The sequence below is a fragment of the Saccopteryx bilineata genome, chromosome 12, assembly GCF_036850765.1.
Source record: "Saccopteryx bilineata isolate mSacBil1 chromosome 12, mSacBil1_pri_phased_curated, whole genome shotgun sequence".
In the NCBI taxonomy this organism is placed as follows: Eukaryota; Metazoa; Chordata; class Mammalia; order Chiroptera; family Emballonuridae; genus Saccopteryx; species Saccopteryx bilineata.
The window spans coordinates 47,765,643-48,006,411 of NC_089501.1; the positions used below are offsets into that span (position 1 = coordinate 47,765,643).

The 240,769-nt window shown below is 46.6% G+C and overlaps 3 protein-coding genes across 8 annotated transcripts; 2 read left to right on the forward strand and 1 right to left on the reverse strand.

Annotated features, from left to right (window-relative positions):
• Window positions 1–42,007: 42,007 nt before the first annotated feature.
• Window positions 42,008–148,449, forward strand: TIAM2 (TIAM Rac1 associated GEF 2). 4 transcript variants are annotated; one of them, XM_066247828.1, is made up of 25 exons: window positions 42,008–42,125; window positions 43,219–44,370; window positions 50,231–50,666; window positions 55,824–55,996; window positions 58,685–58,909; window positions 70,950–71,135; window positions 71,752–71,898; window positions 82,423–82,584; window positions 84,532–84,636; window positions 84,819–84,897; window positions 88,020–88,112; window positions 88,889–89,152; window positions 103,856–103,959; window positions 129,204–129,383; window positions 133,416–133,484; window positions 134,058–134,183; window positions 135,434–135,542; window positions 138,439–138,618; window positions 140,514–140,632; window positions 141,962–142,070; window positions 142,651–142,709; window positions 143,752–143,857; window positions 145,031–145,118; window positions 145,717–145,871; window positions 147,495–148,449. In XM_066247828.1, the coding sequence occupies exons 2-25, from the start codon at window positions 43,225–43,227 to the stop codon at window positions 148,088–148,090; spliced, it is 5,016 nt and encodes a 1,671-aa protein (XP_066103925.1). In that variant the 5' UTR covers window positions 42,008–42,125; window positions 43,219–43,224; the 3' UTR covers window positions 148,091–148,449. The 4 variants fall into 4 exon arrangements, with proteins under 4 accessions (XP_066103925.1, XP_066103927.1, XP_066103928.1 ...); XM_066247830.1 differs by lacking the exons at window positions 42,008–42,125; window positions 43,219–44,370; window positions 50,231–50,666; ... (8 more) ...; window positions 88,889–89,152; window positions 103,856–103,959 and adding an exon at window positions 107,495–107,867; XM_066247831.1 differs by lacking the exons at window positions 42,008–42,125; window positions 43,219–44,370; window positions 50,231–50,666; ... (8 more) ...; window positions 88,889–89,152; window positions 103,856–103,959 and adding an exon at window positions 111,458–111,476.
• Window positions 148,450–148,589: 140 nt separating this feature from the next.
• On the reverse strand, window positions 148,590–197,881 carry TFB1M (transcription factor B1, mitochondrial). 3 transcript variants are annotated; one of them, XM_066247840.1, is made up of 7 exons: window positions 197,700–197,881; window positions 194,690–194,841; window positions 184,137–184,245; window positions 182,418–182,569; window positions 174,399–174,518; window positions 152,793–152,920; window positions 148,590–149,003 (listed from the first exon to the last, which is right to left on the reverse strand). In XM_066247840.1, the coding sequence occupies exons 1-7, from the start codon at window positions 197,830–197,832 to the stop codon at window positions 148,760–148,762; spliced, it is 1,038 nt and encodes a 345-aa protein (XP_066103937.1). In that variant the 5' UTR covers window positions 197,833–197,881; the 3' UTR covers window positions 148,590–148,759. The 3 variants fall into 3 exon arrangements, with proteins under 3 accessions (XP_066103937.1, XP_066103936.1, XP_066103938.1); XM_066247839.1 differs by having other exon boundaries at window positions 174,399–174,587; XM_066247841.1 differs by lacking the exon at window positions 174,399–174,518.
• On the forward strand, window positions 165,549–167,951 carry CLDN20 (claudin 20). Its single transcript, XM_066248178.1, has 2 exons — window positions 165,549–165,836; window positions 166,436–167,951. Exon 2 carries the CDS (start codon window positions 166,542–166,544, stop codon window positions 167,199–167,201), a length of 660 nt encoding a protein of 219 aa, XP_066104275.1. The 5' UTR covers window positions 165,549–165,836; window positions 166,436–166,541; the 3' UTR covers window positions 167,202–167,951.
• Window positions 197,882–240,769: the final 42,888 nt, after the last annotated feature.

A 240,769-nucleotide genomic window follows, 5' to 3' on the forward strand; every position in this document is an offset into this window, starting at 1 on the left:
AATCAAACCTGTGATGTCCATACGCTGGGCTGACACTCTACCACTGGGCTAACAGGCCAGGGCCCTGTTTGCTTATTAAGTCATTCACTCACCAAACATTCATTGCTCAGGTGGTCTTGACCATGCCGCATATTAGGAGTGCTAAAGACAGACTCAGAGAACAGAGTCTGCGCGCTAGTAAAGCAGGTGGGCATATAAGCAAAGAATCTCTTTACGTGTGGTAAGTGCCCTGACAGATTTGTACTAGGTGCAGTTATTTATCTGGACGTAAATATTTATTAGCCCTCTTTAATTTGACATTAGGGAAGACAGCAGACCCACATAAGTTGGTTTTGAGAGTGAAGAGACAGTTGCTAAACTGTTAAAGCTGAGAGGAGCGTTTTAACCAGGACAGAGACATGGATGTATCAGAGTAAACATACGGTGTGAGCGGCAAAGAATTTGTGTTAGTGGCTAGAGGGCCAGGGACTGGAAGGGTCAGTGGAGTTTTGTATGCCATGAAAAGAAGTTTGGGACTTTTAATTCAAAGGGGTGGGTAGTATGGAAAAGTTTCACACCAGAGCCTAACAGGATCTGATCGGTGTTCTGACTGACTGTTTTGTGCAGGGGAGATTTGTGCACAGAGAAGGACTGGCAGTATTCCAGTAGGAGATGAGAGAGGCAGAGGTCGGGTCAGTCCTTGGAGTCGGAATGACAGTGCAGGGAAGGAGCGGGAGGCCCATGGGAAGGAGGAGCTAAAGAAGTAGGTGCTGGAGGGTCTCCTGAAACCTGTACCTCAAGATGAGGAGAAGGAGAGGCAAGCACAGGGTAATTGATGGGTGTCTAGGTCATTTGGGGACTGGGTGGGGTTGGCAATCGCTTTAGTTTGGGCCGTCTTGATTTAGATGGCATATTTGGTAAGTCGATAAGTGGGTCCAGAGCTGACGATCCACAGAAGCTGGAGATGGAGACTGAGTTGTCATCAGTGGCCAGGACAGTCATGAAGTCACCCAGAAAGAGAATGTCAAAGGTGAGGCGGTGAGGACCGAGCCTGGAGCTGAGGACCGTTCAAAGAAGTAGTGGGGAGGGAAGGACTCCAACTGAGAGCAGCGGGCCAAGTATAGGGAGTATTTCTTATTACAGATTTTATGGTAAAAAAAAAATGCTACCGGAGAAACAATAGTCTATAGTTAGCATGATTAAAATTCATATTTCCTGTGAGGAACTAAATCTGTTTCATTTTAGGTGCCACTGATAAGTTGCTATTTCTCATTCCTAAATTCTGCTGTTAAAGTTAGAAATCCAGGGGCTACAAAGACCCTGTATTACAGCTGTTCTCAACCTGTGGGTCGCGACCCCGGCGGGGGTCGAACGACCAAAACACAGGGGTCGCCTAAAGCCATCGGAAAATACATATTTATTATACAATACATTTTTAAATAAAATATGGCTTTAGGCGACCCCTGTGTTTTGGTCGTTCGACCCCCGCCGGGTCGCGACCCACAGGTTGAGAACCGCTGCTGTATTAGATTGCGTTATTATCCATTTCTAGATGTCCCTGGTCCTTTTCCTGCTTCAGGCTGACCGAGTACTGTACTGTTATGGAAGGGGCCGAGACTAGAGCCCAGTCCTGCTTTATGTAACTGCGATGTTATACCAACGCTTCCACTTCAGTTTGACTTCCTCTGCTTATGAGCCCTGCTTCTCACGGGGGCTCTGAGCCAGGAGGTGAGGTCACGCCCACCCGTAGCAGTTGAGGAGAAATTAGAATTGAAAGGCCTTTGGTTTCTGCTTAGCAGCGAGCTGCCTGAGCTTCCCGTAATTAAAAGTCTATCATAACTCCCACTTCAAACGTAACACTTTCGTGCCCGCAGTAGACAGCCTTAGAAGAAGGATGCTGAACTTTCCCATGGGGCAGAGTGGGAGGCCTTCCCGGCAAATACTCATTAGCAGCTTTCATCCCCAAAGATGAAAGGCCTTTCAGACATCAGTGAGCCCCACAAAGTCCCTTTGAGGCCGGTAGGTGGAAAACGCACGGTGAGTCTGGACGGACAGAGAGGCTGCAGGCGCGTTTCCCGAAGCAGCATGTTCGTAGAGCCAAACGAGAACCAAGACACTGCTGGGATGAGCTGAGGAAAGACTCGCCACCGGTACAGCCGGTGTTGATGAGCCATCATGTGACCAGGGCCTAGGGGAGTCACGTGAGCTCCTGCCAGACCAGTAGCTGATGTCAGTATTGATTTGCTGATGTGGATACCAAGGTTCTAACTGGTAGACAAACTGAATCATGGGCTCTTCTCCACATCAGTTCATTCTAAACTTAGTCCTTTGCCAAATAGCATACTGTGACTTAAAAATACCTGTAGGAGGTTTAAGCATATTAATCTTACCTGATAAATTGAATGGAAAGGATAAGCTTATTTAACATATTTTTCAAATTACTATCAATAAGCCTTTTTGTTGTGTGTTTAAGTTTCTCTTAAAGGGACCAAGACTGCTAGTTTCTCAACTGTGATTGACATCCTTTCTGTCTTTAGGGCTGATCCCAGTGCCATCTAAAATACAGTGTGGGGCAAACGCAGGTGGACAACTGTGCTCAGGTGAAGCAGAGTCTCTCTTCTTGTATTATTTATTATTATTTTCCATATGAACAACAGTAAACTTACTTTGCCACCTTGTCACATTGGCACCTCAGAGGGTTGTCAGGAGAGGTGGAGATGGGCACTGGTGTTTCTGTCGTGACCAGGGCGTTGGGAAGTTAGAGTGGGGAGGGGCAGATCGTGGGATGGTTACAGATGAACTGGGTATCCAAGCAGCTCTGGACGGGGACAGGGATGCAGGGTGCAGCTCCAGATGTGGAGGGTGGCGTGGCAGGATGAGGCACCGGAAGGCATCAGGTTGGGAGTGTGACTCCGGCTGATCCAGATTGTTCTCTGCGCTTATTGGAGACAGAGAGTAATTGTTAGGTACTAGGTGGAGACTGGGTTGGATTCAATATTCAAGTTGATAATGTTTTTAAAAAATCCTCTGGCTAAGTAGTACAAAACAATGATGAAAAACGTGTTTTACCCTGACCGATAGCTCTGCTGGTTAGGGCATCGTCTTGACACACTGAATTCAGTCCCCAGTCAGGGCACAGACAAGAATCAACCAGTGACTGTGTAAATAAGTGGGACAGCGAATGGATGTTGCTCTCTCTAAAATCAATAAAAAAATTTTAAATGTGCTTAATGTCATGGGAATATTTTTGAAGAAGTCAAGTTCTGTTATAGCAAAAGATTAAAAATAAGTTAAATAGAATATAACCCTTTTTGTGTCACTACTTTGGAACTAAAAAAAAACAACAACAAAAAGCCCAGCAACCAGCAGGTGCAGAAATCCTTCCCGCTTGCCTCTTTGTTGTAGTTTCCTTGGGGCTGAGAACACGACTCTACCTTTTTTTCCCTGGCTGGTTGCTGCCTGAGAGTCCCTAGGGTTTTGCTTGGAGTGAGAACAAGATTTGATGAAGGAATTACCGTATTTCCCGATGTTTAAGATGCATCTTAATTTTGGGGCCTGAATTTTGGGGAAAAAAATGTATTACATAAATTTATTGAACTCAAGTTTTATTCATCACAAAATTCATACAACTCCTCATCACTGTTAAAACTCCCATCCATGAGCTTGTCCTCATCTGTGTCTGTGACGAATCACTGTCTTCAACAATGAGCACAGAAACAAGCGCGAAAATGCGGGAAATGCGACTAAAAAAATCTACAGCCCCTGTGTAAGACGCACCCAGTTTTTAGACCCCAACATTTTTGAAAAAGGATGCGTCTTATACATGGGGAACTACAGTAGTCTAAAATAATGGTGAAGGCAAGGCTATGTATAATAGTTAGTGGGGACAGGCATGTGACCACACCGCAGGTGGCAGTGTCATGGTGGGCAAGGCTTGGAACCAGCCAGCAATGCAGGTCAGAGCCGGGGAAGTTGTTGATAATAGTTGGGTTGGGGTATGAGGCTTGGGGGTGGTTTAACAGGTGAAGGGGGCTGGCACATTCATCCTGGGCCCTGAAGTTTTGGTTCAAATTACATTCCTAGACTGCACCCTGAGAACACATTTCATGTGCTAAAAATCGATAAAAAAAGAAAGTGTGTCATCGCCCATCGCCCACCCCATCTCCATTTACAGCCATTTCCTAATTGACGTTTCAGTTTTCATCCTTGTGAAATAATAGGTAATAAAATGCCCGTGGGAAATATGCTGCTCATTCCATGCTGAAGTAATTAAAATGAGAGGGCTGCGGTGCTTTCAATCTAAGGAAATTCTGCCGATTAGAGTTGTTTAGGGACGCACAGATCATTTAGAGACAGTGGCTGTACTTTGGTGCTGATTGGTGCGGACTCTCTGAGAAGGTGGGGATGGGCTGGTGACTGACAGCCGCAGGACGAGCCGGAGCCTGGAAACATAGGGACGCCCCCAGTCACACGCAGACTTCTCAGTAGTACTAGAAATTCATATACTTTCCTCAGATTTCTTCATATTTTGCATATATGGAATTCACATTTAATAGATTTACCATAATTTGTCAACAATTCCCATAGTTCTCTATACATTGAGCCCAAAGAATAGGAAGTTGTTTATTCTACATACTCCTAAAACAGGCTGAGTACCTTTCCTAGTGATGGGTAATTTTTCTTAAAAAAAGACAGCAAGCCTATTGGCTTAGCTTATGCTAAACTCAGAAGAAGACCTACCATAACGTGTCCATTGAGAAGGTGCTCTTGCTTGTCTGGGGTTGGAGGAGGTCTCAAGGCCCTAATTAATGTAATCACTATTGATTTTGGAATATAATTGCTGGTTGGCTCAGTGGATAGAGTGTTCGCCCGGTGTATGGATGTCCCAGGTTTGATTCTTCATCAGGGCACACAGGAGAAGTGCCCATCTGCTTCTCTCCCCGTCCCTCTCTCTCTCTTCTCTCCTTGTCCCTCTCTCTTCTCTCCCCATTCCTCTCTCCCTTCTCTCCCCACTCCTCTTTCCCTTGTCTCCCTTGTCTCCCTCTTCTCTCTCTTCCCTTCCCTCAGCCAGTGGCTCAATTGGTTTGAGTGTTGTCCCCAGGTGCTGAGGATAGTTTGGTTGGTCTGAGCATCAGTCCTGGATGCTGAGGATAACTTGGTTGGTCAGAGCATCAGCTTCAAGCTCTAAAATAGCTCCACTGATTTGAGCATCAGCTGGAGACAGGGGTTTTCAGGTGGATCCCAGTCAGGGTGCATGCAGGAGTCTGCCTCACTGTCTCCTCTCTTCTCACTTAAAAAAAAAAAGAGAATAAAAAAAGAATATTGTAAAAATAGTTTAAAAATATTGCTGTAAATATTAAAAGCAATCTTCGAGTGCCCTGCTGCTATTGGGATTTACATGTTACCAGATATGAAATGACTTAACACCGGCTGCAGTCAGTGCAGCTGGAGATTCCGACAGTCGTTGTAGGCAACGAGAGGCTGCGTGCTTACGGATCCGAGGATTTGCTTCACTCAGAAAGTTCCTAATGTTGGCTTGCTTTTTGGGTCATTTTGATCTTGCCCATCATAAAGAATGAATCAGCAACAGCTGTTTGACCCCTGGGAACTCTCAGATGTGCTTCTGTCTGTGAAGTTAATTGTTGAACCGAACACCAAAAAGCAGCCTTTTGTCAAGTGTTTTTCTCAGCTTCCAGAACGGCATCATTATCCACGCAGCGGCTTTGGCTTTTGTGTGTGCTGCGTTGTTCAAAACCGTATCTCTGATTTGCATACCACTGACACAAGCACCACCAGGGCCTTCTCTGTGAGCTGAGACCTCTCTATCGCACTTATACTCTGTCAGTGGGAGGACATCAAAACATTTATGTCTCCTTTAAAACATGTTTAAAGGAGAATTTACTATAAGACCTATAAAGTAATTATCTTCGGAAGTAAAATCACCATATTTTGTGGGCAACGGGTATAACAACAGGTTGTCTTTTTCCTAAATATTTGACTTCGAGCCGAAGTTTAGGTGAAAACAACACGGCATCCTCAAGGGTTGAGTATGGCATCTCTTAAGTCATAGTGACATTAAGGTGCTGTGTATGTTGCTATAAAAATAGCATCTGAAGTAATGTTTCATAGCCTGACCATCACCCCGGTCTAGGGATCATTGGTTACACCGTCTTTATAAATGAATCCTCTGGAAAAACCCCACAACTATCTTTTCTATAACATGCCACTTTTCAGCAGTTATGACCAGCCTTGAGGAGAGGTAAAGTGATCCTTTGCAAAATGCATCTGGCTCAGTCAACTGAGCTCTGAGATAAGGCCAGAGCCTCCTTGATTGATAACTTCCTGGGAACCACTCACATAGCTTGAGCAGGAAGTAAGAAAGTCACCTCCTGTCCACCCTCATTCAGTGAGTCCTGTCAGTCAACTGGATGAGGGTCATCCCTAAATCTGGAAGCCTCAGTGCAATGGTGGCCTTGAGACACCGATGCTGGATCAATTTCTTTTGCCTCGACAGGGAATGGAATAGGATTGTTAATAGCGTTTCCTCATGTACTGGAAAATATGGCGACAGGTGTCAGGTAGATAGAGGGACCAAGGAAACTAATGTGATGCCTCCTATGTGCCACCCCAGGGCTTCAGGTGCTGGTATACACCAATACACCAATACCCAGTGTGAATTCATGGTCTTTTCTGACCTGCTGTGGAAATCCTATAGTGTCACACTGGCTGTGCCCTTACAGATTGAAGCAAGTTCAAGGTGGGAGGGAGCATAGACTATCCCTCCCTCCTCCACAGGAGGTATGGTTTTTAAAAAAATATTTTATTTATTGATTTTTAGTGAGAGAGGAGAGAGAGAGAGAAGGGTGAGGAGTAGGAAGCATCAACTCCCATATGTGCCTTGACCAGGCAAGCCCAAGGTTTCTTTTTTTTTTTTTTTTTTTTTTTTTTTGTATTTTTCTGAAGCTGGAAACGGGGAGAGACAGTCAGACAGACTCCCGCATGCGCCCGACCGGGATCCACCCAGCTCGCCCACCAGGGGCGACGCTCTGCCCACCAGGGGGCGATGCTCTGCCCCTCCGGGGCATCGCTCTGTCGCGACCAGAGCCACTCTAGCGCCTGGGGCAGAGGCCAAGGAGCCCGGGCCATCTTTGCTCCAATGGAGCCTCGGCTGCGGGAGGGGAAGAGAGAGACAGAGAGGAAGGAGAAGGAGAGGGGTGGAGAAGCAGATGGGCGCTTCTCCTGTGTGCCCTGGCCGGGAATCAAACCCGGGACTTCTGCACACCAGGCCAACGCTCTACCACTGAGCCAACCGGCCAGGGCGCAAGCCCAAGGTTTCGAACCGGCAACCTCAGTGTTCCAGGTCGACACTTTATCCACTGCACCACCACCAGTAAGGCCACAGGAGGTATGTTAAAGAAGGCGTGGACATGCTTTACAACGTTCATAGGATGCTAGTGGCAGAAGATCCATTCTGCTCCACCGGGATCACTGGGTAGAAGGGGTTTTTGTGGTGCACGTATTACTCTTATTAGTATTTGGGTCTTCCCTGAAGACTGGGTTCCTGGCCACTCCTGTGAGCATCCACAGTCTCTTCCCACTCTGGACCACGTGGTCTCCACTCGGCCTTGTGACCGATGGCTTGATAGCCGGTATGAGACTGCAAGCAGGCTATTCCCAACACTTAGCATATTGCCTTGAACACAACAGCTGTTCCGTAGCTACTTCTTGACTTGAATTCACTTAACTTAGGGAATGCCCTGCACCCCGGCCATACTGTACCCACTTTTGCATCTTGAGTTTTGTTCCTGGACACATGACCTTTGTGGGAATCCTGGGGAGACTTATTCCCGACAGAAGTAGCCTAGGGAATACAGCGGCCCAGGTGGACACGCCCAGCCCTGTGGCAGCTGTGCATGGCTTGTTTGTGTTCACATGTCTCACAGGAGCTGTTTTAGAAACAACAAGGGCCGGGCTGGGCCCTGGTTCACAGTGAGCAGTCAGGACTGTGCTCCGTGTGTATAGAGGCCGTCATTTGGGGGAGGACAGACTGAAACTTCCTATTTTCATTATAATTAGTCTTTCTTTTAGCACGATTGTCTGACACTCTATCGTCCACTGGCGTCGGGGCAGTCTCTCCTTTTGTTAGGGGCCGCATCTGATTCCATTAGTTCTTTGTGCGGGGACAGGGTGTGGGTGTCGGGGGGGTAGGGTGGAGAGAGGCTACCGAGAGCTGTTCCGTAAGGAAGGCGTCCAGCACGTGGTGCAACAGTCTTACCTAACGCCTGGCAGGGGAAGTCACAGGGCCGCTTGGTCACTATGTCTCTGGAGTCTCCTCGGGCCTGGGAGGCTGAGACAGTAAGAACTCCACCTGTGACCCAAGGCTCCAGAGGGGCTCAGTCTGATGGCGATGGCGCAGACCTGGGTCACAGGAGGGGTTAAAGGAGGCAGCCTGGAGTCACGTTTCAGCTCCCAGTCCCTTCCTGGCTCCTGGGAAACTTCCCACTCACTGTATTGTTTTGCTGCAAACACTGAATTGAGTTTCTGATTGATAAGCTGTCTAGTTGATAGCAAGGGCACAGCAAACCCAGGAACCTTAAAACATGGTTTCACTCAGAGCGATGGGGGTGACAAAGGGGATTTAAGTGGAACAATGCAGGAGTGTTAAAAATTTCTCAGTGAGGAATGCGTTCTTTTTACCTCGTTGGAATAAGGGGAGCATATTATAAGGGCATGGGTTCAGTTAACTTTATCTTTCTCCTCCCCAGCAGTGTCTCCTTGACTTTGTAGGCTGTCACCCAGCAGTTGACGTGTCATAAACACCGAGCACCAGGCACCTGGTCCAGGGCGTGGCAGTCCGCTTCCAGAGTGATTGCTGGAGGGTTCTTAGGTGTGGCCTTCCTCTTTAGAACTATGATGTAGCTGGAGATCTGATTACTTTCAGCTTTTAGGGGAGGCATGGGGGCAGAATCTTCAGCATGGTCAAATTGAGCAGGTTTTCATCCCAAAACTCAAGGGAAAAAATGTAGGATAAATTCATTCTAAATTAAAGTGAATGATAGCAGACAAGCTCAAAGGCGTCAGGACTGGCTGGTTTTCAGGCTGAAGAGAGCAGGAGTGTGGGAAACTGTTGATTGATGACTGTCCACACTTGGTACCTATGTGCTGTTCGAGGTACCAGCACCCTCTGTGTAACTACAAGCATAAGAGTTGTTAGAGCTTTATTATAGATGCAGTTTACCTGACATTGCCTTGAGTTTCATAGACTTAAATATGCAACAGGCCCTTCAGCAAAATATGACAATTCTTGGCTTTAAAAAATGGTTAGGCCCTGGATGGTTGGCTCAGTGGTACAGTGTCAGCCCAGTGTGTGGATGTCCCAGGTTTGATACCCAGTCAAGGCACACAGGAGAAGCGATCATCTGCTTCTCTATTCCTCTTCTTCTCTCTCTCTCTCTCTCTTTCTCTTTCTCTCTCTCTCTCTCTCTCTCTCTCTCTCTCTCTCTCTCTCCCCCTCTCCCCCAGCCATGGCTCAATTGATTCAAGCAACTTGGCCCTGGTGCTGAGGATGGCTTCTTGGCCTCCACCTCAGGTGCTAAAAAGAGCTTGGTTGCTGAGCAATAGAACAGTGACCCAGGTGGGCAGAGCATGGCCTCACAGGGTACTTGCCAGGTAGATCCCGGTTGGGGTGAATGCGGGAGTCTATCTCTCTGCCTCCCCTGCTTTCACTTAATTAAAAAAGAAGTGGTCAATATAAAGTATTGATAGAGTCCACTGAAGCTTGTTCAATTTAAAATTTTTACCATTTAAATTTATTTTCTTGTCCATGTTGAGTTAATTGCAAAGTGAATTAAAAATTTATGCCTATATAGGATTTACTGTAAGGCAGGCATTTTTGACCAAATATATTTCTAAACATGTTCTCAGAACCAATTATATTACCTTGGGCAAATCAGTCTACTTCTCTGCACTTTAAATTCTCACCTATGGGGACAGGGAGTTGGGCTGGTTTTTAAGTGTTGGTCTCTGATCCTTTATGATGAAAATGATCTCTACTGTGCCTAGTTATATAGGTGTATTTCTAGACCATAAATCATTGTATCAATCAAACATTTCCCAATAACGGCTATTTACAATGGAAGTAATATATTGCTACTTAGAGCGTTTCATGAACACTATTATTTTATGTGCATTATATAATAAATACTTAGAATAACCCTGAAAAATAGCTAATATCACTTCCACTTTGTAGTTGAGGAAGCCAGAGGCTCAGACCATGTAAATCGCCAGGCTGGGCTCACTCAGGGGGTAAATGAGGAAACTGGGCCTTGATCCTTGATCTTTTAGTTCTAAAGTCTGCATTCTTTATCAGGGACTGTGTATACAATTATTGCCCTAATGTAGTATCTTCTGTACGTAGCACAGGTGAAATAACGTCTTATAAAAAGATAAGTCTCTGAAAGCAAGCTTACACTTTAAACACTCTGGTATGTAGGCTAATGGGACCATGAACGCTGATATGTCACTTGGACATCCTATCAGAGTTAGGAGGAGGGTATTTTCTCCACAGTAAGAGAGGACCCCGAAACCTCCTGCTTAGTGAGTAACAAAACTGACCCTTGACCTAACCTGCTTGCATTTTTTTTTAATTTTATTTTATTTATTCATTTTTAGAGAGGAGACAGAGAGGGAGAGAGAGAGAAGGGGGAGGAGCAGGAAGCATCAACTCCTATATGTGCCTTGACCAGGCAAGCCCAGGGTTTCGAACCTGTGACCTCAGCATTTCTAGGTCGACGCTTTATCCACTGCGCCACCACAGGTCAGGCACCTGCTTGCATTTGGATTCTCCCTACAGTCCATGATAACCATCCTGGAACACTGGTTCTTTTTTTTTTGTATTTTTCTGAGGTTGGAAACAGGGAGGCAGTCAGACAGACTCCCGCATGCGCCTGACTGGGATCCACCCGGCACGCCCACCAGGGGGCGATGCTCTGCCCATCTGGGGCGTTGCTCTGTTGCAACCAGAGCCATTCTAGTGCCTGAGGCAGAGGCTGTGGAGCCATCCTCAGCGGGAGGGGAAGAGACAGAGAGAAAGGAGAGGGGGAGGGGTGGAGAAGCAGATGGGCGCTTCTCCTGTGTGCCCTGGCCGGGAATTGAACCCGCGACTCCTGCACGCCAGGCCGACGACACTCTACCACTGAGCCAACCGGCCAGGGCCTGGAACACTGGTTCTTATTAGGATCCTGCTTGGTCCCTTCGCCAAGGGATCAGTGGTCCCTGTGTTAGGGTTCATTTCCCCAACTTCAAAGGAGCATTCAGTGTGCAGCCTGGTCGCCCTCTCAGCCATTTTCTGAGCTTCCAACTTAAATCGGCCACTTGTCACTATGTCATCGTCCTGACTCTGTACGGCAAGTGTCACTGTAGGATATTTTTCTTACTTGTTTTGACTGCTTCCTCCTGTTTGAATGAAGCTTATGAGGGCAGAGATTTTCTTGTTGGCTGCTCTGCCCTCACCTCTGGACTAGTGGTCTGATCAGAGTAGGCTCCATCCGTCTGTCCCTCCCTCCCTTTGCTGTCTCTCCCGCCATCCATCCATCCATCCATCCATCCATCCATCCATCCATCCATCCATGTATCTGTAAAATGCCTTGGCCATATGTAGTTTTAGGGTGAAGCAGCAAATCCACTTCTCTGGTTAGGAAGCGGGAAGACCCTCCTGTTCAGCCAGAGTTGATGAATGAAGCCTTGATTTTTTCTTTCCACTGCTCCCTTGTATCAAACACAAGATGTGGCAGAATGCTGAGAAATGGAACTTGAATTACAGAATTCTGATTCTGTGGAACTGTTTCTCACCCCCTCTGTTTTTATTCCCTCTTGCCAGGCCTTTGTGCTGGAAGGACAGAGACACCTCTTCACCAGCTCATTTTGGATGAATGAACGGGTACACCAGGCATCGTTCCCTCTCCTGCTAGGGGTAAGTTCCAGGTACTTGGGCATCTCAAAGCGGTTAATATATCTCAGTCTGCACTTGATCTTAGCCAAAAGGCCAAGAAGCGATATATAGTATATGTCAGTCTGTGTTTCTTGTGTCTGTTCCCATGTAGCTCTGTTAACTGCTCTTTGTGTGCAGACCTGAGGGGGAAAGCCACAGTGTGTCCCTCAGGTGCTGGTAACAGGTCCTTGCAGGGAATGGGCTGCCACAGTCGAGTGTAGGACAGATATACTTCAGTCTGATAATGCTGGGTGATCCCCGCTGGGCGGACAGCGGCACGCCCATCCTCTCAGGGAGCGAGGTGAGAAGTTGCCACCTGAGAAGTGTGTGCTTCCTTCTCCCTACCTGTCATATACCAACAGCGTCCACACTTGAGCTCCAACCGGCCAGCACCTCCTGCTACAGAACAGATCTAGAATATGGAATTTCTAGTTGGACTTGTGAGATCAAGTAAGCTCAGGAGACTGGGACACTAACAAATCACTGAGTTCCTGGTCGGGTAGCTCAGTGGATAGAGCGTCATTCTGGCATACCAAGGTCACAGGTTTGACCCCTGATCAGGGCACATGTAAGAAGCAACCAATGAGTGCACAACTAAGTGGAACTAAATGGAATAACCAAGTGGAACAATGAGTTGGTGTTTCTCTCTTTCTTTCTCCCCCCTTTTCTCTTTTTCACTCTCTCCCCCTTTCTCTCTGTCTCTCCCCCTTTCTCACTGTCTCTCCCCCTCTTTCCCTCCCTTTCCCACCCTCCCTCCCTCTCCCTCGTTCCCTTTCCCTCTCCCTCCCTCCCTTTTCCTCTCCCTCCCTCCCTTTTCCTCTTCATCCTTCCCTCCCTCCTTTCCCCCTTCCTCCCTCTCTCCCTCTTTCTTCCCCGTTCTCTCTCTTTCTTTCCCTTTCTCTCTCTCTCCCTCCCTTTCTCTCCCTCCCTCCTTCACTCCCTTCCTCTCTCTTGCCTCCTTTCTCTCTGTCTCTCTGTCTCTCTCTCTCTCTCAAGTCAATGGAAAAGTGAAAACATGGAGGAAAGGTAACATTCTACCTGTGAAGTTAGGGCCGTTTCATTCTGACTGGGCCGTTTTGCTAGCAGACGTGCTGGCATTGCAGGTTAAGGAGCAAAGCAGGAAAGCTGCCCGGTTTCCAAAGTGGCGTTTGGGATGGTTGCGTGTGCTTCCCTGGGAACGTCCACAGGGCCTGCGGTTCTCGCTGGCTCTGCGGAGACGCGGAGCACACGCTTTCCAGGCAGCGCCTCAGCCCGTCGCTCCCGGGCTGCTTCGTGGGCTCTGGTTGTCAACACGAGGGGCTGCCTTCAGGAGACCAGCTCGACCACACCGTCCACAGTGGCTGCCCAGCCCTCTGCTCCCGCATCGCTGTAGTTTAGTTCTTTGCAGGTGCTCGTCCCTACCTGATAGTTCCTCTCTTGCCTGTTTGTCTGCATGGTGGCTTCACCAGCGCGGATGCTCCCCAGCTCAGGACACGTGTCTGCCTCGGTTCTCACGCGGTGCCACAGCCTGGACCTGTGTCTGGTCACAGCAGGCATTTTCTGAATAACTGGACCATGAGTTTAACAGTTAAATGATGCTCACTGTGTAAGATGCTCAGTGTCACATGGTGAGAAGTTTGTTCACACTGGAGGAGATACAGAAGATTTGTTTATTGCTTTTAAAATACTCATCAGGGTTTAAAATTCTCTTATTTGTATTTCATCTGTTTACTAAGTTTTAAAAAAATGTGAATTGTTCCTTCATAGAATTGTGAAGTTTAACATTGTATTCCACATAAAAAAAGGAAGTTTTCCAACATTTCTGGACTTATCTGCAAATACAGTCCACCTTAAAGTTAGAAGTTTTACTGATAATGGTAACCTTTGTGTTGACCAGCCTTTATATCGTGGACATTAGAATATTCAAAAGGAATATCCAGTTAGCCTTGGAGGGCTGTTCCGTCTGTGCTTTAATGAAGTTCAGAAACTCTGACCGAACTACACCGATTGGAAAAGCCTAAAGTCGAGATGTTTTTGGTGTCAGACTGCCCAAGTTCTTTGATTCCTGTCTCTGACGTGTCCAGTCCCAGTGACCTCGGGCAGGCTATTTAACCATTGGTGCCTCTGTCTCTTCTTCTGTAGAACAGGGTAATATAAGCATTTCCCCTGCACCATGGTTGTGGTTCATATGTCTATCAATGTCTGTTATTTATTATCTACTTGGATGTTTATACATTAAATGCATCCACTAGGTTTATAGTGGACACTGTTGGTAAGTGGGGGACACAGCTGTGAGGGTCTGTTTCTGCCTCCTGTGGAAGAGAAGAGCAGTCCATCCTGAGACCACCCGAAAGAACAGGCTGGCCTGTAATTGTTTAATCACTTTAAGAAGCTATAACAGTGATAAAACGCTGTAAATATGCCACTTGCCGTATGGATAGCAGCACTGCCGTCTCTCTGCTTGCAGACAGACCTGGTGTGAGTTTCTCGGTCACACTGACTGTGGCCTTCAGCAGACCTTGACGTTGCTCAGCATCCCTCTCTTCATCACAAAGTAGTGATGTCGGTGCCCGGGCGTCACTGAGGACCACTGTGGATAGTAAATAGGAGAACATATGGAACACTCCGGGCGCAGGGCTTCCTAATCCCGTTTCCCTCTCCTGACAGCCTGAGGAATGTGCTCGCAGTTAGGAGGGTTTGGAAGTAGTGTCGTCTTGACAATGATGAAGGGAATAGCATATTTAGCATAGAAGGTAGTAAGCGTAGTGCAGGGCCTGATACCCGTCCTGAAATATGTGGGAGAAGCCACAGGTAAGGGGAATAGGGACGGTGAGGCGTGCTTGGTCAGCTTCTAAGGGAAGCACTAGGACGAACGAGGAGCAATAGAAGGAAGCCACTTTTCAGGTCAGGAAGGATATCGTCATCGTAGGTGCTGTGGGGAAGTGGGTTGAGTGACTCTGTGTGGTAGTGAGCCTTCCGGGGGGATGTGGTGTCTGGAGGCTGATGGCTGCAGATCAGGAGTTCTGCGAGAAGGACCCCCCACGCAGTGGGGAGGTGGGCCCCATGGCCTCTTCTGTAGCTACGGCCCGCTCTCCAGTCATGCCTGCATATCTGGTGGTCTTGGCCAAGATGGTTGAGTAGAGGCATTTAGCTTTCAGAAGTCAGGGACCTGGGACTACTGATTTAAAAAAAAAAAATCTATTTTAGGACTTAAAATGTTTGTGTGTTTTATCATTGGCATCAGAAGTTCCCAGCTGGTGGGCTCCTGGCTGGTTCCGGGCTGCGGATCAGCTTGGTTAGGCCCGCAAAAATGTGTCCCTGACACGTGGTTAAGGGGTTAAGGATATTCAAGTCAGTTGTCCGCCTTTAATAATGGAAAATTTTATATAAAAGTGGTCGTTTCAATGTCTCTTAAAAATGTGGTTTATTTGGCAGCGTAGGGTTCTTCCTTCCAGGCAGAGCAGGGAAGCTGCTGGTCCTGCTGGTCACGCGTGGTCCAGTTGCCATAGTGCCCACCGCGGTGTGCAGCGTCCTCAACACTGAGTTTTTTCATTTACTTACTTCGTTATTCTCACAGTAGAATTAGGAGGAAACTGAAAAAGTGGTATCTACTGATGTATCAGTAGTGGAAAAAACTAAAGATATTTCTGTGGCATTTCCTATTTCAAGAAAAACAGAGCAGGGAATGTTTTGTGTGCCCAAGAACACTTGCACAAATTTAATTTGCAAACAAATGATTTCTGTTTCTTAAGGATACAGCGCTCAGGCCTGCTTCCTGCAGACATTTCAACAGCCCGGAAGGGGTGTGTGTGACCCCGACTCTGGACAGGAAAGTCTCCCATGTTCAGACACAATTTTTCTGCTGTTCTTCTAGGCCATTTTCTCTTTCAGCTGTAAAACCCTTCTCCTTCCTGAAAATCGGTTGCCGGGTCTCCTGGCTCAGTGAAATGGAAGCAGTGTGCAGTTTGCACACACATGTGCACTCCTGAACTAGGCTCCGTTCTGCCTTCTCCAGGGGTCCCCCAACGCCCCCTAGACTGTCCGGCACCAGACAGATGGGGGTCTGTCAGCTCGTTTACTCTGAGTGGGATTACCAAGAACTGTGCTCTTAGCTGCCTAAGGCACCAGCTGAAGTCTTAGGATTCTCTCTCTCTTGGAGTGCATTTGACTTTTAGTGAAAAATATCTGGTCAGGTTTGTTCTGTTCTATGGGGGCGGTGCTGCCTTCAGTGTGAAGATAACTGAACGGGAAGGACAGAGCAGGGCAGTACCAGGAAAATTGGCTGCTGCTGTTTGTAGGGTGGTTGGCTGGGGGAGTGGAGTGGGGTGCGTGCTGATAAGATGGAAAGACGGGACTTAATTAGCAGAAAGACTCCAGGATGACTGATTGGAAGTCCCTGATTTACAGGAGTTCCCATCTATCAATCGGATAACCGCGGAATGTGCTCCCTCATGGAGCTGTGAGCGCCCCATCCCTCAGTGTGTTTAGGGGGACACGTGTGGCCCATCAGTCAGGCTGCTGGCGGGGCTTCTCAAATTAGAAGCCAGATTGCGCTAGATAGATTACCTCCACTGTCTCTTAGGAAACGCAGATTTAATTATTCTGTGAATTAAACTGATTAGGGACCTTTCAGCTTAAACAGTTTCACTTCAGTCCATAAAAAGAAAAAATGCGAGTGGAGTGAGAGGCTGACGATGACCCTTTCTAACTACATTTACTTCTGGGCAGGTGCCTTGTGCTTTCTTAAATGTTAACCCTGTGCTTTCTTAAATATAACCCTTCAAAAACGTTGTGGACAGATGTGTCTAGTGGCTAGTGTGTATACATATAGCCAGGATTTTACAAGCGTGTTTCTTAAACAATTTCTTTCCGTTGAAAATTTTCATTTTACCTTAGCTGAAACTCATCTTATAGTTTTATTTTTGGTAGCATGATTTTTAACACAGATTTTTATCATTTGTATAACTTACTGTAAATGACTATTTAATATCAACATTTAGGATTTTATACATTGTTAGTAACTGTCAGTTGTCAAAATGAATTTAACTTGGATGTAATGACCTGCAGAAAAAAAGGCCTTTTGAAGGAAAACTTTCATTAAGAATTTGTTTTAGCCTGACCCATGATGGCGCAGTGGGTAGAGCGTCAGCCAGGGATGCTGAGGTCCCAGGTTCGAGACCCTGACATCGCCTGCTTGAGCGTGGGTCACTGACTTGAGCATGGGATCATCGTCATGACCCCATGGTCTCTGGCTTGAGTCTAAACGTCGCTGACTTGAAGCCCAAAGTCACTGGCTTGAGCAAGAAGGGTTCACTGGCTCAGCTTGGCTTAAGCCACCAGGTCAAGGCACATATGAGAAGCAATCAGTGAACAACTAAGGTGCCACAACTAGGAGTTGATGCTTCTCATCTCTGTCTCTCCATCTTTTCTCTCTCTCCCTGTCTGTCTCTCTTCCTCTCTCTCTCTCAAAAAAATCTTAATTTTTTTTTTTTTTGTATTTTTCTGAAGCTGAGAGACAGTCAGACAGACTCCCGCATGCGCCCGACCGGGATCCACCCGGCACGCCCACCAGGGGGCGACGCTCTGCCCACCAGGGGGTGATGCTCTGCCCCTCTGGGGCGTTGCTCTGTTGCGACCAGAGCCACTCTAGCGCCTGGGGCAGAGGCCAAGGAGCCATCCCCAGTGCCCGGACCATCTTTGCTCCAATGGAACCTTGGCTGCGGGAGGGGAAGAGAGAGACAGAGAGGAAGGAGGGGGGGGGGTGGAGAAGCAAATGGGCGCTTCTCCTATGTGCCCTGGCCGGGAATCGAACCCGGGTCCCCCGCACGCCAGGCCAATGCTCTACCACTGAGCCAACTGGCCAGGGCCAAAAAATCTTAATTTATATGTCACTTAATATTTGCTCATTCTCACAAAAGTAATTAGCTGGTAATTTGGTTAAATTATTGGGGCTTGCTTGTTATGTAATGTAAGGTACCACTTGGACTTTATATAAACGTTTATGCCATAAAACCTCTCATTTTCATTAAATTTTGTTTTTACTCATTTGAAGCCTTTGAGACACATAGGAAAACCTTTATGCAAGTATTGTAAGGTACAGCTTTGCGGTTGCTTTGAAGCAGTACACAATGCTAGCATTGCCCTTTGAATTGCATTGAAATTGCTGTGGGTTCTAAAGCGGCATGGCTGTGGGCTGTCCTGGTCGAGTCCTTGTCCTGAGGCCGAAAGAGCCCGGAATGTAAAAACAGTCCAGGGGAACAGCTGGGGATTTCAAGCGGAAACTGTGGAAGTTGTGCTCCGTGGGCACTGATAACATGCAGGTGGCTTATTTCAAATAAAGAGGTTTGCGAGGCTTCGATACTGGGATAGAGACTGCAGCAGACACTGTTCTTCCTCTTGAGGTCACCACCACGACCAATGTCCCTGTCCTCCTCACTCACCCACTCACTGGCTATTATTGGGGATTCCCCAGGCCCAGGCGCTTATTGAAGTAGCAGGCTTAACAGTAGACACTTGAAATAGATCCCTTGCTTCATGGAATTTGCATCCTCAGGCCTTGTGTTAAAACAATCTTGCAACAACCCTGAGAGGCAGGTATATGATCCCCATTTTACAGATTAAGAAACTGAGAAATCAGCCTGACCTGTGGTGGCGCAGTGGATAAAGCGTCGACCTGGAATGCTGAGGTCGCCGGTTCAAAACCCTGGGCTTGCCTGGTCAAGGCACATATGGGAGTTGATGCTTCCTGCTCCTCCCCCTGTTCTCTCTCTCTCTCTCTCTCTCTTTCTCCCCTCTCTCTTAATAAAAATGAATAAATAAAAATCTAAAAAAGTAAATAAGTAAAAAAAATTAAAAAAAAAAAAAAAAAGAAACTGAGAAATCAGGTGACTCGTCCAGTGTTATGTAGCGGTATCTGAGGTCAGGGCAGAGGGACTCGAATGGCTAGTTTGCTGCCCCCGCCCCCAAACAGTGACTGGGGGACAAATGAACTGCACGTGTTTGTTGCACATTTATGTCCATTTTAGCGTTGCACGTGGGAGGTAAAACCGTCCAACCACTGGCGGTTTTAGATACGCTCGCTCTCACTGTGTTTTCTGGGGCTGGCTGGGGAGCCTTTGGTTTCAGAAACAGACGTCCTAGATGTGTGCCTTTTGATGAAACGGGGAGAAAAGTTAGCTCCGCATCTCATATCTCTGTGAATTTTAGGAATTTCACACGACTGTTTCTCATGCTTCATTTCCTTCTAGTATTGCCTTCATCTGGAACATTTTTCAACGGTGTTGCTCTCAAGCTGCGTGTGTCTTGAGCTACGTTATTTGAAGTATTGCTTTTCCATCAGACACAGACTGAAGCTCTTTTCAGCACAGATGTGTATTCCAGAGCCTGGCTCGTTTGTGTAATCTCATCAAAGGTGGATGTTGATATTTGTGAAAAGTTATTTAAGCTTTCGCAGTCTTTTTTTTGGATAAAGGTTATTTATATTTTTAACCTTTATTTGTTATTACTCTTTTATATTTACTTTTTTTATTTTTTATGAGATGAAGCCCTTAGAATTGACTTTCAGTAATTATGTCTGGTGGGACAGTTCTTTCTGTAACTTTGCGTGTTTGACCTAAAAAATGAAGAATATGAGGAAAAGTTGAGTTTCTTGAATATTAAGCACAGCGATTATTTCTGACAGCTCCTATTACTTCGACAGTTATATTTTTGATGTCAGTTTTTCTTATAACTTAGTACACCTTATGGATTAGTACATCTTTATATTTTTGTTTGAGATAGACGTTGTGATTATCAACCCCGTTTTACGTCGAAGGGAATGGGATTCAGAAAGCTTCCAAGTTATGAGGAGATGAATTGCTAACCCCACTGGACCAGTTTTGAAGGCTGAGATACTTCCACTACGCCCTGTGGTCTATTTTTTAAAAACTCTGATTTGTGCTGGCAGACTAAGGTATTCATGTCCTTGATTCCAATCCAGGTTAGCAGCAATTTTTGCTTAGTCTTGACTAGGCACGTAGTAAACCATGGTGTTGAAAACTTTTTTTTTTTAGCTTTATTGAGGTATAACTGACATATAAAATTGTGAGACATTTAAAGTGTATCCCATGGAGATTTTATGAGTGGTGTATGCATGACCGTTTAAGTTCTCTCTTAGCCAATTTCAATTACGTAATACAGTTTGTCAACTGTAGTCACCACGTTTAACATGAGATCCTCAGAATGTATTCATCTCATAGCTGAAGATTTATACCCTTCACCAACCGGTCCCTATATTGTCCCGCTCCTCCGCCCCCCAGCCCCACCCCTGACAACGACTTTTCTGCTCTGTGTCTATGAATTTGACTTTGTGTGTATGTGTTTGTGTTACATATGTCATTCCCCTCAAAACTTTTACTAAGAAAATTTGCAAAAATACAGAGAAGTTGAAAGACTTGTGCAGTGAACAATAAACTCAGCGCTTGAATGCTGTTGTTAACCTTTTGCTCTATTTGCTTTTTTATACATGTATCATTTTTGCATTGCATGTTTTGAGGACAGGATACTTCTTAAGTAGTAATTTACATAATTCTTGGAGCTCTTTGCCAAGGAGTTTAATTTTAGATGTTAACACATATGTCCTGTATTATTATCTCTGGATGAAGCATTAAAGTCTAGTTTTATGATTTGGAAATATGCTGGCTTTGGTAATTTTAGGCTGGAGTACTAAATTGAGAGTATTTCACTGTAGTTGGGCAAAGTTGAAAGAACTAAGAAAATTCTTACATCATTTGAAACCCCAAGAGACATTATAGATTCCTAGGACTAACTATTTGGGTGACCTCAGTGATAGAAAATGGAACCAGACAATGCAAACCCACTGGCAGTGTCCAAGGAATGTTGGAGACAACTCAAATTTCAGGCAGTTCCGGCGTACAGAGATCTGCACGTAAAATGTGTCAAAAGGTCAGAAGTGTCTTAAAATCTAGAAGCAGGAGTAGAACAGGGGCATGCAAATATGTCTATGCAGTTCATTGTTCTTCTGATACTTTAAAAAATAATTTTATCCCTTGATTTTAGAGGGGGGGGGAGAGTGAGAAACACTAACCCCCTGTTCTGCTTATTTGTGCTTTCATTGGTTGAGCCCTGTGTATGCCCTGACTGGGATGAACCACAGCCTTGTGTTGGGATGACGCTCTGACAAACTGAGCTACCAGGCTAGGGAATGGTGATCCTTTTTATTTGTTTATTTTTAATTTAGGATCATATCTTTCAATTTCCTTCTTCCTTCTGACATAAATCCTCCTTTCATATCAAGTTCTTGTCTCAAGGTTATGTGGAAGAAAGATGCTTTTTTTATGCTAGCTGATATTTTATTTTACTTTTTTGTTAGTAACAAAAGTGATGTTTCTGGATCTAGTGGAATAGAAGCTCAAATGACTCATGAGGATTCTTCCTTCTTCTGTATTTAACCACAGTATTTTTTTAAATACACACACACACACACACACATGTCAAATTAACATTTTGGGAATTCCCGTGTTTTCTGTTATGTGACTTGGCTTCCGTGGCAACCTCTGACTTCAGTCCTGGGGCTGTGGTTCCTCGGGTGGTATGTCCTGGCTCTGCCGCCTGCTGTTGGCCATCTGTGTGACCTTGAGCAAGTCGCCTGAGGTCTCTGGTTACTTATCCATAAGGTAAGGGGCCCGGTCTGATCTGTCAGGACTAAAAATTCCTTGGTTCTGTGTTCACACTAAAATTTTTGTGGAGATCAGAATTAGTTTTTATAACTGGTACACCAGTGATCTTATGGAATGTTTCTTATTATTTGCCAATTAATGTTAGAAAGTATAGCTTTAAGCATATATTAACTACATAGAAACCATATGGAAAAAGTTCAGTTTGTGTATGTATGTGTACACACATATGTGTAGATGTATATATGTGTGTGTAATAACTCATTTTCATCAAGTAAGGAATTAAGAACTTACATGCCGAAAGTAAAATGGGGTTACTAATATTAAATAGAACCCTTGTCTCTTGCATATACAGATCCATTCACATTTTTTAAGTAATGAAAATATTACCTTAAAAGTTTGTTGTTGAAGGAGACTTGATTTGGGGCGGTGAACACGCAATACAATATATGGATAATGTATTATAGAATTGTTCATCAGAAGCCTATATAACTTTATTAATCAACGTTACCCCAGTACATTCAATAACATTTTTTTAAAAAGTTGCTGTCTCATGTTTCTCTAGGACAACTCGGCAGCTTCTGCTTAAACTGTTTTCTTCTTTAAATTTCAAAGATTTAAATGTTCTGGAGATAAAATACTTTTTTTCCATTCAGTACCCTCTCCCCAATTACAATATAAAATCAACTGAAAAATGTTGCTTTATCTTTTAGGTATACTTTAAATTGAAGGCCTTTCATCAAAAGATACAGCAAAATTTAAGAACCCTTGACCCTCTGGTCTATCACTTTGTAAAAGGCAACGTAATGCATGTTTTTGATAAGCTAGTGATCTGCTTGGGTAACAAGGACTTCCAAAGTAGGGCACTGTCGCTCTGCTAACTTAAATACGAAATAACTCTGGCCAGGGGTATAGAGGAAGTGTACACTCGATATTTTGCAAATCACAAAATTACTTTGCAGGACTGCTCTGGAGGCAGGGTTTTATGACCGTAACATTCCAGCTGTGGGTTTGGAGACAGAATGTTTACTACTGCTTTCAGCACAAGGGCAGTAGGTGTGTATTCTTCCTGCTAAAAGGCTTTAAAAAAACAAGCAGCCGAGGCTCCCTTCAAGTGAGTAAACCCTTATTCAGCGAGCCGGGGAGCCGCGTTCCTATGGCACTCGAGCGGTGATGCTGGAATGTGGCTCCAACAGCAGCCCAGTCATGGGTGAGCCCAGCAGCCCCGGGACCCGATGGCAGGCTGTCCTGGCCACGCACTCCCGGCAGCCCATGGAAAACCACTTTCTGGTTAGGTCTGCATCATGCTCTTCCACCAATGGAAAAAATTGAACATGATGAGGGTGTGTAGCTAGCAGACGAAAATACATCCAGCATTGCACAGGATCCCTTTTTAGCTCTTAACGGCTGAGCACTGGACGCGTTGGACGCTGTTTCCTGCCTGGCCGGGGGCAGACAGGAGGAGAGAGCCCATGGATGTGTGCAGAGAACCTTGACTTAGACTTTTCCTCCTGATTCAGAGGGTCGGGGAGAAACCGGCTCCATCCAAGGGCTTGGCAAAGGTAAGGTTGTAAATGTTTTCTCTCCCCCTTTCTGGAGCTGGGATTGAATTTTGTGTGTGGGATATAAATGTTTCTTGACATGCTGCTCTGTCGGAATGTCATTGTGCGCCGACTTTTCTTTGTTTTACGTTACTTTTGTACGTAGGCTGCACACGTCGGGTGCGTAAGGGAATGTTACCCTGACCTTGGAGTGTCTCTATGATTTTAACCCCCTACTGGTTATTTATTGTCATTTCCCACTCCAGAAGCTGATGGTGTGCATCTGTGGGTTCATTTTTCCCGATAGCTCACGCAAGTACCACCCGCTGTCAGTCTGCCCATGTAAAGGCATTAATGACTGTGACCGTCTCTTGACTGGGCACAATCGGAAGTTTAAATGTGACAGATTTGTATTTTGTACTTTCCTGGTTGTTACAGAGCCTGGTCAGGCCTTAGATTTGAGCTGAGTGAGGAGGCTGCTTGGTTGAAGGGTTTCTTTTCAGACTTGTAATTAGAGGTTCACTGTGTGTTAATTTTTGTCCGTAACTTTTGCCTGGAACTTTCTGGAAAAGAAATGGAATCCCTTGCAACGCATGTATCTGTGTGTGTGTGTGGGGGGCACCTCGTTTGAGTAGAATGACTCGTGGCCCAGTGCCTCCCCGGCTGCTCATTCATTAGGCATCTGTCTCAGCACGGGGCTCCTCGGCCGGGCTTGGGGAAGCCTGCGCCGGCATAGCGTTGCCTTTGCTTTATGTTAATTTGGCCAAGCATGTAATTCTCAGAAAATTGGTAGGTGGAGAGACGGAAATAGGAAGCTTTATTGAAGTTGTTGTACTTGGAAGATTATTTATAGAATTTCTGGAAAGTAAGGGTCTAGCTGAACAGCTGCGAGAGTTTTTCCTAGCACGTTGGAGCATTTCTCTGTGGCCCTGAAGTTTTCAGCTCGCTTGCACTCTGAGGAGGGTAGGGGTTCTTTGGTGGGGGGCGGGGGGACGACCATACTCCCCTTTCCAGTGTCTTCTGTTCCTTCATTGCCTTTGCAGAAGTGTCGTGGAGGGGTGGAGGGGTGGAGAGTGCTGACCAGGAAGGGTAGAATGAACAGGTACGTTGGAAGCATTTTATTTATTACTCTAACTTTGGGTCTAGAATGTGCCGCCGGGATGGAGCCGGCAGCCCCCCTGGGCAGGGTCCGAGCAAGCCTTGCCTTCCTTCCCTAGTCAGATCAACACTTGTCAGCGACTTTGATTTTTACCAGCGTCGCTCACAGACAGACGATGGAGTCTGTTGCAGATCCTCCTGACTCCAGTCCATACTGACCAGACTGGGAAGAGCGTTGTGAATGCAAACAGATACCACCTTCCTGCCCGGGCCTGAGCGCGAAGGGAGGGACTTGCAAAGCGCCCTCCGTCCACCAGACCCGCTGGAGGACGCCTGGACGTGCCAGATAAGGCCTGGCCCCCTGCCAAGAGATTGTGCTTCCAACGCCGTCCCCCACTTGACCACCAAGTGAAACAGATGACTTATCTTGGTGGTCCAAGATTATGTTTGAGAAGAGCCACGCTCCTCCTTTCAGAGATTGAGGGCTAGTGTGGGGGTCTCCACAACCCCTTTCTACCATGGATACCGAGCGGATGCAGAAGGACACGGGAGCCGGCAAGGGGGCCGGCGGGGGGGGGGGGGGGAGGGACGGGGGGGGGAGGGGCGGCAGGGAGGCCCGCGCTCCTTAAATGTCTGATGGGACACGTTGTGGTGTCTGCGTGTGCCTCCAGGCCTGGCTCACCTTGTGAGATTCATTTATGTGGAGATAATAAACCACATTAGTGAGGTCACTTTAGCTCAACTGTTAGATTTCCAAAAAGAAATTATGTCCTTTTAATGGAACATTTAGAACAAGTCTTTTGGACATTTAAAATAATTTTAAGTGATAATTTGTATTAGTCACTTGAAATTAAAGGTACATTACATAAGAGCCAAGATAAAAATGGCCTTACTGCTAGAACAGAAAAGAAGAAGAAAGATTAGGGTATGGAATAGAAAAGAAATATCAATATTAGAAACAGAAAAAATATATAATATAATAATAGTAGTGGATGAGCCTGAATTTCTGACTCTCGACAGACAGAGGTACTAAACATTTGTGTTTATAATAGTTGGAGTTCTAATAACTGTGGGCTGAGGGTCGTTCGATTGCTCAGTCCTATTGAAAGTGAGCTTACAGAGTTCGGAATCTTCCCCTCAGCGTCCCCGGGGACATTCTGCACTCGGTTTCCAGCTGTGTCTCGGCCTCAGTGCTGTGGGGCTGGAAAGGGAGACCGAGAAATGACAGAACGGAAGTGGCTTGTCCGAAGTCACTGAGCTGGTCCGCTGTCAGTCTGGGACAAGATACAGGTATCCTGGTAAGTCCTTTCCTGATGCTACCTTGTTCCTTACGTTGCAAACACCATGGCACATCCTGATGTATCTTTGTAAATTGATAGAGATGTGTATGTGTGTACACATGTGTGTACCTATGTATGTGTGTACATATGTGTGTACATATGTACCTGTATATACACGTGTCTATCCATTTTGTTCCTTCCCTGTGCTTCCTCCCTTCTTTCTCTCCTCTGCTTACGTACCTATTTGCCAAACTGGACAGATTTAACCTCTAATCAGAGACAACACAAAGGCTTCTTTTTTCCTTGGATCCTAATGAAGTTCAGAGCTTGCACTCAGTTGGTGGCCATCGCTCCCACTGACTGTTGCCAGAGCGAGTCCTAGGTGTCTGCGAGTTACTCTAATCTATGGCGAGGGGGCAGCTTTGATTAGACTTCATCTGCCAGTCTGTTCTTGTTTCAGCCTTGATTAGGAGTTTGTCTTCCCCCCGTGGTCCCATCCCAGTAGAAGACTGTTTAGTTTTGGGAGCTCCCAGCCTCCTGATAAGAGATAGTCTATGGAAGAGAACAGAAAAACAGCGGCTGGGCTGTAGCTGTCGGGGCCAAGGTGATGTAAAGCACTTCTGGAAAAATAAACTGTACATATTAAGTGATAGGCAGAGTGATCATCTGATTCTGGGGAAGGGGTGCGGTGGGTGCCACAGACAGTGTCAGGAAGAAGCTGATCTGGGGCGTTCCTAGGACTGAAATAAAGGTTTCGGAAGCCTGGGTCTCTTTAGGACAACACTGGAAAGCGAAAATGATCCTTGTCCTATTTTGGTACTTGACCATGACACATCCCCAGAGCTGTAGACTCATCAGAGCAGGGCTTCTAAAACAGATGTGATGAATGGCTAAAGAGGTACGGAGTTCACAGGCTGCGAAAGCTAAAAGTCCATGTGACTAAAGCCAAGGAAAAGAAACTTTGAATGGAGAGAATGAAAACAGATTTGTTTCAAGCCAGCTGTAGCCACTCCTGGAAAGTGGAAAAAGTAATCTTAAAGACAAATGAAAGGAAGCCTTATAGAGACAGCCATGACGCAGGAAGATCTTGATATTAAGAGCTCATTGAGCCTGACCAGGTGGTGGCGCAGTGGATAGAGCGTCGGACTGGGATGCAGAGGGCCCAGGTTCAAGACCCCAAGGTTGCCAGCTTGAGCGCGGGCTCATCTGGTTTTAGCAAAAGCTCACCAGCTTGGACCCAAGGTCGCTAGCTCGAGCAAGGGGTTACTCAGTCTGCTGTAGCCCCACAGTCAAGGCACATATGAGAAAGCAATCAATGAACAACTAAGGTGTCGCAACGAAAAACTAATGATTGATGCTTCTCATCTCTCTCCGTTCCTGTCTGTCCCTGTCCATCCCTCTCTCTATGTCTCTGTAAAAAAGAAGAAGAAGAAGAAAAAAGGAGGTCATAGAGAGGAAAGAACTTCATGACATGTGTCCGTAAATTCATGGAACACACACACGTACTCTCTCACACACTCACCGATGTCTATTCACATACTTTATTGACAGTTGATAGGCTGAGCACCAAATCAAAACCAACCGCTCAATTAAATAAAAAACAAGAACAGAACCCCAGAACCAACTGGAACCTGGCAGAAACCTCCACTTGACCTTTATTTTCACATGTGACTTACAGGGGAACAAATGGAGGACAGGTCAAGGATCGTGACACCGTTCTCAGTCTGAGCCGCTGTCACTGGCGGTGATACTCCAGTGCCCTAGCATATAGCTATAGTGTTAGCTATTCTCAAATGTTTCTCAAGTTTCTTAACAATAGAGGGTGGTTACTCTCGGGACAGTTCATCTTTGTATGCGGGAGGGCCTTCCCCTTCGGCTACTCCAGGACAACACCAGCAGTATCTCCTCTCTCTGCTGTCACATCAGATTTTCTCTCCAAGCATGCCCATTCTTATGGCTGGGATTTCAACTAAAGGTTCACAACCAACGTTGAAAATAATTCCTGTACCCTTCTAGCTATCATCTGACTGCATTGTTCCCTTCTCCTTCCTGGAGACACTCCTGGAACAAATTGTCCCTGTTCACCATCTTCGATGTCGTTGAACTCATCCTGAGACTTACTGCAATCCAGTTCTCCACGCCCACTGTGCTCTGGTCAAGTTCACCAACCCCTCCAGGGCTCTGTCCTCAGGCCCAGTGCTCTGAACTATCAGAAGCATTTGACTCTTGCCAACAGTTTCTTCCCCGAAATACTTTTTAAAAAAAATTGGCTTTAAAGGCAACATGTTCTCTTGGTTTCCTTTCTTTCTTTTTTTTTTTTTAAGACTTTATTCAATTTTCAGAGAGAGAGAGAGAGAAGGAGGAGCAGGAAGCATCAACTCCCATATGTGCCTTGACCAGGCAAGCCCAGGGTTTTGAACCGGTGACCTCAGTGTTCCAGGTCGATGCTTTATCCACTGCACCACCACAGGTCAGCCTCTTTTTTTTTTTTGACAGAGATAGAGATCACAGAGAAAGATAAATAGGGACAGACAGGAAGGGAGAGAGAGATGAGATGCATCAATTAATTTGTTGCAGCATCTTAGTTCATTGATTGCTTTCTCATATGTTCCTTGATGGGGGGGGGGCTACAACAGAGCAAATGATCCCTTGCTCAAGCCAGCGACCTTGGGCTCAAGCTGGTGAGCCTTGCTCAAAACAGATGAGCCTGCGCTCAACCTGGTGACCTTAGGGTTTCGAACCTGGGTCCTCCGCGTCCCAGTCCTATGCTCAATCCACTGCACCAACACCTGGTCAGGCTCTTGGTTTCCTTTTGATTCACTGACTGCTCTTTCTGTTTCCTTGGTCTTTTCCTATTGGGGTGCTGCAGGGCCTCTTTGTACCTCTCTCTCTCCCGTGTGTACTTATTCCCTTGGGCTTATCTCATGGATGTTTTAATGGCATCTTCATATGAAGATAGCAGGCTGGTACCCAAGGCCCAGCTCTTCTGCGAACCCAAGGCTCCTGTGTCCGACTGTCTATTCAGTGTTGCCCCTTTAACGTCCACCGGACAGCTCAGACCTGGCGTATGCAGAAACCAACTCCTTGTCCTCCTCGCAAGCCTACTCTGCTTTGCCTTCCCCACTCTTACAGTGGCTCAGACTGAAACCTGTGTCCTGATCCTTGGCCGGTCACCACTCCCTCTCCTCTCCCTGGGGATCCGGGTGGCTCTCCCTTCCTCTCCCCGGACTCAGACCCTCTCCTACCCCCCCGCCCGACTTCTGCCCACATCAGCCCTCACCTGAATTAGCCCAGCAGCCCCACGGCTTGGCCGCCCAGCCAGATCCACAGGGAAGCCACAGGGATCCTTCTTGAATACTCCCGCCCCGTGATGAGCCTGCTGTAGTCCCAACCCTCTAATCAGGACTGTCCATCTCAATGTGGAAGCCAGAGTCCTTACAACGCCCCTTCGGGCTGCCTTCTCTGGCTCCCTGGCCCCTCTCTGACCCCTGTCACTCCAACCACACTGGCCTCCTGCCTGTTCCACCTCTCTGGGCATTTTTACTGTCTGTCCTCTGTTCCCAATGCTCTTTCCCCAGAATCCACATGGTCTCCTGTCCTGCAAGTTCTTGCTTCAATGTCGCCGTTCAGTGAGGCCTTCCTGTTTCCTTTCTGAATTGATAGCGCCCTCCCCTCGCTTTATCTGTGCCCCCCTTCCCTTTATTTTGTTGCTAAAACACTTGTTGCTTTCTAATATATAATACACTTATTTTCTGTTCATCTCTCCCACCATCCCAGAAGCCCCTTGAGATCAGGGATTGGGGGGGGGGGTAGGGGCTATTTATTGCAGTATCCCCAGGGCCTGGACTAGTGTGTAGCACAGAGTAGTTGCTCACTAAGCATTGATTGCATTAATTAGTGGTAGTGTGCCCAACCTAGGACAGCTGCTGACGTGGCCAGAGCAAGCTCACGTAAATGCTAAATATCACTGAACTCCTACGTTTTATCCTAAAATGGTAAAGAATATATTTTACGATGTATATTTCTTTATTAGGGAAGCCGTTTTTAAAATTACCTAGCGCTAAATGACACTGGAGCGTCAGGAAGATGGCCCATGGTGATTCTGTGGCCCGAGCAACCCGTCCACTTGATCCTGGCCACCGTGACCCACCCCAGCGCCTCTGGGCGGTCTATTCTAAGTTGTAGTTGGTTCTGGGCGGTCTATTCTAAGTTGTAGTTGGTCTCCAGAGTAATGGCACGAAGCTGCAACTCTCAAGGAAACAAAATTCTCATTTGTGCAATGTTCTTTGTGAAGCAGTAGGAAAAAAGAAAAAAGAAATCCATTTTCATTCTGAAGCTCCTTAGTTAAAATTTCCGTTCTCACCTCTCCCTTCTCCGCTGTGCCCAGTGTTTGCTCCCTGTGGAGAAGACTTGGTCAATCTTTATGAAAAAGGCGTGGACCACAACTAAAAGGGGTTCCCGACAGGTGTGATATATATTTTTAAAAATAGCCACAGTAATTTCAGATTTAGAAGTACAGAAACATTTAACAATCATTTTGACGTAATAAATGTGGAAAAAAAAACCCCAACTAAAAATCTCCAGGTTTGAATCTTACCTCTGCCCTTGGGGATCGTGGTTAGAGTTCCCTTTCCCATAAAACTGGGGTGATTACGGAAGCCCGTGGGGTACATGTGGCCTGGGAACTTGGCACACAGCAGCTCAGGATTCTTACCCTTATTAAATAAACCTTTCCATATCTCTCTCTGCATCTCCACTTATAGTAGGTATCAGAAAGAATTTTAATTCCTGTAAAATTACAAAATTTAAACTATTACCTACTAATACTTTTTATTTTTTCCTGAAAGTTTCTGTCAAGTTGCTAGCTAAAATCTTATCAGGTTTGTTGTGCATAATCATACGATTCATGAAAAACAATTCAGCGGTGATTGGCTTACTTTTCAACGCAGGCCTAAGAACAACTTATATTGTAGCCTTAAGACACAGACGTTTAGAAATGAACTCTCAAATCGGGCTACCAGCCAAACTGAAGCAGAAAACGTACACATTTTACAGGGGTGAGAAAAGCATCTATTTAAAATGCGGGGGGAAATGTGTGGTTTAAGCCTGTTCAGTTTGTAACTTATATGGAACAGTGTATAATGAAGAAACAGCTCGCCAATAAAAACTTGGTACAATTACCGTGGTACATTCTGGTCACAGGATGTGATTGAGGTTTCAGAGCACGGTGCCTGCTTCTGGTGTTCTGAAGCACGTGCCTTGTGTGCCGGTCTCCGAGTCGGCAAGGAGCCTGTGGTCACAGGCCTGCGACCCCAATGCATGGCCTTCTGTGTTCGTTTTGGTGTGACGCTTGGGAGTTGCCAGCCCATGCCTTGACTCGCTTTTTGTGGAATGGCTCAAGTTCATAAAAGTTAAAAAAGAGAGAGAGAGAAAGAGGTTATTTAAAAGTCATGCTAACCATTTTGAATCTCACGTTCATAAGAGCTACACAAGAAGCTTCTTTAAAAATCATTCTGATCATTTTGAATCTTGCAAATCTTTGGTTCCGGCAGTCAAAGCAGTCCAAGGTCTGAAGAGACCAGGGCATTGGCCAAATTGTGGATGAGACTTGACGTGGACTTGGGGAAGAAGGCAGAGTGCACTGAACATTTAATATATTTTTAAAGAAAGACTAGAAAGCAGATATAAAAATGTGTGAAATGAATGCACTTTAATCATTCATAAAAGAACAATAACAGAAGCATTTTATTTTTACCCGGGTTTTAAAAAATCAGACTATAATTAACTCTGTGATTCTGATTGAAACTGTATTTAACAAAATCCCTGAAGCTTTTCCAGTTTCTGCGATAGCTCAGAGGTAGCTGGGTCTCTCCACGCACGGACATTCCAAAAACATACCAGCAATATTTGTGGGATTGTTGGGCTCACCGCTCTCTCGTAAACTCAGTCCTGTTCAAGTTGTCATAAACGGGCTTACTGATTCTACAAATGTTTTGTGTTCATAGTCGCTCCGCCGCCGGCACAAACCGATATGCCCTTTGGGGAAGGGATCAGCTCAAACTACCTTTTTGTTTTCTCATAGTGCCCAGCACACAGGTAGATCTTAGAGGAGGGTTTCCAGAAATTCTTGTTGAGTTGGTGAGTGGAACTCTTATTTCACTTCAGTTTCCCAAGTTTCTGCCAACACTAAGAACGTGTTTCTTCTTTGCCAACGTCGCCTCCCACGCCGATCTTCGAGCCGTTGACTACTGTGGATTCCTTCCCTGCTGGTATCCCCAAGTGTCCCCAGGAGATGGTTCACACTGTGGTGCTTCTGAGGACAGTGGGGTGGGAAGGGGGGAGGGGCCATGGGCAAATGACTGTCTAGGTCTCCCCAGGCTTCCCTTCCTCACACCCCCTCCTCTTACCATCCCCTCATCTCTCTAAACTTTGTCCTTGACCCCTGAGCTCAAACCTGCTGTCCTTTCACATTCCTGAATGGTGGTGGTAGGGGGCTCTCTGTTTAGTTTACTTGTTGATTCGGTCAATTATGTATTCAGCCAATGCTCGTGGACACCATGTCTTCGGACACGCTGTTCCTTGCTCCTTGGAATGTTTCTTCTCTTCCTTCCTTCCTTCTCTCCTTCTCTCCTCCCTCCCTCCCTCCTTTCTTTTCTCTTTCTTTCTTTCTTTCTTTCTTTCTTTCTTTCTTTCTTTCTTTCTTTCGACGGAGAGAGAGAGGGATAGGGACAGACAGATAGGAAGGGAGAGAGATGAGAAACATCAGTTCTTTGTTGCAGTGCCTTAGTTGTTCATTGATTGATTTCTCATATGTGCCTTGACCGGGGGGCTACAGCAGAGTAAGTGACCCCTTGCTCAAGCCAGCGACCTTGGGCTCAAGCCAGTGACCTTTGGGCTCAAGCTAGCAACCATGGGGTCATGTCTGTGATCCCGCGCTCAAGCCGGTGACCTTGGGGTTTTGAACCTGGGTCTTCCGTTTCCCAATCTGACACTCTATCCACTGCTCCACTGCCTGGTTGGGCCTCCTTTATTTTCTTCATCCAGCAGAATCCCATGCATCCTTCAAGACTCAGTTCTTCGGTTAACTTCTTCTTTTGGAGGTCATTTAAATTTCATAGGAAGAATGTGACCCCAGTGACAGTTTCTTGTAAACTGTAGAATGCAGAAGGGTAAGGACCTCGGACCTAACTTGTGCCCAGAACTAACCGTCCTGATGGATAGTCTGTCTTCGTCATTCTTCCTGTCTCTAGCTGAACTGTTTGCCTTGGGCAATGATTTTCCAAATGATTTGAGATTCTCTAGACTTTGGTTGTCCTTGCATCTTATTAGAAGGGACATGCCATTCTGGGGAAACTGCCATATGTGATTTTATGTCATTGTTTTTCAAACTGTTTTTGACCATTGTTCAAGAAACATGCTTTTACTTCACAAACCAATATACAGGCAAATGTATAAACACACATAAGAATTTAGTGTCATAAACAATTTGTTCCCTTACTGGGATGTACTCTTTTATTTTGTTTCATTTTATTATATTCTCTGCTCTTTGATTTCTGCTCTGTTCTGTTCATTTAAAAATACTGGTGTTGCCTGGCCTGTGGTGGTGCAGTGGATAGAGTGCCGACCTGGAGTGCTGAGGTCGCCCGTTCGAAACCATGGGCTTGCCTGGTCAAGGCCCACACAACAAGCAACCAGTGAACAGCTAGAGTGAAGCAGCTACTTCTCGTTCTGTACTCCCCTCCTCTCTCTGGAAAATCAATACATACAATCTTTTTAAAAAAATACTGTTACCAACTCATTAACTGAATTTCACGACCCCCAAAATGGGCCGTGACCCATAGTCGGCAAACACTTCTATAAGCAATGCTGTAGATGTCAGGATTCTTTATAAAAGAGCTGTGAGTGTGGAGGCCTTGCTCGGGACACATTGGCTTCCTAAGGTGGTGAATGGTGCAGAAAGCTGGGCTGTTGTCTCTGTGGAATTTCTCACTTTCCCCCTTTGAATACCAGCCAGGCCTGCCGCCTGAGCTCCCGTCCCTGGGCATGCCTTGTGCTCGTTGTTTTATCCATTCATCCGTTCATAAGCAGTTGGAAGGGGTCCTGCCCAACCGAATTAGAGCCAGCGGGCTCCCCAATGGATGCCTCGCTTTTCAGGCCCTGGGCGGCAGCCTGCTGTCTGTCCCGTTGTTTAGAAGGATGACCCTGCCTGAGCACCATTCCCCTGGAGAACAGATGTTCCTGTCGCCTGCCCCTTTATACAGAGGAGGTTCGCATCTTGGGGTTGGAAATGAGCGCCTTCAAGTCTCGGTATTCGGTTCGTCCAGTGAAAAGCAGAGGAGGAAGGTGGGTGTGGTAGTGTTTACAGAGTTGTGAGTTGGATCCCTGACTTTGAATGCTTCAGTTTTCGAGTCTTCGGCGTATTTGTTCTGTCCTTGAGTGTTTTTAATGAGACAGGCAGTAAAATGGTAAGGCAGGGTCTCTCAGCTTTAATACTATTGACATATGGGGCCAGGTATTTGTTGTGGGGGTTCACCCTGTGGGTTCTAGGATTTGGAGCAGCATCCATGAATACTACTCATGAGATACCAGGGGAGTGACCCCAGTTGTGACAACTGAAAATGTCTACAGGTAATGCCAGATGTCCCCTGGGAGCCAAACTTTCCATGATGGAGAATGATTGTGTTACGGTCATGCCAGTTGTTCAATGAGTACTTTTTTTGGGGGGTGGGGGGGTTTAGTGTCACATAATTTTCACAGTTGATTCTTAATCTATAAGTTGGTAGGGCAGATATTTTTATCCTCAAGTTGCAAATGAGGAAAAATGAGATTCAGAAAGTGTAAGTAATTTGCACAAAGACTCACATGCCATTTCAGACATGGAAGCAGGTCTTAAACCCAAGTTCTCTGACATAAACCAGACGAAGATTCTGAGACTTGTCTCTTTAATGATTAAACTCCACTCTGCCCGCCCGCCTCAACCTCCCACCCCAAAATAAAGAGAACCTGGTAGATATTGGTATAGCTAATGATGGTTTGTCCTGTTCTTATCTTCTCCTTAGCTCTAATCACGCTCTGAACAGTTTACGTGGGAGGATGATAAGGCCCCTACTTCTGTATAAAACCCTCCCTGGAATTATGTCAGAAGCCTCGGTGGTATCTCAGGCTGTAGAAGTGGAGCTTCCCTAACTGCCTTGCGGGGCCATGAGTCTGTTTCTGTGCAGTGTCTGCCCTCCCCCACCCGACTCTGTCCTGCCCCCCACGGCCCTGCCCCGCCCTGGTGAGCCCCCCCACAAAGCTCCGTCTGGCCCACCCGGGGTGGCCTCTTGTCCCTGTAGTTCCTGCATCTGGGCAGCTGGCCCAGAGCCCAAGATAAAGCAGAGTGAGGGGATTTTAGTTTCCTTTGCTATGAGCTCTGTGCTCCCCGGAAGTGGAGACTTTGGGAAGCTGACCTGGCAGCCCAAGGCAGGCTGGAGGCACGTGAATCAAAGGTGCATCTTGAATTTTCTTCCTGAAGGATGTTTTGCTCACTCTGGGATTCAGGAGGGGACAGTGGCTTTGGATTGCGATGGCGTATTTGCAGAATTCCTCCACATCGCTGCATGTTTCCAGGGTGGGTAATTGACCACAATTTAAAGAAAAAGAAAGAAAAAAAACTTCCATTCTCTTTTTTATTATTTTAGTTTAAAAAGCTACATACCACACATTCATATGAATAAGGATTGGAAGGGAATTCAGAAAAGGAAAGAATGAGATTGTGGTCAATTTTTAAATATTCTATAATTAGTCAATAATTTAAAATAATTATTAAAAAAGTGTGTACACAGCATATAATTTTTGCCAAGTATGCCCAGTCTTAGCACCATATAGTTATTTATTCGAGAGTAACTTCATTTAAATGATCTCGTGGTCAGCTGCAGGCCTCATGGCACCTGACATGTACTATTATTGCAGTTCGGTACACCTAATGTGCATATTTTTTTTCTATTTAAAGACACAGGGCTTTTAACTGTTTCTTTAAAAAAAGTAAAGAAGCTTACAGAAAACCTGTTTTGATTTTTTCAGCCCCCTATCAACAAAAAAGTTTTAACTAGAATACCATCAAATTCCCTCAGTAAAGGAATTTGGGGGTCAGGGGTGCTAAAATTTGGACCTCTTCATCATCTTGCTTCCAGACACAAGTCACAGCTGAAGCATGACAGATAAGTATCAGTTTAATTTGCCAGACTCCTTGGGGATGACAGTTCCAGCAGTTCCCCTCTGAGATGACTCTTCCTTTCAATACATTCCTCATAAATATTGTATACATTCTTCCTGCCACAGCTCAAGGAGTTTTTCTTCTGTAGGGTTGACTGGAGATGTTGAACAGCTGGTCAGCATTACCCGTATGTAACACGGACGTTGTTAGGGTCTTCGGTCACCCCCTTTTCCTTTTCTCTAGGCAACACTATGCTAGTTACCAGGACATTTCCTGGTGGGTTTGGACGTGGATCTTTACGGCAGACCCAGTAGGGAGTGAGTTCTGCTTGGTCTGTGCCCAGATCAACCTTCTGACACGTGGAATTGCTTTCATCCCATTCGCCAGGTGTTTATTAAATGCTTGCGTGGGCCCCGAAGTTGCTGGCCTTGAGTGGACAGTGTCCTGCAGAGGACAGGGTCCAGGACTATATTTTTTGAAGTAGAACATGAAATAAAAAAAATTAAACTATTAGTTTCAAAAGTAAAAAATTGGTTTTGGTTAAACTCTGCTGCTGGGCGTGAGCTTCCAACCGAGAGCCATTCTGTGGCTTGGAATCAAGCCTTTGTGTGTCTTGAGCACCTGCACAGTGGACTGCCCAGGACAGCTCGGTGGCACTGGTCGGAGAGCTTGACGCCCATGCCCGGGCATGTGACCCTCAGCTCGGAAGGGCTGGCCAGAGGGGCGGCTGCTGAGTGAGCCACCGGGAGCCTTTCCCCTGCAGTGACACTCCTGGACCTTGGTCTCGATGAGGTAGCTGACACAAAAACCCACTCTGATCAGCTCAGGGGCAGCAGCCAGCAGCTTCTGCCCACTTCTGTGTAGTTCCCCAAGTTAAAAAGTATAGCTGGGGGTCTTGGGTCCTGCTCAGGGTCAGAGATGTCATGGGGCCACCATTAGAGACAGCTCGGCCAGCAGCTGTCTGGTCGTTTAGATGTTTGTGGGAGCGGCCCGCTGCGAGGTAGGCGGCCCCATAGCGGGTACCACTGCAGGCCCGTTAGATGGACGTGGGCCTCGGGCGTAATGACTTAGATGAACTCTCAGATCTCCTGCTGAATCCTAAGTGGGAATGTTGTTGACATCTTTTTTTTCCTTTTTCCTTAAATTGAAGATGTATGTGTGTGGATAGTCTCAGGCAGACCTGGGTCTTGTGCCTGTGTTTCATTAACTTTCAAAATCACTTTTGACCTTTCCAAAAAAAGCTATACAGCTGGCTGATAGGCCATGAAAAGATGTTCCATATCTTGAATCATTGGGGAGATGAAAATCAAAACTGCAATGAGGTATCATCTCATGCTTGTTGGATGGCCACGATAAAAATAAAACAAAAAACCAGCAACGGAATAAGGATCGGTGAGGATGCAAAAAATTGGACCCCTGTGCACTGCAGGTGGGAATGTAAAATGGTGCGGCTGCTCTGGAAGGCCGTGTGGTCGTTCCTCCAAATGGGAAAACTGGAGGCCCCATGTGATCCAGCAATCCCACCTCTGGGGATATGCTTAGAAGAGCTGAGAGCAGGGTCTCCCTGAGGTACTGGTATGCCCCGGTATAGAGCAGCAGTATTCACAATAGCCGACGGCAGAAAGCCATCTAAGTGTCCACTGACAGAGGAATGGAGAAGCGGCGTGTGGTATATGTACAGACAATGCAATACAATGGCATATCACGCAGCCTTCAAAAGCCAGGAAATGCTGACTCGCGCTACAACGCAGATGAACCTGGAAGACATGATGCTGAGGGAGACAAGCGGGTCACAGAAGGACAAGTGATGTGTGCTTCTACTTAACGTGAGGCACCCAGACTAGTCAGATTCGTAGAGACAGGAAACAGAATGGCGGTTACTGGGCTGGGGAGATGGGAAACAGAGCAGTGGAGAGTTATTATTTAATGGAGACAGAGCTTTTGTTTTTGTGTTGCAGGATCGAAAGAGTTTTCGGACTGATTGCATAACGATGTGAATGTACTTAATGATATTAACTGTACATTTTAAAACAGTTAAGATGATAAATTTTATGTGTATTTTACCACAATTACAAAAACTTGTTTTCAGATTAGTGTGAAATAATTGACATACATCACTGTATAAATTTAATGCATACAGCATGATGGTTTGATTACATATATTTTGAAATAACATCAATAGGTTCAGCTAACATGTATCTTCTCAGATTGATACAATAAAAAGAAAAAGGAAAAAAGAACCCTGGCCAGATAGCTTGGTCGGTTAGCACATCATCATGAAGTGCAGAGGTTACAGGTTCAATCCCGTCAGGGCACATACAGGAGCAAATTAATGTTTCTCTCCCCATTCCTCTCTCTCTAAAATCAATAAATTAAAATTAAAAAAAGAAAAAAGAAAACATTTCTCCTTGTGATGTGAACTCACAGGACTTACTCTTATTAGCTGCATATCTATCACACAGCAATGTTAGTTCAGGTCATCATGTTGTACAATACACCCCTAGCATTTATTTATCTTATAAATGGAAGTTTGTACCTTTTGACCATCTCTCTCCAATTTCCCCTGTCCCCATCCTCTGCCTCTGGTAATAAGTCTGGCCTCCTTTTCTGTGAGTTTGTTTTTTCCGATTCCACATACAAGTGAGAGCACATTGTATTTCTTTTTCTCTGTCTGACTTATTTCACTTAGGGTAATGCCTTCAAGGTCCATCCATTTTTTTATGGCTGAGTAATGTTTCTGTGTGTGTGTGTGTGTGTTGGTTGTTTCCATGTCTTGTCTATTGTAAATAATTCTGCTATGAACATAGTGGGGCAGATATATATCTCTTGCAAGTGCCATTCCCTTTACTTTAACTGTGTTATATTATTTTTTAATGAATTTTATTGGTGCGACACTGGTTACCATAATTACACAGGTTTCAGGTGCCCAAGGGGCAGTTAGTGTCTTCATTTCCTTTGGATCTATGCCCAGCCTTGGAGTTGCTGAATCACATGGTGACTCTCCTGTTAACTTTTTGAGGATCCTTCCTACTGTTTTCCAGAGCGGTTGCACAAATGTGCAATCCTGCTAACAGAGGCAAGGGTTTCCTTTTCTCCACATCCATGCCAGCACAGGCGTGGGATGGTATCTCATTGTAGTTTTAATTTGCATTTTCCTAATGGCTAATGATGTTAAACATCTTTAGTGCATCTGTTGGCCTTTTATGTGTCTTTTTGTTGAAGTAGCTCTCCAGATCTTTTTTTTTTAATTTTTTTTTTATTTTTTTATTGACTGTATGAGTTCTTTATATCTTTTGGATATTAACCCCCTTATCAAGAATACATTTTGCAGAAATTGTCCCCATTCTGTAGGTTGCCTTTTTACTTTGTTGGTGGTTTTCTTTTGCTGTGTAGAAGCTTTTCAGTTTGATGTAGTCGTACTGATTTATTCTTGATTTTGTTGCTTGAGCTTCAGGTGTCCTATCTGAAAAACCAACACCAGATTCCATGTAAAGAGCTGTATTCCCATTTTCTTCTAGGACTTTCATGGCTTCATACCTTACATTTAAGTCTTTAATTTTGAGTTAGTTTTTGTGACTGCTATAAGATATGAGTCTGGTTTTGTTCTTTTTTTTTTTTTTTTTTGTATTTTTCCAAAGCTGGAAACAGGGAGGCAGACAGACTCACGCATGCGCCCAACCGGAATCCACCCGGCATGCCCACCAGGGGGCGATGCTCTGCCCATCTAGAATGCAATCAGAGCCACTCTAGCGCCTGAGGCAGAGGCCATGGAGCCATCCTCAGCGCTCTCGGGCAAACTTTGCTCCAATGGAGCCTTGGCTGCGGGAGGGGAAGAAAAGACAGAGAGGAAGGAGAGGAGGAGGGGTGGAGAAGCAGATGGGCGCTTCTCCTGTGTGCCCTGGCCGGGAATCAAACCTGGGACTCCTGCACGCCAGGCCGATGCTCTACTACTGAGCCAACCGGCCAGGGCCTGGTTTTGTTCTTTTACATGTGAACATTAATTATTCCAGTACCATTTATTTAAAAGAGTGTCTTTTCTCCATTGAATATTCTTGGCTCCCTTGTCAAATATTAGTTGACCTTACATAGTTGGATTTATTTCTGGACTCTTGATCCTGTTCCATTGATCTTTTTGTCTGTTTTTATGCCAGTATTGTACTGTTTTGATGACTATAGCTTTATACTATAGCTTGAAATCAGGAAGTGTGATGCCTCCTGCTCTGTTCTTTATCAGGATTTCTTTGACTATTTGGGATCTATGTGGTTTCATGTACATTTCAGGAGTATTTTTTCTACTTTGGTAAAATAATAAAAAGCCATTGGAATCTTGATAAAGATTACATTGAATCTATACATACCATTGTTAATCTAAAAATTAACAATGTTAATTTTTCCAATCCTTGAACACAGGATACCTTTCCACTTATTTGTGTCTTCCATCTATTTCTTTCATCAATGTCTTGTAATTTTTAAGAGTAGAGATCTTTCACCTTGGTGAAATTTATTTGTAAGTATTTTATTGTTTTTGATGCTATTATAAATGGAATTGATTTCATTTCTTCTTTAGAAAATCTATTAGAAACAATACTGATTTTTATGTTAATTTTATATACTGCAATTTTAATTCATTGATGAAATCTAATACTTATTTAGTTGAGTCCTTAAGATTCTCTCTATATAAAATCATGCCATCTGCATATGGAGACAATTTTACTTCTTCCTTTCCAATTCTGATACCTTCTTTTTTTTTTGCCTGATTGTTTAGCTAGAACTTCTAGTACTATTCTGAATAGTAGTGGTAAGAGAAGCACCCTCTTCATATTCTTAGTCTTAGAGGAAAAGCTTTCCGTCATTCACCATTGAGTATGATGTTAGCTGTGGGCTTGTTGTATATGGCCTTTTTCATGTTGAGATATATTTCTTCTCTACCTAATTTGTTAAGGGTTTTATCATGAATGGATGTTGACTTTTATCAAATTATTTTTCTGTGTCTATTGATATGATCATATAATTCTTTCATTCTTTTAATGTGATTATCACATTGATTGATTTGTGTATATTGAACCATCCTTGCATCCCAGGGGTAAATTCTACCTGGCTATGGTATATGATCCTTTTAATGTGCTGCTGAGTTTGTTTTGCTAGTATTTTATTGACAATTTTTGCATCTATATTCATCAGAGATACTGGCCTGTAGTTTTCTTTTCTAGTAGTGTAATGTTCTAGTTTTGGTATCAGGATAATGTTGGCCTCAGAAAATAAATTTGGGAATATTCCATTTTCTTTGATTTTTTTCTTTTTGGAAGAGTTTGTAAAGGATTAGTATTCATTTTCTTTAAATGTTTGGTAAAATTCACTAGTGAAGCCATCTGGTCCTGGGCTTTTATTTGTTGAAAGACTTTTTGTTACAGATTCAATCTCCTTACTAGCAATTGGTCTATTCAGATTTTCTGTTTCTTCCAGGCTCAGTCTTGGTAAGTGGTATGTTTCTAAGAATTTTTCCATTTCTTCCAGGTTGTCCAATTTGCTGGTGTAGAGTTGTTCACACATATATATTTTACTTTAAAGCAAAAAAAAAAAAAAGAAAATCTCTATCAAACTCTCCCAGCTCTGCTTTCTATGTCTGCAGAGAAAATACAGGCTTTGTGTCCCAGCAGTGATCACTGCCAGAGGGCAGCACCCCCGACCTGTCCACTTCCCCTCAGTGGTGGGCCTGCTGCCTCGACTCCCCGGGCAGTGAGGCCCGAGCATGTGCTTGAGGAAAACTGGTCATCTTATCTATGGGTCAGCTTCTATAACATCAGTGATTCTGGCCAAGGACTGTTTCGCTGTGCTTCAGCATTTTGGGTGTTGTTTTTACTGCTTAGTCAAATAGAGAACAATGAACTTTCTTGTCATGTCAGGATGATGCTCCTGCAATGTTGTCAGTGTGGTGAGTCTGAGAGTTGTTTTCCTCGTCGTGGTGACAGATGAGCCATGACTCACTCCAGCGCGCTCACCTGCTCACCCCTGGAACAAAGGCGTGCATTTGGCTACAGACGGTGTGTTGAGTTAACGGCCTTTGCAAGATTGGATGGACAGTTCTGGCTTTCTTTATATCTTCCAAACAAGCCGATGACTCAGGCCGTTCACAGACCTTTCATTTCTTACTTTTGACAGTGATTCTGGACACAGCAGTCGTTTCTTCAGATAAATGACTTGAACCCTTTGTTTTTATTTTTTGGGGAAACTTGATGTAAAATGCCTGACAGAGCTGCTCATATTTCTTCTTTCAGGGTCATTTCATGGACTCCTGTCGTGCACTCATTGACCATGCTGCTGCCTTACGCCCAGGACCACGGAAATCTGGGTGACCGTTAAAACTCCCTCCAAGCACAAGCTAGGCTGCAGGTAAATCCAGCTCTCATGACATGTGCTTCCCTGTCCAGTTGCATGACTGTGCTGAAGGGAATAAGTCAAGGTTTCATTATTGGGCCGAGTTATTTTTGTTTTAAAATGTGTTTGATAACCACCACCAAAGAAAAGTCGATCCATTTGACTTTGGTTTTGTGGCTGTACATGTTAGATTTAAGATAAGTAAAACCCTACTAAGTATGTTTGGAAACAGAACCGGAAGACTCCTCTCCAGCATTACTAAAACTGAGTGTGGGGAGGTTTGGATCAGATTTCCCTTTGCATTTGGCTACACTGAGAGACTTGTTGGGCAAATTGGAGGTTTCAAGGGAATTAAAAGGATCAAACAATTTTTTGAGAGACCCCAAGTCACATGCAAACTTTTTTCTCTCATCATCATCCAAAGTGAAGACTCTTAACGTCTTTATAAAAGCTCCAGAGGTTTTTTAATTAAAATGTTTTTTCCTGCCCCAAATGAAAACTTTTATTTCTGTTCCCACCTTCCTTTCATCTCCGCTTAGTTTTTGAGGCGTTTGACTCCTTTTCTTCTGTGATATTGCAACTGTGTGACATTTGAAACCCGGAGTTATGTTATAGATGTAGTTTTTTGAATAGTAATCTCTTAGATTGGTATGCAGTATTATGTATAATGAAACTGTGTCTCTCTGGTTATTGAAAAATCACTGCATTTCAACGGACAGACTAAAGATGCTTTCACTTTTTTTCTTCAAAAATCACTGAATCAACCCCTCCCTACCCTCCAACCCCAAGCCTGAAGGAGGAGGTCTCTGCCTTAAGCTGATTTTTATGCCAGTTCTGATTTTAGATTAACCTCACACAACAAATTAATGTGTTTAAAGCAACTAGCACCTGAGCCTGCAATATTGTGTTCCTGGCTAATGACTTGCTTGCCTGCCATGGGGGGACCAGTTCAGTGAGTCTTGTCCCTACTTCTCCGAGTTGTGTCAGGCACAGAAAGAAGTCGCTTGGTTTCTTCGTCACGTGAAGATCATTCTTGTTTTAGAAAGTTCTGTCCTAGGGAATGTCATTTAGGTCATGGCTCTTAGTGATGCTCCTGTTCTTAATTTAGGTTAAAATGGGGAACTCCGAGAGTCAGTACACATTTCAAGGATCTAAAGGTCACAGCAATGCTGCTCCTGGTGCTAAGCAAAAGCCTTGCTCCCTGAAAATCCGCAGCATTCACGCCAAGGACGACAAGTCGCTGCACGGATGGGGTCACGGAGGCAGTGGAGGGGCAGGCTACAAGTCCAGGTCCTTGGCCCGGAGTTGCCTTTCTCACTTTAAGAGTAATCAGCCTTATGCCTCGAGACTCGGTGGACCCACCTGCAAAGTGGCCAAAGGCAACGCCTACTCAAAGCACAGGGCAAATGGCTCGGGAAGTGAGTTCCTGGGCAACCACGCCGCGTTCTCGCCGGAGGAGAACGGGTTCCCCTATGTGGGGCGCGAACCCGCAGAAAACCACGTGGCCTCCAAGGACTGCAACGGGCACCTCCTCAACTGCTACGGGGGCAACGAGAGCGTGGCGTCCACCCCGCCGGGCGAGGACCGCAAGAGCCCCAGGGTGCTCATCAAGACGCTGGGGAAGCTGGACGGCTGTCTCCGCGTGGAGTTCCACAGCGGCGGCGGCCCCGGCCCCGCGCCCGCGGCGGCGGCGGGCGGCCCGGTGCGGCTGCTGCGGTACTCGCCCACCCCGGGCGCCCGGGCCCGCGCGCCGCCCAGCCCGCGCCCGTCCCCGGCCGGCTCGCGCCCGCGCTCCAGCAAGGGCAGCTCCCTGAGCTCCGAGTCGTCCTGGTACGACTCCCCCTGGGGCCACGCGGCCGAGGGCAGCGAGGCCGAGGGCCCCTTCGCGGCGCCCGGCTCCCCGGACCCCAGCCTGCACGCCGCCTTCCTGCCCAGGGACGCCCCGAAGCCCTTCAGCCAGAGCGCGTCCCTGTCCTCGCTCCGCGAGCCCTACCCCGACGCCGCGCTGGGCAGCCGGCTCTCCGACGAGTTCCTCGGCGGCCCCGCCATCCTGGGCCACCGCGTGTCCTTCGCCTCCGACATGGACGTGACGTCCAGGGCGGGGCACAGGGAGCCCGGCCAGTACGCGTCCTTCACGCTCCCCTGCAGGAAGTCCAAGGCCTTGACCGAGGACCCCGCCAAGAAGGACACCCTGAAAGCGCGGATGCGCCGCATCAGCGACTGGACGGGCAGCCTCTCGAGGAAGAAGCGGAAACTCCAGGTGAGTGCGCCTCGGAGCTCAGGAAGGGGGCCGTGTTTTCTCTCCGGAGACGGAAATGTTAGCGCGCAGTGGGGTCCCGAGGCTTCAGTGAGCCCCAAGAGCTGGCTGGCAGTCTTGTTTGCAAGTGTAGTGTTCTGGAGTTTTTTGTTTTTGTTTTTGGCTTCAGATGTGCATTTTCACTCCTAACCCCCATCTCAGTCCCTGATTCTGCACATCTCACAGCCTCGCCCCAGGACATGGCCACAGTGTTCTTAGAAAGCACAGCATTGGAGAGAACTCCACAAGGAGTTCATTGGTTATCTGAGAGTTTTGCTAGGGCTCATTCTTTAAGCCCACGCATACACAAAGGGGAGATGGATTGTTGTTATTTTGGGAGAAATAGTAGCCTTCCTAACCTGGATATTACTTTGAGAAAATTTAAATTTTTATATTTAAGTTGGTACATCAAAAAAAAAAAAAGTTGATTGTCCTCATGGGGGTAGCTAACAGTTTTGAAAACACCTTGTACCTGAGAAGATGTAATAGTGAAAATGTGACAGTGCTGGTAAGAATAAGAATCCTGATGATAAGAGCAATACGTTGAAGGGTGTGTAAAGTTTGAGTGGGGAACCCTGGGTGGCTCCCCCCCCCCCCAGGAGAGAAAGCAACAATTTTCCTTCTGTAGGTAACTGGTGACAATTGGTAAGTTTTCGCTTTGTGGCTATTGTTTGTTTTGTGTCGACTTTTAATTATTTAGAGGAGGGAGAAATAGCACATTTACAAGAGTTATTTCCTTCTTATATATAAAGTGCACCCCAGCGCCCCCCCAGTTGTCCTTGGTTGCCGTCTCTCCTCCTCTACACGGAATAAGAACAGAGGCTCTCCATCCTGTTGCTGACTCCTCATGTCCCTGAACCGAGCGATTTGCTTACTCCTTTCCCATCGCTTCTTCAGGCTACGACGCTAAATAGTGGAGATTTCTTTGACCTTTTTCTCTCAGCTTCCATTTTCCAAACAACGGACAGCAGTTGAGTATGAAGGGAGAAATAGCGCCCGCTCTCCAGGGCTGCAGAGTATGAAGGGAGAAAGAAATAGCGCCCTCTCTCCAGGGCTGCAGTCCCACGCAGCCTGCGTGCCTTTCCTAGTCAAGTTTATTGTACCGACTTAGGCTCCGCTGCCAGCCTTAGGACTCCTGATTGATACCGGATCGGGCCAGTGCTCCCACGCCTCTTGTTTGCATCCAGTGTGTCTCGCCTCTCGTCCACACTGTGGTCTGGCTTGCACACGGCTCTGGTGAGCCTCGTTTCGTGTCAGTTTCAGCTCGGTTCAAAAGCAGACTGGTCGCCCGTGTGTTGCTGACCCCACTTGGTCCGTGCAGGCTCTTGGCACCCGGCCCATGTGTGAGGAGTAAAGCTCCGTTGATTCTGTGCACCTCTAAGTCTTAGCTCCGAATGACTTGTAAGCCTGTGTTGTTGAACACGGACTGGTCAAAATCAAAGAATCTGAATTTGGAAGCTAGAAAGGACTTCCCCTCATTTTACAAATGAAAGCATTAAGGTTCAAGGAGCTTGACAGTCCTTCCCGAAGACATGTGACTAGTGAGTGAGGAAACTGGGGCCAGTGCCATTTCTTCTCAGCCTCAGACACATGTTTTTCCCATGTAGATGCACGACCAAGGTGTTGTTGGTGGCCACTTGTAGTCACGTTGGGGATATTGAATACTAAGATGATAAACTATTTTGGATTTTTAAAAAATTTTATTTAGTGAGAGGAGGGGAGGCAGAGACAGATTCCTGCATGTGCCCTGACTGGGATCCACCCAGCAAGCCCACTAGGGGGCGAAGCTCTGCCCATCTGGGGCCACTGTTCTGTTGCTCAGCAACTGAGTTCTTCTTAGCACCTGAAGCAGAGGCCATGGTGCCATCTTTAGCACCTGGGGCCAACTTGCTCCAATTGAGCCCTGGATGCAGGAGGGGAGGAGAAGAGAGAGAGAGAGAAGTGAAAGAGGAAGGGTGGAGAAGCAGATGGTCACTTCTGTGTGCCCTGGCCGGGAACTGAACCTGGGACTTCCACACGCCAGGCTGGCGCTCTATCACTGAGCCAACCGGCCAGGGCCTATTTTGGATTTTTTCAAAAAGTGGCCTATGAGGGTAGCCTTTTAGTTTTGCTTGTGTTCCCACAATTGATAACTTATAAGGTGAACAAGATGAACTTTTTGGGGCAAGTATACTACTTCTGTTGGCCCTTCCTTTGTTTTTCTTTTCCAATTTAAGGTGAGGATCAGGTTTAGATCCTTAAAAAGGCAGCCAGAGCATTGGAGCGCAGTTTGTGACAATCCGCTATAACAAGGCACTAACAGTTGCGTGTTCTCCTCCCCCCAGACTCCTCCGTGTGCCGGCAGGGCTCGGGTTCAGGAAGTCTCACTGTGATGCATTGACATGTTTTAATTTTTAAAAAATGATGGAAACAGAGCAATCCTTTCTTGATAGTACTTTCTATCACTCTGCGGAATGAAAACAGATTAATCAGTGTACACAACTGGAAAAGAAAATCATGGGGGGGGGGTGAGGAGTGTGTGCTTAAGGCCCATCAACCTTTTGTCTTCATGTAGCCGAATGAGACCTGTGCCCCCTTGCCCCCCCGTTCTGTGGACACTGGCACGTGTGTCCACGGGGCAGGCGTGGCTATGCTAAGGAAACAGAAGCCCTCAAACCTCTGAGGTTTAGCACAAACCAATGCTATTTCTCACTCCTGTTGTGACCTTTGTCTACACTGTCCCCCTCTGGGACCCCAGGAGCAGTTACCATCTGGAACACGGCCAGTCACCGTGGCCAACTGAGAAAGAAACTCATGTGTTAGCTCTTAAAGTTTTGCTCTGAAGTGACATGAATCACTTCTGTTCACATTTATTGGCTAAATAAAGCAAGTACATGGCCTTGCCTGGCTTCCAGGGAGGGAAGAAGGGAGGGAGTAGGAAATGATGGTGCCATGTGCCCGAGGGGAGGACCAGAAATATGTGGTGGGCGCATGACTGCAGCGTTGACTGCAGAGCAGATGTGGGGCACAGACCCTGACTTCTGGCCCTCAGAGGAGGCTCGCGGTTCCTGAGGGCTGCAGAGCCACCGGGAAAGTCTACGGAGGACTGCTGGTCCTTACCCTGTAATGAAGGAGAATGGCATGTGGGCAGTGACAAGGTGAAATTGTTAGTCTTTCCTAGAAAGTGAGGGGTGGTAATCAGTTTTCCTTTCGCTCCTAAGGAGTTGGGTGACATCGTAAGTCCCTCTCTACTCTTTACTTGTAGTGCTCTGGTCATCAGGTTACATTATCCATCCTTTATGATGATCTGAATGGGGGAAAATGGAAATCTTTCTGCTTACTGGACATATGTTCCACAGCACGTTAGTTTCTCACCAAAAACACAATGACCAGGGAATCCAGCTGAGGGCCTATTCAGGGACACTCGTTCATTCATTCCTGTAACCAGTCACTGGCTATTAGGATTCTAGATGGAGAGATTTAGAAATCTGTTAGAGACTGGGAAAGTTCATGTCTGTGTATAAGAATCAGTTATAAATGCTAAAATGTAACTTCCCCCCATTTTTCACCTTGAAAATTTTATCTTTGCTACTGTTAAACATTTAAAAGTTAGCACTGCAGCTTGACTGACTCTCTTATTAGAAACAATGTCAAGAGTGTTAATAGATCATGTTTGAGTTTGGCACATCAGTGCCTTTCTGACAGAGTCCAGCTTGTTTTGAAACATCCCATTATAGTTCTTGCTGAGTATGACAGGCAGCCCCTGTGTTTTGGGGCTCTGAGTCAGGGAGTCATATTCATTGCTGAAATCATGTTCACACTAGCTAAATGCGAGGTATTGCTTCACTTCCTAAGAGTTTTTGAAGAATAACAAAGTGACAATTAAAAAAAATATCTTAAACTATTTTGAAAGTTTCTTAAATGACTCACCACAGCTGGCTGCTTTGCTCTGTTCTTGCGTAAGCATCAGTGTCTAAATAAACACGACTGTGGGACACCATGTAAACACAAGCAGAAAATAATGTTTTCGTTAGTAATAGCTATGTTTGGGGCTCAGCTGTTTATTGCCCCTGGGTCTTTGGAAGCACTCTTGAGTTGATGATTTTCCTACAGAAGATAGCAAGTAATTGCTACTTTGCTACTTGCTTTCTGAGTGGAATTTTGGAAACTAGAACCTCTCTACACATTGCAGTATTCAAAATAATGCCATTAGTTTATAGTCCTTGACTCAGTTTTATTTTATTTTTATCTTAATGAATAAGGAACTATAATTGAAAGCCTGGCAGCTCAGTAGGTGAGTGTACACAGCATCCTGCGGAAGGGTTACCTTAAGCTAAGTTCTAAGTTTGGAATGTCAGCATCTTTTAAGTTATAAATTAAGCTCACTATCTGCTGAAATATTTAGTTACTGCTGTTTAGTAACAAATGGTCTGTATGGAAGGTATTTTTCTTGAATGACTGGACTTCTAACCCAGACATAAGAAGAAACCTTCGTGTTTTCAGCTCTGTGCTTGGCCAGTTCAGTGTTCAACGCATTTTGTCCTAGGAGGGGGCAGCAGTCATTATAGCACTATTCATTTTATTTAGAGTTGCCTGTCTCTGATTTTGTGTAGAAATAAGTATAAAAGCTAAGAAGCATGTCTTTAGTATCCCAAGTGCCTAGACTAAAATAGATGTTCAAATAAAGGATGAGAATGAATGAGTAGTATATTCTTTTCATAAAAGGAATTGTAAAATTAAGGGAAAAAAATTAATTATGAAATAAAGTGACAGTTACCCACCATGACCCTCAGTGGATGAGAAATTTCAGGTGCATGGTTTTCACTATCTGAAGTGAGAAAATAAGAGGCTAGCCATCTCACCTCTAGATCCAGGCAGGAGGGAGAAGCCATGTGTTTACCATGGGGACAGAAGTCCAGGTATCACAACACTGATCCATGTGTCCCTGTCCCCTTAACCCTGGAACTGTGATTTCCTATTTAACTTTAAAAGAATCCAGGAAAAATGAACAGCTGGCAAGGACATGATTATTTTCCCTTAAGACTCCGATTTACAGTTAGCAAAGAAATGTCAGTCAAGAAATCTTCACTGATGTGTTTTAAGTACAATAGTTAATTTCTTTTTTTTTTTTTGCATTTTCTTTTGCATTTTTCTGAAGCTGGAAACAGGGAGAGATAGTCAGACAGACTCCCGCATGCGCCCGACCGGGATCCACCTGGCACGCCCACCATGGGGCGACGCTCTGCCCACCAGGGGGCGATGCTCTGCCCATCCTGGGCGTCGCCATGTTGCGACCAGAGCCACTCTAGCGCCTGAGGCAGAGGCCACAGAGCCATCCCCAGCGCCCGGGCCATTCTCGCTCCAATGGAGCCTCGGCTGCGGGAGGGGAAGAGAGAGACAGAGAGGAAGGTGCGGCGGAGGGGTGGAGAAGCAAATGGGCGCTTCTCCTGTGTGCCCTGGCCAGGAATCGAACCCGGGTCCTCCGCACGCTAGGCCGACGCTCTACCGCTGAGCCAACCGACCAGGGCCAATAGTTAATTTCTTGATGCCAAGTGTATGTTAGATTGAGGAGATGCAGTGGTATTACTGCTTCCTTCCTGAAGCATTGATTCCTGAAGCTCCCACTGTAGCTATTAAGACTGGCTGTAAATTGGGTTGGGCAACACTATTTCTGCAGTTCTTTCCGGTTTGGAGACTTGATGATTAAAGATGCACTTTGGTTAAAAGAGTCTTGCTTTATGGCAACAGTACTAGCAATGAACAATATCCCACACCTGCCATGTTGGGGGAGGGGTGCTTTGGCCATATGTAACCTCTGATGCGTGGTCATCTGCCTTGTTCCCAGGAGCCGAGGTCCAAGGAAGGCAGCGACTACTTCGACAGCCGCTCAGATGGACTGAATGCAGACATCCAGGGTCCCTTCCCGGCATCTGCCTCACTGTGGTCGGGGGGCTCAGCTCAGCTCCTGTCCCAGAGAAGCGAGTCCGCTCACGCGATCGGCAGCGACCCTCTCCGACAGAACATTTATGAGAATTTCATGCGAGAGCTGGAAATAAGCAGGACGCACACGGAGAACATAGACACGTCGACGGAAACCGCCGAGTCCAGCAGCGAGTCCCTCAGCTCTTTGGAGCAACTGGACCTGCTCTTTGAGAAGGAGCAAGGGGTGGTGCGGAAAGCCGGCTGGCTCTTCTTCAAGCCCCTGGTCACTCTGCAGAAGGAGAAGAAGCTGGAGCTGGTGGCGCGGAGGAAGTGGAAACAGTACTGGGTGACACTGAAAGGTGAGTGCGTTGCTGGCCCTGAGGGCTGCTGGGGTCCTTCCTCCACTCTGCCCTTTGCCGGGACGCCAGGGGCTCCCGCAGGAACGGGGAGTCAGTGTGAAGGCAGCTGGCAGAGGCTCTTCCGGCACGCTCGACTACAAACCCTTTCTCAGACTTGTGTGATACAGCTTACTTAGTATTCACATTTATACTTCAATCTGATAAACAATTAGATGGAATAATTATTGCTTATTCTCCTTTGTAGGTATTTCTGTACCATTCTTTAATACTTTCCCTGAATCTGGAGAAAAGGGAAAAACCCCAAACAAGTAAACAATTGTAGTGTTTAGTTATCTGCAGTATTCGGCCCATGTTCTGAACGCCAAAGAGGTGTGGCTGCTCGTAGAACTAAAGATTCTGTCTGGGTTATTTGATTTGTGTTATCCCACCTTCGTAACCTGAGAGTCTAATTCTCATCATCCCAAACAAATGCTTTGTTTTCTATGCGAGGGCACTAGGAGTCAGAGTTTGTTAAGGTGATAAAAGTTCCCCACAAGAATTGCTGTTCAGAACTGAGAGTCGCTTTGCTCCACGCTGTGCAGAGGCTGGAAGCGGTCTAAACGCCCCGAGGAGGAGCGAGGCTGTCAGGCAGCACCGTGTGGATTTATACAGATGGAAACAGGAAGGGCAGCCACAGCCCCTGGCGTTTCTGCACAACTGTCCTGTGACTTTTCCCGGGGAACTGAGTGTCGAGTTCAGAGTTCAGAGTTCAGCCTCAGTATCCGGGTGACACCCTTCCTTATCCTGGGAGGAGACAGAAAGGGGATCACATCAGCAACCAGAGTGCCTGGGGCTCTCCACAGGGATCCTTTCTTGCTGGGGGTTTGTTTGTTTGTTTGCCCCTATTTAGAAATTTTGAGCCCTCTGCTCCAGCTTTACGGTGCTGCTAAATGTCATTTCGTAATGACCATAAGCCTCTCTGGGAAAGGTACACCCTGCGAGGCATTTCCTTTTTAAGTGACGCCTTCCCCTAGCAGCCTGGAGAGTTTATAACCTAAGACCCAGCCTCCCACTAATTGCTGTCCCCTGCTCTGACCCGGGCTCTGGCTCCTGTGACCGTGGTGTCTGAGGAAGGCCTCGTGGGCAGGCAGGCACTCACACTGCACGGCGGAAGGGTTTGGAAGGTTGGAATAATGGGTTGAATCTAGCAAGATAAAATGTTGAAGGGATAAGTAATACTTCAAGGTCTAATAATCGAGGAACTGCCCAAGTCCATGGTAGGAAGACATGGCTGCCAAGTATGACAAGTGTGAGGCGATCTGGGGGTTTGATTCACGGGCTGTTCGTAGAATGAGTCTCCAATGGGATGGGACACAGTAAAAATAAAACGTGATGGAAAAGAGCGAATGTGACGTTGGGCTCCATCGACAGCGAGGTCACATGGTTGGCAGCTCTCTCAGTCTCTGCTCTGCTCAGAGGTGGCCGGTGTTCTCTTTGGGGAGGAGACTTGTTAATAAACATGATGATTTTCTCCTGGAAGAATTCCACCTGAAGTGTAACCAGAGAGGAGAGTGAAGATGTCCCCTCAGGGGAGTGCACGTCTGGAATTGCCTGTGAATCACAGTCTGAAGTTGCCTCTTGTTTGCATGATATTTAGAACAGATACACTCTGTTCCCTGATTTGTTATATCTATCTATCTATCTATAATGACAAATCTATATATATAGATATATATAGATATATAGATATAGATATATATAGATAGATATATATAACAAATCTATATATATAGATAGATATATAGATATATATAGATATATAGATATATAGATAGATATATAGATATAGATATACATAACAAATCTATCTATCTATATATATATAAAATGTAATTTGTTTGTTAAAACTGATGCTTTGGGAAGTTGTTCCTTGTGTGTCTTATGTCTCTGAAACCCCCAGTGTATGTCCCAGGGTGCTGGCGGCAGTGGCCTGTGACGGGTGTGTGTGTTTCCCTATTGTGAGAAGCAGGGCCATAGGTGACACCAATAGGGTCCAGAGCTGTGCCATATGGAGGATGACAGAGGATGTAGAGATATTTAGCCTGGAGGAAACTGGGGTGAGAGTAAGCAACAGTCTTTAGGAGAGACGCTGAATTCCATCTGCTTCACCAGAGGTCAGGATGGGACTAACAAAGACAAGCTGATCCTGAATTTAATGTAAACACACACACAATAACAACAACAACAACAACAACAGCGACTAGAGCACTGGGCAGGTGGAAAGGGGACTACCTTCCCAAGCTCCCTCCTATTGCAGGTACTGGCAAAGAGCTGGATTGTTGGAGGCTTCCTGGGGGACCCCAGGCAGGTGTCACTCAAGGTTGGAAGAGCACACCTCAGGGTTCTTGTTTTCTATTCTGTCCTGGAAACTGCAGCACTGGGAACTTCTGGCTGCTGACTTCTGGGGCAGGGGCGGTCCTGGCTTGGCCTGGATGATGCCGAGGTCTGCAGTCCGGCCTGGACCCTGCTGTTTCAGTGCTTGCTTGTCAAACACTTCAAGCCCGGTGGATGAAGGCTGCTTTGTAAGTGTAGATGTTGTCAGGCACTCCCGCCTGCGTTTCCTCTGCAGCCAAGGGAAGGCGTGCGATAAAGACACACTTTTCCCAGCACAACCTTTTCCGTGTGGGTTTCTGCAGCTCTTTCCTCTGGGAATTCGAGATGTTGAGTTCAGGTTTCTTGGCTTAGAGTCTTAAATTGTAATGTATGGACTTAACTATTTGGTTTCATCTTACTTAACGACATGTATACGCATCTATAGGCACACGTGTCCATTGAAGCAGAATTCTAAAGTTATCCTCGAAGTATCTGTGTAAATAAATTGGAAACAGTGTTCTGGAGAGAGACGCTATTAGCAGACCATCTGGTTACCTGCCTCTGTTTATGTGCACGTGGGCTAAGGGCACAACTGCTTTTTAGAGCTTGCAGGGAGTAATACATTTTTAACAAGGATAATTCTGCTTTCCATCTGTCTTTTCCAGTGGGTGGATTTTCATGCAGTTTACAGGGGACTTCTGGGCAGAATGGTGGCAAGTGGCATTAAAGACCTCCCTCAGAATGCACAGTGGAGGACTGGCGTGAGCAGAGGGGTTCATACAGTAATTTTTGGATGCCGATGACTCTGCCCCTGGATAGGTCTGAGACAAGGAGTGGGGGGATGAGTGTGGATTGAGGGAATGTCAGTAAGAAGGGGGATTTGGGAGAGAACTGAGGCCAATGCTCTCTTTCCGCTGGTGATATTTCTATGAATGGTACATCTTCTGTTCTTGTATGGCCGCTGCTGTACCAATCTGTTTTCTCTTTCTGCTGCCGTGTCTAGAACTTCTGCTGTCGGTTCTCCAGGTCTCCGCCAATTACTGGCAGATACTGGGTGGAGGCGCTGACCTCCACAACCCTGGGCAGTGCCGGGGACTTCACTGTGGCCCCTTTCCGGCAGCCTTTGCGCCCAGCACTGGAGACCCAGGTCGAGTTAACCTTGGTGCAATAGATTTACCATGGACTTCCTGTTCTTCAGACTTGATGGCCACAGCACACTGCACATTGTTTTGCATCCCGGCCTGGCTCTGAACGGATCGTCCTGTTTTGGTTTCCCACTGCCGCGTGAGAGCGGCATGCTGTGGAGGACGGGGTGTGAATCTGGCAACGCGTTGGCACCTGCCCAAGGACGTGTTTATATCCTCTGGACGCAATGATTCAAACCGTGGCTTCCGGGAGCACAGTGTCAGGGAAGCTGGGAAGTCGGCGTTGAGCCGCTGGAAAGAATGTAGACATGGGGACAGCTGGGGCTGCTCTGTCACCTTTGCCCTGGCTCCTGGGTCCTAAGGTCATGGCGCGGTGTACACAGCAGTAGTAGCAGACCCCGATGGAAAGGCTGGGCGTTGTTTCTGTGATTCGGTGGCTCAGCCCTGCTGAGGCAGCTCAGGCCATAAACCTCGTGAGGCTCTCCCAGCCTTAGCGTGGGTGAGTTCGGTTTTCAGGAGGAGAGGTTGCTCTGCGCCTGCTGGCATTGCAGAGGAGCGTGGAGGGAGAGCGACATCACCACCGAGGGCAGAGCGAGGGCGGCCACCTTTGTCCCCTGCCTTCTGTGCTGCGCTGGATAAACACGTGAAGATCTGTTTTTGAAGAGAGTAATGAAACTGGCAGGGGTGAACTTGTTTTTCAGTTATGATACCGATAAGGCATTTTTTATCTGATGATCAAAGCAGACCCTTGATACCTTCTACTGATAGCACTTCATTAGCTTTTTAGGGAAAAGCTATCGGCTTGGCAGACACAGGTGGCAGTGTGTTTGGAGCAATATTCTAAGATTCAGGGATAGTTTTATTTTTCTGTCTACATTAGAAAGATGGTAGTATTATTTCCTATTGCTGTGAGAGAAAAAGAATCGACTAAAATTAACTTATTTTACATGGCTTTTGGGTACATTCTCAAAAATGGTCGAGGTCCCCGAATGTGCTTGGTTGCACGTGACCACCCCCTTTACGCGTGGAAGCTCCCGCAGTGAAGGCGTGTGGGGTCCCCTCTGCCTCCTGCACTTCGCTCTCTCTAGTGCGGTGTTGTGGGTAAGAACGAGGCCTTGGGGCCGCAGGGTCTGGGTCCAGCTGTGGGACTTGCTCAAGCCGTGTAGTCTCAGGCTTCACATCTGCAAAATGGGCTAATAAGCACGCCTGCCTGCGGGGCTGCCGTGGGGACCCAGTGAGCCAGCCAGTGCTCGGGGGCTTCGGAGAGGTGCTCCTGGCAGGGAGTGAGCAGCGGGAGGTACCGCTGTGGACACGGTGTTGCTCTTACCGGTCCTGCATGCACAAAAACATCTCATTCTCACCCAAGTCAATGCTAATACACCGCGGTACGCTTTGGAGACCAGAATTTTCTTTTGTATGATGTAGTTATTGCATTCAATTTTAAAAAAGTTGTTCATTTATTGGTTTAAGAAAGGGAAGGAGAGAGAGGAGAGAGACAGAAACATCAGTCTGTTTTCCCTATGTGCCCTGACCAGGGATCAAACTGGCAACCTTTGCATATGGGGACAGTGTTCTGACCACTGAGCCACCCGGCCACTTCCCACGTCTCTCCTCGGTCAGGACGTGTGACAGGCCCGTGGTTCTTCTTCTGTCTCCACAGGATGCACCTTGCTGTTCTACGAGACCTACGGGAAGAATTCGCTGGACCAGAGCGGCGCGCCTCGCTGCGCCCTGTTCGCGGAAGACAGCATCGTGCAGTCCGTCCCGGAGCACCCCAAGAAGGAGCACGTGTTCTGCCTCAGCAACTCCTTTGGAGATGTCTACCTTTTCCAGGTACCACTGAGCTTCCTCCGTAAGGGCTTGTGATGACAGCTCAGACACTGAGAATTTGAGGGACACCACTCAGCAGTGAATTCCAGTGCAAGCTTAGTTCGGCTTTGGGTTGGGGCTTAGCCAAGAGCATGGGCCTCGGTGCAGAGCAGTCGTTCTACAGTGAGCGTTCCCCGGGTGCCCACAAAGTGCCAGGCTGCGGCCCATGGGTGCTCTTTACACAAAGCAAAGTCATGGTCTAGCGAGTGCAAGGTCCGAAATTCCCAGGGTGAAGTCTTTTTAAACACGGTTCTAGAGAGTATGGACAGGAGAGGTTTAGGTTCTTGCTAAAACCCTGAGTCCAAGTGCAAGAAGGAGCTTCTTGGGAGACCCTCCGAGCCAGGGGCTGGGACGCCTCGTCTCCCAGTGCAAGTGTCTTAGGGCGCTACGGTTCAGGTCATCTGTTGCGGGGACTTTTAGCAACTTTCTAGCAAATGAGAAGTCACAGAGCGTGGTGGGCACCAAGTCACCGGTATTGGGGGTGGGCTAGGGTGGGAATCCTGGTGTGGTTGTTGAGTACCTTGGTCATTTGGAGCAGTTACTGACCTTCTCTGGGTTTTGAACCCTTCAACCAGTAGTGTAATAGCTTCTAGGATTGCTTTAAGGGTACATCGTATAAAATGTGCTTAAGTGCTAAAGACTATTATTACTATCTAACTATATACTAGTAATTTAAAAAAATTTTTTTTATTTTTAATTTTTTTTACAGAGACAGAGAGAGAGTCAGAGAGGGATAGACAGACAGACAGGAACGAAGAGAGATGAGAAGCATCAATCATTAGTTTTTTATTTATTTATTTATTTATTTATTTGCATTTTTCCGAAGCTGGAAATGGGGAGGCAGTCAGACAGACTCCCACATGCGCCCGACCGGGATCCACCCAGCATGCCCACCAGGGGGGCGATGCTCTGCCCCTCTGGGGCATCGCTCTGTTGCATCCAGAGCCATTCTAGTGCCTGAGGCAGAGGCCACAGAGCCATCCTCAGCGCCCGGCCATCTTTGCTCCAATGGAGCCTTGGCTGCGGGAGGGGAAGAGAGAGACAGAGAGGAAGGAGGGGGAGGGGATGGAGAAGCAGATGGGCGCTTCTCCTGGCCAAGAATCGAACCCGGGACTCCTGCACACCAGGCCGACATTCTACCACTGAGCCAACCAGCCAGGGCCAATCATTAGTTTTTTGTTGCGACACCTTAGTTGTTCATTGATTGCTTTCTCATATGTGCCTTGACTGTGGAGCTACAGCAGATTGAGTAACCCCTCGCTTGAGCCAGCGACCTTGGGTCCAAGTTGGTGAGCTTTTGCTCAAACCAGATGAGCCCGTGCTCAAGCTGGCAACCTCGGGGTTTCGTACCTGTGTCCTCCACATCCCAGTCTGATGCTCTATCCACTGCGCCACCGCCTGGTCAGGCTATATACCAGTATTGGTATTAATAAATTCAAAAAAGGTGGGGTGAGAGCCAGGAAGTGAAGTGTGCTTCTCAGATGACTCTCATCCCACACCCGGTGACGCGTGTAGACAGCGCGGGCTGTCGGTTATATCTGGCTGAAGGATCGTGGGACACCTCACAGGTCCTGGGTTCCTGTTTCTGATGACTCTGGTTCTCGATGCCCCCAAGAGGCCTGCAGAACAGGCCGACTTCAGTCGAGAATTCTCTGAAGTGTTCCCTGGAACAGACTTTCCCAGCACCTGTCCCAGGTGCATGCATTGGTCCCCAGACTGACTGACAAGAGTCGGGGGCCTGTGTTGTGATTTCCTTTCCCTTCACAGAACAGTTGCTTAAACTTTCTAGGATCTTTAAAGCAAAGTAGTGAATTGATGTTAATCTGAATTGCAGGGGAGGTAAAGATATCAGATTAAGTCTGCATGTTCTTCGTAGGAGCAAATGTGAAATGAATAGTTTATTTTGTTATTCAGGCATAGTAAGAAATTAAATTGTCTTAATAGATTGGAGTGTATGTTCCTAGAGATCACTAGAGATCGATCGACCCAGTAGCTTGAGTGTGTGGTTATTTTTGGACATCAAGGAACTGAAAGAGCTTTCAGCCTGCTCGGCTCCATACTTCTTTGCTCGTTCTGCTTTATTCAGGCTGTCTTTATTGTTTTTAAAATGAAATCTTTTCCTTACGTGCCAGTACTGTGGTCTTTGTGTCGGAAGGCCCTGAAGAGTAGAGAAGGAAAAATGCTCTTTCATTGACATTTTTCATAATGGGGCCTGTATTGTAAATTTCGTATCCAGCTCTCAAAACCGAACATTTTACTCCTACTGTGTTCTCATGCTATGACGGTGACGGACACAGGCCACCTTCAGGGAGCGGCGTGTAATGCAACACTGAGTGGCTGTGCCTCGCTTTCCTCTCACTCCCCTGTGGGTGGCTTGCGGCGGGATTCTGCTCGGCCTTCCTGCCCCCACTGGGGCTCCGGGGTTAGTTCCGCTCGCCTGTCCGCGACCTCGCACGTCAATCTGGGGTCAAGGAAGCGTGTGAACCTGAGTTGAGCGTCGTGTGTGTTTCTGAAATGAAACAGTTTCGTGAAGCAAAGGCACCCCATAGATTTCACCCATCAAAGCCCAGCCTCACACTATGGAGAGCGCTTTGTGGTAAAACAATTCCAAATAGTTTCTTTTTCTTTTTTTTTTTCCTCTCCTGTGTTTAGGCCACTAGCCAGACCGATCTGGAAAATTGGGTCACCGCCATCCACTCGGCCTGTGCATCCCTTTTTGCAAAGAAGCGTGGCAAAGAGGACACAGTCCGGCTACTGAAGAACCAGACCAAAAACCTCGTTCAGAAGATAGACATGGACAGCAAGATGAAGAAGATGGCCGAGTTGCAGCTGTCCGTGGTCAGCGACCCAAAGAACAGGAAAGCCATAGAAAACCAGGTACCGCTCTTTACACGAGTCTTGTCTTGGTGGCGATGTCACCTCCGTCTCTGGGGGGAATAGTCTGGCTTGTCATCTCAAGCCCTCACTGGCGGAGCTTTTACAGTGTGGGTGATGTGATGAGCTCGGCAGCCTCTGGTTGCTGTGCAGGGCGCGTAGAACGTTTCGTGCCAAAATCCTTTTCTCCCTAATATCGAGTAGCTCCTTCTCGCCCAGATGAGTCTCTTGTGTATTGTCTCTTTGAGAACAAAATCTGTATCATAAAACCAGTAGTAGATTAGACAGGTAAAATTCTAATACAGGGATGGCTTTGGAAACAGCTGTTTGTTATGACGGTATTTCTGTGTTTATTTTAGATTCCAAAAAAAAACAAACAAAAATCAACTGCATTTTCCCCTATTTATTACAGATAAAGTGCTAAAACATGCTTTCTCGGGTCTAATTTCGCATTTATATAGTAATGGGAAGGCTAGTTTCTGTGCTGTTTGCCTTTGAGCGGAGGAGAAGCAGCTTTTTGACAGTTTCTTTGCTCAGATGACCTACACACTCAGGTGAGTGGGACAGCTGCAGCATCCCTGTCGTCATAGATACACAGTGAAAGCAGGGTCTCTGGGAGGTGAATCAGGCGGCAGCTCCGTGAGCAGACTAAAGTGAGGACAGTGACTGGCAGTGGCTGGTCCTGGCCTGGGTGCGCAGTTACGAAGACCAGCTCCAGAGCAACATGACCGAAGCTAAACAGTTTATATGGAAAATGTATTTCAGGGTATATCCTTTCTTTTTCTTTTATTTTCTTCTTCTTCTTCTTTTTTTTTTTTTTTTACTTTGAAATCTTTTTATCTGACTCAAAAGCCTGTTTTCCAATCATCTTATCAGCAGTGCAAACTGTCTTTACACTCTCCTGGATTTTCATGTGTCATGAAGCCTCAATTACCTTTTAGCATCTGAGACAACTTAGCCATATCCTGTCCCCCTGAAGGTCAGATGCTTGAAAGAGCTATGAATCTAATGTTTACTGATGGACTAATATATAAAACGCACTTTATCATAAGATAATCTGATTCTATAGGTTAGTGTAATAACAGTAATTATAATGACAGTGATACTTTCCTGAGTTGGCATTCTCAAATATGCAAAATACAAACACTCCTTTTTCCGTGATTCTGGATTTAAACGAGATCCACTTTCCAATACTTGTGTGATTTTCCCAAGTTACTTGAAGTCAGAGGATGTCATTTCTATAATTCTATAGAATTTTTTTAGATCTTCTGTAGAATACTTGAAGTCCTACATTCCTGAACTGAACTGTTCCTCAAAGATAGAATCTCTTGTTTGCTTAGAGTACCTGTTAACAAACTACAAAATAGTTATAACAAGGAGCCGAACAGGAAGTTGGAACTGCCAAGGAGCGTGGGGGCGGTGGAAGGGCGTCCTGATTGGACGAGAACACTGTTGCTGGCAGAGCTGCCGCCAGGCGCCCGGCGGTGCGGTCTTCTCCGCCTGTCTGCGGACTGGACGCCTCGTCCTGCTCCGACCTGGGAGCGCGCGGGTCCTCACCTCCTAGCACTCTGTGTGATGGGGAGGGGGGAGGGGCTAGGTCAAGGGTGCCTACCCGGCAGTGAGAAAGCCCGAGGAGGAGGAGAAATGGTTATCGCAGTGATTTCTCGGTGCCGCCCCTCACCGGGGTCCTGGATTCCCAGGGTCCTCACTCTGTGTGTCGTCAGAGCTGTATCTCGTGATTCAAGCGTCTCAGACTGTTCAGGGCGCCCCAGTCAAGAGTCTGCTAGTGACTGTGATGAGGGAAAAGTGTGGTTTAACTTTTACTGGCTCCCTAAAATTTAATCTTGAAGCCCCACGTTTGTTCTCTGGAAGGGATACCTACCCTGGAGTTTTCAGGTCCTGATGTTTAGGTCCAGGGAGACAAGGGAAATATGAAATTTGGTGATATTGACTGGTTCCTGGCTCATTTATTTATTTTTTCCTGCCTTTTTCTTCCTTTCTAACTAAGGCCAGGAGAAATCCAAGCTAACCTTTTTAAGAAATGTAGTATTTTAACTAAATGTAACTTTATTCCCTTGCCGTTAGTTGATGAATACTTACTTGATGAAGTCACAGTTGGTGTGATTCTCTAAGTGGGTGGTGGGCATTACTTTCACCCAGACCCCACACAAGTCCAGAGGTCTGGATGGTTGGGTGGCCTGAAGAGAAACTCTATTAGAGGATTAGGGTGATTGTTGCTTGTGGCCCATTATATATTCTTTGACAGACTCATCGCTTCAATATTTTAAGCACGCCATCCAAATACTTCTCATGTTTCATTTCGATTCTCCCCTGCCCCACCCCACTGTCCTCACCTCTTCCACACACACACCCACCATCTCATGGGACGCCTGTGAGTTTTTGGCAAGAAATACTTTGGATTGACCTTCGGAAATTCCACCTGAAAATATTCTCTTAACCATATTCACAATTTTTTTTAAGCAAGAAAGAGAGACAGACAGATAGGGAGAGAGATGAGAAGCATCCACTCAGAGTTGCGTCATTTTAGTTGATCATTGATTTCTTCCTATATGTGCCTTGACCGGGGGCTCCAGCCAAGCCAATGACCCCTTGCTCAAGCCAGCGACCTTGGGCTTCAAGTCACTGACCTTGGGCTTCGAGCCAGAGACTTTTGGGCTCAAGCCAGTGACCATGGGGTCATGTCAATAATCCCACGCTCAAGCCGGATAATCCTGCGCTCAAGCTGGCGATCTCGGGGTTTCGAGCCTGGACCTCAGCATCCCAGGTAGATATTTTGTGCCACCACCCGTCAGGATGTATTGACAATTTTTAAGTTGTAATTTAGTCCTTCTCCCAGAGGGCTTTTCAGCGGGTAAGATGAACTACATTCTCTCTGCCCACTGTCCTCAGGTCGTTTGCCAGGTGGTTGTAAAGAAGCTGTTTGCTCTTGACTCGCAGACACAAAGTGGACGAAACGCCAACACGTGCGTGCTCAGAATTACTTTTATGAGACGGTCTTTAGAGAATGTTCCGTGACGCTACAGAGGCGAAGGTGTTTACACATCAGGACCAATAGGAACACAAGCTCTCAAATACCCCCCGAGTTATCATTTTCTCTAAACTACCTTTTGAAAACTTTAAAAGAGTAGTGCTTTATCCACTTACTATGAAAAAACCTCAACCTCACTGTATTATATGTTACATGAAGGAAAATATTATTTTATGTACATAGCGTTTTCCGCCAGAGCCCCGAGGGCCTCAGACAAAGCCATTCCTAGCCTCTGAATAGCTGAACGTGGCGGGCACGCTGCATCGTCAAGGCAAAGTCTCTGCGACAGCTTTTCTTTGAAGTGCTGGGTTGGAAAAGAGCATTGTCCATGGCTTTTCCAAATAAAAAGTATGACAACAGTAATGGGTGAACTTCATCCCCCTGTGTGGTGGCATGCTTTGCTTTAGAAAGACCCGTCCCATGGTCTTGTCCTCGGGCCTCCGGGCTCTCGGTGGGGCAGGATGACTCACCTTTCATGTCCGCGTATCCGGTTTGGAGCCGATCATGCTGCCAGCACACATGTCGGCTTCCTTTTGAAGTTCTTAGGGAGGAAGAACAGTAAATTAGGTCCAGTTAGGACGCAATCAAGTAAACAGGGACAACATGTCACCACCCTTTCGCGGTCATGGCCTGCTGCCAGATGGCTTCCCCTGTCCTCCCCCCCACCCCGAGTCGGGCTGTGCTTTTCCCGCAAAGGAGAGGCATTAGACCCAGGTGACGCCGGGGAGCACACACTCGCAGCTGGTGGGCTCGGGGCTGCTCCGGGTTTGTGGGACGTGGGCTTCATCGTAAATATTTACTTCAGGTTTTATAATCACGAGGATGGATTGAATTTAGACAATTGGAAACTGGTGAAGGAAACAAAGGGAACAGAGCCTTGAGGGAAATCCGATATGGTGTTGGGGTGGGGGAAGCAACTTGGGGAGTAAGCGTTGGAGAGCTGGAAGGGTTTTGGGGGAGACAAGGCCAGATTGTGGAGGGAGGTGCTGGGCCGAAACAGCGGCTTTGTTCAGGAGGCACCGTGGACGTGGTGGAAGGATCGGGGCAGGAAAGTAACATTCAGGTTAGTTCAGAGAGTGCTTATTAAGTGCGAACTCTGGGCTTGGCCAGTGTGTACAGACCGGAAGTTCAAAGAAGACGCTATTTTTGTCCTCAGGGTGCTCACAGACTAGCAGGGTGACAGACAATTGGGCATGTAATTTCAACACCATATAACAATTGAGAGCAGCACACGACAATCCAGACTGTTTAGAAGACAAATGGGAAGTTTAGCCTCCTGTGTGGTCATGGAAGACTTCCTGGAGGAGGGATGCCTGAATTGCTTCTTAAAGAATGAGACGGTTGGCCTGGTTGGTTGGCTCAGTGGTAGAGCGTCGGCCTGGTGTGCAGGAGTCCCAGGTTCGATCCCAGCCAGGGCACACAGGAGTGCCTATCTGCTTCTCCACCCCTCCCCCTCTCCTTCCTCTCTGTCTCTTCCCCTCCCGCTGAGGATGACTCCATAGCCTCTGCCTCAGGCGCTAGAATGGCTCTGGCCACAACAGAGCGAGGCCCCAGATGGGCAGAGCATCACCCCCTGGTGGGCATGCCGGGTGGATCCCGGTCGGGCGCATGCGGGAGTCTGTCTGACTGTCTCCCCGTTTCCAACTTCAGAAAAATACAAAAAAAAAAAAAAAAAGAATGAGACGGAATTAATCAGAAGAGGAATGGATATAGGCGGTCCAGGCCAGTCGATGAGGAAAGGCCGCGTGCTCTGAAACCAGTGTTCCCCTGGCAGTGTTCAGGCCCACGGCGTGCCGGTGGCGAGAGGTGGAGGGATCAGCAGGGCCGCTGCTGAGGCTGCCAGGTTTGCCCTTCCTCAGATGCATCTTCCAGACCAGGCCAGAGTGCTTTCTGCATCTAAAAGCACATCTGATCGTGTGATTATGATCAGGTTGAACCCTCTCTCAGGGGCTCTCCATTGCTTACCAGATCAAGTCCCGACGACCTCTCCCCCTCGACCTTCATCTTGCAGCAGCAGCCTCTGCCGGTTCCACTTCTGTCTGGGGTGTTTCCGGAGGCAGAGAGACCCACGTAAGCCACGTGCCCACGGGCAGACTGCCCGCACCTCCTCCCCGCGGCTGGCAGGCTCCCCCTCCTCCTCTGTGATGAAGGTTTAGAGGTTGCTTCCATCCAAGGAGCTGTTCTTGACCCACCCACCCACTCTATTAGGGACCCCTTCTATTCCTCTGTAAGTCCTGGGGTGTCTATCACTGCTCTCACCACATTGTTCTAATAATTACCTCCTATGTATAAAGTCGCTGCTGGTATGACGTATGATCCCCTAACAGATCTGTAACTTTCCAAGTCAGTCCCTGGTACTGGGTCTGGTTTGTTAGCGAACGCACTGGCATCTTTCCTCTTGACTGCGCACATTGAGTTGTTCTCTGCCGCTGTCCCTGCCCCACTCCTTGCCAGCTCTTGACCTCTTTCCCTCAAGCCTTCCCTTCTTCATTCTCTAGCTAACATAGCTGCAGGGCACGATCACGCGTGACTTCACAGTAACTCCGATGAGGTAAAACCGCGGGTAGCGCCCATTTGATGGATGACTGAATTCACCCCAGAGAGATTAAGTGTGTTCTCTAATGTCACACAGCTGCTAAGTGGCAGAACTAGGATTCAAACTCAAGTCTATGCTTCTAACCAAAGGGTTCTACTGCCTCTCAGTAAGACTTCTGTGAATGGGATTGTGTTTCACTTGCTAATTAACCAGGTGATGGCTGGTTTTATATAAACTGGAAATTGATCATTAATTTACTTCTTTTTCTCTTATTTTTTTTCTTCTTTTCTACCTGAGAAGAGGAGAGATAGACACACTCTCTCATGCACCTTGACTGAGATCCAGCCAGCAACCCCATCTGGGGCTATGCTCAAAACCAAGCTATTTTTAGTGCCTGAGGTGGAGGTTCCACAGAACCATTCTCAGTGCCCAGGGCCAATGCGCTCCAACCAATTGAGTCATGACTGCAGGAGGGGAAGAGAGAGAGAGGGGGGGGGAGGGAGAGAGAGAGAGAAGGGGAAGAGAAGCAGATAGTCGCTTCTCTCGTATGCCCTGACTGGGAATCGATCCCAGGACATCCACATGCTGGGCTGGTGCTCTACCACTGAGGCAACTGGCCAGGGCCTACTTATTTTCATAAGTCGGAATTTTCAGCTCAGTTTGGTAGGAAGTATATTTATTATAAAACTGAATTTTATGGCATGTGAATTATATCTCAGAGGAAAACAAAATAAAACACGGATCCTTTAACCCAGAGGTCCCCAGACTTTTTACACAGGGGGCCAGTTCACTGTCCCTCAGACCGTTGGAGGGCTGGATTATAAAAAAAACTATGAACAAATCCCTATGCACACTGCACATCTCTTATTTTAAAGTAAAAAAACAAAACGGGAACAAATACAATATTTAAAATAAAGAACAAGGAAATTTAAATCAACAAACTGACCAGTATTTCAATGGGAACTATGCTCCTCTCACTGACCACCAATGAAAGAGGTGCCCCTTCCAGAAGTACGGCAGGGGCTGGATAAATGGCCTCAGGGGGCCGTCGTTTGGGGACCCCTGCTCTAACGCTTAGCTGGTTGTTCTAACTATGTGCTAATTACCTTCAGTGTGATCTGTGTTACTATATGGGTTCTTCGGTGAGGGTAGGTTTTAGTGCTTGGAAAATATTGCATGGCAGCTTTAAGCTTATTCTGTCAACAAGGAAAAAACTACTCATCTTTTAGGACAAACCTAGTGGTGGACAAATGACCAAGTACTGTGATCAAATGACTAAATGGTAGAAAATACTGTTCTAGGGACGCTGGGTGTGGCATGAATGTACTTGTCACCTTTCTTCTTATGTGTTATTCATCTGCTATGGTTAGCATTAGACTTCATCCCCCCCCCCCCATTCTCTGGACCAGACCATGACCTTTCTGAGCTCATTAGGGGCATGTAGCTATGTTAACCATAAAGAGGAAACTTTTACATGGTATTTGTGTCAGTGCTTAAAAATGGGAGTTTTCCTCCTTGATTTTTGTTAATTTTTCCATTTACAATGAAATATACCAGAAACCTCCTTAGAGTGAGTTTTCTTCATCCTTGTAAATTTTTTTATTGATTAATTTTAGAGAGACAGAGGAAGGGGGAGAGAGAAAGAGAGAGAAAAGCACTCATTTGTTGTTTCACTTAGTTGTGCGTTCACTGGTCGCCTCCCATGTGCCCTAAGGATCGAACCTGCAGCTTGGGTGTTTCGGGATGATGCTCTAACCCACCGAGCTAACCAGGCAGGGTCTCTCCTTGTCATTTTGATGTTCTGTGCATGGATGTTAAAAGAAAGAAAAGCTTACTTAACATAGAAGTTAAGTTTTTATTCTCATGTCCTGAGATTTATCTTAAAAAATGAAGCAGTGTCTAGGGATAATTATCAGTTTTTCAAGAATTTTGAAAAAAAGGAAAAAAAAAAGACCCATCTTGATTTAAAAATAATAATAATGATTTGGGGCATTTTACTTTTTGATAATGTTAGAAAAAAAAAATCTCCAGAAACTCCCTGATAAATGTGATGTCAGATAACATGACTACTGTCACAACGATGATTAAAATTTCCTTAGGTGGGGTATATAAATAGCTACAAAGACTGTCTTCTATTTCTCCATTTACTTTAAAAAAAAAAGATCTTTACCTCCTCTTTTGAGGGATAATTATAAAATATTGTAACATTACTTTAAATTTGGACTGAACTTGCACATGGTTTGCAGGGAATTGAAATGCAGGATGTCCGATGTGGATAGGGCGCCCAGGTGAGAGCAGAGATAGTCGGACGTCCTCTGGGTCGCACCCTTGGGGGTTTGTGGGGCGGGGGGTCGACAGCTGGATGGAAGTGTCAGTGGAAGTGGCTGAAGCGGTAGTCCTTGGCGGGGGCACCGACGCCTGCCTTGCGGGTAAGAAGACTTGGGACTCGGCTTGTGTGAGGTCCATGGTGGAGTCTTGTCTCCACCTGTCGTTCACATCGGGGTCAGCGTTGGGCCTTTGCTAATCTGGAGCAGCCAGTATATCATGTGACCCTGGCCAAGTCACTTCCCTTCCGGTCCCCAGTCTCCTCTGCTGAGAAGAAGGGTGTGGTAATCCTAAGTCCCCAGTAAGTCCTTTGCCTCTGTTGCTGGACTTTCTCAATATTACAAGGTCTGTTTCGAGCGGGTGGGTCCAGCCTTTCTGCTGTCCTCTTCCCTCCGTGTAACCCAAGCCTCTGACTCCGTGTCCTCACCGAACCCTCACGGGCCTGTTCTCCCAGGTCCTCTGACTCCGTGTCCTCCCTGAACCTTCACGGGCCTGTTCTCCCAGGTCCTCTGACTCCGTGTCTTCCCCGAACCTTCACGGGCCTGTTCTCCCAGGTCCTCTGACTCCGTGTCCTCCCCGAACCCTCACGGGCCTGTTCCCCCAGGTCCTTCTCTACAACCTCGCTGAGTCTGTGGAAGGAAAAATAAAATATTTCATTGTTTCTTAGCCAACTACAAATCTTGACTTAACCTCCACGACCAATTCTTTCTATAAAAATCCATGGCCTTAACAGCAAGATAATACTGTCTTTACATAGGGCCCAGATGTGTTACTAATGACAGCTTACTCTGCCACAGACATTTATGGGGATGCAGGATGTGTTTGTCAGGGTTCTTCAGAGGAATGGAACCAATAAGATATATGAAAAATATATATAAAGAAATTTATTATAAGGAATTGGCTCGTGTGGTTATGGAGGTGGACAAGTCCCAAGATCCGCAGAGTGAGTCACCAACCCGGAGACCAGGAGAGCTGGTGCCCATGCGGAGACTGGCAGGCTCAAGATGCAGCAAGAGCCAGTGTTTCTGCTAACACCCCAAGCCAGGAAAAAACCAACACCTCAGTTTGAAGGTCATTAAGCAGGAGGAATTTTTCCTTACTTCGGGGCAGGGGGAAGGTCAGCCTTTTTGTTCTATTCAGGCTTTCAACTGATTCGACAAGGCCCACCCACAGACTAGGGAGGGCAATCTGCTTTACTCAGTCTACCCATATAAGTGTTGATCTCATCCAAAAACACCCTCCAAGAAGTGCTCAGAGTAATGTTTGACCACATAGCTGGATACCCCATAGCCCAGTCAAATTGACATAGGATTAACCATCACAAAGGCTCAGTCAGGATAAGGATAAAAAGCATTGTTGAAATAGAGAAGTCATAAAGTCCCATCTCATTTATACTTGCTATTAAATTCAATTTAAAAATTACCTCTGTAATTTTTCAATATACAATATTGAATCAATATACAATATACAATATTGATTGAAATACTAGTTTCTTGAAATGTCATCACATATATTGGAAAACTTCTTGACCTTGGTAAAGTGTGCTTTAAGTTATTGGGGTCTCCCAGCCCTGTCTTCCCTCCAGGAAACCTAAGCACATGAATCCATGTTCTTCCCATGAACTCACCTGCATTTTGTCCCAAGTTTTGGGTGGAGAAGTCTGGGCATGCTGAAGATTATCCTAGTGTTTCTGACAAAATTTTTATGATTCACTGTTTAGAATGGAATGTCTCTACCTTCCAGTGGTGCTTTGATGTGTAGTCACATAAATACAGTAAATGATGCCTTTAAAAGCTCTTGGTAAACTGTAGAATTCAGTGAAAATATAAGACAATGTCATCTTCCATGATCTATAGTGATTGGCATAGACCTGGAATTTATTTTGTATATTTGGGTCTTTTAAAATCCACTGTGGATGATACGATCTTCTTTATCTCCTGGTATCCAATGACTCATTGGTTTTCATTCTCTCCTACCTCTATTCCCAACAGAACCCCTAGAAAGTATCTCAGAAACTATTTCCCATGGAGCAATGAATAAGCAAGAAGCATTGATACATTGCCCAATCTAGACATAGACACATATTGTTAGAAGACAAAAGACTGTGTCTGTAAGTGTGGATTTTTAGCAATCAGATGGAGAAGATATTTATGGAACAGAATGGGAATATAGTTTTCTCTGTGCCTCATAGCTACTGGTTGGTGTCTGTGATTACATGATACCCGCCCATTCTTTTTAGAATCTAGAGTTCTCCAGTAGGGCCAGACCTCGCAGAGATTTGCAGATTTGGTTGGAAGTGTCTTGCTAGTTTAGAACAGTGCTCCTCATGAAGGCTGCACACCAGAATGCTCGAGGTACTTTTGAAATGTAAACTTTCCTACACCTCACACCTAATGGGGATGATCTTCAGATATAGGACCTGAGCATCTTCCAAAAAACCCAACAAGTCATTCTGATATTCATTCAAGGCTGATAACAGTGGGCAGATAACATCACTAATAAGGGGGTTACAGATCCTTAAACAAGATTAAAATCACTATGGGGATAGAGATTTTTCAGTGCATTCTGAGAGTTTTGTTGTTTTGCTGACAAAAAAAAAAAAAGATGAATCAACAAATTACTTGTTTAGATCTTGTAGCCATTGTAGTTCTTTCATGGAGAAAATTTCTATAGCGACCTTCCTACAAAGTAGAGACAGAGCAGTCGGAGGGAGTCTGGGGAAGTTCCCGAGTTGGTAGTGCTTTCTCTGGGGAGAGACCGAAGGGAGCACGGTGTTCAATGTTGGAGGTTCTCCAAAGCACCATGTTTATCCAGGATTGAGGACTGACCTGGAAAGTTTACCATGAAAGCTGAGGATCTGGCTGGGGACTAGACCTGGCAGAGAGGCAATGTTGCAAATGAGGCAGTGTTGTAAATGAGGTCATATGACTCTTGTTGCCTTTTTTTTTTTTTTTGTATTTTTCTGAAGTGAGAAGTGGGGAGGCAGAGAGACAGACTCCCACATGCGCCTGACCAGGATCCACCCGGCATGCCCACCAGGGGGCGATGCTCTGCCCATGTGGGGTGTTGCTCTGTTGTGGCTGGAGCCATTCTAGTGCGCCTGAGGCAGAGGCCATGGAGCCATCCTCAGTGCCCAAGGTCAACTTTGCTCCATTGGAGCCTTGGCTACGGGAGGGGAAGAGAGAGACAGAGAGGAAGGAGAGGGGGAGGGGTGGAGAAGCAGATGGGCGCTTCTCCTGTGTGCCCTGGCTGGGAATAGAACCCAGGACTTCCACACGCCGGACTGATGCTCTACCACTGAGCCAACCGGCCAGGGCTTCTTGTAGCCAACTTCTGATGAGCCTTCACTACAGACCTCCTCTTGAATTTTTAGCTTGCCCTCAATACCTCGTGGAGCCCAGCTTTCTATTCTGTTCTGAATCCCTGTGCTGGTGAGTCACTAGAACCTTCTTCACTTGTTAGTTTATCTTTAAGTGAAGGTAATGCTTACACATATTTTGACACCCTTGGGAGAAGGGACAGTGGCCGCCTGAGTTTGACTTTATCTTTACCAGCTCATAACCTTCGTTTTTGAAGAAGTCGATAGACATCTCTGTTGTGTAAAGAGCTCTGTGTGTTTTAATTCTATCTAGGTGTCTAGATGGCGTGATCCCTGAGGTCTACCTGCTTCTGACTGAGTTATGTGCTCAGAACGTCCACAAATGCAAAGCCGCTGCCTCCGTTTATACAGCGTCCTTGTGCAATTCAGTTACTCTGGTTTAAAATCAGAGGCGGCCAATGCGAGGGGAAACGACACAGAGTGTGATAACTGGCCTGCCATTGTGTGTCCTGCCTTACCTCAGCGGCGCGTAGCGCGCTGGCCTTCTCCAAAGATCGTGTCATTTTGGCAGGGACCGTATCGGGACCGCCGGCCCTGTTTTGCTTTGGGCCGTCCCGACGCAGTACTGTACCGTGGGACTCACTGTGTTCTGGCGAGAGGGCTTGATCTGGACTGGGCCAGGAAGGCCAATGTCCACAGGCCACACCAGTGGAAAAGGATTTTTCCCTTGAAGTTTGTGAAAGGGATCGTGCTTTCAGGTTGACCCACGAACACCTCTCATTTTTATTTAAATCTCCCGTCTTTGTTGAAACAGATTCAGCAGTGGGAACAGAACCTGGAGCGGTTTCACATGGACCTGTTCAGGCTGCGCTGCTATCTGGCCAGCCTGCAGGGCGGGGAGTTGCCCAACCCCAAGGGCCTCCTGGCGGCCGCCAGCCGCCCCTCGAAGCTGGCGCTGGGCAGGCTGGGCGTCTTGTCCGTCTCCTCTTTCCATGCGCTGGTGAGTTCCCCGGGGAGGACACTGGGTGCCCGCCTCTCTCTAGCTTTTAGCCCTCAGCTCTCCTGTGGCGTGACCCAGTGACTGACTGGGGCCCCCGCAGGCCGAGTGGGGGGCGGGTGGAGGGTTGGAGACGCCCTGCACGAAAAGCCCTGGCTTCCCTGCTGCTGCTCCTCGGAATCCAGCTGCTAGTAGGCTGGTTTTCACTGTTCGCATCTGCATCCGCCTTTCCACCTGTTCCTCCTCGTACAGCCGGGAAGGTGGACCCCCTGAGGTGTAGCCACATGGGGTGAAGAAGTAAGGGGCTGGTTGAAGGTGGTTTCCCTGGGCTTTCTGAAATCGCTGCTGTGTGGATGGTTTCTGTGGGTGGTACCAGCTCAGCCTTGGGAAGGAGGGGGGCGGATGGTCCCTGAATTGTTTGGCCAACCCTCTGCCCTCCGTGGACAATGCTGTGCAGCAGAGCCCATGTTATCCAGATGAGTGGCATCTCTACGGTGCATCCACGTCTGGGCAGAACGCATTCGGAGCAGGCGGGGCTGGCGTCCGTCGGGGCAATGGCCGATTCCTTCTGTCACTCAAATAATACGCTCTAAGACTTGATAACTGTGTTTTGAATCAGGTATGTTCTAGAGATGACTCTGCCTTCCGGAAGAGGACACTCTCACTGACCCAACGAGGCAGAAACAAGAAGAGCCTATTTTCTTCATTAAAAGGGCTGGACACACTGGCGAGAAAAGGGAAGGAGAAGAGACCGTCTATAACGCAGGTGAGTCCCTCACATGGGAGGGACCGCGGACCTGGCGGGAAATCCTTGCTTTTCCGTCCGTGGCAAATCATCAATGTTCATCGTCTGTTAAGAAGAAGCTACAGGTTGGTTCAAAGGAGTGCGGTCTTAGCCTGGACTATTTTTTTCAAATGAAACATACAAGTTGCCCCATCTCCTTTTGGCATCCCCAAAAAGGTAGAGACACCTCGCTCACTCTGGGGTGCTTAGGAATACAAAAATAAGAATGACCAGAAAAGAATCTTCTCTTTTCATTGCCTTTAGCACTAATATTTTTCCTATAGATTTCATATTAAAATTAATGTGTAAATTTAATAACCAAAGTAACAGGAACTTAATTCTATAGATAGTGCCAGCCACTCTGCTCACTTAATCTTTGTGACCGGAAGTAGGCACTGTGTCGTCACCGTGCACAGGTAGAAACCTGAGACCCGGAGAGGGTAGGGCCGTGTTCTGCAGCCCATGGATTGTAGACTCTGTAACCTTCTTGCAACGTCAGGGCGGCGAGCTTCCACAGACCGGCACGAAGTTGCTGTGGCATTGGCCGCTTCCACAGACCGGCACGAAGTTGCTGTGGCATTGGCCGCTTCCACAGACCGGCACGAAGTTGCTGTGGCATTGGCCGCTTCCACAGACCGGCACGAAGTTGCTGTGGCATTGGCCGCTTCCACAGACCGGCACGGAATTGCTGTGGACCGGCATTGGCCGCTCTGTGGACCAGTGGCTGGAAAACACCGGGTTAGGGCTCTTCCATAGCCTTGTTCACACAGCACCGGCTGGGCTGGGCTGGGCCGGGCAAGAACTTGATCATCCTGGATCCAAAGGCCCGAAACACTGGCCTGTGGCGGCCACTGAATTTCCTTGAGGAAGGGCAGCTGTTTTCACATTTTATCAAGTAAAAACAGCCTGAGTACCTTATTGTTGAAATGTGGCCCGTGTACAGTCTGTTGTTTTCAGAACATTTCGAGTACACTTATCTGAAGTAGTTCCTAGCACCGTGAATAGAGCGTATGGTACGAATCGCATGTTCCTGATCGGCATGCTTGAGGATGGTTATTTTTTTCAGAGACCGTCGAAAAGATGAGTTATCATATGAAGACGTGATCATGTAGGTAAATAGGGAAACTGTTTGCGACTCAGGCTGAAGAGGTTCTTGTTTTTATTTTTAACGGGTTATTCTTCTGAATATGCTTTGGGTATGATCTGGAAGGGGGGGGCCACATCTTATGGAACTTTATTTTCTAACTTTTAGATAGAGATTTATTTGATTATGTGTAACAGGTTTGTAAATTAGTGAATAACAGGGATCGTATCAACCTCTTTGACCTGGCTGTGACTTTGGAACAATGATGATGGAGGTAGGGGGGAGATGGTGTAGGTTGGTTGAAAGATGGCAGAAACGCACGAAAGCACGGTGATGTGGCCACTGCTTTCGTCTGTTCATATATAGTCAGAAAGAACACCACATTTTAAAATTGTGGTTCCACTTGGACTTTAACTGTAAAAAGTAATTATTTGTTGGTTTCAGATAGAAATGCATTTCTTCATTATAAACCGTGGTCAGTTAGACCGTTGGACTATTGGTATAGGGAGCTCATGCTGGCCTTCTACTTTTTAACTGAACTTCTGCGAAGTTTAACATCTCTGAGGCAAATTCTGATTTTAATCAAGGGAGTCAATTCTATGTAATTAAATGATCATGATAAATCACTTGATAACTTGCTTATTTTTCTTAGATGCTGACATTTAGCTAGTGAGATATGAGCCTAATATGGTCTTTTACCCCATCGTATGTGGGAAATATCCCCAACGTAAGATTTCTTGGTAAACAAAGTACTTGGTTGGACATTTTGTTTTTTAAAAGAAATGAAACTCATTATAGTGTTGGTACTTACGTGACAGAATGAAGTTGATGTGTAGTAGGTATCCATACATGTTTTAGTGGCCTATTCTCTAATGTTGATGATTATTCTGCTACAAAATCTAGAAGATAGACATTGGAAAAAGTAGAAGAAATTACTCCTAGTTCTTCCAAGCAAGCACAGTGAGGTGTTTTTGTTTTTTCTAGTTATCCTTGTTCTTCGATTTTCTCTATGTAGCTTGACTCTTTATGATTACTGAACTGAGGGCATATTGTATATTAGATAATTGTTGATCCTCTTTTCATGGCTTATGTGACAATGACTTTTAATAGTTAGCCATATTTCTTCCCAGTATTTATTTCATACAGCTTTAAAAAGTAGTAATAAGCTTGATTTTGGTGGCTCTGCCCAGTCAAATTTGAGCTCTGATCCGCATTGTTAGAAACGTGTACTTCTTGGTTAAAAGCAATGTCAAGAAGAGCCCAGATGACCTGAATAACGACATCAGAGAAACATAAAATATGTAACCCTAGGGAAGAAAACCAAGCCGCTTCTTCTCTATACAGTTAAAACTGTAAACGTGGTTGAGTAGAAAATAGTACAAATTGTGATATGAAAAATCTTATAAAATGTGTTAGAACTTAACTGGTGCCCTGCTGGACAGGGTAGCCACCACCCAGACACTGCAGACAGAGCCACTCTGTTAGTCTCCCACCCCCAGTCCCCGCCCCATCCACCAGACAGCTGGTTCCAACAGCGGCAGACGTGGGTTTCTGGAGCCCACACACCTCAAGACCCCAGCAGCGCCCAGCAGCGCCCGGGAGGCGGACGCTGCCAGGGGTGGAAGCCCCCCGGTTTTACGCGCTGGCACAGGGGCAGAGCTCAGCGGGCACAGCTGCTGGTTCAGAATCTTTATGTGCACCAGTTGAAAATAAATCTAGAATTAAAATGGTCCCGGTAGGTAAATAAGAGATATCCTCGGAAGGACAAGTCTTTTTGAAGGGATCGGCAGAACTCATGAGAGCTCCATCTAGACGCGTCGTGATGGAAGTCAGAATGGAAGCTTTCGTCTCTTCCACCCTGGTCCTCAGCAGTTCTTACCCTGTTGAGAGTTTGGTGACCTCAGAGGGGCGTTTTCCTCCTGGACTTGTCAGAATCGTCACTCAGATCCGTGCTGGGGATCAGCAGCCTCTGGGGGCGTTGCAGGTTCCCGCAGGGCTCGGACTGCAGGGTCCCCTCGGAGACGCCAGAGTTGGGTTTGACGGCAGCACATTCCTCAGAGCTGTTTCTGCTGGAGATCGGAGTGGGGGTGACTTTCGGGCTGAGCAAGGCCTCTTCTTTGTGTCCTTTTTGCAATGTCCCACAATGTTGTTCTTGTTACTGACCTGTTACCCTGTCTTCTCCGTCAAATCCTTTTATCTTGGGTTTTATGTCCACCCAACCTCGAAACTATTTGGCCATGTTTAATATAGGCTTGGATAAACTTAAGAGGCCTTTGCAGAAGAAGTAGCCGGTATTACTAGTGAATGAATTGGGGTCATTCAATGAATTGGGAATTGAGCTGGAAAAACCGAGGGATGACGGAGTGTGGGACACTATGACAGGTCCTGGGTCAGGCGTGCGGGCTGAGAGAGGGAGACTCTCTGGTATTCTTTAAACACACAACATGGACGGCCACCTGTTCTGCCTTCAGGCGAGGTTGGCCCGGCTCTGGGCCCCGAGCTGCTCAGCGCACCATGTGTATCGCTGAAGCCACCGCCAGGTGGTGGCACTGTCCGAGGTGTCCTGAAACTGAGGAGAAAACCTACACTCAAACCCTGACCTCTTCACCTCCCGCCCACAGAGGTCAGGGCAGACAGCGTGGGTTATGAGGTGGGTGGCTTGTGCCAGGAGGTTGTGTCCCATGCTGGTGCTGCTCCTGGCTGTCCTTGGTGCTCTCCTTTTGTTAAACTGGACCAACCTCGGGGTTGGCACGGGAGCCAGATCCAAACCTTCCTTTTTATAAGTTATGCTGTCAACATGGCAGACTTCTCGTGATAGATGACTCCAGTCCCTGTCCCTCTATTTCCATACACTTGCAGGGCCTACTTCGAAATCCCGACCCAATCACACCAGGGATTTGACTTGATTTTGTGAATGGCAGCAACAACAAGTTTCTTGGTTCTTACCCTGTATAATCTCTTAGTCTCGGTCGTCCGAGCAGGTCTGCGTGTCATGCATCCGCGGGCAAGCTTGTAATCAGGACTCGGGTTCAGTGTTGTTTATGTAGATCTTACGATTATGCATATAGTTTCAACATAGAGCACACTGCCAAGGATATATAGCCTTGCTTAATAAATTTGCTTATTAATTGTCTATATTATGTGTAGTCCTTCAATGGCTGAGAATTGTTTGATGTGCATAAAAACCCGTAACTTTAAGATTGTATCTCTTCCAGCATTAAGTAACTTAAAATTCTTACTTTGAACATTAAGAAATTGTATCATCAAAGCACTTTTTATTAACGGAACTTACGTTGGACTTTGAAAAATAAATTTTGCTAAAATCTCATTAATAATTAGAATTAATTACTTAAACTAGGCTCAAATTACCAAAAGATCTTCTTGTGATTTAGCCTACAAGTCCCATCAGAGCTCTCATGAGCAAGAGGAAAGTATTATTGCGTCTGTTTTTTAAAGCATGTGTATTTAGACAGCTATCCCTATGTAATTTAACTAAACATTGCTCCGGTGAATGCTGGAAGAAACTCCTTTGACTTATAGGGCTGTTTTAATGGTGTGTTTATATTTCTGCACTGCAGACTCAGATAACTAGGTTGAAATTACATTGCGGATCAAATTAAGGGCATTTGTTTTTATATATCGCTGGGACTTATAAATTCTGCCTGTAGCTGCTTGAATAATTAATATTACATTTCACTAGTTTTCCTCTGCTAATCATTCTTGGAGAACATTTCTAACTTGCACAAACCACCTATTTGTATACAATTGGTGTATTGTGTCCATTAGTGCAACACAGAAAGGCAGTCATTCCCGAGGGTCGGGATGGAGGGAGGGGGTCGCGGGCATTTTAAAAACTTCCACCCTAATCGGTGCATCAGGTAACAGTTCAACAGTGAGTCACCCTGCTTTGAAATCTGTTAAGGTTGGAATAAAGCCAGTCTTATATGGGCACTTTTTTTTAGAGGACAGTTTGGCTAGCCCCAAATGGAAGCTTTTTATAGATACTTCTTGATGAGTAAGAATGAGGCTCAGTCAGTGCTTGCCAGAGGGTGTTTGTTGTGGAGGTTGTGACAACAAGGGCCCCACGAGGCTCCGGACAGGCAGCGCCTACAGAAGCTTCATGCAGAAACAGTGGCGCCCCGGGCCTTGGCGCGCTTTCCTGGAAAACTGGCTTGGGTGTCCCAACGTTCTGTGGTACTGGGTGAATGAAGTATTGTCACATTAGTCATTCGCTCCCAACTGGAAAAAAAATGCTAATGTTGGTTTTTAAAATGGAAAATATGAATGAAACCATTTATTCTTGACTATAATGTAGTAGTTTATTCCCTATATACATATATACATATACAAATGGGAGGGAGGAAAGGAAGGAGGGAGGGAGGGAGGAAGGAAGGAAAAAGGAAGGGAGGAAGGAAGGCGGGGATGAAGGGAGATAGACAGACATTCGTCGTTTTCCTTTGATATTAACTGATGTTTGGCATCAGCCCAGGAAGGAAATAGACACTTTCTCCTTGGTGGCATTTCCCTGTTAGGAAACTCAGACTGTGAGTCCTTTTCTTTTCTCCTCCCCTCACTTGCTAATAGACTCCCCTTTTATCAGCAGCCCTGGTGGCGTGAGCCCACTGGTGACAGCCAGACTTTGCTCCTCAATCACTTCCCTTCAGTGATCCAAGTAGTAATTACGGGCCATTTGATCCAAGAGCATCTGCAATGAGAACACACGGAGTCTCCATTTCATTTCCTCTCCTCCAGGCACCCTGAGCAGAAGCAATTTGACATGTGCTTTCAGGACTGTGAATGTGGTAATAATAATAATAATAATGATAATAATAATCGTAAATTCTTCTGTGGAAGTTGCCCTACAAGGAGGGTTAAAGTGATTTGTCAACCTTAACTAATTACTCCGGAGAGGCCAGAGCTGCAGATTAGCAATGTCACTCCCCTTCCACAGATGGCCGGTCAGAGCTGGACCACACCATGACCTGCGCGTCACTGGTCACCACAGTTTCCCAAGGTGATTGTCATTCAGGTCCGTATAGTGGCCATCGCTGAACCAGAGTGGTTAAATCTATTACAGTCTAATGCCACCATCCAGGCTGAACTTCAGAAAAGTTCTCCCACGTAACTGTGGCCCTTCCCAATAAAAGGTAAAGCGTATGAACCTTCAAATGCCCGTGCTCACACCCAGTCCCGACCTGCCCAGGAGGCTACTTCATTTAGAAGAAAGCAAAGCCCAGACACGGTAGATGATCTGCCCTGACAAGACTGGGATTAGACCCAGACTGTCTACTATATTTTTACTGTCTCCGTCTGTCTGCTGCAGGAACTGGGATGGGCTAATTGGAAACTAATTTTAAGGGGACGAGAGACAGGGAGTAGCAGGCAGGTGAGGTTTGCGATGGTCTTGACAGCGGTAGCCAGCCAGCCAGCCAGCCAGCCGGGTGCTTGGGGGCGACTGGGTAGAGGTGAAACTGGGCGACGGTCCTCCAGATGGCTCCATTTGTTGTACTCGTTTTCAAGATCTTCGGCTCCTTTTATGAAAAGGAATGCAGGAGACCATTATATCCGACTTACTGAAAATCCAGCATGTGTGTTTTCAGCATGGATTGCATTGCCCCTTGAGGAAATCAATCTAGTTTTCTGTCCAAATGGGCAAAACTTACAACCTAGGAGAGCCCTAAGCACCAAATAGCCCATCGTTTTCTAGCTCAAATTAATCAATTCCACAGTCTTGACACTTCCTTTGAATAACCAGGTTTTGCCTCTGTAATTGGCCTGTACTTCTGGTGTGTGTATTACACACACACACACACACACACACACAAATTATCTGTAAATATTGAGGGATCTCTTGAGAGGATCTGAATGGCCCTCAGCCTTGGCTTCGATGGGCACGTCATCCTCTGTCATTCATTCACTCCACCGTAGGCAAAGGGCAGACTCAGGAATCGATTCCCGTTGTAGGCACAAAGCCCTGCTTAATTGAATGTAAGATGAGCAATTCTGTTGTTCTTTATTCTATCTCTGCATGTCCCTGTACACTATTCTCCTGTCCAGGGCCTCTTCCCTGACAGCAGTCTTCCGTTCATTTCTCTTCTTGTACTTTTAGGGAAGATTGATTTAACACTGTGTAAACAGATTTGAATAAAATATTAAAAATGGACAGCTTTTACTTTACAAGCCCATGTGTGACTGTAAATTTCTAGTTGTTTGCAATTCAACACCCACATGTTGGGTGCGTTCTGGGTGCACGATGCACTGTGTTTGGGGCTGAATGGAGACTGAGGGCCCTCCGCTGTTATGTCACTCATCTTAGCACCAGGGGGCGCCACAGCAGCCTGGAAATGACCGTCCCAGCAGCTGGGCTTAGCTAAGTGCTGTTGCAGGGACACAGGAGAGTAGAGCATCTCACTGTGGAATATGGGAGTGCAGGAAGCGAGCAGAAGAGACTTCAGGAGATGGGGGTAGCATCTGAAATTAGGTTGAGGATATAAATTGTTGCAGCTGAAGCTGTGCAGGAGGCAGAGCCGCACAGGAAATGGATGGGTACAGGAGTCCAGAGGCAGAGACGGCATTCTGTCCTTGTCGGGAGTCGCAGCGAGCCATTTTCTTCAACCAAGAACATGCTGTGTGTCCTATGTAACAGAAAGGAATTGGGAAAGTTAGGTTGCATCCGTGTGGGGGGGAGGTGACTGCCAGACCGATAAAGTGTCATGGTGGTGAACACTCCGTCAAGCCAGGTTTCTAGGGTTCAAATCCCCACCGTACCACAGTCACAGGCAAGGTTCTAGAATTTTCCGACCCTCTTTTTCCTCACCTGTTAAGTAGCACGGGTCACGATGGTGCCTACCTCCGAGGGCTGTGCATAGTGGGGGGCTGACGGCATGTCAAAGGCTGATCCCATCGTCCAGTGTGACGGCCTCGCTGATGGACAGTGAAGGGTGGGGCCAGCGGGCAGGGGGTCGTTGTGAATTCACGTGCTCATGTCCCTCCTCCGCCCGCCCATCCTCTGTCTCATTTCTCCTGTTCTGTTCTAAGAGTGTGGAAGGACACTGCTTTGCAGCAGGAATCGGGACTCGGAACTCCTCCTGGCCGGGCTCTTTGTGGGGTTTCTTACTCCACAGTGACCTCTGCTGGGGTTTCAGCTGGCTTCTCAGGAAGTGTGGTCGGTGAGGGGAGGTCTGTGTCTCTACGGCAGCACCTGCTTGTTGCTGCTTCCCCTAGTTGCCGTTGCTGCTCAGAGGACACGTAGGACCTGTGAGGTTTTCCCAGAGAAGAGCATGTGACCCTGGGGGACAAGGACCCTTGAGGACAGAGGGGTGTCCATGCTGGTTCCCAGTGTCTTTGGCTCCAGGCGTCTGCTCCTCTGTCTCTTTTCTTCTTTCATTTTGGCACATGTGGTTCACGTTCATCCTATACCATGGTCATCTGTCAGGAAAATGTACAGAAAGTGACAGATTCATGACAGGTCCAGAAATGCCACTCAAAGATGAATACCACACTTAAAAATGACAACACAGAAAGGTCTTTACTTGCTTTGCCTAAACCTGTTTTTTTTTTTTAATTTTCTTAATTATCTATTTTTGTTTTTATTTTTTTTAAATTTTTTATTTTTTTTCCATTTTTTTGAAGCTGGAAACAGGGAGAGACACAGACTCCCACATGCGCCCGACCGGGATCCACCCGGCACGCCCACCATGGGGCGACGCTCTGCCCACCAGGGGGCGATGCTCTGCCCATCCTGGGCGTCGCCATGTTGCGACCAGAGCCACTCTAGCGCCTGAGGCAGAGGCCACAGAGCCATCCCCAGCGCCCGGGCCATCTTTGCTCCAATGGAGCCTTGGCTGCGGGAGGGGAAGAGAGAGACAGAGAGGAAAGCGCAGCGGAGGGGTGGAGAAGCAAATGGGCGCTTCTCCTGTGTGCCCTAGCCGGGAATCGAACCCGGGTCCTCCGCACGCCAGGCCGACGCTCTACCGCTGAGCCAACCGGCCAGGGCGTATTTTTGTTTTTAAATCGCACATTGGAGGATATTTTCACTTTTTTTATTTTTAAGTGAGAAGAGGGGAGATAGACTCCCGTATGCACCCTGACCAGGATCTGGCAACCCCAGCTGGGGCTGATGCTCGAGTACCAAACTATTTTTAGTGCCTGAGGCTGGTGTGGTCAGACCAACTGACCTATCTTCAGTGCCCAGGGCCATGTTCAAACCAACTGAGTCACTGGCTGTGGGAGGGGAAGAGGGAGAAAAGGGGGAGATGGAGAGAAGCAGATGGTCGTTTCTCCTGTGTGCCCTGACTGAGAATTGAACCCGGGATGTCCATATGGGCTGATGCTCTATCCACTGAGCCACTGGCCAGGGCCAATTTTTTACTTTTTTTAATGCATGGAAGTCAAAATAAAATCATTCATCAATGATAACCTGAATGCATGATGAGTGGGGTGTACTACTGTCTGGCACTGAAAATCTGTGTCAAGTTTCTGCTGTGGAAGGTATTGTCATGTATATGATCTCTTGGCTCGCAAAAATTTCTGCTGTTAATTAATAAATTTAAGTAATTACATTAATGCTCACTTTCACAGAGTAGGGCACAAGACTCAGCAAGGTACACGTCCTGTCCTAGGTCACTCCTTCCTAGTTAAGTGGTCAAATTTGTGACTTGAGCGTTCAGTGTTTCAAATCCCGGAGTCTTGTCTTTACCACCGGACTCGTGTGAGAACCTAGCTGGAGAAACACACTTCTGAGTTGCTTCGTAAATGTTCACTATTTCTGTTTATAAAGCATAGAAGTACAGCTTAGCACGAGGTCACTGAATTACTGTGGTGGTGACCCATTCAGGAAACTTCAACTCTTTCGGAAAAGGCTTCAGTTTGGTGGATGATCTCTAAAAGAATCTCTAGATGGGAGAAAGCTGACAGATGGGAAAATAACTTCTGGAGGGTGAAGGGGTGATTCTGAGGAACAAGCAGAAACGAGTGAGAAGAAAAGTGCGCCCGGCTTAGGAGCCCTTTGGGGTTAGGATGCAGGCAGGCATCAGTGGCCACGGACGTGAGTGTGTCTAAAATTCACCAGGATCACGGGCAGAGCTCACAGCGGCTCTCCTCAGCCCTCACCTGCAGAGCAGGAGAGGGGATACGGAGCTGTCCTCACACGGGCTGAGAGGCAGATGTCACAGTGGCGAGAACACAGGACAAGGAGTCCACTGACTTGTAATCAGTCTCCCTGGGCCTCAGTTTCATGTGACTTAAGTGAAGGTGAACGCGGGGCAGGTCTGCCCCAGAGGGCCGAGAGAAGCCAGAGATGTGAGGAGTGTGGAAGGGTTTACTCTGAAATAGGCCGTAAACTCAGGGGCTATCTTTTCAGTAGTTTTCCTCCTTTTTAAAAATCAAATCTTGTCTGTGTTTTCTCCTGGAATCTGAAACAGGTCGATGAACTTGTGCACCCATGCAGCTCAGCAGGAGATGGCGCTCCCCGAGACAGCCCTCGGGAAATCCAGACTTACGTTCACTTTGAAGGTAATCAAGGAGTCACTCTCACGATCAAGCCAGAACACCGAGTAGAAGATATTCTGACATTGGCCTGCAAGGTAATGGATTCTGGCTGCGGAAATAGAATTCTGAAGAACAGGAATCATTAATATCATTAATGTTGTCTTCTTGTGACCTCTAAGTGTGTGTAGCGTGGAAGACCTCACTTTCTACCCCAGGGAACATATTAACTTACTAATTAACATTAATTTGCGTTCTCCTTCTCTGTCCTTTAGAAGTATGAATTGTTAAGAAACTGCCCCTTGCCTTTCTGAAGAGCCTGTGCTATTTTGCTGAGATGCTGTATATACTCTTCTATTCTGAATAAATATGAACGCTATTGTGATTTAAGTTGCTTAGAGATGAAGAAGGTGGCATCAACTTTGAAGTAGTTAGATTTAATAACCGTTTTACCAAGTTTCGCTTGATTTAAACAACTAACTCATTGATACCATTCACAGTGGTTTCATGGAGACCGTTACAAGATGTTTTTGTCATTACTCCAATTGGGTTTTGTTTCTGAAAAAGGTAGCTTATGATAGGTCTTAAAGAGAGCCCGCTGAGATAGTAGACAGCACCGCCAGCTAGTTGTTTATAGACCACCAGATGGCGCAGGTGAGCTCACTCATTTTTAACTTCAGAGAAAGTGCCACCAGGTATAGGAAATGGTAAAAAAGACACGTCGAGTTTGGTAACTCTTCCCCGTGTGCATATCATAGACGCAGACAACCCTTAATTTCCGTTGTCACTTTGGATTAAGCCTCAGTATCCTAGGCATCTATATATGCAGCTTATATTCTTATAAATTTAATTTTCTTTTACTCCATTATGTAAGGTTTTTTTCATTCAGACAGCCAACAATGTTGTTTTAAAGCAATGAGTATCAGTTATGAACTTGGTAAAGTTTCTAAGTGATAAGAGGATGTCAGAAGTAGTGGGCGCCCTGACCAGGCAGTGGTGCAGTGGATAGAGCATTGGACTGGGATGCGGAGGACCCAGGTTCGAGACCCCGAGGTCGCCGACTTGAGCGTGGACTCATCTGGTTTGAGCAAAGCTCACCAGCTTGGACCCAAGGTCGCTGGCTCAAGCAAGGGGTTGCTCGGTCTGCTGTAGCCCTATGGTCAAGGCACATATGAGAAAGCAATCAATGAACAACTAAGGTGTCACAATGAAGAACTAACGATTGATGCTTCTCATCTCTTCCGTTCCTGTCTGTCCCTCTCTATCCGTCTCTCTGACTCTCTCTCTCTGAAAAAAAAAAGGAGTGGGTGAACTAGACCCAGCTAGGACACAGACCTGAGAGTCTCTCCTAATGGGAAGTATGTGACACACACACACACACACACACACACACACACACAGCACAGGTGAGCACAAGTGGATGGTGTATACATCTCCCTTTTGAAAAAACACTTGGGTAGGAAATTTCTGATTCTGGAGTCTGTAGAATATGAGATTGTTCACATTTCACAAATTTCTCAGCTTTAGTATTGGGAAACAAAGTCAAGTCAGCAGATATGTAAAGAGATAGCATTTGCTGAGTTAGTATGATGCAAGGGTTTAGAGTTGTGATACAAATAAATAATTCAGTAATTAATAAGTATTAAAACAAGAATAAACACTGTTTCCCGTGCTTACAGCGATAAACCTACTTTTGCCCACGGCTGTATATTCTATTCTATTGTCAGATATATGCTAGCAAAACGTCTCAAAAATCTATCTCTTGCTTTTAGTGGTAAGCAGTGTTATTTAGAAAAAACCTTCTTGAAAATCATTATTTGTCTCGCCTTTTTTGCACATTTAAATTCCAGCTCTCGTATGGGTTTAAACTCAGCAAGTTCAGCAAGTTACATTTGGCTCATATATATATATATATATACACACACACACACACACATACACACAGACACATATACATATATATATATATTGGAAATTGCTACTTTGATTTTTAATGAATAAATGATGACTATTTAAAATCTGAATAATGGTCTTTCCCCCTCTAGATGAGGCAGATGGAACCCAGCCGCCATGGCCTACAGCTTCGAAAGTTAGTAGATGAGAACATTGAGTTCTGTATCCCGGCGCCGTACGAATACATGCAGGAGCAGGTGCGCACACCAGTCTGGCGGGGGTCTGGACCACAGTGGTGGCCTCTCAATTTTAAAAACAAGTAATTTGGGGAGGGGGTGAATTCTGTTTAAGTTTGGCATCTAGTTTGGAAACAACTGAACTAAATTTCCAAGACAGATTGGCATCCAACCCCCGATTTCGTTGTTTTTCCCTTCCGTAGGTGTATGACGAAATCGAAGTCTTCCCGCTGAGCGTTTATGACGTGCAGCTCACGAAGACGGGCAGCGTGTCTGACTTCGGTGAGCCCAGCACCACCCCGGTCTGTTCTTTCCTAGTGTGCCCCAGCGTCTTCGGACCTGATTTTTATTTTTTTCTTTCAATTGCCATTTTCAGGAATGATGACAGTGGTTTCTGAACTTTCTTTATAGTTCTTCATTTTTACTTATTTATGTTAGCAGGCTAAAAGGATCTGTATTAATAATAGTAGGGAAAGATGCCAAAGTAATGAAAAGGAGCAAATATCAAAGTTGATGAGAACTTTGAAAGGATGGTGAGAAAACTTACAATGGTGTTGTTGTGCGCCAGATGCTGTGCTAAGCCGGCTGACTCATGAGCCCTATGACAGCTCTTTTCATCTGGCGTCTGCTCTGGGCTGACTTGCACCCACCTGGAGTGCGGCCCTCACTGCTCCCCCACCCACTTCCATCACCGCCTCCCTGATTATGTAACTCAAACCTGTCTTTCAAGAACTAACCGAAGGTGGAACTTTCTTGAAGAAGCCCATCGAATTGATTGCTTGAGCCTCAGTTTACCAATTAAGGGTCATTATTACCCAAATCTCTTTGTAATGTCTAATTCTTGCATTTCTTTTTATCTGTATTTAAACTTGTCTCTGCGCTCTTTATATAAAGACTATATTCATGTCTTAAAGTTCATTTCTGTCTTTTACCAAATTCAATAATTAGATAATCTTTGATGAATATCTCCATAGAAAGACTATTTCTTACTTTATTAAATATATTATTAATACAATTATTGTTCTTAAAGTGACTCAAACTGATCAGATTCTACTCATTGTTTATTATATTAAAATAATTTTTTTTTTTTATGATTTGTTCTTGGTTTCTTAATTTTCATGATCTGGTTGACCCAAATGTTATGTTGGTTTTTCCTTGAAAGCCCACTTAAGGGACTGATGGGACTGGTTGAAGACAATTGCAGGGATACTTTCTGGCACCCATGTCTGCCAGGCTCTGCCTGAGGCACAGAGCAACGAAGGAAACATGCCATTCTTCCTGTTGTCAAAGAATTCCCAGTGTTACGGGACCAGGACATGGAGACAGGTTCTCCCAACTTGGGAGTCAGAGAGGAGGGCAGTCTCCGAGTCAGGAAGATGTGTTTTTCTTGTTTTATTTTGTTTGTATTTTTCTGAAGTTAGAAGCGGGAAAGCAGTCAGACTCTCGCATGTGCCCGACCAGGATCCACCCGGCATACCCACCAGGGGGCGATGCTCTGCCCATCTGGGGTGTTGCTCCATTGCAGGTGGAGCCATTCTAGCGCCTGAGGCAGAGGCCATGGAGCCATCCTCAGCGCCCCGGCCAACTTTGCTCCAATGGAGCCTTGGCTGTGGGAGGGGTGAGAGAGACAGAGAGGAAGGAGAGGGGGAGGGGTGGAGAAGCAGATGGGTGCCTCTCCTGTGTGCCCTGCCCGGGAATCAAACCCGATACTTCCACGCACCGGGCTGACACTTTACCACTGAGCCAACCAGCCAGGGCCAGGAAGACGTGTTTTTAGGAGGCTTTGCATGTGGACAGATTTAGGGCAAGCGCTGTAGCCATCCAAGTATTTTTCTACTTTTTAAAAATAACTAGCCCCATATATTTATTTCAATAAGAGTATTGGTTTTGGTCTTAACTTAAAAAAAATTTAAATTGTGGTAAAATGCACATAATGTTTAGCATCGTAACCATTTCTTAGAATGCTTAAAAATGGCAGTTCAGGAGCGTTAAGGACATTCACACTGTTGTGCAGCCATCCTCACCCTCCGTCTCCAGGACTGTTTTACCCTGCAGAACTGGAACCCTGTGCTTACTGAAGAGTAATGCCCATTCTTCCTGCCCCCCGCCCCGCCCATGGCTAGCCCGTTCTCCTCTCTGTCTCTGTGCCTATTCCCCCTGCCCCCCGCCCCGCCCATGGCCAGCTCATTCCCCTCTCTGTCTCTGTGCCCATTCTTCCTGCCTCCCGCCCCCCCATGGCCAGCCCGTTCTCCTCTCTGTCTCTGTGCCCATTCTCCCTGCCCCCGCCCCGCCCGTGGCCAGCTCATTCTCCTCTCTGTCTCTGTGCCCATTCCCCCTGCCCCCCGCCCCACCCATGGCCAGCTCATTCTCCTCTCTGTCTCTGTGCCCATTCTCCCTGCCCCCCACCCCGCCCATGGCCAGCCCATTCTCCTGTCTCTGTGCCCATTCTCCCTGCCCCCAGCCCCGCCCATGGCCAGCCCGTTCTCCTCTCTGTCTCTGTGCCCATTCTCCCTGCCCCCCGCCCCGCCCCGCCCATGGCTAGCCCGTTCTCCTCTCTGTCTCTGTGCCCATTCTCCCTGCCCCCTGCCCCCCCCATGGCCAGCCCATTCTCCTCTCTGTCTCTGTGCCCATTCCCCCTGCCCCCCGCCCCGCCCATGGCCAGCCCGTTCTCCTCTCTGTCTCTGTGCCCATTCTCCCTGCCCCCCGCCCCGCCCATGGCCAGCCCATTCTCCTCTCTGTCTCTGTGCCCATTCCCCCTGCCCCCCACCCCGCCCGTGGCCAGCTCATTCTCCTCTCTGTCTCTGTGCCCATTCTCCCTGCCCCCCGCCCCGCCCATGGCCAGCCCGTTCTCCTCTCTGTCTCTGTGCCTATTCTCCCTGCCCCCAGCCCCGCCCATGGCCAGCCCGTTCTCCTCTCTGTCTCTGTTAATTAGACTATTCTAGGGAACCTCGTACGGCATTTGCTCTTTTGTGCCTGGCTTATTTTCCCAGAGTGTAATGTCCTCAGATTTACCCATGTGACAGCACGTCTCAGAATGTCCTTCGTTCTTAAAGAATGAAGTGTATTTCATTGTTCAGATACACCCCAATCTGCCTATCCATTTATCTGTGGACAGATAGTTGGGGTGCTTGTGACTAATGCTGCTATTGAACATGGGTGTGTGGCCTCAACTTTTCAGTAAGGTTGGGTATTCTTGTTTCTTTTCTTAAACCTTTACGTCTGACATGTTCCTCTTTTTCTGACCATGCTAGGTACTTGTGCTTTCAAACTAGTTGGAGCTTCAACTTTCTCAACATACTGTACTTATAAGAAGAGACGGCTGAGAAAATACTGCTGTTGGAGTTGGGGACATTTATCAGTGTGCTGCGTTTAGACTTGTGTCTCCCTTTCACTTTCATTCCTAGGGTTTGCCGTGACAGCGCAGGTGGACGAGCACCAGCACCTCAGCCGGATATTTGTCAGTGACGTCCTCCCGGACGGCTTGGCCTACGGCGAAGGTCCGTGCGGCACAGAGCGTCTCTGCTCTCTTCATGCAAAGCTGTGGAATGCAGCCTGCCTCGTGAAATTTTCTTCTTACAGTTTTGTCAGAAAATGGTTTCTCCTAGGATTTTAAAGAGAGTAAACTTAATAGTTTAATTGAAAATACATATGGCCTTGGCTGAATAGCTCAGCTGGTTAGGGCGACATCCTGATATGCCAAGGTTGTGGGTTCTAGCTCTAGTCAGGGCTCATACAAAAATCAGACAAATAGTGCATAAATAAGTGGAACAACAAATCACTATTTCTCTTTCAAATCAATAAATCAAAGATAATTTAAAAATATATAGCCTACATAATATAAAGAGAAAGAGAGAGAGAGAGAGAGTGTGTGTGTGTGTGTGAATGTGTTTTGAAAGCGAGAAAGTGTATACATACAGAGAGAACGTAATTGCATATTATACAGACGGGTGGAGAAAAATGCGAGAGCCAGACACAGATAAAAGAAGTGTAATTTCCCAGGGCACTTGACATCAGATAAATAGAAGAAGAGTCCATTTGAATGGCTCTCAAAATGTTTCCCTTTCAAATTATTTCTTCTAACCCTAGCCTTGAGAGAGCAGAAATTTGTTTTGTTATCAGTGGCATTGGAATACCTTTGGGCACTTTCTCTGAAGATGCCAACTGACCAGCCCCTAAGAGTACACACTTTGTGTTTGCTGCTTTCTTTCGTCTTGACATTTTTCTCTCAGTAATCTCTCTTTTTTTCTTTCTCTGTTCCCCTTCCTTGTTCTAGGGCTGAGAAAGGGCAATGAGATCATGACCTTAAATGGGGAAGCTGTGTCTGATCTTGACCTTAAGCAGATGGAGGCCCTGTTTTCAGAGAAGAGTGTTGGGCTCACTCTGATTGCCCGGCCACCAGATACAAAGGGGACCCTGTGCACTTCCTGGTCAGATAGTGACCTGTTCTCAAGGGACCAGAAGGGGCTGCTGCCTCCTCCTAACCAGTCCCAACTTCTGGAGGAATTCCTGGATAACTTTAAAAAGAATACGATGAATGGTAAGCTTTGTTCTTCCTTCCTTCTTCTTCTTAAAATATAATTTACTGGAAACTGGTGCCATCAGTTTATTGGTTATTTTTTTAATATTTTATATTTTTAAAAATATTTTTAAAATATTTTTTTAAAAGAGAGAGAGAAAGAGGAGAGGGATGGGGAGGAGTGGAAAGCATCAACTCATAGTAGTTGATTCTCGTATGTGCCTTGACTATGCAAGTCCGGGTTTTGAACCGGCGACCTCAGCTTTCCAGGTTGGTGCCTTATCCACTGTGCCACCACAGGTCAGGCTCTGTCTTCCTCCTTAATGGCTGGTGTCTATAAGCTAAAGTTTTCAGGCTCGTTTGCTTACAAATTTAGATTACTTAAACTGTTCAAAAGACGTTTTCTTATTTATTAGGAGAGGAACACAAATGCCAACCAAGTCGATTTGGTCACAATTCCATGCATTTTAATTAATCATCACACTTTCATGAAAACGGGAAATACTTCTGCCCAAGGTAACATTCTTTCACATTGCAGAATCTTTTGCCATCACCCATGATATTGAGTATTGTAATCGCTTTGTGATTGAAGGTAGATGAAAGCCAAAATAAATGCTAAGGTTGATTTTCTATTCAGTTGACTCAAAAGGCGAAAACATTTTGTGGTCACCTGTTGGGTTCTCAGACTAGTTGGCGCAGTCCTGTTCTTTACTTCTTTTGTTACATACTCCTTTCCCAGTCAGTGGCAAACTTTCAATGGAGGTCATGAATTTTAAAATTTTGTGGAGGCCTAAAAACGAAATACCATTTCCCAGCTTATTTTTCTAAAGGTAAAATTTCCACAGGAGGCAAATCATTTGAAGGCTGGAATTTCTGAGCTTATCATCCATGCATATTTCATGCATGCACATTGCAGTTAAGTGAACTAGGGGCTCCAGCTCACCCGGAGTCCTGTGGTCTCCCTCTGAGCTCCTGCAGGAAGATGGTCAAGCCCACAGGAGACCGCGCAGAGGGTATTTATGCAGCAAGCACACCGTGTGGTTTTCATCCTAATTGCGACATTAGCAGATTTTCAATTGAAATCTCTGCGCGACCTCCAACAGTGAATGAAAAACACGAAACAGAAAAGTTGTTAGGATAGATTGAATTATAAAGCAAGTTTATTAGGTCATTTTTGGAGTTAACCCGATTGTAAGACTTGTGATTCTGTAAGGTGTATAGTGCTTCTTCCTCGTCTCATGAGGCCTCACTCCAATTTAAAATACCATTACCTCTGCTGTTGGCGTATAAAAGTGAGTGTCATAAAACAAAAGTGATGATGGAACTAATTAATGGCTTGGCTCTGTGAGGGCCATCATTCAGCTTCCCAGGGCTATGTTATAGGCCCGAGTGGACCCCAGAACACACATGCAAGTCCCCTCTCTGGTCTCCTTATTCTCGAGGGATATGTTCCCTGACTGTTACATTTCTATGAATCCTATCATCATAAGAAATCACAGCAGTCATAACACTTTGGGTACTTGCAGGAATGACTTTCTATAGAAAGCAGCAAAAGCAGTACAGTTATCCTATTTTTATTTTAAACAGTAAGGATCAAACAGGTCAGTTAAGCTTATTTACCTTTTTTTTTTTTTTTTTTTTTTCCAAGAAAGCAGAATAAAGCAGAGGTCCCGGATTTGTGAGCTAGGTAGGACATAACTCATCCTCGAGAGCCATACGATGTCCTCGACCTTTATGACTTACCTGAGCAGTGCCAGGTCTGCATGTGCAGACGGCTCAGCGGTCGGAGTGTGGCATTGCTTGTCCACAGGTCCCCGCGCAGCTGCCGTGCCCACATCGGCACGGCCTTCCCGGGGCGGCACTTCCCCACCGGCCGGCACAGAGCCACTGACCACGTGTGGGCCAGTCTGCACCCTCTGTGGGCATGAGTCATCCTGCCCGGGGAGCGGGCGGCCACCCTCCTGCCCGACATTGACTGTCCGGCCCCCTCTGCTGCTCCGTGGTGACGTGCCTGTGCCGGAAACCGAACAGCCACGGGAGGCTGCTTCCCCACACACTCGGCAGCATGTGGAATTTGTTTTCCATTTTGAAGTAGTTGCATAGCTCGGGAAGGAAGTAAAATGCCTGTGCTGTGAGCCAACATCGCAGAGGGAAGTCTGTCCACGTTTAAGGTTGGGGGAGAAGGAAATAAGGGGTGCTGGCTGGGTGGGCGAGAAAACGAAAGCTAAAGAGAAAACAGTTGCGCGTCTCCCGAGTGTGCATAATATCGCGATGACGGGGAAGCCTGCGTTTGTCAACACCGAGGGGGGCGGTGATGGGACAGCCAGCGTGCAGGCTTCCAGGCGGACCTGGGTTCGCGTCCCGCCTGCCTGTGAATGGTGCGCCAGTGTCCTAACCCTGCTGAGACAGGCCCTGGAATTGAGCCCCATTGGCACATGGCAACCCCGTTTTCATACCTTTTATGGGCTTCCTACCCTTCAGGTGTCACCTTCCCTACTCCCTCGCTGTGGTTTCCTGGGGTCACTTTCCAGATAAACTTCTCTACCCACACTCTGGGCTCAGACTCTGTTCCTCATCCAGACCACGGGGCTCCCACCCCGTTCCCCCAGCGCCCCGTGCCGCTGTGGGGCGGAAGGAGGCGGCGTGGGCAGGTGTCCGGCCAGCTCTTCCCGCCACAGGCAGTCTCCCAACCTGCCTCCCCACCTCCCAACACCCCTCTCCTCTGCAGCCCAATATTTTATGAAAAATGACTTTGATTTGCTTGGGCAATGAATCAGAAAACAGCAATCTCATTATTCTGCTAAAAAATAAAAATGACACAAGTAAAAAGAATTTAAATGACTTTTAAAAAATATTTTTTCATACGGCTTTGAGTCATGCTTAGGGGTGGTCATTTCTGAGTCTGCTTTCTCTAAATTTCAAGTTCCCTGGGCAGCCATTACCGGAAGGCAGCCTGGTACCGTCGTCCCTTCGTGTCGTGGGGAGTTGGATCTGGAACCGCCACGGTTACCACCATCGGCGGACGCTCAGGTCCGTTGCGCGAAGTGGTATAGTATTTGCGTATAACCCATATGCACCCTCCTGTATACTTTGAATCATCTCTGTATGGCTTATACCTAATACAGTATAAACACTAGGTAACTAATTGTTCCACTGTGTTGTTTAGGGAATAACAGGAAAAGGGGCCTGTGCACGTTCAGTACAGGCACAGCCAGGGGAGGCGAGGACTAACCACACAGGACAGGTCAGCAGTCACGTGACCCGTTTCCCCGGCGTTTCCAGCCCAGGGTTGGTGGAATCCTCAGACGTGGAACCCGCCGACACCGAGGGCCACGTGTACTTGAAACGAAGGAAGATTGTCCCACTGTGTGCCAGAGCAGCCAGTCCACTGCCTATTGCCGAAACCGAGCCACCGGCTCTCTGAAAGGAGGTCCTGGTTTTTCTGCAGGAACTGGGAGGACATCAGCAGAAGCCGCGGAAGCCCTCAGCCGTCGTGCCGAGGGCTTCTTGACTCTCCGAGCTGAATGCTGACTGAGTCCCGTCTGGGTGCTTAAAATGTGTGGGGCCCTGGGGACTAGGTACATGGAGTTCAAGGCTCTTGGTCTACTTTGGTTTTGGTCAGGTAGTCAGAATTTTGTATTTATTAGCTTTAGTCTCTTAAATCAGGTGTGACAAAACAACAACCCTTGTATGATTTATGTGTCTCACTGAAAGAAATCTTGGCCACAGTGGCAGGTTCTCAAGGGAACGAATGTGGGTTATATTCAGGTTCTGTGCTTTCTTCTAGCAAAGAGGTATCCTATTGGCACTAGAGACCCAGTGATCTGTGTAACGTGGAGGGCCGTGGTGCTCACACTGCACAGAGCATCCTTACCATGCACCCCATGAGCTTGTGAAGATGCAGATTCCTGGGTCGTGCTGTCAGAGCGCCTCCCTTCAGGGCATCTGGGGTAGTGCAAGCTCTGTGTCAACCTCAGCTCACTCACACCCTCCCGCGGCCCTTAGTGTCAACGGGGCGGGTCTGATTCTGAGCGTAGGACCTGCCATTCTCTGAACCTTTCTGTACCAGGGTTTTGAGGACTAAAGGCAATATGTGTCTAGTTCTCAGTATGTTGTAGCTGTTGTGCTTGTGGGTTGCTATTCTCTGAGTTAGGGGTTATATGCCCCACACTCCCACCCCTGTCCCCCTTAGTGTGCTCAGGACACAGCCATTTGACCTGTTAGCTTCTTTGTCCCTCACGAGTCACTGACCTATCAGCTCACTGAGTGCACAGAGGAACAAAGACCGTCCCGAGGTCACCGGCTTTGCTGTGATATTCTCACCATCCTCCATGAAGAGTGGAACACACAAGAAACACGGAGAATTGATGAGTGATCAATGTTAGGTTCCTGTCTCTTTAGAAATGAATGACTGTTTGATTCTTGTGTTTATGGGTTTGAATTTCTGTCTTCGTGATCCACTGTAGGAAGAGAGGGCATGTCCGTGGGCTGTGTTTGACTTGAGCGGAAATAGCATCTGTAAAGACTCTTTATGGAGAGAATTAATTTTACCACTGGAATTCCCCAAAGAGCCTGGTGTTATTTTTAAGCCAACAAGGCGACCATTGAAGGGATCGGACCCGCCAGCCCTGTTTATATGGGGTTCCTATTAATGCTGTTCCTGTGATTTTAAGTAAGAAAAGCCCTTTCCCTGGTGTATGCCATCTTTTGAAAAATTCCAACAGCTTTTAAGAGAGGTTCATTGGGCATGGAGTTCCTGAACAAAGTCTTTATGTAAGCCCTGAACTTGTTGTGGCATTAATGTATTTTCCATCTATAAACAGCTATTAATCCTGCATTGTTAAGAGTGGGGGTTTATTTAATGGGAGACAAAATAGAAAGGACCTCTGTGTTCCCTCTTTCCTGTAGACACGATCAACCTGGCAAATGCTTACCAGATGATGAAGGTAATTGCAGCCTGAGGTTCCTTTTTTAATCCGCTCACCCCGCTTTGAATCACTCCCTTTTAAAATTGATGTATGAGTGGAGCGGAGTCTCAAGCTACCAGAAGCCACTTCGATACAAATTTGCTCTTTGGAATGAATTACTCCCGGGAATGTATGTGTCCATTGTACACCTTTCCACCGGGGGACGAATCACCCAGCCAGCCCCGATGTGGCAAAGCCTCTTACTTCCTGTTTATGAGAGTGGAGGCCCGTCGCCTTCCTCAGCCAGGTTTGGGATGACTAACAACGTTTCGCTCAGAGAACGCCCGGTTTGTGTATGAAACTGCTCTCACCGAGTCTGTCTGGCTGACACCCCAGGTCCCCAGATGTAAAAACATATTAGAGTTTTTAAAGATGGTTGGTGTATTTTAAAAATATATATTTTTAAAAACTTTTATTTAGAAAATTAAATTTAATGGGGTAACATTGATCAATAAGAGTCCACAGGTTTCCAAAAAAATTTCTTTTTTTGAATCTGATTGGGACATGCTAGCTTTACCGGCACACCGAGAACTTTGGCCTCAGAATCCTGAGTTTCTTCTAATAGTTTGTCAGGTGGTTTTCAGTCTCACCTGTGGGGGTGAGCGTGTGGTCTTCCGCTGGCAGGGGGAGGGGGGGCACTATGGTTCTCCAGGCCTGGTTCCCTTACAGAACTTAGTGTCATTGGGGAATCTGGTTTCCTTTTTCTCATTTTCAGTCATTCATTTATTCATTTGTTTAACAAAACGAACAGTGGCATTTTTTAAAATATCGCAGGCACGTGACGATGAAGTAGACATTATTTTCTAGGCTATTGTGGAGGAGAACTCCGAAACGCTTGTAAATAACCTTTCGGGATTTACAAACGCAACTTTGCCGTGCGAGGAAGAAGAGGTCCAGTGTGGAGGCAGAACACCATTGAGTTTTCTGTTTATTTCGAGCAACAGGGCCCGAGGAGAGGCGTGCGAGTTAGAGCGAGGCTTCTGGGAGAGAAAGTCAGATCAGGGGCCTTTGATCTGAGCTGTAGGTGGACAGGGGACAGATGGGAAAGCCTGCGTAGTGGGGCCTCAACTTGGGACACTGGCTGACAGTGGAGGCCACTTGGCTTGTGAGTGAAGGTAAAGGGGGAATAAAAATTAGAAGGTCTGTTGGGGCTCCATCGTGGGAAACCCTGACTTCGAGAAACTTATAGCCTGTCAGGCAGGTACCTGAAAACACCTCGGAGCACTGGTGGTTTCCCCGCCTTGGAGAGAATACAGAGGGTGTGTCTGGTCATTTCATGGCCACATAAGTGTGGCTCGAGACGCTCCCAGGGAGGTCCTGTGCCCTGCATCTCAGCGCTGGCGTTCCACAGTGGCGTCATTCCTGTGGGACTCGCAGTAGTGTTCTTCTTCGTGGCCAGGAGTACCTTGTGAAATAAATCCTCAGCCCAATGTTTTCGGGGAAAGAAGGAACTACTGTAGGTGCCCGATAAAACTCAAGCGCTCCTCAACACCATGAAGCCGTGTCTGCTATGGTGTGGTCCCTACGAATCACCCATCGGTGCAGCAGGTCCTGCTGGCCTGTGGTAGGGACGGCTGGTGGCTGGACACCCTGTCGCAAAGAAGATGTGGCAGTGTGGAAGCTGAGGGACAGCTGAGAAAGTTTGCCGGCATTTTGAGTGAAAACTTAGTCCTATATAATCTCTCCTACCTTAAATGCAAAGAAACCGGAAGGCTGGGGTGGCCGTCAGCTGTGCTGGGCAGGCAGGCTGTGCGCGGCTCCGAGGGACGGAACTGGGAGCTCCTTCCCGAACACCCTGTGTGAAGCTGCCGTAGGTACGCATAGCGAGAATTCCGCTGCTTCCAGAATGCCTCTAAAATGGCTTATTCTGGAAGCCCACCCACAAAACCCCACAAGATCCATCGCAGTTAACACCATAAAGGGAAGGGGAGGAGATCTGAATGACAGATTGCCTACTTTAAAGACTTCCACCCAGAGTGTAAGGCAAAAGTGTGTTTGTTTAGAGGAGAAATCAGTGACATTTGAAATTCAAGTACAAGTGCATCAGTTGCTATTATTTCAAACCTTTCAGTTATGACTTGTTGCATCTTATAAATTTATTTCTGGTCCTACAGGGCTCAGCTCTGATTAGCCATTTATAAGTTGCCCATTCCTATATAAAGCCTTTTATCTTTTATTCCTTTTTTGGCCATTAAGGTCTTTAACATGTTATGGGAGATAATGACACAGTTCCAATTATCCAATTTTGTTACTTGTTGGTTGATAGCTCCTGGAAAACCTATTGGAAAAGAGACATGAAATTGTTAGCAAAATCATTTTGTGTCTTCTGCAAGGAGCCCAACAGCTGCCCCTGGAGGGTGGGGGGACTCTGGACCACGTGGAGCAGTTTATAGAATGACCTTCCTTCCAAAGTCTCCCAGCAGGCTCCCTGTGGAATCCGGAATTTCCCAGGGAAGCACTCAGCAGCTTCTAAACAGAAGGACACGCTCTTCTCAACTTGCCTACACTTACCTTTCTAACACTAGTTATTTATCCCTAAACTGCCATTTGTGAATCTAATTCTGCTTTTCATGTTTTAGTTGACAAATGGCCACATCACGTGTCTGTGACGTTTAGGCGTCTTTGCAGAGTAGTGTTAGCAAAATGACTTCTTCCTGGATTTTGTCAGTACAGTATTGCTTTATAAAAATGATTGAGGAAGAAAAGAGGGCTGGCAGTGTTGATAAGAAGCTTAGGTCTCTTAAGCTTAATACCGTGATCTCAAAAATGCCCATCATCAGGTGAGCTCCCATCAGCGAACCTGTCACCCCACGAGGGTGGCCTTTGGTCTTCAGCAGGTCAATACGCGTTTACTGGGGAAGGAGAGAGAGAGAGCATTGAGACATGTATCAGATGTGTTTAAAAGATGAGGTGTAAGGACAAATTTTATAGTTTGCTTAGATCTCTTGGAACGGGAGTCTTCACAGAGCCTATGACCTCAGCTTTCATACCTCTCTGTTAGGACCGTGTTCCAAAGAAGAAGGTGACTGCCAGCCTGTCACCTTGGGCTGATCCTGGGTTCTTCCTCTTTCGAACTCAAAACATTTTGTTTATATACCTGATAACAGAAGTTAAGATTACTTACTGCCTTGCAACATCACTCTGGGTGTTGGTCATAATTTATCTACTAGATTGAAAATCCCCTTGGGAAAACAGAGACTTGGAGGAATACAGAAATGTATAAGACACAGCAGCAAACACAATTCTTGGTGAGTAGCAGGCGTTGCACTCAGATAGCTACTAAATAGAAGGAAGATTGTTAGGAGTCTCAGGGGTGTCTTAACCTGAAGTTAATGTGGTATTTCTGAGAGTGGGTTCCGGGGGGGGGCCGGGGCGGGGGCAGGGAGAATCCTTGGAGCTTGCCAGATGCCTTCTTTCTAACTAGTGCAAGGGAAGTGTGCCGAGACTTGTTCACATATGTAGGGAACTCCGGCTTGGCCCCGACTCTGCTGGGCTGAGAACGGTCCGCCCAGTTCCAGAGTCTGGCTGCGTGTCCTGGGAGAACACGGAACCCGGCCCACGTCCCTCATCTGGGTTGCTCTGCAGCTTTCATGGGCTGATCGGTGCCCATGACCTCGGGTTATTTTTGCCAATAAACTTAAACCACAACCGAAAAAGAACAGTCATTTCTGTATCACCCGTGTAGGCCAGTGCTGACATGTGTGCTGAGTTGAACTTGCAGGTTGTGATGTTCAGAACGTCTGTGGATCTGAAGGAAAGGGATCTGAGTTCTGGCTCCGGCCTCGTGCTTGACCTTGGGCCGGTTCCTCGAACTCCTGTTTCCTTAGCTCTTAACATGAAGGATTGGACACAACAGTTAAGCATTTTTTTTTCTTTTGCTCAAATTCAGTTATTGGATATGATTAAAGCAACAATTTCAGCGGCTATAGGAATGTGCATTTCTTTAAAAAGTTTGTGAAGTGAAATCAATTGAGCTTCCCATTTTGTGACAAATCTCATTAGCTCTTTAATTAGATTCAGGTCTTGACTGCCCTGGAGAAGAGTTCGTTAAGGCTTGGTATTAATAGCAGCCTGTCTCAGACATCAGGATCACAAGGAAGCTTAAGAACATTAATTATCCCCTTACGTCACCCTGATGGAGCAGAGAGGTTATTACCATTTGACTTTCACAGCTGGGTAAATCAAGGCACAGTGACACATTAAGTTGCTAGTAACTTGGACAAGGTCATGATGAATGTAGAGAGGGTAAGAACTGTGTCATCTTGGTTTTTTCTCTGTGTAGGAGAAAATGTCTGGATTATAAGCATATTTTTTTTCTTTTAAAGATTTCTCTATTGACACACCTAGAGTAAAATCCAGTGATAATGTGCCCTGCAGTGAAACAGATTGAGATGTAACTGAATCAGCGATGACCCTTGTCCCCTGGGTTCTTGTCTGGGGGGCTGGCTGGCTATCAGAAAACGATGCCTTGTGGTCATTTGGGGTTTTCTCAGTTCAGGAAAGGCCAGTTGTTTAGTGATAGTTTCACTATTCTTATTCAAGTGCCTTTTTTTTTTTAAGTGAGAGGAAGGGAGATAGACAGACTCCCACATGCACTTTGACCAGGATCCACCCAGCAAACCCTGTCCGTGGCTGATGCTCGAATCAGCCAAGCTATCCTTAGTGCCAGGGGCGTCGCTTGAACCAATCAAGCCACTGGCTGCTGGAAGGGAAGAGAGAGAGAAGGGGAGGTGGAGGGGAAGAGAACCAAATGGTCACTTCTCATGCGTGCCCTGACCGGGGATTACCCTGGGACATCTGCATGCCGGGCTGACACTCTTATCCACTGAGCAAACCAGCCAGGGTTGACCTTGTATTTTTTTTTAATTTTTTATCAAGGACCCTGATAACATCCTTGAGGAAGAAAAGAGGGCTGGCAGTGTTGATAAGAAGCTTAGGTCTCTTAAGCTTAATACCCGTGATCTCAAAAATGCCCATCATCAGGTGAGCTCCCATCAGCGAACCTGTCACCCCACATGGGTGGCCTCTGGTCTTCAGCAGGTCAATACACGTTTACTGGGGAAGGAGAGAGAGAGCATTGAGACATGTATCAGGTGTGTTTAAAAGATGAGGTGTAAGTACAAATTTTATAGTTTGCTTAGATGTCTTGGAACGGGAGTCTTCACAGAGCCTATGACCTCAGCTTTCATACCTCTCTGTTAGGACCGTGTTCTACGAGGACTTCTCCTCCACGAGGGGGAACCCGCCATGGAGGTGGCCTTCCGCACTGTCCTGCCCTGGAAACACCTGCCATACCCCTCCCTGTTCCTCCGAGTTCCCTAGTGGACTCCGAGGGCATTTGTCCCAGGATGGCTGAACCAGATCATGGCAGCCGGCTGTGAGGGAACACTCACTACTGATGCTCCCCCCCCCCCACGCTTATCACCAGCGAGGGGGCATGGTCCCGGGCGTCACCAGTTGGCTGTGATCTCAGGTTAAGCGGACGCGGAAGATTTATGAAATTTACATTTTTCTGGCGTGGCATTTATACTCTGATAGAATTCACTGCTCGGCAAGCTTGAACAATGGCATTCCAACTGCTGCATTGAATTTCCTGGACCCAGACATAGTAACAGTGAAGAAGGGTAGATTTCCAGCTATCTTCAGAAATGTAGGTTAATTTTTATATGAGAAGCACCTGTTATCATTGGTCTCTTTGTGAATGACACAGTTTTGGACTTGACTAGCTTTTGAATGTGGTCAACTCAAAAAAGTTATTTTTTTTCCCTTGCTGAATAATTGCATCTATTTCTATTGTTTCCTTTAAATGGTTTTATTTTCATTTTGTTTCACTGACTAGTGAAGAGTGATACTTGCATGAATGACAGCGCACAGCAGGTGTGGTGAATGAAAGAGGTCACAAACCACTGCATTTTTAAGTAAAAGCAAGAGAAAATTTTAGGGCAGTCTGAGTTAATTAAAAATAATCATCATTATACAAAGTTTTCAAATTTAAATGTAAAAACTGGGAGGTGTTAAGCTCTTCTGTGTAAATGAATCGGTGCTCAGCGTGCACTTGGCACTGTGATAAACTGTCATGAGCATTAATGCAGAATTTTATCATCACAGTGAAGCGTGGAGAATTGAAAAAAAATGGTGGTTTTGCATTTACAGAATGCTGGGTCTTTACCCTGGCAGCTCTTGGCTTGGTCATTAGATTTCATATTATGGATGTTCCCGAGTGTCCGTGGAGTTCGTCCAGGCTCCTTAAACACGAGCCATCTCCGAGCCCTGCAGGGGACTTGCAGTCTCCTTCGTCTTTGTATCGCCACAGCTCAGCACACACCTGGCGTGTAGCAGGTGCGGCAAGAATCTGCACGTGAATCAAAGCGTCCATGTGTGTCACGTGTCCTTCTCGGAGGGCCTCCCTTCCCACACTGTGTTGGTGATTCCAGGATCCCCTCATGTGTCACTCTGCCCCTTCTCCCTGGGGGTGCCATCCATCCCCATGGCTTCCCTGCCCGGACTATTGTGATGCTGCCATATCCACATCCCCGGGCACACCTGCGCCTCCTGAGCCCTGGGCTTCTCCCATCCGATGGCCCTCAAACGCGCCTCAAACTCAAGACTGAGCTGAGCTTGTGACTCCCACCCCCTCCTGTTCCCCATCGACTCTGTCACTGCCGTCCTACGTCCCTTTTCTGCATGTCATTACATGAAATAGGTGGCAAGGAGGAGACTCGTGGCGTCTGCCCACTCGGATTCTCTGCGTTCACTTCGCTTCCTTGCTCTCACTCTATCCTGTGCTCATTTGGATCCCTGTGCCCCGTACCGCGATGTTCCTGTGACTTCGAGTCTGGCTTTCTGCCCAGGTCTTCCTCTCTGTCCTTTCCTTCCTCCCCGCCCCTCCCCACCCCTCCCCTGCTGCAGCCACACTCAGCATGCCCCCAGACTCTGCTGGGTCCTTCCTACGATTTGCTCTACTCAGCTGCCTCCGCTCAGGAAGTCTGTCATCCCTGCTGCGCACCCTACCTGGTCATCTTCAGCTTTAATGACAAAGCCCCCTCAGGTGTAAAGACTTGGCTCAAGTGTCTTCCCTGCTATGAAGGCTTTTCAGGCTCCAGGGAGAGTGAGCTTCATCCCTGGGTGTCCCCACTTAGCCTCGTGTGGACTTCTCTCACATCATCTGTGACCCCTTGTGGCATTCACTCGTGTGTGTCCCTCCCCTCCTACCAGTCGGCTCCCCCGAGCCTGGAAGCTCACCTTGAGAATGGGGGCTGTCTCGTTCATCTTAATATCGCCGGCACCTGTCACAGCACTTGGGAAATAGTGCTCAAAACTTACGCTTTGAATGGATGAGTGGAGGGTGTGTTTATGCCGAATAGTAGGAGTGCAGGTTGCTTTCTCTGGTGTGCCTTAAACAAAGGTGCCCGCAGCGGCCTCAGGAGCAGTGATGGAGGAACACTGGGTTTAGGGTCTAACCTTGCTTTCCACGCGATTCGCCCGCCGGTGAGCAGACTGCCTCTGTGGTGCGGCGGTACAGGTTTGGGGGAGGGATGTCGGCACCCCCCCTGTCACTGCTCCCCAGAATTTTCCCAGGGATGGCTCGTGGTTTTTTTTTTTGTTTTTTTTTTTTGTGTGTGTGGTCAGCACTTCCTTCTGGGGCTAACTTACTTTACAGTCAACAACAGTGAAGTATAATTGGGATTATCTGGTTCTTCTCTGGGTGGGGTTAACCCTTAGGGTGTTGGAAGAGGCAAATGGAAGGAGAAATTGGAGCTCTAGAATTCTGTAGACAAATGTTTTTCAACCCCTGGTCTGTGGACCGATGCCAGTCCACCAGAAATCTCGTGCCGGTCCACGAAAGAGCTAACCACCCTGGTTCTGTATGGAGTTCATAACCCCAGTGATCTTAGTCGAATTTGCTTATGCTCATGGCGATCTCTGCCTTAGCTGTCCTCAAAATCATTCTCCTATTTTCACTGGTCCCCAAATGTAAAAAAGTTGGAAATCTAGACCCCTGGTCGGCAAACTGCGGCTCGCGAGCCACGTGTGGCTCTTTGGCCCCTTGAGTGTGGCTCGTCCACAAAATACCACTTGCGGGCGCTACCTCGGTAAGGAATGTACCTGCCTATCTAGTTTAAGCTTAAACAATTTGGCTCTCAAAAGAAACTTCAATCGTTGTGCTGTTGACAGTTGGCCCTGCTGACTGATGAGTGTGCCGACCACTGCCCAGACGATGCAGACGTTTTCTTTAGGTGCCTTCTTGACTTAGAACCCTTTGAGTAGTGAGTTTTTTCAAGCTCGCTGACCCCCCCCCCCCGGGAGTTCCCCCCCCCAAAAAAAATGAAATTAGTTCCAGTTATAGTTTTATTAACTTAAAATCATGTTTGTTTGATAACCAATTTATGGAAACAAGAAGAACATACATTTGCCTTTTTTTTCATGTTGCCTTAGACGTGTACGGCCGTACTCTGGGTGGTCAGGAGGCGCGAGGATGCACGTGAACGACGTTCGTGCTACTCAGAGGGTTCAAAGCAAGGGCCTGTCTCGTGAAGGGTAGTATCAGCGTGGATCATGGGGCAGAATTTCTATCATGAATTCTGTCCACTTCCTAGGGCTCCCAGAGCTTCCCGAGGTCTCCTGGAGGCCACTGTTCTTGTCCCCTGCAGGCTGAAGAGCTTATCGGTGTCCCCATCTGTGGCTTTTCAGCCTAGAGCAACTCAGACAGGAACGAGACCGAGACCGGTGACTTCTGTAGCTGACGGGGGTCCAAAACCCTCCGGTGTCACCTGGTTGGTGGGGCAGTCTACCGACTACAGGAGTAAGAGTAAGAACCTGTGTTCTGTTTGCTAGAGGCTTGTCTTTCCATCTTTCCTGGATTTGTTCTTTTGAGAACCACTGGAAAGAAGTGTTGAGCTGGCCCGTGTATAGACCGTATGTTTCACTCCATAAGACACACCTGGCCATAAGACACACCTGGCCATAAGACACACCTAGGATTTTAAGGAGAAAAATAAGAAAAAAGAATATTCTGAACCAAATGGTATGTTAAAATATTTAATAAAATACAGTATTTTTTGCTCTATAAGATGGATGGGCATTTCCCCCTCCACTTTTGGGAGTAAAAAGTGCATCTTATGGAGTGAAAAAATACGGTAGTTGTAGGTTGGAAAACCACGTGCTCTGCTTACTTTTTACATTATTTCTTCACACTGACTCCAGAAGTGAACGAAGTTTGCTGTTCCTCTCGGGACCTTCTGTTTAGGATGACGTTGCGTTGATGCCAGAGAAAGAATTACACTTGCAAAGGAGCAGGTTGTGAGTGGCAGTAAGAATCTGCGAGGCTGCATTGCTGGTTTTCCAAGATAGCCCTCAGGGTTCTGCGCCCTTAGCCAGAAACAGGCCAGTGTCAATGACGGTCACTGCTGTTTGACTCTTGGTCCGAATAAATGATCTAAGATCAGAGTTTAGTGAAGTACAGTTTACACACAAATGACAAGAGTGACAGGCATGTAAGCCATTGTTTGGCTTGGTCATTGTTGTGCTTGACCAAAACAGGCGGATGTTGCTTCTTCAGTTAGCGAGAGCCCAGATCTGTTTCCGACCAGCTACGTGCACAGTGTAACGCCAGTGTCGCTGAGGACCGTTGTGGCCTGCGTCCTAGGTTGTTAGTAGTTTTTTCTTTCCTTCTTTCTCTGTCTGCACCTTTAAGCCAGTCATGCATCTGCTCTGCAAATGGCCAGCCTCACAGATGTTTTTGTCACTTTTCATACAGATTTCAGCAACGTCCCGGACATCACCACTGGCCTGAAGAGAAGTCAGACCGATGGCACGCTGGATCAGGTGGCCCAGAGGGAGAAGATGGAGCAGACGTTCAGGGTAAGATGCCGTCTCGAGTCTCAAACAAGGACCCGACAGGCACGCGTGAGTTCTCACCTTTACGGGAGAAAAAGAAGGCAGAGTAATTCTAGCTCTAGGTTCAGTGGTCGTGACAGACATTTTCTTCCCTAAAGAAAACAGGTTTCTTATTTTTAGAAATGAAGTATTATTAAGAACCATTGACGATAGCCAGGCCACCTTCATGACTTCGGGTGGGCCACCAAAGAGCCGTGCAAACATGGCCATCCATACGTGAGGACAGTTTTGACGGGAAAATCTAAGCTCAGGGGTTCAGAAAGTAACGTTAAATTATTATTCTTTTCCTTTCCTACATCTTTTTTTTTTTTGGTCAAAGATAAATTATTTTTGGAATGCTGTCATTTTGTTGTGGCAAAAATATATATAAAACCTATAATTTGTCATTTTAACCACTTTTGATTGTACACTGCAGTGGCTTTAGGTACATTCACAATATTAATATTGTACAACCATTACCACTATCCATTTTGGGAACTTTTCCATTGTGACAAATGGAAATTCTTGACCCATTAGACAGTAACTTCACATTCATCCCAGCACCCTGGCCCCTGGTAATCTCTGTTATGCTTTGTCTCATCTGTCTATTCTGGGTCTATGGAAGTGGAATTGTCTTTCACGCCTGGCTTTTTTCCCTTGGCATAATGTTTTCAAGGTACACTGATGTGGTAGAGTGTCCGGACTTCACTCCTTTTTAATGACTGAGTGATATTCCGTTGTGTGTATAGACTGCATTTGTTTATCTGTTCATCTCTTGGTAGATATCTGGGTTGTCTCGACCATTGGCTATTGTGAGTAATGCTTTAGTGAACACCGACATACAAATATGTGTCTGAGTTCTTGTTTCCAATTCTTTTGGGCAGGCTTCTAGGAGTGGAAATGCTAGCTCATATGGTAGGTCTATGTTGAGCTTTCCAAGCAGCAGTCCAGCTGTTTTTCGCAGCGCTGCACCATTTCCGTTCCCCCCAGCATTCCCACCAGCAGTGTACAAGAGTTCCAGGTTCTCTCCGTCTTTACCAACACTTGTTATATTCCAGTCTTTTCCTCCATTTTTAACTGTTCTTAGCTCCCCTTTCAGACGTGGTCTGATTGGCATGATTGATTTTAATGCACAGTCCTGTTTTAACTGATTTTGAAATTATAACTGTATTATATTTCTTGCTTTTGTTTTAATGCAAAATAAGAATGGAGGGAATATAAACAATGGCAGCTATTTCATTAAAACTTATAGTAGGGCCACCTTCTCGTTGGTTTTAGACTAGTACTGCCAGGAGCCAGTCCCTTGGTGAGCGGCCGTGCTGCACACCCTTTGGTGATTGATGACATTCGCCTAAGAAGGGTGGCTCAGGTTAGAGCCTGCCCGCTTCCGTGTGGGTTCCGGTCGCGCTGCCACGTGGCGCATCCATGGCTCAGCCAGCCCCTTTCTTATCCCCTGCTCACCTCCAAAATCTCCCCTCTTTTCCCCTGCCTCGTACAAAGCAAATGTTCAGCTGTCTTCACGGGTCTGGTTGTGCCCCTCAGGATGCAGTTTCTTTTACTAAAACTGAAATCATCTGCATTTTTTAGTCTTGCTACTCTGTTCTGTCTCTGGTGAGTTATTCACTTCTAAGTTGTAGCTTGTATTCATCTGTTTTTTTGTTTTGTTTTGTTTTGAAGTCGTAGATGCTAGAGCATCAGACAGATGTGTTTTGACTGCTTTGTCTTAAAATTTTTATAAAAGGCCAAATACTTCTGACACACTCAAGAAGCTAGTCTGTCTATTTAAGGTAAGTGTGTCGGTGGGCAGGTGCGGTGGGGCAGCTTGGGGACATCACTTGTCACCACTAGGGAGAACAGGTTCCTCGCTGCGACAGTCCATTTCGGTTACACGTTAGAGCTCTCAAGAAAAAGATTAAATTCTTTTCCGATTTTTATTTTAAGATTCAAAAGAATGGATATGCAAAAAATGACCACGTTAAGGCCATTTTCAACTCTATTACTTTACCAATCACAATTAAAACACAACACTGACAAAATGATCATTGAAGCATCAGGTAGAAATTTCGAAGGGGAGTGAAAGCTGTAGTTCAGCTTGAAATTGGGGCTGTCTGGGCCCTGGGCAGTGGACTCAGTGGTAGAGTGTTGACCTGGCATGTGGAAATTCCAGGTTTGATTGCTGGTCAGGGAACACAGGAGAAGCGACCATCTGCTTTTTACGTCTTCCCCTCCCTCTATTCTCTCTCTCTCTCTCTCTCTCTCTCTCTCTCTCTCTTCCTCCTCCTCCACTTCCTCCTCCTTCTGCAGCCATAGCTCGATTGACTCAAGCACGTTGACCCTGGGCACTGAGGATGGCTCTTTGAACCTCCTCCTGAGAAGCTAAAAATAGCTCGGTTGTGAGTGGCCCCAGATGAGCAGAGCATCGGACCTAGACAGGGGTTGCTGGGTAGATCTCGGTCGGGGCACACGTGGGAGTCTGTCTCAGTATCTCCCCTCAGCGTACTTAAAAAAAAAGAAAAGAAATTGGGGCTGTCTGAGCCTTCCTTTTCCTTGTTACAATGGTTAAATGAGAAAGTAAGTATAATAAATACCAAGGAACATATTAAAAAGCAGTGAAAGAGAATATTAGCATGTTAAGCATTTGCTGTCAAATTTCAACTCTTAAGTAATTATCTCACCTTTTTCAAATTTGGCGACGCCTATCTATAATGGATTTCAGTACATTAAAAAAAGTATATCCTAGTGGCGTGCCTAGCACTTAGTTCACACGTTCTTTGTTCCTTAGGAAAAAAGAGTTTGTAGCCATCATAGGTAATAACTGTGAAAAGAAAATTTTGAATTTAAGAATTAAAAACAATTTTCCATATTACTTAATTATTATTTTTAGCATCCTAGAAACATCAGGTTACATCTGAAAGCAATCCTTTTCCGTTTTCCAAATGGTGATTTGGGAGTTGACCGTGTGTGCCCAGCGTGTCCCGGGCGTGAACCTTTCTGGCTGACCCTGGCACGGCGTCCTGATGCCCACTGAGGCAGTCACTCCACAGAGAACACCTGCCTCTGTTTCCCGGGCTTCCCGACTCGGGGTCATTAACTTCTTTTCAGATTAGACCCTGCTGGAACCTGGCCTATTTGGGATATTTTACTAACAATCTGTTAGCTAGACTTTACAATAAGGACTAATTTCCCTTGGAAACCCAGTGCAGCCTGGCTTGATGGAGCACAGCTGTACGGAGGGCTTTGACAGCCCCACAATTTCTGCAAATGGTTCATAATTGATTGCCTTCTCTCTCGTCAAGGGTGCCTATTACTGTCACAGCTCCTTGTGCCCCTGTCAACCTCTCTTCTGTGGGGGAGGTTTTCTTTTTCTTTTTCCCTTTTCTGTATTGTTAGCAATTAGCTTGCCCTCCTGTTTGGTGTTTGAAAGGAATAAATAATTTCTCTCTTGGTGAGGGGGTTGGAAGACTTTCTGGTTTGTTCTGGAAACTTGCAGGGTGTTAAGCAGTCCCCACAGGAATGCCGCTCTCTGCCCTCCGAGCTGGCCGGGAGGCTGTGGCTCTTCGCAGCTCTGCAGTCCCCACGCGTGCCCTGACCCGGTGCCCTCCCCGAGGGGGCGGGCAGGTGCCCAGCATGGGGCAGAGGTCCAGGGGCAGGGGCTGAGCCTGCCACAACCCGTGCCGCTGCCTGCTGCGGAGGAAGAGCGTGGTGGCGCTAGGACGTCCTTGTGAATGTGACTTGGAAGAGCGTTTGGGATTTTTTTTTTTTTTTTCTCATTGCCTGGGGATGAGAGTGAGAGTAGCAGTCTCCTTCCCCAGCAGCTGACTGTAGACGGGCTCGGGATCGCTTCTCCCCGAGGGAGCAGGTCTCTCTGAACTCGGCCTTGGCAGGGTCAGCATGTAAGTAAGGGCGGGATGCCCATTCTGGCCCCATTGCAGGCAGGCTTGCATGGTTGTCTTGTCTTTGTCTGGAAAGTTGATTTAACTCTGAAGTGTCTAAGGGCTGTTATCCGGCTGAGGAGCTATGCCTTTCTTTGCAGAAGGGTTCTGACCCTGATCCTTAAGCTCCCCGGACAGCGAAGGATGAGAGAATGTCTTCTGGATCTTAGTTACTCTGTGGCATGGTCAGCTTCTCTGTTCTCATTCCCAAGGAGGCACAGGTCTGGAAATTGACCTCTGAAATCATCTTGTCCTTTTGAAATCTCAAGATCCCAGGAAGTCCTGGGGAAATGTCGAATATTTGCTCTGTCCAGCATGTATGAGAAGAGAGAGGAATAATCTCTGGGAAATCCCTTGGGGCGCAGTACGCCTTGTGGACTGGGGCTCAGTGATGTAAAAAAAAAAAAAATAGCCACCCAAGGGAAACCATTTTCTACAAGGTAAGGAGCGTTGTTATTTAGTTCTGCCTGGCTCAATATTTTTCAGCATTTTAGAAGAATTTTATGTAATCGCTTCATGGAGCTTTGGCAGTGATTATTTTTATAGTTGGTAGGCGTCGTGTTGATAGAACAGGGAGTATTGGGAATCTGGAGCTATACAGCGTGAGAACTGTGTTATGTGCTTTTTGCCATTTAACCGACCACGTTTGAGATCTATTTTGTCCTGTGTATTATTTTCAAAGTAGAATAAAGGGATATGCACTGATGGATATGTTTCAGGACAAAGCACAAACACAACCTGCATTTAATACTGAATGCCTTCTCACCCCCTTCGCTTAACTTAACCTTAGGCGTCTTGCACACAAATTGCTTTTAAGAGCTCGTATACTTCGGAAGCTAAAAGGGAGGAAAAAGATGATTGGGCATTCCCTCCCCCCCACGGGATCCTCAAATTATACATCTTTCTTTGATTGACCTTTCTTTGAGTCTCCTGTATTATTTCAAGATCTGTTTAGCTATAAGATGTTTTTGTTAAGATAGAATTTATTTGTAAGTAGTAAACCTTCCCATGTGGCTGCTATTCAGTAGGTTAATATAATCGTGACTTTTAAAAACAACAGTCCTCAACATTTTTAAATGCGTGTTATTTGGCATAACCTTCGTGTAAATGAACAGAAAGACCCATTGTCCCTGAAAAATGGCTCGGGAGCGGACGTTCTCCAGTCGTGAGACGGTCGCTTTCTGCCGTGGTTTGACTGCAGGTGGCCTTTCCTCCCAGGCGCTGGCATCATGGAAAGAGCTCCCGATCTGATGGTGGGTTAGAGACCTGAGTTTGTAGCGCGGTCCACCGCGGTTTTCCCACTGGGTGACTTGGGACAAGGTCCCCAACCTTTCTAAGCCTCTGCATACTCATCTATAAGTAAAAATGACAATACCACCAACCCCGTGTGGCTCAGGTCAGGTGTGACTAGAAGCACAAATACGGGAGATGGTTAGGCTCCAGGTGCCCTGTGTGTCTCCGATGGACACGTGCTTCTGCCTGCTTTCCCCTCTGTTCACCCAGCGTGTGACCTCGCCATCTCAGCTGCCCACTCCTCTGAGCTGAGTGTCAGTGCCCGGACCCTGCTGAGCTGCCCCAGGAGCTGAGAACACGTTGGAAACCCAGGCACGCAAGCTGAGCTCTTTTATCATTTGCACGAAGACAGAGCCTGCCCGCCCTTCAGTTTATTTTCCTTGTGTCGTGAGTCGACGACCTTCCAAAGGGTTTGCTTCGAGCGATTAAGAAGAGTGCACGTTCGATAGGCGTTCACCTGCAGCAGGAGTGGGCCGTGAGACTGAGACGCTTGGGAGGCTGCAGGGGCTCCACCGGGTTTGCAGACTTTTTGCTTTTGGAAGAGAGTTGTCACGAGGGCCTCGACAGGCGCCAGGGACACGGGCTGGGTCCAGGCGGAGCTGAGTGTTTTCCAGCAGCTCTCAAGAGCGTGGTCCTCCTTTCCTGACACCCAGTTCCCCTTGGAGGGAGAAGGTGGCAGGTCTGTGGGCTTGTTAAATCGGCCATGCTTAGTCTACGCCGGTGTCTGAAAGGCTGTTGATCTCTCTGTGGCTAGTTGGATATTTTTTTAATTATCCATTTTCATATTCGTTCCTGCTTTTCCTGGTCCCTCTTAGATCACTAGGCTGATGTGTCGGACACACCAGATCTTTGCTGGGTGTGGCGGGAAGGGACATTGCTACCCTGGAGCACAGAGTCCTGTCCTCTCTGTTGCCAAGGGTCACTTTCACATAGTATTCAGCAGGGTGGGGATGTCGCCCACGGTGCCAATGAGGACAAGAAAGAGAGAAAACCAGCTCCCAGGGCAGGGTGTGGGGAGGGCAGCGCTGAGCAGAGTAGTGATCTTGGGGGAGGGGCACTGAACTCGGAGGGGAGCGCCCTGAGCAGTGGCCACAGGGTGAGCAGTTTGGGAAGGGAGAGCTTGTCCAGAAAGAGGAGGGTGGACAGTGGACTTGACAGGGAGCAGCGGAGGGAGAGGACCCTGCTGGGTGACCTCTCTCGCTGCCCCTCACAGCTGTCCCCATCAGTGTGGCTGCAGGATGGAGTCCTCAGGGTTTAGTCAGGCGAGTGTGTCTGTGGACAGAAGCATACTAAAGGGCGGAGGGGGCTGTGGCCGCCGGCAGAGCTGAGGGCTGGCGGGCCCAGACCCTCAGGCGCTGCCATCAGCAGGCTGTTGCCTGGTGAGTGCTCCGCTGGCCACACCCTGCTGGCCGCTCTTAGAGCTCAGATACTGGGACTGCTGGTGGAGGGAGCCTGGCTGGGCTGTGGGGACCACAGGAGGCTGAGATGGTGCTGCGGATGTGGCACAAGCTTGTGTGTTCTATGCCAGTATAGAATACACAAGTGTTTAGGGAGCAGAGGCCATGGAGCCTACCAAACTGGTCTGGTAGGTGGGCTGCAGGGTATCCCTGCTGGGAGGCCTGGGGCCAGATGCCCCCCCATACCCTCCCCTCCCCCACCTTCCCCACCTTCCTCCTTCCCCTCCCCCCTCCTCCCCTCCCCCTTCCTCTCTCCTCTTTCCTCCCTTCCCCTCCCCCCTCCCTTTCTCCCCTCCCTCTCCCCTCCCCTCCCCTCCCTTTCCCCCCTCCCCTCCCCTCCCCCTCCCCCCTCCCCTAGTAGAGCTGAGCAGGAGGATTAAGGAGGCCATTGAGTTCCTTTCTTCAACTCTTCTCCTGGGTAATTGGCCTCCCTGTTCACAGGGCTGTTCCCTCCTAGCCCTCTTCCTCCTCCTTCCTCCCTCAGCACCTTCCTTCCTTCCTCTCTTCCTCTGGCCTGCGCTTTCTCATTCTTCTCCAGACTTTCCTTTTCGTCCTGTTTCTCTGGAAAGAAAAAAGAAAACGCTGTTACCGAGAGTCACCGTCAGACTCACAAAATGAAGAAGAGAGAAGGAGGAAGTCCCAGAGGCCGCAGGGGAGCAGCGAGCCAGCCCAGCCTGGGCTGTGGGATGGGGCTGGTCAGGGCGGGCGGCTCGGGCATCCTCCTGGTGCCGACGGGATGATCACAGCCCCTCCTCACGCTGCTGCGACCATGACTAACAGCAAAGGGGCCTGGTGACTGCAGAGCCGAGGCCACACACAGGTTCGACCCTGACTGAGCAGAGCTGCTAGGGGCACCCCTGGTCTTCACCTCGGGACTGACTTCCTGCGGAGATTTCTGATGCCAGTTTCTCCTTTGAAGCAGCAAGGGCTGTGGTTTTGCTCCGAGCTTGTCGATCTTGTCGATCTTGTCTGAGATGAGACTTCAGGAGGGATGGCTCCGTCCTTTGCAAGGACAAGGAAAGGCTAAGTTCCAAGAGGAGCCATCAGCCTGGGTGTGCGGGGGGTCTCCAGCCAGCGCTCTCTGAAAGGTCACCTTCGCCTCTGGCCTGCGGGCGCCGCGGGCAAGGCGGGGCTGGGCAGCAGTTCCGTGTTCCATGCTGGCGCCAGCGTGGGCCGTGTGCGTCTGGATAGGGTCACGGGGGAGAAGCCACCACATTCCCTCATCTCCCCTTCTCCTCCTCCTCCTCCTCCTCCTCCTCCTCCTCTCTGTGGCGGCCACCCCTCTCTTTCCCCGTCTGTCTAGGCTGCCTGGGTTGGAGATGGAGAGATACGGAGACCTCAGTATAATGTTGTTCCCCAGGAGAGAAGAAAGCAGGGAGACCGAGTTTCTCGGGCCAATCCCTGACCCCGGTAACTCTCACTGGCGGGCTCAGAGGGAGCCGTCTGGACACAGGGTGTCTCAAAGGAGGAGGACCTGGGATTTTGCCCCAAGTCTGAAACACTGAACTCCCTTTGTCCTTGAATAAGTCATCACACTTCTGCCTCTGTGCTGGCGAGGGGTGCTTCTGGCTCTGCTCTGACCATCTCTCCCGCCCCAACCCCACCCCTGACCTGTCTTTCTACCCAACACCTGACCAAACACACTCTTTCGTCCACATGAATTTGGAGAGATGCTTGGAAAAAAACCTAAGTTTTAGAAGACCCTAATTAGAATTAGCATTGGTTGTTTATTGTCTTTTAGGCATTATTGAAGTAGACATCTCTAATTTTATGGAGGCTTTAAAGTAATGGTAAGTGAAGATGAGGATGGTTAGAAACTCTCTGGTCTTTATTCTCTGACCATGTTTAGGAAATTATTTAGAGCAGAACAGTTGAGAATCTGGTGAAAGCGATGGACCCTCAGAAAATTGCTCAGATGCATACATACATGGACAGGGGCCTGCAGTCCAGGACTTCACTCATGTGACGACACTTATCCATGGATTTCCCCCTGGGGGATCTAGGAACTCTAGGCTCATAATTCTGACTTGGAGTAAACATCCAAATAGTCTCGCTTCTGTCTTGACTTAATGTTATTGACATTACAGAATCAGCGGTCCCGTAACTGCAGTATGAAAAGCACTCTGTTTACCCCGGTGGCATTTTGACCTGCTTCATATGTCTGATTGCTCGGCTGGGATTGGCTATTAATGTTTCAGTTTGGCTTTTTTGTTTGTTTGTTTGTTTTTTAGTGTGCTAAGAGACACTGAAGAGTGCTAAATATATAACAACTCCTCTTCCAATGGCAAATAAATATCAGGTAGAGACCAGAAGAGACAGCATTAGTGGTGGTGGCTCGACACCCCTAGACTGTTGAACACCAAAGGCAGCCTGGGTGTTTGAGCATTTTAAAAAAAGTTTTATTTTCTGCAATTAGTGAAAAAAGTGATTGGGAAAGGGGCATGGATTCAAATTTTGATCATAAAGCAAAATTTTAAACAACTCCCTTTGGTAAAAAGAACAGCAGCGGATGATGGCCAGGGGCTGGTTTGTGTGCTCAGTCTGGGGGGTGTTTGGTGTTTGTCCTCTGGGGGCGCCCGGGGTGGACTTCCCCTCGGCCATCCACCTCACAGGTGGGCTCGGCCTCCGGCTGCTCACTGCTTTCCTGCCGTTCAGAAGCGGTACCAGCACAGTAGCAATCTCAGTTTGGTTGGCCACTGTTGAGGCGCCAAGAGCTTATCTTCACTCTCTTATCCAGAGTGGGGGTGGGTGCAGTGTGCTGTTTCTCCATTCAAGTCTCCTTCACAAAGACGTCCTCAGAGCTGGCCAGTGTCAAGGGGTCTGAAACAGTCCTGTCGATGCCTTCTTTAAATGTTTTGTTTCTTTAGAGATTGTAGTCAAATGAAAACTGGATGAATGAAGATGTATTGGAGTCTCCATTTTTGTTTTTTTTGTTTTTAAATGCCTTTCATTTCTCACAGTAGAGTCTCACTTTTTAATAAGGTCCTGGCCCCATAGTGTGGCTGCTTTTACTTTAAAAAAAAAAAAAAAAAGTTGTAAGAAATTGTTCTGCGTCATTTTGCAATTTCCTCTCTCGTCTCAGCTCTGAGGAGACCTGTGTGCCACTCTGTTTGGGGCTAGGTGGCCAAGGGCGGACAGGTCCCGGAGAACCTGCCCACGAATGCATCCCGCAGGCACAGGTGCGGTGCCTGGTGGCCTGGTGCCGTCACCATCTCCAATGCCAGCTTCTCACTGCTGAGGGTGAAGACTGGATTACTCGTTTGGTAAATCAGTCTCCTGCTGTTCTGGATAACAGCATGAAGAACAGGGCAACGAAAAGTCTCTTTGTCACCCTTCTGGGAGACAGGAGAAAATCGAAGGTAGGTGCCTGCAGCGCACCCCCTCCCCCCTGCTGTTTTTTTCCTTTTCATTCTTTTGCTTGTGGTCGCCTCCCCCTTCCTCCGTTATTTTGTTTGTTCAGCTTTCCTCCTCCTCCGTGGTTCACCTTCCTTCACACTCTAACTCTTGGCTGCCACCTGAGTTCTCCAGTGTCTGCAGAAAGCAGCGGTCGGAGGAGGAAGCGCTTAGATGTGCAATGGCTTGAAGCTGGGTCCCGACCTTCGTGCAGGCTGGGTGGGGGTGTCGTTGCTAATTGCTTAGAAACCACAAGTGTTGTACAACGTGAGGAGTCGCCTTCCTACCTCAAGCTGCTCTGAGCTGGCGTGTTGGAAATTCTCTAGAATCCGTTCCCTTCATTCAGTGACGAGATAAAGGGTGATCAGTGTGAGCAGACTGGCCTGGCCATGTCACCCCGGTGAATCCAGGAATCTGGAGGGCGCAGGCTGAGCCCTGCCCCCCTCTCTGTTGCCCAGTGAGGTCTTAACTACGATGGTTTTATAGATGAGTTTCCCAGATAGAAAAAGACTCATTCTCAAGCCGGTAATCTCAGCTGCGATTTTAAAAACAATTTTCTGTGGCTGATGCTTTAAAGAAAAGTTTTTAATGCATAGTCTGTCACGATCTCTGGCGCCCTTTGGTCTTGCTCGAGAGTCTGCTTGTCCGCGCCCCGCCCTGGGGAGTCCGCCGCTCTCACCTCCGGGAGACGGGGAGACATGGCTGCGGTTACTTCGTGCAGATTAATTTGTATCTTCTGGAAGTTTGATCAAAATTGCCAAACCACATGTTGAGAATGACCGTTCTCCTAGTTTAGATTTGAGTGCTTCATTTCTGTGACTTGGTGAGTGTTTGATTTTAGAGACGGGTTGCGGTGAAGCCTCAGATAACTGTGTGGGGCAGACAGTCTTCCAGACGAGGTGTTGATACGGAGGCCGTGTCAATAAGCAATAGAGGGGTGCTGTCACCGAGTTGGTGATCGCGTGGCCTAATCTAGCAAAGGAGTTAACCGCAAGGCAAGCAAGAGGCACGCCGGTTGTTTCGGTGTTCGCTCCTGGCAAACAGGGCTTGGCGGTCCCCGTGCCTAATTAGGGTTGTCAGGATATTAACAAATAATTTTATGTTTTACATTTGTGGGCTTTCTTTTCTTTCCCCAAAGCTATAATTTTTTGATACCATATTCCGAACATTATTTTCAGCTGAATATTAGCCCTGAAATCCAGTCCTTTCTAAGCATGGTGGGACGTGGTGGGTGTCAGACCAGTCGGAGCGCCTGGACCCCCGTCCTCACCCCCACGCCATTCTTAGTAAGTGACGGTGGGGCCTCCTTGGGCATGACGCCTAATGGGACAGCAGTCAGTAGAAGTCAGTGCCTCTGGTGAGCAGGCCGGGGCAGGACCCACCTCCAGGTCCCTCTTCCTGAAGCTGCAGTGGGGTCGGGGGGTCGCACTGGCCGGCCAGACCGCGTGGCCCCGTCGGCGTGCTGTGCGCCGTGATGGCCCTGCTTCCGAATGGCAGCAACAGGCTGTAGATGGCGAAGTTTAAACGCTCAGAAAAGTTCCTTAAGAGTTCATAACTTGTCTGCCTCAAATTCAGTCCGGGAGGCGGCTCCGACGGTCCCCGGGATCACAGTGCACATTCCGTCTGCTCTCCCAGGTAGGGGAGCCGTGGCTTTCTCCTGGAGAAGGTGACAGAGACAGGCAAGCGCGGTCCGCTCCGTGTCTCCTTCCTCCTGGCTCAGTGTCGTCGTCAACTCGGATGGACTCTGATGGTCCCCGTGGCCAGGGCTGCACCGAGTGGCACGTCCGCAGTTTACATTCCGACAGCGAGATGGAGAAGGGAGGGAAGAGGGTTCACTGGGACTCTGGTCGGCCAACCGCGGCTCGCGAGCCACAGGCGGCTCTCTGGCCCCTTGAGTGTGGCTCTTCCACAAAATACCACGTGCCAGCACCACCTCGGTAAGGAATGTACCTACCTGTATAGTTTAAGCCTAAAAAATTTGGCTCTCAAAAGAAATTTCAATCGTTGTACTGTTGATATTTGGCTCTGTTGACTAATGAGTTTGCCAACCACTGCGCTAGGAGGATTTCATCCCCTGCCCTGCAGAGTTGGAAAAGAAAGATGTTTGTCTCTTAATGCACTGTTGCTGGGACAGGTGGAACGCTGGAGCCTCTCACTCAGGGTCGGGTTAGGGGGCTCTAGAGAAATCACCTCACCCCCTGGGTCCTTAGATCCTTAAAGGGTTAAAAAAGAGTGGTATTATTGTATTTCCCCATGTATAAGATGTACATATTTTCAAAAAACTTGAGATCTAAAAACTGGGTGCGTCTTACACAGTGATTGTAGATTTTTTACTTGCGTTTCCTGCTTTTACGCGCTTGTTTTTATGCTCATTGTGGAAGACAGTGATTCGTCATCAGACACAGATGGGGACAAGCTTATGGATGGGAGTTTTGACAGGGATGAGGAGTTGTATGAATTTTATGATGAATAAAACTTGAGTTCAATAACTTGATGTAATATTAATTTTTTCAAAATTTGGGCTCCAAAATAAAATTAAGGTGTGTCATATACATGGGAGCGTCTTACACATGGGGAAATACGGCATATTTCCAGGGAGTTCCCAGGTGAAATTAGAGAGCCACGTCTGTGAAATGGCTTTGTAATTTGCAAGGGGCTCTAAGCAAGGACGCCAACTCAGCCTTTAGCATGCTCCGTGAATTTTATACCCATTATCTCTTTTAAACCCATTTCCCCACAACGACACCACTGAACAGGTATTACCAGCCGGGTAGCCGGGCTGGCGGCAGACCCAGCTGTCAGATTCTAAAGCCACTTCTTGCCACTATACGTGCCTGCCCAGTGAGGAGAACGTGGCACTGATCACAGAGGAAAGGGGGGGGTCGAACCCTGTGCTTCAGTCCCGGAGACGTGGAATGGGTGTGTGCTTCCTCTCTGAACCGACTTCAAGGCAGTGCAACCCTAATAGTTAGATCGCAGGTACGGTCTCAGACATCTGGGCACAACTCTTTGGTTAGCTTGATTTACAAGCTTGGTGAAGATACATAAGTGTTTTCTAATCTGTTTTGTGTTAGCCTTTAAAGAATCTATTTCATAGAGCTTTAATTACACTTCAGTAGTGGCTGTTGTCCAGTAACTAGAAGTCTCTGGAGGAAAAGTTCTCAAGTCAATACCGAGGATGAATACCTGGTACTTGCATTTGAGTAGTAGTGCTTTTGATAATGTGAAGTGTGGTTTATGGGGTCATACCCACACAGGTAAATGCTTTTACCTCCATATAGTTTTTAATAGATAAAATTTGTGTTTTAAATTCTTCCAATATTTAGTAACCTTACAATTAAAATAGGGCAGCACAAAAAGTACTATTTTAAAAAAATAACCATTTAAAACTATATTTTGGGGTGCATTTAAGAACAGCAGTATTGGGGAACACCCCTTCCATCTGAGTAGAAAGGCCCTCCCTGCCCAGGGCTGGCTGGTGGCTTCTTTCTGGACCATCTGTGCTGCAAGGCCCGAGCGGTCCCACCAGGGGCGCTTCCTGCACTGGGTGGCGGCTGGGCTCAGCCATACTGAATGTGTAACTTTTGCCAGATAATTTTTAGAGACTAGTTCTCCAGTAATTTTTAACCACTAACTTTTCTAATTTGGACGTACCTTTCTTTAATTATTATTTTTATTTTATTTTTTTACAGAGACAGAGAGAGAGTCAGAGAGAGGGATAGACAGGGACAGACAGACAGGAACAGAGAGATGAGAAGCATCAATCATTAGTTTTTTGTTGCAACACCTTAGTTGTTCATTGATTGCTTTCTCATATGTGCCTTGATCGCGGGCCTTCAGCAGACCGAGTAACCCCTTGCTCGAGCCAGCAACCCTGGGTCCAAGCTGGTGAGCTTTTGCTCAAACCAGATGAGCCCACGCTCAAGCTGGCGACCTTAGGGTCTGGAACCTGGGTCCTTCTGCATCCCAGTCCGACGCTCTATCCACTGTGTCACCACCTGTCAGGCCTGGACGTACCTTTTTTTAATGGAGGGTTTCCCACTGAGTTCTATCTATCCTTATTGAATTACACTTGTATGGACCCCAAATAATAAAATATATCCCATCCCCGAGTGGGTAAGACTGTCTTCGTGAGTGAACTTTTTATCCTCTTACTTGCTTTGTGTTATTTGCAGCTTTTCCTGCTTTTTCTCTCTTTGGTGGTGGGAGAAATATTGCGAGGAAAAAATAGTATCTTTCAACGTCAGTAGAAGTGCTGTTAAAAAATATCTCCAGCAGTAAGTGTCCTAACAGCAACTATCTTTCTGAATTCTATAGAAATACTTCCTAAAAGAAACATTATATGGCGCCAGTATGTGACGCCTACCTTGGACAATGGTAGGGACACATTAATTAGGAGCAATGAAGGGCAGCTCGCAAGCTGACCGCATTCGTCTGTGTCCCTGTGAAGTCCCTCACACCTCTACCAGTAAGAGAAATCCCGAGCCTTGGGTTCCAAAAGAAGGTAGACTAAGCCAACTGGATGGAGCCAGCAGGGTCCGTGTCGCTTTTGTCTTGGAATCTGAAAGCTGACCTAAGACGCCCAAGAAATGCCATCAAGGAACTGGAATAGTTTCCTGAGCATCTTAGGGCTGCTCTCAGAGCTGAGCCCTTGGTCTGCCCCTGGGACCAGCTGGGACCCTACTTTTTGTTTTTCTAAGTTAGGGAACCAGGAGCCCACTGGGCTACCACTGAGAAACATAAAAGACATGATTTTTAGAGAACCAGAGAAAAGGAAAGAGGGGTCAGCAGAGGGTCAGTCTGGGTATAGGCCGTTGGGCAGAGACGCCCTGATCGGAGTTGAACACAGCCCGAACTGTGGAACCCCAGTGAGCTGGATCGCCCACCTTCGGAACTCCTCTGCACCGTCCTCACTCTTCCATTCACTAGATATTTACCCGCCCGGAAAATCCGTGGCTGACAAAGACTCGTCAGAGCTGTGGTCTGTCAAGACGTTGATTAGAATTGGAGTTATTGACACGTTTTCTTTTCAAATAAAGTGACAAAGCTAGAAAAATGATCTCAGCTCAGTACATCCTACGATTATGTAACAAAGTTCTCTCCTGCGGAAACAGCTCATTGTGATGTTATCTATTGCCGAGAAGAAAGTTGAAGACAACACTCTTGAATAGAAATGTTGTTTCAAGAAAATCGGCAGTCAACATGGAACCCAACCGGAATGGTGCTGTTAAATGTGAAGATGTGAACTGCTAGTGGGGGTGTCATCACTGTGAATACACAGTTGAGACAAATGTATGTGACTATCAGGACAAAAGGCGGCTAGAGAACAATGGAAGAGTGTAAAAACGTGGCTGAGGCCTGAGATCAACACCTGTGGATAGAAAGTGGATGGGCGGCAGTGTTGATAGATGAGAAAAGTCACAGTTAAGGATGCTTTTCAAAAAAGTGAATTGAGCCCTGGCCGGTTGGCTCAGTGGTAGAGCGTCAGCCTGGCGTGCAGGAGTCCCAGGTTCGATTCCCGGCCAGGGCACACAGGAGAAGCGCCCATCTGCTTCTCTACCCCTCTCCCTCTCCTTCCTCTCTGTCTCTCTCTTCCCCTCCCACAGCCAAGGCTCCATTGGAGCAAAGTTGGCCCAGGCACTAAGGATGGCTCCATGGCCTCTGCCTCAGGCGCTAGAATGGCCCTGGTTGCAACAGAGCGACGCCCCAGATGGGCAGAGCATCGCCCCCTGGTGGGCATGCCAGGTGGATCCTGGTCGGGAGCATGCAGGAGTCTGTCTGACTGCCTCCCTGTTTCCAATTTCAGAAAAATATCTACAAAAAAAAAAGTGAATTGAGAGATATTGGCTTAGGGGGACTTGTTTAACATATTTAGAATGAATGTTAGATGACATAAGGAAATCACGGAAAGAATTTCAATATAGGTCATGCTACGTCACAGGAAAAGCAGACTGAATCATCCCATCTACCCCAAAGTGACACAAAGTAAAAACTGCTAAAAGAAGTTAAGAGTCGTTTTCCTGAGCCCTGGACCTGAGCCAGGTGGGCACAGGTGGATTTTTGTTTTGGGCAGAGCTGAAAGCATGCTGCATCAGAAGGTTTATGCCTTAAAGAAATTAGGGTATCATTTGTAGTCTCTAGAAAAAGACAGAAGTCATTTTTAAATTCACACTTATTTACTCACTGGAAAATTTCAGCATAAGGTTGTATGGATGATTTTGAGTTTTATTTCAGACTTAGTTTCATAAGAAGAATCCTCTCTGTTCTGGGCTCACCTCTATATCACAGGTTAGAAAACCTCTCCTGTAAAGGGCCAGGCAGTGGCTACTTTAGGCTCTGGCGACCACTGAGCTCTGTGAGTCGGTGTGGAGGAGCCGTGGGCAGTAGGCAGATGAGTGAACATGGCCGAGTGCTAATAAAACTTTATTTGCAACAGAAGGTGGCAGCCTGGCTTTGGCTGAGCCCTGCTCTCTTGAGCCACCTTTACCTCACCTGTTTGTTTTAGGCGGGGTCATTGGAGTCTCCTTTATTCCAGGGGTGGCATGTGTTTGCATGCTGAAGTTAAGAGTGGCCCACACCTGTCTTCTTCAATGAGCAGGTGTAACTATACCTTAGAAGTAAGCCGTATCTTCTTTTTTTCTGGATGAAAAATTGGAAAGAGAAAACACCGTACCTGGCACAAGATGGGCTGTTTTGTGTCGGTTACCTGAGAATGAGATCAGAACGCCCAGTGTTGTATGTGAGATCGAGGCCTGGTTACCTAGAGCACCGTCCTAGCCTTGGAAACATCCTTGGCAGGGCGAGCCTGTCTAATTCATTGCTGAATTCTGACCAAACTGCGTTAAATAAAGAAACCGAGCAGAAGGCAGGCAGCCGGCCTGCTTCACGCTGGCTCTGGCTCAGCCGCTTCCTCCCCGGAGAGGGGACTGTGGTCTGGCAGCCACAGTCACATGTCCCTCCCTCCAGACACACAGCTCCGGCCTGCCCTCCCGGGCTGTGTCACCCGGGCACCAAGGGCTGGCTAGTCCTGCACGCAGGCCACACCAGTGCCCTCTGCCCTCCCGGAGGCCGGCCTCCCTCTGGCCGGTCCTGCGGCGGCTCCCTCCCTCCCTCGGGCCTTTGCGCAGCCTTCCCCTCCTCCTCCGCCGCCCCCAACCCACTACAGCCTGTCCTGCTGGCCCCCGCCACCCACCCCCCAGCTCTGTGTGTCCCTGGAGCCTCTCACGTTTTTCTGAGATACTGCACCTTCCATTCTCTGTCCTCTGTCCTTGTCACCTCTGCCCTTCCTCCCGCTCCTCCTTGCATCCTCGGGTGGGGTCAGGGTCTTCTTGTGCGTCACCCTCAGACCTAGAGCAGCGCCTGGCTGGCGTAGAGAAGGTGCTGAACTAAAAAACTGCTGGATCCATGAAATTGGATTTTTCTGGCCTTTCCTTCAGGGGCCCTGGGGGAAATTTATTCTTCTCTACGTCTATAACGACTTGGGAAACGAGATGCCCCGTGCGTGCTGTGACTTCTCCTGAGCCCTGGCCTCTATGGAGCCCGGCGCTGGGCTGAGTCTGTGTACGTGCTTTGCCCCGTGGACTTTCCTCCAGGCCCTGAGACAGGATGATCCCTGCTTTACAGGCGACTCAGTCAAGGCCGCAGCCAGGGGGCGCCATAGCTAGGGTTGCGACTCCAGGGCTTGTGTGCATAACTCTCCTGTCATGGGAAAAAGTGACCGTTTAGTGCAAGCCACGCGCTGTGGCCCTTGGTGGGAGCGTCACGCTTCCATGGGGGTAATGGGAAGGGGTGGAGCTCCGGTGACGGGCAGGAGTCATGTCCCCACACTTACTCTGCCATCACCTGTAAGGTGCATATCCCACAGGTGGCAGGGGTCACCAAGGTGCCGTGTCAGGAGGCTGTACTCAGGTCCACGTGGGTCCCCTCTCCCCGTCCCCCGGGGCAAGGCCCCTGCTCCTCCCCTGCCCCATCTGCCTGTACAACCTGACTCTCTGGTTGAGGCTCAATGACCTTCAGTTCCTGACACACTCAGTGCTTCCCCAGCCCCGAACATTGCTTAGTTTAGTTGACTTCATTTACCCTTGCGCTCGTGGCTTCCACGTTCGCTGTCCTTACCTTGCTTAGACCAGAGTAGATCTCTGTTCTGTTCCATGGGACCCCGCACTGCTTTGGACGCCAGTCATACTCGAATTACCTGCTCAAAGCTGGTTTCCGAGCCAGACCCTGGAACTGTGAGCAGAGGGATGGACCCTCATACATGCCGAGTGATGGGAAGAGACTCCATTAAAATTAAAAAAAAAATTAAACTACTCTATAAAAGGAAATTTAGATAGGCTCAAATTTTTAAATGAAATAATTTGAAATGCATTTCTACTTGTGGAAGTCCCAGGTTCAATTTCCAGTCAGGGCACACAGGAGAAGCACCCATCTGTTTCTCCATCCCTCCCTCTCCATCCATCCCTTTCCCTCTTCTTTCTCCTGCCCCCATTTTTATCTCTCTCTCCCCCCTCCTGCAGCTGTGGCTTCAATGGTTCGAGCAAGTTGGCCCCAGGCACTGAGGATGGCTCCATGGTCTTACCTCAGGAGCTAAAATAGCTTGGTTGCTGAGCAAGGGAGCAACGCCTCAGATGGGCAGAGCATCACCCCATAGAGGGTTTTCTGGTCAAGGCACGTGCGGGAGTTTGTCTCTCTGCCTCCCCCACTCCCACTCAATAAATAAAAAAAGTGCAGACCTACTTTCTCTCTTTCCCAATAAATCATGCCATTTTTGGGTCAGCAGACACCGATCTCTCCCATCACTGGTGACTGTCGCATATGTCATTGCATTTTTGTACCATAATTTATTGAGTTAATCTTTACAGGTCAGTGCAAAAGGACTCTCATCTCACATTTAATTTTACGGTTTACATGAGAGTGTCTTTGGAAATAGAACTGTCTGGTCCAGAAAATAACGAGTATGAATGTTTCCTCATTCTTTTTTCTTTTGCACCATTTTGATAAAATAAAAATTGCATGCCAATCCAGGGACTGTATCAGTATAAAATGAATCATCTTCCCCCAAATATAAAAATAATCATCTTGAATCTCTTTTTAACCCCCTTCCAACCCTGCACCCCGTGCAGGTGCTGAACACTCCCCCCTCTTCCTGCCCCGCCTCCCCCCCCTGCCCCCAGCCTGTGGCGCGTGTGGCATTTAACCCTCTGTGCTCCTTTTGGATGGCAATATCTGGGGTCATAGTAGCTTTTTCTCTGAGTGAGAGCGCGCGTGCAAGGGGGGGAGGGGCTTTAATGAAGTGCAGAGTAAATTGAGGAAAAGTCATTTGTACAGTTTTAGATACTTTTTTTGTTCATTTTACTGAGGGGACTCTTCTGTCGTCACTCATTTGCCCGGCGCTGACAGCTGACAGACTGTTCAGTAGTGCAGACGCCTCGTGGCTTCCAGACAACGGACTGGTCAGTTCGTGTGCCCCATATGCGTGCACGCCGCCCGGACCACACCTTCCAGGCCCGGACGGTCCTTGCAGACAAGCGGCCCTTTGCTCAGAGCCTACGGCTTGCTTTTTATTTTTCCCACCATTCTCTTTAGGAACAGTAGTAGTAATCACGGGAATCTTGTTCTTCCGTGTGTCCTGGCATGATGGGACTCTGTGGCCACTGTCGCAGCTTGGATTTGGTCCAGGTCGAGGGTCCAGTGGAGGGCGGAGAGGCCGTGGTGGCAGCGTGGGGTCTGCCAGGTTCGTCACGTGTTGTGATGGGACCGGCTGCCAAATGGTGCGAGGCCTGTGAGCTGGCGACGTCCCTCACGGAGCTCCTCCCTGAGGTTAGCATCCTGTCCCCTGGACCAGGGATGCAGAAGTAGCCCACACCGCGAGCGCTGTCATTTCCTGGTCAGCATCTCTCCGTGAAAGAGGACCCCAGATCATGCAGCACTTTTAATCCTTTTTGCATAGACGGGAAGTGTTTTTGGAGCCCAAGTAGTACAAAGTGACAGATGCGTTTGACAGAGAGTTTGCAGCCCCTGTGGTCCCTGAGGACCCCGTCACAATCTGAGCAGGAAAGCCCGTCGGAGCTCAGCTGCTGGAAAGGAGCAGACAGACTCTTGATGGGCAGGGATGCTGCATGGAGTGGCTGCGAAATCTCAGCCATCGTCCTGAAATGGATGATGAGAGGTACTGATCTTAAGTGAGGTTTTTTTTTTTTTTTTTAAGGTTAATGGGGAAATTGAGCAACATCACAGTTGTTATGTATGCTTAGGGGATGGCTTTCACTAATGCGGCTGGGAGGAGGCTGGCCTGGTGCTGTTCTGATGAGACTCGTGCTGAGTGGAGGTGAGGAGGCTCACCTGTGCGACTCAGAGCCGGTCTGAGGAGGCTCCACCCCACGTCCCGCCCTGCCCAGGAGAATCTGGGTGGGCGCTGATCATCCTGAGAGGTGTGCTCTGAGCCAGGAAACAGACACAGTTCAGTCCCAGTAAGCAGGTGACCTATCCCTACATTTGAAAAAACAGAACCAAAAAAGAACTGTTTAGCTGTCTCTCTTTATCCCCCATTTTACTGAGGTTTTGTTGACAATTAAAAATTGTACCCATGTTTAAGGCATACAACTTGATGATGTGATATATGTGCACTTTGTGAAACATTGACCACAGTTAAGCTGATCAGCCCAAGCACGCCAGCACGTCCCACAATTGCCTGTTTTTGGTGTTGTAAGCACACTCAAGACCTCAATCTCCTTGTCTATAAATGAGATCAGATCATTTTCAAGTAGGGATCCGCTTTGGTGTAAGCTTAGAAACACAGAAAAAGATTTTTTTCCCCCTTTTGGTCAATATCACTATACGGCATAGTTGTAGAGAAAACTGTTTCTATTTAACTTTTTGAATTCTTTGTTTTGTGCTCCCTTATAAAAGGTGGGGCCCACCATGAACCCAAGGCTGTCAGCGTCGGTCACTACAAACCGGACAGTATCAATCGGAGGCGCACAGCCCGAGATCTGGGTTGTCACTGGGCGCAAGCCCACGCCACGAGGCTGCTGAGCCCTCACACGCACCTGGCCCTGTGAACACCTGTCTGTGGCCTTAAAGCACCTTTAAAGCTGCACTTCTGGGGTGGAGGGTGGGGGTCAGCCCAGTGGAGGGCAGTGTTCTCTGAGGAAGTGTGGCAGCCGTGTTCACTCTCGAAGCAGAGACGTCTCCGGAGGCGAGTGGCCATGTCCCTAGCCACCTGGAGGAGTGTTTGGATTCTCCTGGGCCCAGGAGAGCCCTGACCATGTGGTGGGCAGATACAGCTGGGCAGGGGAGGGGAGAGACACGCCGGCTTTGCCCCATGCTCTGCCAGGTACCCGGCAGTGGTTGGCCCTGTGGAGGGCTAGAGAGAAGAAGGTTCCCGGGCCACCAAGTCTGGCCGTGCCCCCTTGCCCCTCTTCTGCAAAGTCGGGGCGAGGGTTAAATGCCGGCACGTTCCACGAGACCACCTCCCACCCGAGTCTGTCTGGCCTAGAGTGTATGCTCTCTTTCCTCCTTGACCCAGGTGACCACTGAAGGGGCAACTCGATGGGGTAGGGTGTACGGCTTCTCTTCCATCAACAAGGAAATTGAGGGCTCAGTAATGAGTCCGCCTAGGAGTCCATGGAGGACTGGGGGCAAAGCCAGGACTAGGACGCGGAGCTTCTGAATCTTGTCTGTGCTTTTCACCCCCATCAGCACACGCATGTGTGAAAATCTCCCCACCCAAAGAGTCACTGCTCCTAGAAATTGCGTATCAGATGCACCCAGAATTCTACCTTCAGCATTATCACTAAGAACGGAGGAAATGACACATGGCCATCTGACTCAGATGTCATCTGAAACCACACTTACAATCAATCGCTCCTTTTGGGGGCCCTGCACCCTTTGATCCCAGGTGGTCCTCACCGTCGTCCCTAGACAACAGCTGACCTGTTCATGGTGAGGACAGAGGCTGTGTCTCACCTAAGCACCTCATTGTGGTACCTTAAAAAGTACATTTGCTCTGAAAATCTCACCTAACAGTCTTTCTTCCAAGTTCATCTTAGCAGAAGTATTCATCAAATGAATTCTGATTTTCTAACATGGCAAGATACTTTATTTTTAAAATCTCGTTACTTTAACACTGCATTGTTAGGTGTGATTTTTGACATCCAGCCAGGCAAAGCTGTCTTCTCACCAGCTGCCATTTAACTTACGGTGCAATAGTCAGCTCTCATTTTATACAATATATATGAGTTTAATATAGAATCTATAGCTCTGGAGACTATTTTTCAGGGTGGCAAAATTACGTTGTCTGAGATTGTGTTGCAAAAAAAAAAAATACCAGTATGTATATAGATTTCAAATATAAGGGCGTTTTGGAGTCTGAGTATTATTATCTTGGACTGTTTAGCTTATAGTAGAGGGCCAGACCCGAATACCAGGGTCACAGGTATGGTTCTGTCTGCTTCCGCCTGTGTCACGAGCTCAGTCCACACACCTGCCTGGCCGGCCATCCCGCAGTGCAGACCCTGGGGACAGGGTGAGCTGGCTGGAGACAGCGCCACTCCTGGGAAACCCAAGTGGAACGTTCGCTATGCTGGTGGGTAGACCAGTTGCTCTCCCTTGGACCACACCTGAGCATCACTTGGGAAAGTTATAAAAACGCCTCTACCCGAGACCCCCGAGACTCTGACTCAGTCGGCGCAGGCATGTGATGTGCACGGTCTGTTACATTCCCTAGTGCTCCTTTGTGACGTCACCTCCTGGAAGAGGGGGGCCTCTTTGGCTCTTGCTCTGTCATTAGGGGCTCGGGGCATGACTGAGCAGTGTGGCAGTTTCTTCAGTAGCGATTCATAACCTTCGGTTGTTTTAAACACGATGAGACATTTTAATAGCTCAAGTTGCATTCTGCTTGGTGCCTAACGATGCGCATCTGTTTCTTAAGCCTTGAAAGTGTACCCAGGATGAACGCCTGACAGGCACTCCCAGAAACAGGCTTGTGCTTCCAGGTAAGGCCAAAACCTAGCGGGTAGTGTGCAGATCCAAGGACAGTCCTCAGTAGTTCCACGTGGTTTGAACTTTTGGAGAAGGAAATCCTACTGTATGTGTTTTTATGGCCACTTGGAGGCTATGCACCTGTTTTATGGTTAGTCTTAACTTTTGTGCCAAGATTAGTGTGAAAATAAAAGAGAAGCGATTAGATTTAAAGGGCCCCACGGCCTGGGAGTGCTGGCTGCCGCCAGTGGGGGCCTCACTCTCACCCCGAGGTGGGCTCTTTAACTGGACTCATTTTTCCACTTCACCTTTGGCTTTTCCCGTGGTTCTCCCTTGGAACACGCTCCATCCAGGACTGCGCTACAGCCCACTTCTCGGCCGGGGCGCTCCCAGGCAGCCCGTTCCGAAGTGATGCTTCCACCCGTTAATGAGTGTCCCCTTTCTCCTGAGTCCCACACAAGCCTGTGTCGGCTTCCGGGCTGCCTGGCAGGTCTTCTCTCCTCGTGCAGAATCTGGCTTCCGGTCCGTCTGGAGGCGGAGCAGGCCCTCTGCCGGTACCTGCTGGATTGAATTGAAAGACCAGCCCAGAAGATCAATGTTGAGTTTTGTTGTGGATGTGTATTTCCATCAGTTGAAATCCCTGTGTTGGGGGGAAGGGGAGAGCGGAGAGGAAGAGAAGGGGGGGGCAGAGTACCTTGCTTTTTCTCTGAGGCACTTCAGTTTTTCAGGTGACAGCTTCTACAACAAACACACAGCAGGCCACAGAGGGCCACCAACAGGCTTGTGGAAGTTGTTAATATTCAAACATCCAAGCAAAGAAAATGGGGTAAAAATGGAGACGCTCTGATGTGTTCAGCTTCTTCCCTGGACAGAGTGATTGGAGGTCAGGCCGAAGGCATTTAAACCAAAGAGAGTTTTAGTTGAGAGACAGAAAGCTGCCCAAATATTAGCCATTTGCGTTGGGACTGAGCCGCTTCGTTAGTCACTTTTCTCAGTGCAACAGAGGTGCACCGAACACTTACTGTGTGTGAGCCAGCCACGGAGCTGGGGCCTGGAGGCAGTGAGTGACAAAGAAAGGCGTGACTCTGCCCTCGACAGGGCACAGACTGACAGGTGCTAAGACGGGCTGGAGAGGTAGAAAGACATTTGAATTGTAATCTGATGGTGCCCCAGGCACTGTGCAAGCAGACAGGAGGCCGCTGGAGATGTTATTCCAGCAGCTAAGGCAGGAGGACGCAGACGGGCTCTCTGGGAGGCCCATCAGACTGTGCATGTCTCACCAGAACTTGCATGGGAGGTTATTAGTCTCCCCGACATTCCTGCCCCTTCTTGCCTCTTCATCGATGACTCTGTTCCCACTACTTGGAACGAGACCCTGCACTTCCCCCGTCGCTGGGTCGGGCACGTGGCTGCCTGCTGCTAAGGACCAGCTGGGAGGTTTCCCACAGAGCCATTCACCCCTCTCTGCAGAGCTCACCAGCTCGGCTGTGTCACCTGCTCGCTGACTGTGCCCCAGCGGGCTCTGACCCCTTCGGAGGAGGGACCTTATCTTCCCTCTCCTTCTCTATCTCTACTGTTTCCAGTATCTACAGCAGCTCAACTTCTGCACTCATAACTTTGCCCCTTGGCCCAGGATTGCAGAGCTAAATGGTTAGACTGGAGGGCAGAAGTCCAAGCCCACAGGGGCCGAACCATCCTCAAACTATTGGGGTGCCACAGCATTCCTGGGTCTCCTGGGGTGTCTCGTATGGGAGACTGAGCTGTGTCTGGCCAGCTGTTGAGGGCACAGAGTGGCCTAACCGGGCTGTCTCTTACTGCTCGCTAGCTGGCCCTTCGAGAGCCAGAGGCATGATGTCAGAGCAGCCCCAACACAGCGCGGAGGGTGAGCCGTGCGCCCTCTGTGGTTTCCGCACTGAAGCCGCGTCTGCCCAGCAGCCCTCATGACCATGAAAAAGCACCGGTGTAGATGCTGATCGAGTGTGAGCTCAGACCTGCACTGCCGGCATCGCAGATGACAGAGTGGTTCGTGGTGGGTGTAACCTCTGGGCCTGGCTGTATTCCCCTGAGGTTCCTGAAAGAGTGCCAGGCAGTGGTAGAGACCCCGTGTCCGTGGTGGGCAGCGGACAATCATGGAGTGTCCTGACCATTGCTCCCCCCTCGTGTCGTCTCTCAGAGTGCCGAGCAGATCGCTACGCTGTGCAGGAGTTTTAACGACGCCCCGACCAGCAGCATGGACGGGCCGAGGGAGAGCCAGGACCCGCCCCCGAGACCGCTGGCCCGCCACCTGTCGGATGCGGATCGCCTCCGGAAAGTCATCCAGGAGCTGCTGGACACCGAGAAGTCCTATGTGAAGGTAACACAGGTGCATGCAGCCTTTCCTGCTCTCTCTTCCTGTCTGCCATGGCCGGTGGCACCTGCCCGGGACCCCGCCGGGCACAGCAGATGCCCGCTCCTCAGAGAAGTGGATTGCTACAGAGGAGGAGGGAAGGAGGGAAGGAGGGAAGGGTGAGAGTGTGGAAATGCTTAGAAGACTTGGGAAGAAATTAGATTCTTGGCTCATTTTGTTCCCAAGGTAGCTTTCACTATGGAAACATGTTCTACTTTGTCGTTTGTAGCCTGTGAGAAGGGGCCCGGTGCTGGTGTAGTCAAGGGGGCGGGGATCCCTTTAGGTGATGAGGGCCGAGGTACAACTTGCTGGAGGCTAAGTTCCTGTTTTATGGTGGGTCCAACTTTTGTACCAGGATGACTGTGACAGTGAAAAGGAGGCAGTGATATTTAAAGGGCCCCAGAGCCCGGGAGTTCTCATCGCCACCAGTGGGAGCCTCACTTTCACCCCGAGTTGGGCTCTGTACCGGGCTCGTTTATCCACTCCACCTTCAGAACACACTTCTTCCAAGAACACGCTACAACCCACTTCTTCCTGGGGCGTCCCCAGGCAGGGCCGGCTTTCTGAGACGGTTCTCTGACCCGGCCTGGTGGCAGTCATGCCGGGACAGGGACCAACCGCCGATGGGCTGACATCACCCGGTGTTCCCACACAAGTGCAGGGGTGGTTGCCAGGCATCTTTAGAGCCCAGAGAATTCACTTATTTGCCTGGAAAGCCCCCAGTCAGTGTTTGAGAAACATTCTGTGAAGAACAGAGGAGGCTGGGAACACAGTTCTTTTGCTAGAAGCAGTTGCATTAAGCAGACATTGGAGCTATATTAAGCTCCCCTGGGTGGCCAACCACTGAGGTAGCTCGGCCCAGGGCGGCGGGCTGAGCAGCCAGGCCTGGTGGGGCCTCGGTCTCCCTTGTGGCTGGATGGGCCACCACCTCCGTCCCCTGGGCTCCGGGACAGGGCGCCCTGCAGCAGCTCTGAGGCCTGGCGGGTCTCGGTCTCCCCTGTGGCTGGACGGGCCCCCACCTCCGTCCCCTGGGCTCCGGGACAGGGCGCCCTGCAGCAGCTCTGAGGCCTGGCGGGGCCTTGGTTTCCCCTGTGGCTGGACGGTCTCCCACCTCCGTCCCCTGGGCTCCAGGACAGGGCGCCCTGTAGCAGCTCTGAGGCCTGGCGGGGCCTCGGTCTCCCTTGTGGCTGGACGGGCCCCCACCTCCGTCCCCTGCGCTCCGGGACAGGGCGTCCTGTAGCAGCTCTGAGACCTGGTGGGGCCTCGGTCTCCCTGTGGCTGGACGGGCCCCCACCTCCGTCCCCTGCGCTCCGGGACAGGGCACCCTGGAGCAGCTCTGAGGCCTGGCGGGGCCTCGGTCTCCCTTGTGGCTGGACGGGCCTCCACCTCCACCCCCTGCGCTCCGGGACAGGGCGCCCTGGAGCAGCTCTGAGGCCTGGCGGGGCCTCGGTCTCCCTTGTGGCTGGATGGGCCCCCACCTCCACCCCCTGGGCTCCGGGACAGGGCGCCCTGTAGCGACTCTGACATGCTGAGCCTGGAATGAAACCTGGCATGCCACACATGTGGCTTTCACCTCCTTTCTCCACAACACAAATCTGAGCTTTGCTTTATCATTAACGTCACTGTCACCTGATCTGGACTTTAGCAAAGGCCTAATTCACAGATAGCTCAGGAGAACTACCCAAAGCCCTGCCGTTTGCTCCCATAGGGGGAAAGGAAAGCCACAGAGATGACATTTTAATTTCATCTCCCATTACGTCTTGTCCTGCATCTAATGTGGGGAAGGGAGGGGAAAACTCAGGAACTTCAGACCAGATTTCCGAGCCCTCCTGTGAGCCACAGGACCCTTCCCAGGCAGCTCTGTGCCCTGGGGGCGTTCAAGGTTTCTGAGCCCTCGTGACACCCTGAGGATGGCCGTGGAGCAGTCGCCACAGAGTCCAGGTCCCTCCGTGTTACTGTTGCTGTCGTATTCTACAGTTAGGCCACACGGCACGGGGACGGCCATTCCTCGTGATGCTGGGACAGCAGATGGACGTGATGGTGACGTGGACAGAGAGGACCCTTCTCTCTGCAAGAAACCTGCACTTGGTTTTCTCAGGGCCCCGAGTGTCACAGCTCTGTGGCCCCCACGGGTCAGCGCACGCCCGCTCTCCGTGTGTAAGTCCCCCGTGCGCCTCCGCTGGCACGAGGCACAACTGCAGCCCGTCACTGTCTCTGACGAAGTCACCAGCACCTGGTGTCCCCTGTGACTCACGCCCACATCATTTCCATGGTTTAATTCCTTTTTGTTGCTGACATTTAACACAGGGTTTTTACTTGTTCCTTCCTCTAACCTGGATCTCTCTGCATGCGACTTGGAACTGTCAGCCTCTGTGTGTCCCCGAGCCGTGACTCAGTAACTTCTCACACCCCCTTGCCCTGCCCGGAAGCTGCTGCCAAGGGCTCTGAGCGAGGGCGGGCCAGGGGCTGTCACTGTGACCCGGGAGAGGCGTCCTGGCCGGTCCGCTGGCTCCCAGGACTGAGGCGCTGGGCGGGCCGGGGGCTGTCACTGTGACCCGGGAGAGGCTTCCTGGCCAGTCTGCCAGCTCCCAGGACTGAGGCGCTGGGCGGGCCGGGGGCTGTCACTGTTACCCGGGAGAGGCGTCCTGGCCGGCCCGCCGGCTCCGGGGACCGAGGCGCTGGGCGGGCTGGGGGCTGTCACTGTGACCCGGGAGAGGCGTCCCGCCGGATCCCGGGACTGAGGCGCTGGGCGGGCCGGGGGCTGTCACTGTGACCCGGGAGAGGCGTCCTGGCCAGTTTGCCAGCTCCCAGGACTGAGGCGCTGGGCGGGCCGGGGGCTGTCACTGTGACCCGGGAGAGGCGTCCTGGCCGGTCCGCCGGCTCTCAGGACCGAGGCGCTGGGCGGGCCGGGGGCTGTCACTGTGACCCGGGAGAGGCGTCCTGGCCGGCCCGCCGGCTCCCGGGACCGAGGCGCTGGGCGGGCCGGGGGCTGTCACTGTGACCCGGGAGAGGCTTCCTGGCCGGCCCGCCGGCTCCCGGGACCGAGGCGCTGGGCGGGCCGGGGGCTGTCACTGTGACCCGGGAGAGGCGTCCTGGCCGGCCCGCCGGCTCCCGGGACCGAGGCGCTGGGCGGGCCGGGGGCTGTCACTGTGACCCGGGAGAGGCGTCCTGGCCGGCCCGCCGGCTCCCGGGACCGAGGCTCTGGGGGCGGCAGGCTTCAGAGCTCTGCGTTTCTGCACGGTCACACGGGGGTGGCGGAGAAGCTGGCTCTGTAGTCAGCTACTCCCAATGTTTTAGGATTCAAAATTCTTCTGAAAAAATGGGAAAAGTAAATCTTTTTCTATTACTAAATTATATCCAGCTCTTGGCTGAAAGTTATTAAATAAAAACACCCTTTATTTAAAGGGTTTTGTAAATACAGTCGACCCCCACTCCTCCCTAACTGCCGGGGCCCTGTTTACCGGACGCTGAACTACCGCCCAGGCTGTCAACTGTGACTGCGAATTGGTGGAGTTTTTCCCTTGCACTGGAATACGGGAGTGTGAAATTCTGCAGTGCTTTCGCCCCAAAGTGGAAGAGCTTCCCCCTGATCTTGTCCTGACCCTCTTAGCTCAGTGTCACTTTGCTCCCTGGGGCAGAGGAGGAAGCTGGGTCAGCCAGCAGGTGAGGTCACAGCTGACAGAAGCCACCTTCTCCGCAAGCGGACGCATGCTCTTGCTGTAGTCCTCGAAACCGAGGCCCTGGTTCTGCCAGCAGGGTGCTTGCTTCCTACGCAGAGTAGGGGCCCGAGCTCCTGAGGACACTGGAACCCAGCTGCGGATGGACGGTGCTTTCTGCCCCTTTGAATTAGGAGAGCAGGAAGGGACCACTTGTAGGGTCAAGAATTTCAACGAGACATGAACCTCATCCCTAACGCGGGTCTGCAGCTGCGGCCGGCGTTGCTGGAAACGCTTGGGTGTTTTCGCAACACGTGTTACAGACTCTTCTCTTGTCTTTTAGGATCTGAGCTGCCTCTTTGAATTATACTTGGAGCCGCTTCAGAATGAGACCTTTCTTACCCAAGACGAGGTAAATAATCACCTTCCCTCTGCCCTTGAACCCGCAGCTTAGTCTCTTAGCCCTTTGGCGCCCCTCCTGGGAGGCTTCCCCTGCTGACCCCCAAAGAACGCCCAAGACTGACGGGTCTTCAGAGAGACCCCCGGGTGGCCTCCTCCAGAGCCATGGACGTGGCCCTGCGGCACCACGCGGAGGGCTTGGGACGGGCTCACCAGTGCAGGACGGCCCTGCCCTCTGTGTAGTGGATGGTGCGACCCAAGTTTATTTACTTGTGAACGCATGGCATTTTAAGGTTAAATCCCAGGAGTTAGCTCCTTTCTGCTGACTTTCATTTCCCCCTGATTTGAACTCTGAAGATTTAGCATTCACTTAAAAAGTTATTTCAGAATTCTAGGGACCAGAGCTGTAAGCGCTCTACATATGAATCACACCCTGTCACGAACGGGCTGTCCTCTTCAAAGGGTGTCCTTCTGTCTGCTCCTTGGGGCGGGACTTGTGAGTTACCCGTGAACCCGAGTTAGACTGGTACCTACATCTCAATTGCCGACACCCTCTTCTCAAATTCTGCCCTGAACCCACCTGTAGATGGAATCACTTTTTGGAAGTTTGCCGGAGATGCTTGACTTCCAGAAGGTCTTCCTGGAAACTCTGGAGGATGGGGTTTCAGCGTCATCTGACTTTAACATACTGGAAACCCCCTCACAGTTTAGGGTAAGTATTTTATTTATTTATTTATTTATTTATTTATTTATTTATTTATTTATTTGTATTTTTCTGAAGCTGGAAACGGGGAGAGACAGACTCCCGCATGCGCCCGACCGGGATCCACCTGGCACGCCCACCAGGGGCGACGCTCTGCCCACCAAGGGTCGATGCTCTGCCCCTCCGGGGGGTCACTCTGCTGCGACCAGAGCCACTCTAGCGCCTGGGGCAGAGGCCAAGGAGCCATCCCCAGCGCCCGGGACCATCTTTGCTCCAGTGGAGCCTTGGCTGCGGGAGGGGAAGAGAGAGACAGAGAGGAAGGAGGGGGGGGGGTAGAGAAGCAAATGGGCACTTCTCCTATGTGCCCTGGCCGGGAATCAAACCCGGGTCCCCCACACGCCAGGCCGACGCTCTACCGCTGAGCCAACCGGCCAGGGCTAGGGTAAGTATTTTAGACTTCCGTTTAGAGCAAAGAGCGGTGGGTACAGAGCAGAATTCTCCATTGAAAAAGAATTTGTCGTCCCCAGGCTATTGGCAAGAGAAGGCTAGGCATCCACTGCCCTGTTTGCCTCTGGCAGGTGGTAAAAGTCGGCCACGTTTTTGTGCCGGAGTCCGTGCTCAGGTGACCGGCAGTTTGTGCAGCACGATTCCTGTGGCATGTGCCTGGGTGTTGACCACGTCCGTGCTTTTACACCAGTCTCCTGAGGATGTGCAGGGTGGTGGCTTCTGGCCCAGGGCCGTCTGCTGCGTCTCAGCCCTCATCTCCAAGGTCACGTGACCCTGGGATGGAGAGAGAGGCAGCTTGTCCTGAGAGCTTCTCTCCTATGGAGCCCTGTCTCCAACGTGAGCACCGGCGGGCAGGATGCCCTTCTAGGGAAGGCAAATTGAAGGCAGTACAGAGCGGCCACGGAAGGGCACGGATATCATGTGTCCCAAGCGAAGCAAGTCGGCCCCACTGACTAGCCTCTCAGCTCACTTCTATCCCACTCTGTCAGATGTGTTTGCATGAAACTTTTCTTGTTCTTTCTTCTGCCGGGGAGCTCTCAAACTCCAGACCTGCTGGGGGATGCCCGGCTGTTCTCCGTGTGCCATGCTCCTGGGGAAGTCGGGGCCCATTTTAGTGGTGACTCCCTGAGGCATCGGTGCTCTGGGACCTGAGAGACCGATACCCCGGGGACACCAGAGCCGTCAGGTGCCAGGCCGGGGCCAGCAGACGCTGACTAAACCACGTCCAATGTGACTTCTCTCTCCCTTTCTAGAAATTACTCTTTTCCCTGGGAGGCTCTTTCCTGTACTACGCCGACCACTTCAAACTGTACAGCGGGTTCTGCGCCAATCATATTAAAGTGCAGAAGGTTCTGGAGCGGGGTAAGTAGCTCAGCTCTCAGAGCTGTGCTTTTTGTATTTGTAATTGTTACCGAAGAATACATTTGTGTTTAACAAGGAGGAATAAGAGCAACTTGAATGGATCGTGTTCATTCCCGACCTTGGAACTGACAGACATTAAAGGGAGAGCGTTTGATTTCCGTGTTGGTAAAAGGGAACACGTGTCCTAAGAGCAGCCATGTGGGTTAGCCGTGTGTCACTTAACTGTTCAATTACTTTGTTTCCCGTGTATCAGACACACCTTTTTTCAAAAAATTTGGGGTCTAAAAACTGGGTGCATCTTACACAGGGGTCGTAGATTTTTTTACTTGCATTTCCCGCTTTCTCTTGCTTGTTTCTGGGCTCATTGTTGAAGACAGTGATTCGTCATCAGACACAGATGAAGACAAGCTCATGGATGGGAGTTTTGACAGTGATGAGGACTTGTATGAATTTAATGATGAATAAAACTTAATAACTTTATGTTAATACATTTTATTTTTCTTCAAATTTCGGGACCCCAAATTAAGGTGCGTCTTACAGGTGGGGAAATACGGTACACCTGGATACTTTTTCACCAGATTCCTTGATGTAAAAGTTCCTAGGTGGGGGTAGGAAACATTTGCCGTTTCCTTTATTGTCATCCTTCTTCTTAAGCCTGAGAACCCACTGCAGACACCACCCGCCACAACCCACCGTCAGGCGCACAGCAGTGAGTTAAGTGGGATCAAACCTCTTGGGCGGAACTGGGGAGAAGCACGCTCATCACAGCGCACGTCCTCTCTGAAGTGCCTGTCGGCTCTCCACACGTTGCCATCTGACCTGACTTGAGGGCTTCTCTGGAAGACTTCTGCTTTTCTAAGTCCAAGGAGACTGGGGTGGTCAACCCTCCCCGCTCTTCCCCTCCGGCCACCAGCCAACATGGCTGTGGAGCTGAGCGGGTCACCTGTGGGCTGATGGCTGGTACACCCATCCGCCTGGCCACGCGGCTGCGGGCCGGCCGGTCAGCCAGCTGGAAAGTGGACTCATTTGATGAGGGTCCTGACTTCTTCAGCTGTGGCGGTACCGGAGGGCATCTTGTGCCGCGGTCACCGCCACTGTGGCGTCAGCTGGATGCTCGGTCTGTCCTGTGACGCCCCCACCCAGCGACCATCCTGAGGCCGCTCGCCACCGAGGCTTCCTGCCGTCACGGCACGCCTCTGCAGGGTGAGGTTAGGGTTCCCAGCTGTCCCTCTCAGACGTTTTCCTGTCCCCTTCTTTGGAACTGGCGTTTCCGGTAGCAGGGACAGGAGGGGGAGCGTCAGCAATGGGGCACAGACTCCAGGCGGACGGCCAGGGCAGCGGTGCCTCAGGCGCACGGAGACCACCAGCACGGCTGCTCAGTCCCCCTGCTCCGCTCCCGCGGTGGGAAACGCCGTACGAAAACACACGGATCCTGTGTGGGTGCGTCTGAACTGTCCCCAGGAAAGGTCATGGGGCCACCTGGGGTCTCCCAAGCGCACCTGGAAATAGATGTGAAACTAAGGAAGCTCGAGCTGTTGTGATGTCAGACATTTCCAGGGTAAAAATGACTTCCCCAGGACTCACCAGCCTTCTTCAGCATTACGGAGGACCTCTGTGGTCCACTGTGGTTCGCCGCCTCTCCGGAAGCCGGTGAATCAGAGCTCTCGCCCATGACCATGGCGAATGTTTGAGGACCGTCCTATATTTGAACTTCTTTAGTAGTATCAGCAGGTATTGGCAGCCAAGCTAAACTCCACGCCTCTGCTTCTCTCAGCAAATGCTTCTTCATGGCGCTGTCGGAGAGGGTCCAGGGGGCTCTTCTGTGGAGGGGATGGTCTACTTGGGCTTTCTGGTTTCTCCTGACACTGATAGTGTCTAACCAGCTCCACTGACTCAGGTCAGCCATTTGGTGTAAATCCAGAACTTCGTAGCAGCCTAGAACAGGTTCGAGTTTCAAAATGGAGCTTGGAGTGCTGCGTATTAACCAGCCCAGCCCAAATCTGTCGTCTCTAGTTCTCTAAACAGAGAGGCAACTGCATTGGAGTCCCCTCCCTGCCTACCACTGGTTTGCAAAATTCCTCCTTTGTCCTGAAGAGGAACAAGGACCATCTCCTTAGCCACTCTGGCAGTCACATTCAATGGTACCGCATTTCCCAGAAGTTGTAGGTTTTGCCTTTGTAAAACAAAACCACAAATAAGGGTATAGCTTCACTCAGATTGGCTGAATCCCAAACAGCTGGTCAAGCAGCACCTGGAAGTGGGGTCCAAAGCCGCAGTGGGCGTATCCACAGCCCCGCTCAAAGCTAAACGCACTCGGACTCCTGTGTGCACCCTTCACAATACTCAGACGGAGCTGAGAGGCTTTCTCTGCCCGGAGCGTCTGGAGGTTACATCTGGTAGAAGGGTTAGATTGCTCACCGGTGGAGAAGTGAAGGCTGCCGTGCTTATCCACTTATTTTAAAGGAAAATGAATGCTTTGTGAAGAGCTCTTCAGTGTAGAGAACAAGTAACAATTTGTGCTAGGGCAGTGGGAGAAATACTGGTTTATTTTGCTATGTGAATCTCGTGGGGAGTAGGGTGTAAGGTCTGAATAACACTGTGTTGCGGCTTTAGGGCTGTCTGAAACTCATGTTTTGGGGACCTGTGACGATCTCCCCTGGGCCGGCGTCCCCCCTTGGTATGGGCTGTTTTATTGCGACAGCCTCGTGAGCTCCCTCTGCCCACAGGCTCGGTCACAGCCGGGTGCCTGACCCCGCTGCTGCACTGGGCGCGACTCAGAGTGGCGTTGGGAGGACCGTGGAAGTGGTGGATCTGTAACTCCATGGCAGACAAAACGCAACAGAAGCTCTTCCATCCTGCTTGCTCTTCTAAGCGTCTTCTATCCGTGTGCTTGCAGCTAAAACGGACAAAGCCTTCAAGGCGTTTCTGGACGCCCGGAACCCCACGAAGCAGCACTCGTCCACGCTGGAGTCGTACCTCATCAAGCCCGTGCAGAGGGTGCTCAAGTACCCGCTGCTGCTGCGGGAGCTCGTGTCCCTGACGGACCAGGACAGCGAGGAGCACTACCACCTGACCGGTAAGGGCAGCGGGGCCGGGTCGTACGGTGGCTGCCAAGGCTGGAGGCCGCCCCTCACATTCTCAGGCATTTCTCAGTCCTGCGACTGTTCATCTTAGGCTTAATTTTAACATGTGAAGAAAAGCTAGCTATATGGGCAAAGTACTCGGCAAAACTGATCTCATTGGAGCAAACCCATGCTCACCTGGAGGGACGATGATTCCATTTTCGGTTTGAAAAGAAGGTAATTTAAGCCCAGGGATTGGAAAGGAACTAACTCGGGTCACTGGGTTAGCAGGCTGTGCTGTGAGGGCCGGAGGCTGCTTTCCTGCTCTGTGAAGTCTGGCGGTGTTGGCCGCACACGGTGCTGCCCGCGGACTGTGTTGTGTGAGGCTCCACCTTGTGGACTCTCCGAGCAGAGCCCGGCTCGGAAACCAGATTCCTAATGACAGGTCATGCTTTAAAGCTGATGCCGACATGCCTTCTTGTGTCGCCTTGGGGGTGATCGGTCTAAGAATCAGTTCGTCCGGTACATAAAGCCCCTCTGTGTTGGATTAGAGGGAAATAGTGGCCGTTCTCCACATATCAAAGACAGGAAGTCCAGTTCAACTACATGGAGGCTGAAAAACACCTGGAGGCTGAAAAATGTAATAAGTGCTGCTATTACTGAATTATAAACACCGAGAAGAGTGTAAACTAAACTGGCTCTTTTACTATGACAAGCATACTTTATATCATAAGTAACGAGGACAAAATACGGAAGTTAAATTCTCCAAAGTAAGGGACAGATACGAGTATTCCAAGTACTGGGTATAAAGTTCATTTTGCATGGTCAATTTTTTTTTGACAGACAGAGAGAGGGACAGACAGGGACAGACAGACAGGAAGGGGGAGAGATGAGAAGCATCAATCATCAGGTTTTCATTGCAGCACCTTAGTTGTTCACTGGTTGCTTTCTCATATGTGCCTTGATGGGTCGAGCCAGTGACCCCCTTGCTCAAGCCAGCGACCTTGTGCTCAAGCTGGTAAGCCCATGCTCAAGCCGGTGACCTCAGGGTCTCAAACCTGGGTCCCCTGCATCCCAGTCCAGTGCTCTGTGCACTGCACCACCACCTGGTCAGGCTGCATCAAGTCCGTCTCGAAAAGGGTTCTATTAGACACCCTGCCCTCCAGGTCTCCCTCCAGACTGGGTCAGAGTCCTAAGCCAGAGGAACAAAATACAAGGTGACCTGAAATTTTGCTTTTGAATTTTGACAAAATCATCTTGTCCCTCACAGGCCTGTGTACAAAAAGTTCACAAATGAGCACCATGCATAAATGTAAATAATTTCCCTGGCAATGAAGCATTTTTGCAGAGACATTTGAAGGTTCTTGTTAAAAATTCTTATGGCTCACAATTCCCATAACTGGTCCCGGAGGAGAGGGAAGATTTAACAGCGGGGTGCCGTGGCCAGGCTGGGGTGTCAGTGCTGGTTCCACTCACTTCTCTCTGGGGAAGTCTGGTAGGGTACGGCACCCCTCTGTACCTCAGTTGTCTCATCTGTAAAATGGGATTGATTCCAGTTCCTAGAGTCAAGTGATGGGGACTAAATGAGACGATTCACATCGGTTACCTATCGTAGGGCGTGCTAAATAAAAGTGCTCAATAAATGGTGCCTCTTATTAGTACCGACACCTCCTGCTTCCTTCCTTCTGAACTTACTGCCTCATCTCAAAGAGCATTTGAGCGGGAAGACAGTTCTGTTCCTCATTATGACGACTAGCTTATAATGGATGTTTGCCTCAAATCTGAATAATGCTGCTGTAATAACAGGTCTCGAATCAGGGCATGAACCAAGAGCTTTTCATTCCTGCTGCTGTACAGGATTTAAGACAAACCAGAATTATAAAATGAATATGATTTCATACTTTTCCAGAAGCACTAAAGGCGATGGAGAAAGTAGCAAGCCACATCAACGAGATGCAGAAGATATATGAGGATTACGGGACTGTGTTCGACCAGCTCGTGGCAGAGCAGAGCGGAACAGAGAAGGAGGTCGGTGGGGTTTCTGCGCTCCGAGAGGCTTACTGCACACATTCACTGCGTCTATGGGTGACCTGCAGACTAGGGCACCAAAGACTTCCCTGGAGGAGAAAATGCCTAAAGTTTTCATTTTGATCTTTTTTGTTATTTTTGTATTTTTCTGAAGTGAGAAGCAGGGAGGCAGAGAGACAGACTCCCACATGTGCCCTACCGGGACCCACCTGGCATGCCCACCAGGGGGTGATGCTCTGCCCATCTGGGGTGTTGCTCCGTTGCAACCGGAGCCATTCTAGCACCTGAGGTGGAGGCCATGGATCCAGCCTCAGCGCCCAGGCCAACTTTGCTCCCATGAAGCCTTGGCTGCAAGAGGGGAAGAGAGAGAGAGAGAGAGAGAGAGAGAGAGAGAGAGAGAGAGAAAGGAGAGGGGGAAGGGTAGAGAAGCAAATGGGTGTTTCTCCTGTGTGCCCTGGCCGGGAATCGAACCCAGGACTTCCACACACCAGGCCAAAGCTCTACCAGAGCCAACCTGCTAGGGCCCCTCATATTGATCTTAATGCTCACAATAAGCCAGCTACACAGTGGGGGTGTAAATATAACAAATTCATTACATTAGTTTAATAATGTAACCTTATGTCATGGTAACATTGTACAGAAGAAAATAAGCAAGTACTGCGAGCTCTTCCTCCCTTCCTCCCTTCCCTTGGGCACGGGCACTGGGGGAGAACATCCAGAGGCACGAGCTGGCAGACAGGGTGGGCTGAGGAAGTGGGAGCCTGCACGTGCGGGGAATCGAGGCTGCTCCTCTTCATTTCCTTCTTAGCATGAAGTATTGGTGGCTACCTCCTTATGAAAGTAGTTTTAGTGGAATCTGACAATTTCTGTATTTTTTGTAGCTGATTACTAAATTTAGAATCTTGAGCTTTTAAAGTCTGCCTCTAAGAAGCAATGTAGTTTAAGCAGGAAAAGGCAAGAAGACAGCTGGAATTTAATTACAGTCAGTGTTAATGTTGGTACTTTATTCGCAGGCCTAGTGGGGCTTATGGGGTAGAGAGGAGTAGCTGTGCTGGGTCCTGGGGAAATGTCCACAGAGGCATTGTCACAACATGCAGGGGACCCGGGGGGAGTGTCTCACCACACACAGTATGTGCATTGAAGCAAAATGCCTTCACATGGGCTTGTTTCTAAGCGCTTTATGCTTAGCCCATTTTCAAAACCTGCACTATTGAAGGTCCCATGTTTCCAGGGACCTTAAAAATCAGTGTCCTTACACGTTAGCAGTGACCATACATACGTGATTCACTCTCCAACGTGCAGCTACCTCTGGGGTTTCCTGTTTTCTAGGTAACAGAACTTTCAATGGGAGAGCTTCTGATGCATTCTACAGTCTCCTGGCTGAACCCGTTCCTGTCTCTAGGAAAAGCCAGGAAGGACCTCGAGCTCACAGTATTTGGTTAGTACCCATTCCAAAGACTGGTCACTGCAAGAGGCTGGGAACAGTGAAAAACACATTAAACCCACCAGTCGAGCTAACTGTCAATTTCCAGAAGGAACTAGAATCATGATGTTTCTGATTTAACTATTTAAAACTCCATTGCTCCGCATACTCACGGTCCTGTTCTCACTGTCTGCTGCTTGGCTCAGTGGTTCCCACCAAGTGTGACAGAAATACAGCCCCCGAGGCTATTTTGAAATCTCCTATCTTAATAGTTTGCTGCACTTGAAAATGTCTTACTTCTCACTGAGAGCCGCACAGTGAGTGAGCCACAGTATTCTCTAAGATGAACACCTTGTCCTCAGGCTTCAATAAAACAAACACATGTTTTTTAAACACCAGGATCTACTCCAGGTCATAGCTTTTGAATCAGTAGGCACCTCTGCATGAATTCAAATAGGAACAGAAGGAAGACCACTGAGCCACGCATGTGCGGCGGAGTGAGATCCTGGAGCTTTGTTCTATTAAAACAGCTCTAGTTCAGCCTCGGAAGAGTTAGTATCGAATAATGAAAGAACTTCTCTTTTCTTCTCTTCAGTTTTTAAGAGAGCTGTCATACTGGTTTATAAGGAGAACTGCAAACTGAAAAAGAAATCGGTAAGACGAGAATGAATTTTAATTCAAATACCGTTTCATGGCTGTGCTTTCCTGTTAACGCTGAGCTGAGAATGGGAAGCCTGCTGCGAAACCAGGCACCCACTGATGCTCCTTACTCCTCAGACGCTCAAGTTGGTTTATTCTCCTAGCGAAAGAGGTCTTTATTTTTAAGAGGTGACAGGAATGGGTATATATGCTTTATATGTCTATATTTATATTTAGAAAATTAAATTTAATGGAGTGACACTGATCAGTAAGAGTACATGGGTTTCAGGCCAACATTTCTAGAGACTTTGAACTGTTGATTGTGTTGAGTGCCCATCACCCAAAGCTCATTTCCTGTGTCCGTATTCTTGTCCCTCTTGACTACCTCCCTCCACCGCCTTTTTACAAAGATGTCTGTTTTAAAAGGAGCTGTAGACAAGAGCCGTAGTTGGCCCACACAGAAAATCTGTTTTGTTCCTGAAAACGGCCCAGGTTTGCTCCACACACAAGTCTGGGCAGTTTGGGTTTTCAGATGACTTCTGTCTTGACCCCTGAGAGCCAGCAGTGCATACAGCCAGTGTTGTTCAGCCGCCAGCCCTCTGTACAGTCAGAAATCTCGTGCTAGTGCACGAAAAAGTTGACCGCCCTGAAGCTGTATGAAGGTTACAGACCCAGTGAGCTTAGTCAAACCTGCTTGTGCTCAGGGTGATTTCTGCCTTCGGGGTTCCCGAAATAATTGTTTCACTGGTCCCCGTGTGTAAAAAGGTTGAAACCCACTGCTATAAGCCAGCACTATTCGGAGGGGATGTGAGGACACAGGAGACTTGGTGTCCTTCTTGCTCAGAACCCTAGAGCTCTGCCCCCCCCCCCCCCCAGCCGTGTCCCCGCCCAGCCTGTGCGCTCCCTGGGCGTGCCCAGGCTGACGCATTCCGGCACCCTGACCACCCGTACCGCTGCCCCGGGCTTGGCAGGAGAACGTCAGGTGTCCGTGCTCCGCCCACGTCCGCCTGGTGACAGCCTGCCTTTAACACTTGTCGTGGGGGCTTTCACGTTACAGCCCTCGAACCCCCGGCCTGCACACAGCTCTGCTGACCTGGACCCCTTCAAGTTCCGCTGGCTGACCCCCATCTCCGCCCTGCAAGTCCGACTGGGGAACACAGCAGGTAACTAACTGTCCCCTGAACTTCGAGGCCAGAGACACACGTTACGAGATGCGTTTGGGTTGCGGGGTGACGACACAGGAACGAAGCGTGGGGTTCGTTTTTGATGATTTATAGGCCAGGAAAATGAGGATGTTTCCTTATAGCCTTCTGACGGCTTTCTCAGCCCAACACCTGTCTTCATCATTTCCTATTTCTTCCTATCAACACACTGTTCTTTCTGTCTGATTTCCTTGATACCCTAAAATTTGTTTAAAAAAAAAAAGGTCCAGAGCCCTGGCCGGTTGGCTCAACAGTAGAGCGTCGGCCTAGCGTGCGGAGGACCCGGGTTCGATTCCCGGCCAGGGCACACAGGAGAAGCGCCCATTTGCTTCTCCACCCCTCCGCTGCACTTTCCTCTCTGTCTCTCTCTTCCCCTCCCGCAGCCAAGGCTCCATTGGAGCAAAGATGGCCCGGGCGCTGGGGATGACTCCTTGGCCTCTGCCCCAGGCGCTAGAGTGGCTCTGGTCACAACATGGCGACGCCCAGGAGGGGCAGAGCGTCGCCCCCTGGTGGGCGTGCCGGGTGGATCCCGGTCGGGCGCATGCGGGAGTCTGTCTGACTGTCTCTCCCCGTTTCCAGCTTCAGAAAAATACAAAAAAAAAAAAAAAGTCCACCAATTTAAATCTTGACAAATTTGGATACACCAGAAAATTTGTTAAGATTAAGCCGTATCATAAAGAATGGGAAAAATGAAAAAAACCCAAAAAACCCTTCAATCCTGTAAAACACGGGAGAGCCTTCCGGACCCCGTGACGGCGACCTGCAGGCTCGGTGTGCAGGGACAGTCTCATCCCATGGAGTCCCTCCGGCGCACGCGCACTTCCTACTTCCTGTTCCCGCGAAAGGGTGGGGTTGAAGACAGGACCCATTTGACCCCTTCCCCGCAGCACTGAGTCCAGGGAGAGGGAGGCGGCACTAAAATGGACTGAAAACTTCAGCAGGAAATGTGAAAACGGAAGTTTAACTTTTTGTAACCATCTGTTAAAGTCATACATAGAATGAACCACCTCATGAGAATCAGGGCTGGGAATATTTGACAGAAATGACTGAGGGATGAGTTTTATATTTTTACAAGTGTCCTTAACCAGCCTCCTGGGCAAAGTGGTAGACTCTTGTTCCTCTCGCTTTTACAAGGGACAGAAAACAGTTCCGTCTGGGAGCTGATCCACACCAAGTCCGAGACCGAAGGGAGGCCGGAGACCATCTTCCAGCTGTGCTGCAGGTATGACTGCAGACACGGCCGACGGGGGCGAGGCAGAAGGATGTGCTCATTAGTTTACTGCCCTCCTGAATTCCAATGACTGTAGGACCCCCCCACCCCACCCCAAGGACAACTGTGGCTCTAGTGTCAAATACACTGATTAAAAACCTGCCCTGGCCCTGGCCAGTGGTTCAGTGGATAGAGCGTCAGCCCAGTGTATGGACGTCCCAGGTTCGATTCCCGGTCAGGGCACACAGAAGCGACCATCTGCCTCTCTCCCCTCTCCTTCTCTCCTCCGCCCAGAGCCAGTGCTCGATTGGTTGAGCATGGCCTGGGCACTGAGGATAGTTTGGTACTCCAGCATCGGCCCTAGATGGGGCTGTCGGGTGGATCCGTCGGGGGCCATGTAGGAGTCTGCCTCACTGTCTCCCCTCCTCTCACCTACAACAGAAAACCCCCAAATCTTAGTTCTCCTTTTGCGAGGAGACCGAGGCACACAGAGGTTGAGGACTTGTCAGTCTGTCCTGAGAGTGGTCAGTGCCACAGCAGGAACGGGACAGGCGCAGAGCATGACGACACTGGACATTAATGCTCTTTCCTCTCCCTCCCCATCCCCCAGTGACAGTGAAAGCAAAACCAACATCGTGAAGGTGATCCGATCTATCCTGAGGGAGAACTTCAGGCGTCACATCAAGAGTGAACTGCCCCTGGAGAAGACGTGCAAGGACCGCCCAGGCCCCCTGAAGAACCGCATTCCCGTGTCCGCCAAGTTAGGTGAGAGCCTGGCCAGCCTGGTGCGTGCTCACAGACGCTGGGCGTGTCTGGGCGGAGACGTGCTCCCGTACCACCGGGGTTAGGTCGGCGCTTTGTAACCTACGGGGGGACCGCGAGCTCTAAACCAGACACCCAGGTGCGGTCACACCTAGGGCAGGACTGCCTTTTTTTTTTTTTTTTTTTTCTTTTTAAGCTGGAAACGGGGAGAGATAGTCAGACAGACTCCCCGCATGCGCCCGACCGGGATCCACCCGGCACGCCCACCAGGGGCGAAGCTCTGCCCACCAGGGGGAGATGCTCTGCCCCTCCGGGGCGTCGCTCTGCGGCGACCAGAGCCACTCTAGCGCCTGGGGCAGAGGCCAAGGAGCCACCCCAGCGCCCGGGCCATCTTTGCTCCAATGGAGCCTTGGCTGCGGGAGGGGAAGAGAGAGACAGAGAGGAAGGAGGGGGTGGGGGGTGGAGAAGCAAATGGGCGCTTCTCCTGTGTGCCCTGGCCGGGAATCGAACCCGGGTCCCCCGCACACCAGGCCGACGCTCTACCGCTGAGCCAACCGGCCAGGCCAGGACTGCCTTTAAAGGGCCCTAACCCTGCCTCTTGCCCCCAGACCTCCCTTATGAAACAGCCGCCCCAGCCCAAATCCCCGCCTTGCCACCAGGCGCCACGGGCTGCACTCCCCGCCTGCTTCTCCCGAGGGCACCCAGTGCAGGGACTTGGTTCGCTCTTTGCAGTATTCCCAGTGCTGGGGCATCTACACGGCCAGTACCTAGTGAGTCAAGATCAAGAACCCTCTAAATACCCCTTCTCAGCACTCAGTGGTCCGCAGGTCAGCTGTGCACACTCAGTGGTCCGCAGGTCAGCTGTACAAGTCATGCTGTTCTTAAGCTGAAGCTTAAGTTTTTAGAACCTTCTTTCTATAGTAACTATTTTGTTATCTTCGATCTTATTTTTACTTTTACAAAATGTATATATGTCGTTTTTGGTTAGACTTCTTTGAATTTACTGTATATTTTTCTGTTTTTTTTTTTTCTCTTGCCAAAATAAGTTATGGCCATCAAAATATGCCACTGTTTACAGAACACCAGAGCAGAGAGTCCCCTCCCCTTTCCCCCAAGAGAACCGAATTACAAACACAAGTGATTACATATTCATAGTAAATCTCTGCGAGCTGGTTAGGAATTCCAGCAGACAGTTTTCATGACAGATAAGGAACATTTTTCCTTCTTTTAATTCTGCAGCAAGGGAAATTAAGTAAGCTGAGAAGGTAGGCATAGAAATGTGGTGTAACTTGGTGATCAAATTAGAGGACGTTAGTGAAGAGAAGGAACGTAGATGCTGGGACTAACATTGACAAATAAGAATCCTAGCCCATAGTTTGTTGCTTCTTTTTCTCTAAATGAGCTTTGATAACTGCTCACCTACAAATACCAAACGCCCAATAGCAAGTTTCAGATGAAATCTCTGTGTCTGCAGTGTCCACATGGTCTTTTGCCAAGTCCCAGGACACCTGGTGACTGAAGGGACATAAACCCTCAGCAGTCACGATGGGAACTCGGGTGAGTTCGAGTGCGGAAAGCACGCGCTGTGGCGTCTCTCTGACAAGGGCATGCGCTGTCTCCCTGCAGCGTCCTCCAGGTCCCTGAAAGTCCTCAAGAACTGCAGCAGCAGCGAGTGGCCCGGCGAGCCGGGCAAGGGCAGCTCGCTGGACTCGGACGACGGCAGCCTGAGCAGCGGCACCCAGAGCAGCGGCTGCCCCCCGGCCGGGGCCGGGCAGGACCCCCTGAGACACCCGCACGCCGGCCTGACGGACTTCTCGGACTGTCTCATCAAGGAGAGTGACATTCTGAGCGACGAGGACGAGGACTACCACCCGACCCTGAAGCAGGGCAGCCCGACCAAAGACATCGAGATTCAGTTCCAGAGACTGCGGATCTCCGAGGACCCGGACACGCGCCCGGCGGGCCAGCAGCCGGGCACGGACAGCCAGCCCAAACTGGTCCGGGGGCACTTCTGTGCCATCAAGAGGAAAGCAAACAGCACCAAGAGGGACAGGGGGACGCTGCTGAAGGCACAGACGCGTCACCAGTCCCTCGACAGTCAGTCCGAACGGGCCAGCCTCGACCTCAGTTCGGTGCTTGAGCGAGAATTCAGCGTCCAGAGTTTGACGTCGGTTGTCAATGAGGAGTGTTTTTACGAAGCGGAGAGCCATGGAAAGTCATAGTCGTTCAAGCCAAACATGGATGCAATTGCCCATTTCTCTTTTAAACTGGTGGTAAAGAGGGAATTGCAGAAAACTATCCATTACTGGGCTTTGTACAGTATACATTTCCCCACAAAATAGTTGTAAAGATCTAAGTTATTTTAATTTATTGTGGATCAGAAATCTAGATTAAACTGGTCAGAATTTGTAAATTACTTAGTTTCTATCCCTTTTGAGCAGGCATCAAAATGACTTAGAATCCTAAAACTGCAGTGTAATTATTTTAATTTATGTGGGAAAAGGTGAGGAAGTTGTCATTAATAGCTTTTTAAAAAGGTCTTTTTCTTTTTCAATCCTCTGGGCATTTCCTTGCGCTATTAGGTTCTGCGCTATTTAAGCATATTTAAGTTATTTTACTGTGGGCTGGGCACAGTGCAGGTGTGTCCTTTCTGAAGGCTGTACTCGCTGCCGTTGACAGTAAACACGTCATTATCTATGCAGTATGTATTAAAAAGAAAGCTTGTACTGTAACTTGATATTTATTTTCTTTACCAAGCTGTACAGTAAACGGGCAGTGAGTCCCTCTGGTCACTGGTACTGTTGTCATTCTGTACAAGGGCAGAGCACACGGGCAGGGCGCCCGGCCTCGTGAAAACCAGCGTCCGGTAAGCTGTGGCCCGGGGCGGGCAGCTACAGTCTGTGGCTGTCCCTGGCCACCTCTTCCTCCTGGTTTCTGCACTTACTTCTCTTGAGCTCTTCTCTGAAATTATAAGCAAAGAGGTGCGGGTCCTCGTCACACATTTTCCGGTACACGTCACAGAGGCTCCTGAAATGCGAGATGGAGAGCTGGCGGGGGCGGAGGGTGGGGTCCACGTCTGCCAGCTGCAGCAGGCGCCCCGTGCTGTCCAGGCGCTGGGCTTCAGGGAACAGCATTCTAGGAAGAGGAAAAGAAATCAGAATTTTACTTCATAAATTCTGCAAATCACGATGCTTCCTACCCTCATTTGAAAATGACGTGGTTCGGACAACCTGAGGGTGGAGGTGGCAGTGGAGCCTTGGTGGCGTCCTGCAGGGCTCCTGGCCAAGGAGGACTTCAGTCCCGTCGCCAGGCCGCAGGGATGGCCACTGGGCAGCACTGACCGCACCTGCGAGATGCGTCCATGGGACAGTGGTTCCCAGAGCTCGCTCAATCCGTGCATCGTTAAGGTGAGTTTGACATCCAGTCAGGTGCATTCTTAGAAATGTAAGTATCATTTCCCTCACTTTGTAAATGAAAGTTGTCTATTCTTGTGTGATATATCATCAGTTTTGATTCTCTATAATTGAATGTAGGTTTTCAAACTCTTCACCCCAAAAGAATGAACTTCCTGGTGGTTATAAAACGTTTGGTGTGAACATACAAATAATTATTTCCCGTCTTTAAGACAACTTGAATGTCTTTAGCGTTGATGTGAGGCATATCTTTTACATCTCACTAACCGGGTTCCTGTTTTAAAATGACCAGCAAAGCTAGCACAGATACCGGAAAGCTTCCCCAGGATCTGATCTCGCGAGTCTGAGAGGCTGTACAGAGGTCACCCGGGGGCTCGTGGTGTCTGCACTGCAGCCGACGGTGCCCTTGGTGCAGGGTGCGTGTCCCCACGCCCACAGGGGAGCAGACTGACACCTGCGAGTTCGTTTCATGGCAAGGGGGGTCTGTCTAATCGACCATGGTATGACCGGTGGACACCAACAGGTCAAAGCAGGGCTCACCCCTTGGTCTGTATCTGCCCAGGGTTCTGTGTCTGTGAAATGAATGGGACCCGTCACTTGATTAGGGCTCTGTCTTGGAAACACTGGCTCAGGCCAATTCCAGATTTTCCAAAAGTAGGATATACTTTTTGTGTGTCCCCCAGCGAATCAGGGCTATCCTATAGGTCACATCCTGCGTGAAGGGTGTTCTAGTCATCAGGTACTGCATCCTGGCCGGGGCTGCAGCCCACCAGACGTGTGCCTGCCTTCTGACTGGTGCCAGGTAGCCGGTGGCATCCCTATCACTACCGGTGGCCTCAGTCTGCTAGACAAGCAGGGACTATCTGGTAAAGGACGAAAACTAGGCCAATTAAGGTCGACAAGTGGCAGGCTGGGGATTTGCCCTCAGCTGTCTTAAATCCTCAACAACGAGTTTTGTGGATGGCAATGCGCTACAGGGACAGTTCCCAGCCCAGAACGAGAGAGAATCAAGATGGGACGGTGAGGTCAGGACAATGAGCAATGTGGCCGGGCTGGAGCAGCCCCACAGACAGGTAGATGCTGACCACGGCAGATGGGACTCGAAACCCCCCACGGTTTCCTGCTTTCTCACTAAGGTTAAGTGGGCCTGATGCAGCATTTTCTCGGCTGTCGTGGTGTGTAAAACATCACTGTTATCATATGGGCCTGTCGCGGCACCCGGCCTCCATGCCAGCACGCTCGGTCTGGGCTTCTTGACGGCGCCCGCATGCCCGTGCAGAGCAGGTGGGCAGGGCAGAACAAAGGAGCTCTCCGCTATAGAAACGGGCCAGCACAACTCTCTGACACCACTGTGGCTGCTGACAAGGACGACTGCTTCCTAGTTCTGCGTCCCTGAAGAAGAGAGACAGTGACTTGGTGGAAGAAAGCAGCTCAGGGGAGCGATGTCAGAGAAATGGGTGGAGTGAGAGAGAACCTTGATCTCTCCCCTTAAAATCTCAACAGTTTGAGCAGTAATAACCCAGCAAAGGAGCCCCAGCTGGGCTCCCAGGCATGCCTGAACAATCTGTGCACTGAACTAGAGGGGGCAGGAGTGACGGGGGGGGGGGGGGCACGAGGACACAGCCCCTCCACCTGCCGAGCACTAGGCGGGAACTCGGAGCCGTGCTAACCCTAAGCAGCTGCCGAGCGCGGGGACAGGGCAGAAGCTGGAACTCCGGGCCACGGCCAGGGCTCCCACGGCCTGCACACAGCCTGCCCTCAGGACAGAGACAGAGATACAGAGGGCAGCCCCCTCTGACCTCTCAACCTCACTTCCCCCGTTCCCGGTAAGAGCAACAGCGGCACATCCTAGATCCTAGAAGGAATTCTGCAGAAGCACTGCCTCCCCTGAAGAGCAGCGGTGCTCTGGGCCCTGGTCTGCTGGCACACAGGGAAGCACAGGCACGGTCTGAACCAAGCACGCAATAAAGCCCTCAGCCAGCCACACCCCAGCACAGCTGCAGCAACTGTGGGTCAGCTGGGGGATTTCACAGCGCTAACGCTTGTACTCCAGCGCCATCTGCTGGAAAATAATAGGAATACTCTTGCTAGTGCAATACTAAGAAACTGCCACTCACAAATATCTTCTAGGCAGAGAAAGGGTCCTTCCAATACCATGAACAACCAAGTAAGAGACACAGCACGGAAAGAAAATGGAAAATCTCCAGAAAACAATTTCAATCACATCAAAACTTAGGAGTTAAATGACAGAAAATTCAAAACTGAAGTTCTGAAAATACTGATAGGCAATCTAATGGACTCAGAAAACAAAAGAAATACTTCACCAAAAAGACTGAAACTTTAAAAAGGACCAAACAAATCCTGGAAATGAACTCAATATGTGAACTGAAAAATGAACTAACACATTTAGCTAATAGAACTGGACACGTAGAGCTTCAGCCCAGCATGCGGAAGTCCCGGGTTTAATTCCTGGCCAGGGCACAATAGAAGAGGTACCCATCTGCTTCTCCACCCCTCCCCCTCTCCTTCTTCACCCCTCCTCCTCTCCTTCCTCTCTCTCTCTTCCTCTCCTGCAGCCAAGGCTCCATTGGTGCAAAGTTGGCCCTGACACTGAGGATGGCTCCATGGCCTCCGTATCAGGCACTAGAATGGCTCCAGTTGCTACGAAGCAACGCCCTAGATCAGGGGTCTCAAACTCAACTCAGCATGTGGGCCGCAGAGCAAGATCACAGCCGTTCGGCGGGCTGCACTAGGTCTACAAAAGGCAACTGTTACGCAACACTTTTCAGTGTCACAAAACAACCAGAAACTAGTTCGCATCACAACTGCTGTTAACTAAGCTAATATCTAGCTAGGATGCTAGAGAAATGAAAAATACAAGTAGGCCCCTAGGCTTACTTAATTTTATCCAAAATATTTTGAACTTCGTGGATTAGTCTGCGGGCCGCACAAAATTGTTCGGCGGGCCGCGAGTTTGAGACCCCTGCCCTAGATGGGCAGAGCATCGCCCCCTGGTGAGCATGCTGGGTGGATCCTGGTCAGGTGCATGCAGAAGTCTGTCTCTCTGCCTCCCGGCTTCTCACTTCAGAAAAATACAAAAATAAAATAAAAATATAAAAAAATATTGTATGCCATCAATACTTGAATGAAAAAAAAATTAAACCCCACACATTTAGTGTCAGAAATACCCAGTCAACAGTTCTGGTGGTCTAAGTCCTGAATGAGAAATATACCATGACTTTCCCAGGACACGGTCATTATCATACGATCGGCAGTTTCAGGTTGTACTTATGACTAAACCAAACCAAACCAAACCTGTAAGTGGCAGCTGAGGTTAAATCAAGGTTCTGGTCTTCCCCGTGGCAGTCAAGGTTTGTGCGTCACAGGATTTGAACTGAGAATGGTATTTATAAATAGCTTGAAGAATTATGAAAAACAAAGTTCTTCATCGTGAAAAAGTGATTGAGGATTTTATAACGAGTGTACGGAAAGTGAAAGAAAGCATTCTTACCCAAGTCCTCGGTGGCAGTATTTCCTCCGGAACTGAAACACGTTCTGAACGACTTTCTCCACCAGCTTGAATGGCTGCTCTATCCTGGGCTGCGTCAGGGGGGTGAAGTGTACCACGCCCACATCCACCTTCATTGGAAGCAAACACACAGCATTTGGTTGTGCGGTGTACAGCACCATGAACCATTTGTCTTTGTGAAACGAGGGAGGGCAGTGGAGAGCATGGCTTTCATAATTAAGCCTTGGCGGGCGTGCGGGTTCGCGTGCTCTGGGCGCGGAGGGTGCTGTGTCTGCTGCGTCTGCATTTGAGCCCACTCAGGAATCACAGCAGGCTGCGTCTGCTCCGCGGCCACATCCGCCAGACCTGCGCCTGGTGATCGCTTCCTTTATAAATGCAGTTTTACAACAGCCTTGCAGATCAATCCAAATAATCATTAAAGTCAAAGGGCAGAGGACAGATCGCATTAGAATATTTTATTAGCTTCTGAAAGAGTGAAAAATAAGTTGCAGCAGCAGTCCTAAGACTGGGCTCACCACACAGAGGGAAGGCGGATGGGCCGCCAGGGGCCACTGAGCGTTCAGTTCCCCAGAACGCCCATCAATTAGGACACCGCTTATTTTGGGCACAGACACCGATTCAATTCACGAGCGTCGTTGCTCAGCCACATAACTTTCTGGCAGCAACTTTAAATGCACAGGCTGAGTCCAAATAATAAAGGAAACCATCAAAAATGTCACTGTTTCGGTGTTAAGCTGCTACCAGCTGTCGAGATTCTTCAATTACCAGAAAATATAACTTTTCAGGTGTATCTGGTAAGAGATTTATAGCCTGGGTCTAAAAATGGACTCATGGTGATTCATAAGGATATATTCAAAATAACAAAGGAAAAATCCTGGAAGCCCAGACAAGGGGAGAGTGAGAGGCACACGCGATGCCTGACAGAGACCACGATCCGGGCAATGGGAGTCTGTTCACACTGACAGAGCAGCATCTCTCAGCAGCTGTTAAACTTGCTACTGAAAACATCACGCAGGCTCCACAAAGGCTAAGCAAGTACAGCGATTTATGGAGTGTGGATTGTACCGCTGCTTTTTTTTTTTTTTTTTTGGTATTTTTCCGAAGCTGGAAACGGGGAGGCAGTCTGACAGACTGCTGCATGCACCCGACCGGGATCCACCCAGCACGCCCACCAGGGGGCCATGCTCTGCCCATCTGGGGAGTTGCTCTGTTGCAACCAGAGCCATTCCAGAGCCATGGAGCCATCCTCAGCACCCAGGCAAACCCTGCTCCAGCCTGACCTGTGGTGGCGCAGTGGATAAAGCGTCAACCTGGAAACACTGAGGTTGCCGGTTCAAAACCCTGGCTTGCCTGGTCAAGGCACATATGGGAGTTGATGCTTTCTGCTCCTCTCCCTTCTCTCTCTCTCTCTCTTCCCCCCTCCTCTCTAAAATGAATAAATTTAAAAAAAAATTAAAAAAAAAAACCTTGCTCCAATGGAGCCTTGGCTGCAGGAGGGAAAGAGAGAGGAAGGAGAGGGGGAGGGGTGGAGAAGCAGATGGGCGCTTCTTCCTGTGTGCCCTGGCCGGGAATCGAACCCGGGACTTCTACACGCCAGGCCAACGTTCTACCACTGAGCCAACTGGCCAGGGCCTTGTACAAGTGCTTTTTAAAAGGACTTCTCTCTTTTAAATTCTGTTGGGCTTACCATGTTCTTTTAGGACTTGCTTGCTGCTAAAGAATCCTGTGGCTACAAAACTCCTGAAAACTGGCCTGCATTGTATGATGACAGGGAACTGTTTTTGTTTCTAGGTGGGAGGACAAATACTTGCCTGATTCTTTAGCAGCAAGCAAGTCCTAAGAGAACATGAGACTCTTTGGACAAGAAAATAAAATGATGGAAGAGGTGCCCAGCATCAGGCGGTGCAGACAGGTTTTTGGAGGAGCCCGCGGTGTTTGTCCTAGGGGTCCGCGCTGCCTGGCTGGCGGGCTGACCCACCAGGCCTGCCCGCCCTCCCTGAACAGTCACTGCTCCTGTCCCCGAAAGGTTTCGGTGAGCTATGGCTGCACCTACTGTACACAACCAGCAGTGAAGAGTCTGCCGGTGGGGCCAGTGGGCCGTGTGGCCGGCGGAAGGGACGGTTCTGAGCAGCAGAGTGAGAACTGCCTGCGGATGGCCTGCAGGCGACTCTAGGGAAGGTTACGCCCCTTTGGTGGAAGAGCCCTTACTCCCTGCAGAGTGACTATCTGAAGACGATGTTACATGTTCTCATTGAATTTTAAGTTTTCAAATCATGTTCTATACGTTGCTTATTCAGTGTCACCAAGTTTTGTAACAGGTATGTCCCGCAGGAAACTCAGTGCTTTGGTTGAAAGGCCAGGGCTTACCTAGACCTTCACAGAAGTACCACAGCTCAGCGTGCAGGGGTCTCAGAGGGGTGTGTGATCAATACAGGGAAGAGAGGACCAAGAGGGCAAGGCACCGCGGACAGAGCTGCCACAGGGTCTGAGGAGCAGGAGCACTACTGAATGACAGCTCCTCTCAAAGCACTTCTGTGGAGGGGGAAGCAGAGAGACTCGAGGGCTGGGGAGAAGGGGACAGAGGCCCAACCACACACTGATGACTCTAAACGTCTGATCCTGCTCGTGAACTCAGAAGTGTCATTCTACCTCCCGTCCTGCTGATCTGGGGCAGGGAAGAGAACCCCACTGTCGGGGAAGGTTCTAGACCATTCCCCAGACCCTGCCCCACCCCGTCACTCCGTGCCGTTCCTGACAGTCCTGTCCCTACCCACCTCCTGCCACCCTCCACGACTCAACGCCTTCTGTCCCTTCCCTGCAACTTGCTCTCACGACCCAGAGTCGGTTCTGAAAGGGGTTCTTCCGTCACTGTGCCACCCAGTGGCCTGCCAGTCTCCAGAGAAAAGAATCTCTCAGTAAAATGAGATAAACTTAAGCCCTACTTAACCCTAAACCCATGAAATATCAAAACTCCAATGTTGCGATACCACTGAGACCAAACACACAAATACAGGGACTGAGGCTTTCCCCTTCCAGCCCGAAACTGCCGCTTCCAGCTTCCCTGGGTTTAAAAACGCCCGACCTCACTCCCCCGCGATGCAGCTGGTGTCTGCAAATACAGGAACTGCCTAACAATTGCCCGAATAAAGTTTTAAAGCCCTGCGCAAATACAGCAGCGCCCGTGTCAACTGTAGCAGTAGACTTCTCAAGTTTGAGTTTTGGTACCCTGTTGGCTAACAGTCTGTTGCAGCTAAAAAAAAAAAAAGATCTCTACTCATAATCGAAGACAGTTACACTTAGAAGGGGACCCTGCACAAGGCACTGAAGGAAGGCTCTTCCAGGAATGTGTCCTGCTTCTCTGAGGAATCTCTGCCACCTGACCACCCTCCGCCCGGCCCCGCCCCCCACAGCACTTCTCCCAATCACCCTGAATGACGGAGCCCATTTTCTATGAAACCACAGGAAAGCTCTGGGTAACTCTGGTAACAGATACACAAACACAAATGCTTTTCACTTATAATTGAATGCTTATTTAAAATTACCACTATTTTTTCCTTCTTCGCTTTGAAGTCTATTAAAGGGTTTGATTACAAAAAGGAAGTCAGTACACAGGGACTGATGCACTTAGATTCCTGCTCGATGTTGCCAGCCCTTTTCCAACTCAAGTCTATCAGCACACCGAAATGACTAAACCTTCAAATTGAGGGGTTTACAGTGAATGTAAATAGATGCCTCTCAAATCCAGAATAATGTCAGTGCTGTTCCAAGCTGAGATTATGTTTCTCAACATCAGCAGCCTTGGCTACAACAGGCTGGAGGCAGACGTTCATTTGCAAGGCCAGGAGGTCTAGGACATGACTGACTGTGAGCTCATAAGACACCTGGGGTAAGAAGCTATGAAGTCTCAAAGCTTAGATACTGTCAACTCAGATCTTGAATCAGCATGACATGGAGAACCCTGAAGAATGCATGTCCCCGTCCTAACTTTGAGATGATCATATTGGCCACTGGCAAACGTGCATATAAATATATTAACTCAAAATGAGACAAATATATTAATTTAAAATGGCCAAAAAGACTAGACACAATACTCAAGTTGCTTAGCCAGAACCTTCCCTCCCTACATCAACTACCCGGGAGTGTCATTGCGGGAGGGAAGCACGCTCTCTCAGGTGGATGCTGTCACGGTCACCGGCGCTGGGGCCAGGCCGCTTGCGGCACAAGGAGCAGGGTACCAGACGCCCCTGGTCCACGTGCTGGCACCAGACCTGCCCCCCCTTTGCTGAAGCATTTCGTCTCTAGAGGTGTCCACACTGTCCTGCTCCTCCTGTTTCTGCCTGCAAGGACAAGCTGTCTCTTCAACAGTAAATCCTGTAGTTACGGGATCTCGTTTTCCACACGGTGACGTGACTAGTTTAAGTCACAGATGTCTGGGGGGCCTGGCAGTCCTCCCAACGAATCACCGGATACAGAAATAAGGGACAGAGGTGATTAAAACAGATGCAAGCTCCTTAAAAGCCCACAGGAACTCGCCCAGGGCCCTGGCATGGGCTGGGACCAGGAGGCAGGAACCCTGCTGGTAAGAGGGAGTCACAGGTAAGGGGGCGCAGTAGCGACTGAGAGCTGGACCCCAACTATATAGATGCAGTCAGCCCACAATCTCAGATACTGCCGGTAAATGATGGGGTAAAGAGATGTACTGCTGGCACTGGCCGGTTGGCTCAGTGGTAGAGCGTCGGCCTGGCGTGCAGAAGTCCCGGGTTCGATTCCCGGCCAGGGCACACAGGGGAAGCACCCATCTGCTTCTCTACCCCTCCCCCTCTCCTTCCTCTCTGTCTCTCTCTTCCCCTCCTGCAGCGAGGCTCCATTGGAGCAAAGATGGCCCGGGTGCTGGGGATGGCTCCTTGGCCTCTGCCCCAGGCGCTGGAGTGGCTATGGTCGCAACAGAGCGACGCCCCGGAGGGGCAGAGCATCGCCCCCTGGTGGGCGTGCCGGGTGGATCCCGGTCGGGCGCATGCGGGAGTCTGTCTGACTGTCTCTCCCCGTTTCCAGCTTCAGAAAGAATACAAAAACAAAAACAAACAAAAAAAGAGATGTACTGCTTTTCAAAATAATGTACTAAGAGGACGCAGTGGCAAAGCCACGACAAAGACACAGTTGTGTTACTGATGAGATCTGGTTGATCTGCAAATGTCACCGCACTCCAAAGACATCAGTATTCTAAAATAACGTGATGAGGACACAGAAGACAAGCCCTCGAGATCCTCTCTCAGGAAGACAAGCTGCAGGAACAAAACGGAGTAAAACTAAGGTAACAAAGCAACAGAAGCAGAGCCGTATGGAGAAACGTGAGCCTGGCCTGCCGCTGGCGCCGTGGAAACTGGGATGGCTTCAGCAGACATGTGACAGCACACCTAAACCCAGAGTATCCACCTTCACTTTTCACTAGGATCAACTAATCTACGAACAGCCAATTTTAAAAGAAAGTCATCACACTCATCTAAAACATTAAAACTAAAATGACCATAGAGATAAACAACAGTCTAATTATATTCCCAGCTGATACTGTTAATTTCCTAAGACTGGGTCAGAAGAGAAACAGTATTTTTAAGATTCAATCACTTTATGCCTGAGGGACTGGAACAGGACACTATTTTATCTTATACTGAACTTCCATTATTTTCAAGGTTGAACAGAAAGCAATTACAAAAAGATCTTGTTGTTTTTTAAAGTCAGAGCCCCAACTTCTCGGAGTGAAGTGGGTAGCGTGTTAAACATCCAGCGACAGGCCATCACCCCAGACCAGTGAGGTGAGCGCCGGGTCCTCAGGGCTGTGCTAAGCTGGACAGTGCTTGTGGGTGGGCAGGGGTGAGACAGGTCTGCAGAACAGCCTCATCCGGACACGGTATTGCCGTTACTTCTCAAATATTCAGTTAAATTACCGATTCCTTCAGAAAGCAAAGCCACGCTTTTCTGAATATCCAGATTATCATCACTTACAGAGAAACAAACACTAAGGCAATCACACGTAATTTTTGGTAAACAGATCAATGAAGACATTCTAAAGAAGAAAACAGATGGACTGCTGAGACACGGAGCGGTACTCTGCGGCCCTTTGCATGAGCGAGAAAGAAATGTTTCCATGTAAAGCTGCAGAGATGTCAGGGTTAATCAATTCCACAGCTTAGTCCAGACTCTACTGCAGAAACAACTTTTGATGATGAGACTCAAATACACTCTGTCCTACGTGGAGGCCGCGCACAGCCCGGATTGTAGAAGGGCTTTAAAAAAATTCAAGTATTCCGGGCCCAACTCCCACACCTGCTGCTTACTCATCCCATGACCTCAATTGTTACTTCTCTGGAGTTTAGTTTTCTTGTCTATAAAATGAGCCTTCCTGTGATCTCTCAGGCGTGCCTTGAGAATTAAATAACACAATTCCTTAAACAGTACCCAGCACATAGGAAGCTAATAAATGGCAGAATTATTACAGCAAGACTATAAAGAGTTGCAAGGTCACCTAAAATTAGTTTATTTGGAAAGGACAAAATTATACTTTTATTCACACAAAGAAAATGCATAGTTCAACTTAATGTTATTTTATATACACAAAATCGGTTTCTGCATTCTTCCATTCGTATTTACTGTACCCCTGCTGTGAGCCAGGCACCAGCGGACCAAATGAAACCGTAACGAACAGGACAGAAAGCCTCACTCTCATGAGGTTTACATTCTAGAACAGTGGTCCCCAAACCCTGGGCCACGAACCGGTACTGGTCCGTGGGCCATTTGGTACCGGTCCACAGAGAAAGAATAAATAACTTACATTATTTCCGTTTTATTTATATTTAAGTCTGAACAATGTTTTATTTTTAAAAAATGACCAGATTTCCTCTGTTACATCCGTCTAAGACTCACTCTTGACGTTGTCTCGTAAGTTCGACGATTATATTTAAAAATACCACAGTTTTTACGCCAGTCGCATAATTTTATTTTGTGCATTTATCCGTCCCACCCTAAAGGCCAGTCCGTGAAAATATTTTCTGACATTAAACCGGTCCGTGGCCCAAACACGGTTGGGGACCACTGTTGTAGAGGTCTTCAACCAGGAGGGGCCTCGGAGGTGGTCGGGACTTTTGATGCATTTTGGAGTTTAGAAACAACAGTGGGTTGGTTGACTAGATACTGGGTATGGAATCAAAGGCACTTTTAAGATCCAGAGCTTGTCAAATGGAAGGACGGGTTTGCCATTAACAGACACAGGGAAACGGGGGTGGGGGGCTGCTGTGAGGAAGGTCAGGAGCTGGGGGGGGGGCCGTGACAGGTCTGAGGCGTCGATCAGGGATGCAACGCCAGCAGCTGGATATACAACTCTGGGAGGGCTGGCAGGAGACAAACTGAGGAGAAGGTAAACTAAGATAAGAGTCATCCAGGGAAGTCCCTGCACTTCTAAGATTTAACTCTTGGAGTAATGAGTTTCTCTCATGCTCGCTGACCACCGGGAGTGAGATTATTTAAAAAAAATAAAATTAGTTCCAGTTCTAGTTTTATTAATTTAAAATGTTTGTTTGATAACCAATTTATATAAACAAGAACAACATAACGCCTGTCCAGGCGGTGATGCATTGGATAGAGCATTGAACTGGGATGCGGAGGACCCAGGTTTGAGACCCCGAGGTTGCCAGCTTAATTGTGGGCTCATCTAGTTTGAGCAAAAGCTCACCAGCTTGGACCCAAGGTCACTGGCTCGAGCAAGGAGTTACTCGGTCGCTGAAGGCCCGCGGTCAAGGCACATATGAGAAAGCAATCAATGAACAACTAAGGAAAACTGATGATTGATGCTTCTGATCTCTTCCACTCCTGTCTGTCTCTAACGCTCTCTCTGTCTCTGTAAAAAAACAAACAAACAAACAAAAAAACCCCATACATTTGCCTTTTTTTCATGCTGCCTTACACGTGTATGATCGTACTCTGGATGGTCAGGAGGCACGAGGATGCACTTGAACGTTCGTACTACTCAGAGGGTTAATTCTCTTTAATTCTGTCCACATTGGAAACAGATGATAATGCTGATGAACTATATTTCTCTATATACCTCTACTTTCCAGTTTTTTGTTGTTGTTTTTCTTTTTTTTTTTGTATTTTTCCAAAGTGAGAAGCAGGGAGGCAGACAGACTCCCACATGTGCCTGACCGGGATCCAGCTGGCATGCCCACCAGGGGGCGATGCTCTGCCCATCTGGGGCGTTGCTCCACTGCAACCGGAGCCATTCTAACGCCTGAGGCGGAGGCCATGGGACCGTCCTCAGTGCCTGGAGCCAATTTTGCTCCAATGGAGCCTTGGCTGTGGGAGGGGAAGAGAGAGATAGAGAAGAAGGAGAGGGGGAGGGGTGGAGCAGATGGGTACTTCTCCTGTGTGCCCTGGCTGGGAATCGAACTGGGGACTTCCACACGCAGGGCCAACACTCTACCATTGAGCCAACCTGCCAGGGTATTTCCAGATCTTTTTTTTTTTGTATTTTTCTGAAGCTGGAAACGGGGAGAGACAGTCAGACAGACTCCCGCATGCGCTCGACCGGGATCCACCCGGCACGCCCACCAGGGGTGACGCTCTGCCGTGACCAGAGCCACTCTAGCGCCTGGGGCAGAGGCCAAGGAGCCATCCCCAGCGCCCGGGCCATCTTTGCTCCAATGGAGCCTTGGCTGCGGGAGGGGAAGAGAGAGACAGAGAGGAAGGGAGGGGGGGTGGAGAAGCAAATGGGCGCTTCTCCTGTGTGCCCTGGCCGGGAATCAAACCCGGGTCCCCCGCATGCCAGGCCGACGCTCTACCGCTAAGCCAACCGGCCAGGGCCCAGATCTTTTTTATACAAGAAAGTCTGCCTGGGCCCTGGCCGGTTGGCTCAGTAGTAGAGCATCAGCCTTGCGTGCAGGAATCCCAGGTTCGATTCCTGGCCAGGGCACACAGGAGAAGCGCCCATCTGCTTCTCCACCCCTCCCCCTCTTCTTCCTCTGTCTCTCTCTTCCCCTCCCGCAGCCAGGGCTCCATTGGAGCAAAGTTGGCCCAGGCGCTGAGGATGGCTCTGGTCGCAACAGAACAATGCCCCAGATGGGCAGATCATCGCCCCTTGGTGGGCATGCCAGCTGGATCCCGGTCGGGCACATGCGGGAGTCTGTCTGACTGCCTCCCCATTTCCAACTTCAGAAGTATACAAAAAAAAAAAAAAAAAGACAGTCTGCCTGATTAAAGGTCTGTAATTAAATGAAGTTATTTGCATGGCAGAAGCTTATCACTTTAAAACAGGCAGCCTATACTGAGTATCAAAGCAGAAGAACAATAAAAAATTCTTTGAAAATAGTAATGTACATTAAAGCATGCTTATGTCATTTCTGCTCGGAGAGCTGCATGATGCTGGAGGCCGTCCACCTGCCGCCTGTCAGCCTCCACACAGGTGAGTCTGCACCAACAGCTGTGGCAAGGGGCCAAACTAGCCAAGACACTAAAGGGACCTGGGGGACTTCTTCTGGTAAAGCAGCATCAACACGCTGTTCCTGGGAGCCACCCAGGATTTATACAAAAGACTGTTTATACATTTCCATGAAATAAAAGAAGAAAGGAAGTTTATGTAACAAAATGAGAACAGCAGGGCTGAAACGTAAATCCACAAGCATTAGATTTCTAGTATCTTGCCAAATGCCCGACTTGGAAAAGATAAAAACCAACAACAGTAACAACAAATCTAGAAAAATCCAGATAAGTGAAAACATGCATTTTATTATTCATTGCTTTTAAAGAAATTGCTAATATCTAATGTGGCTATCAGCAGTTTAAACCCAATCATAAAATTCCCTTCCTTTCTCAGCAGTGGCTAAGAATTTACCGTTTGTAGAATTGAAATTACTGAGGAAGGAAAAAAACAAGAACCCAAAATAGATGGAGATGAGATAGGCCTGTGCCGCTATTCATGACCTAGAACTTCAATATTTGATTTCACTGTTTCATCTAATATGCTCCATCACGTTGTTGTGAAGTAATTTCTGTTGGTTCACTATCAAAATTCTAGTCAATAGTTGTTGCTGGGCTTTTATTAAAAACAGTTCAAAAACTGTCTCTTGAATGTTTTTTTAAAAGTTACCAATTTTGTGACTCTTAATTTCAGTCAAGTCACAAGCACCAGAGTAAAACAATAGTCTCAACTATCATTTGCAAAGCATCATCTAGTTAAAAATATTTCAGACCATATTCCTTAATACAACTGGGGACACTAAATGATACAACTGTATCTTCCAACAAAGATAAAAATTCAAGAATTAATTACACGGACATACTATTGAATAAAACGTAATATTAAAAGAAAAGTAAGCCTTTTGGTGAGCACCCAAATAATTCCTCCTCTTGTATACAGTGACACGAAAGCATTTTTCGCTCTCAGGTTTCGACAAATCCCGTTGTAACGATTCCCTCCCTTCCCGGCCTCTCCGCCTTTAATTCTCCCGCAGCTCGAAAACTGAGATGGAGAACCTGGTGTTTATCCTCCAGCTCCATCAGCAGTTTTACCTCTCGGATTTCTGTGCTGCTCGTCGTTTGCTACGTGCAAGTTTGCTTGTGGAACTTTCTAACTAATATTCAGAAGCTGCAACGGGAGCCTCGTTCGTGGATGCGGCCTCTCTTCAGGAACCTCCCTGGGGTTACCCGAAGACAACAGCAGGAAGGGAACGAAGACACTGAAGGCCACAGACAAAAGGTATGGAAAACGAGAAGCTTCTGTAAGCTTAGAGACCTAAACATAGCTCCTCACTTACCAATTTCGTTTGCGTTTAAGTTGTAGCTCTGTTTTTAAATATGAGCTTTGAGATAAAGAAATCGTGTGGGGAAAGCTGACTTGACTTTGTAATGACATCCCGCCTGACTTTCTGTCGGCAAACTGTTGACTCCGCAACACGCACAGGCTCTGTCCTGCAGGCAGCGGAACCGGAGACCTCCCTGCAGAACTAGGTCTGCTTGCTGTCCCAGTACTCCTCCGCCGCCGCCAGCACGGAAACAAAGTCCGCCTTTATTCTCCGCCCCACAGAAATGTGAGCGCACAGCCCACAGACTGTCCTGTACTGGAGGGAAAAACAAAAGATCTCACAGCACTACAGCTAAGACGCCAGCGTCTTTTTACAAAAGAAACAGAACGGTGACCCGCTTTGTGGGAGAACAAATCCTTTCTACTCGTGGTCTCTAGGCAGAAGACAGCATTTCACGTCCAGCACTCACAGTAAGCGGGTGCTATGCGCGCTGAACGCAGTCATACTGTTTACGTGGATTTTGGCTGGCTGTAATTTATCACTGCCAGTACTTGTTAATTAAGATGAACAGGCTGTCTGCAAGTTTGCATTATACTGAAATTTAGAAAATGTATTGGCTAATGAGGAAAAAAAAGGGTTATAATTGGGAAGCTGAGCATAGATGAATCAACACATAAAGGTCACTCAAGCAAAGTAAAAATAAAGAAACGAGATGCTCTCAGGGGACGTTATCACAGCAGTCTGGCTCCGAAAGAACCCCCACCCTGAACACGGTCCGGGAGGGAGTCACCGGCTGGGGCTCTGAACCCAAACCTGAAAGCAGCTATTGTGAAGCTATAAACGTGTGCTTCCTTTTTTTTTTTTTTTTCTAGAAACTTTAACATTTTTGTGCTATTCTCATCTCAGGATGTAAAGAAATTGTATGATGGCAGGCGAAGCCTAGGCACTCTGATCCTCACAGCAAGTCCGAGTCTTGAGAACATCTCTCCTAAAATAGTAAATTTCACAGTTTAAGACTAAGAACAGAAATAAGCAATGGGATTCAGATAGCCCCGGATTGAACTCCACAGGGAATCAAGGTTAGAACTACAGAAAAGTTTGTAGCTTTAATACAGGTGTGCATTAGTATTACTTCAGACATTTCACAAAAGCCAGGCGTTGAGCTCCTGGCTGTGTCTCCAAAGCTGAGCCGTTTGCTCATCTGATGCCTTCTGGAGTCGTGTGTGTGTGTGTGTGTGTGTGTGTGTGTGTGCGCGCGCGCGCGCACGCGCGCGCGGTGGGAAAGGGCGTGAAGAGGCCACAGTGGATGGTATTTGTGCTGTCACAGGAAGCACCCAGGGGGAGAGGCCCCAGAAGTAAGGGGGGAGGGGGGGTAGTACGCTGGAAGGAAGCGGGGAGGAGATCTGTATCCTCTGTCTAGACCTGCACCTGTGTGGCGCAGGGAGATTTACCCCCTGAAGAGGCTAATCTGAAAAGATGACCATGGACAAGATTACACCTACAGTTTCTTTCAGCTCCAAATTTCTATGTCAATGAATTAAATCAACCCAAGGAGGGAAGAGAAAAAAGAAATTGCCTTAGGATATAAAATAAATACCATGACATTTGTTTGTCATATAATAGAAAATAAATAAAAATACTAATAATGTCAATTATAATTTACTGATTATTTTTCTATGGGAGTAAATATTGTTTTAACCCCTTAAAATGCTTTGGCATATTTAAGTCCATGATACAGGTACGACAATCTCATTTTGCAGAAGAGGACCCTGAGGCACACAGAGGTTCTGGAAAGCCAAGACTTGACCATTTCTGCCTTTTGTCAGCTATCTATGAATCATGATAGAGCCACTTTAACACACCGTTCAAAATTCAGAAACGCAAAGCCAGTACTGCTTGCTGTATTTCGGAAACCAACACATTTCTCAAAGATGGCAGATTAACTCACAGCCAAGCAACTAAGTGCTAACTTTTCCCTCTTAAAAAAAAAGTGTCACATTAGTTTTGGTATCCTTTCACAAGTAACGACGTGGTTGTTTGTTAGGTGCTTCCGAGATCTGAGGTCCCTCCTCTGGAGCTGCTCGGAGTAACCGGTTTCGCGGTAGCCTGCGGCATTTGGGTCAGGGAAGGGCTCCAGTCCCAGCTAGCGAGGATCTCACACTGTCAGAGCCGAGGACAGTAGCTTAATTGTCCTGCTTCTGAATCCCTTGTGCCTGGTGTGACAGAAGTGCCATCCTAGGTAAGGATTTTGCAAATGTTTATTAACTAGAAATTGAGGCTAATCCTGCAGGCGACCTGCTTTTCACTCCTTTCTTCTCCTCCTTAAAAAATTCCCCTCTGTCACGTGCTGGCACATGTGGGTGCTTCATAATTACTTGTTCAAAAATCCATTATTTGAATACTTAAAACTTTTCTAATCTATATTAATATATCCTTTAAAGGGGTGGGTTTAAACTATTCTTCCTTATGACCTACAGAGTATTTTAATTGAAAACAAAATAGGTTCTAAAAGTCTGTAATGCTGAAATAAAAAATTCCTGACCAGACCCTGTAGCTGGAATTTGGTATGCCTCCACCCCTACCAAGGGACGAGACCCCTCTGCGGACCACTTCCGCACAGTTGAAGTTTTAAAAGAACAAAGTGGACGGCTGTGTCCACTGTGCCCCCTGCACGAGGCGCCCCCAGCGCAGGACGGAGCCTGGGAGGCCTGCTGTGAGCCTGTACCCCGGGCAGCAGTGTCGGCCGCGGCTGCGGGGCCTGGGCACGCTCCCCGGCTCACAGGAGCTGTTCTGTTTCTTCTTCCTTCCTTCAGTCCTGGCTTTGTCCTCTCTCCCCAGCCTGTTACTTGGTTCACCACTACACAGGAACAGCTACAACTCGGACCCAGAGCCATCATAATTAAGCACCGGGATTTTCTAGGTGGACCAAGCTGGCGGTGACATCATGGCCTGGGTGCGCCTCGAGCTCTTTGCTTTCGTCCTGGCCTTCTGTGGGGTCTCTGGAGTGCTGGTGGCCACCGTGCTGCCCAACTGGATGGTGAGTGTGGCCGCAGGCTCCAGCATCATCACGGCCATTGTCCAGGTGCAAGGGCTGTGGATGGACTGTGCGTGCGACAGCACCGGCATGATGAGCTGCACCCTCAAGTTCTCCATCCTGTCCCTCCCCACGCACGTGCAGGCTGCGCGGGCCACCATGGTCCTGGCCTGCATCCTGTCCGCTTCGGGGATCTGCACTGCTACAGTGGGGATGCAATGCACTCGCCTGGGAGGGGACAGAGACACCAAGGCTCAGGCGTGCTTGGCGGGGGGCGTCTGCCTCGCGTCCGCCGGGGTCTCTGCGCTAATCCCGACAGTGTGGTACACGCAGGAGAGCATCGCCGCCTTCCTGGACCTGGCCGTTCCCGAGAGCAGCAGGCACGAACCCGGAGGGGCCGTCTACATCGGGTTCATTTCTGCCGTGCTGCTGGTGATCTCGGGCATGATCTTCTGCATTTCCAGCATGAAAAAGACTCCAGAGGCCTGGCCCTACCCGCCCAGGCGGCAGCACACCCCCACCACGAGGCTGGAGGGCAAGCCAGCGTACAGCCTCAAGGATTATGTGTAACAACCGTGCCATGCGCGTGGGCTCTCTGGGCGCCTGCTGAGACCTTCCTCTGCATTTCAGATAAAAAAAATGAACCAGAATTATGCTTAACCTTTCCTATAGAGATTTTAAATATATACTTTAAAAATGGCAAGATATTTAAAATGCCAGCAAACATTCTCGTACAATTACGCCTGTTTTAAGGTTATTCTTCCACCCATTTTCATGCTTTATCTAAGGGTCTGTTATTGAAAGAGGCTTTGCTTATATTAACAAGGCAATTCACTGATGGCTTTTTTCCTTTTTAAGATAACCTGCTGATACACTTTCCAAATTGGTCCTTCATTGGGTTTTATATAAGAATTCAGCTGCCAAATGTGCCCTGGCCGGTTGGCTCAGTGGTAACGCGGCAGACCGGCGTGTGGAAGTCCGGGTTCAATTCCCAGTCAGGGCACACAGGAGAAGTGCCCATCTGCTTTTCCACCCCTCCTCCTCTCACTTCTCTCTTCCTCTCTCTCTCTTCCCCTTCTGCAGCCATGGCTCAATTGGTGCAAGTTGGCCCCGGTGCTGAGGATGGCTCCATGGCCTCCTCAGGCACTAAAAAATGGCTCCAGTTGCAACAAAGCAAGGGCCCAGATGGGCAGAGCATTGCCCCTGGTGGGCATGCTGTGTGAATCCTGGTCGGGTGCATGCAGGAGTCTGTCTCTCTGTCTCCCTGCTTCTCCCTTCAGAAAAATACAAAAAAAAAAAAAAAAAAAAGAAAGAAAAAAAGACTTCAACTGCCCAACTGCCAAGTGTGAGAGGCGCCTTGCCCCGTTTGACCCCAACACTCGTCTGCTTGCTATCTGTGTGGCCACACCACAGCGGCTTGCTTTTGTGTTCCAGCCCCACTGCAGGACAGCGCGTGAGGGACAGAAGGGCAGTCCACCTCTTTCAGACGTCGGCCCAACCAGCCACCCTGAGTCCCCACCTACTGTGACCTTCCTGCCGTTTTTCATTTTAGGAAAATACCTACATACAGCTGTGTGAGCCTACAACATGACGTTCAAAGATGAGGCAGAAGTGAAGCAAAGGGCCTGGTCAATGCTACCACAGCAAGCAAAGCCCAACCACACTCAAACCCCAGGCCTTTTCCAGCACCGAGGACAAGCTAAGTGATGACAGTACATGCTCAGAAGGGCTCTCCTCTGCTGCCAGCAGAGGGTTCTCCGGATGAAGTCATTTCTTCACAGTAATTCAGACTTACCCCATCTTGTTTAACTCTCATGGATTAGTGTTTGGACTATAATGGTTAATTTTAAACTGTCATTTTATTCTCAAGTTTGATCAATATTAGCAAAAGCATTCTCGTCTTATAAATGAGCTGCTTCCATGAATTAATAGGTATGAAAGTAATTTTTAAAGTATAAAGAATGCTTTTAAACATATAAGTTGAATTATGTACTTCAAGTATTTTAACAAGAAAAATTGGATTATTTGATGAGCACAAGAAACATTGCACACCGTTGTTTCTAATTTATTTGTTATTTCAAGCTTAGTCATTGCTCACAATATCATGGCAAAGGGGGAAAAAAGAGCATTTCTTTGTACACTAATAATTCAGGACTGGGAAGAATATCTTTCATGTAATAGTAATTTTCATTCGTTCATACAGAAGGAGCCTACAATGCTTTCTGCCTATTTTGCTCGGGAGGCCATCATTCTCTCCTTCAACAGTGTCACTAACTATTAATGGAACAGCTAAAACAAAGGTGCTATTTCAAATACAGATTGGAAAAGGGATCCCTGAGACAGAAGTTTAAATGATTGTTTAAAGTATGCACTATTTTTGAATGGTCAAAATATGTTGTAAACAAATATATTAAAAATAAGTCTAATAAAGACTTTTAATGCAGATTAATGTTACAGGATCACTTTGACTACATTGTTTTCTCACTTAGCTTAATGCGATGAGCTTCATATGCAGTCTGTGTATCCTAGAGTCCTACATTAAAAGTCTACTTTCTAGCCCTGGCCGGTTGGCTTAGTGGTAGAGCATCGGCCTGGTGTGCAGGAGTCCTGGGTTCAATTCCGGGCCAGGGCACACAGGAGAAGCGCCCCTCTGCTTCTCCACCCCTCCCCCTCTCCTTCCTCTCTGTCTCCCTCTTCCCCTCCTGCAGCCAAGGCTCCATTGGAGCAAAGTTGGCCCGGACACTGGGGATGGCTCCATGGCCTCTGCCTGGGGTGCTAGAATGGCTCTGGTTGCAACAGAGCGACGCCCTGGATGGGCAGAGCATCGCCCCCTGGTGGGCAATCCCGGTGGATCCCGGTCGGGCGCATGCGGAAGTCTGTCTGACTGCCTCCCCGTTTACAACTTCCGAAAAATACAAAAATAAATAAATAAATAAATAAAATAAAAGTCTACTTTCTATGTTCTATAAAAGTTAATATGTAATTCAAACAATTCATTTTTATTTAGCTTTGGAATATTTTCACCCTAAATATGTATATAGGAGTAGTATGAACTTCCAGGAAGGCAGCCATTTCGTACAAAACAATGGTCCAATTCTATCCCGACTGGAAATGGTGATGATGAAATGGTTTGTGTCCCTCCAGGACTCACCCTCTGTACTCGCTGTCCCCCCATCTCCCCCTCCCGCACCCCCCCCAAGCTAAAGCAATTTCTTCTTCTTTCCTTTCTTTTTTTAGAGAGAAGAAAGAGGGAGATAAAGGCGGGGGGGGGGGAGCGAGATGCATCAACTTAATATTGCTTCTTGTCCATGCCCAAACCCGGCAAGCCCAGGGCTTCGAACCGGCGACCTCAGCGTTCCAGGTCAAGGCCTTATGCACTGCGCCACCACAGGTCAGGCTAAAGCAATCTCTTTGAGCACTACATTTTGAGCTATGTACTTTTAGCACACATCACCGCTGTTGACGCTGTGGATGTCTACCCCAGCCTGCACTGCTCTATCTCCAGTGATGTTTCCATTTCACTGTATTTTTACACATATGTAAACTGTCATTTGCAGAACTGCAATTTTGTTTCTTAGTTAATTCTTACTGCTTATTTTATTCTTAAGTAGTTGTGAACACATAACTAGTATTAGATTGTAACGGTAAATACATTTATTTTTATTCAACATGGTTTATCTGATTTTTAAAAAGGACGACTTTGTTAGTCCTCTGATTAAAAAGCTGGCTTTTAGTTTGCATCTTTATTTTTATTTTAGACTCACCCACTTGAAAAATATTTCAGGCGATTTACACTAAGACTACTGGCCCAGTAGGTTTAAAGGCCAGTGTAAAGGTGAGTGACTCAAGTTACAGGAGAGCAGGAGTGCCTACGATAGCCCTGGCTGGAGGCTGCGGATGCAGTCTGACCTGGAACTGGGTTAGACCTGCCTGCTGCCGAGGCTCAGAGGCCACACAGGGAACCCGGCAGCTCTGTCTACTGCAGGACCCCCCGGGGCTCGTGTCGGCACCGACCAGGCTCCCCACCAGGTCTGCCCCCCCTGCCAGCTGCAGCTAACGGCTCACACATCTGGAGCTGTCTCTGCGGGAGCCTCATGGCACCGCTGCGCCCAGGAGGAGCCCACCGGCCCGAGGCTGACCAGCGCAGGGGTACGAAAGGCTGCTCCCTCGCCTCAAGGGAGGATGTGCTCTGAGGGTCCCTTTGCAGCCGAGCTCCCGTCCGCCCTGCCCCTTCTCCAGGTGGAACAGGGCCCGGGCCCTCTCTCCGTCTCCTGAGAGCACTCCTCCATACCTCCCTGTCACAGAAATCCTACTGCAATCTCCCATTCCAGGAAACTAGGCTGGACACAGAAGAATACTAGTTAAGCAGAAAAATATTAGTGTTCTGACTTTATGTCCAAAGAATTCTCACATACAGGATAAAAGCCAATAGAAGTCATATTTCAGCCTGACCTGCGGTGGCACAGTGGATAAGCATCGACCTAGAACACTAAGGTCGCCGGTTCAAAACCCTGGGCTTGCCTGGTCACGGCACATGTGGGAGTTGATGCTTCCTGCTCCCCCCCCCATCTCTTTCCATCTCAGTCTTTCTCTCTTCTCTAAAATGAATAATAATTATAAAAGTCATTTCGAAAAACACAAAAGCCTCAAAAATGGCTGTTTCTTTTTTTCTTTTTCTTTTTTTTTTTATACAGGGACAGAGAGAGAGTCAGAGAGAGGGATAGACAGGGACAGACAGACAGGAACGGAGAGAGACAAGAAGCATCAATCATTAGTTTTTCATTGTGACATCTTAGTTGTTCATTGATTGCTCTCTCATATGTGCCTTGACCGCGGGCCTTCAGCAGACCAAGCAACCCCTCGCTGAAGCCAGCGACCTTGGGTCCCAGCTGGTGAGCTTTTTGCTCAAGCTGGCGACCTTGGGGTCTCAAACCTGGGTCCTCTGTATCCCAGTTCAACACACTATCCACTGCGCTACCACCTGGTCAGGCCAAAAATGGCTGTTTCTTATGCGGACGCATCCACTTACCGAGCCCAAGGCCTCACTAGCTGGGCACAAACCTAGTGAGGGCCGCTAAAGGTGGTCCTCAGCATCAGCCCTGCATGCCCAAGTCCTGACCCTTTCTTACCTCCTGGGCCTGTTATCATTGATTCGTCTAAAGTGGTACAGACACAATTTATGCTTTCAATCTGTCCCATGTTTGAGTGTAACTTGCTCCATATTCTACACTTAACAGGCAAAATTAGACATAAGTTATATTTACATCTTAAAAAGAATAAACCACACTACTATAAGATATTACAACTTGATCCATAAATATATGGACAAATTTTCTAAAACTCTGCTCAGACACTGTCTGGCTGTCCTCAGAGGGTCCCTCACCTGCTCTGCTACGCTGCAGCTGCTCCGGAGTGACAGAGAATGCTTCCAGAACGAGATGGAACCCTCTGAGGTACTGTTTTCCTCTCTCATAACACATCCTCGCTCCTTGATGACCACCTTCCTATTTTACATGTAAATCCCCTGCATGTCATGCCTTCAACGTGATGAAAAACATGTAAAGAAAATTACTATGAATATGTTTGATTTGCCAAAAAGCAACATCCATCAATGAAAAGAGAACCAAAGACACAGCTAGCTTTTTTCCAACTATTGAATACTTCCATAATGACTTAATCCTAAAGGAAAAAAGCTTTTAATTAACTGACAGGGGTACTGTATCCCTAAATCAAAAACAGAGTTGGTAACAACCTCTAAACACCATTAAGTACTTTCAACTAGGCAACTAAACAAAGAGAAACTGTCCACTAAAAATATTCTAACATCCACTCTAAGAAACCCCTGGAACAATCAGGTAACCTATAAAGATTCTGGGTTGTGGTAATAACCAAAACCAAAACTCGAAGATCTTGGTATCTGCTACAATGTGGTCAGACACTATTCAAGATGTTCCGCATACACCTAGATGCGTGACAAGAAAGCACGCTGTACGGTCACTTGGTTTTCTTTAATATAACGGCCACCTGTTCTAGACAGAAAATTCCTGAAAGGAAAAATGTGTTAAATCTGATGATAACCTACAAGATACCCCCAGTCATCAGGTTCTGTTTAGAATGTACCAGGCTCTGTTTTGGTAGATGCCGTTTACAGTGTCAGGAACCTGGAGGGACTGAAATGAAGTGGGACTAAGAGTGAGCTCCCTGAACGTGACTTAGAAAGAGCTGACCATTAACCCTTTGAGCAGAGTTTCCTGTTAACCCTGAGGAGGTACATGGACGTCTGTACTACCTGAAGGGTTAAGACCGGTCTGCCACTGGAAGATGGTCTGAACGGGCTGCATCCCTCTAGCCACCGGAGCCCTCGGCCGCTGTGGCAGACAACACAGCAGAGCACGTGGAAGGGGCAGCAAGGAAAATGGAGGCTCCTCGATCGACTGCAAGATGCACACGTAGGGCTGATGCTATCTGGGCCCCACTCTAAGCCAAAAAAACCTGCATCTAGCTCTAAAAACCACACACTTTTATTGTGCTATCTACTTTTATCAATGACTGCCAAGTGAGACAGGGAAACTTCCCACCCAGCAAGGAGAACTCTGCAGCTCGCTAGCTGGGACGCCCTGAAGGCGCTCGGGTCCGCCTGCTCCTGCCCGCTGCCTCCTGCGCCCCGCAGGGCCCAGGGCTGTGCACGCAGATGTCGATGTCGTCAGAGGAGAAACAGATGAGCTTTCATGGCACATGTCCTGCGGTCACACCGTCCAGCACTGGTTTTGATAAAACAGATGCCAGCTTACTGATTTTCATTTCTGGCAGAGAAACTTATTTTTGTAATTAGCACTTATGTTTCTGTAATTAGCACAGAGTCAAAAGCCTAATTGAATATCCAACTATTTTTCCACAAAAGATTGCAAGTAACACGACCAACATAAGGTCTCTCAAAAAGGTGGGAAGAGGCCCTGGCCGGCTGGCTCAGTGGTAGAGCGTCGGCCTGGCGTGCAGGAGTCCCAGGTTCGATTCCCAGCCAGGGCACACAGGAGAGGCGCCCCATCTGCTTCTCCACCCCTCCCCCTCTCTTTCCTCTCTGTCTCTCTCTTCCCCTCCGGCAGCCAAGGCTCCATTGGAGCAAAGTTGGCCTGGGCGCTGAGGATGGCTCCATGGCCTCTGCCTCAGGCGCTAGAATGGCCCTGGTTGCAACAGAGCAACACCCCAGATGGGCAGAGCATCGCCCCCTGGTGGGCATGCCGGGTGGATCCCGGTGGGGTGCATGCGGAAGTCTGTCTGACTGCCTCCCCGTTTCCAACTTCAGAAAAATACAAAAAAAAAAAAAAAAAAAAAAAAGGTGAGAAGAACACTTACGATAAGTAACATCGGACAGAACTTTAGGGAGAAGTCTCTAACAGAAATCACAAAAATAATACTTTTTCTTTAGGAATGGATGACCACATAATTTATCTCCCATCCTGGGATGATTTAAATGTAAAAAGGGGTAGTAATAATAATGATGATATCACAGCCACCAACATGGCTACACTGGACATTTGGTCATTCTAAATACGGGGGGGGGGGGGGGAATTAGAATGAAAATTGTGATTGTTAATCATACTGTGACTTTTGTGCTTCTTGCTCAGGCGAGTAGAGAAAACCTTACGGTACAGTCTGCATCTCCATCAGGATTAGAGCCTGGAGAGAATTCCCAGGATGCGTCCTCAGGGGAGCAAAGAAAACACCACCCTCACTCTGGTGCCCTAGCGCGGGTCGGGAGGAACTCACCTCCGGCTGGGGGACGAGTGCGCGGCCCGGGACCGTGAAGACATGCTGAACGTGGCAGAGGTACTGGGCCATCACGGAGAGGCGACTGCGCTGCCTGCTGCCCGTGCTGGCGGTCAGCCGCTGCAGAGGGACAACGAGGAAGTGTGGCAAGTAACTGACCCGGTCAGGGCACCAGCGAGAAAGAAACAACTAGTAGAAAATGGAAGAGTAAGTCAAACCCATAAACTATGCTCAGCCACACTGCAAATTAGGGACATGCAAATTAAAAGTATACAGTGAGATACAATTCCATGCCCATAAAATGAACATTTAAGCGACATAAACAAGAACCTGGTAGAACCTAGCACTGGCGAGTACCTGGGAACTCACGCAGGGCTGGTGAGAGGGGAAACAGGCCCAAGCTCTTCGGACCATGACGTGACAGCACAGGGTAAGGCTGAAGCTGGGTACGCCCCCTCCAGGGCTCTGTCCCAGAGAGCAGCTCATGTATTTGCTCTCGGAGACGTGTGCAAGAATGACTGTTCACTGCACTTTATATGTAATATCAAAAACCGTGGGAAAACATTAAGGTTCATCACAGGCCATCATACTGGTAATTTTGACCATAGAATACTAAATAATAGTTAAAATGAGTAACAGGGGTTTCCAATTGAGATCCCAAAATAGAGTAAAAAATAATTAAGTGGCAGAAAAGATGTACAGTCTGACTTCATTTATATAAAAACTTCAAGAGATTATGTGTAGGTGTGTGTGAATATGTATTTGCAGGGCAAGTAAAAGACACGCACAGGAAGGATGGATAGAAATTTTAATACAGAACAATGCATGGAAGGGAAAGAAAGGGAACAGAAGAGGCCTCCAAACACTCCAACATTATTTTATTTCTTAAAAAAGATAAGAAAAATGGCAATATGTTAAGATTACACAAAGCTGAGTTGTGGATAAAAAACAAAAACAAAACAAGCAGGCACACTTATCTTTCTAAAATGTTTCCTGTTTCCCTATGTCCTGAAAGTTCACCAGACATGCTAGCCCCCCCTGAGACACAGGGCCAGTGTCACCAGCGCGGTCCTGGGCAGGAGCGGCGCCTTTAGAGTTGTCTGCCCTGCGGGGGCTCCTCTGTCCCGCTCACTAGCTGTGCGGACTTCTGGAGCCTGCTACTTTCCTGCTTCTACCCAGCCGTGGCATGAAAGCCACATCATTTGACTTAGATGTTTTTCCTTAAGAATTTAAAAACAGGCTTTCATCTGAGCAGTTGAGAAAACGTCCTACGGGCTGAGCTACCTGTAGATTTTCAGCACCTGCTTTGTAACTCAGAAGCTACCCCTCGTCTCACCCCTTTTATAGTAAAGGATCTGGCTCTTATCTGTCTGCACAGTTGACACCATTAGGAAGTTGAGTTTATGAAGGTGATGAGATGCCACAGTACCTCTGACAAAATAAACTCTTCCTTACTGAAATGTGAAACCAAGAAATACAGGGCCTGGCTGGCTGGCTCAGTGGTAGAGCGTTGGCCCAGTGTGTGGAAGCCCCAGGTTCGATTCCCGGCCAGGGCACACATCTGCTTCTCCACCCTTCCCTGTCTCCTTCCTCTCTGTCTCTCTCCCCCCATCCCGCAGCCAAGGCTCCATTGAAGCAAAGTTGGTCTGGGCACTGAGGACGGCTCCATGGCCTCCACCTCAGGTGCTAGAGTGGCTCTAGTTGCAACGGAGCAATGCCCCAGATGGGCAGAGCATCGCCCCCTGGTGAGCATGCTGGGTGGATCCCGGTCAGGCACATATAGGGGTCTGCCTATCGGCCTCCCTGCTTCTCACTTCAGAAAAATTAAAAAAAAAAAAATGTTATGTTCTCAAATACCAAAAATATGGAGGCACATAATGGAAGTACAGATTTAAGTTAAAGAATAAGGTTATGGATCAAGTGGTCAAAAATATTTCTAGTTCTTAATTAAAAAAAAAAAAAGCGCTTGATTTTTCCACTGGTAAAAAATTCACTGACCGTGCAGTGTACACAGTGGCACAGGTCAGAGCAGCTGTGTACACGGAACCCTACCACGAACATGATCACAGCATTAGGAAATCAACAGAACAAAAAGATCCAGATTTTAGAAATTATTATTTCATCCTGGATTCTTCCAATTTCTCACTTTACATCTGAAATGTATGTTTCCACAGATGATTTTAACAGATTTAAAGATCAGTTAACCAAAAAGCAAAGCAGTTAGGCCCGCAGGTAAGCCAATTTGCTATAAAGAGACATTTAAGTCTGTCTCACAGTGCCATGTGTCCCCTGCTGCCAGCCCAGGGGTCAGCCTGGCCATTGACTTGACCCCTCATCTTTGTAGCAGATAGAGCCATGGTGTGGAGATGAAAACATGGGGAACCATATGGCTCAATTTAGAAGAATGCAGCTCCCATATCTGCCCCAACTCATTAAGGGAAAATTCAAGTTGCGGACCCTACAAAGAACATCATTAAAGCTGGTGTAAGAGTTCAATAGTCAGTCAACCATTCAAACACAAATTGGTATTTCTGTGATACACATACTACAGGTAAAGTTATAAATATTCAAACTCCTTTAGAAGATAGGTGATTCCAACAGCAAAGGCCAGGAAACCAAACCAGTTAATTTTTAGGTAAAAGGAAATGTCTAACCTTTGAGATTTAAAAGCATTCGGAGTCTAATAAAAGGGGGGGGGGTGCAATAAATTCACAAGGACAGTGTTACTTTTTCCCCTTATTCATCTAAAATAATTTGATGTACACGTAGAAAAAAATCAGCTTATACCTAAGAAGTGAAACAGCCCCACATCAGAGACAAAGAGAAGTACATAATTAATGAACAGGCGACTCCCTGCCTGCTAAGGCTGTGACCGTTAACAGCCAGGGTCACCTGGGGATGGCAGGAGATGAAGAGGCTGATACTGGACCCCGAAAGGAAAGACCACAGGTCCAACCACACGGAGAAGTTGAACATCATGACTTCAGCAGAAAACATTCAACCTGGGTTCAAGTCCAGCTTCCCGTGACTAGCTCCACAACCTTTCGGAAAACATTAAATTACTTTGAGCCTCAGTTTTATCATCTGTAAAATGAGGTTAGCTGAGATTTGTTAAGGTCTCACTTATTGCTGCACAATCTGATTCTATTTTACGAGCTGTAACTTTATACTGTCTGTGTGTCCCTTACTCTGTGTGAGCTGAGTTCATACACTTGGACCCATAGTCTCAGAGAGAAAGAAGAGGACCACGCTCATTTATTTGTTCTTCAACTCACGAAGTAAAAAAAATGTTGGTAAGTGCTTTCTCTGGTTAAGATACAGAATTAGCCAAAAATGACAGTGTCAAGAGCAAAGGAGAATGTAGGAGAAAATGATGGCATGTACCCGCTGCAACTTCCACTTGCGAAATGTAAAACCGCTCAGAGGAACAGTTACCCCTACTCCTAAAGCATTCCTTGAATACAGACTCAATATAAACTCTTTCCAATATTTATACCAAAATTTTACTAAACTCACCCCCTTTTTTAAAAAAAGAAAAAGAACTGCATATGGTGAGGCTGGAGCAGCACCTTTATTAATGAACACGACCGACAGCAAGTCTCTGAGAAGATTCCTCCACCTCGTAAGCCTCTGTTCCTTCGCTCTTTCTCTCGGAACTACAGTACATGCATCGTGTAGCTCTACTGTGTTATTCAAGAACAGAACACCATAGTGATCACGCCAGCTGAGGAAAATCAACCAAGGACAAATCCAAAGGGTGAGAAAACCAACAAAGAAAACTATTAGCAGGGCCTCAATTCAAACCCCGGGACGAGAACAGAGTGGTGAGCAGGAACTGATAAAGACGGTAGGAGAGTGCGGTGTCCTCTCTCCCAGCTCACAAAAGGCTCCTCCATTTCTGTGATGGATTTTAGGGCCCCGAGACTTGAGCACACAGAGGTTGGCGTTCGTTCGGGCAGCCAGAACTTGTGGGGCAGTTGCTGGGAACACCGGGCGTGGGAAGTGGGCGGGTGGGGAGAGAGAGGAAGGATATGGGCAAGAACTCCTGACACACGCTCAAGTCTTTGGCTCAGCTGGGAGTGTGTGAGCTGAACTCCTCAAAGCTCGGGAGGTTAGGAGGCTGGAGAAAGGACCGTCAAAGAGCAGGACAAAATGGACTCAGGAAGAACTGGAAATAGTTCAAACCCCCAAGAGCTAAGATGTTGAGCCCTAGAATACATGAGGCTTTGGGGGGACGGACCCCTCAGAGAGCTCATGACTTCGTCATGGGAGTTACTTAGCCTCAGATCAACGGCTGCTGGACCAGTCCCAACAGAGTTTAAAAGGAAGCCTCAGGACAATCTGCAAACAATTATCTGTGTGCCAGGACAAAGCCCAGCCCTCAACCCAAGAAAACAAAATCCAGCCCTTAAAATTAAAAACCCAAAGACCTCACAATATCTGATCTCGCATCAAAAATTACCAGACTTACAAAGCAGCAGAAAAATGAGACCTGTGGCAAAGAGGAGGTAAAAGTCAGCTGGTGCAACAGTATACATGTGACAGAGGTTTTAAAATGAGTAAACAAAGATCTTAAAAAAAAAAGCTAGGTGTGTTCTCTCTATGCACAACGATGCACAGGAAAGCACGAACATAATGAGAGAGAGGGAAGATATAACAGCACCCAAGGGGAACTACTAGAGATAAAAATACAATGCCTGAAATGAAAAGTGTAAACTGAGCTGAATTAATAGTCTGGACACTGAAGTACTGTGTGAATTGAAAGACACAGTAATTGAAATTAATTTTTACATATTGCGAATCACTAAATTTTTTTGTAAGCATTAACCAAAAATGCAAGCATTTGCTAAATAATTTTTTTCTTTGCTGATTACCTTACACTAGGTTGTCTGATTTGGGGCCTTCTGATCTAGCCGTCACCTGTCTCGTGCTGTTGTCATATGCTCCGATTATCAGAGCTAATGAGATGACATTTAAATATCTGATAGGCAAGTCTTCTCTCAGCACTCTTCCTGTGCAAAATTTCTTACCCCTTCTTATAGGTCCATTGCTCAAGGTGATCCCTGGAACTTAAATATATTTCAAGATGTTATAAACAATGACATATCTCCAAATATTTTTTTATTCCTCTTTTCAATACTGATATATTTTATTTGTTCCAATTCTTCCTGTATTCAGTGATCTGTTTATTTATCACTAACTCAATCCTAAACTTTCACCAGTGTTCAGCATATGCAAACATGAGGTATTTTATCAAATCTTTGATCTGCTCGGATGTGAGCTGGATGTTCTTCCTGAAGACCCCTCCTCTGTCCTTCCTGAAGACCCCTCCTCTGTCCTTCCTGAAGACCCCTCCTCTGTCCTTCCTGAAGACCCCTCCTCTGTCCTTCCTGAAGACCCCTCCTCTGTCCTTCCTGAGACCCCTCCTCTGTCCTTCCTGAAGACCCCTCCTCTGTCCTTCCTGAAGACCCCTCCTCTGTCCTTCCTGAGACCCCTCCTCTGTCCTTCCTGAAGACCCCTCCTCTGTCCTTCCTGAGACCCCTCCTCTGTCCTTCCTGAGACCCCTCCTCTGTCCTTCCTGAAGACCCCTCCTCTGTCCTTCCTGAGACCCCTCCTCTGTCCTTCCTGAGACCCCTCCTCTGTCCTTCCTGAGACCCCTCATGTCTGTGTGGGGCCTTCTGTTTCTCAGATTTCACACCTTGTTTCTTCTTGGTGTCTCTACTAAGACTAATGCTCCCATAGGCTTTTGTCATTATGTCTAGGTGTCGAGAAAGGTCAGTGAAGGGCAGACTTTCAATAAATAGTGCCAGGTTAATTGGGATCGTATGATAACAGTACTAAAATTGGCTTCTATTTCAACCATCCACAGAAATCAACCCCAAGTGGATTACATAGAAATTTGAAAGGTAAAACAATAAAGCATCTGGAAGGTAACATAAAAAAATCTTCATGATCTCAGGCTATAAAAGGATTTCTTCAACAAGACAGAAAAAACACCAACCATAAATTTAAAATTATGAATGTCAGCTGTTCAAAAGACACTGTAAAAAGAAAACAATGACACGCCATAGTGGGAGAAGATCTGCAATGCATTTACTAAAGGGCGAGGAAGAATGTGTCCCTACTCCGAACGAATGAGGAAAGGACAAGCAACCCAACACAAACTGGGAAACAGGCACGCACTTCACAGAAACGCGCTTACCCAGAAGGCCGATAAATATGTAAAACAGTGCTCAATTTCATTAGAAATCAGCAAACAATAAACCAAAAGCACAATGACACACCATGTTCCTCAGATTAACAAAAAAGCGCAAATCTGGCAAAAGCAAGTCCTGGCAAGCAAGCAGATGGAGTAAAATGAACACTGGGGGACTATAAACAGGGTAATGGCTTTGAGAACAAGTGAGCATTTTCTAGTGGGGTGGAGGTGAGCGGGCCTTCCAATCCAGCATTTCTGTGTGCCTATGTGTACACAGGACATAAATATAAGAACGCTCATGACAGCTTTGTTCGTAATAACAAAACACTGAAACTAATTCAGAGTCCCAAAACAGGAGAATGGATAAATTATGACAGTCAAAGAGTGGGTAGTAGATAGCTCAACAAATAAACCACAACTATGAGCACCATGAGCGAACCATGATAAAAAAGACACATATTGTGCAAATCCCTTTGTATAAAGTTCAAAAATGGACAATACTAAAGTATATTAGTTATATGTAATAATGCGTGGGATAAGCGATGCAGAGAATAAATCCCAACTTCGTGGTATTGATTATGTTGGCAGTAGGCGAGGGACAGGAGACACAATCAGAATGAGGCAGCCAAGAAAGTGTCAAAGATGTTGGCAACTTAATTAGTAAGTTGACTTGGGTGGTAGGGATTCAGGTGTTTCTTTTGTGAAGTCACACATATACATTATATACTCTATATGTCATGACTAAATTTTCTTTTTCTTTTGTATTTCTTTTTTATTTTTGTATTTTTCTGAAGGAGAAGTGGGGAGGCAGAGAGACTCCTGCATGTGCCTGACAGGGATCCACCCGGCATGCCCACCAGGGGGCGATGCTCTGCCCATCTGGAACGTTGCTGGGTTGCAACCAGAGCCATTCTAGCACCTGAGGCAGAGGCCATGGAGCCATCCTCAGCACCTGGGCCAACTTTGCTCCAATGGAGCCTTGGCTGTGGGAGGGGGAGAGAGAGACAGAGAGAAAGGGGAAGGAAAGAGAAGCAGATGGGCACTTCTCCTGTGTGCCCTGGTCGGGAATCAAACCCGAGACTTCACACGCCGGGCCAACACTCTACCGCTGAGCCAACCGGCCAGGGCTCATGACTAAACTTTTAAAGGAACACTTAGAGTCTGCAGATCCCGTCACCTACCCTGTAGGTGTGCCTGCTAGAGAGGGAATGTGGAGCACAACTGTTGTGGGCATGCAGGCATGGCGGAGATGGGGATTAGGTGAAAGTCTATGTACTAAATGATGAGACACCAATCTCCTTCCACTTCTCGGCTCCAAACTGATTATAACGTTCTTCAACTGTCACCCCACTAAGTTCAACCTATCAATGATAGCACAGCAGTGCCAGTCCTGTGTCCTAACGCATCGCAGCGCTGCCCACGTGCCGTCTTTCCCTGGCCGTGCCATGCCGTGTGTCCCGCGTCTGTCTGCCGCCCCGCGTGTGTCCTGTGTCTGTCTGCCGCCCCGCGTGTGTCCCGCGTCTGTCTGCCGCCCCGCGTGTGTCCCGCGTCTGTCTGCCGCCCTGAGTGTGTCCTGTGTCTGTCTGCCACCCCGCTTTCTGAGCCGGCGGCACGTCACCCATGCTCTGCACGGAGAGCTGACAGCACTCCCGTCCTCACCCTCATCACGTTTGACTTCTGGTTATGTTGTTGCCGGGTTTTTCTGTGTGTGTGTAATGGAGTATGAACTTTAGAAAACACAGTCTGTGATAAAAATGCAGTACTACTTTGTTTTGAAAGAATTTTCTGTGATAAAATAGCCAGAAAATATTAAAACTTACCTCTGCCACTTCCTTTTGAAAAGTCAACGTCATCTGGGTTCTGCCATAAGCAAAGGGCCCATCTCTCTGAGAAACATTTTCAAGCCACTTGATTATCAGTGGAGTTGATACATTAAAAGGCAGATTTCCAATAATATGTACATTTGGAGGATCTGGTTGGCAGGAAAAAAACAACTTGAAGGAAGTAATTCCATCAATATATTTCGAATCCAATTTTAGTTAAGAGTAACGTCAAATTAAATATCAATAGCATCAAAAATATATGAAAACTATGGCTGAGTACTGTCCATTCCATTTATTTTTTAAAAGCAATGTTTTTTCCACAATCAGCTTTGAATGATTAAGGAAAAGAAATTCTACCTAATTAGTGCTCAGTCAGTCACTGAAAGTCCTCATATTCTTGGCTCAGGAAAGATATAAAAAAAATTGCTTTGAGGGAAAAGATAATTTGCTTTGGACATGAAGAGGTCAAAGGGCCTATGGGGCGCTCAGGTGAACCTGTCCGAGGGTCAGATGCCCAGAAGGGGGATACAGGCTGGACAGGAAGTTGCAGGTGTCCGTGATGCAGGTGGGAAGCAAAACCACAGCAGAGGAGTGGTCCACACACATCTGCAGCAGGAGAGGAGATGCCCAAGAAATCTCCGAACCACGTGGGAAAAAGAGGTGGGTGGCAAAATAGCCTCAGCAGAGAGCAGTGAGAGACTGCTCACAACAGCGCAGAAGGAAAGCAGGGCCTGGTCTCAGAGAAACCACCCAGGAGGGAGGAGCTAGCGTCAAAGGAACCGGGGAGAACGCAGTCAGACGAGGTTACACAGCGAGGAGGCCCCATGCTGGGCGGGCAGAAATGAGAAGGCAGGCTGCCCTCTGGAGAATGGCCTGCTGCCAGGCATAGAGGGGCAGCGCCACCCACTCTGAAGGGGCCTGGCCGTGGACACACACGGTGCCAGCTGGACTAGGGCACACCAGAATCGCCCCTCCACTTGGTCTGAGGGGTTTTATAGGCAAAAATACCCCCAGTCTATTTATCTTTGTATTCCAAAGTGCCGGAGCACACAGGTTCTCAGTCCACACAGCTGGAGAACGAAGACGCCTCGGCTGGCCACTGCGTGGGAAAGACGACGGAAACCAAGGTAAAAGAAAGGCTTGGGTGGGGTCTGGTTGACTAAAACACTATTTTTTTCTTCACCATTTAAGATAAGTAACACCATACACCATCCATCCTTATGTAATATAAAAATGACAAGTTAATTTGAATGAAACCCAAAACATCTGAAAAATGAGACAAATAAATTAGAATTAAGAAAAAGTAATTAGATTTTATATTTTGGAAGTAGAAAAGCAGAATAAAATTACAATGCATATTACCTATTAATTCTGTTCAGATAATTTTTTTCATTGATTTTTTTTGGAGACAGGGAGAGAAGGTGAGAGAGAGTGAGTGGGAAGGAGGGAGGGAGGGGAGGAAAGGAGGGAGAATTTTGTTCTATGAGTTGTGCATTCATTGGCTGCTTCTCATATGTGCCCAGACTGGGGCTAAAACCCACAACCTTGGTTTTTCAGGACAATGTTCTAACCAACTGCGCTAACTGGCCAGGGTCTGAGTAATTTTTAATATAAATATATAATAAGATTTGGAATGTATCGGAATATGAATAGTGCTAATATGAACAGTTACAAAGATAAATAAATAAATAAGAAAGCCACCCCGAAGTCACTTACCGTCCTCCCACCGTCTTTTAAGACTTTCCGGAAAAGCCTTTTCTATCTTAAACGTCAACACATCTCCATGGACAATTCTCAGTTTTCCAGGGGCTGCATCTGAAAGCATCTAGTTTACAGAAAGGGCAAGAAAATGAGCTCATATGCTGGCAAACACAAACTAATTTTTTTTTACTTCAAAACTGTGCATTATTACATCAGTGTGAAAAGCCAGAGGCTGAGTGACCATTAATGAACTAAAGTACGGGGTACCCACTGCAATAGACTATTGTAGACTATTGTGGTGTTTCCCTTTTACTGTATGAATGCCTGGGGACAGTAACAAATGACAGGATAAAAACAGTTCCTCTTCACCTGACCAGGCGCTGGTGCAGTGGATAGAGTGTCAGATTGGGACCCAGAGGACCCAGGTTCGAAACCCTGAGGTCACCGGCTTGAGCACGGGCTCACCAGTTTGAGTGTGGGGTCACCGGCTTGTGCCAGAGGACCCAGGTTTGAAACCCCGAGGTCACCGACTTGAGCACGGGCTCACCAGTTTGAGTGTGGGGTCACCGGCTTGTGCCAGAGGACCCAGGTTTGAAACCCCGAGGTCACCGGCTTGAGCACAGGCTCACCAGCTTGAATGTGGGGTCACCAGCTTGCGCATGGGATCATAGACAGGACCCCATGGTCACTGGCTTGTAGCTCAAGGTCGCTGGCTTGAGCCCAAGGTCACTGGCTTGAACAAGGGGTCACTGGTTCTGCTGGAATCCCTGGTCAAGGCACATGAGAAAGCAATTAATGAACAATTACGGTACGGCACTGAAGAACTGATGTTTCTAATCTCTCTCCGTTCCTGTCTGTCTATCCCTATCTGTCCCTCTCTCTCTCACACAAACAAACAATCCTCCGCCTTCAATCTTTGAGTAAAAACAAAAAGAACAATAAGAAGGGGGGTAAAGTACCCTTTCCTTGTTTATCATTTTTCCTTCCTTTCATCCACCCTAGCACCGCACCTTAAGAAATGCTTTCACAGGACTAGTGTTGGCACCTGGCTAAGAAGAGCCTATGGCCAAGCCATCTATAAATCTGTATCGTGTTTAGTGCCTTGTATCCAGCACAAAACTTGATTCTTGAAGTCCTTGGCTAATCAAACCAGATGCGGTCCCGGAGCTGATCAAGTTCAAAATGCAGGACTGAGTATAATCAATGAGAACGAACACGGCTAAAGTAGATTACAAAGGCACCACGTGAAGTCTCAGCTCAGGGAGCGCTGAGAACCTCAGCTGCAATGCAGCGACTGTGGCCCTGAGCACCCCTGCTCTGGCTTCTCTAGCTCAATTCAAGCTAATTTTCTTTCCTCTCTCCTTGCTTGCTCAGGCTCCTGACGGGAAGGATGAGAGAGCATCACAGACGCCCATGAGAAGACACGGACCAAGGCAGACCGCTCCCGCGGCTGGGTCAACACTGTGCCTTGCACCTGCATCTCTGCAGCACTTACAATACCCTGCATCACGGTTACTATCTGCACGTTCGTTCCCCCCATAACACTGCGCACAGCTTGAGAGCAGTAGCTGTTTGTCACCTCCTGGAGTGCCTTCTGCGGGTACAGTGGTACAGAGTGGATACCAGACGGCATTCAGTTTTTGTCAAGCTGGAAACTCGCCTAGCCCACAAGATTCTGAGCTCCACAAATGTCTAAGGTCAATTAACTTGCAAAGACTCATTTCACTGATAATTCAGGCAGAGTTATACAAGTAATGTTTCAGAGATACAGAGCTGAACTACCTATATTGGTAAGTTTGGAAATCTTCTAATTTAAGTTCAGCAAAACAACAGCAACAAAAAACAACAAAAACCACCAAAACTGCATACCTCTGATATTAAAGTACTTATGGATTATTTTAAATTACCATCATTTGTTAAAACTTAATTTGGGGAGTTCCAGACAATAAATCTTAAAAAACATAATAACCTCAATATACTATAAATTAAAAAAGGAGATAGCTTTCTATGGCACAGGCTCTTACTGTATAAAAACTGGTATTTAATGATAGCATTTAACCATCAATGAAGAACATCAGAATTTTTTCTATAATTATGCTTCACACAATTAAAACAAAACAAATTAGCATACCAAAAACAAAGAGGCAGAACAAAACGCCTATGTTTCACGATGTCAATATATAGACAGTAATTAAGTAATTAGTAATTAAGACTAAAACAAAACAATGTAAACTCGGCTCCTTGGCAATAATTTACATGCTTTGATAACTCAACCACGTTTGAAATGTTAATTTTTTCACATTGACACACAGCTGCATACCAAAAAACTTATAAAATGTACATTTACCTTCCTTTCCTAGGTTTAAAGTTACATTTCTATTATATTTTTTGGATTGCCCTTCAGTCAGTAACAACCAAATCCTCCAATTCTTTATAAGGTCTAGGCCCTCTGCGACTCCTCTGTAGCCTGATCTTCCTCTGTCTCCACCCCACCCCACCCCCCACTGCAGAAGGAATGAACGCTGGTGTTCACAGCATTATGTGAAGGGTCTGGAGCAACAATGAGGGGGAAAAGTGCTTCCCAAACTGAAATGATAGTACCATTACAGACAATAGCCATTTAAACACCTAATGATATTCAGCAATGACACAGACTTTCTAACTAACCACTTACAGAGAAAGATCTTTTCATTATCGTAATACTTGGGGATGATGAAGTAGTGGGAAAGATCACTGTGACAGCCCTTCAGGAATAACCCTGGTGCATTACACTTCAAAATCCGAGATGTTATTACCTCCTAATGTGCTCAGGGGCGCAGCGGACTGCGAGTGCAGGCACCGATTACAGCCCAGCGAGTACTTTCACAGACACTCTTAAATTGTTCTATCATTTTTATTTTAGTTTTCAATCCTATATTCTTCCAAAATGAGATGTAAGTAAGCTTAGAGTAAAAGGCTAAAAGGCATTCATTAAACAAGGCTGTACAAGGAGAAAGGCAAGCCAAACCAAGAGAAGGAGCCATGTGTGTGACTGTAAGAGCTGACAGCCCGAGACAGGAGCTGTCGTGATCGACGTAGGGAATTATAGAACTCCCGCTTACTGGAAGAATGATACCAAGTCTCCACAAGAGAAAAGGGTGTTTTCTGGTAGGTTTTGTAAAGTACATAATGGAGACTGTTCCCTCCATGTGGTCATCTAAAAATATCTCTTCTAACAAGTAAGTCAAGGTCTTAGTCCCTTTACTGCAGGGAGCAGGGAACTACGGTCCACTCAGGGAGTTTGCTGTTGATCTGACAAAGGAATTTACGCAATTCTTGGAACTCACGTACAATTATAAATTCCCTGAGAACAAAAAGCTATTATCAAATAGCCATCTTGTATGTTTTTGCCACCTTCTCATGGTGCCGGGCTTACGGTAACCAGCCCCACAGAGTGGGCTAAGCGCTGGTCACGTGGTTTAGCGGTATTTCCTTCCTCCTGACAACAGCAGGGACCCACATGCTGTTGAGTAGGGCTGGGCAAGTGTTAGGCAAACTACTGTGTATAAGAACTTAACCTGCTCTAGGCAATCCGATAGGTGAAAAACAAAATTTCTATCTTATATATTCAATAGAATACAAGGAAAGACTAATGCTATTTTTCAAATGGAATTCAAGATGTTAAAATAGACCGACTCCTCAGGGGAAAGATTACAGCATGATTTCCAAAAGGCAGCTTGCTCTGCTTTTTCAGTGGGACCAGAACACGCATAGCAGTAATTCATTTACTCAGCCTCATGAAGGAACTACTGACTTAGTAAATTCTCTATTCAACCAATGTTTACTCCTTTAAGTATTAACATTTCTTAAAAAGACAAGTGAAATGAACCCAATTTCACCCTTTTCTTGTTAACTTTTTCATTTTTGCCTGTGGAGTAATGGCCTCAATGGTTATGAGCCTTACTACTGCACTTTTCCAGTTTTTATATTCGCTTTTTATAGCTTTTCTGCCATAGTAATAACTTACCCCTTGCTGTTGTCAGTGGGTCTGCTTCTAGCACTGACCTATGTTGTTTTGCTTACTAGTTGAGTTCTATGTTATAATTAACCATGGTTACAGCTATATCAAGGAGGTTCCATGTGTAAAATATATAATCATGTCACAACGAACAATCAAGCAATCCTCCTTTTTAAAAGTTTGCTGGAAAAAGAATTTCACATTTTTATTCTCTTTGGTTAAAAACAGCTCCTTTTGCCAGGATGACAAAATTTACTATCTATGTCCCTTTATAAGATGACGGGAAGGGGAATAATTATAATAGCAACCATTGGCTCACTACTGGCAATATACCAGGCTCCTCACTTGCCAGGCTTTTTACAGAAATTTCTGTCTATCCTTGCATTAACCCAGTGGTTCTAAAACTTTTTGAAGTTGGGGTACATTTAAAATCCTACAGATGATTGTAGGCGCACTATACACAAATTTCTGAGAAATATAATAATTAAGTCCAACATTAAAGAAAAAATAAGGTCCAAGTGTGCTTTTATGGTAACTAAACGAAATAAATACGACAAAATTAAGTTTATTCTGACATTAAAAAACATTTTTGTTACATTTTTTGAGTTATGCTTTTTAGAATTCGTAAAAAAGGGTTAAAAAATAATGACAAAAAAGTTATCTTTTTATATATATATAGATACATTCTTAGTAAGATTTAGTAAATTCAGCAGGTCCTGGTGTGAATGTGTTAAGTTTTTTCATTCTTGTGTTTATGAGAAACATGAGCCTGATGTGTCCTAGCAATTTTTTCAATGTTTGGGCATATACTTAAAAGGTAAACTCTCATTTCCTCATCAAAACACTGAAGAATTCCTCTCTTTTTAGTCTTAATTGTTTTGAGGGTAGAAAATCCTAATTCACGTAAATAGGATGTTGAAAATTGTAGTAAAATGTTCAAAGCTTTTTTAGATATTGCCACATATTCTTCTTTTATAGAAATCCAAGAGGCTTCAAGAGACAATTCCTATGTTTAATCATCAATCCAAAACCCCACCATACATATCATCTTAACTTTACACCAAACAAAGGATAGAAGAAATTTGCCTCCAGTCTTTCTGGGGAACATGGGGAGTAGTATAAACAATACAGCACCACAGCTTAACAGTCTTTTGCAACCTAATCAGGCAAGTGAAGTGGGAGTTGGGCAGACTGTCAGCTTATAGCCAATTTCCCACACCTCAGTCCCCAAAAATCTAAATTCCAAAAACCCTGTTGGTTTTATGGTTCCCAACAGGCACATATTTCTCTGGAATACGATAGGGCACACCTGGAAACCTTCTAGGGCAAGTGCCCCCTAGTGCACACTTTAAGAACCATGCATTAATCACAAAAGATAACTATTATTCCCATGAGAAAGCTGAAGTTAAAAAAGGTTCAACGATAAGCTCAAGTTCACAAGGCTAGTGGCATACCTGAGATTTGAACACTAGCCTATTTGATTCCCCTGTATAAATCCTGTGAACTTTCCACTTTGCCTATCCAGTGGAAATAACCACTGTTTAACTATTAAAAAACCCAGAGACAATTCTAACAATAATGCCTTACTACTTCCAAAATTCCACAAAACAAGCACATCATTTAATGGTGAAGAAGAACCCTAGAACTTATTCTGGCCAAGATGAACTATAAGGGACGAGGTATACTCTTTGCCTTAAATAAAAAATGGACAAATCAGTTGAAGTGACAATAGAAAACTAATACATAAGGCAGAGATGGTCCGACTGGTGGGAAAGAGGCAAGACCCATGTATGCAACCTACAGAAAGCCCATAGAAAAACACAAATAAGTAAGAAGAATGGAAAAGATATACCATGCTAACATTAACCACAGGAAAGCTGGACTGGCAGTACTAATGTCAGATAAAGTAGATTAGGGAGGAAAGAAAATCACCAGGGATCTTGAAAATCATTTCACAAAGACATAGCAATCCTAAATGTTTATGCGCCTAATAATGGTGCTTCAAGATGGATGAGAAGACTGACAAAACTGCAGGAGAGAGAGATCTACACCTAGATTTTGAGATTTCAATACCCTACTCTCAAAAAATGATGGACCAAGTAGACAGAAAATCACTACAGAGACTTGAAGAACACCAACTTTACCTAACTTAAATTCATGCTCCATCCAACAACAGCAGACTGCATATCTTTTTCAACTGTATAAGGAATATATACCAAGATAGATCATATTATATGCTGATAAACAAGTCTGAATTAATTTAAAATAATTCAAGTCATGTATTTAATCACAATAATTAAAAAATTAGTAACAGGTCTAAAAAACTCCAAAGTCTGCAAACTAAATTACATACTTCTAAACAATCCACAAGTCAAATAAGAAATTAAGAGAAATTAGAGCTGAATGTTATGAGAGAATTTGGAACTTTTGGTATGTCTTTCTTTAAATCTAATATCTCAAAAACATTAGAAAAAGAAAATTAGTATTTTGAATGGAATGAAAATAAAAACAGAACATATAAAAACTTGTGGGATTCTGCTAACGCTGTACTGAGAGGGAAATTTATAGCACTGAATACCTGTAAGAAAATAAGAAAGGCTTCAAATCAATGACCTCAGCTTCCACTTAAGAAACTAAGGAAGGAACAAGTTAAATCCTGAAAAAGCAGAAGGAAGGACACAAAGATCTCAGAGCAGAAAGCTAAGAAATATAAGAGAAAATAAAGAAAAATCAGTGAAACTAAAGGCTTTTTTTTTCTTAAAGAAGATCAATAAAGTTGAACAATCTGTAGCTAGTCTGATCAGAAAATATAGATACACAAACCACCAATACCAAGGAGAGAGGTACCGTCACTACAGACTCTACAGATGGCTGGTTTACCGTAAGAATAACCAGTGTGGTTCACCATATTAACAAATTAAAAAGGAAAAGTCTTAAGATTATTTCAATAAACTTAGAACAACTTTCTGCAAATCCAGCATCCATTCATTATTAAAAAAATAAACTAATAGGGGTTTATTGTAGTGTTTTATTCCAGACTATAGATTTGTATCAAGGTTCATGTTCCTCTCATTGTTTAAGATGGAAATGAGACTCCTGCCTTTTGTTAGTTTTCTTTCCTTATGGAATACTCAGAAGAGGACAGCACACTCTGGCAGTGTACAATTTGGTTCACCTGAAGCAGTCAAAAGTGGAGGTGCTCTAACCACCAAATTAAGTCCTCTACTTAACTGACCCTTGGAGATCTGGGGGTGAGTTTTATTTTTCTCCTTCCCATTTACTTTGAAAGCCATAGGATCTTATGTTGCTTACAATTTGTTATTGAGTCTCTCCTAAGAATTTGCATATTATTAAGAAAATAGCTTTTAATTCACTTTAGCATTCAATTTTTTTAAACTGAGATTTAACTGACATGTTATGTTAGTTTCAGGTGTACACCATTTGATATACCTGCATACCTGGTTTTATTGTGCTTCTCAAATGTTGTGCTTTTGCTTGTTTGATTTACAAATTGAAGGCAAAACCCCTCGCCAGCAAAAAGATTCCAACTCTATTACATACTGGCTTTAGGGCAGTGATCTGGACCCCAACTGGCGACGTCTCCAAGGTCTGCCTGTATGTATATATTGGAGAGTGGTTTCCACAGTGTCTACGTAGTTAACATCACCACAGCTACGAACCTTTTTCTTGTGGTGATAACTTTTAAGATTCACTCTCTCTCAGCCACTGTCAAATATACAATACAGCACATTATTAATTATAGACACCATGCTGTACATGACATCCTAGGACTTATTTTATAACTGGAAGTTTGTACCTTTAAACACTTTTACCCCACGCCCTGGCAATGACCAATCTGTTCTCCGCATCTATGAGTTCTATTATTTATTCATTTTAAAAGAATCAACATCCAGATAAAACAGCTGGAAGAAAATGCAGGAGAAAGTCTAAGCCCCAATGTTTCCATAGCACTGAGAGTTTTCTAGTGCTGCAAACAAATATACTGCTTCTTTCCTATACCTCTTTCCAGATTAGCAGTCCCCTGATCAATCCTCAATTAACAGAGATGAACAGCCATGCAGTTAATAATTATTATCAAAATTTTATTAAGTGGGCCCTGGTGGGGTAGCTCAGCTGGTAAGAGTGTGTCACCCCTACATGCTGAGGTTGAGGGTTTGATTCCTGGTTAGGGCACATATAGGAATCAACCAATGATGGTCTCTCTCTCCCCTCCCCCGTTCCCCTCTCTGTAAATTGATTTTAAAGTATTGTATTAAGTGCTAAGTATGAGGTATTAATTTAATTCTCATAACAATCCTATGAGTAAAGTGGCGAACAGAAAGATGGTTACCCACCCAAGGCCATGCAACTAGTAAATGGTAAAGCCTGAAGTCAAACACAGACAGTTTGACACTTGAGTCTGAGTTCCTTAACATAAAGCTTTATAGCTTTCACATATTAGAGATGTTTTCTTACTTTATAACATGCTGACAGTGAAACCTACATGATCACTATGTTCTTTCTTCTCAGCTGCCTCATGATACTGTAAGGATTGAATTAAGCTACAAATGACATACTTTCAGCCAGAAGACATTTTATAAATTATTATACTTTCTTTAAAAAGTAATTCTATTAGCTTAGAAATCACTAAAATGGAATCCTTAAAATAGATCACTCTCCTTCTACCTTTACTCAGTTTATGATTAATTTAGTACCTCTAAAAGAAAGTGGTTTTACATATTGAAACATTCTCCACAGGAAAAAGAAGTCTATTTGATATTTCAGTACTTAACATTTCTTTTTAAGGCAAATCTCTTTCTGCATACAAGGCACTTAGAATTGATTTTGCTACTTCTACAAAAACAAGTAAAATATGTATTTCCTGCAGAGTAATTTACTTTGAAATTAACCTAATATTTAGAAAAAAGAGCACAAAACTTTTTGATAATCAATGCTACACAATTATTCACTTTCATTATTAAATGACACTCTTAGTTAATCAGATAGACACATAGTCAAACTTTATTTCCCAGGTGAAGCATTACTGAGCACCTGCTATGTGCCAGGCTCTCACATATGGCAGAGATGCAGCAAGGGGCAACAAACATATAGGAACACAGTGTCAGATGACAATACATCTAATGAGACAAACAAAGTAACTCGGGTTAGGAGTGCAGAGACTTGGGGAGGGTGGTGAGATAAGAAGGGCACAGTATTTTTTTTTTTTTAGTGAGAGAAAGAGAGAGAAAGAGAGAGACAGGGATAGAATAGACAGGTAGGACGGGAGAGAGAGGAGAAGCATCAACTCGTAGTTGTGGCACCTTAGTTGTTCATTGATTGCTTTCTCGTATGTGCTTTGATGGGGGAGGCTCCAGCTCAGTCAGTGACCCCCTTGCTCAAGCCAGCGACCTTGGGCTTCAAACCAGCAACCATGGGGTCATGTCTATGATTCCACGCTCAAGCTGGCGACCCCTTGCTAAAGCTGGTGAGCATGCACGCAAGCCATTGACTTCGGGGTTTTGAACCTGGGTCCTCAGTGTCCCAGGCCGACACTCTATCCACTGAGCCATTGTCTGGTCAGGCTGCAGCTGTCTCTTAAATAGTCTGTTTTCAAAGCTCTTTAGCTGAGATCAGAGAGGAGAATGTGTAAATTAAGATGGAGATGAAGAGAAGTGTGTCTGATTTACCCTGGCTCTTCTGTTGGACTGACCTAACAACCTACTGAAGGCTCTTGTGAAGCTTTAGAGTTAGGGAGGAACCCAAGGCCCCACGGTCACTAAGTACCCCTGATGCGGAATTCCCTACAGGACCCCTGTCCCACTGTCTACCAACGGTTCAGAAATGTATGTCCCTTCTTATTTTAAATCTCCATCTGCCTCCCTCACTACGCATCTGTTTTAATTCTTTCCTGGAGAAGATCAATACAAGTGTACCTTCTCCCCTGCCGACCTCTCAGCTCTCAGCTCCCTCACTGAACGCCTCTCTTCTAGCTGAGAGGTGCCGGGTGGCTCGGAATAGTTCCCACACAGTAACAGTGCCGACTGTTTTAAAGATGCAGGTATCACTTCACTCACACCTCATCATGAAGCTATCCATACAGTGGTGACATTTCAATCCTTCACCTAAATAATTCTCTCATCCAAATGCCTGAGCTTAACAACAGTCTCTCAATTAAGCTAATGTCTGTCTTCAGAAATCATTTTCTGAATCTAAATGAAATTCTCAGAAGTCATGCTGAGTCATCATTACCATTATTCATTTTTACTTATTTTTATAGGAATGGGCCATGACATGCATAAATACTAGATTTTTTTTTTAAGGTGACATAAAAATTAGTTTGTTTAGCATTAATGCCTAAAGCAGGCTTATTCGATTCTGGTCAACAGACTGTGTGGCGATGCTTGTTAGAAATGAAGCTTTCTAGACCCCTCCCGACTACAAATCAAAATCTCTGAAAAGGGGTCCGGGGATCCACAACCTACAACCTATACAATCCTTGGATGCTATGGGATTTAAGAGTCACGGTCTACAGACTTACACCGAGTTTTTAAAAAGACACTAGGTATCTCACCTGTAATCCAGGAATAAAGCGACTGTCCTTTTCGACCACCAGGAGTTCAGCAACGCCGGCATTGAGGATGGACCTTGTGATTCCCCCTGGTCCGGGGCCCACTTCATACACATAAGCATCTGTCAGCTTGCCAGCCTTCCTTACAATTTTATCTGGAGAAAATCAAGTTTCAGTTATCTTGATTATCTTGGCAAATTTTGATATATGGAATTTAAAAAATAATAAGCAATACAAACACTTATCAGCCATTACTCAATCAACTGATCCTTTATATACATTAATCCAATTATTTAACTCTCAACCTACACTGATACATAGTAGCATTCATCCTTCTACCACCTCACTGTTGAAAAGGACCAGCCCCGACCGGTTCAAGTGCACAGGTCCTGGGCTCTGAGGATGGCTTCATGGAGCCTCCATCTCAGGCGCTAAAAATAGCTTGGTTGCAAGCATGGCCACAGATGGGCAGAGCATCAGCCCCAAAAGGGGGTTGCCAGGTGGGTCCTGGTCGGGGCCCATGCAGGAGACTATCTCTCCTCCTCTTACTTGAAAAAGAAGGAAAAGTGGGGGGGGGGGGGAGAAAAGTACCAGTCCCTGAACAAAAACAGGATTACCATGACAAATTTTTTTAACTTAAATTTAGCTAATACTGTATTTTCTGTTCCTCCTCCAAACCAATTAATCCCTAAGAAGGACAGGCTGGATAAGCAAGCACCACTTATCAACAGTTGTTGAACCTTGAATATTTGAATGAGCAAGACCAGTTTCATACTCAGAGTTTTCACTATTGCAATTTAAAAATCCACAAGTAAAAAGTTCTGGCAGTCTCCATTTTTTCTGCTGGTCAATATGGCAATGGCAACAAGTTCCTAGATCCTAAGACTCACAGAAATTTGGATTCTTGGTCATTTTCAGTTAAAAGTTAAAACTTAGTAGTGGAGGTTTTTAAGCTTTGCAAATATGCAAGTTGATATGAAAACAATTTTTTAATTAACTTCTTTAAAATTAGCAGACTTTAAAAAGTCATGAAAAAGCCGATTATTGAGGATCCAACGCAACCAAACATCACTTCTGAAAAAACATACAATGGGCAGTGTTTGAGATATTAAAATCCAAGCAGCTGGCCTCCTGGCATAGTGAAAATTAAGTCACCGAAAACATCCAGCAGTTCTTGGCTGTATTCACTGACACTGTGCAGTCATTTCTGCTTCTATTACTGAGAACCTACTAAGTAGGTTTAAAGGAGAAATAACCTGTCAACCACCCAGAAATAGTTTTGTCTATTAATGGCACAGGGAGGTCAGCACCCACTGGCCATCTGTTCGTCACAGGTGCTTTCACGCTTCCCTCACAACATAGCCTTACAACACGCTAACCATCCCGATTTAACACCTGCACACTGGCCATTTTCCTGGTGTTTTACTTGGGCAAGGTCATCTAGAAAGCAAATGGAAGAAAAGCGGCTTCAGCTCAGGGGTCAATTCTGAAGCCAACCCTTCCTTGGACGCAGACCAATACCTCTCAGTTGGAGCAGAGATGATACATTAAGCACAAGCATTACTTAATATGCCTATGTTTAAAAGCAGAGAGCTAGGAGAGCAGGCAGGTCAGTGGCTCTGCCCTCAAACCGCCCAGGCACAAATACAAGTGCCACCAAAGAGGTACCATCAATTCACTAAGCTTGGGTTCTAATCTTGCTCTGCTCCTAACTAGACCTTCTCACCTTAGACAAGTACCTTAATTTCCCTTCAGTCTGATTCCCATCGAAGAGAGAATAGTGTCTAGATTCTGGAATTTACTCCTGAGAGCGAATAAAGGCTCAATGAGAAAACATCTATAAAGGAATTTTTAAAAATATGAAGATCTGAGAATGGTGCTTTGTACCTAGAATGTGGCAAATGACTGGCGGAAAAGACTAATTCTGGTTACTACCAGGACCAAAGAATTTTTGAGGTGGGTAAGCTTTTAAACTCTTGATGCAAGACCTTCCTTCAATTAACATTAAAAAACTGAAGCAGAGTTAAGCTATTTTACCCTAAGTCATATTGCTACTGGCCGAATGAAGGTTCGAAGTCCAAGAAATGAATAAACTAACTTAGTTGTGCTTTATGGACGGTGCTTCACTGAACTGAAAATGAACTTTTGGGGTGTGATGCACTCATGTTTTCAGCTTCCGAGGAGGAACTAAATGGAATGACCTATCAAAACCTCAAAATCGCGAAGTGCTCCAACTGTGAAATCGGTGGGCACCTTTGTAATACTACTCCTGCTGCTTCGTCCTTTAGAAGGGAACATCACTGAGAAATGGTGGCTGTGGTTAAACGAATGTACACGTTTGCAAAACTCATTAGTCTGTGCGCTTCCAACTGGTGACTTGTACCGTGAGAAGGTGTGGAAACACAAACTGACTAAACTAGAAGTCCCTTGAGGGCCGCCTTTGCCTTGTTCGCTCCGACTTTGCAGCTCCAACACCGGCAACCGAGCGAGCTGGAGGCGCATTTAGCAAACAGTATGTGCGCCCTCGAGGACTTCGGAAACGCAACAAGTAACCGTTTCAATAACGGATCAGAGAAGTGACACCCCTTTTCGACGACTTATTGATAAAAATCCCTGCACTGATCTAATTCGGATAACTTTAAACTGCGCGGAAAGTAAGCCGGCCAGCACGTGCAGCCCCACTTCGTGTTAACACACCGAATTTCGACCGACCACAACCGCCTCGCCCAACGCGCGCGCGTCCTCCAGAGGGCCAGCTCGGCGTCCGCCCGGTCCGCCCCACGGGCCCTGCAAACGCGAGCGCCGGGTTCCCCGGCACGCAGCTCGTCCCACGCGGCTGCAGGGCGCGCAGCTCTTTCAGGACTCTGCGGCGGGCGGAAGGACCTGACCAAGGGCCTACTGGACACGAGTCTGACCCCGGACACCCGCCCACAGGGGACGGGCGACACCCGCGACCCACGTCCCCGGGACCGGGCCAAGGGGAGACAGCCCGGGGCAAGGACGAGCCATCCACCTGTCAGTCTCAAGTCCAGGAGAAAATTCTGGGAGAGCTGCTTCGCCGCTTGCAGTCTGAACAACTTAATGATTTCTCGAATCGTGGGCAACGGCGGGAGTCGGAAGCTGCTAAACGCTCCGGAGGAAGCCATGAAACTCCACGGGGCCGTCCAGGTTTCCCGCGGGCTTCCCGGGTGGCTCTGTACGCACCCGGCGGGGGAGGAGCCTAGCGTGCTGTGGCCCGCCCCCGAGCCCACCTCATTGGTCGGTAGTATCCTGTCAGTGACAAAGCGCGGACAGGAAATCCGGGCATTCTCAGAGCGCATGCGCTATGTCCCGGTAAGTGCGGTGCAGGCTGGGTGTACGCTGGTTTTCCACACGTTAAAGTGGTGGAGGAGCCCTGCGGACGACGCCTCTCGTTGGTGGGCGGGGCCTCTCGTTGGTGGGCGGGGCCAGGTGGGAGCTGGGCAGGAATCCGGAGGGGCGGGTCCGAGGACGCATGGAGCTCAGCAATTTGCCAGGATGTAGTACACTTCGCTGATGGACATTCCTAAGACCCTTCTGGAAATAGTTTTGGAAAAGCTGGTGATTAGAGTATTAGAGACAAAACTATTGGTTGGTAACAATTCTCTTACGATTAGATGAAGGCAGGTTTCTAAATGCTCTCAGTCTTATTTTTTTTTCATCTGTTAAGTGGCTAATGTCTGCCTTAAAATTGTGATCAGTAAACTAGAGGTCGCCTGGTGTGCAAATTCAGAACGTAGTGCAATGCATAGCATATGCTAAGCCCACAATCAATGGTGGCTGTTGCTACTATAATTATAATTATCTAGCAGGTGAATGTGCTGGAAGGGTTAATATGTATTAGCACAGCTTGTTAGTGGTGAGAGGGCAAGAAGTAGATTCCAACCCTTCCGCCCTTTCAAAATGTATCCATTCAATGAGAAAAACCGCCTTGTTCAGTACATTAGGTTTTAGAAAGTGTTTTGTATATATTGAGTCTGTTTCTACACCTTTCACTAACAGTCTTGTGAAATAAACAGGGTATTACCAGCCTCAGTTTAGAGTGGAGGAGACAAAAACTGAGAGGTGACAGATTTACAAAGCCAGAAAATCGTGGAACCCAAGTCTAGTCTAAGCTTCCTGATTTGCATGGTGGCTGCTCTTTCTATTAATCTGTTTATGCCTTGAATTTTAATGGGAACTCCTTCTTTACCTTCTGTAATGCCAGTGGTCGAGGCCAGGCACGTTCATTTTGGATTCGGGCAGACGGTAGAAGAACTGCAGAGTTGGAAAGCTGTGGACCATCCCCTTTCTTAGATTCTTCCAAGGGCGGTGGAGCCAACAGGCAGGGGAAAACCTCTTTTCTTGGCGGCACGCGAGCAGACAGGAAAACCGCCCCTCTCCGTGGAGGGCCAGCGATCCGCCAAGCAGCCACTTGTGGTGTTGGGCCAGCAGTTGATGGGCAAAAACCTCCCTGAGGACAAGAACCCATAGCTGTATGTAGGCTATACACAGGTGGCTCTGCCACATGTGCACGCCTGCATCATGCAAAGTGCAAGTGAGCAAACCTAACAGCTGCTTTCCCAACACCTTCCCCAAATTTTCTTATTGTTTCTTCTCAGCCTCTTCTCTCGTAGCTGGAAAGGCAAGACGAAAGGGAAGGGGCATAATACCAATAATAGCTAACATTCATTGAGCTTTTCTCAAAGTACCAGGCTTCACAGCTGAGTGCTTTACAACTGTTATCTCATTAACTGTTACAAATCATAAAGTAAGGCTTAGCGATGTCCAGCAATTTGCCCTAGGCTGCTGCACAGCGAACAACTGGCAGACTCAAGATTTGAATCCACAAATCTGTGCAGGGCCTGCTTTATAAACAATGCGTCAATGTAGAGAGATCATTTGACATGCATAGGATGTTACCGCTAAGTACAGAGAAAAGGCTTAAGTGTGAGTTGTCTCTCCATTATACCAGAGAAAAAAACAAAGAAAGATATTCAAATCTCTCTGATAGATAGAAATTTTAGTTTTTCCAACCCTGGTTTTTTGTGTTTTTTTTTTTCTTATTGATGCACTGATTGCAAGTGAATTTTAAAAGTATTTTATTTCTGGGAGTGGCAAGTTTAAAATAAAGCTAATGGAAAACCAAGGAACTATGGGTATGATATAGAAAACCCAACCACCTGTTCAGCTATCAAGAAGGAACAGTGAGATAATCGGACACAACTCCTAGCTTTAGAAAATTGGGATATGACTCCCATAGAGGGAATATGGTTGGCCCAAGGTGGAATGGAAATGTAGGTTGAAAGCCTAAACTCTTGATTCAGAGCCCTTATTGTAACAAAACATACTATACCCAAGAAGGCATACATTCACAGTTATAGTCATTATTATACTCATTTTACTGTGGAGAAATAGAGATGAGGTGATTTGACTTGCCCAGGATGCACAGCAAAGTACAGAGAGATTTAACCTGATTTCTTTCTTTTCTAAGTTCTGATCTGATGGGCCACACACTCCTCAAGTATTAAATTTGTAACAGAGTTAATTAATGTACATTAATTTTATAATGTTATTGAAATATATAGAATATAAATCTGAGTATAAACTTACTATGATAGTTTTCATATGACTAACTAAAACACAATAAGTATATGCAAAGCTACAGATCCAACAGAAAGGATACATGTGTTAAATCTCTGCTCTTAATGTGAAATGGCAGGACTGTTTTTGTAAAAAGTTCCATACCAATATGATAGTGTGCTGTGGAATGACTGAATTTTCTCCTCATATTTCTGGATCAAAACTGACGTGAAATCTTTGTTCAGAATGTTTGCCGTTGTCTTCTGCCTTTCTCTTGGAGAAACATAGAAGCTACAGAGTAAGTATGCTGGCATCTGTTTCCATTGGCTTGGAAACAACTGAAGTTGAATTACTTGACACTAATGCCATCGTTGAATATACATATCGCATGGCAATTATCAGGAGAATGTTCAGATGGTTCAGAATGTGCCCACACAAACATTTAAAAAGCTTAACACCAACATAAAAAAACAAAACAAAATTTTAAAAAGAGCAAGAATACATTTACATGGAGAACATACGGATTCCTGAGAATTTGTCCCCAGATCTAAATATGAAGATTGTCTTATGCCATACCATCATAAACAAGCAATGTCTCTGAGGTTGTGACCTGTTATTTACAAAGCAGTTTCCCATGTCACTTCACTTAATCCTCATTTGAGTTCCATAATGTAGGTTTGCAAAGATAGTCGGTGAGCACCATTACAATGCTAGTAAGTGTGCTTTGAGTCTCAAAATCTGATCTTCTGGCTCTACTATTTTACCTCTGGTGTTAAGTAATTGTGGAACTGAATAAAAAATTCCATCTTAGGAGAATCTTCTAAGTTTTTAATAGTTCTTGAGAGCTAATTTTTATCATCATAAATATCTGATTCTCAGTCTTTTACTTTTCAGAAAATTATGCATAACTCCCTGCAAAGCCTATGAAATTAGCAGGGGGTGTTTTAGTCATGTATTTCACATATTAATGCAAATGGTTTTATCCCTTAAAAGAGAAGTATGCAGCTTCATCAGTTTTGAAGCTTTGAAGTATCTGCTTCATCTAGATATAGATTTTAATATGCTAAAATATTATAATTAATACAGAAATTACTAGCTCCACCTATCAGAGAAGATGAAGAATTACAAGTGATTCTAAGGGGTACTAAGGTAGAATGCAAAATTCTAACTTGTACAAATCCCAGAATGGTTTTATGGGAAAATTATTTATTATTTTAGTATTTATTTTAGTATAAATGAATACATGACTTTATTTCGCATAAGCAATTTAGCTTCTGTTTACAGAAAAAGTGCTACTTCTCAAAGGTTGTCATTTTACCAATTCCCTGAAACGGACATGAAAGCCGCAAAGAGCAATGTCTTCCTGCCACCTGGGGATTTTCAGAGAAAATTAAGTGCGGCTTGGAATTGCCAAATTGAACTTTATAAAATGACTATTATGGTATGGAAAGTACCCTTTTCTGATAGTATTTTATAATTCAGTATAATATGACTCAATGCTCCAGAGAAATGTTAAAAGCTGCATTTTACACATATTTAGTCTTTTTTAAATGGCTGTTTGATGCCCACTGTTCACAAAGGAATCTAGTGACCTACCTAGAGGGAAGAAGAAAATACATAATAATTCTGAGCAGACAGACCAAATACTTATTCTGTGGGGATAGAAGCAGGGCAACTTACTGCAAGCAACACAGGTTAATTGCCTGAGGGAACCATGTAACAGTTATACTATTTTTAAAATATAGTGTTTATCACTAGTCCAGGCAGTATTTGAAAGCCTGCTGATTATCCCCGAAGACCTGTGAAATACTGTCAAGTATCCTAATAGGGTGATGAGAATAGGTAACCCGTTCCACTCAGGATGACTTGACTCAGTTTTTCTTCTACATAACAAAGCAAATCTTTTTGTGAAGGAAGAAAAAATCAGCCTCTGCCAAACGCATTGTAAAAATAATTAGCCTTTATTATATTAATAGTTTATCACAACATTTAATTGAAAAAAGGTTAAGAAGAAATAAAACTATGAATATAAATGCACTTGAATTTAAGACTTGTCCATGCATTCATAATTGTTCCGTGAATGGGGAGGTTCTGGGTCCAGCAAGTAAATAGGTTTCCTGGGCATCTCGACGACAGGCTCCCTGCTCTCCCCAGCAAGGGGACTATGGGTAGACTACTAAGTAAGGCTCCGTCTATTCCTTCTTTCTCTGTTCTGGATCTTGCCCATCTCTGCCTCGTTCTCCAAAGACCAAAGCATGTAGGCTGAGGCCATAGGAGGAGGCAGCGCTCCTGTGCACACGCACAGTAAGTTCACACACGCCTGGCCTGGGAACCACATTTCTCTGTTCAAGTCAGGGAGTAGAAATTAATACACGGCAAGTAGCTGCCCACTCCTCCTACCGGGAAAGGGTCGATGAAGAAGGACGGGCAGCTTCTCCAAAGCTGAGGAGGGGAGGGCCGGGGCAGGTGATTGGCACCCTCTCATTTCCCTTCGACCCCACCCGGACCCCAGTGCTTTCAGACGACTGTTGAACTTACTGTATTCCTCTCCCTTCCTAGACTTCAGCTCCTGTAAAGCATCCAAAATAAATATTCTCCTCACTGTTCTCTACAGTTCCATTTAGAGTACCACTCCCCGAGTGAATCTCAGCTTTGGGCTGAAGGACATAGAACAAGCATGCTTGTTATCTCCCCAGAGACAGTGATGTTACTCCCGTTTGGGATCTGGAACCAGGCAACCTCTCGGTCAGAAGCTTAGGTTGGCAGCTCCTCTCCTTCAGCTAAGATGAGAGTCCTGACTTAGTCAGTTTCTACCTCAGGTGTCAGAGTGGGTGCTCAGAAGGAGGAGAAGGCAGAGCTACTATTAACCCTCCCACTATAGCTTTTGAAGAAGAGGAAGCCATACTAGAAAAGGTGACAAAAAAGGAAGGATTCGTGGTTTCTAGCAATAAAATGTCTCCTATCCTAAATGAAGAAGAAAATAAATCATACACCTTTGAGTCAACGTGACTCCTCAGCTCTTGCCCTGTTTCCAGCCCCTCTTTCCAGCCCCTTGCCCGAAGTGTCTGGTATACCCGCTGCCCTGACCTTCTCATTTCCTTCAGCTCATTCCGTCTTTACTTCTAAGGCTACTGTCATCAGGAGTCCCAAGATCTCCATGTTTCCAATTCCAGAGGACACATCTACTCTCTTCTTACTTACCGTGTTAGTGCTCATAATAGGTAGATTTATCAATGCTTACTACATAGCATGCTGACTTCTAGCTTCCTTGCCCATATTAACTTTTAAATGCAACATATGGTGTCCTTTTCCTAATGAGAAAACTGAGCACAGAGAGGTTGAGTGTCCAAGTTTGCACAACTGTGCACTCACAGAGAAGGAGGTCGAACTCTGGAAGGCTGACCGCAGTGTCTACCTGCTTCCACTCTGGGCTGTGTTGGCTCCCGCTGCTGCCTGGCTGCCAACCTCTCCATGAAGTACTGTTCTCTCCACTTTAACCACAACCCATGTCTTTCTCATATGCTGGTTTTTCTTTCTCTACCCAAACTCTCAGTGTACGATTTCCCAAGGCCTGGTCCAAGATCCTCCTCTCTCTTTTCCCTGCATCTTCCTAGGTGATCTCATTAATTTTCGTGGATTTAACGCCACCTTCATATGGATGCTTCTTAAATTTATGTTTCCAGCCCAAAACCTGCATGTATAACTCCCTGCTCTATGTGCCCCTGGGATGCTTTTCAGATATCTCAAACTTAATATGTTCTAATAGGATGCTTCCTCTTCTCCATGAAACTTTGTGTCTCCACAAAGTTTCCCATACGGTGACTGCAGAGACCTAGGGGTCAACCTCTTCCTCCCCTCAACACCCACATCCCATTGCCACCATCAACTCCTGAAATCCCAACTTGACGTCCAGTCTCCATTTGCACTGCCAGCATCTTACCCATATATCCCTACAACAGCCTCCAGTCTTCTTGCACTAGAGTCCATTTATAGTCAGCAGAAAAACGATCTTAAAAATGTAAAATGCTTCACTTTGCTCATCCATATACAACCCTTTGGGGGCCTCCCACTGCAGTTGAAATAAAAATCCAATTCCTTGCTATGGCCCTTAAAAAACCTATCTGACCCCTACCTGTCTCCAACCTCATTTCGCTCCACCTTCCCAGGAAACCACAACCATGCTGGTCTTTGTCCTCAAACATGCCAACTTCTCGCCTCCTCTCTTCTCTGCCTAGAAGTGTCACCTCCCACTCTCAGCTGGTGAACGTGAATATATTAGGTTACATGGCTGAGGGAGCCTGAGTTTGCCAGTTAGCTGCTTTTGAGATAGGGAGATTATCCTGGATTATCTGGGTGAGCCCAATGAAATTACAAGGGTCCTTAAAAACTGAAGAGGGAATCGGAGGAGAGACCCAGAGCTACGGCAGCGTGAGAAGGGCTAGCCAATACTGCTGACGTTGAAGACGGAGAAATGAGGGTCAGACCTCCAAGGTGTGCAGAGCCTTTGGAAAATGGGAAAAGTGAGGAAATGAGTTCCCCTCAAACGTCCCCAGGAAAAAACACAGCGAGGCTGACACCTGGACGTTAGCCCAGTGAGACCTATTTCAGGCTTCTGAACTATGGGACTGTAAGATGAATTTGTATCGTCTTGATCCAACATGTTTGTGGTAGTTGTAGCAGCTGTACAGAAATAATATAACATAGTGTAATGTTGGATATACAATATAACATGAGTATAATAATGAGTAGTTTATAGCATTACAAAAATTTTGTAATATTAAAATATTACCAAACATTATGTATCAATATACCACATAAAATAATGCATATAGTGGACCAAATATAGCGCCCACTACATTGAAAGTATTTTGTAAATGTTTATTCTCTTACTCTTCTGTCTGAACATACTTATCTAGCAAATAGTTATGTAACTATATATAATCAACATATGAATTGTTAATACTATATGGTATTGAAATCAAATAACTGTTGGGATGTAGTTCCCTTAATGTTGTTGTGACATATGACGAAGTAAGTGCAGGATTTCCTGCCAATAATTATTCTGTGGCTTTCAGGAAAGATGACTTTCCCTTGTGCAGGTTTTTATTGAGTGTGGCTGTTGCATATTAACTTTATTCTTTTGCTTCATTATTTAGAGGCATTGACAATTTTAACACCTGAGAATTATCTTAAGGATAGAATTACAAATGTTGTGCCCTAAAACGAATGTGTGATTTGATCTTAGGATTCCCCAGTTTAAAAACTGTATTCATTTTAGTCTATCCAATACCTCTCTTGTTCTTTTTGGGGAGGGAGGGTGATTGATTCCAATTAGGCGGGTTCAGGTAACAGCTATTTATACTGGATCGAGTGGCAGTACAAAACATAAAATATTAAATGGTCATTTTAAAATGTTACCTTGTGTTGTGAAATGTATACACATGTTGGTGTGACTGAAATCCTACAGTTTTAGACTGTCTTTAAAACAGTTTGCTCAGGAGTCTTATGAATGGGAGGGAAATGGGAGTGTTGGTTTAGAGCAGTGGTAGTCAACCTGGTCCCTACTGCCCACTAGGGGGCATTCCAGCTGTCATGGTGCGCGGTAGTGGAGCAACCAAAGTATAAATAAAAAGATAGATTTAACTATAGTAAGTTGTTTTATAAAGATTTACTCTGCCAAACTTAGCGAAAATTCGATATAAAATACTTAGTAAGTATTACTGTAACTCTGCTTTATAAATTTTATAAAGTAAAATCACTTCCCTACTTTATAAATCACCATTACTGTGGAACCGGTGGGCGGTTAGAAAATTTTACTGCTAACAGAGATACAAAAGTGGGCGGTAGGTAAATAAAGGTTGACTACCCCTGGTTTAGGGGTATGATAACTACACTAGTTAATTTACATTGCATTATGTTCACGATATTACGTCATGTCATTATATTAATTATCTCTCTTACTTATCACATTGTACCACCTAACGTATCATAGTATGATTTATATATTACTTGTATTATGAATTAAATAAGTTTTTGTGTTCCATCCAGAAATTCAATCATGACTTAAACAACTATTTATAGGAAAAATGCCTCCAATTTCCAAAGAATTTACAAATCACCTGCCACAAATTCACAGACTGAACCTAGTAACTGTCCCTGTCATTTTTATTCTCTGGCCCTTCAGTCGGCAGCCACTTTAAATTCCTCATAGGTAATTTTCAAGCTTTTTAGACTGTGATCCACAGTAGAAAAACATAAATGCCTTTTCTGCTGTGCCTCTGTACACAGAATCCCCCCAACACAAATGTTTCGTAGAACACTTAACTTTGTGTTGTTATCCACTTCCCAGTCTATTCTATTTAATCATTTCTGTCTTCTCTAAAAAATGATTTTAGAGAATATTATATTAGTGTTTACTACTGACTCACAGACTGTGATCTATAGTTTGTAACTGTCTTATTTATTTATTGGCTCCTAAATGTAAGAAGTGGAACATGGGACTCTCTTTCAAGATCCTCGCCAGTTTTCCTTCATTCACCGGCAGCGATGACCATCTCTAACTCACACGACAACTTTTTTTGTTTGTTTTTTTAAGTTTTGGAAGTACTAGCAGCGCAGATCACTAGCAAACATAATAGGTAGGTAATTTTTTTCTTATATAAATATATATATATATACTTTCAACTTATTGTAAAATACAATGATTTATGTCATCAGAAAAATTATATCCTGTTTTCTTGCCCCCTTCTGTGCATTGATTTTTGGGGTCTCATGGCACACAGCCATTTCTGGTATAGTAAGCAAAATGTGCACATTTTGTTTCTTTTCTGACTGAGGCCGATGCATTACCTTTACTGTTAGCGGAATCCTTGGGAGAGATGGGCTCAGAAGCTTATACAAATTGTGAGGCTTTCCTTATGAAAAAGAGTACAAATTAGGAATATAAAAGTAGATAGAAAAGTCAACATTTATTTGGAATAAAGAAAAAGAATCATAAGACATAACAAATAATGACAAATAGCGCAAACATTACAATATAGGGAAAAGTAACATAATACTTTTATTAACTACTTTCAAACTCCTTTGATAATTTCCCCCTACATTTTTGGGAAGCAAACTCACTGGTTGAATCCTCCTGTGACAACATTTATAAATTTTTCCATAGAGAGAATAGAAAGGTAATTTAATTTTTGCACTACCATGATTGATCACAATTTGGTTTTTATTTTTGATAGTTCAGAAATATTTCTTACGGCTTCTCTAAGCATTTTTGTTTATGTTATATACCTTGTTAGGATGGTTGTCAGATTTGGAAAACCTCTATTAAGTTTTTTTTGCGTATATGATCTGCATGTTTTTGCGGGCATTCCAAGTATCTTGTGCAGTGTTTAATTTTAAATATTTGAATTGATGACTCTCATGAACTAATTTGTCATAGGTGTCCTCATTGTAGTGATGTATTATAAGTTTATATTATATGAAGTGATGTCAGTATTTGGTGTCAAATAATCATGACATTTAATTTTTCCCAATGTGTTAATATGATTCACTCCTCTTTATGAATTGGGTTATCAAGCAATCCATAAGCCTGTTCATTACTTCTACACAATTTATTTAATACTCTTTATAAATTACTGCATTTGATGTGATGAATTTTGGTTGCAATTCACATCTTGGTATAGAAATATTTTCCATTGATTTTATTGCTTTGTAGATCACGCTATTGCTTTTGTTTCTTACCTCATTACTTTTTAAATCTAATTCCCTCCCCCCAGTTCTTTAAATACATAACATTTAAGGACATCAGAGAGCACACTCCATGTTTACACAAATCCAGTCTAATTTTGCATTGCTTTTTACTGAACGTCCTAACATATCTTTCCAAATTCCAATTATAGTTTTCTGACTCAGGTGTCTCCACCACATTCCCGAAGCGTTCTCTGCCATGAGAACGCCACCCGGAAAGAGATGACTGTCTATTTCATGGTTACAGGTCACGTCTCCCTTTTGCACATTTTACACAAACATACAGCCCTGTGAGCACATTTCCAGGGCTCCCCCGAGAGGCTCGCTCTAGGGAAGGTCCTGACGCTTCCACTTCCCCAGCGTCATGGTCAGTCTGCTCCTGTACAGGACTAAGGGCCAGACTCAGCGACCTCCGGGCGACACCGTAATTAGAGGACTAGTCACGGCACCAAAGCCAAACAAGGGCTTCTCTGCAATATAAGCATCGTAGCTTGTGTCATCTCAAAATCTGATCCCGAGGCCACGATGTGGATGGTGGTTTATGTGGGAGGTGATCCCCGGAAGCTCAAATGAGGAAATGGGAAGGGGCGAAAGCCATAAATGTGGTTCCAGAGTAATTTAATGTCAGGATTGCAGGACAGGTAACTTCAATCCCACTGAGCCCCTTTGGAAAGCTTGGTGAAACCCGACTCAGAGTTTTCCCACCGGAAGCTGGGGGTGCTCCCACAGGCCTCAGAACCGAAGGCAGCCGTGGGGGTGGGAAGCCGCCCGTCTGCCCGGAGCCACAGTGGCAGGTGAACTCAGGAGGGCATGCGGCTATGCGGTGGGCGAGAACGTGCCCCTGCCAGTCTGTGTGACCCCATTCTACTCGAGAATTTAGAAACTCACAGTTGTTTAGAGTGGTAAGGAATCTTCAGTGTTATGGACCTTCCTCCTTTTAAGATGGCCTTGAGGTTAGAGGACGGGGTGTGAAAGGCCATGAGGAGTCATCCCAACTTGCCAAGGAAGAGTTCCCTCATCCACACAATTAAATTCTAGCATCCAGATAGTGTGAGCTAGAGGTATCTTCTTTAAGCTAAATGAAAGCATAGTTAGACCCTCTAATTCCCTTTATTTAAATTCATTATCTCTAAAGTATAAAGAAAAGTGGGAAGCATTTCTGTTTGTGCCAACAAGGGGCAATTCATTCACAAGAATGAATTTTGCCTATCGGAGGGCTCCTTCTCTGTGACCACGCTAGTCTTAGATGCCGTGGTCACCTATTGAAAACTGCAATAATGACCCTTTAAGGAAGAAACATACACCATTGAAAGGGAGATTGGTCTAGTAGGAATGTTGGGCTAAGTGTCATGTCAGTCACCTCTGCACTGTGAGAAACCATTTCCCTCTTTTTGTGCCTCAGTTTCATCTTTTTGATAGAAGCCTTGGATTGGTTGACCTTGAAGCCCACTTTCAGCTCCGAGATACTGTCCTTGAAAAAATTAAGGGTGTAGCATGTCATAAGGCATGGGTCTTACTGTATTAACCTTTGTGAACTTCAATTTTTTCAGCTGAAGAATGTTAGATATTTTTTACGGACGTCTCTGCCGGATATAATCCAACAGAAAAAAAAAAAGTAGGTGTTTGGGGGAGAAATCCAGAAAGATGCACAGAAGTAAGCTCAGCCTGGCCACTGGGTGGCGATCTTTTTCCACGTTAAGAAAGATTTTATAGCTTTTACCTATAGTGAATTAACCAGGCAGAGTGAAGAAAGATTTTCGAAAGGATACCGAAATAAAATCAGGTCAGCAAAACTCCCAGAATTATGGAGGGATGACAATAAACAGCAATGCCAAGTAAGAGACATAAAATCCCTGTTGTCGAGGCAGTGAAAGATGGAGGGAGAGAGAAGGATTGTGCTTCAGTGTTATTTAAAGGTGAACAGGGAGAGGAGTACATTGTCAATTTATATAGGTTTTGAAACATATGGCTTAAAAGTTAACTCTGACATTTAAAGATTTAACTTGTGAAATAACTGAATACTTTAAAACTGTACTAGAGCATAAGAGTCTACATTTACCTGCAAAATCTAAACCAAATCAATGTGCATGTTTACTTCTTTTGTCAAATCCAAAAGGAACACATAAGGGACATGTAATCCTGTTCCAATATGTTAATATTAAAGAAAAGGAAGCAGTCAATAAGTGTGGAGGTTTTTCACATTTTATAGGCGAACGTGTTCTCCATCAGGCCTTCTAGCTCACCTTTAGAGTTCTGGCATGAGGGCTCCCTGTAGGTAAACCTGCCTCGGAATCTGCAGGGCTTTGAGCCAGGTCCGTGTCTGTGGAAATAAACGAGCAGCAGTAGGCATGCGGGAGAGGACAAAGGCCTTCTGGTCACAGCTCAGCCCACCTCTATCTCTAGAAAAGGTTATATTCCAAAGAGAAACATAATCTCCCCAAGAAAGCAGCAGTGAACAGAAAGGAGAGCACCCAGGGGTGCGAGGAAGAGGGGAATGATGGAGAAACTTGACCCTCGCAGGAAGCCGTCACATTCTGCAATATTGCCAATCAATAAACAGGTGGTTGCGGGAAGATGCGGAGGCCGTAGGGGCGTTTCCCTCGCTGCCTGCGTTCCCCACGTTTTTCTCCCTGTCGTGCCCCCCCCCCCCCCCCCCCCCCCCCCGCCGCCGCTGGAGGACACAGGTTTCTCCTGAAGGCCAAAGCGTGGGCCTGCTGGCTCTGGTTGCCATGGCTGCCTCTTCTCTCCCCTTTCCTTTGATACATTAGCCATTAGTTTACATAATCCTCTCACAGGAGGATGTCCCCATTCAAAAGGGGAGAAAAAAAGTTATATTGCTAAGTAACCTTTAACAATGAATAGCATTCATTATGCATTTGCTTAATGACACAAAGGCATTGTTTGCTCTATTTCAGGTGATAACAGCAAATCAAAGGCAGCGAGACCAGAATGTGCTTTAGAGGAGCCAGCAGAGACCGCGTGGAAATAATGCTTAGCATTTATGTCGCACTTCAACCTCTCAATGGATTCTGCAATTATTAATTAATTATCCCACACAATAGTGCTAGGAGGAAGGTCAGTGTCCTCCGCTCTATTTCACAGATTAGAAATCAGATAGCAGTTAAGTGATCTTCCGCCTCCCCCAAACGTTTAAAGATCTTATGGCAGAGCAGACCTGGGGGTGGGGACTGCAAGTAAATGATGAAGTGGCTGGAGGGTAAACAGACCAGTGCTGCCCTTTGCCAAGGTGCCATTATCCTTTGATCTGTCTGTTGAGAACCCTCTGAACAGGATCATGTTCTGGTCCTGTGTGCTGTCTCCCCCACAGCCTGGTTCCTCTTGTGCACTTATCTTTTCCACCCATCCATACTTTGTACAGAAGTTCATTCCCTTTCCATCCATCCAGCCACCCATCCACCCGTCCACCCATCCATCCGTACGTCCTTCCGTCCATTCGTTTGTTCATCCATCCATCCATCCATCCATCCATCCATCCATCCAATGAACCTTGAGTATTTAATGTAGTTGAAATGTGATATGGACATAAAAAAACAACTATTTTTTAAAATGGTTCTTGCCTTAAGGAACTTTATTTCCTAACACACACACACACACACACACACACACACACACACACACACACATGACATTGGAGCAGGAAGGAGTAGAGTCACCCCTGTGGCCTTAGGAAGGACTGCCCTGAGGAGGTGAGGCCCAGCCAGCCAGCTCTCTACATGCTGTTTGGCTCCTACAACCAGTAGGCCTCGGAGAGGCCTTGGGGAGAGAGGCTATAATGAGGTGTTCTGAATGGTGGCTACTTCACATTTTGGGCCTTAGGCCAGGCCTTCTATGGGCTAATCAGGAATACTCATCTTCTGCATGTTTTAATTATTTGTGAACATCTTCCCTTTTTATAGGACTAAATAATTTGAAAACAGGAACTAATTCCTGTAGCCCATGCCTACAGGAGATACTAGTGTGAAGGGCCACCATGTGTCTGGTGTACAGTGCTGACCTCAGCTAGGCTGCACAATGACCTTTGAGGCAGGTATCGTCGATATCCTTTAATTAATTAATTAATTACAGTTGAGTAAAGCGAGATTCAGAAAGTTTAAGTGATTTGCTCAAAGCCACATAGTCCTTTCGTCCATTAAAAGGAATTTAGTGACCTGCGTTTTGTGCTAAGTACAGAGGTCCAAGTGCTGAGCAAATCAGCCATGCTCTCTTCCTATTCTTACTTCACAGCCCACTGGGGAAGACAGACATTAATCAGGTAATAACTATATGGCAACATATAATTACAACCCATGATAAGGTCTGTGAGAGAAAAGGCAAAGGTACCATGGAAGAGAAAGTAGCACATTGTGAACTGACCTGATCGCAAGCCCACGGGTGGGGACAGGTCTGGGGGAAAGGCCACGGTCGGAAAGCTTGACCTTACCTGGAGCTTCTGATGCTTAAGATGGGTTTTCAAAGAATCCTGGGTGTTAAGTGGGCCAAAGTGCACCCCACATGGAAAGGCCTCTGTGGAGGAGGGAGCTGGGAGTATTTGAGAATCTGAAAACAGGTCTAGTGTGCAGAGAGTGGGGAGATGCCTCCAGGGGGAAAGATGACCAGAGAAGGGGGCAGGACCTGGTCTTGTAGGACCACGTAAGCCTGGGTAGAACTTGAGGTTTAGGAACAATAGCTAGTCAAGGGTTGTAAGTGAATGCATGCCTGGCTCAGATGGGAAGCTTCTGGGTGAAGCGAGGAGAATACTCTGAAGAACAGCCAGAGTGTAAGAAGGGAAACTGGGTAGGCAGGTGTAGTAACGCTGGTGTGAGACGGTGCTCAGTCCAGGGTGACCGTGGCAGAGACGGAGAGAAACCACACTGGTTTGGGAAGTATTTGGAAAGTCAAGTGCACAGTTCTTGATGAAGGGTGGGGAGAGGCAGGTGGGGAGGGCAAGGGAGGTGTGGAGGCTGATGCTAAGGATGCTGGCTCGGACGAGTGAATGACCGGAGATGTAGACTGGAGGGGACCGAGGGTTTGGGGAAAGTTCGTGAAGAAGTGTCAGGGGCAGAATGTGAATCTAAACCTGCACCACCCTCCCTCTGGTAACCACTTCACTTTTCTCTGTCTTTACGGGTCTCAGTTTTATATCTCACATATGAGTGAAATCATATAGTTCTTACCTTATTCTGACTTCTTTTGCTTAGCATAATATCCATAAGGTCCATCCATGTTGTTGCAAATGACAATATTTCTTCTTTTCTTATGGCTGAGCAGTATTCCACAGCGTACATGTACCACCTCTTCTTTATCCAATCCTCCATTGAATATGAACTGGTATGATAAACAGGGAGGAACCTAGCAAGTCCTGTTTGATAGAGTCCTCTCTGTCCCATTTGTTTACCAAACGTTTGCGTTTCCGTTTCATTGTGAATAGTCTTACTGCCTTTTGAACTTTCAAACAGACCCCCAGACTATAAGCCTTAACTGTCCTATATTCTTAGGGAACTCCTGAATGTGCATAAATAATACACTTGGTTATTTCCTCCTGTTGATCTGTGTCACATTATCTTGATTATTAGACCAGCCAGAAGAAACCAGAAGGGTAGAAGGAAAATAATTTTCCTCCCCCACACCCCACAACAAGAACCTTTTTGGAAATCCAGTGTTGAATGGCACTTCTAGCTTGCTAATATGATCGGCTTCCATTGTCATTGCTGTATTGTTTACCTTTGTCATCTATATCACAGTGACTTTGTCAGTGGCATCAGTAGTAGAAATGTCCATCAAGCAAGAATGCAAGAGAGATCTTTTGCGGGGAGGGATACCTATAATTCCACAAACCTTGCTGATCAGCAGTTAGGCATGAGGGCTCTGGTTCAAAGTGTTAGGTTTTAACACTTGCCCCTGTGACTTGCTTTCTCTGTAAATCTGGGCCAATCATTTAGCATTTCTAAGCCTCCCTTTCCTGTCTGTAAAGAAGAAATTATAACTGTATGGTCTCCATCCTGAGGTGGAAGGTGGCTGCCAGTTGACAGGACAGCCTTGCGTGAATTAACTAAAGGTTGCCATTCGCAAGTAAAAAATCTTTTTGAAGTTGGTATATTATATATTTTTCATTAATTACAATTATACAAACACAAAAATCACTCTGAATAAATAATAAAAATCATTCACCATAATAGAATCTATAATTTGAATTTTTAATTACAATAATTAGAAAATGAAATTTAAAAATAATAGATATGTAACAAGCCAAAAATTTTAATAACAGTTAATTATGAAATTTCCATAGCAACAAATAAACAAGCTCTCTAATGTAATTAGAAGATCATTATGAAGTAATCTCTAATTTATGCCAATTTAATACTTAGTTTTTTATATTATTAATGCTAAATTAATATTAGTTATTATCAGTTATTTGTAACAATGAAATTGACTGCATTTTAAAAGAGGAACTCTTTAGCAGTAGATTGATGCCAATAGATATTTTTTCTAAATTTATTTATTTATTGGTTTTTAGAAAGAAGGGAAGGGGGGGGGGAGAGAGAGAGAGAGCAACATTGATTTGTTGTTCTACTTATTTATTCATTCATTGGTCGATTCTTGTATGTGCCCTGACTGGGGATCGAACCTGCAACCTTGGAATAGGAAGATAACACTCTTAACCAACTGAATTACCCAGCCAGAGCCTAGTTAATTTTCTTATCTAAAATTTAAATATGCTAACAAACCAGTATTTTATTGAGAAAAACAACTTTTTATTTAAGAACACAGGTTATTTTGAAGATTGTTAGATCATCAAGACCTTTTAATTAAACATATTCTTCCTTTGAAAGAATATCAATCTGAAAATGATACATCTAGCAATCCTATTGAAAAAAAGACATTTTACAGTCACCTGCCACCAAATTGTCTTCATACATATATAGCTTGGTCACCTCTGAAGTTAGCAAAGCTATGGTGTAAATACAAAACTATTTCTGAGGTGTGAGATGGTTGTGATGTAACAGTCTGTTCCGGGAAGGATCACAAGAGATGATTCTATCAAGTCCTCAGCATGCATGAGAACTGTCATACCCTGACTCATCAATAGTATTAGCTTTTTACTTTTAAGTTATTGAACCTACACCATAATAGAGATGCTTTAGGGCTAACATGCTCTTGTCTAAGTCCTTCTGCCCCTTTGGACCAGACCTGGAGGTGCACGGTCAGTGTGGATATTGTAGCTTACCGAGCCATGCTCTACCACAGTGCAGGAAAGCTTACTCCGTCAACACCGCCTCCCATCTGCGGTAGCACACATTCCAGCAGATGTGGCTGTGACCGTGGATGGACAGGGCTCTGCTGTCAGTTGAAGCTGATTGCTCGTTCCCAGACTCACTACAGAGCCAAACCCACACTGTGGTTTGTCTCCCTGTTTTCTACAGTTCTCTTAACAGCAGCAGGCTGGGAAAGGAAGCCCAACGCCAATCGCTAACGTGCAGAACCAGTCACCTCGGTGGGCATTCTGTATTGGAATATTCGAGGGAAAGAAGTGTGACTCATTTAATCCTCAGAGGTAAAAACAGTTTTTAAAAAGGTAAAAATAGAACTTAGCATCGTTATTTAAAATGATTTAGGAGGCAAAAACTGTCAAGGCTATGGGATTTTTTTTTCCCAGATAGTGAAGACAGTATTTAGCCAGCACGCGTCCATTATGACCAGAAGAACGTGAGCGTGTGAACAGAAGGTAGCCGCAGGAAGCGATGTGGTGCAGCTCACAATGAATGAATAAATAAGTTCACGGCAGGCCGAGCGGCAGAGAGAAGGCGAGGACTTCAGGTTGAAATGGGAGGTTGAAGCCATCGGCCTGCCGTGGAAGCAGAGGAACAGCTAAGTTGTTAGAGCCACGTGTGACATTGCCAGACACGGGCGTGGGTGGGGCCCGGATTAGGGAGCTCAGTGACCATTTTAGGCCCAAGGTCGGAAAAATAGATAACTAGTTGTGAGGAAACCAAGTCCCCCAATTTTGCGTTTGTTTATTTTTTAAAAAGTTCTTTTGTTTTTAATACCACGTGCCAGTATTTTCAAAGACCTTTCTTTGCCTTTTCAAAAAAAAAAAAAAAAAAGACCAAAGGTCTTTCTTTGCCTTTATAAAGAAAAATATCAATTCAAAGCATCGTCAGGTATATGGGGTTAACCTTGGACAGATGTTGCTAAGAAGGGAAGGGGGACATTAAAAAGAGGGAGAGAGGGTCTAGGAGACACAAAGGGAAGCAACCGGGAAACCGCGACAGGGAGGTAAGGGTGACCACTGTGGTGAGTGTGAAAACTGCAACAGAGGAACGAGTGTGCGAGGAAATGACAAGTCTAAGCTCTGAGAAGTGACATCACTAATAGTCGGAACAGTTTTCTTTTTTTTTTCTATTAGAGACATGAATTTCCACACTTTCTATCTGTCATTCTGTTCTTACACAACCCAGTATAATTAAGTCTGGTAAGGGCAGACTTTGTCTGCGAAGTAGTGAACATGCGGCCCCTGAATAGGTGTCTTGGGCTTTGTGGGCCAACCGGTCTCCATTGCAGCTACGCAGCGCCGCCGCTGTGGTTGGAAAGCAGGTACGGACAACATGTAAATACGTGCGGGTGTCTGTGTTCCGACACTTTATTTACAGACACAGACGTCAGGCCGGACTCGGCCAGTGGCGATAGTGTGCTGACCCCTGATCTGAGAACCGAGTCCCTCCTTTCCAGATGAAAACAGGAGGCCCAGCGCGTTGGGGTAAGCTCCCCGCGCACCACGGCTCAGCGGCGGGGCGTACAGAGTTGGAGAATAAGAAGGGGTTAGGTATATGCTAACTTTGGAGGGATCCTAACCTTTTTAAGCAAAGTAATACTCAGCTGCACTGAAATTTGGGCTCCCGGACACTTTTGAATGCTTTACTCTGGGTGACTGCGGCTCCGAGGAGCTCAGCGGGCTTACTTTTGAAGCATCCAAGTCTTTCCACATTATTTTGAAGGGATCATCTTTCTAAGATGTATTACGTATGGCTACACCTTTTAAACCAGCTTATAATTTCACCTTTGTGGAAAAGAAGGTTCAGTTTCATCATTTAAAACTATTTTTAGAGCTAAGAAGCCATTAGATAGCATCTAACCAAGAGCCCTCAAGAACTAGCGGGACTCAGAATCCTGCTTAGCCAATGCGGGTCCCCGCTCCCTCTTTCACGGGTGGGCGTCTGTCTCTTCCCTGAGGCCGCTGGTCAGCGGTTCTCTGGCGGTGAGTGCCTGGGTCCGGCGGCAGCCCCGTTTCCCACCCACAGTCCATGACCAAGGTGATCAGCTAGGAAAGCTGGTCAGAACTAGGGTTCCATTAGCTTTTCTTTTCTCCCATTTTTTTCTCACCACCTGCAAACCCCGAAGATCTTCCCCTGGCCACTAGCCTAGCAGACATGAGAAGCTTCAATCCTGGACTGAGAATTATTTTCTTAAATCTGATATTTAGTGCTCCAGTTCCTAGATACATGAACACCCACGATGCTGCTACTTGCCCATCAGGTCCCACCACACGTGTGTAGTCCATGTCCCTAATGTCCCTTTGTTTTCCGTACTCCTCTTTAGCTGCGTTCCTCTCTGTTATGGTGGGGGACTGCTTTGAATTTTAGCACTCTTGTCCCAGACTTCTGACCCATCCCTGGAACCCCTGCTCCCAGGAAACAGTGTGAGCAAAGCCCCGAGACCAGGACTCTTCCTTTGCCTGACCCAAAGCCTGGGCACTGCAGGTGTCCTTAGGACTGGTTTGTCATTTGAATTGGACATTGGCTGCACGTACATGAAGTCTGCCCTGGTAGTTGTGATTTGGACCGTTGGACTAAGTCACTCACTGTTAGGCTGCCAGGTCCAACTCTGCCCTTCTAAGGTGACACTGCGCCTCTTACGTGTCAGTTACAGGTAGCATGACGATGATGACACATCAGCTATTTCAAGGAGCAAATAAGCTGTGAGAGAAGACTTGAGGGCTTGTCGATGGAATAATGACATGGCTTTGAGCCAGCATACCCGCTAGGGTGACTGTATGTTCCATTTTATGTCTATTGTCCCGGGGTCTTAATCAATACTGCCCCAATCATGGTAATGATGATGGTGAAATTTGATATGGTAACCCTACGTATTTCATCTGAAAAGATGGGAGGGGGATGTTCCATCCTTTTCTTTCTTCTAATGTTAAGAGGACCCAATGAGATTTTAAAAGTGTTTTAAAATGATTTAAAGAACACCCTGCGCAAGCAACAGGAAGGGGAGGTATCATTCTTCGTTGTTATCAGCTATGTGGGCTTTCACGGACTTATGAGTTCAATTCCGTTTTCTTGAATATGGTTTAGATTGTTGAGGTCATGAAACAAGTTATCTCCAGATTAAAAAGGTGTTAGTGTACATACGGTTCCATTAGCAGTAAAAATAAATAAATAAATAAATAAATAAAATCTCATTCAAGTTAACACTTCATTTAAAAATAGAATTGATTTTTACAAAATAGGAATGTTACTACCATAATTTCCCCCCACTATTCAGATTGAACTTCTAAATGATAAAAAGGAAAGACATATACAAATAGAATTTTAAGCAAAGAATGAGCAATAAAGTACTTGCTCTAGCAATAGCACAAAAGAAAAAAAATCAAAATATGAAAAATCTAACCTGTATGAATGGTGTGTATGTGTCTGTGTTCGGATGTGTAGTTTTAATTCAACTTAAAAAATAAACTTGATAAGTGTATATTTTCCTTTATTAATATTGAAATAAATATTCTAAGCAAGAAAGAAAAAATAATTGGGGTTGGGTAACCAGTAAGATGACGAATCAGATCTTAAATAACTGAGAGTTGACTGTTATTTAGGCAGTGACATTTCTTCTTGTTAGCAGCACAGTCACATCTGTAATTAAACTCGGGTCTGATTGTGTTTCTGTACTAAGTGTTGCCTCTGGTGCAGTAATGTGCTTTCTCAAATGGGACTTCTTGTCTATTTCTCTTTATTCCTGAAACCTGATCTCTCCTGAACAGGGAGAAAACATGCTTATCGGAGTGACATAATTCTTTCTTTCGAGGTCTGACAGCATTATTTGGTAAGTTATCCGTTTCTGGGCCTCTGGTGATGTCTCCAAACAATGAAAGAATTGATTTTCCTCAAGTGGCCAGTGGGGTTTCCTTCAAGGGTGGAAGACTTTGGTGAGTTTCCCAGGAAGGTCCTCGGGGGCTTCACTAGACCTATGTCCTGCTCCCCGCCCCGTTCATTGTGATTTTAACGACATGAAATGGGATATGTATCAGAATGCCTCTGAAGTTGGAAACTGGTAGCCTATGTGTTCTGTTTGACTTTTAGCACTAAAAATATTAAAAATGATAAAATTTCATATAGAAATATCGATTTCTGTCTTCTCCCCCCCAAAAAATAAAATTATTTCATGTCACCAAGTTGGCTGGAAGCTACTTGGTTGTCCTTTAAGGGGCCTGGGGCATTTGCCAACCGCCTCTTACCTAAGACACGTGGTGTTAGGGTTTGAAACCCTTAATTGATACCTTCATTCATTGAACAAATGATAAAGATGCATTGTATACAAAATCCTGCCCAGGGAGCTAAGCCAGTATGGACCTGGTTCCTTTACCCAAAGGACCTCATGGAATGTCGGTCTGCTGGGATGCTCCGTGGAAGGAGCCCACCACCGCCTGAGCTGGATGCACTACACAGTTCTCTCTGGGAAATTTATAATGCATATTATATTAAAGGCTCTGAAAAGCTCTAATAAGGAAACTGGTTAAATATTGCTTAACTATTCTTTCTTAACTAAAAATTATTCTTAAAAGTGACATCTATTACCTTCACATGGTCTAGTTCTGGGGAACATAGTTTAAAAAAATAGCAGTCTGTAGCTTGGCTCTAAATGGAAGGCTATTAACATTTACATATTAATACATGTAGGGAATAAATTAGAAGCCAAGGAGAATTCCTTGCATAAATATTCAAAGGGGAAAAAATAGTTGTATCAAACACTGTTCATCTATAACCTGAAATAAGGTCTATAAGATGTAAGGGTTTATCTCTCTTTTTTTGTGTGTGAAACATTGCTCTTGGGTGAAGCTTTATACTTTCCATTTTTTTAAAATTACCATTAGTATAAAGAAGTTTTCTAAAATTCAGTCAATGTGCTAAGTTGGGAAGAATAAATAAATGCTAACTGTTTTGAGGGATAATCCACGAATATACTCATGCATTCACATTCATTTAACAAAGCCAAGTCCTGCAGGTTTCACCTCTTAAATTATTCTAAAATGCATATACTCCCCTCTACCTCACAGGTAACCCTACAGTATAGTAGAGACTACTGTCATCTATCTCAGGTCGACTAAGTTCTCCTCACGTGAATACATATTTTACACAGTATCCAGGATGAGCCTTTTAAAATGGGAATCTGGAAACTTTTGAATGGCTTCTGATAGCTCTTGAAGATCAAGTTTCATGAGCTCCGTAAAAGCCTCACATGCTTTGGGCTCAGCTTCATCCCCCTCAGCCTTGCCACTCTTTGGGCTACATATATTTTCTTAAGCCTTCCAGTTTTTGAATGAGAAGTCTCCTGCCCCAGGGCCTTTGCACATGTCGGGTTTTTTTCTCTTCTGCAACTTTCTTCTCTCCATCTTGATACCTTTCTTGCAATTTCTACTGGGTTAATGTCTGTTTGTTCACACCTCAGCTCAAACATGCTTCTTTCTTGACCCACTACCCCCACAGACCTACAACTATGTCAGGTTCTCCTGTTTTATCCTTTCCTGTCTCATTCAGTATAGTCATCGGTCTTTGCAATTATATACTCCTAATAATTATTTAATCAACATTTGTTTTCTTCTTTTGTTCCTAGTTTCCTAGCACCTGGCACCAGGTGGAACAGTCTATAAATATAAATGAAGAGGTGTGTGACAGAAGATAGACTTTTTATGCATATTGGCAAAAGAAGTGACAAAATCAACCTTTTTTGGAGATTGAAAAAATAAGCCGCGATTGTTTATAAACTGGGACCTTGAGCCACATATTTTGGTATAAACTTTGTTTGCTGGTGGAGGGAGGCGAAGGAGAGATGGGATGCAACTAATTTAACTGCAAAGAAAACTAAAATTTCTTCTGGTAAAATAAGTAATGGTTTTCAGGTTGGCTAATTCTACACACAGAAAATGATTGATTAAAGCTTCCTGCGAGCTTGGGCTATGCAGATATAGCAGGTGTCTATGTATATGCAAGGCTTGAGCACGATCTTCAATTATGTTGTGGAAAAGTTGCCCCCAGTTGAGTTTTGAATCACGCTTCTACATCTGTCAGTATGTTCCAATCACTACCCAGACAGGAATCAGACGTGGTCAATGGAGGCTAAAAAAAAAAAAAAAAAAAAAAAAAAAGAAAATAAAAATAAAAATAGTTGGGCTGCCCAGTGTGGAAGGAACATTCCCACTTGCTTATTTCTGTTTTAATGAAAAAGAAAAAAAAGACAGGATGCTCGTGAAAGCATCAGTATCGCTTAACCAATTTGCTGGGGTCTCCACGACTCTGTGTTACATGGGCTGAATGGGTGAGCGAATGAGTGAGGCAGGGAAGAGCGCGGGGTTCCCGTGGCGACCTAATAATAGAACCAGAATCTCTTTTGGCAAGTACTTTTTATGTGACATGGAATGATGCCCTAAGGAGCTTTGAAAAAGCTGATGAGAATAGGGCCACTCTGTTCGGGGGAATGTCTTACCTTTCTGATTGGTCAGTGGATTGGTGTCTCTGGTCCATTTCAGCTTAACGCATTCCATCTGCAGCATCACTTTATATGGTCATCTTCTGATCTTTTTCCTCCCAGGTCTCACCAGGAGGCTCCTCTAGGAGCCCATGACCAGTCAGAAGTGAACTCTGGTGACTAATTCCACAGCAAGAATATATTCTGACTCATGGTCCTGTTACGGCTCAGTTCCTCTTTGTTTTGGCCTGCGAAAAAGAAAAAAGAAAAATTTGACCATTTAAATAGGAGTTGCTGAAAATAGCCAGTGATTAGGATGGATTCATATAGAATTGGCACTGTTTCTCAAAATCCAGGGTGTTTTTTTTTTCATGATTGGTGAAAATTTCAAATTGACATGTATTTATTAAGTGCCGCTGATGATTCAAGGTTCCTTCTAATTCCAAGAAAATTCTATTATTCTCTTCTTGTATAAGCCATCTTAATTTCTGATTCTGTGACCTTGATTTAGATGTGGGTCTGTGTTTAAGCCCTGCTTAATTGAATAGAATAGTAATATCAATTTCTAGTAGCACAAGCTAAGAAAGAAATAAGTCACATTACATAAATGAAATAATTGTATGCACTTTGGAAACCAATATTCATGTTTTGAATTTTTAAAGTTAAAGGTAGTAATAATATCTCCCAAGCTCTCCCAACATCTGGATTACTTCAGAGCTGAAGGAAGTAGGCATGGAAGAACTCTCAGTTATTCTTAAATACGGAAGAAATTTGACAATATTTGTCAATCTTTGATAATTAATTCCACTAATGTGAATGACTACTTACATTCCAACTTAAAATATGTTTTACAGTTAAATGTCATATTTTTTGAAAGGGCAAATCTATACTATTTACCTAGTGGGTTTCTTGACAATTTAAAATGAAACATGGCTTACCATGACATGATTTTAAATGCATTTATTTAAATGTGCCATATTTAATATGCAACTTGTGAGTCTCTGGGCCAACATCAAAATATATTTGTCTAGCTCTGATGTGCTCTTCTGAAGCTTGGCCATAACTTCTTAGTCTTGCTTCTTTGCCTCTTAGGGAACTGAGGGAAAATTCCCCAGGTCTTGGGATCACTTCCTGTAATACAAACTCTATTCTGAAACTATCCTTTGTAGTTATAATCTTCCAGCCTGAGACTGATTGACATTTAATTATTTTAAATCATTGCTTAGTGTCTCCTTAGGTTTATTACAGCTTTTGTCTTAAAAAGTGATACTTTTTAATGGAAAAAAGGATGCCTTAAATTTATTAATGGGTTTTAATAGGTAGGAAGTAGATTTTATTATAAAAACAATTGAAGGATGTGGAGAGAGTTTTCGAGTCCTTGTTCAAGGCCATTTAAATGACCCTTAAGTTCTCAGTGTTGAGAAAGGCTCTAAATGTGGCGTAATTGTGTTTGTGTACGTGTGTGTATCTGTGCACGTTATTCCAATCCCTAGTCCGAGCTCCTCAAGCCCATTTTTTCAAATTTTAAAACCCAGCCAACATCTCACTACTTCAAAGACATCGTGAATGAAGCTAAGTTGTCTCTGTCCACGGTAGTTCCAAACTTTCTCTGAATCACGCATTCAGGCACCTTCCCATCTAGCCACTCTTACCCCCATGACCTCTAGTGATCTGTTTCTGGGGTCATTAAGACAACCTATAAACTTCTTTTTCTTTTGTTGACCTCTAAACTTCTTAATGTTGATTTTAATTAAAGCTAATTATGTTGCCTCACACAACTTGCCAGAATTAAAAACAAAGTTTTATATATGTGTTTTGAAACGTGGAAAACTTTCAGTTTCTTCCCTTCTCTAAATAATGGGAAATGGAACATGGACTGACTCGCTGGTGTGTCGACTACAATCCCAGGGATGTGATTATGTTTTCTGGCGGAACAGGAGGAGGAAGGGGAGTTTCTACAATGAGTTGGGAGTAATGGTGGGCAACAGAGAATATTTTGAGGTCATTAGGAGCTGTAGATATGATACGAAGGAGGCTGCTGGAGCTCCACAGATTGATTTGTTTGTTCATTTGTTCATTAATTCATTCATTCATTCTACAAATACTTTTAGAATGCCTTCTCTGTCTCTTTGTCAGGCGGCAGGATAAAAGGCTGATATTTTGAGATCTGGAGTTTTTCTTTTTTCTTTCTTTCTTTTTTTTTTTTTTTACTCCAGGTTAACTAGTTTTGTTTTCTGATTTGTCTTGATTTCCCTTTAAAGGGACTTTGTGTTCTCGCTACCTGTGTTTGCCAGGTTCAAAGTGAACTCACTGCATCCTTTTTATTGACAGTGATGTTTACAACAAGGCTTTTAAGCTAATTTAGTTACTGAACATTTCTTATATAAGACTTTTACCCTTTGCCAAAATCACTTGTCTCCTTTTCCCCATGTTCCTTTCTTTAGTATCATTTAATTTCTTATAGGACTGTTTGGCATTCCCTTTATTATTTCTCTACCTTCTCGAATTCATATTCTTCCTGGGCTAACTAAATAGAAATGCTCGGAGGATTTTTTTTTTTACCCCAATTTTAAAAAGCTCTTTCATCTCCACATGACATTTTCCCTTTCTGATGGCTCTTTCATTTTAGTGCTTTTTTCTTTTGCCTTTTATTTGGCCCGGCTCTTTATTCCCGAGCTCAGTGAAGTCAGTTCTACACATTCTACCGTTGCTTTTCAAGTCGGCCTGTATCCGCTCTCAGTGTTCCTCCTCTCTTCTTCCTCTCAATAAATCTCGTTCTTCTTTCTGATCTTTTCCTCTCGCCACTTCTTATTCTCTTCCCTCATCCTTCAGACTGTCCGGTATGCCCTCACCCTCTCCTGTGCCGGTCACTTCCTTCCTCCTTTCCCCAGTTCTTTCATTCCTGCTCAGTACTTTAAGGGGGAGAACGATTTGGTACCTTTGAAATTCTTCTTAGCTATTGTCAGGAGAGGGTAGGCCTTCTGGACCTGCCTCCCAAGGCCAGCAGCACCACGGGAGGGGTGGGGTGTGAGAGCCTCAGCCTCACCCACGTCCCCCGCCCTGGAATCCGAGCACCCTGAGGGCCGAAGAAGCAGCCACAAGCCCGACCTCAGCCTCCGTGCTGCAGCGCTCTTTCCTCCCATCTCAGAGCTGTTGATCCTCTTCTTCAAAACACTCAAGATAACGCTATACTTTAGTCACTTTTTCAACTTTTCAAAGTATCTGTACCTTATTTTACCCCCGGCAGGTTGAAGGGGGCAAGAGGGTCATCTCCACTGGGTGAATGAGGCGGCGGAGGTGGAGCAGGGTTCGTGTGTTCTCTGGGTCTCGGTCCTGCAGGGGCCACGCCAGGCCTGGTGGGACCCACGTGGAGCGTCGTGGCCCCAGGTTAGGGTGTTTCCTGGGTCTCGGTCCCGCAGCGGCCGTGCGGGGCCTGGTGGGACCCACGTGGAGCGTCGCGGTCCCAGGTTAGGGTGCTTCCTGGGTCTCGGTCCCGCAGCAGCCGTGCGGGGCCTGGTGGGACCCACGTGGAGCGTCGCGGTCCCAGGTTAGGGTGTTTCCTGGGTCTCGGTCCTGCAGCGGCCGTGCGGGGCCTGGTGGGACCCACGTGGGGCATCGTGGCCCCAGGTTAGGGTGTTTCCTGGGTCTCGGTCCCGCAGCGGCCATGCAGGGCCTGGTGGGACCCACGTGGAGCGTCGTGGCCCCAGGTTAGGGTGTTTCCTGGGTCTCGGTCCCGCAGCGGCCATGCAGGGCCTGGTGGGACCCACGTGGAGCGTCGTGGCCCCAGGTTAGGGTGTTTCCTGGGTCTCGGTCCCGCAGCGGCCGTGCGGGGCCTGGCGGGACCCACGTGGAGCGTCGTGGCCCCAGGTTAGGGTGTTTCCTGGGTCTCGGTCCCACAGCGGCCATGCAGGGCCTGGTGGGACCCACGTGGAGCGTCGTGGCCCCAGGTTAGGGTGTTTCCTGGGTCTCGGTCCTGCAGCGGCCGTTCGGGGCCTGGTGGGACCCACGTGGGGCATCGTGGCCCCAGGTTAGCGTGTTTCCTGGGTCTCGGTCCTGCAGCGGCTGTGCAGGGCCTGGTGGGACCCACGTGGAGCATCGTGGCCCCAGGTTAGGGTGTTTCCTGGGTCTCAGTCCCACAGCGGCCATGCAGGGCCTGGTGGGACCCACGTGGGGCATCGTGGTCCCAGGTTAGGGTGTTTCCTGGGTCTCAGTCCCACAGCGGCCATGCAGGGCCTGGTGGGACCCACATGGAGTGTCATGGTCCCACTGAAAACTGCTTCAAGTTTAAATTCCTATCAAGGGCTCCTGAGATTATATATATATACACACACATACACACACACACACATATGTAATATATATATATTACATTAAATAAACCATCCTCATTTCATTTGTTTTTGAGAGAAGAATTTGTGAATTTCTTTAGTTTATGTGGCTTAAGAGCAGAGACTTTGACACCTTACTTATTTCATGTAGAGGACATTGGGATTTTGATCTAATACTGTGACCATTTAGAGGGAGAGGGAGGGAATGATGCAGAAGTGTGAGAGAAGGAAGGGCCTGCGAAGAACGAGGGGAGTTGCCTGAAGGAGAAACGTGGGAGAGAAAAAGGCCCAGAACAAGGAAAGAAAGAGCGTGCTGAGTCAGTAGGAAGAAGTAAACAAACCTAAGACCCTGCTGGTCGCTGTCCCCATCTCTATTGTCTTTGAAGCAGTGGTTGCCCAATGGGCCCTATGCACAGATCTGGGGCTGAGGGCTCACAGCCCAGGCTCTGGGTGGGAAACTCAAGCCGGTGCTCTCTGGGGTGGAGTTCTGCAATGTGGCCAATGGGGTCTGGCTGAGGGTGGGAGCTGGCCTTTCATCAGCGAGTTTCACATGTTTCGTTTCTCAGCAATGAAACACCTGGGAAGAACATTGCAATAGACACCAGATGTGTACCACTGTGACTTCTGGAGAGGGTTGACAGTGAGTACAGCACAAATGATGACCCTTAGAAGCATGGCGGCTTGGAATGGGCGGGGCCAGGTTGGAGGAAGTGGAAATAAAATGTTGTTGGAGGAGACACTTACTCAACTGGAATGATTCAGTCTCACGTTTTCTGGAGTCAGCATGCACTCAGAAGAGGTGTGCGAACAATTGAGTCCCCCCAGTAATGAGATCCTTGCTAGGAAAATGTAACACATCAGCTTCTCTCCTCTCCAGCAGACATTCTGTTTGGAAACTCTTGAATGGGATGAGAGCTCATTGAGATGTAACAGTTAAAACTATTTAATGGCAGAAACAAATGCTTGGTACTGAGTAACGGGGCATCGGAGACAAGTTTTGGCCATCTGGTCCTGAGGACTCCGCCCTCAGGTCACCTCTGCCACTTCCCGTGTGTCCTCATCTGACTCCAGAGATGGCTCTCCCGCCTTGGGTCCAGCTCACACCAGGCACACTGTGTCATCTTTCATGGGGCTGGTCTCTGGCCACCTCAAACCCCACAGGACAGGGCTGAGCGTGTCCTCCTCAGTCCTGGCCTCCCTTCCTCTGCTAGAAACACTTCTCCTGTTCCTGGGAATACTTGTCACATTCCCGGCCACAAAGGCTCAAAGGCATGTCGGAGTCATCTCACTCATTCTCAGACCTCGTCAGTGTCCAACTTCTGTCAAGTCTTCCTTGGAAAGCTTCTTCTTTTTTCTTTCAATTACTGCCAACCCCCTGAATTGGGTTACCCTCCGCTTTCTCAAAGGTTCCTTTTACAACCGCACCCACTCCATTTTTGTCTGACACACAGATGCCAGAATACTATTTTTTGCACACTGACAAAATTATATTGGAAAATTTGCAAAGTCTTTGTTTTGCCAGTGGAATAAAGATTGCACAAGGCCATGCAGTTCTCTAGGGACAGAGTGTGGCTCGAGCCCAGGAATTTTTAAATTTTGTTCCGATCCTTTTTTTTTTTACTAAACTGTGCTGTGTCTTATGAATTCCAGCATAGGAATGCTTTATCTGTCCTAGTTTACTCCTAAATTCTTTACTTGTGTGTGTGCGCGCGTGTGTACTTTGTTTTAATCTATAAGCTTCTTTGGTTCTTTTGGAAGTAGGAGGGAACTTAAAATTTAAGTAAATCAAAACAAATTTTGGCCCAAATGAAAATACTGTATAGATAGGTCAAACTACAGGTAGAATCCAGTATTTTTTTTTCTTTCAGAGACAAACCATACTGGAAGAATTTGGTTTCAGATGTTATTGCCTACTGAGTCCAGATGGTTTCTGATTCGGGATGCTCCCTGCACCGACTCTTCCTCCAGGCAGCATCACTATTCTGATTGCACAAGAGAGAGGCAGGCCTTGGTACTGAGCTCTGGCTCTTGTCATGCTGGGGTTTAAGAATATCTGGATAGCTCAATATTTTAACATTGTTAAAATATAATCTACCCAGGGAATGGAGCTAAAGTCCCAATTTAACAAAATCTGAATTAGTGTTGGAAGCATCTAAGAAGGCCATTTTTTTTTTTTCTGAAGCTGGAAACGGGGAGAGACAGTCAGACAGACTCCCGCATGCGCCCGACCGGGATCCACCCGGCATAAGAAGGCCATTTATATAAAGTCTTCACTTGGTCCTAAGAGGACTACTACAAGGGGACTGTAACTGACTTCAGGCCTGAGAATGTTGGGGCAATTGGAACACAGAAGCAGAGAGCGGGAAGGGAGGGGGCCCCACAGCTGTCTCCTCATAGATATGTGGGAAGCATGCTTTACTCAATCCTAGAGAAGGGCTATGCTGGACTCGGCCTCCTGAGAGCCAAAGACCTCCTGTAGCCGCTCGTGGCCACTATGGTTGTCTCAGCTATTTGTGGACTTGTTTCTCATGCCACCCCATTTTAATAAATAAGAAATTAACTCAATGGACAAAGACCTTATTTGACAATTTTCATCTTCAGGGCACTTTCCAAATGTTAACTAATTGATCTGCTTGACAGTATTCCATTTAACAGTTGTACACGTTTAAATGTTCATAAGCATTTATAAACTTTTTGTTGCTTTGATATTTTTTCTAGTTTTTTTTCCCCCTGTGTTCTTCCAAGGCCAAATCAGCATAGTTCTTCGCTGACACGGCAGCATGTTCACCACAATTTGGATGCATTCAAAGGGGTAGATGGTCAAGCAAGAAAATAAAATTAGGATGTGGGAAGGGGAGGCGGAAACAGACTCACTCTTGTCAATGTCAGAAATGCCACCAGAAACAGACCTGGTGTTCATGTAGCCACTTCTTCTGATCATGCCACCAAAACCAATCTAGCTCTTGAGGGATCACCAAGTATTTATTGAGTGCCTACTATGTGCCTTGTTATAAGCACTGGAGATAGAGCAGTGAACCAAACAGACATCAGTCTTTGTCCCATGGAGCCCCAGTGTCAAGCTTAGAGATTTTCCTCGAATATTGCATGAAAATATCTTCTTATTCTATAAAATTTCCCATGGAGTCACTACAACTTAATTTGTTCTAAAGCTTTTTCTTTCAAGCTTCAAGGTCTGCTCCCCAAGGAATTAGTGACCAAATCCACACTCTTAACATCTAGACCTCTAGTTCTTAAGATTCTTGAGCTATGAACCCAAGTTAAGAATATGATGATATTAAGAATGTGAAGAATATGATGATAACTACACATTTACTCAACAGAAGTATATATATTACAAACATGTAATCCTATTTTTGTAATTATATGCAAATACTGGAAAACATGCATGCCATTTTAAGTAATTTATATATCTTCTAAAGTCCACACACCCCAGGTTAAGTAATGTCACCTAATCTACAAATACCACTGTATTATAGACTTCATCTTATTTGGACTTCAGCCTTCACAACTAGATTTTACAGATTGGAGAATGCAGTTATTAACAGGTTCTAATATGCATGTGTGTTTACGTCTTTGACCTCTTTGATCCTTTCTTTGAATTATTTTGATCTTTATACAGGCAAGTTTGGAAATGCACAGAGAATTCTAGCTGTGGATATACGATGATGTTAGAGACTAGAATGCTGGCCTGTGCACCAGGATGCTGTCTTTCAGGTATCTTCTGTAATGGTGACATGCTCCGTGTTCTAGATGATGTCTGAAACCTTGGATTCCATCATTTTTTTCACCGAATAACTGGTCTTGCAGTACCTAAATGTATTCTCTTATACTTGCCTGTAAGGAATTTCGTCTGCCAGTTTTCTGCTCCCATATGCAGACTTGTGAAATTCTCACAGTTTCCTCTGCATAAATAGCATAATATTTCATTATTAAAGAGAACTTAGTGTCATGTGCAGACCCGAAGGTTTTATTGTAAACAGTCTCTTGTTACATCTTAGCATCCATTTGTGAGTTGGAACCATTTTCAAAATATTTATCCTTGCCCTTCTCGCCTTTTGTGTATGTGTGTGTGTGTTTTTATTTTTTTTTTTTGAGCCAGTGTCAGTTCTTTTTCAAGATAAAAGTTAATTAAATTCTGTGTTTCATCCCAAATAGTATACAGCAAAATATTAACAGTGGACATCTCTGTTACTTAGACTGTGAATGATTTTAATTTTATTCATTTTGCTTCTCTGTATTTTTCCCATTTTCTACAAATAATAGCTATTGCTTTTGTAGTTAAAAATATTGTTAAATACACATAGTGTTTTGTTGTGTGTTTTTTTTTATGGAATCTTATCCAAGTCTCACTGAGGATTTAAATAGAAGACTTCAAATGAGTTCTCTTCTCCAAAATTAGGGAGGTAGAATCTCCCTTTCAGAAGCTGTCTTGCCTTTCTAACTATAGATAATTTTATTTTTAAATGTACAGCAATCCTTTCCTTTGGTCCTCACTCATAATGTGCTTGTCACATTAGCAGTTTGTCAGGCCTCCATTAAATTGATCTGTCTACACCAGTTTCTATGGGTTCAAAATTTTACCCTTGAGTTCCTCCTAACATCTTGGGTAGAGCCCATTTATTTCTAGTGATTAGTCAAGTTTGAGAAAGAAAATTGTGACAAAAACGCATTATTGATCCAGCCAAGAACATCTCATTTATTTATTGCTATTTGATTTTGTACCTGTGACTGATCAGCTTCAGAAGTTAATTTAGGAGAGAGAATGTCACTAATGCCTTCCTTTATAAACTGATTCATTCTGCGACCTCCTTTTCAGACCTGCGTGGGCCTTTTATATTGTGTCATCAATCAGTTGGTCTCATTGATTCACTTGCTGTCTTTCTGCCTCCTGTGGCTCTATCAAAGATTTTAATATTAGGATTTATTCCTCAGAAATGTCCCCCAATTTTTTTTAGCTTAAATTTTTTTTATATTTGCATCTGTTCTGCTATGTATGACATTACTTATATTTTTCTACCTGGGCACATTTTTAATATGGTGTCTTTTCAAACAATATCTTTTTAAAAAAAGAAACTTCACTTAGCTTGCAGGTTTTACAGAAATAGGCTGCAGATTGGATTTGGCCTATAAGCTGTCATCTGCCAACTTCTTATGGTGACATTTAGGATTTAGGTACAGTAGCCATCTCTTGTTCATGATTTCACTTTACACAACCTCAGTTACCCACCATCAACTGCGGTCCGAAAATATTCGATGAAACATTCTAGAAGTAAACAATTGGTAAGTAGTGGTGTTATGAAACCTCGCAGGGCCCACCCCATTGGGCCCATGTGACTCGCCCCTTTGTCCAGTGGCTTCCCATGTGTATTCTTCCTGCCGTTAGTCACTTAGCTATCAGATTTTTTGACAGAGAGAGAGAGCCCACATTTACCTACATTTTATTATAGTATATTGTTATACTTGTTCTATTTTATTATTTGTTATTGTTGCTGATCTCTTGCTGTGCCTCATTTATAAACCAGACTGTATCACAGGTATGTCCATATAGGAGAAAACATAGTATACCTCGGGCCTGGTGCAATCCGTGGCTTCTAGCTTCCACTGGAGGTTCTGGAAAGCACTGACTGCTGTGTGGCATTTCTAACCTCAGTGATTCTATTATATTTTCTTTTTCCATAAAGTTCTGCAATTGGTTTTCCTTTAAGATGTCCTAAAATACAAAGCCACATCCCCTCCTGTGTGCCTGCACCATGTCCTTCCCATACAGAATTTTTGTTCAGCATCAGGAGTCTATCTGGTCCCTTACATGCTAATTATATTCTGGTCCTCCCTGTTGCCAAGTGCTCCCATCTGGCCATTTGGTCTGGGAAGCCTTTGATGTTGATTTGAAGCAGTAACACAAAGTGGATTGTTCCTCCATCACTTCTCCCGCCTATTAGTTCTTAGATTAGGGCGTCCTTATTTCATTCTTCTCAGATATATTCTTCATTTCCTCCCTGATTGCTTTATTTGAATCTTGGATACTTCAAATACTATGTTTGTATCCATCTTCCTCCCCGCTTCTTAATTTAAAATTTTCTGAAACTTGAAAAATATTCTTAAATGTATGGTGCTATTTTACCTCCACCTACATTCTTCTACATAGACTCTACTTCTCCAGAAAATATTGGTAATCGGTGAATGTCTTTCATTATCTTGTCTACTTTGGGAGCTTGGACTAAAGTTGCTTGCCTTGTAATTTCATTTTGACCCAGATGTGATTCAAATTGAATTTTTCTGATTGTTAATCATTTATGCTCCTCAACACCAGCAGCCTATTCCCATAAAGGTCAGTGTAGGTGTTTTGACAGGTAGTTCAGTGCATGGATCATGACCAACATAGTCTATTTAGTAGTCAGTACTTCAGTCTACTAACAAACCCAGCTTCTTGGCACTCAATAGCATGCCTCATCTTGGAGAACGAAGGGCAAGTGACTTTGGGACTCTCTTAGCAGTTGGATTCCAAATAAAGATCAATTTATTTTCTGACTATTTAGATATTTGTATTTGATGTAATGAAGACACCATTGAAGTGAGATCAAGAGATTTGAGTTTTTATTCTGATTACATACCTTAATGAGTTAAACCAGTCTGGACCTAAGTTTCTTCAAGTGAAAAACAAAGAATTTGACGTAGTTGGCTTCCAAGACTCTTTCTCTTCCACTTTCTGACACTCTAGAGTGGACTGTGTGCTTAGAACACTGATGTCCTCGAGTGGCATGGTAATAGTGTATAGAGTGGGATTTCCAGGAACTGGGAACTTTCATGTGAAATAAAGTCTTAAATTTAAATTGTTTAATTATTATTGTTATTTTTAGATTTTAATTATTGATTTAACAGAGAGAGAAAGGGGAAAGCAAGAAGTGTCAACTCATAGTTGCTTCACTTCAGTTGTCCATTGCTTGTTTGTTGTATGTGTCTTGACCGGGCAAGCCCAGGGTTTTGAACTAGTGACCTCAACATTCCAGGTCAATGCTCTATCCACTGCGCCACCACAGGCCAGATTAAACGCTTAATTCTTTAATGTGTGTGTGTTTCAGTGATGATAAAAATGATGATGTCTGCCAGAACTTTAAAGAACTGAGAATCACTGCCTTGACTATGTAAATGAAGAATCTGAGACCCAGAAAGGCAGAGTCTTACCAAATGGCAAAAAAATGCCAGGCCCCAGAATTAACTAACTACAAAGTTATATATATATGTATACACATACACACACACACACATTTCAGTTTGAGAACTCTATTATCTATGGTTCCTGACACTAACTCCAATGATGGCTTTATGACAGCCAGTGGATGCTGTTTCAGGTCCTAAGGTCAAACTGGTTGTGACTCCTTATTTCCAAAATCACTTTTCATAGGAGAAACAACTATCCAAAAAGAGAGGTCTCACTTCCTCTGGGTCCTCAGACCATGAGCTTTTGTCTTTTTAAGAAAAATAAAGCAAGGTGTTTATATAGAATTCTTGTGAGATTTCGCTTAGATTTTGGATTTGGTATCCCTGTTGATAGACATGAGATATTGAATTAAGAGACCTGATTTAAATAGTTTATTTTAATATTAAACAATACAAAAGGAGACTAGAGAGTATTTTCCTCATATGTCTCAGATACCAGACAGATTTTAGAGGTCAGCCCCTGCCCCGTGAGGCAAATTCCTGGACACCACAATTCTATTGAGAGTTCACAGTGGTCCTTTCTTCAGCTTTGACCTCTTTGTCTGTCATGTTGCCTATTGACATTGATCTTTTTTCAGTAGCCTTGCCTACAGACACCTGACTGCTGATTTTGGCTCTCTGAGCCTCGCTTTGATCTCTCTTTTTGGTGTTTGCTGCACGTGTGTAAGGCTTCCAGAGACTGGTGCACAGGGAGCTTTTTGCACCAGGCAAACTGGAAAGTGCTATGAATTTCATTTCAAACAAAGAAGACAGGTTGTGGCACAGAGGTTTATTTGGCATGGTGACTACTGTGCTAGATACAAAGTCAAGCAGAAAGATGTGGTCTTCTGCATATAGAACAGCCGGCTTTATGTGCTGGTGCCATTGCTGGGCGGGTTATCAGGGACATAAACACATGGTAGGAATACATTAACGAGAGCTGAGGACATGAAAGAAACTACTAACAAAGAATTGTCTTTGGTCACAAAAAGACAAATGATTCCACCTATGTGAGCTTCCTAGAGTAGTCCCATTCATAGAGACAGAAAGTAGAACGGCAGTTGCTAGGGGCTGGGAGGAGGGTGAACAGGGAGTTGCTTCAATGGGTACCACGTTTCAGGAAAGGGTTCTGGAAATGGATGGTGGTGACGATTGCACAGAAATGTGGAAAAACTTAATAATGCTAAACTGTACCTTGAAAATACAGTGTGTCCGTGAAGTCATGGTGCACTTTTGACTGGTCACAGGAAAGCAACAAAAGACGATAGAAATGTGAAATCTGCCCCAAATAAAAGGAAAACTCTCCCAGTTTCATACCTATTCAGTGCAGTTCGATGTGGGCTCATGCACAGATTTTTTTAGGGCTCCTTAGGTAGCTATCCCGTATAGCCTCTACAGACTCGTCACTGACTGATGGCCTACCAGAACGGGGTTTCTCCGCCAAACTGCCGGTTTCCTTCAACTGCTTATCCCACTGAGTAATGTTATTCCTATGTGGTGGCGCTTCATTATAAACGCGCCGATATTCACGTTGCACTTTGGTCATGGATTCGAATTTAGTGAGCCACAGAACACACTGAACTTTCCTCTGTACAATTCACATCTCGACTGGCATGGCCGTGGGCTGCTCCACTGTATACACGGTGTTATGTCATCATCTGTGCATGCGCACATGCTGCCACATCATTCTACAGAAACTGGGAGGGTTTTCCTTTTATTTGGTGCAGATTTCACATTTCTATCGTCTTTTGTTGCTTTCCTGTGACCGGTCAAAAGTGCACCATGACTTTATGGACACACTGCAGTTAAGATCATAAATCTGTCATATCTACTTTACCACAGTGAAAATGTGTCAAGAATCATTGTCATTAGTTTATTTATTTATTCTTTTTGTGACAGAGACAGAGAGAGACACAGAGCGGGACAGCTAGGAACAGACAGACAGGCAGGGAGAGAGAAGAGAAGCATCAATTCTTCATGCGGCACCTTAGCTGTTCATTGACTGCTCTCTCATATCTGTCCTGACTGGAGGCTCCAGCACATTGAGTGACCCCTTGCTCAAGCCAGCGACCTTGGGCTGAAGCTGGCAACCTTGGGGTCTCGAACCTGGGTCCTCCACATCCCAGTCCGATGCTCTATCCTCTGCACCACCGCCTGGTCAGGCTCATTGTTATGAGTTTATCTGGCTTATACGTACATGTTTTCTGCTCTCATCCAAATCCACTGTGTCAGTTGATTGGCCTCATGAATTTGGTGGTGTATCCTAAGAAATATATCTCATGATGGTTGAAATTATTAAGCAAGGAAGAGGTCAGGACAGTCACTGGCAGGGTGTCTAGTGTGCATAAACATTTCAGCTGCAAGATCAATTTTAGCATTTCTCCAAACCACAGAAAAGTTAATTACTAAAAGACCTACTAGTTCTATATTTGTCGCATATGGAGCTTTTTTCTCGTCCTCTTTTCTCATTTGAAAAGTTAGAGTACCCAGAAGACCTGGTGGCAGTTTCATATTTCACTCAGCCTTTCTAAGAACATTCTCTAACTTGAAAATTTCTTAAACATAAAATGCACATAAAACTCTTTTTTTGCCCAGTTCTTTAAGTTTGCTATCCAGCAATATCTACTCTATTGAGCTTATTTAAAGCACATAGACACACATCCCAAAGCAATTGTATTATCTTAAAATTCAGGCATTTCTGGGCTATCTGCATGACTCATAGGGCAAAATGGGTATCTGGGTAGCTATTTATATGAAGAACCTGGAAAAGAACTGTGTTTAGCCCAAGATATTGGGGTTCGAGGAAGTAAAAACATAACACTCGCTTTCTTTTTCATCTAAGTTCAAAACCATGTAAGAAAGTGGAAGATGGGGGAGAAGATGGCAGTTTTATTACGAAACTCCACAACAAGGCTTAGGGATGGCTACGTGGGCTTCCATTTTCAATTTCAGGATTAGACAAACTGACCCACCCAATCACTGCAGGGCCCGGGCTCCGACTGTAGACACAGAGCTTTCGCTGGGAAGCTCTGGCTTGTGGATAGTATGTATACCAGACAGTGTGTCCCATACAGGCAGGGGCGACCTGCCTGTCCATGCCAGGTTCTTGCTCCCAAATTTGCCAATAAGAAAACTCAGTCATCCTCTTTTGAGAAAAGTCAGTTAAGAGTGTCTCCTCCCTGCTGTCCGTTCACGTGGGAAGGGGAAGGCGAGGGTCAGGAGCCTTCCTACTGGACCCTCACCCACCCCACGTCAGCAAGGCTTGTTTGTCAATCTCTGTGTAGCCCGCCACCCAGGTGATTCTCTGGTCCAGTTCCCGTGGAAGGGACAGGAGACAGCAGTCCACAGTGCAGGGGTGCTGTGGCCTCTGGGTGGTGGCAGCATCCATGGTAATGTTGGCAGGCACCCGCAGCAGCAAGGACAGCCTGGAAGTAATAAAAGCAACGACGATGATAAAAGCCAATATCATTAAGCATTTATGTGAGCCAGGAAGTCTATTAAACAATTCACATGCATTATATCATCCTCCAAAATTTTCTTATTATGAAACATACATTATAAAACTAGAGCATCTAAATAAGAATTACCCATAAACCCATCATCTAAATTTAACATTCATTTATTTCTGTATTTGTGTCTTTTTTTGGTGAAAGTACTTGATGTTACATATATCATGACATTATGCTCCTGAATGTTTCAATTATGCACTCTGAAATGTAAGGGAATTTTCTACATAACCATAACATCATTATCATCCTTGATAAAATTAACATTAACAAGAATTCTTTAATATCTAACACTTGTCTACACTCAAATTTCTCCAATTCTCCCCCACAAATGCCTTTTATAGTACATTTGTTTAAACCAGAATCAAACTGTCACATCTTTATGTCTCTTAAATATCTTTGGATCTAGAAAAGTTCTCCCTTCCATTTTTTTAACAGTACAACATTCCCCCCACCCCCCAAATCATGACACTGGTTTATTGAAGAAATCAAGCCTGTTATCCTTTATAATGTCCCTCCTTCTGTATCTGCCTGATTGCTTCCTTGGTGTGTCATTGAACCTATTCCTCTATCCCTTGCATTTAAAGGCCCAATTAGATTTAGGTTAAATATTTTGGCAAGAATATGTCCTAGCTATCGCTGTGTATGTCCTCATGCACTGTATTGGAAGGCACCCACGTTGTGGTTGTCTCACCATTAGCGGCACTACAGTTGATCACTGGGTAAGGTGGTGACAGTCTGGCACCCATTTTGCATTTCGTCATCTAAGCCTCACACTGGGGTTGTTTCACACATTTGACTGGCATTCGAAATGCAGCGTCTGACCCCAGAATCTATGCACCGAACCCTTCCTCATCCTGCCTCCCGTTGGCAGTGTCTTTAACCTGTGTCCCAGGTGTGGCTGACCTTTTCTTAACCACATTTTTTAAATTTATTTATTCATTTTTAGAGATGAAAGAGAGAGGGAGAGAAAGAGACAGAGAGAGAGAGAGAGAGAGAAGAGAGAGACAGAGAGAGAGAAGGAGGGAGGAGCTGGAAGTATCAACTCCCATATGTACCTTGACCAGGCAAGCCCCGGGTTTCGAACCAGCGACCTCAGCATTTCCAGGTCGATGCTTTATCCACTGCGCCACCACAGGCTGACCTTTTCTAAGGTGGGATACATGTCCCCACCACAGAGTGGTACAAGAAAAGAAGAGAATGACAGGGAACTGCGTATTCCCAGAACCATCTGATAGAAATTTATGAGAACAGAATCAGAAAAAAAAAAAGATTTTTTATAAACTGGTATCATATATTTAAACTTTTTATTTGTTTGTGTTCTTATTCTTAGGTTATTTGGGGCAGGGGAAACAAAACCAAGTGTGTTAGTTGTTACTTTCCTTCCCTTTCATGATGTGGACGTGGGCATGAGTGGGTTAGGGGCTGCAGCCAGAGACAGGATGTTGGGTGTGGTGAGTGTAAGGAAGGCTCAGGAGAGCCAGCTGTACCAGTACTCAGCAGGCCTGTTCAGCAGGCCCGTTCTCTTTGTGGGTTTTTTTTCCCTTTCCTCTGAAGCTTCTCTGAAGTTGGAAACAGAGAGGCAGTCAGACAGACTCCCGCATACGTCCGACCGGGATCCACTGGCACGCCCACCAGGGGGCGATGCTCTGCCTATCTGGGGCGTTGCTCTGTTGCAACCAGAGCCATTCTAGCACCTGAGGCAGAGGCCATGGAGCCATCCTCAGCGCCTGGGCCAACTTCCAATGGAGCCTTGGCTGTGGGAGGGGAAGACAGAGATAGAGAGGAAGGAGAGGGGGAGGGGTGAAGAAGCAGATGGGCGCTTCTCCTGTGTGCCCTGGCCAGGAATCGAACCCAGGACTCCTGCACGCCAGGCTAATGCTCTACCACTGAGCCAACCGGCCAGGGCCTTTGTTTTGTTTTTGACAGAGACAGAGTCAGAGAGAGGAATAGATAGAAACAGACAGACAGGAAGGGAGAGAGATGAGAAGCATCGATTCTTTGTGGCAGCTCCTTAGTTATTCATTGATGGCTTTCTCATATGTGCCTTGACCAGGGGTCCACAGCAGAACGAGTGACCCCTTGCTCAAGCCAGCAACCTTGGGCTCAAGCTGGTGAGTCTTGCTCAAACCAGATGAGTCCGTACTCAAGCTGGTGACCTTGGGGTTTTGAACCTGGGTCCTCTGCATCCCAGTCCAACTCTCTATCCACTGTGCCACCACCTGGTCAGGTCCATTCTCTTTGTTTTTGATCACACCTACCTCGGGTTCTTTGTTCTTGTCTCTGCAGGCTAAGTACTGTTTCCCTATTTGATGCTAAGTCCTTTGATGGCAGCGTGGGCCTTTCATCTTTCAGAAACAATGTTAAAGTGGGAAGAACCTGGTCTTGGAAGTCAGACCTAACTGTTTAGAATATAGGTGACTATCTATGTGTTGTGTGGCCATGTGCTCATGGCTTCATCTTCGAGTCTAAGTGTCCCTGTGAGATGATGGTGTGATGATACCATACTTCACAGATTTGCTGTACAGATTCAATCACTCAGACATTCAATACTGAGCAGATTCTATCTGCCAACCCCAGCAGTAGGTAGGAAGAGACAATGTTGATAGTGAGACAAGATTCCTGCTCTTGCTGAACTTGCGTGAAGCAGACGTGAGAACAGGTGAATCACTGAGCACCGTTCCTGCACAGCCTAAAGCTCGGAGCTCATTATTTCCTTTGATCTCCTCTGTACTGTGCTCAGTGTCCAGCACTAACAGGAATCCACACCGGGTGGTGAGGAGTCAACTACAGGGTGAATCGACGGCGAAGACATCTGGGGGCTCACGTGAAGGCAAAAATGCTTCCTCTCTCTGTCAGTTCTGTGGTCCCTGGTGTGGTTTTGACATGGAGAAAGTCTTTGAAATAAGGAAACCGAGACTTCCTCACTGTGTTAAGAAGAAAAGGTAAAAATATACATCATGTATGTAAAATAGAGAAATAGGAATATAAATTCTAAAGAGTGCTCAAGTCCTTAGCATATATACATACGTTCCTTAGACATTCGATCATTTCAGCAATGCACCTGAACTCTCCACCTTGCATTTTTAATGCCCTCTCTGTGTGTGTTCGTGTTGCTGCCCAGGTGAACTGGAAGCTCCTTGCAGGCGGTACCACTGTCTCACGCAACCTGTCACCCAGCACAGCAGCTGTGGGCGTAATTCGTGCTCGACGGGTATGTGTGCCAGACCCCAGTCCTGGGCCCCAGCATGAGTGTTCTGAGGTTGCCAGGGTCTGAGAGCATCTCACAGCTGCAGGTGGATATATGACTCCCCCACAAGCCTGCATGGCCCTCCAATACTCTCTCTTTTGGCCACGGTTGTTATTTCATACCTCCAAGCATTTTCTGCTGAAGAAGCTGATGGAGCAAACCAGTGAAGATATTTTTCATTTCCTTCGATGGAGCATAATGCCTCCGAATATAAACACAATAACGCAGTCATCACATATGCAGTTACATTGTCCCAGCGGCTGTGCACTCAGCAGCATTCCTGGCCGGGCAAGGAGCCCAATAGCTCTGTTTTCCATTCTCATCTCAATGATGTTCATAATAAAAGAGTTTTCAATCAAGGTAAATACAATTTCATCCCAGCCTCACATCGACACTCCTGCTTGCGCGCTCTCTCTCTCTCTCTTTCTTCCTTTCCTTTTAGCCTGGGTCACTCACCCTAAAATGCTTGAGATTCTCCTCTGGTGGGAATAACAGCCTCGCTCTTCAATGAACTATAACAACAGCTCTAAACGCCTCTCCTCTACCATACCTCTGTGATTTGCAAAAGTGAGAATAAATCAAAGCAGGGAAGAGATGCCACGTGGAGTCAGAAGCTAAATGGTACAGCATGTCGCGCCGGGCCAGGGCACATGGACGCCCTCGCTCTGTACCTCTGTCCGCCCTCAGCCCCATTAAAACAATCATTCTGGACCTGCGG

Coding starts and splice junctions, on each gene's coding strand:
- TIAM2 (XM_066247828.1), top strand. CDS start 43,225: ATGGGGAACTCCGAGAGTCAGTACACATTTCAAGGATCTAAAGGTCAC. Junction 71,136..71,751: donor TCTCCTCTTTCCATGCGCTG/GTGAGTTCCCCG, acceptor GTTTTGAATCAG/GTATGTTCTAGAGATGACTC. Junction 103,960..129,203: donor AGATGGAGCAGACGTTCAGG/GTAAGATGCCGT, acceptor GTCGTCTCTCAG/AGTGCCGAGCAGATCGCTAC.
- CLDN20 (XM_066248178.1), top strand. CDS start 166,542: ATGGCCTGGGTGCGCCTCGAGCTCTTTGCTTTCGTCCTGGCCTTCTGT.
- TFB1M (XM_066247839.1), bottom strand. CDS start 197,832: ATGGCTTCCTCCGGAGCGTTTAGCAGCTTCCGACTCCCGCCGTTGCCC. Junction 194,842..197,699: donor CCTGGACTTGAGACTGACAG/GTGGATGGCTCG, acceptor GATTTTCTCCAG/ATAAAATTGTAAGGAAGGCT. Junction 182,570..184,136: donor TAAAAGACGGTGGGAGGACG/GTAAGTGACTTC, acceptor CCTGCCAACCAG/ATCCTCCAAATGTACATATT.